The sequence below is a fragment of the Mustela nivalis genome (genome assembly GCF_964662115.1).
Source record: "Mustela nivalis genome assembly, chromosome: X".
Taxonomy (NCBI): Eukaryota; Metazoa; Chordata; class Mammalia; order Carnivora; family Mustelidae; genus Mustela; species Mustela nivalis.
Window position 1 is genome coordinate 68748506 of NC_139040.1, and position 286827 is coordinate 69035332.

Here is a 286827-nt window from a genome sequence, read left to right on the forward strand (position 1 = left end):
TCTCCCATATCAAAGCAGTTCCCAGGTTTTATGGATTCTTCCTCCAGAATGTTTCTTACATCCTTCCACTGCCGCCATGTTAGTTCCTGCCCTCACCACTTCATCCGTAACAATTCCATTTGAACAGGTCTCACTGTTTTCTCACACTTACGTCCATTCTAAACACCACTGGCCTTTCACTCTTACTTAGACTCTAATTTCATCATTATCCATTCCCTTCTCAGAAACTTTCAGTGTTATCTCATTACTGGCAGAATAAATTCCCAAATCTGTGGCTGCTGATGCAAAACGCTTTATGTTCCAGGCCAGTGTTTCATGTACTACATTCCACAAGATATCAGCAAATGGTCTCCGTGCCCTGTATTAAGCACAGTCACATGATGTCTTTTCTGTAAAACTTCCTAAAATGCATAATGAACTAATGTGATGGTTTTTATTGACCTTCTGTTTTTCATGACACTAATGTTCTGAGGAAAAGCTTTTAGGACATGCTTAGGTGGCCCTAGCCCACATTTCTCGTCCTGTTTCCCACTAATTTCCCTACATAAATTGTCCACTTAGGCCAAACAGGGGTTAGTCCCCCTGAGACGTGTACAGCCTCAAGCAAGTCCGGGTCTTTATTTGTTCTGTTCTGCCCACATGGAATCCTCTTTCTCTGTAGGTCTACATTATAATTTTAATTGAGACATAATTCATATATTATAAAACTCACGGTGTTCAAGCATCCAGTTCAGTGGGTTTGGGTATATATTGTGCAAGCACCATCAGTGTCTGATTCTGTAACATTTCCATCACTCAGAAGAGCCCCTGTAACCACCAGCCGCCCTTCCCCATTCTTCCCCACCCCTGCCCCTGACAGCCGCACATGTGCTTTCTGTGCATTTGCCTGTTGTGGAGCTTCAGATCATCTATTCTAGCTCCTTCTCCTCTGCCCTAAGGCCGGGTTTGTTTGTTCAGTCATTTGGTTGTTCAGTTACAGTCGCAGCTCTGTCAGACACCATGCCAGGCTGTGACTTTATGAAGGTAGATGCTGTGCTGCCTTCAAGGAAGTCCCGGCATCGTAGGGGAGACGGACAACATGGTGTCAGAAAGCGCTGCTGTAGTGCTGCGTGCAGAGGGCCATGGGGGCTCAGGCAGTGGCTCATGGAGGAGGGAGCCTTGGACTGGGTGTTGACTCATTCGCTCATGCATGCATCCGTCAAACATCTGTTGCACCCCTCTAATGTGCCAGGCGTGGTGTGCGACTCTGAGGACACCAAGGTGAGCAAGAAAACTGCCCTACACCTCCCAGAACTCAGCTGTCTAGCGGAGGAGATGAACACAGAAATGGTACCAAAGCAAGATGATAGAGGTATTAGAGGGGTGTAAAGCTTGCTATGGAAGCAGAGAGAAAGGAGCACCTGACTCGGCTTGTGAATTTGAAGAAAGAAGAGGCGTTTACTGAGTGGACAGGGACAGGGTGGCATTTGAGACCTTCTCTGACTGTGCCAGTCTAATGCTCCTTTGGTTTTTCTTTTTTTTAACTGAGTCAGAGCACCTAATGCCCGTGTCCCTCTGACTAGTCCTTACTCGCATACCTTGTGTAGTCCTCTCTGTACATGGATGCCTTGTCTCCCCAAAGGCACTATATGTCCTATAGGATAAGAGCTTTGTTTTATCCCTCTTAGCACCCTCATTCTCAGAGTGTTTTATGCTTGGTGATTTCTATAGACCCAAACGAGTGAAAGAATTTCAGTTGAGACATCACATACTCTCCCAAGAAACTGCAGCCCAAGTCTTCTGTCACATTTCCCCCTTCAGGGGCCTGTTGTGTAGACACAGGGCTTTAACCTGAATTGAGCATGTGAATGCTCCCTTTGGGGTCCATCTCTTATACAAGAACTTGGAAAGTAGCTCCTCAAACTAACCTTTTCATTATTGCAAAATCTCGCCACCAGCCGCATTAAAAACTACCCTTCAGTGAAGGGACCGTCTTAGAAATGGCCCCTTTTGTTCATAGCTAGCTACGTGTTATCAGCACAAAAGATTAGTATTTTTTTTATTACAGTTGGTTGACTTTAAATAAAACAGATTACCTTCCAAAATAAAGCAAAAACTGAGATTGTCCAAAGAAGGAATTTTGTCTCAAGATTGTAACAGTGAAATCCTGTCCAAGTCTCCAGCCCACTGGCTTGCCCTACAGATCTCAGACTCAAGATTGCAACATCATCTCTTACCTGAATATACACTGAATATACAGCCTGCTGGCCTACCCTACAGACTTCCAACTTGCCAGCCCCCACAATTGTGGGAGCCAGTTTCTTAAAATAAATCTCTCTATATATGCAAAACCTAAAGATGAATTTAATTTCTATTCTGAATACACACTGATGATTCAGGTCAAGGAAATGAATAGATTCAATAAAACTGCTTCTTGAGAAGCTTCTCTGAGAATTGGAGATAATAGACTGAGGACAGCACCAAGGGGTGTCCCCAACAAGATATAGGGTTTTTCTCCTGCATCAGGGAGACCAAGACTCAGTCCAAGTGGGCCTTGGTGCTTTTTCAGTTTACATATCACTTTATGAGACCTTGCTGTGGAGCATTTTAGAGCTGACAAACCTTCAAGATGCTCTCCTCCTACTCCCAAGGACCTTGGGATTGTTCATGGAGGCTGTGGCTCTTTCCTTGGTGTTAACAGCGCACCCACTGTTTGTTTAATAGTAATGGGACATGGTGCTGACACTGTTCTTGGATTTCAGGAAGGCTACCCAGAAGCAGAGATTCTCTGGCTGATGATCAAGTCCTGGAACACCGGCATATATATGTATGGCAGGAGAAAGTATGTATCTGCAGAAAAATGGTGTGGCCTAGCCTTGCGTTTTCTGGACCACCTTGGCTCCCTCAAGAGAAGCTACGAAACTCAGGTGAGGAGGGAGAGGGTAGGGGTCGATAGAATGACTTGGGGAGCAGAGAGGTTCTATCTGGGCACCTGGTAAAGACTCAGCCCTACTTTCCTTGGCTGGGAAAGGATTCTGATCATTGTTCCTCACAGTGGTTCCATAGAACTGCGAGAGGGGATTATAAACAGTAACGTGTTAGAGCGAAAACCAGGGAGGATGGTGAACTTGGTGTCAGTGGGAAGCCTGGGGAGAGCAAGTGGAATCTAAGAAGAATGCCAAGACAGAATTCCAGATTTCCAGAATTCTGGAAGGGTGCATCACTGTCCGTGCCAGTGTAAGTAGGGAAGGATGCCCATTGGGCCAACAGTGACGGTTTCTGGAGGTGTTTTCTCCAGGGGGTTGTCCGGGTTGCAGACATCTAGGCCACTAGCTAACCAGGAGAGGCTTGGTGGGGGAAAAATAGTCTTGCTACCAAATAAGAACAAAGGATATTTTATGTTTTAAGCACCTTCTCCCTTACAACAGCTGACTGTCCCAAGTGAACGGACCTCATGCAATGGGGTCCCGCTTCCCCTTAAGAATCGGGGAAGCTGTGCCACATCTCCCTGTGTCTCAGGAAATCTACCTGCTGTTCTCTTTCCTAGGTGAACATTCTGTATAGTGAGCTTGTGGAAGCACTGGATCGAAAAAAGGGCTCACTTTTTAATGAAGAGTGAGAAGTGCTGGGACAAGGAATATGAGCAGGCAGGCTGCCAGCAACCTGAAGATGTTTGGTCCTGAGATGTGGAGCATTTAAGTTCCTGCCAAACTTTCTGCTAAGTGTGTTTTTCTGTTTTCTCAGGTCCTATTTTCATGTTGTTAGAGGACATTTTTCTAAAATAAAAGCATTTTGACTTTTACTGCAGTGACCAGCTCATCTCTGGGGGACAAATAAATTTTCCAAGGTGCTAAGGATGTTATGTATTGAAATAGCCCCACATGAAAGCAGGATGAGTCATGCCCCATGTGAACAGAAGGAGATGTTCATCCGAGTCCGACACAGGGTGCGTCTCATTCCTGAAGGGCTCAAATTCTCACCACCTGAAGATAAACAGAGAACCATGGACTCTGCATCAGAAGGACCTTAGTTATTACTGGGCCCAGAATTGAGCAGACTCATAAATTTGCTTGATAAGAATGGGTAGTCCCGCCTCTATCAGAGCATCTCCATCCTATGACCCAGAGCTCCCAAAATAGCTCAATCCCCCTTTTTTGCTCTCTGATTGGTAAAAAGCTCTTCCTCATACTGAACAGAGATTTGTCTCCCTGTAGCAGTCTGCTTTCTCTGTCCCAGATGCCCTTTGGAGAACTGAAGACAGACGTCAAGCACCTCCCTATCCTCCTGGCTTTTTCTTCTGGTCGAACATTCCCAGACCCCCTCAGCGCGGTTCCTCATCTGATCCAGGCCCCTCACCTTCCAGGAACCAAATCCCACGTTCCAGTGAGGTCTGACCCACATAAGAGTTCAGCAGCCTCATTCTGGCTAGACTCGCATTAGTGCAAGTAAGTGCAGGGTCACATTGGCTTTTCCCCCCAGTTGATTTATATTAACAGTGCTTAACTTTTTTTTTTTAACAGTGTTTAACTTTTGATTTTGAAATCATTTTCATACTTACAGAAAAGATGAAGATAAGCACACCGAACTGCCATCCACCCTTCACCCAGCTTCCCTGTATGTCGACATTTTACCACATTGCTTTATCACTCTCTTTGTGTTTCTTTCTAAACCATTTGAGATTAATTGTAGACATCTTGCTCCATGATCCCTTCATACATCAGTGTGTATTTCCTTAAAAAAAAAAAGGATACTCTTCTACAGGACCCCAGCTGAAATCAACAGTGTTGTGATTCCACTATCTAACCCATAGGACCCCATTCAGATTTCCCCGATTGTCCTAATAAAGCCCTTCCTAAGTTCAGGAGCATAAGTTGCATTTAGTTGTCATGTCTCTCATCTCCTACAAATGGAAATAATTTCTCATCCTTTCTCTTGTGACCTTGACATTTTTGAAGAGTACAGGCTAATTACTTTGTAGCATGAACCTCTCAGCTCCAGTCTGTTTGATATTTCCTAATGATTAGATTCTGTGTAAGCATTTTTGGAAGGTCTGCAACAAAATTGATATGTTCTTCTTGGTACATTGTACCAACAGTCACACAATGTCAATTTGTCCCATTACTGGTTAAGGTTAAGATGGCATGTCCCAGATACCCAGTAATTAATAAGTAATTGCGAAGTACATTGTGGAAGATAATTGGATTTTCTGTTCCTCATTAAACTTCTACTTCCTAGTTTTAGCATCCATTGATGAGTCTTGCCTGAATCCATTTTTACCATAATGGTTGCTAAATGTTGATTTTTTACATTTGTTTTTTTTTTAAGATTTTATTTATTTGACAGAGAGAGACAGCGAGAGAGGGAACACAAGTGGGGGAATGGGAGAAGGAGAAGCAGGCTTCCTGCAGAGCAGGGAGCCCCATGTGGGGCTTGATCCCAGGACCCTGGGATCATGACCTGAGCTGAATGCAGATGTATAAGCGACTGAGCCACCCAGGCGTCCAATTTTTAAATTTCCATCATTCTCACTTCATTTATTAGTTGGTGTTTTTTTTTAAGATTTTATTTATGTATTTGACAGATAGAGATCACAAGCAGACAGAGAGGCAGAGAGGAGGAAGCAGGCTCCCTGCTGAGCAGAGAGCCCGATGTGGGGCTCGATCCCAGGACCCTGGGATCATGACCTGAGCCAAAGGCAGAGGTTTTAACCCAGTGAACCACCCAGGCGCCCTAGTTGGTGTTTTTTAGGTGGAACATTTTCTTCTCCTCCACTTACTCATATTTTTTAAATGTTTTGACACAGACTGATGGATTTCTATTTTATTCAGTGAGTTATAATCCACTATATATAGTGGATTATAACTATATAGGATTATATATATATATAGGATATATATAGGATTATAACATATATATATTAGAAACTACTTTCTGGGGGCACCTGGGTAGCTCAGTTAAGCGTCTGCCTTTGGCTCAGGTCATGATCCCAGGGCCCTGAGATTAAGCCCTGCATTGGTCTCCCTGCTTAGCAGGAGAGTCTGCTTCTCCCTTTCCCTCTGCCCTACTTGTGCTCTGTCTCTCAAATAAATAAATAAAATCTTAAAAAAAACTATTTTCTGTCAACTTTATTTCCATTTGATTTGCCTTTGTGTATGAGCAACTTAAGACCACTCAGTGGAATGGGTTCCTATCCAGTCAGTGGCCTGAGCAGTGGGAGTTGCGAACCAGTCCTCAGCAGGGAACTATTTTTTTTTTTTAAGATTTTATTTATTTATTTGACAGAGAGAGATTACAAGTAGACAGAGAGGCAGGCAGAGAGAGAGAGGAGGAAGCAGGCTCCCTGCTGAGCAGAGAGCCCGACGCGGGACTCGATCCCAAGACCCTGAGATCATAACCTGAGCCACCCAGGCGCCCAGCAGGGAACTATTGACTAGGCACAGAGAGGGCGTCTATGACTTCACGTTGAGTAGCAATGAACTCAGAAGCTGGACTCTTCCATTCACCCTGAAAGTCCTCCTGAGTCACAGCCTTTTCAGCGGTGGCCCACTCTTCCTTTTCAATCTCTCCAGGATCTCTGTAGAGGTAGAGATCAGGCATGACCTCCCGTGAGTGTCCACAGGAGATGGTGCCACGCATGTGCAGAACTTCTAGATCATCATTTTGCTGCTCAAAGGTGACTCCTCTGTCCTTGTGACACGTCCCTTCTTCTGAACACTTCCTTACTTTGTCACCCAGTCAGGTGTTCCTGCCTGGTTCATGCTCTATTTTCCCTTCCCCAGCACTGAAGTCAGTAATTTATCTAAGGATCCCTGGTTCCTTTTCATTGAGCATGGTAGCTAGTGCCCACATTCTGGGGCACTCATTACTGGGGCACCATGTTTCTAGGTCCTCTCAGTGGATAGAGCTAGGAAATAGTATCCAGAGATCTTTTTTCTTTTTTTAAAGTGATCTGTACACCCAGTGTGGGGCTGGAACTCATGACTTTGAGATCAAGAGTTGTATACTCTACCGACTGAGCCAGCCAGGCACCCCCCAGAGCTAGGAAATAAATGTGTGTCTGTGTGTATACATCTACACATACAGGTGCATATCTATAGATATACAGATATAGATACAGTTGACCCTGGACAGAGGGTGACAATCCCTACCCAGTCAAAGGCCCACATAAAATTCTCTGACTTCTCATCTTCACTACTAACAGCGTACTGTTGACTGGAAGGCTTACCAACAACAGTCGGTTGACACGTATCTTGTATGTCTATTATATACTCCATTCGTACAGTAAAATGAGCTAGAGAAAAGCAAAAGTTAAGGAAATCATTAAAAAAAATCATAAAAAGCCTATCTATGTACGTACATAAAACAGAGTTCGTACTGGGCGCGTGGGTAGCGTGTGCGGGTAAGCAGCCAACTCTTGGTTTTGGCTCAGGTCATGACCTCAGGGCCATGGGATTGAGCCCTGCTTCAGATTCTCTCTCCCTCTGCCCCTCCCGCTCGTGCTCTCTCTCTTTCTTTCTAAAATAAATCAATCTTTTTTTTTATTTTTTTTAAGATTTTTATTTATTTATTTGACATAGATCACAAGTAGGCAGAGAAGCAGGCAGAGAGAGAGGAAGGGAAGCAGGCACCCTGCTGAGCAGAGAACCCAATGCGGGGCTCAATCCCAGGACCGTGGGATCATGACCCGAGCCGAAGACAGAGGCCCCAACCCACTGAGCCACCCAGGTGCCCCTAAATAAATCAATCTTTTAAAAAAAGAGTCCATCTGATAAATCCATTGTCAATCCAACACCAGAGAATTTGTTCTAGCCTTCTTCCCCTTCCATATCTGCAACCCTTCCATATCTCCTCCAACCCTGAGAAACCTAGCTCCTGTGAGCCCCAAATATCCACTCATTTTTTCAAGCTCTCTGTTCGAGAATGCTCTCCCAGCTATGCGGCTGTCTCCTCAGTCCTAACCCCACCAGCCTGATAAGAGCTGCCCCTGTGGCCCTGGAAAACACACCAACTAAGCCATCGGCTGAGCCCACCCACCTGGCTAGCAAGCATGTTGAGTCCCCAGCTAAGTCCCTGCCAAGGGGAAGGGCAAGAGACCACAGCTGGCATGTAAGCAGGCATTTCATAGTGTTGACTTACTTGACTTACTGTTTACCCTCCCCAGCCTTAGCTTATTCGTCACGAGCTTTGAGAAGTCAGCCCAAGTGTCACTTCCTCTGAGAAACCTTCCCCTGACTGGGCTGAGTTCCTTTGTCATATGCTCTACTGGCACTCAATTTTATTCATCACAGTTTGTCAATATATATTTGCTCACGGACCAAAAATGATTATTAGCTGTCTCTTCCAATAGTCTTTAAGTTCCAGAAGGGCGGCCAGTGCCCTGGTTTTCCTCACCATTGTATGTCCCCAGTGTCTAGCACAGTACCTGGTACTTTCAGTAGATAGTTGTTGAAAGAATGAATGAAAACTCCTTTTGTCCTGTACCTTCCTGCCATTAGTTAGTGTTTCAGCTTGTACTTCCAAGTTTTCTCATCTGAGTGCTTTCGTCTCTATGAAATTGTTCTTGCCGGTTGTTCTTTTTGGGTGGAGTCTGTCTGTATTATGTTGTTACTCCCCTCAGACCTACTTTATGTGCATATTTGGTCAGCATGCCATCTAATATCTTTCTTTAAGAAGATTTTATTTTTTTTTGTCAGCACAGGCAGAGGGAGAAACGGGCCCCCCACTGAGCAGGGAGCCCAATACGGGGCTCGATCCCGGGAGCCTGAGATGGTGACCTGAGCCGAAGGCAGATGCTTAACCAACTGAGCCACCCAGGCATCCCCTGTCTTGAGCTATTCTTAAGGGCTTTCTAAAGCCATTGTGATCACTAGCTCCCTTCTAGGTGTTTTGCAAGCCATCCCTTCCCGTAATGTATTCTAGAAATTTGCCTGATTTGCGTGATTAAGATGAAACCTACCAGTCTAAAGTTTGTGCGTCCTCCCATCTTCTCTGTTTATTTTTTATTTTTATTTTTTCCCCATTTTCCCTTTAAATAGGAGCATGTGTCCTTCTCTAGACTTCCAGGTTTTTTTCTTATTCCCCAAAGATTACAAACACCAGTGCAGTGATCTCATTTACACGTTATCCCTCTCAACATCCTGAAACATAATTTGTCTGGGGCCAAGAGACTCAAAATCATTTAAAGCACCTTGCTGTTTTCTTAGAACTTCTGAAGTTACTCTGAGGGTTTCCTTTTAGCAATGTCTGCTTGACCCTTTCCAGGCTAATGGGCAGAGTTTGTGTGGCGGGCAGACCAAAGCGGAGTGGGAGTTCAAGAGGTCGTCTTTATCTTTGTTGTCTGTTGTCCAGTTCATGTTTAAGCTCAAACCCTGCGGCACTATTGGAATTCTATTTTGTAATTCTATGAAATTCTATTATGGAATTCTATGTGCTTATAATTTTAAAAACTAATTTTAGTTAAAACATACTATATGCCCCAACTTGCAGTCTTCAAGGCCTCCTTCCTTTGCTTCCTAATGCAAACAAAAGTGAAAACAGCCTCTTTTTCTTATTCCTAGAATTAGCTCATTTGGGGCCAGGCCTTCCTGAGAGGATTTTGGCAGTTCCGTGTTACTGTTTCATATTCAGCGTCGGTCAGATGCCCTGCTTTTCTGCCTTTGTCATGTCTCATCATCAAAGGATTCTCTGTGCATTTACATCAATTTCTTTAGATACCTTTTCTTTTATTTCTTCATTAAAATACCTCACCGTTACATGGTCAGAATTTAGTTTCTAAGGGCCTTTCACCCTTTTGGATGGATGGCCAAACAGAAAGTACCAGAAAACGAAGTTGTCATGCATACCTACTCAGTGCTTAGCCCTTCATGTATGCTATCTCATCTAATTGTCATAGCAAGCCCAGGAAGTCAGCAGGGGCTTTCTATCATGGTGCCTTCCTCCTGTCTTTTCTTCTCTCTTTCTACCTCCCTCCCTTGTCATCTCTGTAGAAAACTGAAGCCCAGAGAGTTTAAGTGACTTAAGCAAGGTCACACAGCTAGAAGAAGGCAGAAGTGTGATTTAAAGCTAGATCTATTGGACTCCTGCTTTTGCTTCACCCTCATGCTACCTTTCTTTTCTCTGAGCCTTCTGAAGTCTGCCTTCCTGAGTTCTAGGGCAAAATGCCTTACTGTGTCCAGCCTTACGCTCTCACAAATTTTCCACTTCGCCAATTGGCCCTTCCATTACTGGTTGGAATTAGGACCTGAAGAACAAACAATCCCTCTTGTTGGGTTCTTTACTTTCTGAGGGGCAATATTGTCAGCAAGACAAGCAAACAACTTCTAAATGTTCTGCCATGAGGCAAATGAAACTAAGGACAACTCTGGACAGAGTTGTCATTGCTGCTAGACCTTGCCCTGGGCCATTTTTTGTGATCTGCACCGAGAGTACGTCATCCACTTCCTTCATCCTGCAGGCGGACGTGGGATGTATTTACACTATAGTCCACCTGTTCTTTTCTCCTATTAACGTCACTGAAACCCGGTAGTGGGCTCTGTCCTCGTGCTTGTGGATTTCTCTACAGATAGGACTACATGACCTCCCATTCTCAAAGCCATCCTTTTTTTTTTTAAAGATTTATTTATTTGAGAGAGAGAGAGAGTAGGGGGAGAGGGAGGGAGAGAAAATCCCAAGCCAACTCCCTGCTGAACGTGGAGCCTGACATGGGGCTTGATCCCATGACCTGAGATCACGACTTGAGCCAAAACCAAGAGTCGGACACTCACCTGACTGAGCCACCCAGGCACCCCAAGGCCATCTTTCTTCCTAAGACCACATTTCCAGCTGTAAGTTTCATTCCTCCAAGTTAAAATTTCAGGTTTACTTCATAATATAAGGTTGAACCATATGAAGTTGCCATTTGTATAGGCCCACGGTGGTAGAATATGGGCAATTTCATATGGCTCAACCCAATGTATGTGCCGTGCATTGATGCAGAAACACCTTAAACCATAAGTTCAACTTGTGGTTCTTTTCGCAAATGCATTATTCTGTGACCAGATGGCCACCTCTTACAGTAGTCTTCTTGTCGTATCTGATAGCATCCATAGTAATTGATTTTATAATATTATCAGGGCATTTTTCTGCTTTCCCCTCCATTTTCAATTTCAAGTTCTCTTTATCAGATCAGCAAGGCCCTGGGTAAACAGATTTTTTTTGTTCAGTTATTGTAGAGAACTCCGTTTGTAGCCAAGAGCCCAGCACTCTAGTATTTTAAACAATGGTCTGGACAAGTCCTATTCTAAAATTCCATCTCAGGGCACCTGGGTGGCTCAGTGGGTTAAGCCTCTGCCTTTGGCTCAGGTCATGATCCCAGGGTACTGGGATCGAGCCCCACATCGGGCTCTCTGCTCAGCAGGGAGCCTGCTTCCTCCTCTCTCTCTGCCTGCCTCTCTGCCTACTTGAGATCTCTGTCAAATAAATCAATAAAATCTTGTAAAAAAATAAAATAAAATTCCATCTCTACAGGGAGCCATTTCATCTTCCACGTATTCTTTTCTTTCCCAAAGTACCAGTTTCCTTTTGTAAGAAGAAAAAACCACACATGGCCCCCCACATCCTTGAATTTTCTGCACACAACCTCATAGTCCTTGGATATGGTTTCCATGTCTCCTTTGGGAGAACTCCTCCTCACCTCTACACGGGGGACACCTGTTCGATTAAAAGATGGAGGAAGGTGAGGGATTCCTGGCTGGCTCAGTTGGTAGAAGATGCAACATTTGATGTAGGGGTTGTGAGTTCAAGCCTTGCATTGGGTGTAGAGATTACTTAAAAATAAAATATTTTTAAAACAAGAGACAGAGGCAGGTGGAAATCAGAAGCATTTGTTTGATGTGATTACTTTCCCACAGCTCTCTGTTACATTGCAATGAGAATACATGATCAAAGAAAGTATTCAGATATGTCTGCATTCTTCTGGCCCCTCCATAGTGTCAGTTGGGAAGTCACCAGCAATTCATTTGTCTGTTTGTTCATTCAGGTGGTCTTCCATTCATTCATCTGTCCACCCAACCAATGACTACTTGGGGTCTAGACCCAGATCTTGCCCTCGATGAGCTTATAGTCCAACAAAGGAAGAGGTTAGGATTGCATTTACTGAATTAGAGTGATTACAATGTTAAAGCTAGAAAGTGAAGGGAGAGCGCTGAGATTCCAAAGGAGGGAATGAGAAAGTGCTTAGTGGAGAAGGCTGAACTCGACTTTAAAGATATGTAAAATTTGGGGTGCCTGGGTGGCTCAGTGGGTTAAAGCCTCTGCCTTCAGCTCAGGTCATGGTCCCAGGGTCCTGGGATCAAGCCCCACATCGGGCTCTCTGCTCAGCAGGGAACCTGCTTCCTCCCCTCTCTCTCTCTCTCTGCCTACCTGTGATCTCTATCTGTCAAACAAATAAATAAATTTTTAAAAATATTTTAAAAAAATAAAAATAATAAAGATATGTAAAATTTGAACAAGGGGAAGGGTATTCCTGGCCAAATATATGTGTATATATGATGACGTGTGGCAAAATTTGCACGCAGCGTTTCCATCCAAGGAACAGTTGAATGGTTCTGTTTATTTGCAGCATAGAGTGCTTGAAGGGGAAACGTGGGGGAAAGCTTAACAAGCCAGGTGGGAGACAGATTAGGGAGGATCTCAAATGTCTGGGCAAGGGTTTGGGACTTTATTCTGTAAGCCACTGAAGGAATCTGAGCTGGGGAGTGGTAGGGTGAGACAGGCTCTAGTAATATTAATTTAGGCAACAGTCTGCACATTGGATTGGAGAGGGAAGAGTCTAGAGGAAGGAAGGCTGATGTGGAAGCCATTGTCATTTCCCTACTTCAGCATTTTGTAAAGCCCCATATTTTCATTAATGGCACTTATCTGTTTATAAGTATCTAGGTATTTGTGTGATTATTTGTTTAATGTCTGTCTCTTCGACAGGCAGCAGTATAAGGCCAGAGACTTGCCTGTTTTGGTCACTACTATAACCCCTGGTCCTGACACAGAGCATTGTTTGTTGAATGAATGAAAATAATGAAGAATTGGGGCACCTGGGTGGCTCAGTTGTTAAGCATCTGCCTTTGGCTCAGGTCATGATCCCAAGATCCTGGGATCAAACCCACAATGGCCCTGCTCGGGGCAGAGGGGGAGCCTGCTTCTCTCTCTGCCTGCTGCTCCCCTTGCTCGTGCTCTTGTTCTCTCTCTTTCAAATAAATAAAACATTTTAAAAAAAAAGAAAAAAAGAACGAATAATTGAAGTGGAACCATAGCTGTGCAAACAGTGATGGTGAATATGAGGACTACTAGAGACTCATAATCTGAGATGATGCCCAGGTTTCATTTCTGGGCAGGAGACTGTTTTAACAGGTGTCAAATAGGGCCGATGGGCTGATGAGTATGCGGCCCGTGAAGGTAGGAAATCTGGTTGCTTGGTGGCCGGACCAACCTTTGAGAACGCGGTTTCCATGGAGTGCTGAGGGCCAAAGCCAGACTGCGGAAACAAAGCAAGATGGGCGCTGGTACCTGTAGGCGAGGCAGTGTAGCTTGGCAGCACGCACCCTGGAACCAAATGGCCTGGGTTCAAACCCTTGCTCTTCCCCTTCCTAGCTCTGTACTGATGAGGGAGCAGGAGGCTGGCTGAGGACAGAGCAAAAGCTGGCGCCTTGCCCCCCACCCCCTCTCCACCCTCTCCCCTCCGTAATATGTGTAGCATTCCTCAGGCACCCCTGACTGCCATAGACAATAAACAGTGAACTTGCAGAGATCACAATCCTGCAAGACCGGAATCTCCCTTGCTCTACAAATGTCCTGGAGATCTACAAACAGGGAGTTTACTTTATCAATAGCGCAAATTTCCAGAGGCAAATAACTCTCAGTTCCTCAAGCCCTAATGTCTCCCTCCCCACCATAAACGAAACTGGAGGAGGCTGAGGTAGAAGGGAATGTAAATGATAGCAGGATCATAACACCCCACCGAGAATCTCCCAACTATCTTGATGTTAACGGCTGACCTAAAGAAGACATTGATCAAGCCACAAGGGCAAGGCCTCCTCCCGGCACCTTGTAGGCCCTCTTTAACATGAAAACTCTGCTGAAACCTCCCTTCCCCTCACCTTCCCCCAACCGCAAGGTACATAACCTGCCATCCTTCACAACCCGGAGCAGCAGCAGCTCTTCCTGCCCACGGGTCCTGTCCCTGTGCTTTAATAAACCACCATTTTGCACCAAAGATGTCTCAAGAATTCTTTCTTGGTCATCGGCTCCGGACCTCAGCCCATCAAACCTCACCTAGGTTCTAGAACTTCATCAGTACGACCTTGGCCCAGTCACTTACCCTCTCCATGTGCCAGTTTCTTCATCTGTAAAATGCCTTTAACAACAGTCATCGAGCTGTTGTAAAGAGTAGGTGAGCAAATAAACATGCAAAACTCCTAGAGGGATGCCTGGTGCGGAATCAGTCCTTTTGAATGTTTGCAATTATTCGACTCTTGCCCTCCAGTACGGTTCTTTGTTTCCCTGCACCTGCTAAATCTTGACTCCCTTTCGTCATCCTCTTCTGCTCTGGGAGAGCTGTGCTTACCACCTCCCGGAAGTGTTTCCTTCGTGGGCTCCAGGGGGGCTCAGTGGGTTAAGTCTCTGCCTTTGGCTCAAGTCATGATCCCAGGGTCCTGGGATCGAGCCCCGCATCCCTGAGCTCCCTGCTCAGCTCAGCCAGGAGTGTGCCTCAAAAGAAAGGTTTCCTGCCTCTTCTGGGGGCAGCTCCAGTGATGGTGGTTCTTGACTTCCTTTTTGTTTTCCATTCTTCGGCTCTTCCTAGTCTTGACTGTGGTTTTTATTCCCCTCTACCTTCCCTATTGTTTGTCATCTCTTCTCCAGAATCATCCAATTCACTTCCCATGAGGTGGACCATAGTAGTCCATTGTCTCCTTTGACATTCCTCTACTTCACAGCAGGGAGGTTTTCCCTGTTGTTGACCATTTTAGGACCTTTGAACTTTACCTCCTGATCTTTCTTTTCTTTCTTTATCTCTTTCTCTTTCTCTCTTCCTTTCTCCCTGCCTCCCATTCTCTTTCTTTCCTTCCTTCCATCCTTCTGTCTTTCTTTCTTTCAGTCTTTCCTCCCTTCCCTCCTTCCGGCTTGCTTGCTTGCTTTCTCTCTCTCCATTACTTTCTTTCTTTCTTTCTTTGTCTGTCTATCTGTCTTTCCCTTTCCCACCCTACCCCCAGCTGCCTAGTAATGTCTCAACCTCTCTGATAAGCCAAAAGAACAAGGTTGTTCACAAACCTTTTTACTTCCTCAAGAAAAGTTGAAAGCTGAAAAGCTTGCATTTAGTGAAACAAGCACAAAGCCCCTGAACTGCTCCAACTGCAAGACAGAGATGGTAGGTCCTGGCCGGCAGGTCACTGGGACAGTGTCCATACGTCTGGCATGTCCACACTCCTCTTTCCCTAGCACCATTTCTGTGTCCAGCTGTAAGTAATCAGAATCTGCACCCTGTTCTGTAACAGCATTCCCCATTTTTAAAAAAGCTGTCCTGGAATCCTACCCCTCTTCCCAGCTAAGAAAGGGACATTTCCCCTGTCCTAATCCATGCATCTCTTCTGGATCCTTTGCTGTCTCATGGTTGGCACCCAGCTCCTGTCTGTGTGTGATGTTCAGTTGTGCAAAACCTAATGTGCTCACGTGCTATGCTCTTTGGCATCTGTATTCAGACCTCCAGCCTTTGCATCACTGTCCTTTTGGACAGTGTCCCTTTCTTTTTGTGGATTCATGGTGCACATCCTTTAGAATTCTCTTTTATCATCACTGATAGGAGAGGCCCTAGAGCTCATCTGTGCAACTTCCTCGTGTTTTAGATTAAGATAGTGAGGTCCAGAAAGAGGAAGTCATGCCACAATCATCTATTGAGCATCTGGCGCATATTAGCTGCAGTGAAGAATATGAAGATACCAGATGCAACCCCAGCTTTCCAGAAGCTTTTTGTCTAGCTGGAGAAGACATAATGGGTGGCTAGCTACCACGAAAGGAAGAACAGGGCAAGTTCTGTAGAACCTGCTAGAGTGGCACAAAAGACAGCAAGGGGAAAGCCCTTCTGGAGTGACCAGTGACATCCTCATGGAAAATGGCATTTGAACTGCAGCCTGAAGGATTTCATAAATGTGGGGACTGGACACACTCCAGAGAAAAAAGCCCAACTCACTGGTAAAAAGGCTACTATTCTAGGCTGATTGGTAGAGAAACTTCGGGCTGAGCAGATTAGGGCCAGTGGAGGGTGGTAAATCCTTCCTTCTACCACATCCCACACCTGCTCCTCCACCACTCTGATCCTACTGATCTTATAAGTCTCAACCTGAACTTCACCTCCTCCAGGAAGCCTTCCCCAGGCACCTTCTCTTAAGCAGGTCCTCTCATTACATCATCATCTGTTGCTGCATCCCATGTATGTCCTTCGTGACATTTAGTGTAATGTGTAATTATATGCTTAAGTCATTGACTTGTTTGTCACCCTCCCCCAGCTATACTAAAAGGTCCTTGAGGGGCGCCTGGGTGGCTCAGTGGGTTAAGCCGCTGCCTTCGGCTCAGGTCATGATCTCGGAGTCCTGGGATCGAGTCCCACATCGGGCTCTCTGCTCAGCAGGGAGCCTGCTTCCTCCTCTCTGCCTGCCTCTCTGCCTGCTTGTGATCTCTCTCTGTCAAATAAATAAATAAAATCTTTAAAAAAAAAAAAGGTCCTTGAGAGCAGGGACTATCTTCTTTTTTTTTTTTTAATATTTTTTATTTATTTGACAGAGAGAGATCACAAGTAGATGGAGAGGCAGGTAGAGAGAGAGAGAGAGGGAAGAGTCTAGCCCGATGCTAGACTCGATCCCAGGACCCTGAGATCATGACCTGAGCCGAAGGCAGCGGCTTAACCCACTGAGCCACCCAGGTGCCCCAGGGACTATCTTCTTTGACTTGCCATTGTATTTTTAGCATCATGCAGGGCACCTGTCACTAGGTGCTCACCAAGCTGTGTCTCTGGCTATTGAGAGAGTAGGGGTAGTGATGAAAACACGAATACGGTAAAGAATGAGCGCATTTTGCTAAGAGGTTGGAGAAAGAAAATTCATACTCCCCACAGGTTTGGGCCTGGTCAAGTCTTCCCGCCGAGGCAGAGCCAAAGACCGGCGCATTCCTTGTGCCTTTCGCTGCGCACCTGCTACACGATGGATGTTGTGCTGTGAGCTGTGGGAATGCATGTGACTAAGTCACAGTTTGTGCCTTCACAGAGGAGTTAAGGGCAGGAAGACAAAAAGAGAGAAGTGCAGTAAAATGTTCCAAGTGCGGCAGAGTGCGAGGAGGCACAGCTGCTGTAGCTGGACAGCCCGTGCTTGACTCAGTCCTATGGGTTCCCAGCTGCGTGGCCTCCTTGGGCCTCTGTTTCCTCTTCTGGAAGAGGAGAGAACATGAGCATCATAGGGCAGTTTGGGGGGCACTAAGTGAAGGAAATACAAAATGAAGGTCAGCTGTTACGAAGATGAAAGTTCTGGTACAGGGTCTCCCAGCACCAAGGAAGGGACAATCAAGTTGACCTAAAGGGTGGGAGGGAAGAGGAGGTGTTTCCCGAAAGGCAGCCTAGGAGAGGAACTCCCTATCATCTATCTATTTCATCTATCTATCTGAGAGAGAAAGACGGAGAGAGAGGGAACACAAGCAGGGGGAGTGGAGGAGGGAGAAGCAGGCTTCCTGCCCAGCAGGGAGCAGAGGCGGGACTCGACCCCAGGACCCCGGGGATCAGGACCTGAGCCGAAGGCAGACGCTTCACTGACGGAGCCACCCAGATGCCCTAGGAGGGGAACTCTTGAACTGAGTCTTAAAAATATTAAGAGGAGTCTTCTGGGCAAGCAAGATAGGGAGGCAGCAATGGGCAGAAAAAGAAGTATGAGACTGTGGTGTTCGGGCCCGGAGCAGATGGATGTGGGGAACGGTGAGGCAGGGGAAAAGGGCCGGGGCCTGGTGGCAGAAGGGCCAGGCTAAGGGGCTTGGACTTTTCCCTGTGGGTAGCAGGGCCCTGCGGGAGGTGGAGAGCATCAGTGGCCGGTTCTGCGGGCTCTGTGGAGGACGACTGTGAGGACGCAAGGCCAGTCAGGACAACATCCTCTGGCACTTGCCCTTCACAGTAAGTAGGCGGGTCCGAATCCTTGTTCTCAGGCCACCCACTTCCTGGTCCTTCAAAGGACACCGGATGCTTCCAGTCAGCGTGCCCGTGGAGGGGCAGGGACAGGACCTGAGAGTTCATTTGTTCGCCCGTGGGTATCACACCGTGACCGTGGGCTCAGCTCCACAGGGTGGGTGTAGTCGGGACTTCGCTGGGGAGGAACCGAACGTGCAGGAGCCTCAGTGCTGCTCTTCCTTGTAAAGTGATGGGGGGAGAGGCTTTTCCACATGTGCAATTTGACCTTCAGGAAGTTACCTGTACGGCAACAGAATGTCCTAGAGGGGCCAGGGCACTGACCCGGTCAAAGGATTAATGGAACTGAGGCCATGAAATGCTGGGTGGGAATGGGCCAGAACAGCAGAGTTTGTGAATGCTGACACTGGATGGCTCCTGCCAGGGCCCAGAGAGCTTGGTGCGCTTCTCCCCAGCTTCGTCCCTCATGTTTTGGACTCACTCATCTCCTTTCTACAAGGGTTTCTCACACCTTGGGCTTTTAGGGGTTGGCACCGGGCAAGCGCCGTCCCGGTGGAAAGGGCATTTCTGCTTGAACCCGGTGTCCTTTCAGTCCCATCCTTTCTTGCTTGACCCTGATCCCTGGGCTCTCCCCAGTCCTGCTGTCCGGCTCCCCACTTCCCTCTGCATCCCTATCAGCTTCGTCCCAGAGCATGACTTCCCCACATGTTTTGAACAAAAGCTTTTGGCTTCATTTAGGTCATTTCTAGTGGCTCTTTTGCCTCAAGAGAAGGTTGGTCATTTGTATCTGGATGAATCTTTTATTTTTTTTTTAAGATTTTATTTATTTGACAGGGAGAGACACAGTGAGAGAGGGAACATAAGCAGGGGGAGCGGGAGAGGGAGAAGCAGGCTCCCCAGCAGGGAGCCCGATGCGGGGCTCGGTCCCAGGACCCCGGGACCATGTCCTGAGCCGAAGGCAGACGCTTAATGACTGAGCCACCCGGGCGCCCCTGGACGAATCCTTTTTGTCTTCGTGAGTATTGCCCAAGGAAGGGTTTCATGTAAGGCTTGTCAGAGATGGAGAAAGCCAGACAGGGTTGTCAGCAGCAGTAGAACCGGGGATAGATCCCGGCACTGACTCCCAGAGGGAGACGGGGCTCTAGCCATCTGGTCACAGCAGAGCTTGGCAGAGAGGGGGGCCCTGGCAGAGAGGGGGCGGCGTGTCTACCTTGGGTGTTTCTGAGCTGCTCAGTGTCTCCCCCCTGGGGCCGAATTTTCTTCAGCTGAGCCTCCCCTAGGAGGAAGAGCAGCTGTCGACAGACTGAGCCTCAACAGGGTGGGGTGACAGGCCTGGCTCTTTGTTTCCTCTGCACTTGGCAGCTGGAGTCCCTTAAGCCTTCAAGGAGCATTTTGGGGACTCCTTTTTGTCGGGCAGCCTTCTCACAAATGAGAGAACATGTCAAAGGAAGAGCCCTGCGAACTGTAAAGCACCACAAACTGGAGGAGTCTCCCTCCTGTGGCTTGGCCGCACACATCACGGCTTCTGATGAATGGTCGCTCTTGACTGCAGTCACAGAGGTGGCTCACCGGGCTGTTCTGCAGAAGTTTCGGTGCCGTCAGCCAGGTTGCGCGTGCCTGCTCTGGAGTGCCTCTCTTCAGAGGGCCTGCCACCCGCTCTACCAGCTGGGTCCTACCCTGGGCCCATCTCCACTCTCGTTTTCCCGAGCTCTCAAAGGTTTCTAGAAATGCTGGGAGCCAGTAGGCCAGCTTTTTCTTGCTGTTATTTGTCACTCAGGGCCCCGCTGCTAGCTTGGCCCCTGCTTTCTCCTCAACAAACATCTTTGCCGTGGCAGGTGTCTCCCATCTTGTGTACCTTTTGGGAAAATGTCAGCATTTTGCCACGGAGAATATGGACACGCCTCACACCCGGTTGGTGCTGTGAGGCAGTGTTCGTGGGCCGCAGTGGAAGCCCAAGCATATAGCTTTCACAAAGGACCCAGCACAACCACAGTGATCTGGAAGCATTCAAAACACCTGACTCAGTCTGTGGATGGTCACTAAGTAGTCTTGTGAAGATTTTACTTATTTTTGAGAAAGCGCGTGGGTGAGGGCAAGTGGAGGGGTGAGGAGAGGGGGAAGAAGCAGAGGGGCAAAGGGACAAGCAGACTGTGCTGAGCGTGGAGCCCAACGCAGGGCCCGACCTCGTGACCGTGAGATCACAACCTGAGCCGAAATCAACAGTTGGATACTTCACCGACTGAGCCACCCAGGCGACCCTGAGCAGAGTCTTTTGGATCTCCAAGGTTGGAGACCTTCCCACGGCTCTGTGCCTACCTCCCTTCTCGACCCCATGAAGAAAGTCTCTGAGCCACACACAGTTCATTGCAACTATCGTTTATTAAAAAATATATGTCTCCTTGGAAGGAACACTGGTAAACCAACTAGTGTCATGCTTACTTTGAATCTCAATCTCCTTCACTCGGAGGGGCAGAGGGTTGAGCATTACTCAGAGTACATCTGAGAAATGACACTCCCCACTCACCCCCTCCTCACCAGAGTCGCCATCAGCCATCACATCATCCCTCTTTGCCTTCAATCCAGTGTACTGCCCAGGTAAAGCTGCTGCCCTTTCTTTCCCCTCATTCTGGGCCCCACGCTGTATAGTTAGCCTCATTGTGCTAGTAGGAGAACTGTTAACAGATTTCCTAAGTTTGGCTGGTAGCACTCTGAGCGTCTTGGACATGGCATCGTTCACACCAGTCACAATGCCACAGGCTGGGAAACCGGCCAGGCAGATCCACGCTCTTCTCCCATGTTGTACCCACCATGGGGCAAGGGAGGCGCGGGGGTGGGGGGCGGCCACAAAAGAGCCTGGTGGGGGTGGGGCAGGGCCTGAGCCACACCTACCCCCCCCCCCCCCGCCATGCTCGTGGTCAGAGAAAAACCAACTGGTCTCACCAGAAAGGGACTCTTAGCTCTGCAGGTAACTTGGACGGCCCGAGTCTACTCCCTTCTCAAAGCCACAGTAAGCTACCAGCTGTTGGTGTGGGCGCTGGGGGAGGGCGTATGGAGCAGCTGCAGAAAAAAACCAAATCCAACTTCTCATCACATGGCTGGCTAGGCCCACGGCACTCCCACCGTTCCAGCGCCGAGCTGGCAAGGGACTCCCTGTCCCCGTTGGTGGGGACCCACAGAGGGGCCTCAGGGGAAGCGGGCACACCCCTGGCTGTGAGTGAGGGCCCCTGCCTCCCCTCCGCGGAAAGGCTGGCGGCTCCGGGCATACCCACGGTCACAAGGCCCGGCTCCTCCACAATGTCATGAGCCTTTCAAACCCTTGCCAAATTGGAGTCTACGCATTCACTTAAATAGTAAAAGTAAAATTTGGAATAATGAAAAGGCTGACACGGTAGCACAACATGGTTTTGGTTTAACAGCAGCTTAAAAATGAACAAAAAGGAAACCTCTCATGCAGACACATCAGGTGGCAGGAAACAATAGGCAATGTCATCGGGAGCACTGTTGGCCATTCTCTCCCTTTCCATCCCCCTGGACTAACTGTGCGGGCGGCAGGTGGCAGCTGCCTCAGGATCCCTTCTCCCAGCTTCTCACCCCCCAGAGCCGAGGCCCTCCCGCTGACCCCACCCTAGAGAAAACCTCAGCTTTCGAGAGAATGACCAGAAACAAGTGCCCTTGGTACAGTAATTACTACCACTTTCAATCCCTCCCCAACCAGTTGGGATAGAAGATGCCATCTGATTGGAATATGAAAATTAAAGCATTTCTCTAATAACACAGTACCATTGATGAAGTCTCCATAGATTTTCTAGTCCAAATGTGTGTGAATATATATATATTATATGAGAGTGTATAATATATATATATAATAATTTCTATATATTTTATATAAATTACATATATATATCTATATATAAATAAGATACTTTCTGTCGCCATACGTTGCACCGTTCAGCGCTGCGTGAAAGCAGCGGGAGAGGCAGAAATGCCTGGGAGCCTCTCGGCACACGGCACACGAAGCTTGCTTCACAAGCCGCGCAGCTGTCCGGAGCCTGGCTTTCCAGCAGTCCTCCTCTCGTCTCTTCGCTTCTGCTTGGTTTTTATGAAAACAATGACTCTGATGGATTTGCTCCTGTGCTAGCGCTTGGGAAAGGTCCATGCAGGAATGGGCACAGTCACATGATGAGTGAGATGGCATCATCCCAAAAAATAAACTAAAACCAAATGAAAATTTAAAAAAACAAAACAGGACTAGAAAACTCAATTTTGGGGACATATCTAAAAAAGGGGACAAGAACAGTAGTCATTTGTTCTCCTGGTGGGGACAGGAATGAAGAGGGAGGAGGGAAGAGGGACTTGATGTCTTCTGTTCACAAGAGAGTGCTTGGTGGGGATTCTTCAGAGTTTCTCAGGGGATGGGACCCAAATGTAGTGCCCAGACTGGTCCTCGATGATTTGTTTGATCTTGTTATAAATCTCTTCCAGTGAGTCACCCTGTACAATGGCTAAAGTAAAGAGGAAAAGAGAACTCTTACTGTGCTCCACAGCACCGTCAACCCTGCAGTCTAGCCTGCCCTGGCAGCCCCCAGCCCCAACTCCGCCTGGCAGAGACCCCGCACGGCCTAGGGCAACGACGGAAGACGGTAGGTGCTCTAAGCCCAGGGCTCAGTGTCATCTTGCCGAGACAGTAAGACTAAGTGGCAACGAACGAGAAAATGGATTGTTCAGAAAATGTTTACTGAGCACCCACTAGATTTCAGACCTCACAGCTCATGTTGCTCTTGGCAGCCGTGAGGCCAACAGCTGGTCATTGTAAACAGGCTCAGTAGAAGATTTGGAAAATCCCAGTTATCCAAAGAACCAAAAGAAACAGTTTCTAGTGAGAGGCAGTGCTCCTGGGGCCATTGCATCCACTCTATGTCAGAGGTTGGTCAGGAAAACTAGGACAGAGACTAACAGTAAAGGGAGCTCCAAAACCCAAGGTCTGAGAGTACAGCTATGCACCCTCTTCCTGCTTCACCTGGTGGTGCTGCCAGTTGGGGTTTCCTCAGCACCAACCTGCACAGAAATGTCACTGTGCTTTATCTTTTTTTTTTTTCAGTTTTTTTCTTTAAACTCTTAATTAGTTAACCTGTAAGGGGATATTGGTTTCAGGAGTAGAACTGAGTGATTCATCACTTACATACAACAACCAGTGCTCATCCCAACAAGTGCCCCCTCATGCCCTTCCCCCATCCAGCCCCACCCCCCATCTCTCTCCCTGTGATTGTAAAGGCAAGCAACATATTGCAGGGCGCCTGGGTGGCTCAGTCGGTTAAGCATCTGCCTTCAGCTCAGGTCATGATCCTGGTCCTCAGGTCCTGGGATCAAGTCCCATGTCGGATCCCTGCTCTGCAGGGAGTCTGCTTCTCCCTGTGCCCCTCCCCAACTCGCTCTTGCAATCTCTCTCTTTCTCACTCTCTCTCTCAAATAAATAAATAAAATCTTTTTTAAAAAAATAAGAGAAAAGAAAAGGTAACCAACATATTACAGAGAAACCTTAACAACCTTTTAGGAACTGACCTCAAACAGATGGCCATACGCACACACACACTGACAGATAACTTGAACACCCCCCTGAAAAATCATCATCATCAACCACCATAGATTTGGCACCTAAAACACCCAAAACCGAGGACTACACTGTGGGGAGGAGTTGGGAGGGAGAGAAGCAAAGTAACACAGGGAGCCTCTGATCTGGTAGGGACATGAAGACAAGATGAACAAAATGATCCATGGAAGCAGCTGGTGGTGTGGTCGAGACTACAGACTGGCTAAACTCCTCTAGCTGGATGGAAGGAACTTGAATATTTTGCAAAGGCCTGACCTGCAAAGCATCCAGACACTCTGGACGGTGCCAGGTACCTAAGTCTTTTGGAGACACTTACAGGTGTCAGGCTGGTCCTATGTTACCAGAGCCAGGCAGCAGGGCTTCTTACCTGTGAAGTATTCTCCAAACTCCTGCTCCAGTTTCATGGCTTTGTCAAAGATCTTATTTGCTTGTTCGTATGTCTGCCGTCGGTTCATCTCCCTGACGAAGACAGAGAAGAAAAATGGTATCAAATTGGATTCTATGTGTGCCTTTGTTTTGTTTTTGAGAGACAGTGCACAAACTGGGGGTGGGAGGGGCCAGGGGAAGAGGGAGAGAGAATCTTTTGTTCTAAAGATTTATTGATTTATTTTAGAGAGCACAAAGGCAGGGGGAAGGCCAGATGGAGAATCTCCAGCAGACTCCCCACTAAGCACGGAACCTGAAGTAGGGCTCAAAGTGGGGCTCAAAGTGGGGCTCGATCTCATGACCCTGGGACTGCAACCTGAGCTGAAACCAACAGTAGGATGCTCAACCGTTGGAGCCACCCAGGCAGCCTCTGGATGCTACGTTTTGATTACCATAAAGGATTGCTCCCAAGCTCCCTGAAAATCCACTCAGCTGCCCTCTGAAAGCAGCAGTGGCCCATGGCTCAACATCTTCCCCAAACCTGGCAGGTTTAAAAGCACGACCGGAATACAGGTTCGGGCACTCACATCAGAAGGAGCCCTCAGAGTGGATGCAGACCTGCCTTAGAGCTTCCATGGCATCTTACCCCTGCCCAACAACTCAGTTTATTTTCTTGTTCCTTTCCAGGGCCCTCTCCTAGCTGGGAGTGTCTGAGACTCGCAAATACTCACATAAGTGCTTCAATGGACTTGGGCTTGATGAAAATGGCAATAGGGTAAAGTTGTGCTTGCTGCAGCCTCTTGATAGCATTGCCGGAAACATCTAAGATGCAGTGCTTGCCCTGAAAAGGCAAAGACTTGTTATCAGCCCACCCGGTCCCTGTCTACCCAGCCCCAAGCACTTACCCAGTGGCAACACAAACATCTGCCTGGTCGGGGGCAGTGGTGGGCACCCAGGGCCACCCAGAGAGGCCTAGAAGATTCTACCACTGAGGCACCCAGGCCCCACATTTTGCTCCGCCTAGCCAGAAAAGGCCATATCTGCAGAGGGGTCACCAGTCCCATCGGTGACATGCTGGGGTGAGCTGCATGGAGGAGACACAGCTATCTCCATCCAGGGGGTGAGAACATGCAGAGCCAATGTGCTGTGTGGTTGTGGGCCCCGTGCCGGAAGGAGCCAAACCCTAACGGAATGTGAGCAGGAACATTTCAGTTTTTCCTTTGACAGTTATATTTAGCAAGGCCATCTCCTCTCTTCTTACCCTCTCTGCAACTGCCCGCACTGACTGGATGCTGGTCCCATAGAGATTATCGTTAAATTGGCCTGCTTCAATGAACTTGTTGTCCTGAATATCCTTCTCCATCTGTTCTCGGGAGACCACAAAGTGGTAGTCTTGTCCATCCACCTCATTATCACGCCGAGGCCGAGTGGTATCTGGAGGAAGAAAAGAAATGCTCTGTGACCCCAGGACAACGACCTGCCCCAGGCCAAAAGAGATGACCTGTTCCTCTCTCACCTGGGCCTCAGGGCCACTCCAATATTTTCCAAGTGAGTGGGCAGATGTCGGGGAGAGTAGCTGGAAAGAAGCGTGTCTTGCCTACTTCTCTTGTAACCACCAGGGCTCACACACGGAGCTATTTGCTTTAGTTTAAACTAAACCAGAGAGGTAGGGTTTCCTGGGCCAAAACCTGGCAGAAGATGCCAAATGAGGCACGGGAGCCAGTGAACAAGCTGTCCATGGGGCTGTGCCAACACCACTTGGGCCAGGCACCCCATTCGCCCAATCCTTCCTGACCATCACTACTCAAAACTTCTCTCCAAGAGAGGAAGCAGGCCAGCCTCATGGCTTAGGCCTCCCAGCCCCAACAGCCTTGTGGGAAAATCTTCCAGAGCAGCAGACCCTGTTCCCAGAGAACCCGAGCACCTGGCCCCAGAGCCTTTCCATGAAACATCTGAGTAATCATTCCCGGCACACTCACACCTCCCTTCCAAAACCCGGGCTCTTACGTGGTACACAGGAGCCAAATTTATGCGGGAACTCCGAGATCAGGTCATCGTTGACTCTGTCCTTCATCGGGCCCAGGATGATCACAGGCCTTGCATAGTGAACTGGAGAAAGAGAGCATGGAGGTCATGAGGGAGGCCTCCCACCTGACGGCCTCTTCCATCTCCACGCCTGCCTGGAACACTGAGGCTCTGCAGCCACCACTCAGACAGGGCAGAGTGTCCGTGGCTAGTCCCTGGCTTTTAACTACAAAGACACCAAAGAGCCTTTAATCTGAAAATACCTCAGTCCAAGGCAAGTCTGAAATCCGAAGCATCTCCCCTTCCAACAGATTCAGGAGCAATCTCTGTACGGGCACCAGCAGCTAAGCAAGGTTTTTTTTTTTTTTTCTCCCTGAGAACCCACTACAGGGAGGGACTGGGACCTTTCTTTTGGCAACAGTCACACCCACTGAGATGGACCCTTGCCCTCTTTGTCAACCCGTCCTCTGCTCTGGAAGGCACCGCAGCAGAAAAAAAGGTATGGTGAGGGGTGCACACTGGGTTTCCTTTCCCCTTTTCTATGACACAAGGAAGACACGGGCAAGAAGGAGCTGCCAGGGGTCCCCACATGAGGCAAGCCCCGCCCTCCTGCTCCCGAGTGCTCTTCCTTGTGCTGACACAGCCCACCACTATACTGGGCCCTGTGGTCATGAAACCAGCTCCAAGGCAAGACTCTCAGAAGGGGACTTACTTTCTTGCCGTGTCACTGGCTCATAGGACAAAATCGCATCCTCTTGTCCTTCTGCAACAAAAAAGGGAGACACGTTAGCACTTTGTAATTGGCTTCCCTGCATCCTGGACCCCCTACAGCATTCACCTCACCCCCACCTCTGTCAGAAAACAGCTTTGTCAGGTGGTACTTGCTACCACCTGCCTTGTGGGCCTGTCTGCTACCCATCAGCAAGAAAGCACGGGAAGCTGTTCACCACCCCTGGGATGGGAGTCAGGAGTCCTCTTGTTCAGCAAAACATAGCTGACCAAAGGGACATGACCCAGAAGCCATGAAGCCTCCACCAAAGACCACCCCCATTTCTTAGGAACTGTTCTTGTAGTCAGTAGTCAACTGTGCTCAATTACGCTCTTGCTCTGGTAAGAACCACAGGGATGCTTCAACTGGATGATAAATGCTGCCCATGTCCCCTAATCTGCAGGCAGGGGAGTCAGGGCACTAATGAATGCTAACTTGCTCTTTTAAGGGTCTGTCTATCCCCCCTGCACTGAGGAAATACCCAGATCAGTGGCTCAAGGCTGGGCTAAGGTCCCGAGGCCCCTCGAAGAGCAATGCCAAGCCCCGCTTTCTCATGGTAGACCTCCATACACCCTAGTGATGATAAACTTTTCCTAAAATAGTCACCAAGCCACTTGGTTCTGGGTGTCTGGGTGCCATGGGGCTGATGGCAGTGCCGGGGAAGGCAACAGTATTTGCATCAAGCCCCAGGATGCTCGTTCATAGGCTTCCTCTGAGCCTAAGACTCGTGGGCAGACTGTACAAAGACCTCTAGCCACAGCTCCTGAGAGGCCACGTGGGGTTCCACCTGTGGCTTCTCTGGCTTGGTCACGGGATCTCAGAAAGAAAACTGGGCAGTTACCAGGTTGCTTAACCCAGCAAAAGGACAAAGACACTGAGCCTTGACCCAGGAGGTCCTAGAGACCTGCAAAGGCAATTCAGGACAACATCCCACAGGAGCCACTTGTCTTTTGGTCTCTAAGCAAATCTGTAAAACTGGCAGCATTTATAACCCAGGAGGCCCCACGGCAGGGATTTCCTCAGTGGCACCTCACCCTTCCCAGGGCCCCTGGGACGGCATTAGGTCGGGTCCTGGCCAGAAGTGCAGGCCTTATACTCTCCTTTAATTCATGGCCTAAATCCCACCCCATCAGGACAGAATGGCCACAGCATTTCCAGGATCTCAAAGTGTACATTGCTAAACGAAGCACTAGCCTCTGAACAGAAATGGCAGCCATGCAACGCTGGAATGAGGATGGCTGGGACACATGGTAGAGCTACACAACATGGGGGAGAATGACACACACTTACTGGAACTGCTTTCGCTGTCACTGGTGTTGGATGTCACTCCCTCTGCAAGCCAACAAGAAAGAGACTCCAATTCAGAACACACCACTGAGAGGTCACACGCGGCACAAAACTCAAATCCTCCAGGAGGCAAGACCCTGAACTGCCAAGCAAACCAGGCCACAGGAGGCCTGCCACATCCGGGCTACCAACTGGGAGGCAGAGCGCCAGTCCTGAGCCCCTGGCCATATCATACTCGTCCCCAGAGCCCTCTTGGTCCGCCAAGTCCCTCCCGATACACTACAAGCCTTCCATTCTTCAGCAGCATCCTCTTCATCTGAATCAAAAGAACTGACCTGGAGTGTTTCCAAATCCTATCTCAAAATGCATCTCCCAAGGCTAATGACTGGAAAGGAAAGGCAGCAACAGCAGCAAAGAGAAGTCCCCTCCCCCAGACAGAGCCCCTGAAGGACAGAGTTATGTGGTGCTCCAGAACTAAGAGGCTAAACACAGGGAGGCTGAGCTGTCACCGGGGACTGAGGCTCTGACCGTTTGGTGGGACCAACAGCCCTCCTGCTACCACTATCATCTAGCCTCCTCCTCCTCCTTCCTAGCTTGGCCTCCGTGGTGAGAGAGGATGCACCTTCATCCACAATCAGAGAGACCACAGAGACCAGAAACACGGAATGCTGGGAGGCCAAGACAACCGTCCAGTCTCAGACCGCTGGGACACTCGGCATCTGAGTGTGGGCATGGCCACCATGCTCAAAGGAGACACAAGGTGCAATATGGCCCAAAAAAGGGCCACTGCTCCCAAGAGGACAGGCAAATGAAAATGAAACATGAACACAACAAACAATGGACAGAGACACTGCTTGTTTCAGCCAAGATGACACTGTTCCAGACTCTGATATGCTGTGGCCCCGTAGGAAGGACTGGATGAGTCGCCATCCCAGGCGAGTTCCTGAACAATCCCCTGAGGAAGCTCCTTTCCCTTCATGCCTTTATTATTTATTGAAGGAGAGTATATGCTCACAGAACCTGCCCGGCACAGCCACGTGTACATGCCCCTCCATGCACAGAGGGGCTGCTAAGGTGCCATCCTCTTGGTCCCTTCATTTTCCACTCTAGAATTATTTTCTAGAGAGGACAGGTCAGAGTTTGCCCGAGATAAGGCACTAGATATATATGTACATATATATGTCCATAGGTGCCGCTGAGACCCCCACCAGCTCGGCGCCTTAGAGATGCTCCATGGAAAGCCAGCCCATGGCTATTTCCTGAGGCCCATGGGCCTGCTGGGATGTCCCAGATGCATGATGGGTAAAGGGCTTCACAGTACTCTTGTCCCTAGTTAGAGAAACCAAAACAGCTCATTCTTAAGCCCAGTTCTTTAGTGCTGTGTCACTAGGAGAAGCAGCCAACCAGCCGGTACCCCTCACCTCAACAACAGGCTAGAGATGAGCTGAGTGGTCACCCCTGGAGAAGTACTTCTTTCCCACCTCATTTCTAAGGTGGGGGGCCAAGATGGATCCCCACCCCTTCAAGGTACAAAAGGAAAACACAGACGTGAATGATAGGCTTTTATTAAGGTACCAGGGATCCAGAGCAAAAGTGTGACATTCAGAGCCACTTGTTCCTTCTCCTGCTACGGTGTCAGAGTCCTGACAACATTGTCCTCCCCTCACCCTTTGCCCTCACCCACGTTCCCTACACCCCCAACCCCAGCATGTCCACTCATGCCAGAAATACAGTTAGTGGTGTGTAAGTTTGACTTACTCAGGTTCTTTGCTCCATAATAATCGTCACTTAACCCAGGGAAGTCCTGATTTCACAGACAGCAAGGACAAAGAGAGAGGGAAAGAGGGAGGGAGGGAGGGGAGGGAGGGAGGGAGGGAGGAAAAGAATTGGGACAAAAGAGGAAATAGAGAAAAAAGACATGGGGAAGGAAGAATACAGAGCCAGGTAAGCATTAGTGACAGAAGTATGAAATACTATGAAGACCTATAATTATAGTGAGGTTAAGATTTTTGCTATAGAAAGAACACCCCAGAACAGATAAGATACAGGTACTTCATACTGCCAAACTTGCTGCCATAGGGCCTTGGAGCAGACTACCTTTCTGAGGTAGTCTACAGTCTATAGCCCAACAGGACAGAACAGGTAGACTGTTCCATCTGTTCCAAGGCTCAGAGTACCTGCTTTGGCTGAATTTGTACTTACAGAGCCCAGGTCTCTGCTCTGTCCATGTAATCGCCATTTCCCTCTGAGGGTGCACCAAAGACCAGGCAGAATTATCATCATCCCAAGGAGCTTTTGCCTAATAGTGACTCACTCTGTCCAGAGCCTTCAGGGAAAGCTTCGTGCAGTGTCAGGTATGGCCTTCAAATCTGGCCTGAGTTGTGCAGACCACAGGGGATGAGCTCACCTTCTGAAGAATAAGCACTGGGTGGTTTTAACTCTCATCCAACAGGCATCCCCTGTCCCTCAGGCCACCCAACGGCAAACCCTCCCCAGGCTAGATAGAGCACAGAGGTTTGGAGGCTGACCCGGTGAACTGCGGTGACCTCCCTTCAGACCGTCTCCCACTGCACTGCTCACAAGCAGAACCCACGGCAGCTTGTGCTTCTTACTGGGCTACCCAGGATTATGGCCCATCACCCCCATCTGCATGAAGGCACCCTTGGATTGACTAGCTACCACTCTAGACAGTGATGACCTACGTAGACCATGACCATACATCAGGCTCGCCTAGACAAAGTCAGTCCCCCGCCAGTCCCAACAGCCCAAGACCCCACGGCCCCTCCTTACAAGGCGGCAGAGGAAAGGCTTACAATTCAGCAGGATGATTAATATATGAGAAGTGTCACACCAGCTTGACCTGGTGTTTAAGGTGAGGGCCAGAGCAGTTAATTTCTGAGGCATATGGTATAAAATATGAACATTTCTCAGGATTCACAACATTGGCTCTGAAAAGTCAGCTTATGGCCTTTCCTACCATTTGCTGTTTTTCAATAAATCTTTCTTTAGACAATGTTGAGTAATCCCCCTTCCACGTTAATTCCTTTAGGCAGAAAGGATTTTATTTTGAAGGCTGGCTCTGTATCTGGGATGACAGGGAGTCTGCTGGAGCCGGGAGGACATCCTGGGTGCCTACGCACGTGCATGTAATTCAGGAAGCAGGTCCGACTAGGTCTCCAGGGAAGAAAATGCTCTTCTCTTAACACAGATGAGTAAAGTTAAGGGAAAGAAAACACAGGAGGAAGAAGCCAGGAGAGCAACACTGAGTCCCTAGACCTGGTTCTCTTGAAAAACCATTCTTCTAAAACTGCTACTGGGGCTGAGAACTGATGATGACCCCAGCAGAGCTTTGTCTGGCACCCCCAACACCAGTGCCAGGGATGCCCTGGTAGCCAGCCTTGGAACTAGTTAGTCCTTAGAACCTCCAACATTCTTTCGGAGTGAGCAGCTGGATAAGAGAGACCCACTGTCTCCCTGTGCAGACCAATCTCTACACTGACTCTAAATAAACAAGGATGCACGTGCATACACACATGCACCCACGCACACATGGACAGACGGACACACACACACACACACACACACACTTTCCCCATCTTCTCAGAAAGGGAGGTGCAACTGAGGAAGAGAGGGCAGGGCTGTGGACAGTCTGCTCTCTGTACCCTGCTGCTACTTACGTTCCTGTATGCTGCTCTCCTGGGCCATGTTTTCTTTGCTCTTGTAAAATGGAAACTTTCGAGAGAGGCGGAAACTCTTTTTACGTTTCGTTTTGATCGACTGTGAAAGAACATGAAGATGGAGGGGAAGGACAGAAGAAAAAAAAACAGAACAATGGATTTTAAAGCATGCAAGAAAAACTAAAATGGAGACAATGGTGAGCTAAATAAAAGACCATCTCTCACAAATGGAATCTATGAGATTAAATGAAAGTTGATGTAAGAGGAAAATCATGTTTACAGAAAAATGTTGTAGGGATGTTAGAGGTTTCTACCTAATCCAGACTCACAGCATTCATTGGCACTTTCTAAAGGACAAAGGTCATTGGAGCCTCCTGGACACATGCCCTAAGGTGCCACTGATACACACAGAGTCATCTACTCCGTGTCTCTCTTCCCTCTAGCACTCCAGAAGTTCTTTGGCCTGCAAAGCTCATAGAAGAAAAGGGGTGAATGACTGAGCCCTCATGTCTCACTGGTCTGAAGGGAGGTGGTCAGAGCTCTGAGGCCAGCCTTCCTCGCTGGGTAACAAGGCCAGGTTCTGCTCAGAGTCTCCACAGCTCTGACAGGGTCTGCGGCCAGGGAGATAACCACAAATGGCTTCAGGTACCCGGAACAAGTCAGCCTTTCCAGACAGTCCAACTCCAACACATCTTCAAGAGCCAGTAACCCAGGGGGAAGGAGTACAGACTGGACACAGAGTTTCAGTGCCCTCTCTCTGCTTTCTGAAAAGCAGCCAGTGTTCTGATAGGACAGAGTCAGCCCTCTGAAAAAGAGATATTCTGTTGTGCTCCCCAGTTCTCTTAGCCAGCAGACAGACTCCAAGCTTCTTACTCCTCTTCACATATTGGCTGACTTCCTTGGGGATCCCCACTTACCCTGTTAGACTCAATCATCCCCGTCCTGGCATGGAACTTCACGGTTTTCAATCGAGCTCTTTCTTTCTTTTCCACCCTGTTTTGGAGTCAGAAAGGAGTCCTGTTACTCACCACCAGTGCATGGTCTCAGCAGCCCCCTTTTGGCTCCCTGAGTCATAACTATGTCTTCAGCACCAATTCCACTGAAAAGGAATTGCTCTCAAGCAACTTACAGTCTAATAGATACAGAAGAAAGCAATACCAGGAAGAGGGCAAGGAAGGCCTCAGGATCATGACCACTCACCTCTTCTTACTGGGGATCACACCGATTTGCTCGCTCTCTCCATGCGGTGTCACCAGTCTCGCCTGCCACCACTCATCATCAGAAGCATTAATGACGTGCAGAATGTCACCATAAGAGAAGCTGAGCCCCTGGCTTGGCAGGCAGCTGTCCCGAGTTCTATCATAATCAAACAGGGCCCTGAAACACACAGGGAAAGATGAAGTCATCATCCTAACCCTAAATGCCAGGAGCCTGGCACTCTGGAAAGGATGGCAGAGGAAGGCCAACCCAAAGAGTCAGCATGGACCCAGAAGCCTCAGAGCAGACCAGAGGGAATTCTCCAGGAGACTGTATCCTTCCTTCAGTCTAGATGTTACAGATATGTGCCTCTTCTCAAAGAAACATCCCACTTTCCCAAAAAGGGAAGTAAGAGAAAATCTTTCATGAGTCCCAATGCCTGTAAGCTTCTATCTAGGTACAAAGTAGAGATCCGAAGTAGAACACTCAACAGTCCTCCCCCACACCCACATCCCAGGGAAACAAGTTAGCTCTACCAAAGGGTTTCCTCAGTTTACAAACGTATCTTCAAAAAGTAGTTGAAGGCAGGGCATAAAAATATGAACTACAGTCTCAAACAATGAATGGTAAATGCTTGCAGAGACCCAAAAGAGAAAAGGACCCTGTGTGCTGGGACAACGAAAGAAAAAGCTAAGGCTGACATTCACCCACACAATAATAAAGTTGAAAGGATGCTTTAAAGAAGGCTCTGAGTTTAATCTCTCATCTTACATGGAGGGAGAGGGAGGTTCAGGGAGGAAGAGTAATGGGACCCAGATCACACACCTACCTAACCTAGGACAGTGGCCAGGTCCTCTGACCAGCCATGCAGAGTAGAGTAATAAAGAAGGTGGGAAAAGGCAGGAAGGGAACTATAACATACAGGCTTGAGAAAAAGGAGGGAGGGGCCCAGCTTGGCTGTAGCTGCGAGTCCTAGGATAGGAGGTTGGAAATAAAGGTCTGGGGCAAATTTTGGAAGGCCCTGAATATAGCAGTAGCCCCTGAAGATTTGAGAGTAGGGAAGCGACATATATACCCTCATATACAATGGGATGATCATGTGGAGTGGGATGGGGTGGATTTGAAGGCAAATTTAAAGCACAACTACAAGCTCAAATCCTGAAGGATCCATCGCTGACTCTGGCTCTGGTGAAGCTGGCACTTCGCACCAGAGCTCCATGCTTCAGGGAAGAAACTCACCTGCATAAAAGTGTCTACTGTCCTCATCCACCGGATCTCTGCTCAGAGTCACTGCGAATGGGTGATTTCAGCGAGAAGTTTGTGTTTTTCTACTCGCCATCGAGGCTCTCTTTTTTACATTCTCTGTTAACACCTTTGTACACACAGCTCAGTGCATTTCCCAGAACTAGTTCCAAGACTTAGGCTTCTACCTGCAGTTCAGTGGTCTGTGGCTGGGCTGGAAGCTGCAGAGTAAAACCCACTATTTCCCCACATGCAGGCCCAAATGAAATACAGAAGGCAGTAAAAGTGTGCAGAGTGAAATTTCCACCTACTTTCCAAATTTCTTAAAACAGGAGTCTTAAGAAATCACTATCAAATTATTTGAAAATCCAAATACCCAAACTCTGAATAAAGCCCTTTATCTCCCTCAATTTATACACTCGAAGCAGTAAGGAGGGAGGCCGGGCCAGCAGATCAAGGAGACACTCTGCCCAAGAGGTTTTTTCCTGGCTCCGCGTCACAGGATCACATCTGAATGCATTTGCCCGGCATTTGAAATGGAGTTTCCTAAAGCAAGGAAGGCATTCTGTAGAATGTTCCTACAAACACGGGCATGGTGAAGACCTTATTCAAAGTGACAATAAGAAACACTCAATGTCATTCTGGGCTTCAAAGATTAAAACAAATGTAGTAAGGAAAAGAACAGAACTTAGATTAAGCACAAATTAGTTTGGGGAGGGAAGATGGAAGATGTTAAAATGAATTAGGAGATTAGGATGAGGCTGTAAACACTGGAAGGGAGAGCTTACTGATGATAATCCAGGAACAGATTCTAGAACTTTGCAGAACCATGTCTGACCTTTGCCAACAGCAGTAAGAAGCTGCAGCACATATGATCAAGTTAATATAAACACGTCTTCTGGATGTCAGGAAGCCAATTATTGGTCATTTTTTAAACATCTGAGGTTGAAATGAAACTAACATGCTAGGTCACTTCCAAGAGGAATTTCATATCCCTTACTGTACTAAGACACATGTGCCATGAGCTAAGTAACGACGAGGTGAGCAGCGAACACCACACGCCGGCAGCGGGGCCGTCTGCCTTGCCTTTACCCACAGGCACAGGGACCTTTTATAACTTTTCTTTCAAAAATACAAGTCAACATAAAAACAAACTGCTTTCAAATTTTTGTGCTGTCTCTTTTCTTCTCTAACACATTTTGAAATCACTGCTTCTTCTTGCTATTTGTTGATTACTTTTTATTTTTACATTTTAGACATTAGATACTGGTTTTCTTTATTTCTTTTTCTTTTTTTTAATTTATTTGAGAGAGAGAGTGAGAAAGATCACAGAGGGAGAGGGGGAAACAGACTCCCCACAGAGCAGGGAGCCCAATGTGGAACTTGATCCCAGGACCTCGAGATCATGACCTGAGCCAAAGGCAGATGCTTAACTGACTGAGCCACCCAGGCGTCCCAGATTCACTGTTTCTTTCTGTTACAGCCAAAATATTTGAAAGCAGTTTCCTTTGTAGAGCCAGAAAAGAGGAGAATAGGAAAAGGACTAATTTTTTACTATGTTACTCTAGTATTTGAGATTTTATACTATTCCTATGCATTAAATTTCATTAAAAATTAAATTAATATAAGATCATTATGGATTCTTTGAAAAACGTGAAGTCTAAAACCAGAAAAATCACATTTACTATAACTCAGAACAGTTCTTCATATTGTTGGGATATTATATAACATTGTGTAATAAGTACACAGAAAACAGATTTCACTGAGATGAAGACATGGTGTATATGTACAATTTGGCAACCTTAGCTGTCATTGGAAATTATATCATTAATATTTCCCATATCATTGACTACTCATCAAAATTAATATTCTTAAAAGATGATACAATATCCTTAAGAATGCTTAAGGATATTCATTAATTAAACAAGTATTTTTGAGTATCTAATATGCTCAGGCACTCTTCTGGGTGTTTAAGGGGGACAAAAAAAGGAAAGCAGTACCTGGCTTGCGTCATTTACTTCTGGTAAGGAACATGTTTGGCTCTAAATTCCCCAGCAAACAAGGCCAAAAAAGGGCTGTTTCCCAATATAGAGTGGTCCCCAAGTTTATTTGGATTTTGTTTGATGGATTTGTGTGGATGAGGGACACTGAACAACCAAATAAAGCATGTTTTTAAACTATGATTTTGTTAAACACATAGCCACACATTTGAATTTGAAATGAAAGAAATGAATTTGAGATTCTGAACCATAACGTCGTTCTCAGTTGAGAATGTAAAATGAATGAACAAGAATTTCCTTTTCTATCAATCAGAACTACAAATGGAAAAAGAGCTTTGCAGGACATCAGAGCCTCAGAAGACTCTAAGTTTCCTTCCACCTCTGGCATTTCACGAGTTCAAGTCTTTCCTAGGTCTTCTCTGCCAGGTTAAACATACCCAATTCCCTCCTCAGTCCTGCCACTGTCATGATGGTGATTTCTTTTCCAAATCCACAATGTGGATTTTCTTTAAATCTATTTTCTTTCTTTGACTGCCAAAATTTTATTTGACTACAAGCTAGAAAACATCCTCAGAGATGACAGAGAGCAGGCCCAGAGGTGCACAGGGCCTCATCTAGAGTTGTGTGGTGGGTGACTCTCACACTGGGGCTCTTAAATCTCAAAAATTTCGTGAGGTCTAAGTCACAGTCACATTACAACCTCCCCCTAGAAAGCTAATTCCCACTTGGCTATGTCTTAAAAAATACCTTTCTCCCATTATTTAAACATTCACTTTGTCTACTTTGTGTGGGGCACTGTGTTCGATAGGTGGGAGACACAGAAGCAAGGTTAAATCTTGGCCTTGGAGTGTGCTGGCCAAGTATGTGGTATTGTAAGGCAGGAAGGCGAGATAAGCCAAGGCCTAAAGGCATTCAGAGAGAGCATAGGTCACACCTAACCCGGGGAAGCTATGAGGGAGGGGTTGACTTTTGAACTGGGCCTCAGCGAAGGTTCACGATTTCAAGAGAAACATGGGGAGATGCCCTTCTGGCTAGAAAGAACTGCGTAAGCAAAGGCTTGGACACAAGCAACCCAGGGTGTATAGTGGGGTCGGCAGCACCCATATTGGCTGTAGTGCGAGGGGCTTGGTCTGCAGTCCAGCTAAGGAGTTTGGCATTCGCTTGGTAGGCCTTGTGAGACCCGACTTCACAGCCTCGTCTTTTTTATCGTTACCAGCCTAAACTTTGATGTGGAAGGTACAATTAAAAGAGAACAAGGGGTGCCAGGCTGGCTCAAATGGTAGAGCACATGACTCTTCATCTCAGGGTTGTGAGTTCAAGCCCCACATTGGGCATAGGGTGAAAGAAAGGAAGAAAGGGAGGGAGGGAGAGAGAGTGAAAGAGAGGGAAGGGGGAAGAAGGAAGGAAGAAATTAAAAGAGAACAGGCTGAATAGTAAAACTGAAACCACCTTTCAAATGATGTATTTCATGTAATCAAAAAAAGTATGTAAATTAGACCTTAATGAATTTAAGGGGCACCTGGGTGGCACAGTTAGTTAAATGTCCAACTCTCGATTTCGGCTCAAGTCATGATCTCAGGGTCGTGAGATCAAGCCCCACTTGGGCTCCGTGCCCAGTGTGGAATCTGCTTCAGTTTCTCTCTCCCTCTGCCCCACACCACCCCGTCTCTCTCTCTCTCTCTCTCTCTCTCTCTCTCAAATAAATAAGTAAATGAGTCTTTAATATTTTTTTAAAAACTTTAACTTTGAAAAAGTATCGAAATCTTTAAGAAGCATGCTCAACTGTGGCCATCTAGCAGTGATGATCTCTCTTAGGAACAGCCTGACTGGCTCCTTGCTACAAATGCCTCAAGCTGGAACTGGTAAGAGGATGAAGGAGCACCTTTCTCCACAACATGGATATATCCTCCTATCCACCTTTTATCCTTAGGGCAAGCACTAGAGAAAATCAAGGCAGATACCATACCACACACACACCCCTTTTTTTTTTTCAGTGTTCCAAGATTCATTGTTTATGCACAACACCCAGTGCTCCATGCAATCCGTGCCCTCCTTAATACCCACCACCAGGCTCACCCATACCCCACGCCCTCCCCTCTAAAACCCTCAATTTGTTTCTCAGAGTCCACAGTGTCTCATGCTTCGTCTCCCCCTCCGATTTTCCCCAATTTACTTTTCCTTTCCTTCCCCTAATGTCCTCCATGTTATTCGTTATGCTCCACAAGTAAGTGAAACCATCTCTGTTTGACTTATTTCACTCAGCATAATCTCCTCCAGTCCAGTCCATGTTGATACAAAAGTTGGGTATTCATCCTTTCTGATGGAGGCATAATATTCCATTGTATACATGGTCCATTCATCTGTTGAAGGGCATCTTGGCTCTTTCCACAGTTTGGCTATTGTGGGCATACCATCCCTTTTAAATCCCTTTTAAATCAGACCAAACCACTGTCCTGAAATTGAAATCCTATACATGGAAGGCCCAGATGATACAGCAACAAAACTTTTCAACCTCTGACTTAAAAAAGTGAGCAGAAAAAAAGAAAGCCAATACCTGTCTCCAAACACCTGAAACCACATTGAACTTCTCTGGTACCTTGGTCCCACCCCATGTATGTGAGTTTATTGACAAGAAAGTGTGTTGGGAAACTAGAAGCCTCAGAAACCCCTTATTCTTTCTGCGTCTAGATAAAAAGAACTTCATGAAAGCCTCTGAGTTGACAACTGGTCAGTTCAGAGGGAAACACTATGTCAGGAGAGAACAAAGCTATGGAAATATTACCATCTACAGCCTAAGATCACAGTAAGTGGTCTACATAAAAGATTATTCTTCAACCCTGAATATGTTCCTCCTTGGTTATGGCCACGTGCCTCTGTGAAGCAAGGGAAAGCCAGATCTTGGGTTTTCCTGCAGATTCTTAATCATTATGGCCAGGCCAGAAAAACAACAACCTCTCTTGAAGCAGGACAAAGACTGGCCCAGAGGAAATGTGGCATGTAAAAACAAAGTGAAAGCGGGCAACGAAGCCGCCTTCTGGAGCCAAGTCACACCAGCAGGAAAAGCAGATGCTCACTTCCCAGGGTCTGCAGGTTGGGGTTCCTGAGCTAGGCTTCAGCATGGCAGCTTGAAATGCCACTGCCTATCTTCCTAAGGAAAAAGCACTGCCAAAGGTCTTGAAAGATATGTTGTGTAAGTGGTGACCTTTCAAACACAATCCCCTAAGAGCTGCATGCACCTGCCCACATAATACACGTGCCCTAGGGGACTTTGCCTAATCTTCCCTTCAGCTGGGACCTCATTGCCCCACCAGAATGCAGGAAGATAATCAGCTCCAAGTAAACAGATTACCAGGCCAAAGTCTCTGCAGTTCAGATCCTAAATTGTGCAGTTTGGGTCTAAAAGATCCAGAGAAATCAGAAGCACCTGGCACAGCCACCTCAGCGTCTTGGTGAACAGGAATGCAAAGAAAATGGCTACTACCAAGGAAACTGGTCAGGCAGGTTTCTCCAAGCAAAATAAACAAGAGTACTTCAGCCTCAAAGACCAGTGGCTGCTCCTGCTGTGCTCACCTAGTAGTTTGCCTACCCCTCTGCCCCCCTCTGCCCGTGGTGGCTCCGTATGGCCTGGGGAGGTGGGGGTGGGGGGGCTCTGTCCGTCCCCTCTCACCTGCATCAGCTCCCCTGAGTCCCACCCTTCTCTGTGACCCTGCTCACTCCAAATTTCTTTCTTCCAAATTCATACTATGTATACTAGTATACATACTAGTATGTATTCATACTAAAGCAATGGCCTTTCTTAATGTTTTCAATTTAAGGTTATTTAACTCTTGCAGTCTTAAAATCTTTTCGTAGTATATCATCAAAGGGAATCCCTTTGCAGACCAAGGCAGTGTCTAATGCTCATGAATGGTGGAGGAGATCAGGCTAGGAGAGTGGGGCACAAAACACCCTCCCAGATACTCTCCAGGTGCTGTGCCTTTCCCTCCCATGCCAGCTGGGATATAAGACACTGCTTTCTTCCTCTGGACAGTGCTATAGGCTGAATGGTTGTGTTCCACCAAAGCTCATACCTTGAGGCCCTAACCTTCCAGGTGATGGTATTTGGAGATGGACTGGGAGGTAATCAGGTTCACATAACATCTTGAGGGAGATAGTTCCCGTAAGAGAAGAGGCAGAAACAAGGAGAATCTCCCTCCCTCTCTCTCTCTCTCCTTGCATGTACCCAGGAAAGGTCAGGTGAGGACATAGCAAGAAGGTGGCCATCTACAGGCCAGGAAAGTTGCACGAGCAACACGCTCACCAGAACCTGAATCTACTGGACTTCCAAGTGTCCAAAACTGTGAGAAATAAACATCTGTTGTTTAAGCCACCCAGTCTATGGTACTTTGTTACAGCAGCCTGAGCTTCAGAATGTTCCAGATAAAAGGCACATATTATTTGAAAACTGAGCAGCCCCTCTCTTGGCTCGTCCATGTGAAGCATGCACTGAGAGTCATAAAGCAACAGTCACTCATCAGCTCTGGACCTTACTGAGAGAGCTAAAATTGCTAGCAGCTTCCGCAAAGCAACCTAAAAGCCCAAACTTGAGTACACAGGTTGATATAAGATGGGTCATCTCAAGAGGCACAAGTGCCCCTGATAGCAAGTCAGGTCTTTGTGGCTCTGTGCAGAAGGGAACATGGAGAACAAGGAAGGGCACTGTTGTCTTTAGTCTACTTCAAAGTCTCAGGCCTTTAAGGTCAGTTATGACATTAGACGGGCAGTCAAGGACCGACTGCCCCGCAGTGTATGAACACTTGGGGTCACAACACCTGTTGGGTCAGCTGAGGGGATTATAACCACGAGTCCAGGAATGCTCTTTGGAGAATGTGCTCTAGCAACAGGCAGTTCAAGAACCACTGATATAGAATAAATCTGCCCCACCCTCTGGTAGCCCGGAACACACAGAAATTGCTATTGCTTTTTAAGATGTATATTATTATCACCCCCAAATTCTGTCAGACAGTGAAGCCTGCCAGAATCACCTCACTGGCATTTTAATCCACTACTGAAACTCATTAATGAACAAGACAAAGTCAGGCTCTCCTAAGCACCATGCTGGGCTATAAGCACAGGACAGTTGCACAATTAATGTCTGCTTAATGATGAGACGGAGCCTTTTCTGGCCCTCTCTGATGATCAAGCCAATCTTTTTTTATTAAGATTTTATTTACTTTTTTGACAGAGAGAAACACAGTAAGAGAGGGACTACAAGGAGGGGGAGTGGCAGATGGAGAAGCAGGCTCCCTGCTGATCAGGGAGCCCCACGCGGGGCTTGATCCCAGGACTCTCAGATCCTGACCTGAGCTGAAGGCAGACCCTAACCAACTGAGTCACTTAGGTGCCCCCAAACCAATATTTCTGACACAGTTTCTGGAATGGAGACTACAGATGCCCCGACATGATTTCCTTCCTCAAGTGGGAAGCAGACCGGAATGGTAGATGGCCAGCTGGGAGGCCAGGACTCCCCAAAGGTCTGCCTGATGTTGTCCTGTGGCTGTAAAGAATGTACCCAGCGTGACCAGAAGAGACTTGTAAACGTTCATTCTACAAATATACTCTCAGGCCTCTTGGCAGCCTTTGGAGAACAAGGTCATTCGTTCATTCATTCAAGAAACAGACAAAATAAAAAGAACAAACAAGTTTAGAACTTGGAGGGTCCATGGAACTCTCACCTACCCTGTGTCTTTTCGTACTCCCTTCACATCAGAATGACCTGAATTAAACACCCCAACCACCCTGGTCCTGAGCAAGAGGCTCAAGAGAGGCCTACTTCTGTGAACTTTTCCAGTGTGGAGGGCAAATTCACTAGCAGAGCAAAAGCCGTAGTGTGGGCAGAAAGATGGGCTCCACTCATCCTACGTATTAAAGGATCTACACCATTGAAGAGATGAGGCTACTGTGGTGAAGGCTGGGGAAGGCCTTTCCATTAAGTCACTAGTGATCTTAAAACCAAATCACATTCTCCAAACACTGCAATCTTTCCTTCTTTCCCGTTCCTGGCTCCCCTGCTCTGCAAACCCCATCTCCTCTCTCCTGTTAGTACAGCTGCAGCTCCCTAGGGCTCCAACTGCTATAGGCTCCGTGACACTATCAGAGAGTGCTGCTTGCTTGGCAACCCATGCACACCAGAGAATAATAGACACTTGGGAGAAGGGAAGGGAGAAGAAACATATCAGAGGGGAAACAACAGCTAAAAGAATCAGAGGTAAAACCCCAACCGAAAAGGTCTCTTTTCATTCAAACCACCTGCTGCGCAGTGTCTTCTGTATAGCTGGCAAGCTGCAGAAGGGCAGGACCCACATCCGCTGCTTCCTTGAATCTACCTCCATCACCATGCCCTGAGTCTCCGCTCTGTGCTTTCCTGATTTCCACATAATCCGAGCTACCGTAAGTGTCATGTTATGTTGTTCAAGGGAAACAGAAATAAATAGCTACTGTGAATAACAACTGGTTATTCCCGAGTGTTCTGATTGCTTGTTAAAAAAAAAAAAAAAAAAAGAATACATTTCCCCAAACCCATTGACTCCAAAGCGATAAAAGAGGATCCTGGGGGGCGCCTGGGTGGCTCAGTAGGTTAAAGCCTCTGCCTTCGGCTCAGGCCATGATCCCAGAGTCCTGGGATTGAGCCCCTCATCGGGCTCTCTGCTCAGCAAGGAGCCCGCTTCCCCCTCTTTCTCTGCCTTCCTCTGCCTACTTGTGATCTCTGTCAAATAAATAAATAAAATCTTTAAAAAAGGCTATAAAGAAAATAAAGGACTTTAACCACAGTTTAAAGAGGGTCACAAAGCCCCTAATGCATAGATGTTCCCTGTTTGTTTCCCTTTATCCTGAAGACCTCAAAGAACTACTGAAAACTTCTGATTAGATTATGACCAGATTGTTGCTTTAGCTTCAAGCCCCTTTTAAAACATCGAGGCAAATAGCAAATGGGTGCCCGGCCTCTCCTGAAACACCTCCAGTAACAGAAGATCAAATTTACTACCTCCAGAAGCAGTCCATTCCATTTTCAGACAGTCTTAATCATCAGCTCTTTTCTTCCTTCTGTGGAGCTCAGATCTGCCTTGTGTGACAGAACAAATCTAATCCCTTTTCCACATGATAGGGTGATGCAATTAACTTCAATAAGGAAATTGAGGAGCAGCAGGTGTGGGGGGGTTCAATTTTGAACACACTGCTTGTTTGAGGCGCTGGGAGTGCAGCTTCATGCACATGTTCAGCAAGTAGTTGATATGCGGGTCTGGGGTTCACTAAAGAGATCAGGGATGTCATTTATACAACAGGATCGCCATCTGTGAAAATAAATGACACTGCTATTTTGGGGGGCAGAGCTAATGAAAGATATCGAGGAATAGTTAGCAAGGTAGGAAGAGAGCCTTTAAGGAAGCAAGCAGGGAATTCATGGGAACAAATGTGGTGAAGAGGTCAGACCAATGGCAGAGAACCAGTGAACCAGTCATTGAATTTGATGACTAAGAGGTCACTGTGGGTCCCTGACAGAGTTGGGCTTCTGGTCCTCCAGAGCCTTCCGGAGTTGCTTGAAAACATACCACCATGCTGAAAAGCAGACACATACTTCCTTTCCTACTGAAAGAGAGGTGATTTGAAGACATAGCAGGAGCAAGTACAGATGACTCTACATTTCCCAACCTGGATTTAAGACGGGCTTCTCCAAATAGGGCTCCCAGGTGAAATGCTGCCTAGTACAATCCGTCCTGGATATGAACCACAGTATAGAGCTTTATTCTCCTGTGTTTAATACTGCGTTTGCCCAACTTACTGACTGCTGATTTTGCGCACAATACATTAACATCTCAGGGAACTATGGTTTCCTGGCACATAATTTGGCACATGTGGTGAACAGAAGAGAGACAATAGTTTAAGGGACTGCTGGTATCAAGGGAAGTTTTTTCTCTCTTCTTTTAAGAAGGAAGAAACTTGAATATGTTTACATGCTAACGAAAAGGAACCAAGTGCAGAATGAAAGAACACCAAACAGGCACGAAAGGGAACAGAGCAAGCCAGGCTCTGGTAGGGGGGTTAGCTTAGCAAAAGACCTCAGCTCACTGCTTTAGCCCCATAAAACACTTCCCTTGACTAGTCTAGTGATCACAAATGTTTGTTATTTGAAAGCATACTTATTTTCCTCAGAGGACACCAAAGTTATCTAGATAAGGTTAAGAGCAGATTATATAAACCATATAAATGGATTTACTAGAAACAGAGCACAGTGTTCACCCTCCTCCCCAGAGTCAGACGCAATGTATCCCATTCCCCAGGGCCAAGGAAGAGGGTGTTCCAGGTCTTCTAGGTCTTCGAGGTCAGGAGCTAATGCCCCACTTCCCCTACCCAGGCAGGGAGAGCTCTAGCACAGGATAGGTGGAGAGAGGAAATCTAAAAATAAAGCTCTCCGAAGAAACTGTCTTGCCTAAAGAGCAGCTTCCCACGCACCCTGGAGTGCCACATCTGCGGGGGCTGGCAGCATGGGAACGGAACAATCCTGACCAAGTCACTTAAGTATTACTCTTTTGCTGGGGGCAATAGCACATTTCTGCTTCCCCCCATCAGTGGCCTGGTGTCTAGGCTACAGAGCCAGAGCAAGGCCATAGTGATGGAAAACAGGAAACTGAAAAGATCACCAGTTGACTAGTACAGCCTTCCTCTAGCTCTCCTCCCTTCATAGCAGTAGATGAGCAGGGCAGAAGTTAAGAAAGCTGCTATTAGGGGCGCCTGGGTGGCTCAGTGGCTTGAGCCTCTGCCTTTGGCTTGGGTCATGATCTCAAGGTCCTGGGATCGAGACCCACATCAGGCTTCCTGCTCAGTAGGGAGCCTTCTTGTCCCTCTCTCTCTGCTACTTGTGACCTGTCTGTCAAATAAATAAATAAAATCTTTAAAAAAAAAGAAAAGAAAAGAAAGACAGCTCTTTTGAACAAAGAGTCAAGCTGAGTGTTCACTTTTTAAAAAAAAAAAGAACCATGAAGGGTTCTAGTGGGCTTCCTGGGCTTCCTGGGCTCCCTGGGCTTGGCTCCCTGTAGTTGGGCCAGGAACTACCCACTGAGGGAAAAGAAAATCAAGCACTGGGAGCCCAGCTGCACTTAGCATGTATGCTCACTGGCTATCCTCAAGTCCTACCACCAAGACAGAGCAGCTGTCCCACTGCCAGGCAGTTAGCAAATGTAGCCTTCCCTCCTAACCCCCCAGCAGGTATCAGAGGCCACTAGAGAAAGTCCAACCCAAGAGTTTAACACCTCTGGCTCAGGGGAGTAATTCCAGCACCTCTTACTCTAAGAATTTTAACCTTGGAGAGATACAGTGTATGTGCACCACACTGGAGTTTCGCCAAGAAGCTAGGGCAGGAAGAAAACTACCCCTACTTCTACAAGGAAGCCAGAGTGTTCACTTAGCAGTCCAACTCCCCAAGAGGTTTGTACTTTAACCTGCCAAAGTATTAAAATGTGCTTCAGGGGTCAAAAGCTCAACCTTGCTCAGTATCTCAGAATAGCTTTCAACAGCAAGACAGTTAATGCTATATATCCATTCCCTCCACCCACCCTTCCTGGGGCCCATACACCATCCCATCCCAAGTTCCATGATTCAGATACAGCAGACCTGCACAGCAGGGAGGAAAAAAAACACCATTTTAAAAAAAATCCCAGAAACAGCAACCTGTCAGTTCTTTGGTCTCTTCCAAGAGACCCTGTACCAGAACGCAGTGATAGTTGATAAACTCGGATACAAATGCTGATGTCTACTATGCATATGTAGAGGGGGGGAATGCCAAGTTTTCTCCTCAAATCACAGATTGCCGGCAAAGTACTCTGAACATCTGAGTGCTGTTTGAATGCTGACTAGCAACAATCACCCAGCAGTCTTTTACAATTAGAGCAAACTGAAATTTTCTCGTACTGAGTCATTCATGAGCAAAGAGGAAGAAGCCAGCTCACTCACAGAAAGGAGAGCCACTGACCATAAAGTACCCAACCTGAGCATTCAGTACTGGGAGCGCACACTCCCTAGCCCTCTAGTTCAACAGGAAGAGCTGGGTCGGCATAGAGCTCTCCTCACACGGCCTAAGGCCTGCCGCTCAGAAGTGTGACTTACCTGACATATAAAGACCTCTTCTCACTTGTTCGGAGGGACCCAGACCCAGAGCTCATGCTGCTGTTCATCATTTGTTCTCGCAAGTCATGTATCTTCGATTCAAAGCGACTGTACTCTGTCAGGGAGACAAGGGAACAGACAGGAGAAGAATGAACCCAAGGAGCTGCACCAAGCCTGCGTGCCAGTGGCTGAAGAGCCAGAAGACAGAAGCAGCCAGAGGCTGCAGAGTCAATCTTTGCTTTGATAAGCAGAGTCCCTCCTCCAAGCAGAGACAGACAGACGTCTTTCCACTCACAGACCAAGAGAAGGAAGAAACACACCTGAAAAAGGAGTAACATTTGGACACAGCAAATAAAAAAAAGCTTTTTATCTGCCTTGAAATCTCACTGATCCTTAAAAGAAACAACTGGAAAGAGGTTCCAGCTCAGCCTTCATAAATCTTTAGAGCAGGCACTAAGGCCCAAGGAGAGCAGATGGGGAAGGAGACTTTCCCAAAAAAGTGGATTGCAGAGAACAGATGGCCCTGAGACACGGGGCGGAGGGGCTGGAAAGGACCTGAGGCCATTATATCATGGTTAGGCAAGGAAGACGATTTGTTTCTAGATGACTTTTTTTTTTTTTTGAGGGGGAGAATGGAACCCAGTACACAAAGGTAAAAACAAACAAACCTCAGAATCAGATGAGAAGATGACAAAGCTCTCTCGGGTTATTTCCCTTTTAATAAACAGAGCCTTTGGCTTCAGTAACAAACAGAAATTCTCCCAAACTGAGAACTCTGCTGTCACCTTTCTACTCCAAAATCATCTAGTCTGTGGGGTTGTAAGTCCATATGCCCAGCTTTATACCGCACTACCACCACCATCACAACAGCCCTGAAACAGCCTTATCACTCTGGAAAGGCAACTACACATTTACACCAAACTGAAAACCTGAGAGAGGAAAATTAATCCTAGCTGCACTATTATTATAAAAGGCTTTTTTTAAAAAATAAGAATGTTTTGCTGTGACATTCTCCTACCACATTTAAAAACTCACATTTATTCTCCTCACAACAATTCTTAAGGTCTGTAATTGCTGCATAAAATGTGATATATCTAAAGCAAAGGCTGTGGAAATGGGAGAAAACAGGCATACCTCATTATGACAAGATTTCAAAGGAAGACAAAACTTATAGTAGAGGTTTAAGGTTGTGGAACTGTTTTGAAAAAAAAAAAAAAACATTTCCAGTGAAAAAGAATTCCACAAAAGCATTTTCATGCACCACAGAGGGCTGGCAAGAAGCATTCCCATCTAGTCTGTATGACTCTACAGGCAGAAAACAAAACACCTGTTCCAACACCTGACACTCCCCTTCCCTCAGCAAAGCAACCTGACCTTCAGCTGGGTATAAAGGAAAATGTTAAAAAGCCTTAACGGGGGGATAGAGTTTTAACTCACAAAAATATCCTCAACAAAGTTTATTTTTTTTCACTCTGGTACCAATGAAGCCAACTGGTTAAATTCCTGTGTACTTTCATTCATCGCACACTGGTGTTGTGGTGATTTGTCCTCATTACCTACTCCCGGCCCTGAAATCCTGCAGGAAGCAGTTAAGTCACTGACTCACCCATTAAGTGTTGGGGAAAACGACAGCAGCTGGACAGAGTCCCCGTTCTGAGGGTTACAAGGCAACACATCAATATCAATGAGGCATCACATCTAAATGTAGAGGGTGGTGACCGGTCTGTCATAGAAGCCCTGGGCGGCCCAAGGGTGCACGGCTGTCTACCTCTCTGCCTGCCCAGGGAAATGACCCTACTCCAGGGCTCAGCCCTCCACCCCAGGCCTCTTGTTGGCTCCTTTCTGGTCTTCCTCCTCACTCACGTGCTAGGAGGAGAAGTCAGTGAAACAGAGATTTCTGACCAGGCAACCCTTTCTTCCTTCCTTTCTTCCTTCCTTCCTTCCTTCCTTCCTTCCTTCCTTACTTCCTTCCTTCCTTCCTTTCTTTCTTTCTTTCTTTTTTTTTCAAAGATTTTATTTATTTATTTGACACAGAGACATTACAAGTAGGCAGAGAAATAGGAGGAAGCAGACTCCCTGCCAAGCCCCATTTGGGGCTTGATCCCCTGGGATCATGACCTGAGCCGAAGGCAGAGGCTTTAACCCACTGAGCCACCCAGATGCCCCCAGGCAGCCCTTTCTTGGGGAAGATAAAGTAGAGGGCAGAAACATGCATTGAACCCAGAAAAAAATATATACCACATCTATCCCTAAGCCATTTCCCCCATCTTGCAATGTGTTTATGTATTCCCTTCTTTGGAATTGACTTGCCCGCTGAACTCCAACTTAGCAGCAGGTCATAGCAGTTGCTTAGTAACTAAGTTTCTTAAAAAATCCTTTAAAAAACAATGACCAAACCACTATTTCCTCAAAGCTCCTAATCCAAGGTTGATAATGCTGGGCCAGAGGGCCCACTTAAAATAGACTACAGAAAGAGAACAAGGCTGTTGCTTTAAGGAATCCACTTTCTGCTTTCTATATGCTGCTAAGCTTTCAGGTCTATTAAATTGTGTTTTATTCATTTTTTTCCCATTCAGATGATTCCCTTAGAGTGCCAGCTGCTGATCAGTCTCTGGCTTTTATTTGTAGAATCATCCAATGTCCACTAGGCACAGAGTAGCCTCTGAATAAATGACTGCTGGGTAAATGAGGAGGAAATTAGAAAACCGTGCCCAAGTTGATGGTTCTGTTCTCAAACCAATAAACCTAATGGTTTATTTAACTGATGGCTGCCAGCTTCACTGAGGGCATGGGAAGGTAGCTGAGAAGTATTACCATTTACTTTTATTCCCAAAGCTAACTGTTGGGAGTAATTGGGGTATACGATTTTTAAACACCCTTTTGTGATGTTAATAATCCACAGTGGGCATCTGGTTAACAGACTTTGTTTATAACAAAGAAAAATAATAAATCTAACAAAAAATACTTAGAATAGTCTCAAGATAGTACCTCATCTTAATACTAGAAGCATTATTTTCCAAGGACAGAAACTTCACTTTAAATGCATCTGAATTCTGGGGCGCCTGGGTGGCTCAGTGGATTAAAGCCTCTGCCTTCGGCTCAGGTCATGATCCCAAGGTCCTGGGATCGAGCCCCGCATCAGGCTCTCTGCTCGGCAGGGAGCCTGCTTCCTCCTCTCTCTGACTGCCTCTCTGCCTACTTGGGATCTCTGCCTGTCAAATAAATAAATAAAATTTTTAAAAAAAGCATCTTAATTCTAAGACCTCATGGTCCTCCTCCCCTTCCACTTATAACTAAGGAAGCCATCGCTGGAAGGTATCTCCAAGGCTGGTCACTGCCTAGTCACTGCCCACCAGACCAGCCTCTAACCCAAAGGGTGCGCTTCAAATAGGCTACTTTAAAGAAACAACACTTATTACCTAACTCTCAAGTCTACTAAACTATGTTTTATTCATTTTTTCCCATTCAGATGAACCCAACCATTTGTGACCCACAAAGATATCCACAGTGAGTCATTGCTCCCTGGTTCCCTTTGCTAATCATGGAGAGAGAAATTGGGGGGTGGGGGCGCAATCAGACGTCATTCCCTGAAACAGCGTTCCTCACTGACCACCTGGGGTACCTCTGAAAGAGCAGGATTTTGGATCCAACCCCAGACACACTGACTCAGAATCCATTGAGCAGGCCCAGGAATATGCATTTTTAATCAAGCATCAAAGTGATTCTCATGTCCAATAAGGTTTAGAAACTGCTGGTCTTGACTTACAAAATTGAGTTTTGTTTTATTAGCTCAGGGAAAAGGTAAGGAAAGTATCCTGCAGCGTGTATCAAAAGGAAGATAGGGCCAGAGGTCTGGAAAACTCTTGAAAAAAAAAATTGCTAATACAGTTACAAAGCCTGCAAGAAATGAAAGTGCTAGAGGCTTCTGTCCAACATGCCTGCAAAGAAAGCTGATGAATTCACATTTTTTAAAATGAAAGTAGCATATGATTTTTAAAAATCTTTAGCTTTTTCCTTTAGATATTCATGTATCACTTCCCCCACCCCATTACCCAAAGGTAACCAGTTAATATTTCTAGCATGTATCCTTCCAGACTTACTTCCATGTATATACTGTTTATATACATATACCCACGAGTCACACAGAGTCACATAAATCTACTTTTTTCATCCTCTGATAGGTCATGGAAATCCATGTCAGTACATAGAGATCCATCTCATTCTTTTTGATAGCTGCATAGTATTTCATACTATGGACAGACCATAATTTATTCAGCCATATCCCAACTGATGTACTTTTAAATTGTTTATAATTTTTAATATTACCACCAATGCTGCACTGCATATTTGTATGAACACTTCTATAGAATAGATTTCCCAAAGTAAAACTGCAAGGTCAAATTATATGCACACAAAAACATTTGATTGGCACTACCAAATTGAACCCCAACCTTCTGAAACCTTTATGACTGGAGGTTGAGGACAAATTGCTATTCTAAAGCTTCCAGCAGCTTTTCCACTTCTAAAGAAGTGGAGGCAGAATTTACCTTTGAGGACAGATTGATCTTTTGTTTGGGGAAAAAACACTTCAATGAACCTTTTGGTTTTGCAAAAGTAAGGCAAAACTATAATCTGGAATAGACAAAGACAAAGAGGAACCTCAAATATTCCCTCTGCATAATCTCAGAAAAGGCTGGCCTCCTGTGGGTGGAGTTGCTGGTTCAAAGGACTTGTCCTACCACCTATATGATGCTGTATAGACACTCTGGAAATATCTACCTCTAGACTTGACCACTCTGCCTCCCCCTACTTGATGACCTCCCTGTTACTATAAACAAAACCCCCTTTCCTCTGCACACAACTACAGTGTTTCCTCAAGTTTTGCTGATATTTGTTCCTAATTGCTTCCTCAATCCACCGCTTTCTTTCTAACTTCATTGTTGTTGCCTTAGTGATTTTTTGCCTCTTCACTTTCTCTTGACTATCCTGAGTGATGGAAAGAAGTTACTGAAAGATTTTAAGTAAAGGAATGACTTGATGTGTGTGTGTGTGTGTGTGTGTGTGTGTGTGTGTGTGATGTGGGCTTCTGAGGGGAGATAAAATGTGGTTGGTGCCTCACATGTAGTTTTTTTTTTTTTTTTAAAGATTTTATTTATTTATTTGACAGACAGAGATCACAAGCAGGCAGAGAGGCAGGCAGAGAGAGAGGAGGAAGCAGGCTCCCTGCTGAGCAGAGAGCCTGATGCGGGGCTTGATCCCAGGACCCTGGGACCATGACCTGAGCCGAAGGCAGACTCTTTAACCCACTGAGCCACCCAGGCGCCCTCACATGTAGTTTTAATTTTAGCAGCAGAGGACCATGCTTTCTCTTTTTGTCTAGCCCCTACAGCCCACAGTATAAGTAGCCCCCGCTTTTACATCAGTCAAACCAACCACCCCTCAGTCTCTGCTCAAATATGTCCAATGTTGGGAAACTCTCTATTTCTTCATTATTTAGTCAAATATAAATCTAATAAATAGACAACACTATTCAAGAGAAAATTCTTGGTTTAAGGGCCATCTCTTTTGCCAGCTGGTCCTAATTTTGGTGTTTAAAACAACATATAAAACATGATGGATCTCTTCTTCATAACAGTATGAAGGAACAGTTTAAAGAAGGTCAAAGAACTGGGAAAGTCTGGAGCAGGTTCCAAGAATACTGAATAAGTCTGAATAGAAGGTAGAGTGTGGACAGGGGAAGGCAGCAGTGATGGAAGGTTAGGGACCAGATTGTAAGAGTTTGAGATAAGCCTTTCTTGTCAGACTAGGGGAACCACTGTTAAATGTTTAAATAGGGACGTGATACAATCAGAACTAGGTTTGGGGGAAAAATTGTTCTGGGAATGTAATATAGAATGGAGGACAGAGAGAAAGATAACAGAGACCAAGAACCTCTTCTACTGGTAGAGAAAATGACTTGAAAGGCCTGACACAGCAGGGGGGCAACTGAGAATACAAAAAAAGGGACAAGAATCAAGAAATATGTTGGAACCAGAAGAGATAAAATTTGATATCTGAGTGGATAAAGGGATCAAAAGCAACTTATGAGTTTTTTCTGAGACCAGGAAAAAGTGGGATAATATCAGCCAAAATAGAGAATAGTCATCATGTCCTTAAAATAAGCTATCCCTTCTCCAGGCTAAATATTGTTACTTTCTTTCTTTTTTTTTTTTAAGATTATTTATTTATTTGAGAGAGAGAGTGAGAGAGAGCATGAGAGGGGAGAAGGTCAGAAGGAGAAGCAGACTCTCCATGGAGCTGGGAGCCCGATGTGGGACTCGATCCCGAGATTCCGGGATCATGACCTGAGCCGAAGGCAGTCGCTTAACCAACTGAGCCACCCAGGCGCCCCTAAATATTGTTACTTTCTTAAGTATTCTTCACCTGACATGGTTTCCAGACCCTGTACTTCTTCTCCCTTTTAAAATCTCGTGCCCAGAATTTGTGGTGATATCATTTCCTTTACAAAATTATAAGCTCCTTGATGTGGTTTTTTTTTTTTTTTTCCTTCCCGAAGTTTGGCAATCAGCACCTTGTTGAGTCAACAAACTTTTATTGAATGTGTTAATTCATGATAAAGATCTGACAGGACAAACCTGGACTCTAATTCTCAAGTTCTGGCTCCTCAGGAACTAATTAAGAAAAAATACAAAACTTTCCCTTTCCACCCACCCCAAAATACTAAAAACTGACCAACAAAACCACAAACCATTTATGCAAAACACTGACATGTCAGAGGTTTCATGATCTACTTAAAGAGCCTAATAAAGCATCAATGAGGACTGAAACTACTATGTTCACTAATATGAACTGGACACACATTCAAGCCTCCAAATCCATCTCCCCTCTAATAAGACTTTGCTCTCAAATCCCTCTCCCATTCCCCTTGCTTGTGTTCCCTCTCTCACTGTCTCTCTCTCTCTCTCTGTCAAATAAATAAATAAATAATCTTAAAAAAAAAAAATCTCTGTGGGTGTGGAGGTAAGTATATGAATAGCCAAACAGCATGTTTCTAGGAATCACAAACTGGTCTCTAGAAAAATAATATGAAGTTTATTACTTGCATTAGTTTTTAATTATGGGGCCTACTATTTAAAGAATCTAAGATCTCTAAAACTAGACAGTTCCTCAGGTCCCGTCTAATTTTGACATAATTATGATTTTATGACCAAATCAATGAGGCCCACAGGGAATCAAACCTAGGACTAGTCTAATTTTAATTTTTTTTTAAGATTTTTATTTATTTATTTGACAGACAGAGATCACAAGTAGGCAGAGAGGCAGGCAGAGAGAGAGGAGGAAGCAGGCTCCCTGCTGAGCAGAGAGCCTGATGCGGGGCTCGATCCCAGGATCCTGGGACCATGACCTGAGCCGAAGGCAGAGGCTTTAACCCACTGAGCCACCCAGGCGCCCCTAATTTTAATTTTTAAATATAAGCCAGAAGGGGGAAATCTTCACATCTGTAAATAATCCTAAATTCTCTGGGTCAAAAAATAATATTAAATCAATGGGTAGAAATTGCAAAAAAAAAAAAAAATTCTTAAGGCTATGTGAGAGGGCAGAAAAGTGGCAAACAGGCCTCAATATGAGCAACTATTGCTTGAAGAAAAGTAATTTCAGCTCTACTTTTAGAACAATGGGCCCAGAACTATGACTAACCCAGAACAGAAACCTCAGTGTCATTGTTCTGGTCCCTGCATTGTCACAATGTGCTTCCTCAGCCACACACACACACACACACACACACACACACACAGCCAGGACAGCATCCTGACACTGGAAATAAAACAGAAAACAAGACATGCCACATCAGCATGCCATAAAAGATTCCAGTTTATCCCTATTGACTGGATGTTTCTGTCCCCCAAAGGGCTTACCGAGGTTACAAGAAGAGCTACTGAGCAAAAGTGCTATAGTATATAAAGGTTTCATGACGTTCAGCTGCCTGGTCTGAAATGCGTAGAGTGATAAACGCTTTATTTCACATCAGGCAAAGAAAAAGTTATTCACAGGACCTTGCCATTGGTCCTTCTCACCTATCTCCTGATCCAGGAGATCAGGGTAAAAGCCTCAACTAGGACCTTTTCTCTGTTTCAAAGGAACTTCATGTAGCACATTCAAATGACGGATTAGGGGCGCCTGGGTGGCTCAGTGGGTTAGAGCCTCTGCCTTCAGCTCAGGTTGAGATCTCAGGGTCCTAAGATTGAGCCCCACATCGGGCTCTCCGCTTGGCGGGGAGCCTGCTTCCTCCTCTCTCTATCTGCCTGCCTCTCTGCCTGCTTGTGATCTGTAATAGATAAAATCTTAAAAAACAACAACAAACAAACAAAAAAACAAATGCCGGATTAACAAAACCTTTAGCTCCTTCAACCCATAAGCCAAACTGTATACAAGAAGCACCCTAAGACAAAACAGCTCATCCAGAAAACATGAGAATGAAGACAAAATATACCTTTCCCTACTCTCAAGGCAGCGGGCAATCTTGTTCCTAACAATCTCTTCCACTTAACAGAGATGCTGCAACACAGTGATTGAAATACAACATTTTACAACTAAGCTTTCTAACTTGAGTTAATGTAACTGATTTGTACTTTTTACCAGGTCGATTGAGAGTCTAGAGCAAAATGTTCTTCACAGTAGTCCCTCTGACTGGATCACAAATCCACTGACAATCTTTACTGGGGTTTCAACTGAATCTTTTGAGTCAAGTTTCTGTGGGAAGAACCCAGAAAATGAGACCTAGAGAAAGATTCTTCCTGTTACTATGGTCAACTATGGTCATTTTTAAGTAATGGATAATCTCAGAGTAAAATATCATAGAACATAATAAGATACCAAAATCCAAATTGTGTGTCTGTGTGTGTAATAAAGGTGGCACTTCAAAACAGTAGAGAAAGGGCACCTAGGTGGCTCAGTGGGTTAAAGCCTCTGCCTTGATCCCAGGGTCCTGGGATCAAGCCCCACATCGGGCTCTCTGCTCAGCAGGGAGCCTGATTCCCTCTCTCTCTCTGTCTGCCTCCCTGCCTACTTGTGATCTGTCAAATAAGTAAATAAATTCTTTAAAAAAATTAAAAAAGTGAATTCCAGGCAGGTTAAAGTTTCAAGTGTGAAAACAAAAATATTAAATAACTAGGGGTGCCTGGGTGGCTCAGTGGATTAAGCCTCTGCCTTTGGCTTGGGTCATGATCTCAAGGTCCTGGGATCGAACCCCCACATCAGGCTCAATGCTCAGCAGGGAGCCTGCTTCCCCTCTCTTCTCTCTGCCTGCCTCTCTGCCTACTTGTGATCTCTGCCTGTCAAATAAATGAATAAAATCTTTTAAAAAATATTAAAAAACTAGAATAAAACAAAAGTGAACATTTACTTGTTAAAGGCACAAAAGAGAACACTGATAGACTTGACTACATAAAAACATAAAATATCTGTATGTCAAAATAAAGTTAAAAAGCAAACTACAAACTGGGAAAAATCTTTATAATATACATGACAAAGAATTAATATTTTAACTACCTTTAAGCTTTTACACATCAATAAGAACTTATGAACATACCTCAATAGGGAAATGGAGAAAAGGTATGAACAGGTAATTCACACACACACAAAATGACAGTGAAGATATACATGCACAAACACACGCATGTTCAACTGTTATTTAAAAAAGAAATAAAAATTAAAATATGAGTCAAATAATACTTTTTACCTGTCAAATTTATAGAGATTTAAAAAAATAATGCTCCATGTTACCAAGATCTCAAACTACACACCCTCTATACTGTGGAGGTGGAGACCAATTTGGCAAAATACATCAAGTCTTAAACTTGTTCATACCCTTTGGGCCAATAATTCCATACCAAGGAATTCATTCTGAAGAAGCAACATCAGATTCATAAAAAAAAGCCTCATACAAGGATATCCATCAGTATTATTTATAAGACAAAAAACTGGAAACAACCTAACATCCACCAAAAAAGGGAACAGTCACATGACTTATAGCATACACATGATAAAATATTATTTAACTACTAGAAACCATTTTAGTTTGATATTCATGATATACAGCCAGTTAAAAGAAAGGATACAAAACTCTTTAAATCAATGATTCTAGTCTTGAAAGAGATATATACATATAATATGATATATAAAAGTTTGGAGGGAAATAACACCCAACACATACATATACATACAGACAGACACAAACTGGTTATTTCTGGAGGTAGTTTTACAGATCTGATTTTTTTTTTACTTTGTGTTTCTCTGTATTTTCCAATTTGTTATAAATCTAAATGTAATACAAAAATAAATATAATTTGAAGAGGGGGAGACAGACTGAATAGGACAGGCCCTAGAACAAAGCCAGGACAAACACATCCACTACAAACTCCCCTCCACACTGCTCCTGGCTCATTCATCGTTTTCCTTTGGGATTGATCAATCAGTTGCAGACAAATACCCTTAGACATATTATTACTATTATCACCTCACCATTTTATCCAAGAGTGGACCAAAGGCAGAGGGAGAAGCAGGCTTCCCCGTGGAGCAGGGAGCCCAATGGAGGGCTCGATCCGGATTCCAGGACACAGGGATCACACCTGAGCCTAAGGCAGTTGCTTAACCAACTGAGCCACCCAGGTGCCCCTAAATAAATCTTTAAAAAAATCAATCTAGTCTGGAATTTAAGCCAAGGTTTGCAAAATTCTTCCTCCTTTATGAAAATCGAAAGAGCATGTATGTAAACCAGATCCTTAATGTATACATTTACACAAAATATATTATATTAGTTTTCTTCTTTGGGTCTATTCAAATTTTTATCACTTAACTTCATCAAGTGGAAAAATCCCCAAATCCCTAGGGCCTTTGTTTTTTTTTTTTTTTTAAAGATAGCCAATGATATCTTGATTCAGTGAAAAGTAAACAAAGGTCCATTTCAAGAGAATGAAAGCCTTATCACAGGAAAGAAGAGGGGAACACAAGACCCTTATTAAAGCAAGACAGTTATTAGCTCAAGACTTTGTGATTCAATAATAGTCTAGGTACAAATAGAACTGTAAATTGAATTTTCAACTCAATTCCATTTATCTGACACAAAATTTGAGGTAGAAGAAACATTAGAGATCATTTTGCACACTCTCCTCATTTTACAGATCAGAAACTGAGGCCCAAAGAGATTGATTAGCATAAGATCATTTAGCTAACTTAAAGATAAAGTGGGGAATTAGGACACCCGGGTGGGCTCAGGTGGTTAAGCACCCAGTCTTGATTTCAGCTCAGGTCATTATCTCAGGGTTGTGAGATCGAGCCCCACGTCAGGCTCCATGCTTAGGGAAGATCCCCCCTTCTGCACCCCCCCAAAAGATAAAGAACTAGAATCCAGGGCCTTGGCTCCTCGTCCAAGATGATTCCCATAGGATTAATGACTTAACATTTATACACATACACACACACACACACATACACACACACACACATTATTTATATATATATTCCTAATGTAGGTAAGCAAAAATGGTACTTGTTCAGTGACGATGACAGGCCCAATTATTGAACTTCTCCTATTTCTCTTTAAAAGAATAAAACAATTTCCCTATTATAGAATATAAGGCTAAAACTTCAAACAAATCAACTGTAAATAACAGGGTCAAGATTTCAACAAGCAATACACTGAATTAAAAGGAAATCTCAAAGAACTGTAACTAAGTAAGTAAGTAATTCATTCTCATTCCTATATATTATTATAGTCATTCTATCCTATCAGGAAAACTGATGTTTTATAAGATTTTGTCTCAAACCGTCTAACAAGGAAAAAAAGGACCTGCCTGGCTAGGTGCAAAATGCTTTGCCAACTGTAGCTACCATGTCCCTGGGCTACATGGAAGACAGAAAACCCCAGCATAAACCATCTGTATATAGAGTTCAGCCCAGTAGGCAAAACTGGAAATAAAGCTAATATTTTTTTTCCTCTTCTAAGTTTCTCTCCTAAGTTTATAAACTTTAGGGCTGGCCTAAAAGGGTCACTTTAGGAAAAAGTTTGGCAGTTCCTCCAAAATGTTAAATGTTAAGTTACCTATGACCCAGCAATTCCATTTCTAGGGATGTGTGTGTATGTATGTATCTCCAAGAAAGTTGAAAACAGGACCACACAAAAACTCGTCTATGAATGTTCACAGGAGTATTTGTAATAGTCAAAAGGCAGAAACTCAAATGTTCATAAGGTGATTAGTACATAAACAAAATGTAATAAAGCCATAGGGTGGAATATTATTCACCCATAAAAAAGGAATGAAGTACTGATACATGCTACAACATGGATGAACTTAGAGAGCATTATGCTAAATGAAAGGCAGAAGACACAAAAGACTACAATATGGTATGATTCCATTTATATTAACCGGCCAAAAATGTAACTTTATAGAAACAGAAAGTAGATCAGTGGTTGCCTAGGACTAGGGGAGGGGAGAAGTTGGAGGAAATGGGGAGTGACTGCTAATGAGACAGGCTCCTTTCAGGGCTGAGGAAAATGTTCTAAACTTAATTGTGGTGTCAGTTGTACCACTCTGAACATTCTAAAACACACTGAACTATATGCTTTAAATGAATAAACTGTTGGGTATGTGAATAAGCTGTGTTTTTTTTTCCCCGTTTTTTTTTGGGGGGGGGTGGGCCCTATCACTTTTATCAGGTCAGCATTCCTAACTAAAATTATCTACAACGAAGCATTCAGCCCCTCCAGCACTCAGCAATAAGAGTGAAAGGTAGTCCCTTATCCTCTGGTTCCCTTCTATCACCTGATTAATAACATAGTTGGCCTGCTCTGGTCTCCAGTCAATTTAGAAAAGAAATAGGGTGAGAATCAAATCAGGGGCTGGAGCAAAACAAAAATGAATGGTAAACAATAAGCACATGAAAAGATGCTTAATGTCACTAGCTGCTGGGGGAATGCAAATGAAAACCCCCAAATACTTCAGACTCACCAGGATGGCTAGAATCAAAAAGACTGACACTAATAAGGGTTGGTGAGGATGTAGAGAAAGTGGAACCCTCACTGCTGGTGAGAATGTGAGGTTGGTGTAGCTGCGACTGAAAACAGCCTAGCCATTCCTCCAAAGGTTAAACACAGAGTTGCCATATGATCCAGTAAGTATATATACCCAGAAAAAATGTAAACACATGTCCATGCAAAAATTTGCATACGGATGCTCACAGAGCATTATTCACAATTGACTCAAAGTGGAAACAACCCAATATCCGTCAACTGTTGAATGGATAAACAAAATATGTTGTATGTATATAACAGAATATTATTCAGTCAGAAAAATAAATGAAGGCCTGGTACATGCTACAACACGCAGGAACCTTGAAAACACTATGTTAAGTTAAAGTAGCCAATCTCAGAAGACCATACAGTATATGAATCCAGTTATATGAAATGTCCAGAATAGGCAAATTCATAAGAGACAGGAAGTAGATTAGTGGTTGCCTAGTATTCAGGGGGATGGGAAGTTTGGGCAGGGGGGTGATTATACCTAAAGGGTACAGGTTTCTTTCTGGGTTGGTGAAAATGTTCTAAAATTGATTGTGGTGACGGCTGCACAACTCTGTGAACATTCTAAGCATTGCTGAATTGTACCCTTAAGTGAGCAAACTATAAGGTCATTAAAAAATGAATGATAAATACTCCATTTCACTTGAAGAAATGAGAAATGCCTACTTACTGAATTAATATTCTTTTTTAAAAAATATTTTATTTATTTATTTATTTGACAGAGGTCATAAGTAGGCAGAGAGGCGGGCAGAGATGGGGGGGGAAGCAGGTTCCCTGCTGAGCAGACAGCCCGATGTGGGGCTTGATCCCAGGACCCTGAGATCATGACCTGAGCCAAAGGCAGAGGCTTAACCCACTGAGCCACCCAGGCACTCCTGAATAAATATTCTTAAGCCTGCACACATTTGCTATTACAGCCAAAGCAAAGCAGCTCCCATCTTTTCCTTCTCCCTGAGTTCCCCCACAATATCATTCTATAGTAGTCCTCCAAAGCCAACTTTCTTTTTGTAGGAATCTGTAGGTCTCCCTCAGGCTTCCAGCAGCCCCTCTACTCCCTGGCTACTTCCTCCTTTGGTACAGCAGTTTGGGGCCATCAAGACTAAAAAAACTGACATTTGGCAGTTGGTTTTACCCCACTTGTTCACAGCTTCTGGCTCTCAGAGTCTAGATGTATCTGCATTGGAAAAGGGGCCTCACAGCTTCTCTGCTGTGATGGGAGGTAGTTGTGTCCTAGATGCAAAAGCCCTGGACCTGAAGTTCTCAGGAAATCTGACTTTGAACTTTGACTTTGCTCTTTACTGGCTGTGGGGCCTTGAACAAGTCACTTACCCTCTCTGCCCCTCACCTTCCTCATCTGTAAAATGGGCATGGTATCACCTATCCTACAGGGATATTCTGAAGATTGATGCTCACAAAACCATCTGGAACATAGAGATAATAATTTAGCAGAACAAACCATGGGACAGGCTCTAGTCTACGTGGTGGAGACAGGAGCATGAATACAAAACGAGCTGCCTTTAAACTGTTCAGTGCAGAAATGCTGTTAACAGCACTTCATTTTCTGCCTTCCCTGTATCAGTCTTCTTTTAGGATAGCAAAAGGAATTTCAGGAGTTAAATTCTTTGCCTTGATTAACCTTCACCTCTTTGCTCTCAAGAGAGATCATGCTGATATGGTAACAGCTATGGTTACATCTTCAATTCTCCAACAGGGGAGATGGGATGGTTAATAAATGTTATGGGAACAATGTTACTTTTATGCTTTCCAGTTATTATCATCACTGATCCTTAATTCTTTCAGGTCTTAGCCAAAGGCATTTCTATGGGGAAAGTATGCTTATTCAGCACTTTAAAATAAGTATGGAAAATAGATTCTCTCTCATTCCCTTCCCCCCAGCCTGTCTAGATTTACATGCCAGGTGAAAATTTCTGGTCATAAATGAGCAATTCCCAGTTTAGCTACCTTAGTGACCAATTTCTGGCTTACCTCCTGATTTGGGGCTCAGGTTTTACTCTAAAAACAAAAGGGCTTTCCAGAAAAATACTAGCTCAGCTTAAAACAGAGGCTGAAACAAAGTAACTAGGGGGGAAAATGTAGGAGATACTTTCTAAATTAAAATGTTATAACATGATGCCCATACTTCCCTTGGTGGAGCAATTTCACAAATCAAAGAAAAATATTTTTCATTTTAGAATAGACTGGGAGAGAGCCTTTGCCAAGAGCCAGTTGTTTAAATTTTCAATTTGAATTTTAAGCAGGATTATACATGCCCAAGAACATCATGCTATTTTTAGCTAATAGGTAGGATTGCTGTGTCCACAATAGTTTGGAGCAATCAAGAGTGAAACTATTACATAGCATCTCACACTGTGGTACCTTACCATTTAGCACTTTTATTTCTATTTTAATATTTTCCAAAGCTTCATTGTAAAAATACTTCTGCTAGGCACAATACAAAGTTCAAATAGACAGACATGGTTTTTAATCTTCATTATGTGTTTAACCCACACTGAATAAACCAGATATATGAAAGAATCCCAAGGTTAAAGTATTCCCATCAAGCTGCCATCCAGCCCCTAAGTGCTCAGGGGAGATACACTAGGAAGCAACTGTCCTACACTTATCACACTTCCAATGCTTAAACCCTCTCTATGTATTAAAAGGGTGTCAAATCAATAAATAAAATCTTTAAAAGGGGAGGGGTAATGAAATTATTCTAAAATTGACTGTGACCCTGGATATACAACTTTGTGGATACATTAAAAATCAATGAATTGTACACCTAAACGGGCGCATTGTATGGTAAATGAATTATATCTCAATTAAGCCATTAAAAAAAGAAAAAATTATTCTTACTCTGATCGTTCTAATTAGTCAGAGCTATTTTTTAAGCTCTCATGCTAAATGGTTCCTAGCCAAAGACTGCACTGGCTTGGCAATGGAGTTCAGTGGCCACCATGGCCACTAATCTACCCCTGCCCATACATCTTTCTTTCCCTAGTCTCTCTTATTTCCCCAGTTCCTTTCCTGTTGTTGTTCTTCCACTCCAAGTACGTCTTGGGTCTCTCAGGTATTCCCAAGTACGGTTTTTCCCAATTGGTGGACCTCAGACCTAAACCAATTGCTGACACCCCCCTCCCCGCCCCTACAGAGCAACTTTCCCTTCATGGCCTTAGGCAAGTCACGTCCTTGCTCTCCTGTGGCTGTTCCGGTTTGCACAAAGACCGGTTGGAGTACAAAAACCTTTCCAGATCCCACATTCCATGTGAAAATAACACAAATAATGAACACTTAATTTGGTCCATAACATGCAAAGTCTTTGCCATTGTGGCCAGCAGACATATATTTGGATTATTCATTTTGTAAATGGCCATGTAATACAATTTTCCTAAGAACAGCATTTAATATATTCATAAAATGATCAACATGGGGTCCTTATTTTTAAAAGCTATCATCACTTTATCAAAGAAAATTCAGAGCTCAACACCGAATGCTTGGTAGCCCCTCTAAACCTGTCTCTGAGGGGCCATTTTTGAAAGGAACAACAACAAAAAAAGCTTTTTGCATGTTGGGGTCCTGCTGGATTTACCAAAGCAAAGAAAGAAGAAAGACTGGAGTGGCAGAGCCTTATCAACAGTGGTTCAACTAAATCCTAAGAGAGGCTTTTGTTCAGCCAGTGGTAGAGAGACCTGACATAGGACAGCACCTCAACATACATTATAAACTCTCAGAAATATGCTCAGAGAGCAATACATGTTGGCAGCAATGAATCCCTTTATCCTGGACAACTTGTAGCCTTTTAGGTGAACCAGTTACATTCTCCCAATAAAACTCACAGAAATATGTAGTCACCAGTTTCCAACATCCTACCACCAAATAAATTCACAGTATTGTTTCCACGTGCCCAACATCACAGAGCAAAACCGAAAGAAACACATCAATTTCTCCGACACACACACACACACACACCCAAATATGAGAAATCATTTTCTTTGCAGAACCTACCGTTGTCTAAGTTGTGGGCATGACATGATAAATACTGGTTGCTAATAAAAATCAGATGGATAGCTCTCCACTGAGAAGCAAAAAGCACGCGCAGAAATTTAAAAAAAAAAAAAAAAAAAAACCACAACCAGCCAATAACCCTAAGGTGTCTTTCTTGTCCTTAACTGAACACCAAAACATGGAGAGAAAATGGACTGAAAGTCTCCATTTGCATCCCTCTTTCCCCTGACCTGGGACCAACAAGTCCTCCTGTTAGTTACCTTCCCACACTTCTGCCCCCATCACAGAAGCCTAGAGAAGAAGGTGGCAGGCCCCCTCTCTTCTTCCCCTTCAGGCCCTCCCTTACTAAAGGCACTGAACAAGTGGAGGGGGGGTGGAAAGGACAAAGGTAGGCGCTTTAGATCCCTCACAGCTCGGCGAAGGGGCTCCCGGCCTCTCCTCATCACGGAACCAGAGCACCTGCCGGGTACAGGTCCCTTCCTCCACCTTAGTAACTGGCCCCCGGGGCCTAGGTGTCCAAGGAGTCCAGGCACTGCGGCCCCAAGGGACAAAGGCCGGGCTTACAAAGAGGAGGGGGAGGCCACACGAGTCGGGAGCGGTCTGAAACCCCTCACAAACAAAAGCGGGGATGGGAGTAGGGTCCCGAGATTACCAAACCAGCCTCGGGGTTCCCCGAGGTAGCCAGGTTTGGCGGACCAATGCGTGTGGGGGAGGGGGACGGTTAGAAAATTCCTCTGAGGACAGGGATTAGGAAGCTGCGGGGACAGAGCAGCCGGCGGGCAGGAGGCCGAGGGGAGGGCAGAGGTCCTGGGGCGAAAAGGGGCCCGGTTCGTGAGTGGGAAGAGGTGATGGCAAAGAGGGGGAGACCACCCAGGGCCCCGTGGCGGGAGAGCCGGCGCTCAGCCCCGGGCGGCGCTCTCCTGGGGCTGAGAGGGGCTCTCAGGAGGGGCTCCCAACCAGCGCAGCGCACCGGGCTGGGGCGTGAGCTGAAGGGATTCCGGGGAGAGCGCAGAGGAGTGGGGGGCACAGTGTTGGAAAAGAGAGAGTTTGAGAACAGAACCGTAGAGAGGCCGGGGGGACTGCGAGGGGGCCTGACCCTCGTCCGCCCCACCTCACCTGGCGCCGGGTTGGAGTCCAGGTCTAGTGCCGAGAAAGCGCCAGCTCCAGCCAGCCCCTCCGTCCCGCGCGGGAGACCACGGACACAAAGCGGGGCGCGCGGGAGGAGGGGAGGAGGGAGGGGGAGGGGAGGAGAGAGGAGGAGACGCCTGAGGCGCGCGACAGGGGGGGAAGGAGGGGCGCTCGCCGCCCTCCGCCTGGGTCACGGGGCGGGGCGTGCGGCTGGAGGCCGCGCTCGGCCCGCCAATGGCCACCCCGCCGGCCGGCTGACTGGGGCGCGCAACCAGCAGCACACCTCGGCACCTGGGCCTTGGCCAGCCCCAGCCAATCAAACGCCTTCATTTGCATACCCAGCCCCGCCCTTTCGCCCCAGCCTGGGGCCCGCTCCCAGAGAACACAAAGAAGGCCCCCCGTAGGGGGGGGTCCATTCCCTGCTGCCCGTCCCGACAGCCTAGCATCACCTTTTCAGTGCGTTTATGGATCTTTCAGTCACCCTGATGAAAGGAAGGAAGTGGGAGTCATAGGGGTTTGGATCCAGAAAAGAGATCCTATTTTTCCTCCCTGTGGTCCTTCTACCCGGGAGTTACTCTCCTCCCGTTCCACCGCATACATTTGCGTCTTTTCGCCTCGGAGTCCTGTGTCTCCCCTCTCTTCCCTCTCCCCTTTTTCCAGTCGCCCCTCTCTGTGCTTCCTTCCCCAGGCTGCTGCCCACTACTGGCCTTCTGCTGCGTTGCAGCCTTGATAGGCAGGCTTTGAGCACCGCCTCAGATAGATGATGCTCCAAAGCTCCCCAAACCTACCCCAGTCCAGAAGGAAAACAAGACAGGAAGAGGTTACTGCGCTAGGGTGAAAGAGACCTGATCAAGTAGCTTTGGTACCTATGATGGCAAAAAGCCGCCCCTTTGGACTCAATTCCCCAAATCCTTGTCCAACCTTCCATCTCCTACCTTCAGGTCTGTACTGGGCCACAATGGTGACGGACTGGCCAGCCCGTTTCAGAGCAGCCGCAGCCTGCTCGTGAGTTGCATTCCTCAGGTTCACACCATTCACCTGTCCAAAGAGAGGAGCTATGAGCCATTCCCACAACAAGAAAGGCAGTCCTCTGTCATAGCAGTTAGGAGAAGGAGATGGATAGCCCAGCCATAAGCCTACTCAGATGCGTTTCTCAATATCCTATCCTTGCCCGTAAAGAATATGCCATCTTTAGTGTAATAGTTATCTTTGTGGGGCTCAAATGCCAACCAGGGTTGAGATCCAACACACATTCATTTCCTCCTCAAGGATAAGTCTGGGCTCAGTCCTAAGGTCTGAAGTCATCTATAAAGAGAATATCAGTTTTCTCCAGCTCAGCCTTCTCCCATCTCAAGAAGCATTTCTTGGAGAAAGCAAGATGTCCCCTCCTCCCTTTTAGATTGGCATGGATCCCATCCTCCCACCTCTCCTTTTTCTCCTCACCGATAAGATCCGGTCTCCCCTGCGCAGCTCCCCACTCAGGTCAGCTGGGCCTCCTGCCAGGATGAAGGAGACAAAAATGCCTTCTCCATCTTCTCCTCCTACGATGTTGAAGCCCAGGCCTGTGGAGCCCTTGTGCAGGATGATCTTGCGGGGCTCTCTGGTAGGAAAGAAGCAAAAGGATAAGGACAAGGTGGATGTAAACTGTTGTCCCCGTGAGGGCCAGCCTAGAACAAGGCCCATACTGCCGTAGAATGATGTAGGTTCCTTTACATATGATACTCTGTTGCTTCCTTTCTCTCCCGAAACCTGCTTGGCTGCTATTTTCTGCCAGGTGCCAAGTTTCAGTTCCTCTTCCCTCCCTTCTTCCTGAGGGCTTGGAGTTGGCTTCCCAGTGGACAGTCCTCTACTCTCTCGGTTCAACACAACCCTACCCTGTCTGGAGAACATTACCTCAGAGCCCATTCCCTCATCCTCTTTCTTCCCAGATTCTCCTATCCTACCACCAGCGTGATGGACCTGGGCCACAACAAGGGGAACCAGTTAGGGGCGCTGGAAACCAGCCTGGGGTTGATCGCACTCATCCGCAAAATGCTCCTCCACGGTCTCGAAATTCCACCCAACTGTTAGTCCTCCTACCTTCCCCAAGGACAGATTTGGTCACCCACTACTACTATGTGCCCTTGCCAGGTGATGTGGGAGACAGGTATAGAAACCCCAGGTCCCCAGAAGAAGCCGAGGAGCCCGACAGAAGAGAGTTAATACATGAAAACTCCCAATTGTCACTAACCATGTTATGTCTAAGGCATCCCCCTGGAAATGGTCAGTGTCATCAAGCGAGAGCTACAGCCGCTCGTGCCTGCGTAGCCTTAAAACCCGACCCTCAGCACACATTTCCCGGCCCACTGCCTTCACTTGAAAGCATCTTTCATCAGAAGAGCCCCAAGTCCAAGACTCCTCCTTTGTTGCTCCCAGTATTGGGTGCAAGGCTCCCTCCCTGAGCCTCGGATGCTCTCGCTCAAATCCCTGCTCTCCTCCTACCTGGCATCCCCTCCAGGCCGCAGGGAGCGGAGCGGCCAGGCCCACCTCTGCGAAGCCCTCCTCCAGGCCGAGGCCGAGGCCGTGCCCAAGCCCAGGGCCAAGCCGGAGCCTGAGAGCTTGCGTGCCCTCTCCATGGTTCCTCCAGCTCTCCCTGCCCGTCCCCCACCCCGTCCGCCTACCCTTCCGGCTCCACTGCAGCCTCCCAGGCCCCACCCCGCAGCAAACCTGTCCCCCGGAACCCCGGCCGGCCCGACCAGTTCCACCGCCCGCCACCGCCGCCGCCGCCGCCGCCAGAGTGGGGCGGGGCCGTCCCCGGGGAGGCCACGGGGCCCGCCAGCCTCCCAGCGTCCTGCCAACCCCACCGTCTCAACGGTTCTTTTCTCTAGAACGACTGCCGCAGAGGGGGCAGCGACTGGCTCGGGGAAGGAAACCCCCACAGCTTCCACCTCCTCAGCCCCCTACGCGCTCCACCCCTCTCCCCCTTAACTCGGTACTTTGGGATCGGGGCCACACGCTTGGCACGCCCCCTGATGGTGGAACTTGTCCCTGCAGCTCCTTCTGTCCTCTCGGGCCCAAAGAGGGCCGACCCCAAAGAGAAGGGCTTTCTCCTCTTCTGGGCCATACTACAAGGAGACCCGTGGCTAGCCAGAAACGGATTCCTATCCTCTTCATCCCTAAGTAGGCTAAAGGGGTGGCGGCGGGGAGGGGGTTACCTGGTGAAGTCCTCCTCAGCTAGCATGTGCCTAGGGATTGGAGAGTAACGGGCCGGGGGAACCTGAGGAGGAGCAGGGTAGCTGACCTTACTCTCCACAGCCCCAAGGTAACCCAGGCTGGAATTATGGCTTATGTGGTTGTCAGCCAAGGCAGTAAAAGCTGGAATCAAGAAAAGGAGAGAGACAAGTTCAGAGACCACTCTATGTAGGTCCCTACCTCACCCCCATCAAGGACTGTGCCCCACACCCCACCAGAGATGCAAAAGCCATCGAGGGATGCTGATTCCTCAGGCCTCTCCTCCCCTCTCCCCACCCCCTCACTCCCACCCCTGGGTTCCTCCTCCACAGTCCCTTTCTGAATCCTGGGCTCACTCCTGTGAGTCTTAGAAAGAGCTAAAGTCAAGCAGTCTACAAAGAAAGGCATGACTAGAGGTGTGACTAATAATAATCCCTCACATCTCTATAGCCTAATACGGTTTTCCAAGGGCTTTCTTGTCCATGATCTCATTTGATCCTTGCAGCAGTTCTATGAGGAAGGCAGCCCATATATCATTAGCTCCTTTTTGCCGAAGAGAAAACTGAAGACAGGGGAAAGGGACTCATCCAAGGGCACCCAGCTACAAGGGACAGAGCGAGGATCTGGACTCAGTTCTCCTGAGCACTATTGCTCTCTGTCTCTCTCCCTCCCTCTCTGAACAGGGAGTTTGAATTCCTTCCCCTCCAGTAACCAGGGGGCTGGGCTTCAGGCTGGGGACAAGGGGGATGGGTACGTACTGCTGGCGTAGTCAGGGGGTGCATACATGTCGTTGAGGTGGAGGCTGCCCGGCTTGGCCACCTTTAGGTAGACCATATCAGACGTGTTCTTCAGTGAAGCCACGGCTTCCTCGTGCCTCACATCCTGCAGATTGGTGTTGTTCACCTAGAAGATGAAAGGCCTTAAGGCTGGCACTTGGGAGAAGGGAGGGCCTCTCCGGGGAGCTTCCAGGAAATTCAACGGTGCTCTAACGGAGGCCCCATACAGTGCTGTGAGAAGCTGACAAGCACTAAGAGTGCAATAGAGCTGGTATGGGAGCTGCGTCCATGAAAAGAACTAGGGCCTTGGTATCTGAGCGTGTGCAACTCAGACGATGATGCTCTTTTTTATCTATCTATTTATTCTTAAAGATTTTATTTATTTATTTGACAGAGAGAGACACAGCAAGAGGGAACAAAAGCAGGGGGAGGGGCAGAGGCAGAGGGAGAAGCAGGCTTCCCACTGGAGCAGAGAGCTTGAAGTGGGCCTCAATCCCAAGACCCCAGGACATGATCTGAATCAAAGACAGAAGCTAACCAACTGAGCCACCCACGCATCCCTCCAATGATGATGCTCTTGAAACCTCCCCCACAATGCTGGCCCCTGAATGAGGTTCAGGTGGAGTGAGAGGCTACTAGAACCCCACCTCCACACCCCACCCTACATGTGGGCCTCCCCAAAAGCTGTCTCACCGCCAGCAGCCGGTCCCCAATCTGTAGGCGTCCGTCCTTCTGAGCAGCACCCCCCTCAATGATCTTGGTGATATAGATGCTGTTGTCACCTGGGATGTGCTGGTTGCCAATCCCCCCAGCAATGCTGAAACCCAGGCCTGGGGAGGGGCAGTGAAGGGAGTGGGAGAGGACCACAAGGAGACATTAGAGTGCTCAGTCAATGCCAGACCCCACTCCCCACCCGAGCCAACCCACTGGTTCAGGGGGAGCTCCCCTCCCTGTACTTTCCTCCCCTGCCCTGGGGGAACCCAGACACTAGGCTGCTATCCCGAGGTCAGTAAGGGAAAGTGAGATGGGAGGTCAAGCAAGGAGTAAGGCTGTCCCCTTCTGTGTCCTACAGAGCCACCCAGAGTCTCTGGCCAGAGCACAGGTATGTAGAGGGATGCACCTTTGGGCCCTTTGAGCAGGTTGACCTCCATGATGGTCTCAGGTGGGGGCTGTCTCCTCCGCACCACCAAGCGCACCACGGGGCCGGCCTCCTTCAGTGCCTCCACGGCCCGGCTGTGCACCACCTCCGACACGTCCACCTCATTCACCCTCAGCACACAGTCATTCACCCTGAGGAGGAAGCCCGAGAAGCATGACACCCCACCACTGCCTCCCCACCCCCTCTCCCACCTCTCCTTCCTTCCCTCCCTGCCACCCCTTCCCTGCCCCCTCTGAGAGCTAACCAAAGGGTCATCACATGCCAGGCAGCCCTCTTCCCCTCATGTTCATCCTGCCCCTGCCAGCCCCAGCCCTGCTTTCGAGCCACCTCACCCCAGCCTTCCGTCCATGGCGGCAGCTCCTCCAGGAATGATCTTGGTGATAAAGATGCCGGGGTCATCGGGGACATGCGGGTTGTCAATGCCCCCTGCAATGCTGAAGCCCAGGCCCGAATTGCCCTGCAGAAGGGGACAGAGGGGCATGGTCTGCTCACTCAGAGGGCAAGAGGGATGGTTCTGGATCTCCCCCGCTTCCCCTCACCCCCCAGAAGCAGGTTCTTCAGTCCTCAGAAGGCGCCCCCAACCCCCGGCAGGCCAACATACAGATTCCCAGCCTGTGGCAACCGTTCTGGCCCAGAGGCCCCAGCCAAGCGCCCCCCATCCCCAGCTCCCCAGGCCTCAGTGAGCAAGGTCAATTAATATTTGTGAGCTGGTTGATTGATTGATGCAGTACGTGGCCTTCCAGGGCCACTGTTTCCTCCCTCCCCCCACCTCCTGTCCTCTCAAAGTAGGTGCCTCCCTCCAACAAGTCTTGAGACTGAGGTACACACAGGGCGCTTCCCGTTCCTGGTCTGAACCCTCCCCTCCCCTTTCATCCTGGCCTGCTGGCAGACTTACCCGCTCAAGTACTATTTCCTCATACTTGAACATGCCATCGCTGCCGTTCACCTAGGGGGAAACACGGGCAGTTCCCTGAGCACTTCCCAACCCCCCCACCCCACACACACCCATCTGCCTTCCTGGTCAATCTGCCCTTCCCCCACCACCCAAAGAGTAGGAGCCCGAATTGACCCCAGGATGCCTCTTGGCCACAGATGGGGACAGGCTGACCCTGAGGAGGCCACACCCCTCCCTTGCTTCCAGCCATATCTGCCCTGAACCCATTTAGCCCAGATTAATTATCCGGGACCAGCCAGCTAGTGTTGCACTCACTGAGAGGCTGGGCCCCAGGGCCTTGGAGTTCACTTAGGAGGGGTGCACCGTAGGCCTAAGGGGGTTAGTGGAAATGGAACACAGTGGGCAAACCATGCCACACCTAGCATCCATGGGGGCACACCCAGTGGCCTCGATGGGGACCTCTTCCCCTTCTGATCCATAGCTCTTCCTGACTCAGGGATCACAGACTCCCACCATGTCAGGACCGGTAGGACAGCAGATACCATCTTGTCCAACCTTTCTCATGTGACAGATGGTGTGACACCGGGACCCAGAGAGGACACAGGTTGTACCTCAGAGCACACTGGCATTTAGTGGCAGAGCCAGGGTCAGAACCTGGATCTCCAGCTGCTCTTTTGATTAAATAAAGCTGCCAAAGCCACTGATGTTTTGGCCATTCACGCCCTTCCCCAGCAGAACTCATGAGAAAAGGAAAGGAGCACCCTTCTGAATACCCCCAGGAACCCTCATTCTATATCTCCTCTGTGTCCCCAGGAACCTGATTCTTCGAATGGGTGGAAGGAGTCAAAGACCGAATCCATTTTCTGCCAAGGGCCTTTGATACCTAACCCTTTGTGTTTCCCCACAGAAAAAGCCAGGGTAGGAGCTGGGTGGGAGTCAGAGGCAAAGCCGGGGGTGCGATGGGAGCAGGGTGGACAAGGTTCCCCAGAGGAGGGAGAAGCTGATAACCCACAGAGGGACCAGCAGTGGAGCCCCTGGCCTTCAGTATACAGCAGCCATGGGAGGGGAGGCAAGGGAAGGGGATAGAAGTAAGCTTTGTTCTGACCAACCCCCAGAACTGGCCCACCAGACAAGACATACTTGTGGCTATTGTCAAATGAAAATGTGACTGTGGCAGACGAGTAGTACCTGCTCCCCGGCTCCCACTCTCATCCCCGAGAATGGAGGGACTCCCTTGCCTCTCTCCCCAGGTATCCCAGTACCTCCTCCTCCATCTGTCTCTGGCTGCATTGCCCCTTTCCCGAACCCTGGTGTTCTCCTCTGAAGGGAGCTGCAAACCTCTGATGGGGGCTCCTTCGCATGCTTCCCCTTCCACTGTAGCTTTGGCTTGGAGGGGAGGTGGGGGGGGCATAGGTGGGCAGTGGGCATGCTGGTGAGTCATGCCTCCACCTTTTCAAGGCCTGACCACAGGGCTTTGTGCCCTGAAGTTCTGGGAGTTGGGAGGAGGACCCCAGCTGCAGCCCCACTCTGGTCCCTGATCCCACGGGGGAAGAACCGATAGCTTTTCAGAGCCCCGAAACTAAAACAGCTGCCTGAAGTAACATGCAACAGACATGCAGGCAAAAGGACACCCATGCAGCGCTCATATGCCTCTGGTGTACCATGTGTGCCCACATGTGATAAGCCATGCTTCAAGGCCAGCTCCAGCTTTGGCGAGCATCAGAGGCTCCAGCCTCCCACTGCCCTGCTTGGTGACCCCGCTCCCAGGGCCGGGGGCCATCTGGGGCTCAGCCCTGGCAAAGAAACCTTGGCCAACTGGCCCAGTCTTGGGACTGGCACCTGTCTGCCAGTTGAGCAGGAAAAGCATGAGTGAGTGTTTGCAAGGGTAGGGCCCCAGGATATAGGGGAAAAGGAAAGAGGGGGACTCACTGGAGAGGGCAAGGAGCCAAGGAAAGGGCCACAGGAAGCAGTGAGCGCGGACAGACAGGAGGCTAGAACTGAGGACTCCTCTCCCTTAGGAGGTCCCCACCTTTGCTTCTGAGTGAGAGCACATTCTATCCCCAGAGGAGGACAGAGGCGGCCAGAACGGTCACCAGCTTGGGGCAGGCAGCACCTGCCCTCAACAGCAAAACCTCCTTCTCCTCTCTCCCTAACCTGGGGGCTGCAGAGCCAAATAAGCAGACAGGCCCTCCGCTGTGCATGCCAAGGATCTGGCTCTGCCGGCCCAGCCTCCATTTTGCTGCTTCTCCCACAGATGCTCCTTCCATTTTCTAAGCTGGCAGCTTTGACTGGGAGTGGAAGCCGGAGTTGTGCCCAGCACCCAGGGGTTCCTGAGCTGTGCCAAGTCAGGGCTCGGGGGCCAAGTTCTTTCACATCTGGAGGTACTCAAGGGGGCCATGCCCCGCTGGGGCCAGTCCTGCACCAGGGCACCTGCCCCTTCCTTGCTTGCCTCCAGGCACCATGCCTGCTCTAGAGCGAAGAGGCTTGCTTCAGTCCCCCCACCCTTTACATTTGCTCCCCCCCACCCCAGTACACACACACTTCAGAGCTGCTGGGACAAAAGAGTCCGTCCTTCTCAGCAGCCTCTCAGCCTTGCTTGGGACGTGTCTCTTGCCTCCTCCCCCTCCCCTCCCTTGCCTGTCAAGCGCCTCTCACCAGGGACACCACACACACACACACACACACACACACAACACACACACACACACACACACACACATGCATGCACGCACAGGCACACACATGCACACACTTGAGCCACACGCTCTCACACAGATACACGCAGCCCCACACACAGGCAAACACAGCTATCCCTGCAGCCTCGCCTACAGAGACACCTCCACGTTCAGAGAGACATCCCCACATGTCCATGTGCACACAAAGGGCCTGGGACGGAAAGGGACTCATGGCATGGAGGGATGAAGCTCAGGCAGCTGGGCACATGGGCCCCCTCGACATAGATTCACAGGAGCTCCAGTGCCTCCCTCCACACACCTTAACATACATACACACATACACACATATGTCCCCCCTACGCAGAGCACCGTGCCCCCTCCTCCCCTCCTGTGGAGACATACACCATACACAGCCCCCGCAGAACCTCCCGCCCCCTGCCAGACACAGAGACGCTGCTAAACCCCCACACGGAGACAAACCCACAGGAAAATGTGCCCCTCCGCCATACCTTCACCTCCTGACACACACAGCTCCTCCCAATCCCCCCCAAATGGAGACCCCCCAAACAGACACACACAGAGAAGCATACATTTCCAACCGTCTCTCCTGGTCCAGGTGAAACCCTGGGGCTCAGTTTCCCCCAGCTCGAAGCCTCCAGGAACCCCTGCTGCACCCCCCAGGCCTCTAGGCCCCACTCTTCAGCCCCCCTCGGTTGCCCCACCATCTCTCCACCACCCACCACCCCCCACCACCCCCCGCCACTGCTGGTCCATACCTGCTCATACCAGTCCCGGTTGGTACAGGTGCACTCGGGCCACCAGCTGGGGCCACTGCCGTTGAGTTTGGGGGTGCTCTTGCCCGGGACTGGCTTAGGGGGCACTGGCCCCACATCGCGGCCGGTGGGGATGAGCTTGGCCTTAGTGCGGGGGGTGGGGGTAGCCCCAGCCTGGGAGGGCAGGGTCTGAGAGCTGTAGCCCCCATAGCCTCCGCTGGCTCCGTTGCCCCCACCTGGCCCATAGGGGTCGGGCACTTGCCAGTCCCCATAGCCAGGAGGCTCCAGGCGCCGCAGGGCAGCCAGGCGGGTCACCTCATAGCACTCGGGGCACTTACAGCAGTGCTGGTGCTTGTGCATGGCACTGCCCCCCGCCGCCCGGACCCCCCAGCCCACGCCGGTTTCCACACCGCCGCCGCCGCTGGGCTCCCGGGCACACTCACACTGCTCGGACCAGGAAGGAGGGGGCACCCGTGGGGGTGCTCGGGCGGAACGGGGCCTGGGGCCGGGCGGGCGTCCCGGGGCTTCTGCCCCCACGCTGCCCCGCACCCACGGCTCCCCCTCCAGCACTGGCGGCTCCGTGTCGCCCGTCGTGGCTCCTGGGCCAAGGCCCAGCGGCAAAGAAGAAGCGGGAGCCTGGGCAGAGGCTGGGAGCTGAGAGGACCGCTCCTGCACTGGTCCCCAGGATGGATCTGAGTGGAGTCAAGAGCATCTCTCCCTGGCTCCCTTCTCAGTTGATTCCAGCCAATCAGCGTGGAGAGTCAGGCAGCGGCAGCGGCAGCGGCAGGAATGCTAAACAGCGGCTCCTTAAAGGAACAGAACCAGTGGCGCCCCCAGGCTCAGCCCCAGCTCCCCAGATATCTGGGATATCGCCGACCCTAAAGCGGGGATGGAGGATTTGGGCCGCGGGTGAGCTCAGCCCCCGATTTAGTGCCCTCCACATCTCCGATTTCAGCCTGTCCTCTGCCCACTCCACCCCACCCCACTTCCAAGAGGGAGTTGCATGGAGATGCTCAATGGGTCCCTGGGCTTGCTCTGAGCTGGGGCTAGCAGAAGTAAAGACTTGAAACAGCAGAACGGACCGAAGGGACGTTGGAGCAGGGTGGGGAAGGTGATCTTTCTTAACTGGGGACCGAGGAAGAGGGCGGCATATGTGGCTACTCTCCTGTCAGTGCCTCCTCCTCGGGACTATTGTTCTCTCAACCTCTAGGCCTGAAATGACCGCAATCTCACACTTGACCTGCTTCCATCACTAGTGAGGAACCTCAACCCTAGAACAGGAGGAAAGGAGAGCTCTAAGCTCTCGTCCCTGGCCCACAGGCTCCTGTGTCCTTCGCCCTACTCCTACGGTTATGATGGGAGAAAGAGCTTCAGGGTGCCAAGAGGAAAGAGAGTCCAGGATGGAAGGAAAGGTAAGAAGAGATCTGAAGTGACAGAAACCATTCCAGGGGACCTGGAGAAGAACTTGGGAATACTTGTCCAAGGACATCTCCTTAACCTCCCCCGCTCAGCTTGTTGGGGGCCGGAGGCAGGATGACATGCAGGGAAGACTGTCTTTTTTGCTGTACTTGTTTTGTCCTTAGCTACCAATTATCGAGCCTTTACAAAGTCCTAAGTGCTTTACTTGCCAACAAACTCCCTACCAAGGTGCTACTATGCTTATCTTAATTTTACCAATCAGGAAATTGAGACTCAGAGATATTAATATAGCGGGAAGTGACCAAATTGGGACGCAGACTCTGGCTATTTGATTCAAACATCCATGCTCTAAACCATCCTGGTACAACAGGTCTATTCCAAGTTCTCCTGTAGAATGTAGATCTCAGTTCAATTCAACAAATACTCGTTGCACACTTACTCTAGGCGAGACCTTGACCTAGGTCCTGGGGATACAGAAATTCATTCCTAATTCAACAAACATTGATGTAGCACTTGCTCTGTGCAGACACTGTTCTAGGATTTGGGGATCTAGCAACACACAGAGCAACATTATATCAGGTTGAGGGAAGTATAGAAACCTCACCTCCCTTTAAATATCTGCACAGGTTTCCATTTGTAGTATAGTATTGCATGGCATTGTAGGGAAAGAAAGAAAAGTCAATCAGAGAAGAGGGTGTTGGGAACGCCGGGGGAGGACACCGCACTGCGACCATCTTTCTTCAAGTTTTTTACCTCTACATTTTAATACGAAAATTTTCAAGTGTACAGATAATTGAAAAAAAGTTACAGGGAACAAATGCCACCTGGATGGTCATTAGCATTTTGCTACACTTGCTTTTATCCTGTGTCTCTCCTCCACATGTTCTCTCCAGCTTTTCTTAAAAATGAAAATTCACAAACATACAGAAATGTTGACAGGCTAGTACAATAAGCATTTATATATCTTTCTCATAGACTCAGCAACTGGTATTGTCTTGTTATATTTGCTCTATTGATCTATTATGGAGCTGCATTGTTTTCTGAACCATTCAAGTGTAAGTGACAGATTTCATCACACTTCTCCCCTAATACTTCAGCATACATCTTGTATTCTTCTACACGACCACGATATTATTTTGACATCTAAGAAAATTAACAATAATTTCATATCATCCAAGAGCATCAAATGTCTCATCCATATTCAAATTTCTCCAAATTTGCCTTTTATGGTTTTATTTTTTTTTATTTTTTTAAAGATTTCATTTATTTATTTGACAGAGAGAAATTACAAGTACACTGAGAGGCAGGCAGAGAGAGAGAGAAGGAAGCAGGCTCCCTGCTGAGCAGAGAGCCATCATGACCTGAGCCGAAGGCAGCGGCTTAACCCACTGAGCCACCCAGGCACCCGCCTTTTATGGTTTTAACATCAGAATCTAATCAAGCCTTCCCCATCACCTTTGTGTCTTTAAACACTTTTAATCTAGAATAGCCCCGATCTTAAAAAATAAAACAAAACAACTTTTCATCTTGAAATAAGTACAGATTTACAAGGAAGTTGCACAGTACAGAGAGAGCCCATGCACTGCTCACAAAGTTTCCCTCAATGATTACATCTTACATAATTATAGTACAATATAAAAACTGGGAAATTGACATCGGTACAATGTGGGTATAATTCATTTTTAAAAAATAATTTTTTAAAAGATTTATTTATTTATTTATTTATTTATTTATTTATTTGACAGAGATCACAAGTAAGCAGAGAGGCAGGCAGAGAGGGGGAGGAATCAGGCTCCCTGCTGAGCAGAAAGCCCAATGTGGGGCTTGATCCCAGTACCCTGAGATCAGGACCCAAGCAGAAGGCAGAGGCTTAACCCACTGAGCCACCCAGGCACCCCATGATGTGGCTATAATTCTGTGCCATTTTACCATAAGTGGAGATTCCTGTAACAACTGCTGCAACAAAGATACAGAATTATTTGGTCACCACAGAGATCTACCTGTCAACATTTTATCAGGTTGAGGGAAGTATAGAAGGCTCACCTCCCTTTAAATACCTTTACCGTGTCCCATTTACAGTATAGTATTGCATGGTTGTCTTAAATATTTCCTCCACATATATTGAGCTCCACATCAGACAATGTTATATTTATTGCTTCAAGTATCAAACATAATTCAGACACCTTAAGAGAAGAAAAGTCTATTATATGTACTTCCATTTTTACTCATTCAATTCTTTCTTCTTTTCTGATGTTCCAAGATTTCTTCTTTTATCATTTTCATTCTGTTTTTGGGAACTGCCTTTAACCATACTTCTAGGGTGGGTCTGCTGGTGATGTAGTCTCTTAGCTTCCCTTTTTCTGAGGGTGTCTTGACTTCCCCCTCATTTCCAATTAAATGGAATAGATACTTACTAGATAGAGCATTTGGGGTTGGCAGTTCTTTTCTTTCAACACTTGAAATGTGTCATACCACTTTCTTCTGGCCCATAGTTTCTGATGAGAAATCTACCCACATTTGAATTGTTTTTCCTCTGTAAGTAAGTTGTTGTTTCTTTCTTGCTTTTTTCAAGATTTTCTTTGCCTTTGCCTTGCAAAGAAAGAGTTCGATTATGATGTATCTTGGCATGGGTTTCTTTGAGTTTATCCCATTTGGGTTTTGTTCATCTTCTTGAATTAGTAGGTTTTATCTTTTGCCAAATTTGGGATATTTTCAGCCATTATTTCTTGAGGGCTTTTTCAGCCTCACCTTTCTTTTCTCATTCTGGGACTCTGATGATGCAAATGTTAAGTCTTAGGGGATAGTCACCACATGTCTCTGAGGCACTGTACTTTTTTTTTTTTTAAATTCTGTTCTCCTCTTGTTGTTCACATTGGGTAATTTTTAAGATTTTGCTTATTTATTTGACACAGAGAGAGAGATCACAAATAGGCAGAGAGAGAGAGAGAGAGAGAAGCAGGCTCCCTGCCTAGCAGAGAGACTGATGCGGGGCTTAATCCCAGGACCCTGGGATCATGACCTGAGCCGAAGGTAGAGGCCTTAACCCACTGAGCCACCCAGGTGCCCCCAGATTGGGTAATTTTTTAAAAAAAGTTTTATTTATTTATCTGAGAGAGAGAGAGAGAGAAAGAAAATGAGAGCTTGGGGGGAGGGTCAGAAGAAGAGAGAGAGAATCTCAAGCAGACTCCCCACTGAGCACAGAGCCCACCGTGGGTCATGATCTCTTGACCTCAAGATTATGACTTGAGTTGAAATCAAGAATCAGACTCTTAACTGACTGAGCCACCCAGACACCCCCAGACTGGGTAATTTTTAAGGTTCTATTTTCAAGTTCACTGGTTCTTTCCTCTGTCCTCTCCATCCTATTGATAAGCCCATCCACTGATTTTTTTTAGTTTGGTTATTATATTCTTTGATTCTAAAATTTCTTTAGATACTTGATTGTCTCTCCTACTTCTTTGCTAAGATTTTTTTTAAAGATTTTATTTATTTATTTGATAGAGATCACAAGTAGGCAGAGTGGCAGGCAGGGGAGGGCGGAATCGGGCTCCCTGCTGAGCAGAGAGCCTGATGCGGGGCTCGATCCCAGGACCCTGGGATCATGACCTGAGCCGAAGGCAGAGGCTTTAACCCATGGAACCACCCAGGGGCCCCATCTTTGCCAAGACTTTTAAAAAAAAATTTGTGTCAACCTTGTTTGTAATTGCTCACTGAAGCATTTTTTAAAAGAGATTTTATTTATTTATTTGACAGAGATACACCAAGAGAGGGAACACAAGCAGGGGGAGTGGGAGAGGGAGAAGCAGGCTTCCTTCTGAGCAGGGAGCCCAATTCGGGGCTTGATCCCAGGACTCTGGAATCATGACCTGAGCTTAAGGCAGAAGCTTAACAACTGAGCCACCCAGGCACCCTGAATCATTTTTTATGTTGGCCGCTTTAGAATCCTTGTCAGATCGTTGAAAGCTCTCTGTCATGTTGGTGTTGGCACCTGTAGATTATTTCTCATTCAAGTTGAGGGTGTCCTGGTTCCTGGTATGATGAGTGTTTTTTTTTTTTTTTTTTTTAGTACATCCTACACATTTTTGAATATTATGTTATGAGACTCTGGATCTTATTTAAATCTTATCTCTGGTAGGCTTCTTCTGACACTGTTGCCATCAGTGGAAGGGGCCACTGCCTGGTTACTGTCGGGTAGGGACAGAAGTTCATCTTCCCCCAGTGGTGTCAGCCGATACCTGAGGCAGAGGCTCCTCCCTGCTGCTGGGCAGGGGTGGGAGTTCCAGCTCCCCACTAGACCTCCACTGACACCTCTCTGGCTGGGAGGGGTTGAAGTGTCTCTTTCCTGGTCCCCAGGGGGCCTCCATTGACTATGGGTGGGTGGTACAGATAGGGGCAAAGATGGTAGAACAGTAGACTGGGAGGGGAAGAGAGGGAGAGCAGCAGCAGAAGTCCTGAGTCTCTACTAGGTCTCCTCTGACATTCTGATATCATTCGGCAGGGAGAGGAAGCCATGTTATTCTGTGGGGATGGAAGTCCAGGCTCCCTATTCAGCCTTTTCTGACACCACCCCAGAGAGTGTTGGGGTAGTCCAGTAAGAGTAGAGGTCTGGGTTTCTACTTGGCCTTTACTGGCATGGGCGGGGCTATGGTTCTTTTCTGTGATGTTTGGTTACAGTAGAGTGGTTCTTGTTTAAGAGTTTTCTGCCTGGGGGCACCTGGGTGACTCAGTGGGTTAAGCCTCTGTCTTCAGCTCAGGTCCTGATCTCAGGGTCCTGGGATCAAGCCCTGTGTCAGGCTCTCTGCTCGGCGGGAAGCCTGCTTCCCCCTCTCTCTTCGTCTGGTCTTCTGGCTAGAGAAGGCAGGGATTTATTGAGGCTTTCTTTGGTCTGTGCCCATTGGCAGGTCCAGGCTGCTGGCTTCTCCAGCACCAGCCTGGGATATATGAAGCAATGAGAAAACCTAGGGAACTCAATACTTTGAGGTCAGGTCACTGGGTACCTAATAAGTCAGCTCTTTCCTCCTTCTTTCAGTCTTCTTACATTTGTTTTATATTTAATGTCCAGGATTTTAGCTGTAGTTAACAGGAGGAATAGGTAGAAGTTTATCTACTCATACTGGGTCCAGAACTAGAAGTCTGTTACTTTTTTTTTTTTTTAATTAGTGACATTGATGTTCTGAGGCATACAAGTCAGTTGTTTTGCAGACTCTCCTAACTTCTGGATTTGTCTTTTTTTTCCCTCATGGTGTAATTTATTTCATTCCTTTATACGCTATTTTTACTGGAAATTGGAAATTGGGATAGAGGCCATCTTAAATAGTTGGTCAGGGTAGACCTCAGTGAGAAGGTGACATTTGAGCAAAGATTTGAGGGAGGTGAGGAGATGAGCCATACAGAAGGGTATACCTAGTTAGGGAACAGCCAGTGCAAAGGTCCTGGGGAAGGAGTACCCCTGGCTTGTTCAAGGAACAGCAGGAAGGACCAAGTGGCCAGAGCAGAATGAGGGAGGGGAAGAATAACAGGAGATGAGATCAGAGATTTAGTAGGGAATGAGACTGTATAGGGCCTGTAGGCCATTATAAGAATTTGTGCTTTACCCTGAGAGACATGGGGAGCCATTGGAGGGTTTTGTGCAGAGAACTAACACGATCTGACTTGGGTTCAGCAAAATTCTGTGTGGAGAAGAGGCCACAGATGACAAGGACGGAAGCAGTGAGACTGGTTGGGATGCTTCTGCAGGGATTCAGGTGAAAGATGATGGTGGTTTGGACTACAGTGTTTGTGCTGGAAGAGAGAGAAGTGGCTGGATTCTGGATGTGCAGTATCCCCCGTGTTTCAAAAGTTTGCCTTACACCACTTTGCTCCAAAGAAAGACCCGCATCACTAGCTGTTTTCACCAACTGAAAGAAACCCAAAGAGGATTTTTGCTTTTATTTTTTAAAAAGGAGTAAAAAAGTGAAAATAGCATTCAGCATTTGCTTTGCAGTGAGCAGTGATAGAGGCAGCAAATACCAAGAGCGAGCAGCTAGAGCAGCCTGGCCAAGCTCTTTCCTGGGGAACTGCGCCCAGCAGCTCAGCATCTAGTCACCACGGCTTTGAACTGTATCTGTGAGCATCTGTGCTTTATCTCCATTTATTTTGTGCATTCGTTAGCAAGATGTGCCCTGAGGTATCAGAAAAGCCTAAAAGAGGTTATTTTTGGGGTCTGGGAATGCTCAAAATTTTTTCCATGCACATTAATGGTAATTGCTTTTTTGCCATTTCAGCTTATGAAAGGTTTCAGAGGAACCCACATTTTGAAGAGAAAGTCACTAGGATTTGCTGACAGAATGGATATGAGGTGTGGTTCCAAGGCTTTTTGGCCAGCCATGGGAAAGGTGAAACTGCCATTGACTGAGATGAGGACAGCCTTAGGAGTGGCCATTCTGGGGTTGGGGGGGGGTGTGAGGGGAGAGATCAGATGTGTAAATTGGGACATGTTGAGTTTGAGGTATCTATCAGACACCCAGATGGTGAGATGAACAGTAAATACTGTAAACAGCCCTGTCACTGAGGTGCTCCAAGTTAGAGAAATGGAAATGTAGATGCAGATCATTATAGTCCCCATGAGAAGTGCTGTTTCAGAGGGTTGTACAGAAAAGCAGTTACCAACTCTTCTTGTGGGGGGAGGACTTCAGAATTGTTTCACCAAGGAGATCACATTTTTAGTTTGGTCCTGAAGGGTGATTAGGTGTTCATTAGGTAGTGAAAAGAGAGTGGTGTCTTATTTTCTATATTTTAGACCCTGGCACACAACGGTTGCTCACAGACCCAACACAGTCACTAGTCGTGTGACCTTGAAAATGCTCTGAGCTTTAGTCTCTTTGCTTGTGAAATGGAAATAATCACAAGGTTTTTGTGAAGATTAAATGTAAAACACTTCACACATTCCCTGGTACACAACACGTTAAGGTTAGTTATTATTGTTGACTGAACAAATGAATTAATATCTTTTTTTTTTTTTTTTTTTTTTTTACCAAGTCTAGGCTGCGCTGATAACCCAGGAGCTTCAAGTCTTTTATGTGCTCAGCGGTTTGACAATATTGACAAAAAGAGGGCTAGACTCATTTTTCCACATCCAAAAAGTGGCTCGGGAAGAAAGCCCGCTGTAGCCTGGACCCTCTGAACGGCTCCGATTGAGGAATAAGCATTGGTAGGCCTGGAGAGAATGGAGACAGTCAAACACGCCTTCCGCACGGTCCCATCCCTACTGAGTGGTTCCCGCCCGCCCGCTCGCGCGCTCTCTTCCTCTCGCTCGCTCCCTCCCTCCCTCCCTCTCTCTTTCATCTTTTCATTTTTAATGAATATGAGTAAAATCCCTCTAGAACCATAGTGTACTTCTCCCCACTTACTCCGGAGAGACTCAGACTGTACTGGGTTGGCTAGGCTGGGAGCAAGCGGTTAACCCTGAGACGCTTTGACACTTGGCACACACTCTCAACAGCTAGAGCTCCAGCCTGAGGCCCCAGGGAGGCAGGCGCCCCCTACAGGTCCAAAGCGGCCCCGCGCCCCTGCAGGCGGCTGCGGTTGCTAGGCAACCGAGAGACTGCGCAGAGACTGATGCCACCAAAGAGTAGTAGCCGAGGGGGTCCTGGAGAAGGAGAGAGACCAATTCTCATCCCATCCACCGTCTCTGGAGCCCTCAGCAAAATGACCCGGACAGGGCAGCCTGCTGCTGTATGATAATCTGGGCTCATTCTTGAAGGTGGACCTGTATACAAAGAAGACAGATTTTGTATGTGGAGAAACAAGCAGCCTTGTCCCAGAGCCCTCTGGTTTCCCCTGGGAGCTGGAGATTTGGGTCGCTTGAAGGCAGAAGTTTCTGGTTAACAAGGAAGGGGCCATTGCTGTGGGTGTGCATCCTTGATGAATGGAAATTCTAGAAAATTGGGTGTGGGTGGGAATAATCTTGGTGAGTAGTCCAGTAAAGTATCAAGATTTCCCCACCATTCCCAATGTACGGATCAGGGAATTCCTAATTTTTTTTAAAGAAGATTTTATTTATTTATTTGAGAGACAGCGAGCATGAGAGGGGCAGGAGGGACGTGCAGAGGGAGTGGGAGAAGCAGACTCCCTGCTGAGCAGAGAGCCAGACAGGAGTTGGACCCTGAGATCAGGACCTGAGCCAAAGGCAGACGCTTAATGGACTGAGCCACCCAGGCACCCCAGGAATTCCTACGTTAGCCCATTGAAATAAAAAAAAGTCTCCATAGAAACGACAATACATAAAGGATCATTTATATCTTTGCGGAACCAAGTTTCTCAGTGGCTTTCCTGAATTAGATTTCCCTATGGAGTTGGGAGACATCCTGAGGTCTGTTGACCCCTGTGAGTAGGGAACCCAACAAGAGGGAAAGCAAAAGACTAGGCAGGTGGTAAATACAGAATTCAGCAGTTTCCTAGTGTTGTTTCTAGTATGGGGCTAGCAAATTCTCGGCTCTGTTGCCCCCTCTTTTAGGACCATGCTGAAGTACCCCATCCTTATGAGGGCTTTTGGAAACCAGAAAGACACAGCTTTTCTTCCTGGTAACCCAGTATTCTAGCCCAAGAGTAGGTCCAGGCAAGCCAAATCTGTAGCAACAATAACTGTTCTACTTGGAGCTTGTGTCTTCACTCTCAGCTAGTACAAAAGGAGGTTCATTGTGGCAGAACCCCAAGCCATGGCAAACTGAGGGGAGAGCTGTGCCCAGGAGTCCTGTGTGCCTTCTCTTGGGAGTTTCAAGGTAGAGATATTAGGCTTGAGGTATTGGTAGCTAGAGAGGTACTGGTTCAGCCACTGCCTCAGTCCACAATGTCTCCAACAGGGCATGGTGACAGAGGGAGGCTCCTTTCCTCCCTGTGCTTCCAAACTGAACTGGGTCGGGGCTGTGCCTCGGCTCTATTAATAGCCCCCTAGCCCAGCCTGCTAGCCCCAAACCCGGATGCCAGGAGCTGTGAGTCAGCAGCTAAAAATAACGGAGAGCAACGGCACCCCAACCCCAACCAGCAGCTCCCTGAGGCCCTCCACCCTTAAGTTTTTGTCAGTTCCAGTCTCCAGCCGAAGGCCTCATAGAAGTTAAGTGAACCATAGCCGCCCAGTCCTCCCGGGAAGACGGTAAGGATAGGCAGTGGCAGGCTCAGGGCCCACGACTCAGGGGATAGGGGCTTTAGGGTCTGGGATTAGGTCCTGGCATTCCGGCGGTTACACGACTGCTGCGGAAAGCCTGGGAGCTGAGAAGATGATGCCCCGGGGGCTGGACAGCCTGGAGATTGTCAGGATTGGGTCGGAAGGCGAGGGGAGTTAGAGGCTGCTGGGCTGCGAGGCTGGACGCCTGGGAAGGGGCAGAAAAGTAGGGCTGCGGGGCGGAGGTGCGCGCTGAGAGGTGAGAGCCTGGCAGTACCTGACAGGCTGCGCGCCCCGGAGGTGAGGCCGGCGGTCGGTCAGATAGAGGGACGGATCGGGAACAGGGAAAAACTAAGGAAATGCAGCTTGAAAAGGTAGTGTGTGAGGGAGACCTGGCCGTTGCAAGGCGGCGTGGACACCCGAGGAGACTGGGACCAGACAGCAGCCGTGGCGTTGGCTCCCGGTCCCTTGAGCGCCGCCGCCCCGCAGGCCAGGTATGTTGGCTTGGACAGCCGCCTGTGTACGTGTGTGCATGTGTATCCATGGCGGGGGCGGGGCGGTGAGAAGGGAAGGGGCGGGACCCGGACGGAGGGGGCGGGAATACAAATTCAAACACGCTTCCCTCCATCCCGAGACCGGAAGCGGTCAGGGGTATCTTGGGAATCGTAGTTCCCCGGGCTGGGGTGAGAGGGGGCTGCCTTGGAATCGAGTAGGGTCTTGTCCGGAGGGGCTAGTGCCGCCCCCAGGTCCCAGTCTGGCGAGAGGAGAGAACTGAGAACCGAAACTCCTGACCTCGCCAGCGTCTTAATTCAATTTCCTTTCGTGTGGAGACGCGAACGGGGTTGAATGTTGGTGCGGTGGGGGACTGAAGCGTCGGCCACAGAGCCTGCTCCGGTCCTCGGTTTTGCCTTGGCCCCCTCCCTCTCTCTTCTACCGGACTCCTCATCCTAGGTCAGCGCCTCACTGGTTTTAGCCCAGGACCTCACGAACAGCAAACACACTGGGGAACTTGTTCTCGAGGGGAAGGAGAGCCTGGGAACCAGACCCTGCGCGCAGGAGCTCAGAGAGGCGAAAATTTGTGGAAATCGGTTTATACCCTTAGGGTCTAGAGTCAAGGACACAGGTCCCCAACCCGCACGGAAAGCAGGTGGCATTCATACGTCACAGTGACGGCTGACGCGGCCTTCTTCTGGCGGCAGGTGACCACAAGGTGGAGCTACAACGCAACTCTGCAGAGCGTGCCTGGGGGGGGGGGGGGCTCTCCAGAGTGTCCCCCGCGGGGGTTGCTCTACTGCTTCCTCTCTTGCAGCCCTTCGTTGTGGGAGGTGGTCCTCCCGCCTCCAGCCCAAGAACCTCCCCGTAATGACCCCTCAGTGTCATGTCACATGAGGCCGGGATGGAAGGTGCACCCCCCAATCCAAGCTCCCGCGCTGAAAAGATCAGACCGCGACCAAACAGGAGTTACATTCATTTAGTATTAGCTTAACAACGTAGGAGGAGCCAACCAGTCTTGAAGAAAAGTCTGTGAACAGCAAAAAGCCACCTATAGGTGCAGAATTAAACAGCTACATGGGCTCTTAAGTCCCCAGCATCTACGCAAGAAAGCAGTTAAATTGCGGGGGTCAGGAGGGACAGTGAATGGAGTGGGTTTAGTGTTTCCATCATCTTAGTTCTCAGGAAAGGCGGTTCTGTCATCTCCAGTCACTGGTCCAAGCTGGTCTGTCCCTGACACACCCTGTCCCTTCTACACAAGAATAGGTACAGGCAGATCTGAAACATTATCGTGGCAACCTCCTTCCCACTTCCTCTGTTCTAGTTTCATTTGGGGAGAAACCTCCCATGACTGTCTTCCCAGCGACCTCAGGTCAAAACCCTGAGGGGAGTCAGACTCCGTGGAAGCTTGCTGCATGCTCACCATCTGTGCAGAGAGCCCTCACAGTTCAAAACCTTCTGTTGGCCAAGTTTACCCCACCCCATCCCCATTCAGCCACTCTCCCTTCCTTGTTGTTAGTCAGTCCAGACAGGCCTCAGGCTCTGGTTGGTGGGGGTCCAGGGTTGGGCATTCACTCCATTATGAAATTGTTGATCCTGGTCAGCAGCACTGCTGTTTCTAAGCCTAGAGCAAGGGGTGGGGAGAGGGGAGGACATATAGGGAGTGACCAAAAGGCAGGCTAGAGGAGAAGGAAAATGAGGTGAGGGGAGAACGTCCTTACCAGTTTTCTCTCTCTCCTTCTTACATCTCCTAAAGGGAGAAAAGCTTCCCATTACGAGTTCAGCCAGCTTCATGCATGACCTTTGGATCCTAGGTTCCCCCAAACTGCCTTTCCTGGGTTCCAGCCAATTTGGCATAGAAGGAAGGGTCTCAGAACCTCAAAGGAACCACATAGCCCCAACCCTGTGCTCCCAGCAGCATATGTGGGTCTGAATCACCCCCATCCCCGGGACCCTGTGGGGAGAGTGAAGACCCAGGAAACTGAGGCGTGAAGCACTCACCCTTGGAGGAGGAAGGTCCACAGAAGCAACAGGGTGGACACACAGTTGGTGATGACCCACATCATTAGGTAGGTTTGAGGGGGCTACGGGAAGAGGAAGAGGCACCTGTTGGTGGCTGGAGTGCCAAAGGTATTATATGGGGAAGGGCATGGACTACGTAAGGAATAGAAGGCCTGGGTTAAGGAGAAGCGGGGACAGGGGAGGAAGGAGTGGGGGGACAGTCCCAGAGCCCTTACGATGATCCAGACAGGATAACGCATTTGCTGGAGCAGCTGGCAGTCGTTGGTGGTGACTGAATCCACCCCTGCGCACCAGAGCAGGGAAAAGAGCCAGGGCTTGTTCACCACAAACAGGTTCACCGAGACGTTATCCTGGTGTAGTGCCCTGTGGAGGTGGGAAACGGGAACATCAAGGGTCATGGGGCACGAGGCACAGAAGGCAGCCCCTGTCCACGGTTGAGTCTACAGCCTTGCTGCCAAGGAACTATCAGTTTGATCTTTACACAGCAGCCCCTGACCAACGGTGATTTTTTTGCATGACTGCACTTTGCCTCCTGGTGGGGCCCACCTCCAGATCCTAGCTTTTCCATTTGGGGCCCCCAAATGTGTGTCTCCTCTTTGTCCCACGACAGTCCTTGGGAGGTCTGAGGAACAGGTGACCATGTCCCCAGGCCCAGCAGCTCTAGTTCCTTTAACCCGAGGGCTGGGGGACCTGCCTGCTCCTTCCCTTGGCCATCCAAACCTTGCCTAAGCTGTCCTTGCTTCAGTTTCTCAGTGTTCTTTTCCAAGTGTGGGGGCTTGCCTCTGAACGTGATATCCCAGGTGGGCCTGGCCTAGCTTTGAGTACAGCAAAACCCCTCCTGGCTTCTGGGCACGATGCCTGCGCTCAGGCAGCCCAGGGTCGGGTTGGTTTTGGCAATGTCACATGCCACCGATGACTCAATATGCACACTATTCAATCAAAGCCCCGGTCTCTCTCACACATGTTCCTGCTGAATGCCAGGATTTTTCTTGTCTTTGTTGCAACCGAACTTCTGTTGGACCGCAGATTGGGGTCTCTGCATCTATCCCTGTTGTGTTTTCCTCTCGGTACATTTGGTCTACGGTCTTGGAGCGTGTGGGCCTTTTGGGGCCCCGATTTCATCACCAGTGTATACATTACTGATTCATGTCTTTTGGAAACATGATCCATAGTTGAGGTTGGCTAGCGCAAGACCAAGGGAGGGCCAAAGCCAATGTCGTGTCTCCCTCCACAGTGACAGCTCTGGGAGAGGTCCTTGAAATACTTGGATTACTGGGCTATCATTCAGGCCATGGGTTTTTTTTCCCCCTCCGCGACCGCAGGGACCTTATAAGAGACCTTGGCAACTGCATGATTTGCAGTCTATCCTGTTTACTGGCTCGGTCTGCTTCTGGGGCCCAGCTCACATCTGGCACTTTCTCGTCTCTTGCCTGGACCTATTCTCTCTTGCACTTATCTCTTTGGTGAAGAAGGAAAGCTAAAACCATTCTTGTGGCCTCCAAGGGCCTACCCAGTTTGACTCCTGCCTACCTCCCCAGCCTCAGCTTCCCCTTCCTTCGGCTGCTGTCCTTGCTCTTGCAGCTCTTGTCATCATTCAGGATCTCCATGTGACTGGTCAGGTCTCAGCCCAGACAGCACGTCTTTAACGACTTTTCACAATGTGGCCCCTCTTGAGCCCTCACTCCCAAACCTGAGGGCTCTCCTTCATCTCCCCATCTCACTATCTCCATATCACCCATCACTATCTACTCTGTGTGTACTTTGTTTGGTTTATGATCTGTCTCTTTCGCTGGTATGTATGCCCAAAACCTGCACAGGGAGTGCCTGACACAGAGTGAGTGTTAGATATATTGATAAATATTTGTTGTATGCGTGAATAAATGAACAGCTTCTGTCCTCCCTGAGTCGTCTCACCCTGCCATGGAGCTTCCTGGGGTCCCCTTGGCTCCTTTCCCCTGGCACTCACTTGATATCCAACAGTGGCAGGTCTTGGTAGGGGAGGTTGAGAAACTGGGGCCTCTCAGTTCTGTTGCTTCCCTGCTGTCCATATATCTGGCGCATTCTGGGGGCCCGCTGTTGGACGTTGGCCCGATCTTCATCCGGTAGCCAAAGGACCTGTGGTTCAGGGAAGATGGGCGTGAAGCTGGGGAGAGTTTGGGGGTTCCAGAACCAGGGGGCGGGGGAAGAGAGGTCTGACCACAGAAGGGAGTATATGAGTTGGGGTGGGCCTCAGGAAGGCAGTGGCTGGGGAGAGGGGCAAGAGGGAGCACTTGGGTCCTGGCAATATCACCATGGCTTGGGGCACCCTTGCACTCAGCACGGTCTCCAAGGTCTGGTTCACAAATGTGTCATGGTATGTGTGATTTCGTGGGGGGCGACGCAAGTCAAACATGATGGAAAGGTTAAGGACTGCGGCTTCCTTCAGCAGCTCTTCCAGCGTTGGTACTGTCTGGTTCTCAGCCTCCTTCCGATCAGGGCCTGAAAGCCGCTTGGCCCCCCAGAAGGGTTGCCTCTGTAAGAACAGGAAAATTATTTTAAGACCAGAAGGAACCTTTAGGCCATTTCCATTTTCACTCATTTTTCCCACTTGGCACCCAGCTTCTGTGCACCTCTGAGCTACAGTCTTTCTTTCTCTCAACTTGTGGCCCTTTCCAGACCATCTAACACCTTACTCTGTGACACCCACCTCCCAACCTTCCACCCTCCCAGTTTCCTTACTTCCTCTTTCCTGCTACATTTTCTCTTTGGTCTCATATAGACCTCTGGGGTTTTGACCCTTTGGTTTCCTCCCAGTCCATCAACCCTTTTCTGCCACACCTACATCCTCTCCTACCCTTGTTTCATCCACAGCTTGAGTGACTTTTCCACAGCACCCTCCACTCTGTTCCTGCCCTGCCTGCCCCCCCCCCCACCAAAATCCCAAACTCTGATTCAACTCTCTAATTGTCTGCCTCCTCCAGACCTAGAATTGGGGGGCAGAGCACATCGTGTGGACTGTCACTTTAGTCCTTTTTCACCTTTAGCGCCACTTCATCACCATTTTTTTTAAAATCTCTATGCCCAATGCAGGACTCAAATTCATGATCTTGAAAGTCGAATGTTCTGATGACGGAGGCAGCCAGGTGCCCCACTTAACCATCCTTTCACTTGTTCTTGTTTTGCTCCTTCTTCCATCACTAGTGGCTGTTCCAAACCTCTGCCACTCTCCTCTCATCCCCTTGTGATCAACAAATGACTTACCTCCTAATCACCGACATGGACAAAGCAAAGCTATCTAATACCTATTAAGCATTGACTATGTGCCAGGCAGTGTACTTTATGTACTTTATGTATATTAATTTCTTTGATCGTCCCAAGGTACTGTTATTTTTTTTTTAAGATTTTGTTTATTTATTTGACAGAGAGAGATCACAGTAGTCAGAGAGGCAGGCAGAGAGAGGGAGAGAGGGAAGCAGGCTCCCTGCTGAGCAGAGAGCCCGACATGGGACTCGATCCCAGGACCCTGAGATCATGACCTGAGCCGAAGGCAGCGGCTTAACCCATTGAGCCACCCAGGTGCCCCCCAAGGTACTGTTATGATGCCTGTGTTACAGATGAGGAAAATGAAGCCCAGAGAGACTAAGGAATGGAGCCCAGGCTCACACTAGCTAGCAGGTGGTGAAGCCAGGAGTCAAACCCAGACAGCCCCGATCTTGATCCCTCTGACATGTCATCTTACATAAAGTTCAAATGAAAAACCAGTCAAGTTGCAAAGGAATATATGAAGTGATCCTATTCATGCAAAATGAAAAGTACATGTGTGTACATACATGTATATGGACACATGGAATTATGTGTCCAACTGTTAGTGATGAGTATCTCAGAAGTTGGATTATGGGAGGTTTTTCATCATTTAGGTTATTTTTCTGATGCTTAATTTTTTATGAGGAATTACTTTGATAATCAGGAAAAGAGAAACTGAAGAAATAAAGTACCCTTAATGAATATTTTCTGTTACCTACAGGACCGAGCCTGAACTGGGTCTGGCATTCAGAGGCCTCTGAGACCAAACCCTTGCTCCCCTTGCCAGTCCCACCTCCTACTGCTCCCATGAATTTTATCTCTCCGTTGCACTGAGCCAGTTGTGTCTGCTGGAAACACTTCTTCATGTCTCTGTGCTTTGCATATGCTCTTCATTCTGACTAGAGTTGTAGTCCCTGCTTTCCCCACCTTAAAAACTATTGTCACTTCATGTGCCATGCAGGACTTCCCTCTTGGGAAACCACTCCTGATCCTCTCCCATGCCTACTGAGCCAAACAGCAGCTTTGCTCTCTCTTCTATTTACTTACCTACTTATTTATTTATTTTCACCTTTTATTTATTCATTTGAGAGAGAGAGAGAGCACGAGCAGAGGGTGGGCCAGGGGGAGGAGGGGGGGCGCGGGGGGAGTAGCAGGCTCCCTGCTGAGCAGGAAGTCTGATGTGGGGCTGGATCCCAGGACTCTGGGATCATGACCTGAGCCCAAGGCAGACACTTAACCGTCAGAGCCACCCAGGTGGCCCTCTCTCCTCCCTATTTTGTAAAGGTCTTGTGATCACTCTAGCTTTCCTATTCTGATAGCCTGTTGGCTCAGCAGTGTCCTGTCTTTGGAGGGAGTGACTTGCAGGCAGAGACTGGATACCTGTAGCTCAGCACAGGGCTCAGAAAATACTTATTGATGAATGAACTTTCCCCCAAGTGGCCCTACAGGTGGTTGCCTCTTCTGTGAGGCTGTCTTTACCTCTAGGAACCAGGTCCCGGCATTGAGCTTCTTCAGTTCGGCGCAGGAGAAGTCGCTGCTGTGGGAGGAGGTTCGGGCTGGGAACACAGAGGCCACATCTGTGGTCCGGCTCAGGTGCTCATCATGCATGAGGAAGGGGATCCCATCAGAGCTGAGGGCACAAAGGGGGTGGTCAGAGGGCTGAGCTCTGGGACGGCTCATCACTTCCCAAGCTCCCATCCTGCATCTCTCTGCCCCCCAGCTTTTCTCACCTGACCATCACATCGGTCTCAAACACAGCGGCTCCACATTCAGCAGTCTTCCGCAGGGACATCAGGGTGTTCTCGGGGGCCAGCTGGGCAAGGGAATTGACAGGGAGGTAGCAGAGAGGGGTGGGAGCCTGGGAGCTCACAGGCCTGATGCTGCAGCCTGGAGGAGCAGACCCTCCCCACCCTGCCAGCATCCCCCTCAGCGCTCACCATGGGGGCGCCTCGGTGTCCCACCAGACCAGGCTTGGGGGGTAAGTCTCTGGGCTCCATGATACAGGGTGAGGAGATGCATAGTGGGGCCAGGTAGACGGCCAGGGAAACTCCAAAAAATAGGAACAGCAGCAGAGTCTTGGGACCTGTGGGGAGTGGGGGATAGGCTATGGAGAGAGGGTGGTGGGTGAGCTAAGGCAGGATGGGGGGTGGGCAGAGAGCAGAGGGCAGGTGCAGTAAAACAGGCAGCAGGAGGCAGAAGCATCAATAGCCAGTGGGGGTATGTCAGGGAGTGGAGTTGGCACCTCTTCGATGGATACGGTAAAAGGTGTCAGCCACGGGCCAGGCCAGGAGGGTGATGCCAGCAACTGCTCCGATATGAAGGAATGGGGCTGTGGCCTGTGGAGAAGAGTTCTTCTCTCTAGTGCCCCTCCTAGGTCCTGAGTCTAGAGCTACTCGCAGCCCTGGGGATCAGGGGGTTGGACGCAGGCCAAGGCTCCCACCTAGGCAATGGGGATCAGTCACTCACCTGCAGTGACAGACGTAAGCTACGCCATTCCTGCTGCCATTGGACATCCAGTCCCACAAGGCCAGCGGCCACAAGAAGCATAATGAGCAGCAGCAACATCTGGGGGACCGGGGGTAAATGGGTCCTTCTTTGTCAACCAGGGCTCATGGCTCCCCAGGTTGCGCCCCTCCCTCTGCCCCCCACCCACACTCTGTGACAACAGGACCATTTCTTTCCCATTGACTAATCCACATTCCTTCTTTCACTCAACACATATTTACTGGGGTTCAGGTCCTAAGCTTGAGTCCATAGGTAGAATACACGTGTAGAACTGGCCAAGTGCCGGGCCCAGGGCCCCCCTTTTCCCACTCACTCCCATCCCCAACTCTACCTTGTGGACACTGTGCAGATGCAGAGGCTGGCCACAGAGCCGCAGGAGCAGGGCCAGGAGCTGGAGGCAGAGGGTGGTGGGAGTAATGAGGCACCCAGAGGGGTCCCTGAGATGGGCTTCCCAGGCTGATGCCTCCCCACTGCCCTCCCCTGGGTGGCTAGGGAGAGAAGCTGAGCAGGAAGGGAGGACTGAGTTGGGGGGTGGTTAGATGGGCCGCTCCCTGACCCACCAATAGCAGGGATGCATATGTGACAAGTAGAGAGATGACCAGCAGAAATGCCAGGGACCAGTCCATCCAATGTCCCCAGTGGTGGAACAGGAATCTGTGGGAAGGGAGAGGAAAGTGCCTGAGTGGGGGTGTGTGTGTTAATAGTGGCCTAAGGGGAGTTGAGGTGGATGGGCCCAGAATGATGACCAGAAGGGAGTGAGGGGAAGCCCTTCATGGGGCCAGGGGCCCAAGGATTTGATGGGGGTGGCGGGTGTGGGACGTGGACTCTGTGGAGGAATTTTCTAAGGAGGTTGGGCAGCAGGGAAGCTGGGCAGGGCTGGGGACGACTGAGCACCCAGGGATCCCAAGGTGGGGCAGAGATTAACGTAGAGGCTGAGGAAGGAAGGGGTCCATGACACACTCATTGAAGTTGTGCAGGTCATTGAGAAGGATGAGCCCGATGTACAGCCAGCCCAGGGAGAGGAGAAAGGTGAGGAAGAGCAGGCCAAACCAGATACAGTCGCACTGCAAAGGGGCAGGAGAGAAGCTCACAGCCGATCCTCACTTCTAGCTCAGAGTCCCCAACGGATGGCAGCTCAAGGGGGCTTCCTGCCAGGCGTTGGGCTGCTCTGCTCTGCGGGCAGAGAGAGGTTTTCTTCCTGGGGAGAGAAAGCCCCTTCCCCCCAGCTGCCTCTGAGCACACTGGGCCTCCTTATCCCCTCCAGGCGGCCTCTGCCTTGGACTTCCGGTCCCCCCCCATCCCTACTCCACCTTGCTGGTTTGCATCCTCTCTTTGGGGCATTTCCTCCAGTGGCAGCTATACAGGCAGTGGAGGCAGCGGGCCCAGACGGAGCAGCAGCCGGGGGACTCGGCCATGGTGAGGGCCTGGGAGAAGGGACACTCAGCCATCAGGGACCCTGGCAGAAGGCGGAGCCCAGCCTCCCTCCCAGCATATCTGAGGAGCTGGGGGTGGGGAGGAGCAGAGGCCTGGGCCGCTGCTCAGCAACGGGAGGTCATGGGGCTAATGACCTAAATGCCAGATTGGACAAGGACCTGAGCCAAGGGAGGGGGATAATCTTTGGGTTCATTCTTTCCCTTGAATCTGGAGACCTGAAAAGTCAGTGGGAGACCCAGGAGGTCCAGCCTCTTTGCAGGAGGGATGCGTACCCACCCTCCCCAACTCCTCCCTGGTTAACAGCATCCATCTAGCTCTGGGGATTGCATGCTTGCCCAAGGGTAGGGGCTTGGGAGAAACTGCCTTGGGTGGGGCAAATTCATTTCGGGCAAGTTGAGGCTGATCTGGCCAAGCTTCAGGCAGCCCCAGGGTGGGGAGCCTTCCACCCCAGGAACCCAGAGTAACCTGAAGCGGAGATTCTAGTTCTGACCTGGGGCTAAGGAAGGCCCCGCAAGTGGGTCAGTTGCTATGGATACAGAGATTGCATACACCACAAAGCCCTGTCTGAAAAGATCCTCAATCTCCAACTCCCAGGGGGCAAGGGGCACTGTCAGTGAGAGGAAGATTGGAGGGCCACAGGTTGCCTGGGTCTCCTCCCAGCCTTCCAAAGGAAACATTTTCCTGTCCGCACACACCTGGAAAATCCAAGCTCTTTCACCCCAATCGTGTCCCTTCCTGCCCAGTCATTCTGCCCAGTCACCCCCCACAACCCCAGCCAGGAACCCAGTCTCCACCTTTTCCCTTTTCGGGGCCCCACCCTCTGAGCTCACTTGGGTGAAAGTACAACAAATACTGGTCAAAGGTGTGTGTGTGTGTGTGTGTGTTTGCGCGGGTGCACCCTTGAGCGTGGTGGGGGGCGTGGTGGTGTTGGGGCCCCAGGATTGTTAGACCTTGTGCTTTCGGGTCACACTGAGACCTAGCTGGCTTACTGATCCCCGAACTAGGCTGGGTGTGTATCCTTCTACCTAAGAGGTTGTGCGATTTGTGTCAGCCTTGGTATGTGTGAACGCACTAGTGGCTGTCAGTACTAATGGGTTTCTAGACGGCTTCGAGTGTGTAGAGGAACCCCTGAATATACCCAGTGTGTGTGATCTGAGGGACACAAGCCCTTGTCATCTTGTCCCCCGAAAGCTGTAGAGTCTTAGAGGGGGACATAGTGGCTGGTCCCCGAAAGGAGGAGGGTGTGGCTGCTCTTGAAACTGCCCTCCTTACCCCTCCGGGGCCTTGGGAAAGGAGGATTAGGGTGCGGAGTGGAGGGGTAAGGGGGCTGTAGCTAGGGAAAGGAAAGCTCTCCCCTCTCTGAGACCCTTCCCAGGGGGAAAAAAAAAACCCTAAAGAGAGTCCCCTGCTTCTTTCCATCCTGGGACTGGCTTCCAGTAGCCTGCCTGGGGCTCCATCTACACTTCTGCCTCCCTTCAGGTCCTGCCCTTGTACCCCAGACAAGGTCTTCCAGAGTCCCACCTCCCTCCAGGAGCTGTCTGTAGGCTGGGGTCAGGATCTGAGTAGCCTTAAAACCCCAATCAGGGAAGTTGAGCAGGGGTGCTGCTCCATCCCTGGACCCCAGCCCTACAACCGGCTGGTGGGAACCGGTCTCCACCCCACCATTCCCGCCTGTCACCCCCAGCCTTCCCCAGCCCTCACACCTTGTCTCAGCGGCAGCTCTGCTCAGCTCTGTGCTCTGCTCTGCTCTGCACTGCTTCCCAGCTCCTCTCCGAGTTTGTCTGTCTCCTCCCTCTTCTAGTCCTTGGCTCAGCCCCACCGGTCAAACAGGTGGCACTGTTGCCACCTACAGGAGGCTGCGTGGCTTATGTCCGAAAGAGCTTGAGAGCCGCTCTATGGCCAGTGTTAGGGGGGTGCGAGGGGGGGGGGAGGGAGAGCAGATCTGCTTCTTTACTCGCTGCCTGCCGGTCGAGGGGTTTGGCGTGAGGAATTCCTTTTCCTTTGTGCGGCCCTCCCCATCCCTCTTGTCCCTCCTCCTGTTCCCCTCTCAGTCACTGCCGGGGCTTTGTCCCAGGGCTCAGGGAGGCGAGGGCTGAGGGCACTGGCAGGCGGGAAGCTGGGGGGAGGTGACCACACAACTCTGCGACTTGGCAGTGAGGAGAAGGGGCCCAGCCAACCCCCTGGGAAGAAGGGGTGTGTGTGAGAGAGAGAGAAAGGGAGAGAGGGAGTCTAGCATTTCCCTCAAGCTCCCTGGGAGGATGGCCTGGATTCATTAGCCTCTTTTCCCTCCTGGGATCCTACTTCCACTTCTATAAGGTGCATGGAAAACCCTATACTGGGTTGCAAGCTACTTCCTGAACTCTGGGTAACAAGTTACCCTGTTTCTGGACCTGGGGTCCCCATGGGCCTTGTGAATCCTAGGTGACAGTAGTAGCCCTCCCCTTCCCATCACCCCAGACAGGATATGCTCATCCAGGATGTAGGGAGCCTTGTGTCATTCTTGCTGTCTTGTCCCCAGGGTATTTAGAGTCTCTTTCTAGGAATCATCTGAAGAGTGTAGTGTTAGGGTCACAAGCTTTTTGGAAGATGAACACATGCAAAAGATGCTGTTACTATACATACCATTGGCAGGAGAAGGCTGGCTAGTATGCTACATTCAGTTCACTGCTAAAGCACAGGGCTCTCTCTGGGTGGGATGAGGGCTGGGGGATGGTTGCTGGCTTGACTGACCTTCCCTCTCTACTCTTTGGCTGATGCAGTGGCTCAAAGCCTGGGAGGCTTGCACAGCGTTGGTGGGAAAAAACATCTTCTTTGGGAAAAAACTCGCTTTCCCCTCCCCCGACATGTACTGAATTTGGAACAGTGAGAAGGAAGACTGGCTCTCTTCTGCCAAGAGCAGGGGGGGGGGGCGGCGGGCCCTCCCTCTGCCTTCCCATTGTATCCGGGGGCTCTAGTTGGCAATGGCAAGAGGCTCCCTTGCTCCCTTGTCATTAAAATGCAAAGAGAAGCAGGGCAGCTTGCTGGCCGGAGGCCAGAGAGGGCGGCCTGGCCACCTAGGCCCCCTGCGAGCTCCATTTTAGATAGGTTGTCCTTCAGTTTCCTTCTTTTGGGGTTTGGTGGATTCTAGAGGAGTCCTGGATTCCGTGGGCCCAGTGCTGGGCTGGGGGGGGGGTGTGCTCTGGGAGCCTTCGTTTGGGTGGGGGGACTGGGATCAGAACGCAGGGATAGTTAACTTAGGGCTCATGAACTCCTCCGAAGGCTTCGAGGCCAGTCAGTAGTCGGCCAGGGCTGGCCTCATTTTAGCTTTAAGCAGAGCTGGGGGACCCTGATGCATAGTAAGGAGTAAACAACATCCCCCTCCCCTTTCAAGGAGACAGCAGGCAGCCAGGACTGTGCTGTCCTGGGACTGGGCAACAGTGTGGTCCCACGGCCAGGCTGTGCCAAGAAACCGGGATGCAGTACATTCAGAACAGCTCCCAATACCACCCTGGAGTCACACAAGAAGCTTCACTGTGAGCGAGACCTGGGTTGGGTGCTTGCCCTCATTCTCCTCGAGGGCCTTCCCAGAGGCCGAGGAACACAGGCGATTCTTTCTGCGTCTGGCACAGAGGGTCTTTCCAAACAGTAGCTAGACTAAGATTTATTTATTTACTTAATATTAACACTTTAAAAGATTTCATTGACCTCAGCAGTATGGAAGACAACTGAGGGCACTGTTTAAAACCCAATCCAGAGACGGTCAGGGCAGGAAATATCCCACAATCACCCCCATTCCTGATGGGAGATGGATTGGGGCCAGGCCTCCAACCTTGGCCAGGCTTTGCCATGAAGCTGAGACAACCTAGAGGTAAGACAGTTTCGGCCTTGTCCCCATCGGGGAGGTGGGGGCATAGCCTTACCTGCTCACAACAAAGAAAGAGCTAGATTGTACTGAGGATTGGCTCCTGATGAGTCATCAAGAAGGTCAGTTGGTTCTTTCTTCAGCAGGTGGCTCGGCACCTTTCTGGAGAAGACAGAGTAGTAGTCTGGGGCTAGGGGGCTGGAGAATAAGGGCCAGAAACCAACAAAGATTTCCTCCCATGTGGTAAAATGCTGTCCCCCCACCTTATTTTTTTTTATTATTATTTTTTTTGCAACAGCAAGAACCCTGAAATCCAGAGGAGTCATTAAAGAAACTCCTTCTGGCTGCAACCTGAAAGCATCTCCCAAGACAGATAGGGGCCGCGAGAGGACAAGTCCGACTTCAGTGGGCTTCTTCTTCGATAGGGGAGCAGCCAGAGAAGAAGCTGGTATTGCTGGCCAGAGCTCGCTTCTTTTTCTTCCCTGGAGCTTTATTTTCTTGGAATTCTGTTGCTACGTGTTTCAGTTCTGGGAGGCCAGAGTTGGAGGCAGCTGGGGCTGTCCTCTTCAACAGCACCTGCTCCACGTCACACATCTCTTTCAGGATCTAGGAAGGGCAGAGACAGGTCTGAAGAGATCTTGGGTCGGGGCAGAAGCTCTGCCCAGCCGCACTGCTATAAATGCTCAGCACACTGTAGTAGGCAGTGTCCCCCAAGATTGGTCTCTTGAAAAAAAAAAAAAAAAAAAAGACTCTGGCCTATGCCCGTTTCCCACCTCCCAGCAAGCTGATTATACCTCTTCCCCTTTTCCTCCCACTGCACTGTCACAGCCAATGCAGAGATGACCTAAGACAGCTGGAAATGCCGGCCTTTGGCCTACCTACCTTGCTGTTGGGAGTGGCACAGACAGGGTTAAAGAAGCTCAATCCTGGGGTAACCTCTGTGGGATCCTCCAATTTGAAAGAGCCTTCGGAATCCTGGGTCCGCTCAACAGTGCCCAGGCCATCCTGAGAACCAGACAGGCATATTAGAAGTTTGGCTACCAGAGTTCCAAAATCAGTCTGCTCTCCTCTAACCAGTGAGGTACCAGCTCTGAGGGCCTCATCGGTCAGTCGAAGCAAGTCTTTTTTTTTTTTTTAAAGTGGGTTTATTTTTTTTAAAGATTATTTATTTATTTATTTGACAGAGAGAGAGAGATCACAAGTAGGCATAGAGGCAGGCAGAGAGAGAGAGAGGAGGAAGCAGGCTCCCTGCTAAGCAGAGAGCCCAATGCAGGACTCGATCCCAGGACCCTGAGATCATGACCTGAGCGGAAGGCAGCGGCTTAACCCACTGAGCCACCCAGGTGCCCAAGTCTTTTTTTTTTTTTTTAAGATTTTATTTATTTATTTGACAGAGAGAGACACATCGAGAGAGGGAATACAAGCAGGGGGAGTGGGAGAGGGAGAAGCAGGCTTCCCGCTGAGCAGGGAGCCCCACTGGGGCTCAAACCTAGGCCCCTGGGATCATGACCCGAGGTGAGGGCAGCTTTTTAACGACTGAGCCACTCAGGCATCCCAGTTGAAGCAGCTCTTAGGGAGACCCTGCCTGTGGTTTCTCACCATTGTAAAGCTTAAAGGCAGCTTCTGAAAGCAAAGGACAAGGTAGGGGAGTAGGAGAGTGGACATCATGAGCAGTGTTTAAAACAAAGCCAAGCTTTGGTCATTTTTTGATTCATCTTCTATCCTCTGTAATCTGCACTACCCTTTTTAGCATGTCCACAGGGTGTTTTCTGTATTAGTCTTCCTTTCAGAGGAGGGAACAAACGCCATGAGCGAAAAGTTACTTGGGTAACAGGGCGACTCTTAGGTAGAGCTTGGATTAGAATTATAGCCTGTTGTCATGGCAACAGAACAGGCTTGAGAGTCAGGAAGCCCGAGGTCTAATCTTAGCTGTCAAGACCAGCTGGGTAATATTAGGTGAGTCACTTAAGCTTATCTCTGGGTCTCACTTTCCTTCCCCATATAATGGGAGCGTGGGACTAGATCAGTGCTTTGACAACTGACATCCTCAGAGGAAGCCCAGTATAGAAAAAACAATTAAAGAGTTGTTCTGATCGGGGGCGCCTGGGTGGCTCAGTGGGTTAAGCCGCTGCCTTCAGCTCAGGCCCTGATCTCAGGGTCCTCGGATCGGATCGAGTCCCGGGTCGGGCTCTCTGCTCAGCAGGGAGCCTGGTTACTTCTCTCTCTCTCTCTCTGCCTGCCTCTCAGTGTACTTGTGATTTCTCTCTGTCAAATAAATAAATAAAATCTTAAAAAAAAAAAAAAAGAGTTGTTCTGATCGACATGGGGTCGAACTGAGACAGGCCACGGTCCTCTGTTCAGGAAGCAAGTCCATGGGGCCACCATAGGACTCCAGACCCCAAACTGGAAGAACCACGGGGACAGAGAAACTTTACAGCTCCTACTACTTCTACGATTCTCAGCCTGACCCCCAACTTGTCACATTAGTCGTCTAATGACTGTCTGCTGCGGAAGTCATTTTAATAGAAGCCCCAGGGCAGAACTGTTCACATGCAGATGTTCAAGAAATGCATGATGAAGTATCATTATACTAAGCTTGTTGGAGTTATTGTAGATCACCTAGAGAGCTGAGGGAACAAGCTTCTGCCATGGGCACAGGTAGGTGTAAGGTCATCTTTATTTCCCCGAGTTTGCTCTTTCTGGGAGCAATGTAAGGAGGACAGCTACAATTAACTTGGGCCACAACAGTGACTATTTGAAAGACCAAGCTACTGTGGGTCTTTTCCTAGAGGCATGGAGTAGTTGGTTCCCATGGACAAGGTCTAAACAACTAATGTCTCAAGATGTCAGAGGGGGGGTGCCTGGGTGGCTCAGTGGGTTAAGCCACTGCCTTCGGCTCAGGTCATGATCTCAGGGTCCTGGGATCGAGTCCCGCATCAGGCTCTCTGCTCCACAGGGAGCCTGCTTCCTCCTCTCTCTCTCTGCCTGCCTCTCTGCCTACTTGTAATCTCTCTCTGTCAAATAAAAAAAATAAAATCTTAAAAAAAAAAAAAAGATGTCAGAGGGATTAAGTTCCTCCCTGGAAGCTGCCACGTGGCCCTTAGAGTTCCAGCTAAGCCTCTGGACTAGTTTGGTCCTGCGTGTCTATGTGCCTGTAGTTGCCTGCTTTCCTGTTCTTTGTTCCCACCTCAGAAATTGTACCCAAACTTCACAGCCAGGTTGGGCATGGGGAGCTGCATATCTGGCAGTCTCCTGCGAAGGGCTGTGGTTTCTGAAGGGGCTATGTTGACAATGCTAGCAGAGAGGAAGAAGGACTGAGAAGGGAAATGTCTCCGATCACAGAAGGCATAAGAATGGTAGGGAGAGCTGTGGCTTCAGGGTGGTGGGAACTGGTGGGAGGCCCAAAGGGATGGTGAGGGCCAACAGAGCTGGTCCTACCTTGTCTTGCTGGCGGTTCCTACACTTTGTGGGGTCACAGCTGCAGTCCACGCCACAGTCTGACTTCTGCCTCCTGCACCCACACTGCTTATTCCCACACCAGCCCTTGCAGGAACACTGCAAAACCAGGTTTGGAGAAACATATGTCACTGCAAGGCCTAGAAGACCAATGTAACGTGCTTCCCCTTCATTTGCAAGCCTCTTTAGAAGATATGGAAAGTGGAAAATGGAAACGGAAACTTGACCAAACTTCTTTCTCCTCTGTCCCTCTTCTTTAGGGAAATAGTGATTCCCCAGAATAATAAGAGGTTGCCTAACCACATATCATGCTAGACAAATCCGTTTTCTGGTTTGGATTATATACTTGAAAGACTGATTGGAGGGATGCCAGAATAATGCAGGGTAATTGGCAAAGTCTCTCATGATGATCTTGCAGTCAAAGCGATGAATTGCAAGTTGGAGGGTGGTAGGGATATGTGTGTTTAAGGGCTGAGTATACTGGCTCGTTATCTTCAGCTCTACCCAGTGGTAACTTCACCCAACTTTCATTTCTGCATTTTGTTCAGCGTCAGCTGGGGCTATGTCCTCAGCAGTTTAGTTTAATTATTCAACATTTTAATCACGGAGGATATGAAATAAAATCATTTATATTTGTATAGCACTTTACAGTTTTCAGAGTTCTTTCATATATATAAATGCCAAATCTCATTTGATTCTCATGGTCCATAAGGTAGTTCTGTTTATCGACTGTAACAACGGCACAAAACGGGAAAGATGATTCATAAGTAAGATAACAGAATCACAATTCAAAAATATTTTGACAGGCTGAAATTCTGGGCTGCCTGTTGAAGGAGAAGTTATAACGAGGATAAACAGAAGTCTGGCATCTGGGTTCTCCCCGCATCAGCCGTATAAATATAATACGGGGGGTGAGCTGGCATAAAAGTAGTTGGTGCAAAAAGGGCCTAAGGATATGAGGTGTTAGCAAGTTCCATGAGTCAGCAGTGTGAAATGGCTGTCAACAAGCAAATCAGTCAGGCAGAAATTGTCCAAGTTCATCCATAATTGTGACATCCAGAAATGAGCATTGCTTTCTAATGCTGGTGTGGCCACTGTGAGGTATACTGACATAATGCAATTCCCTTGTTTGGAAATCATGGGGAGCAACTGCTTGACTAGACTCTGGGTCAGTCTGACCGCACTAGATAGAACATACCGTATTTTAGAGTATCATACTTTTGTTCGGGTATATAAAAGCACAGACCACAAGCAACAAAACCCACTCATGTTCTCACTCTTCCCTTAATAACTAAAATACAGATATAACCGAAGCCTCCTACCTACCTTTTCCCGATCTCATTCACCTCCCTCTCTCCCAGGGGCAAAGTCTCTTGAATTAGGTGTTTATTATTCCCATGCAAGTCTCTTAAAAATTTATATTCATTCATTCATTAATTCACTACATATGAGTTTGTTTAAAAATAGAAGGAATGATCTTACATGTTCTGAAACTTTATATAAGTGGTATCTTACTATGGCACTGTTATAAGTGCTTTCCATGTATTAAACCCACTTAATCTGTAAATATGTTTCCTGGTGCACACATTTGGGAGTTTAAGGTGTGTAGGTGTTTAATAAAGAGGCCATTAAACAAAAAAAGAGGCAGGTGACCAGCGTTAAAGGAAGTGATATTACATGAGAAATGGTGGAAGAAGCGGGGGTTAGTTTGGCTTGGAACAAACACAAGTGGCAGAGTTCACAGAATGATGGATTAGAGTCAGAAGAGACCTCAGTGACTATCTGGAGCCTGATTTGATGTATGAAGCCCCTCTCTAATGTCCCCGGCCTAATTATCTGAGGCTCTATTTATCCTGAGATGAGGATAGTTTCTATAAAACTTCTGACCACAGGACCCCGTTCTGCTGTCTGGAATGGTAAGGAATTAGTTTAACCACACTTACACAGCATTCTTGTTCAAACCCGGAGCGCAATTTCCACTACCCAGTCCCCCTCTGTCCAGAACCTCTCAAAGCTAAATATACCTACCTTCCTCAACGATCTACCACATGACATGGTTTCTTAGAATCCTCACCACCTTGGCCATAAACCAATTTGTCAAAGTTTATCCTTGATTGTGACATCCAGAAATGAGCTCCACTTTCTAATGTTGGTGTGGCTGGCCATTGTGAGGTAGGCTGACACAACACAATGCCCCTATTAGGGTGTTCGCGAAGCCTAAAAATCACAGTAGCTTTTTATCCTTTGTCATATCTTTGTGAATCCATACTGAGTTTACAGTTAAATACAAACCCTTATGTCTCTCTCATAGAACAACTGTCATTGTTCTGTTAGTTGTGAAGGTGAAAGAAACCATTATAGTATTTTTTTCCTGATTTTGAGATTAATACATATCACTTTTAAAATCTGAAAATCAAAATCATGATTTTAAATGTTTAATAGCTGTATATAGTGTTTCATCATGTAGAAATGGTAATTTATTTAACCAGGCCCCTAATGTTAGATATTACGAATGTTTTCAAAGAAACTGCTTCCTATTATCAATCATATTACCATAGATTCTTGCTACGTAAACAGAATCTAAATGTTCCCGCCATCAACAAGGCTCTCCAAGATCTGGCCATTAACTATCCCTCTGGCTTGACCTTGGCTACTCTCTTCCATTTTTCAATACTCTCCAGCTACCTTGGCCTTTTCAGCTGTTCCTTGATAAACCAAACCCACTCTTGCCTCAGGTCTTTGCATTTGCTGTTTCCTTTTCCTGAAATGTTTTCCCTCTAGTTCTTTCCCTGACTTGCTCCTTTACTTTGCTGAGATCTCTGCCTAAGTATCTCATTGTCGGAGAGGCCTCATCCCAAGGACTCTTTTTTTTTTGACAGAGATCACAAGTAGGCAGAGAGGCAGGCAGAGAGAGAGAGGAGGAAGCAGGCTCCCTGATAAGCAGAGAGCCTGATGCGGGCTTGATCCCAGAACCCTGGGATCACGACCTGAGCAGAAGGCAGAGGTTTTAACCCACTGAGCCCCCCAGGCGCCCCCTAAGCACTCTTTTAAAGAACTCTTTTCCTACCCCAGAATTCTCTATGAAGTCACTATCTTTTCTGTTTATCTCTTACCATCATCTAAAAATTATTTTAATTTGGGGGCACCTGGGTGGCTCAGTCGGTTAGGCGTCTGCTTTCAGCTCAGGTTATGTATGATCCCAGTGTCCTGGAATTGAGCCCAGCATTGGGTTCCCTGTCCAGCTAGAAGAGTGGTTCTCCCTCTCTCTCTGCTGCTCCCCCTGCTTGTGCTTTCTTGCTCTTTTTGTCAATTAAATAAATAAAACCTTAAAAAACAAAGTTATTTAATTTGTTTTTCTGGTCATTGTGTTCTATCTCTCCACAAGAATGTGTTTGGTTTCATAAGGCCAAGGATCTTACCTGTCATGTTTGTTATATCCTCAGCAACCAGAAATAGTGCTTGGTATATAGCTTGGTGCTCACAAAAGATCTGTTGAATGAGTACATCTTTTTATGCATGACTGACTATCTCCTTAGTATAAACTCCTATGCTTATCCTTATTGAGCCAAAGGACAGGAACATTTTTAAGACATTTGATACATTCTTTTTAAAAAAAAAAAGATTTTTATTTTTAAGTAATCTCTATACTCAACGTGGGGCTTGAACTTACAACCATGAGATCAAGAGTCACACGATCTACTGAATGAGCTAGACAGGCACCCCAAATTTTTGATACATATTTTCAAGTTGCCTTCTAGAAGTACACCAATTCACATACCTAATAGTAATAGACAGGAATGTCCACATTAGTCACCCTTGTCAATACTGGGCATTATAATAAAGAAATCTTGCTTCTTTGAGTAATACAGGACAAAAGACAGAGTTCTATGACATGTCCTAGGACACCTTACCAAGATGACCTTATCCATTGACTGCTATAGCCTGGGTATGGTCCTCTGACATTCACAGATTCATCTAGATGCCTCCACAACATTCTATCCTGTCAATGTGTCTCTATTTTATCTAAAGGGGTAATAGAATGAGAGTGGTATCCGAAGGGCTGTCATAAGGAAGAACAATTCGACTTCTCCATAGTCATCCTCCATTGGGATGATTTTAGCTCAACAAGGGACAACCTCCTAACAGTTAGTGGACTACAATGGACTGCCTTATGAGACTGTGAACTTACCAGTACTAGAAGTTTTCAAGCAGGAAGAGGCGAGATAAACACATGGTAGTGGTATTATGGAACAGTCATGACACACATGACAGATGTATTCATCACATGAATGCCATTTCACTAGCTATAACTTCATCTTGTTCTCTTTCACACCCCCAGGACCCAGATCAGAAGACCCCAGACCCATGACCTTGCCACAGGCACGACCTCAAATATATATTTATGTGGTACATGGTGTGTGTGTGTGTATGTGTGTACATGTACGTGTGTCACAACAGCTGGCAACCCACCAGCATGGCCCAACACCACAGCTGAGAACCACTATAATAGAGGGACTCTTTATATAGAGTGGGAAGTAGAGCTGAAAGATCTCTGGGGTTCCTTTAAGCCAGTGGTTTTCAACCCTGGCTACACATAAGAAATCTCTGGGGAGTTTTTCGAAAAGGCCAGATCCCACCTCAGACCAATTAAATCAGAACATCTGGGGGTGGGGTCCCAGGCTCCCTATGTTGAAAAGCTCCCTTGGAGGTTCTAATATGCAGTCGGGGTTGAGAACTATTGCTTTTGAGTCTATCATTTTTTTAGCACTGATTTCAGAATTACACTGTGTCCAGAATAAGATCTGGTAAAAACTTAAACATAAAGAATATTAGACTAAGGGGTGCCTGGGTGGCTCAGTGGGTTAAGCCTCTGCCTTCGGCTTGGGTCATGATCTCGGGGTCCTGGGATCGAGCCCTGCATTGGGCTCTCTGCTCCGCGGGGAGCCTGCTTCCCCCGCCCTCTCTGCCTGTCTCTCTGCCTACTTGTGATCTCTGTCTGTCAAATAAATAAATTTAAAAAAAAATCTTAAAAAAAAAACTAGACTAAGACTTCAGAAGATCCACACATGCAGCCTCCCTTGGATTCAGCTGCCTCTACCTTTCATAACTCCTAGATCCATATAAGCTCCAACTGACCCATGTTGACCCATAGGTAGGGGCATCTCTACACCCCTATTCAGCAGGAAGAAGTTACAGAAGATGAGACCTTCCACCCTCAACAACCTTAAGATTTAAGGGTCAAAACTCTTTGGGGGGGGAATAATGTGGGAAACAAAGGCAGAAGAAAAATTATTAAATTTCCTTACCACCTACAGCTCACTGACAAGTACTCAAAACAGGAAGAGTGACATTCCTCTAGGGACTAAACTGCCTTGATGTTGACACTTTGCTAAGGGCAAAAGGCAATCCTAGCCTGACCCCCACCCTCTGATCCTGTAAGTCTACTTTAATATATAAAAATTCCTTTAGAAATTTCCTTTATCTTTAAACCCCCCCAAGATACATATTGGCAATCATCCCCCAAGCCCATGGTCCACCCATATACATCTGAAGGGTCTCATGACTGTGGTTTTATTAGACAGTAATAAATGACCTTTTCCCCACAGTAGCTAGACCCCTCAAAATCCTGGAAACCTTAATTCCAAAATTCCTTAGAGACTTACGCCATCCCTAACCCCCTCCTAACTTGAAAGTATATAATGCACCACTCCTCATGACCCTAGTGTAGCTCTTTCTACCCACAGGTCCTGTCCCCATGCTTTAATAAAATCACCTTTTTGCACCAATAAAAGAAAAAAAAAAACAACAAAAAAACCAGGCTATGACAGGAGACTCAGGCTCTGGTCCTATATTTAATACTTGGTATGACCTTGGACAAGTCACTTCATTCAAGTTCATCTCCTCTCTTTCATCACTAAGGAAGAGAGAAGAATTCCTGCTCCCTCTTTTCTGCCAAAGGGGACAAATGAGAATATTTGTAAAATACAGCGTTTTAGTGACAATCCCTGCATATCTTACTCTTCACAAAGTGCTTTTGCATATATTCCTTCTTTTAACTATTCAGACACCATAAAATACCATATAAAAATAGTATTATTAAAACTCCTTAGTTAAAAAACACATATTTATACAACTTTGACTGTTACTTTGACTCAGGATATTAGTGCTAGAAGAGACCTTACACATCATTGATTCTAATCTAATCCCTTCATCACACAGATAAGGAATTAGGAGCCTAGGGAGATTAAGTGACCTGTATCAGGTCATCTGACTAGTCAGTGGCAAATCAAGACTAGAACCCATGCCCACCTGGCATCGAAGCTATTACTTTTACTACAGCACATGGCTTGTCTCTCAGCATCTCCTTAGTACATAGAGGAAACATGGTTGAGTGAGGAAGTCCACTTTTTCAGCATTAGCTCTAGCCGAGTCATTAGTCTGGTGACTACCGCGGCCTCCTTTAAAGTCATCTAGTGATAACGCCCCGCCATTTCAGCTGGGTTGGAACAACAGATAGGATGGCCTTCTTGCAAAGCATTAATGTCTACAGCTAATGTGTCTAGGAACAGTCTGATCAGACAGCAGATAGCTCTCTGCTCTACATAATACGTAGCATCCATATACTTCAAGTTTGCTAAAAGGGAGAAACTTAGATGATTTGCCACTTTTGTTCCCCTTAATGCCCAGTTATAGTCTCTTCTCAAGTTATTAAGTCAGGGGAAAAGCCTAGAAAAGAATAACCTCTCAGGGTTTTAGACAAGAGATTTTATCATTGATGCAAATACTTGCTTGCAATTTTTACTAGAGTTCTCTATTTCCCTTTTACACGTGGGACAACTTTGCCATGATACATACAGTAAGCTTATTTCGAGCACAAGTCAACACATATTTGCTTCACATTTGGACACATCTTCCCAGTGGTTTTAGGTCTTCTACCGTTTGTTTCTGTGTGTACTTCTCAACTCTTGCTTTCTATTACTTAGCTGACCCTTGTATCTACATTCAGCTCCTGCTCTCCACTTGGGTCAGAGTAGAGTCTGTAAACATTTGTTGAATAAGTGAATGAACATCAGACATGTTCTGCCCCATTTTCTTTAAGTGTCCCAGCCCCCTGTCCCTCTACAACTAAGTCTTTGCAGTATGTCATTCATTGTGCCAACAATGGTCTCCCACTTGCTTCCGAGACTGAATTTCCCCTTCTGTCTTAGGATGCAGTAATAGTCATCTCTTTTATGGTATCTTCCTAAACAGTATTTATTTGGTTTGGCTTTACAGTCACTCTTAAAAATCCCTTAGTCCATCTCCCTGAGATGAATATGCTGAGGTTCTTTGGTATGCTTCTATTTCTTTGCCTTATTTTCCCACTAGATTATAAGCTCTCTGCAGCTGAGGATGAGCTCTTAGTCCCACTAAGAGCATGGGATATGTGCATTCCCGATGACTTTCCAAATAACTTAATGCCACCACTACTAGCTATTCCTCATGGCTTGCTTCACTTGGGTGTTGTGGCCTTCTCAGTCCCTGATGTGGTGCTCAAGCAGCTAATGAAAGCAAGTTAACCTTTCAGGAAGCTGGCTAGGGTCCTTTGTGAACTGTCCTCCTTCAGTGGAATGTGGCCACAGGGCATGGTTGGGATAGTAGTGAACTATAGTGCCTGGGAAGTTAATGTTTCACCAGAAAACATCTAGGTTTGATAATTATGTAGGACTATCATTGTGGAAGTAAAGAAAGCATGCCTCAAAGTCAAATTGTTCCTAACTAACCTTAATGTGTTGTGTTTGATCTTATTATTAGCCCTTTCTGTAATTCTTATTGCCCCTTAGGCTAAGGAGCAAAATTACTCTATGAGGCAAGGAAGATAAAGTTCCCACTTAGCTTCTGGTTCACAATTTTTAACTGATATGACCATGACATGGTAGAAACAAACCGGACTTAGAGTCAGAATATTTGGTTTCGAGTCCTGAGTGTCCTTGGTTTTATGACCTTGAGTGAGGTCATTCCCCCCTTCCTCCATTTGCGTCTCAAATCCTTCTGTAAAATGCAAACAATACCTCGCTGGATTTTTTTTGTGATAAAAAAAGGAGATAACCTATACAAGAATGGTTGATAAACTGTAAAGTGCTATAAAAACATGAAGGATTATTACCAACACTTTGGAACCAGCCTCAATGAATTGGTACAGAATACTACCACCCGTTTGGACCTAGTAAGAACCTAAAAACATGAAGAGAGCCATCTTGTGTACTTGAGCAGGCTTTTCCACTAACTCCAGGTTCTATATAGAGCTGGCCCAACAAGGACTCCTCAGTGGAGCCAATGCCTTTGAACAGGACCCAAGGGCTCAGGTGCAGGGCACGGGGCTGGCAAATTTCCCACTAGCAATGAAGACCAAGGACTAGAACCCCTGACAGAGATGACAGCTGCCTCCTACCCCTTGGATGTTCTTCTTGGACACCTTAACCAATTTTGTTGGCTTCCATTCCTCATCATCCCCATCATCATCATCATCACCAGCACTGTCCTCAGGCTCATTCACAGAATGCTCTGAATAATATTTTAGATCCTCGATGTCCATGCTGTGCTCCAGGAACTTCTCTTTAAAACGGGAAGGTTTCGGCTAAGAAGAAAGGTTTGGAATAATTAATAAAATTGTAAAAACACACATAGATCAAATCTTCCCAATAGCTGTTGCCAGCTATATTCTCAGAGCTGAGTTTAGAGATTCCCTCAAATATAGCCTCTTGGCTTTCCAAGCCAGAATTAATTCGGCTGTAACCTCTGGCCTTGTAGAGTCTTTGAAGGGATGGCAACTGAAGGAGTAGAGGCTGAGCAATCTGAGGGAGGAAAGGGACTAATGATCTGATAAGTATCTTTGGATGGACAGCTGAACACTGCTCTTTTCTCCTGCTCCTCCTCAGTTGTTACATAATGCCTCTATATGGCCAAAAGTCAGCCTTCTGGGGAGGGAGAATGCCTATTTTACTCAAATTGGCACTGCAGTCTTATTTAGGACTCTAAGGCAAATGGAGATGCTGGAATTAGGGGATTTTTTTTTAAAGATTTTATTTATTTATCAGAGAGAGAGAGGGAGAGAGAGCGAGCACAGGCAGACAGAATGGCAGGCAGAGGCAGAGGGAGAAGCAGGCTCCCTGCTGAGCAAGGAGCCCAATGTGGGACTCGATCCCAGGACCCCGAGATCATGATCCGAGCCGAAGGCAGCAGCTTAACCCACTGAGCCACCCAGGCGCCCCAGGAATTAGGGGATTTTTAAAAAAAATTTATTTTTAAGCAAGCTCTACACTCAATGTGGGGCTCGAACTTACAACCCTGACTGAGATCAAGAGTTGCATGCTCTATCGACTGAGCCAGCCAGGTGCCCTGGGATTTGGGATTTTTATCCCTCAACCTCTTCTAAAAGAAGCATTTAGCACACTCACCCCCAATCATGGCCACATAAAGGTATTAGCAGCACCGAGCAGTTTACCTTAGGTGGGATATATTCAAAAGAAGAGTCTGGAGATAGAAGGGGATCCTTAGGAAGATGAGGTTTCTGTCTGCTGGCTACTTGGAGGAGGGTCAGTTTCTGTTTGGAAAGAAAATACAGAGTGTATAGCACACAGTGGCTTCTGGGAGTGTTAATGGCTGAAACATAAAGATTCCTAAGCTAGCCAAATTGAAACTATAGTAAAGTAAGGCAGGTTGAAGGACTCTCACTTTAGGAGATCAGGATTAGATTCTGAGAAGAGCAGATTAAAAAACGTGTGTTTCTACCGTTTTGAAACGCACGTGACCCTATCATCTGGAAAGCCGATAGGGACCTCCAAAATGGAGCCAGCTCATCACACTCGGGGCTGTTCCCAAGAGCTGACCTCAATTACAACAGGGGCTCCCAGGGCTTATTAAAAGTGGGTGGGAGGCAGTATTACCTGCTTGATGATTTCATTCTCTCGGAGAAGCTGCTGATTTTGCTCGCATACTTCTCGCATCTTCTCAAGCTCTTCATCCTATTTCCAGATAGTGCAGTGATAGGTGGGGTTATTTTCGGCACTACATGTGGGTTACCAAACAACTCACATCTATGAAAACACACTGCTGCCAAGTTGCTGGCAGCAGATGGTTTTTGCACAGCAGCAGGACTGGGCACCCAGAAAAATGCCTTATTCCCACCAGTGCCTCAGTGTCCTGAATGCCACTTCTATTCCAATGCTCCCAGGCAGTCCTGACCGTGCTCCCAGGAACCATGTGCTCTGCCCTAAATGCTCCCCTTATTCTCTTCTATTCTTGAGACTTACGTCTCTTATTCATTCACATCAGGATGCTGATTAAGAGACCCACATGGACAGTAAGCTTTGTTTCTTTCGTGTCCACAGATGCTTTTGTTTACTCTTCTAAACATAGACTAGGCAGTTTATTTGCTACTATAATAACCCAGATCAAACTTCCTGGCACTTAAGACAACCAGATTCACAATTTGTGCATACAACTTTAACTAGTTTGGTTAGGTCTTTGATGGGAGGTGCCAAGGAAACCCTAGAGACTGGTGCTTCAGAAAAAAAGGATTTTAAGTTGGACAAAATAGTGTTCCAACACGCTGCTAAGGGGTGTGGTGTTCCCAGGCTCTGGGAGATATTCAGACCCCAGGCACTTTACAAACATGTCAGGTCTCAGCTCAGAACAGGCCCAGAAAGAGAAAGCTGAATGCCCCTTGGATTCTATGGGATGACTGAACTTTCTCAACCTTTTGGAGCTCAGGGCTGAGGCAAGGAACCAAGAGGCCTCAAAGTCTGGTGTGGAGTACATAATGACATTTCCATCCCAAAAAGGAGGTTATTCTATGTATGGTACATTCTAAATACCTCTAAATTGATCAGATAGGGCCCAAAGGTCACAGCAGTTACTATTATAAATGTGTTTTTCAGTATATTGTATTATCCACTGTAAGTACAATGGTGTAAACTAGATGTGCTTTGCAGTTAGGCCTGTGGATCCCACCTCTGGAGACCCTCACCCCATTACTATACCTGACACTTCAGTGTGCTCAGCAGCTGTTGCTCCTTCTCACTCACTGACTCCTCCAGCTGCTTCTCGGCCATTTGGCTTTGCTGCAGCTGACTGAGAAGGTACAGCACCTAGAGAAAGAAAGACACTGCCCAATGGGACCAAAGGAATGAGAGGAAAAAGGAATTTTGGCTTAGTCCAAGCATTGACCCAGATGAATCCTCTGGTTTAGAGGTACCTATCGTTGTTCCTTCTCATGGCTTGAAGTCGTAAGCACAGCCACAAGGTTCCTCTTGATTTCAAAGTTGGAGGCTAAGAGTCACCATGTATGTCAATTTCATTAAGTCATTTCTCTCTTTCGGGTTCCTCGCTTGCAAAATTTGAAGACGACACATGGGCTTCTGAAGGAAACTTAATATCCACCCCCCTGCTTTTCAAAACTAACAACAAAAAGCCATGACCCTCTGTTTCTCAGTATGGCTTCTGGGCTTGCCAGAGCTTACCTTCTCTTGGTGTTGCTGTTCTACCTTGACCAGCTCTGCCTGTAACTCTGTCTCAATTTCAGCAAAATGATTTCTTTCCTCAAACAGCATCTTCTGCATGTCAGCACAGCTGGCCTTGTTCTGTTTCAGGCTGCTTTCAAGCTTGCTGACCTGTATTTTGGAGGACACCAGCTGGAAGGGATAAAAGATCAGTTTAGGGGTGCCTGGGTGGCTCAGTGGGTTAAAGCCTCTGCCTTCGGCTCAGGTCATGATCCCAGGGTCCTGGGATCAAGCCCTGCATCGGGCTCTCTGCTCAGTGGGGAGCCTGCTTCCCGCCCCCCCTTCCTGCCTGTCTGCCTACTTGTGATCTCTGTCTGTCAAATAAATAAAATCTTAAAAAAAATAATGTTTAAAAGAAGATCAGTTTAGTTGGAGAATGGCCACCTTTCGCCATTCATTAGGCAGGAAAATGTCAGCTTTCCTGAAATGGACTGAGAAAAGTTCTTCCAGGTCCAGAGTCCATTCTTCTTTTTCTGTGTCACATGGATTCTACCAGTGAATAGGAGCAACGCCACCCAGGCCAAGAAGAGTCCATATTTCTGTTGAGATCGATCTCTGCGAGCTAGGAGCCACAACTGAGGCCATTTGATCTCTTGCTCTGTCTCCAGGCAAGACTAAACCGGACACAAATAGTAGCTGACAAGTCCAAATTCTGGTATTTTAAGACTTTCTTCCTTCCTTCTGTAGAGGAATCGATAGGACACACCCTTATGACCAATTATGCCCCATGTCAGAACATCTGTGTTTGCCTGTTGGAACTAGCAGACACATTAGCTGGGGCTGTAGATCTGGCTCTTCAGGCTAGATTTGATATCCTCTGCTGGCCTGGTTTTATAGTCCCTACTAGCCTGTATGGGGAACATGAATACCAGTGTTCACCAGACTAATCAGGATTTCCTATTCGGTAGGACGAATCTGCTAACCCGATCCAAAAATGTATAAAGGATAACATCGCTCAAAACTTCCAGAGTTGAGAGTTTGTATGCTTGTCTCGAAGGTATGATGCCTCAGTCACCAGAGGCCATCGACTTCAGTTCCGCTTGTGACCATGTAAGATGAAGTATTATTTTAAACTCAGTGAGGATGCACTTTCCTTAAGATGAGTGTAGGTCAAGAGACGATTAGGTTTCCTTTCTTCTAGATTGTGCCTTAAAATTTCAAATACATGTTTCATAGGTGTTTTAAAAGTAGTGTAGTATAATAGTTTATGTTTAACCAGTGGCCTACTCTGGCATCCTGATTATTTTCCCAGTACTAATAGCAGACATTTAGCAAGTACTTGCTGTATGTCAGGCATGACAGGTATCAACTTGCAAGTCATATATTTTTCTACGTGACTGGCCTGTACTTGCTCACACCAGCCTTTACCCATAAGACTATTTCTCTAATACTAATGTCACTGCAGCTTCTACCATGAAAAGTGGCAATGACATTACAACAATATTCCTGGCTAACATTGCAACCTACCCAGCCAGACCCCTAATTGCTGGTAGGAAGAGTGATGCTTACCTCTCCAATTAAATACTTCAGGGCACACTTGGCTTCCAGGATGGTAGCAATATTCTCCCAGCGGTGTTTTGGCCTGTCTTCACTTTCTGCATCCAGCAGCTTCTGCTGTAGGTCAGCAATCTGAGCACTCCTTCAAGGAAAGACAGTGAGACTTGTTGCTAGCATACTCAGCACCAAGGAGGAGAGCTCTGTGGGGCTCTTCCAATAGGTTTATGGATGGAGGTATCAGTGAAACAGCATTTAAATAACGACTGAGTCATCTGGTTAGGATTTTATACAGTATCTCAAATCCTGATGCAAAAGGAATCTGAGAGACTATCCAAGTGGTTTTATTTTATTAAACACTGGTTGAAATAAATGGGTCATATAGTGGGACTTGGAAAGATTTGTTTTAGTAGGGTTTCTGTTGCAGTGTGCTGACTGCAATGTGACTTTGTCTTGAGGCCATTTAAGTTCAGAGTATGATATAGTGGTTCAATTGTGCAAGGAGAAGAGTCAGGTTGGAGACCTGAAGGAAAAAAACTTCTCAAATGTACAAGCAGTAGGGTGCCTGGGTGGCTCAGTCAGTTAAGCGGCTGCCTTCAGCTCAGGTCATGATCTCGGGGTCTTGGGATTGAGCCCTGTGTTGGGCTCCCTGCTCTGTGGGGAGTCTGCCTCTCCCTCTGTCCCTCCCCGCTGCTTGTGCTTTCTCTCTCTCTCTCTCTCAAATGAATAAACTGAAATCTTAAAAAAAATTAAGAAAGGACAAACAGGTAGATGTTCTTTGCTGGAACCAAAGAACCAACCAAATTGGGACCTATGGCTCGGACTGTGAGAGGTTATCTTGAATTGCCTGCCACAGGACAGAGAGATTTCTAAGAAGATGAGATACCCTGACCCTGCTTATAGCTTACACATGCTTTCTGATCAAGTCTGTCCTGAGACCAGGGTTTACACAGTATTTCAGTTTCATTAACAGCTTCCTTCACAAATTTGCAATGTGTGCAGTGAGAGGTAGTATAGCAGCACATGAGAAATGGACTGCTACATAAAGTACTATAAAAGAAGATGGGGGCGCCCAGGTGGCTCGGTGGGTTAAAGCTTCTGCCTTTAGCCCAGGTCATGGTCTCAGGGTTCTGGGATCGAGCCCCACACAGGGCTCTCTGCTCAGCAAGGAGCCTGCTTCCGCTCCTCCCTCTCTGCCCACTTGTGATCTCTGTCTCTCAAATAAATAAATAAAATCTTTAAAAAAAAGAAGAAGAAGGGGACCAAAATAATCTAAGACAGCAGTTCTCAAATCTTAGAGTCTCAGGACCCCTCTACACTCTTAAAAATTATTGAGGACCTCTGAGAAACTGTGTTCATATACATTGTACCTAAAGATATTTACAATACTGAAAGTAAAATTGAGAAAAAATGAAACATTCATTAATTCCCTTAAAATAATAATCCATTACAATGTAGTTTATGAAAAATACATTTTTTAAAGATTTTATTTATTTATTTGACAGACAGAGATCACAAGTAGGCAGAGAGGCAGGCAGAGAGAGAGAGAGAGAGAGAGAGAGAGAGAGAGAAGCAGGCTCCCTGCTGAGCAGAGAGCCCGACGTGGGGCTCGATCCCAGGACTCTGGGATCATGACCTGAGCCGAAGGCAGAGGCTTTAACCCACTGAGCCACCCAGGCGCCCCTGAAAAATACATTTTTTAAAACAACAAAATCATTTAGCAAGAAGAGTGGGACTCTTACATTTTTACAAATCTCTGTAGTATCTGTAGAAGACAACTGGATTCTCACATCTCCCTCTGCAATCAGTCTTTTGTGATATGGATATGTACTTGCAGCAAGGAGGAGCATTTTATTTTAATTTTATTTTATTTTTGAAGGAGGGGCATTTTAATAGCCTATTTAGATAACTGGATATTCTTGAGACCACACTAAAAACCAAGTGGTAGTTCCTTAAAAATTAGCTGAAATGTGGGGTACCTGGGTGGCTCAGTGGGTTGAAGCCTCTGCATTCAGCTCAGGTCATGATCCTAGGGTCCTGGGATTGAGCCCCGAGTCAGGCTCTCTGCTCTGCAGGGAGCCTGCTTCCCCTCCTCTCTCTCTGCCTACTTGTGATCTCTGTCTGTCAAGTAAATAAGTAAAATCTTTAAAAAACTTAGCTGAAACGTGGACTCTGAAACCATTGCTAAGTAAACTTTTCTTGCTTTCTTATATTAAAATCCATTGGTCTATCTTGCAATCTGAATGGATTTACCCACACATATCATCTGGACAATGCTGAATGTTGTAAAGTGTCCAGATGTTAACACGTTTCATTATATAATGTAAAAAATAAATAAATAAACTACTCTTAGTAATCACCACTGGTCTCCTCAGAAAAGTTAAGAAAAACTGTCAAGCTCTTGGGGGCAAATAAAAGTTTTCCAGAATTCTAAGTTTTGCTTGAAAACTCAATTCTATCTTTGGTAACAAACACTGCCAGTAGTTTTTCTTGAAGTGACAAGCTCACTCTGTTCACTTTTGAGAAAATGCCTGCCAAGTACTCAAGCCTGAATACCCATAGTTCATCAGTGCTTCTTTTGAATACAACGGATGTTCCATGGGGAAAAGAGGCCTATTGAGCTCACACCTCCAACAACTGCACAAGTGCTTTTCCTCTACACAAGTCTGAGACTTCAGCAAAACAGCACAAGTGGTCTGCGTGTTCTTCCTTTTCCATCACACAGAATACTAAATAAATTTGAACTCAAGGGTTGAAATTTTTAAATAAAATTAATAATTTGTACTGCTTTATCAAAGCTATTCTTTTTTTTTTTTTAAAGTAGGTGCTATGCCCAGCGTGGGGCTTGAATTCAAGACCCTGAAATCAAGAGTTGCATGTTCTACCAACTGAGCCAGCCAAGCACCCCATCAAAGCCATTCTTAAGTAAAACTGATTTTATTTTTTAAATTTTTTTTTAAAGATTTTATTTATTTATTTGACAGAGATCACAAGTAGGCAGAGAGGCAGACAGAGAGAGTGAGAGGGAAGCAGGCTCACTGCTGAGCAGAGAGCCCGATGCGGGACTTGATCCCAAGACCCTGAGATCATGACCTGAGCTGAAGGCAGTGGCTTAACCCACTGAGCCACCCAGGCGCCCCATAAAACTGATTTTAAAAAACAACTCAGAGCATGTGGTGGTGAAGTATACAGTGACCCCTAGTTCAGACTAATGTCCACTGCCTTCATTCAAGCTATGGTATGAGCACTGTTGCTTTGCACCATCGTGGTGTCAATGGAGTAAAAATGGCAAATGACATCTTAATATTATTATGAAAATTGTTTTGATTGCTCAGAGATCCCTAGGGATTGCAAACTATGCCTCAAGAACTCTGGTCTAATATATAGTCCTTTCCTTCAATAAGACTAATAAATGTAAAAAATTAATAAATACAAAGAGAACATACACCCACTGTACCACATATATGATTGGCTACTGTAAGTTCTGAAGTGGTTTAGAGAGGAGGATTAGTGGGGGATGAAGTGTTAGGGAAGGCGTCTTGAAAGAGGTGGGCTAGCACACTTCAGGACTGTCATGGCCCTTCCTATCTCCTCTGATAATTAATGTTCCTTAGATATATATTTTTTTAATTTAGTTTATGTCTCATCAGCTTTAGGGAAATTGCCATGACTAAACTCACCTCTGTTTAATTGCTCTCTGGTTGGCACCTGCCTAACAGGTGAATTAATTAATCATTTAATTACGCCCAGTGGTGTGCAGGTGAAAGTTTCATAACCAGCACTTAAAAAAAACCAGACCCAATTTTTAGCCTTTGCTAGTTTCTCTGGTATCAATGTGCTAAGCTCTCAAGGGTTTACAACATTCCTGCAATTTTAACAAATGATTCCAACATGCCACTGTGTCATTATATTATTTCCACTTCAAAGCCGGGGTGATGCCATCTACTTTCTCTGTAATCCAACTGGGCGCATCCAGTGCGGCACAAAGCAGAAACTCAGATGTTGGGTGATTTATAGACATAGCCAAAGATAAACAGCTAGTACATGTTGCTAGAAATGAATTGAAATGATCTTTAAGGTCTCCTGGGCGATATAATTCTATTATCCTTAAACACTAGAAAACCTCTGTGAAAGTTCGATTCCTTCTAGATGTCCTTGATACTTAAAAGACAGTAATAGTGATGAGAGCACCATAATTTCTGGTCTTAGAGCCAGAAAAGGAGAAAGAGAGAATGTTCACTGAGCACTTTTGATATGTCAAGTACTGGGTTATGTGCTTTCCTTACTTATCTAATGCTCATGGACACTGTTACTTCCAATTATATCTGCTTTGCTGATGAGCCCTAAAGTTCACTTCCTTCTGTACTGGTGCTCTTCTGGCATCGTTTCTTGATTTTCTCTAAAGTTTTGTTTTTAGCCAGTTCTACATTTCAGAGATACTAACATGTGGTGCAACACAAAGAGCATGGGTTTTGGAATTAGACAGACCAGGCTTTGAATCCCAGCTCTGTATAACCTTGAGCACGTTTCTTAAGATTTCTGAACTTCTGGAGTGCCTGGGTGGCTCAGTCAGTTGGGCGTCCTTGATTTTGGCTCAGGTCATGATCTCGGGGTCGTGGGATTGAGCCCTGCATTGAGCTATGCTCAGCAGGGAGTCTGCTTGGGATTCTCTCTCTCCATCTCCTACTGCCCCAGTCCCCTGCATGCTCTCTCAAAAAATAAAAATTAAGAAAAATTTAGAAAAAAAAAAGATTTCTGAACTTCTGTTTAGAACTTTCAAGTCAGAAGAATGATACTTAGGGGATGCCTGGGTGGCTCAGTCAGTTGAGCAGCTGCCTTTGGCTCAGGTCATGATCTCTGGGTCCTGGGATCGAGTCCCGCACCAGTCTCTGCTAAGCGGAGAGCCTGCTTCTCCCTCTCCCTTCCAAGCCCCACTCACGTGCTCTCTCTCTCTCAAATAAAGCAAGAAAATCTTAAAAAAAAGAATGATACTTACATCATAAGGTATAATACTACTTCACAGGGAGGGGTTGAATTAGAAAATGTATCTAACGTGTCTAGTGAACTGTATGGTTCAAAAAAAATTGCTACGTTTTCTCACTTCCCTATCATCACAAAGCCTTTGAAAAACAAGCATTTGAATCACCGGATTGATAGGTTCTATTTTGATTCCAGGCCTAAATTTTTATAAATTACAATGCTTTAGAGACAGTCACATTACCTGAGCTCCATTTCAGTTTCCAGGCTTTCTATCTGCTTTGTAATGGAATCCTCTGACTCAGAAACTTGACCACGTAGTTCAGCAAGTGAGAATGTGCGCCTCTGTAAAGAACAGTGGGAATGAGGGTGAGGTGCTCAAAGGAAAGTAATCTTCCAAAGTTGCGAGGGTTCCTGGGGAGGGCCGAGTCTGGTTATTGGTAATGTATCTCCTTCCAAAAGGGCACTCACCCGGAGTTTAGGAGGTGGATTCTCCCCAGATTCCTTTTTTTCTTTGAGTTGAGCCACATCCTGAGCCAGGATCTTCCTATCTTCAAGAAGGTCATTCAGATGGCGTTTGGCTTCCTCAGTACTGACCATAACCTCAATTTCATTTGCAAGCCAATTCTAGAAGAGAGATTGGTGATGTTGGGTTAGGGATAAGGGATCTCTGGCCCATGGGCTAGATTCAGCTCCAGGCTTAATTTCATTCAGAACAGAGCCCACATAAGTAGAAGTGAGATTTCCATTCATGCCTACACTCACCCAAAATTGTAATAGCTCTCCAAGAGCTTTTAACAGCAATATCCCAAAAGGTCATAAGAAAGAGACTTTCTGCAGAAAATCTTTCTCTACATATCCTAGCATTTCTAAAGACTATCTTTGCCTTCTCCATTTTCTCCTTAACTTGTCCTTAACTAGTCATGATAAGGAATTGAAATACATTTTTAAATTTTTTTAAAGATTTTATTTATTTATTTGACAGAGAGATCACAAGTAGGCAGAGAGACAGGCAGAGAGAGAGGGGAAGCAGGCTCCCTGCTGAGCAGAGAGCCGGATGCAGGGCTCAATCCCAGGACCCTGAGATCACAACCCGAGCCAAAGGCGGAGGCTCAACTCACTGAGCCACCTAGGTGCCCCTGAAATACATTTTGATTATCTGTTCTATTTACTACACAGATACCCATTCTTTTTAAACTTTTTTTACTTGAGTATAGTTGACACATAATGTTACACAAGTGTTCTGGGTACAACATAGTGATTCAACATCTCTGTATGTTATGCTTTGTTCACCACAAGTGTAGCTACCATCTGTCAACATACAACACTATTACAATATCATTGACTATATTGATGCTATTCTTTTTATTTCTCTGACTTCATTCCATAACTAGAAGCCTGTACCTCCCACTCCCCTCCACCCATTTTTCTATGCCTCTACTCCTCCTTTCCCCCTGGCAACCATTAGTTTGTTCTCTGTATTTATAGGTCTGACTGCTTTTTGTTTGTTCATTCGTTTTTTAGATTCCACATATGAGTGAAATCATGCTATTTGGCATTCTCAGTCTGATTTATTTCACTTAGCATAATACCCTAGAGGTATTAAGTCCATCCATGTTGTCACAAATGGCAAGATCTCATCCTTTTTTTATGGCTGTGTAACATTCCACTGTGGGGTGTATGTGTGTGTGTGTGTGTGTGTGTGTATATCACATCTTCTTTACCCATTCATCTACCCATGGACACTTAGGTTGCTTCCTTATCTTGGCTACTGTAAATAATGCTGTAATACACATGGGGTGCAAATATCTTCAAATTAGTGTTTTTGTTTTCTTTGGATAAATACCCAGTAGCAGAATTACTGGATATATGGTATTTATAGTTTTATTTTTTTGAGGAGCCCCCATACTGTTTTCCACAGTGGATATACCAATTTACATTCCTACCAACAAGACATGAGGGTTTCTTTTTCTTCACATCCTTGCCCACACTTGTTATTTTTCTCTTTCTGTTTTTAGCCATTTTGACAGGTATAAGGTGATATCTCATTGTGGTTTGATCTGCATTTCCCTGGTGAGTAGTGATGTTAAGCAATTTTTCATGTGTCTGTTGGCCATTTGTATGTCTTCTTTGGTAAGATGTCTGTTTAGGTCCTCTGACCATTTTTAAATTTGATTGCTTTTCTGTTGTTGAGCTGTACAAGTTCTTTATATATCTTGGATAATAACCCTTCATTGGATATATCATTTGCAAATATCTTCTCCCATTCAGTAGGTTGCCTTCTTGCTTTGTTGATGGTTTCCTTCACTGTGCTAAAGCTTTTTATTTTGATGTACTACCTACCTACCAATTTATGCTTTTGTTTCTCTTGCCTTAGGAGACATAATTAGATATGCATTCTTAATCTTTAAAGTCGATGAATGAAATTTTTTAAGCAAACAAAACTACATTTAGTTTAGAAAAGTAACCATCTCTGAGAACATTTTCACTTTTGATGGAGGCATACCATGCTTAAAAGTAATTAAAAGAAGAGTGGATGATATCTAAGAGATTACTGCCTATGTTCTCCTCTAGGAGTCTGATGGATTCCTGTCTTACGTTGAGGTCTTTTATCCATTTTGAGTTGATCTTTGTGTACGGTGTAAGAGAATGGTCGAGTTTCATTCTTCTACATATAGCTGTCCAGTTTTCCCAGCACTATTTATTGAAGAGACTGACTTTTTTCCACTGTATATTTTTTCCTGTTGTGTCGAAGATTATTTGCCCATAGAGTTGAGGGTCCATTTCTGGGCTCTCTACTTTGTGCCACTGGTCTATGTGTCTGTTTTTATGCCAGTACCATGCTGTCTTGGTGATCACAGCTTTGTAGTAAAGCTTGAAATCAGGTAACGTGATGCTCCCAGCTTTATTTTTGTTTTTCAACATTTCCTTAGCGATTCGGAGTCTCTTCTGATTCCATACAAATTTTTAGGTTATTTGCTCCAGCTCTTTGAAGAATACCGGTGGAATTTTGATCGGAATGGCATTAAAAGTATAGATTGTTCTAGGCAGTATAGACATTTTAACAATGTTTATTCTTCCGATCCAAGAGCATGGAATGGTTTTCCATCTTTTTTTTTTTAAAAAAGATTATTTATTTATTTATTTGACAGAGAGAGAGATCACAAGTAGGCAGAGAGGCAGGCAGAGAGAGAGAGAGGGAAGCAGGCTCCCTGCTGAGCAGAGAGCCCGATGCAGGACTCGATCCCAGGACTCTGAGATCATGACCTGAGCCGAAGGCAGCGGCTTAACCCACTGAGCCACCCAGGCGCCCCAGTTTTCCATCTTTTTGTGTCTTCTTCAACTTCTTTCATGAGTGTTCTGTAATTCCTCGAGTACAGATCCTTTACCTCTTTGGTTAGGTTTATTCCCAGGTATCTTATGGTTCTTGGTGCTATAGTAAATGGAATCAATTCTCTAATTTCCCTTTCTGTATTTTCATTGTTAGTGTATAAGAAAGCCACTGATTTCTGCACATTGACTTTGTATCCTGCCACGTTGCTGAATTGCTGTATGAGTTCTAGTAGTTTGGGGGTGGAGTCTTTTGGGTTTTCCATATAAAGAATCATGTCATCTGCGAAGAGAGAGAGTTTGACTTTGATATCAGCCACAACAACTTCTTTCAAGATATGTCTCCAAAGGCAAAGGAAACAAAAGCGAAAATAAACTTTTGGGACTTCATCAAAATCAAAAGCTTCTGCACAGCAAAGGAAACAGTCAAAAAAACAAAGAGGCAACCCACGGAATGGGAGAAGATATTTGCAAATGACAGTACAGACAAAAGGTTGATATCCAGGATCTGTAATGAACTCCTCAAACTCAACACACACGAAACAGGCAAACATATCAAAAAATGGGAAGAAGATATGAACAGACACTTCTCCAATCAAGACATACAAATGGCTATCAGACACATGAAAAAATGTTCATCATCGCTAGCCCTCAGGGAGATTCAAATTAAAACCCCATTGAGATATCACCTTACACCAGTTAGAATGGCCAAAATTAACAAAACAGTAAACAACATGTGCTGGAGAGGATGTGGAGAAAGGGGAACCCTCTTACACTGTTGGTGGGAATGCAAGTTGGTGCAGCCTCTTTGGAGAACAGTGTGGAGATTCCTCAAGAAATTAAAAATAGAACTTCCCTATGACCCTGCCATTGCACTCCTGGGTATTTACCCCAAAGATACAGATGTAGTGAAAAGAAGGGCCATCCGTACCCCAATGTTTATAGCAGCAATGGCCACGGTCGCCAAACTATGGAAAGAACCAAGATGCCCTTCAACAGACGAATGGATAAGGAAGATGTGGTCCATATACACTATGGAGTATTATGCCTCCATCAGAAAGGACGAATACCCAGCTTTTGTACCAACATGGACGGGACTGGAAGAGATTATGCTGAGTGAAATAAGTCAAGCAGAGAGAGTCAATTATCATGGTTTCACTTATTTGTGGAACATAACAAATAGCATGGAGGACATGGGGAGTTAGAGAGGAGAAGGGAGTTGGGGTAAATTGGAAAAGGAGGTGAATCATGAGAGACTATGGTCTCTGAAAAACAATCTGAGGTGTTTGAAGTGGCGAGGGGGTGGGAGGTTGGGGTACCTGGTGGTGGGTATTATAGAGTGCACGTATTGCATGGAGCACTGGGTGTGGTGAAAAAATAATGAATACTGTTTTTCTGAAAATAAATAAATTAATTAAAAAACAAAAACAAACAAACAAAAAGAAGGGTGGAGTGAGTGGATATATTAATGTCAGATAATGTAAAATTCAAATCAAAGAATATTACTGAGGATAAAAAAGATTATTTCATAATGGTAAAGGAGTCAAGTATTCAAAGGAACTTAATCCTTAATGTTTATATTTCTAATTTAAGCATCAAAACCATACATGAGCCAACCAAAGAGATAATATGAAATAATAAAAATACTCAGTTGATCCAAAAGAAGCCAGAAAAAAACAAACAAAATAAAGGGAATGATGAAGAGATGGGACAAATAGAAAATAGCAAGATAATAGAGACAAGCCTACCCATATCAATAATTATATTAAAAGCAAATGATCTAAACACCCCAATTAAAATGCAGATTGTCAGATTAGATTATAAAATCTAGACCCAACTATATACTGCCTACAAGAAACAAACTTTATTTTTTTTAAAGTTAATTTATGTAAGTTAAATAATCTCTACACTCAATATGGGGCTCAAACTCATGACCCTGAAATTAAGAGTTGCATGCTCTTCAGGACACCTGGGTGGCTCAGTCGGCTGAGCATCTCCCTTTGGCTCAGGAGTCATGATCTCGGGGTCCTGAAACTGAGCCCTGGATAGGGCTCCCTGCTCAGTGGGGAATCCCTTTCTCCCTCTGCCCCTCCTTCTCACTTGTGCTCTCTCTCAAATAAATAGATAAACGAGAATCTTTAAAAAGAAAAAAAAAAAAAGAGTTGCATGCTCTGTTGACTGAGCCAGCAAATACCCTGGAAATACACTTTAAAAATAAAGGCACAAATAGCTTAAAACCAAAGGGATTAAGAAATACATACCATTCTAGGGGATCCTGGGTGGCTCAGTTGGTTAAGTGTCTGCCTTCAGCTCAGGTCATGATCCCAGGGTACTGGGATGAAGCCCAAGATTGGACACCCTGCTCAGTGGGGAGTCTGCTTCTCCCTCTCCTCTGCCCCTCCCCTCATGAGCACGCATGCACTCTCCCTCTCTTTCATGTGCAGACTCCCTATCTCTCAAATAAATAAATAATCTTTTTGGGCACCTGGGTGGGTCAGTGGGTTGTGTCTGCCTTCGGCTCAGGTCATGAACTCAGGGTCCTGGGATTGATCCACGCACTGGGCTCTCTGCTCAGTGGGGATTCTGCTTCTCCCTCTCTCTCACGCAGGGGGATCAGGAGAGGTATGTATGTATATGTGTGTGTGTGTGTGTGTGTGTGTGTATTATACATATATATATACACACACATTTCTAGCATTAGTTTAAAAAAAAAGCTGGAGGGACTATATTATTAGCAGAAAAAGTAGATTTCAGGACAAAGAATTTTACCAGGAATAAAAAAGGTCATTTCGTGATAATGAAAAGCTCAATTAATCCCAATTATTTACATCACTAATAACAAAGCTTCAAAATACATGAAGCAAAAATAGAACTACAAGGAGAAAAAGACAAATCCATAATTTCAGTTGGAGATTTGAATACCCATATCTCAATAAATGATAGAATAAGTAGGCAGAGAATCAGCAAGGATACAGTAGAAATGAACAGCACAATCAAATAGAAAAGACCGACATTTATAGAACACTTTCTCTAACAAGAGCAGAATACATATTCTTCTCAAGTACATATAGAATATTTGCCAAGACTGACCATATTCTAAGCCTCATTAAATTTGAAAGGATTCAAGTCATACAATGTTCTCTAACCACAATAAAATTAAATTAGAAATCAACTAGGTTTTTTTTTTTTTAAAGATTTTATTTATTTGACAGAGAGAGAGATCATAAGTAGGCAGAGAGAGAGAGAAAAAGAGAGAGGAGGAAGCAGGCTCCCTGCTGAGCAGAGAGCCCAATGCGGGACTCAATCCCAGGACCCTGAGATCATGACCTGAGCCAAAGGCAGCGGCTTAACCCACTGAGCCACCCAGGCGCCCTAGAAATCATAACACAAAGATATCTATAAAAATACTCCAATATTTGAAAACTAAATAACCCACTTGTAAATAACCCATGGGTCAAAGAAGAAATCAATAGGGAAATTAGAATATATTTTGAATTGAATGAAAATGAAAACATAAGTATCAAAATTTGTGGGATGTCATTAAAGGATTACTTAAGAGGAAATTTATGGCACTGAATTCCTATATTAGAAAAGAAGAAGGGGCACCTGAGTGGCTCAGTTGGTTAAGTGTCCAACTCTTGATTTCAGCTCAGGTCATGATTTCAGGGTTGTGAGATTGAGTCCCTTGTCAGGCTCTGTGCTGGGCATGGAGCCTGCTTGGGATTCTCTTCCTCCTACTCCCTCTGCCCCTCGCCCCCCCAAAAACCCATTGAAATCAATGACCTCAGATTCTATTTTAAGAAACTAAAAAATATAAGCCAATTAAATCCAAACCAGAAGTAAGGAAATAATAAAGATTATATTAGAAACTAATGAGTTGGGGTTTTGGGAACATTTTAAGGGAATAGTATGAATAACTTTATTTGACAACTTAGATGAAGCAGACAAGTTCACTGAAACACACAAATTACCAAAGCTTACTTAAGAAGAAGTACATAATCTGAGCAATCCTACAGTTATTAAAAAAAAAAAAAACCCTGAATTTTAGTTAATTTCCACCTACTCCCCAAAGAAAATCTAACAAAAAACCCCCCTTCAGGCCCAGATGATTTAACTTGGAAAATTTTACCCAACTTTTTTTTTAAAGATTTTATTTATTTATTTGACAGAGAGAGATCACAAGTAAGTAGAGAGGCAGGCAGAGAGAGAGAGGAGGAAGCAGGCTCTCCACCAAGGAGAGAGCCCGATGCAGGGCTCGATCCCAGAACCCTGGGATCATGACCTGAGCCGAAGGCAGAGGCTTTAACACTCTGAGCCACCCAGGCGCCCCAATTTTACCCAATTTTAAAGAAGAAACAATATTAATTCTATACAAACTCTTCCAGACAATTGAAAAAGAAGGAGTATTTCCCAACTCATTCAAAGAGGCCAACATTACTTAGATACCTAAAACAGATGAAGACATTATAAGAAAACAACAGAAATGAACAGAGATGCAAAAATTTTACATACAATTTTTATTTTAGAAAAATTTTAGTTTTTTTTTTTAAAGTTTTTTTTTTTTAAATATTTATTTATTTATTTGACAGAGAGAGATTACAAGTAGGCAGAGAGGCAGGCAGAGAGAGAGAGAGGAGGAAGCAGGCTCCCTGCTGAGCAGAGACCCCGATGCGGGACTCGATCCCAGGACCCTGAGATCATGACCTGAGCCGAAGGCAGCGGCTTAATCCACTGAGCCACCCAGGTGCCCCAAAATTTTAGTTTTTATATCCTGCTGTGTTTGATAATACATAAAAGGATGATGTATTACAACCAAGTGGAGTTTATCCAAGGAACGTAAGGCTGGTTTCATAATTGAATATCACAACATTCAGAATAAAACCTTACAACAAACTAAGAATACATAAGAACTTCTTCAGTCTGTGGGGCACCTGGGTGGCTCAGATAGTTAAGTATCTGACTTTCAGCTTGGGTCTTGGGGTCCTGGGATCAAGCCCTGCAATGGGTCTGTGTTGCTCAGCAACTCTGCTCCTCCCCCATCCCCTGACTTGTGTTCTCTCAAGTAAAATAAGATCTTAAAAAAAGGACTTCCTCAATCTGATAATGGATATCTATGAAAACCCTACAGCTAATATCATACTTCATGGTGAAAGACTAAATCCTTTGCCCAAGATCACGAAAAACAGAATGGTGTCTACTGTCACCACTCCTATTCAACATTATCTTGATGGTCCAAGCTGATGTAATAGACAAGTAAGAGAAATAAAAGACATACAGATTAGAAAGGAAGAAATATATTTGTATTTACAGATGGCATGACTGCAGAAAATCCCAAAGAACCTACAAAACAGTTGCTAGACTAATAAAGCCAAAAGATGGAAATTAATATACAAAAACCAATTGTATTTCTATAAACCAGCAATGAACAACTGGATAAACAATTTGGCAGTTTTTTTTTTTAAAGATTTTATTTATTTATTTATTTGACAGAGAGAAATCACAAGTAGATGGAGAGGCAGGCAGAGAGAGAGAGAGGCGGGGGGGGGGGAGCAGGCTCCCTGCTGAGCAGAGAGCCCGATGCGGGACTCCATCCCAGGACCCTGAGATCATGACCTGAGCCGAAGGCAGCGGCTTAACCCACTGAGCCACCCAGGCGCCCGAATTTGGCAGTTTTTTTTATAAAGTTAAACATAAACTTACCATATGACCTAGCAATTCTACTCCTAGGCATTTACCCAAGTGAAATGTCTACCTATGTTTACACAGAAATGTTTTATAGCAGCTTTATTCACAATCACCAAAAACTGGGAAAAAACTTCCAAGATATCCTTTAATCGGTGAATAGATAAACTTTGGGACATCCATACAATGGAATACAACTCAGGAAAAAAAAAGGCAAAAACTACTGATCCATGCAACAACATAAACGAGTCTCTGAAGCATTATGCTAAGTGAAATAAGTCATGCTGTATTTTTTTAAATATGTTTCTATTTATATGACACTGATGCAAAGGGAAAACAATCATGACAGAATACAAATGAGTGTTTGCTAATGGCTAGGGTTGTGGGAGGAGTTAACCATAGGTATAGAGGAATTAGCGAGGACAATAAAACTATCCCACACCTTGCTTGTGATGCTGGTTATACAACTGTATGTGTTGTCAAAACTCTCAAAATTGTACACTACAAAAGGTAAATCTTATAGTATGTCAGATATGCCTTAATAAAGTTGAAAAAAATCAATGTCATTTGCCATACTAACAGAGTAAAAACAAACCATAAGATCATCTCAATAGGATTCAGAAAAAACTTTGGAAAAAACCCCAGCATCCGTTCATAATAAAAACTTACAGCAAACTAGGGAGAGACAGGAACTTCTTCAAACTGATAAAAGACATACACTAAAACCTATATCAAGTATCATACTTAATGGTGAAGGATTGAAATGTTTTCTTTCTAAGATTGGAAACAAAGCAAGGATGTCTCTTCACCTACTCAATTAAATATTTTACTGGTGGTTCTAGCAAGTGCAATAAGACAAGATCATATTAAAAAAAGAGGCATACAAAGCTGATAAGTAAATAAAATGGTCTCTATTTGCAGATGATATGATTGTCTATGTAGCCTCTATAAAAGAGCTATTAAACATGGTACCTGGGTGGCTCAGTTGGTTAAGTGACTGCCTTCAGCTCAGGTAACGATCCTGGAGTCCCAGAATCGAGTCCCACATCAGGCTCCCTGCTCAATGGGGAGTCTACTTCTCCCTCTGACCCTCCCCCTCACATCCTCTTTCAAATAAATAAATAATATCTTTTTTTTTTTTTTTTAAAGCTATAAAGACTGGGTGGTTCAGTTGGTTAAGTATCTGCCTTCAGCTCAGGTCATGATCCCAGGGTCATGGTACTGGGCCCCCTCTCGGGTTCCTTGCTCAGTGAGGAGCTTGTTTTTCCCACTCCCTCTCCCTCTGTCTGCCGTGCCCCTTCCTTGTGCGTGCTCTCTCTCTCTCTGTGTGTCAAATAAATAAATAAAATCTTTAAAAAAATAAAAAGAAGGGGTGCCTGGCTGACTCAGCTGTTGGGCATCTGCTTTCGGCTCAGGTCATGATCCCAGGGTCCTAGTTCAAGCCCCACATCAGGCTCCCTGCTTGGTGGGAAGGCTGCTTCTCCCACTCCCCTCTCTTGCTGTATCTATCTCTGTCAAATAAATAAAATTTTTATAAAAAAATAAAAGAGCTATAAGAACCAATGAATACGTCCAGACAATTGGAAATTGAAATAAAAAAAATTTCTGCTATCAGGGCGCCTGGGTGGCTCAGTGGGTTAAAACCTCTGCCTTCGGCTCAGGTCATTATCCCAGGTCCTGGGATTGAGCCCCGCATCAGGCTCTCTGCTCAGCAAGGTGCCTGCTTCCTTCTCTCTCTCTTCTCTGCCTGCCTCTCTGCCTACTTGTGATCTCTGTCTGTCAAATAATAAAAAAAAAACTTAAAAAAAATTTCTGCCATCATAAAAATATGAAATATTTAAGAATATATTTGACAAAATATGTGTAACACCGGTTTACTGAAAACTAAGACACTACTGAGAGAAATTAAAGATTTAAAAAAATGGAGAGGTGCATGTGTTCATGAATCAAAAGACTCAATATTGTTAAGATATAAATTCTCCTACAGATTCTATGTAATCCTAATCAAACTCCCAGTAGAGTTTTTATGGAAATCAACAAGCTGATTCTAAAATTTATATGAAAAAACACAGCACCTAGTTTTCCCAAGATAACTTTGAAAGAGTATAACAACTTTGGGGGCTTATACTACCTGATTTCAGAACTTATTATAAAGCTAGTGTGATTAAACATGTTGGTATTAGCATAAAGATAGACACATAGATCAATGGGATAGAATCTAGAAATTGACTTATGGACAATTGATTTTGACAAAGGTGTCAAGTCAAAATGAATCATAAACTTAAATGTAAAGCTTAAAACTGTATAAGATAAAAAGCTTTTGCACCACAAAGGAAACAGTCAACAAAACTAAGAGGCAACTCACGGAATGGGAGAAGATATATGCAAATGATGTTATAGATAAAGGACTGGTATCCAAGATCTATAAAGAATGTCTCAAGCTCAACACCCAAAAAACAAATAATCCAGTCAATAAATGGGCAGAAGATATGAACAGACACTTCTCCAAAGAAGATATACAAATGGCTAATAGACACATGAAAAAATATTCAACATCACTAGCCATCAGGGAAATACAAATCAAAAGCACAATGAGATACCATCTTACACCAGTTAGAATTGCCAAAATTAATAATACAGGAAACAACAAGTGTTGGTGGGGATGTGGAGAAAGGGGAACCGTCTTATGCTGTTGGTGGGAATTCAAGCTGGTTATAGCCACTCTGGAAAACAGTATGGACATTCCTCAAGACGTTAAAAATAGAGCTACCTTATGACCCAGCAATTACACTTACAGGTATTTACTCCAAAGATACAGACATAGTGAAAAGAAGGGGCACATGCACCCCAATGTTCATAGCAGCAATGTCCACAATAGCCAAATTGTGGAAGGAGCCAAGATGCCCTTCAACAGATGAATGGGGTAAGGAAGATGTGATTCTTATATACAATGGAATATTACTCAGCCATCAGAAAGGATGAATACCCACCATTTGCATCGACATGGATGGAACTAGAGGGGATTATGCTAAGTGAAGTAAGTCAAGCAGAGAAAGACAATTATATGGTTTCACTCATATGTGGAACACAAGGAATAGCACAGAGGACCACAGAGGGGAAGGGAAGGAAAACTGAATGGGAAGAAATCACAGAGAGAGGCAAACCATGATAGACTCTGGACATCAGGAACCAAACTGAGGGTTATAAAAGAGAGATGGGTTGGGGGATGGGGTAACTGGGTGATGGGAATTAAGGAGGGTATGCGTGGTGATGAGCACTGGGTATTACGCAAAACTAATGAATTGTTGAACACTAAATCAAAAACGAATGATGTACTATATGCTGGCTAATTGAACATAATAAAAAATAAAAATAAAATAAATTGAATTAAATTCAAACTTAAAAAAATTCTAGAAGAAAATTTAGGGGGAAACCTTAGTGATCTTGGGTTTGGCAATAATTTTTTAAACAGGTCATAAAACCCATTAAGCATAAAAGAAAAAAAATGTCAATGAAAAGGATGGCATCAAAATTAAAAAGGCTTGCCCTTCAAAAGACACTGTTAAAAAGGGGAAAGGCAAGCTATATAGCCCAGGAGAAATTTACAAAACATAAAAGTCCTTTGTTAGATATATCTAGAATATATAAAGAATTCTAACTGAATGTAATAACAAAAAAAAGACAACCCAATTAAAAAATGGGGAAGATGGGGTACCTGGGAGGCTCAATCAGTTAAGCATCTGTCTTTGGCTCAGGTGGTGATTTTGGGGTGCCACATGTTGGGCTCCCTACTCAGCAGGGAGCCTGCTTCCCCCTCCTGCCTGCCTCTCTGCCTGCTTGTGATCTCTGTCAAATGAATAAATAAAATCCTTTTTTTATCAGCATTTTCTAATTTTATTATTTAAAGCTTTTATTGCATTTCCAGATTATTTTGCACTGAGTATACATTTATTTAGAAAACATTAATAAAGCTATTTCCAAGCAGAGTAATACAGCCATTAAATTAACATATTCCCAGGTGTCCCTTCAAGTTCTGACCTCCTTTTTTAAAATTTTTGAATAAATAAAATCTTAAAAAAAAATGGAAACACCACAAAATATCCATCAGCAGGTGAATAGATAGATAAATTGTGGGACAGCCATCAGCAGGCTGCCATTTAGCAACAAAAAGGAAAGAAGTATTGAGACACACAACCACAGTGATAAATCTTGATATAATAATGTTGAATGAAAGTCAGAAAAAGAAAATATGTATGATTCAATTTTTATACAATTCTAGAAAATAAAAACTAATTTACAGTGACAGAAAGATTAATTGTTGCCTAGAGATGGGGAAGGAGAGGGATGGACTGGGGAGGGGAGAAGGGATTACAAAGTGGTAACTAGTAAGTTTTGGTCATGACAGACATAGACATTGTCTTGAATGTGGTGTTGATTTCATGGGTGCATGTGTCAAAGCCTATTAAATTGTACACTTTAAATATGTACAGTTTATTGTAGGTCAATTGTACCTCAGTAAAACTGTTAAAAAATTAACTGAACCTCAGTAGAAGCAGGGATGAAAAGGGTTCTCTACTCTTGGTCTTTAACATCTGTTCAAAGATATTCAAAGGTATCATTAGGAAATCAGGCTTTTGGGTATGACTTCAGATTTTGAAGTGTTTTATTCTAAACCAAAATAAAGCGATTTTCCTTGTTTTCCCTATCCCTGATGTAGGTAAGAAAAGTGGCAGCATAAGCTGCCCATACCTTCACTCGAGCTGCAGTGCCTTCCATTCCACGGCTCTGAGTCTCCTTCCGCTTATCTGCAACCTCCTGCTGTTTTTGGAGAGCATCCTTGAGACGCTTGTTGGCAGCTGCTGCCTAAATAAAAATGGCTCATGGTAATGTCGAATTGAAGAGTGAAAAAAAATTTAATTTCCATTTTTCTTTCTTAGTAAAGAAAAACGAAAAAATTCTATGGGTCTGAATTCCTATAGGAATCAACTTTTAAGTCTCCGTGTACATAATACTGGTGAACAGTTACTGCTTGAGAGCCTAGGAGAGGTACATATTTCAAAGAAGTACTGTGGACTGAAAGTGTCTGGCAATGTCACTTCTCAGTATTACTCTGCATTTTTTTTTTTTTTTTGGAAAGAAGCAAGCCCAATTGGAAAAAAAAAAATCCTTATTTGAATAGTACCATTTTCTTCAGATTTTTTCTGCTCACAGTTCATGACATACACACAGGGATTAAGACTAAGGAATTGCTGGCCAAGATTGGTATCACTGGTTTCTCAGGACACTGGCTCAATTAAGGGATATTACTTTATCAGCACCTAAGCCTGAAGGTGACCTAGTAGATTGGATTTTCTTACCTCCTTGGTTTTATGTCTGAGTAAATTAGATTTTTCTGGAAGTTTCTTGACTTAGTAGATTGGATTTTCTTACCTCCTCAGTTTTACGTCTGAGCACATTAGACTGTTTCTGGAAGTTTCTTTCAAGTTTGAGCAGTTCATATTGCCTCTTACGGTCCTGACAAGAAAAAAGTCAGGCTGTTAATTGCAATTAAGCTAGCTAACATAAAACCTTATAATATAACTAAAGAGCCTTTCAATGTAATAGTCATTATGAAAAACATTATTGAGGTCCCTCAAAAAATAAAAATAGAACTACCATATAATCTAGCAATCCAACTACTAGGTATATATTCAAAGGAAATGAAATATGAAATCAGTATCTTGAAGAGGTATCTGCATTCTCATATTCATTGCAGCATTATTCATAGTAACCAAGATACGGAAACAACATAAGTGTTGACAGATGAATGGATAAAGAAAATGAGGTATATGTACATGACGGAATATTATTCAGCCACCAACAAAAAGGAAATTCTGGGGCGCCTGGGTGGCTCAGTTGGTTGAGCAACTGCCTTCGGCTCAGGTCATGGTCCTAGAGTCCCGGGATCGAGTCCTGCATCGGGCTCCCAGCTCCATGGGGAGTCTGCTTCTCCCTCTGACCTTCTCGCCTCTCATGTTCTCTCTCACTGTCTCTCTCTCAAATAAATAAATAAAATCTTAAAAAAAAAAAAGGAAATTCTGCCATTTGCAACAACATGGATGAACCCAAAGGTCATAATGGTTAACTGACATAAACCAAACTATGAAAGACAAATACTGTATGATCTCACTTATATGTGTAATCTAAAAAAGTCAAACTCATAGAACCAGAGTATTAGTGGTTACCAGGAACTGGGGGTGGGGAAAGCAGGGAAAAGTTGGTCAGAGGGTGCAAACTTTCAGTGATAAAATGAGTAAGTTCTGGGGATCTATATATAATAGTGACTATAGTTAGTAATACTGGATTGTATGCTTGAAATCTGCTAAGGAGTATATCTTAAGTGCTCTCTTCACACTGAAAAAAAATAGGTAACTATGTGAGGTGATGGATGTATTACCAACAGGAAATGTGACATCTCCAAACTTACTCTTCTCTTTCAGGATTGTTATGACTATTCTGGATCACTTTCCTTTCCATATGAATTTTAGGACCAGCATGTGAATTTCTGCAAATAAGCCAGTAGGAATTTTGACTGAGATTGTACTAAATCTGTAGCTCAATCTGGAGAGTATTCCATGTTTTCTCTTAGGAGGGGGAGATATTCCATCTTAAGATTATTAAGTCTTCCAGCCATGAACATGGGCCATCCTTCTATTTACTTATTTAATTCAATGATGTTTTATAGAATTTAGTGTATAAGTTTTACCTTTGTAAGTTTATTCCTAACCATTTTATTCTTACTGATGCTATTGTAAATGGAATTGTTTTCATTTTCAAATTCATTTCTAGTGTATAGAAATACAACTGAATTTTGTACATTGAGCTTATATCCTCCAACCTTGCCGAATTCATATATTAGTTTTCCTAGTTTTTTAGTAGATTCTCTAGTATTTTATACATACACAATCATGTTACCTGCTAACAGAGAGTTTTGCTTCTTCCTTTACAATCTGGATGTCTTTTATATATTTTTCTTGCCTAAGTGTCCTGGCTAGAACCTTCAGGACAATGTGGAATAAAAGTGACAAGAAGGGATATTCTTCTCTTGTTCCTGATCTTAGGGGGAAAGTATTCTTTTTTTTTTTTTCCCTATTATGATGTCACCTGAAGGTTTTTCATAAATGCCCTTTAACAGGTTAAGGAAGTTCCCTAGTTTCCTGAGTGTTTTTATTATGAAAGGGTGATGGATTTTGTCAAATGTGTTTTTTGTCTGCTGAGATAATCATGTGGTTCTTGTCCTTTATTCTACTGATATGGTGTAATATACCAACTGATTTTCAGATGTTAAGGAAGGCTTACATCTTTTTTTTTCCCCATATGAACCCTACTTGGTCACGGTATATCATTCTTTTTGTATGTTGCTAGATTCAATTTATTAGTATTATGTTGAAGACTTTCTCATCTATATATTTTTTTATAGATTTTTAAAAAAGATTTTATTTGTCAGAGAGAGAGGGAGCGAGAACGAGAACAGGCAGACAGAATGGCAGGCAGAGACAGATGGAGAAGCAGGCTCCCTGCCGAGCAAGGAGCCTGATGTGGGACTCGATCCCAGGACGCTGGGATCATGACCTGAGCCAAAGGCAGCTGCTTAATCAACTGAGCCACCCAGGCGTCCCTCATATCTATATTTATAGGAGATATTTGTCTATAGTTTTCTTGTGATATCTTTGGTTTTGGTTTCAAGAAGTATTGGCCTCATAGAATGAGCTGGGAAATGTTTCCCTGCTTCTGTTTTTTTGGAATAGTTTCTGAAAATTTGTTATCATTTCTTCTTTAAATGTCTGATAGAACTCACCAGTGAAGCCATCCAGGCCAGGGCTTTTCTTTCTGGTAAGTCATTCATTCATTCATTCATTCATTCATTCATTCATTCAAGAGAGTGAATGCACACATGAGTGCAGGGAGAGGGGTAGAAGGAGGAGCAGACGAAGAGAGAATCCTCATATAGATTGTCTGCTGAGCACAGAATCCAAATCGGGGCTTGATCCCAGGACCCTGAAATCACGACCTGAGCCAAAATCAGGAATCAGAAGCCTAACCGACTAAGCCACCCAGGCGCCCCCTTTCTGGGAAGTTTTTTTTTTTTTTTAAGATTTTATTTATTTATTTGACAGAGAGCAAGAGATCACAAGTAGGCGGAGACGCAGGCAGAGAGATAGGAGGAAGCAGGCTCTCTGCTGAGCAGAGAGCCCGATGTGGGCCTCAATCCCAGGACCCTGAGACCATGACCTGAGCTGAAGGCAGAGGCTTAATCCACTGAGCCACCCAGGTGCCCTCTGGGAAGTTTTAAATTAGTAAATTAATCTCTTGTTATGGGCCTGTAAAGATTTTCTATTTCTTCTTGAGTCAGTTTTAGTAATTGGTATCTTTCAAAATTTTTCCCATTTCATTTAGGCTATTTAATTTGTTGGCATAGAGTTGTTCATAGTATTCCCTTAAGATCCTTTCATTCTGAAAACTAGTAGTGATGTCCTCTCTTTTTTTTTTTTCTTAAAGATTTTATTTATTTATTTGACAGAGAGAGATCACAAGCAGGCAGAGAGGCAGGCAGAGAGAGAGGAGGAAGCAGGCTCCCTGCTGAGCAGAGAGCCCGATGCGGGGCTCGATCCCAGGACTCTGGGATCATGACCTGAGCCGAAGGCAGCGGCTTAACCCACTGACCCACCCAGGCGCCCCTGATGTCCTCTCTTTATTCCTAATTTTAGTAATAAATCTTCTCTCTCTTTTTCTTAAGGCTACCTAAAGATTTGTCCTTATTTGTCAATCATTTCCAAGGTCCAATTTTTGGTTTTACGGATTTTCTCTATTATTTTTTTTCCATTCTCTATTGTATTAATTTCCACTCTAACCTTTAACATTTCTGTCCATCTGCTAGCTTTGGGTTAAGTTTGCTCATTTTTCTTTTTTCAATGTCTTAAAGTGGAAGTCTAGGTTACTAATTTGGGATGTTTATTCATTTTTAATATAGGCATTAACAGCTACAGATTTCTCTCTAAATACTGGTCTAACTGCGACCCATAAATTTTGGTATATTATGTCTTTGCTTTTATTCATCAAAAAATTTTCATGTGGGGCACCTGGGTGGCTCAGTGGTTTGGGCTGCTGCCTTCGGCTCGGGTCATGATCTCAGGGTCCTGGGATCGAGCCCCGCATCGGGCTCTCTGCTCCGCAGGAAGCCTGCTTCCCTCTCTCTCTCTCTCTGCCTGCCTCTCTGCCTACTTGTGATCTCTGTCTGTCAAATAAATAAATAAAATCTTTAAAAAAATTTTTTTTCATGTGACTTCCTTTTTGAGCTTTTATTTAATTAGGACTATGTTGTTTAATTTCCTCATATTGGTGAATTTCCCAAATTCCCTTCTGTTATTTATTTCATCCCACTGTGGTTGGAAAGTATACTTTATATTATTTTATTCCTTTTAAGCTTATTTTTTTTTCCTTTTAAACTTAGCAAGGCATGTTTTATGGCCTAACATACAGACTATCCTGGAGAAATGTCCTATGTGTTCTTGAGAAGACTGTATACCCTGCTATTGTTGGAGTAGTCTATAGATGTCTATTAGGTCTAGTTAGTTTATTGTATTGTTAAGTCTTTGATATCCTTGCTGTTCTTGTGCCTAGTTGTTCTATCCATTTTTGAAAGTGAGGTACTGAAATATCCAAATATTATTATTGATTTATCTATTTCTCCCTTCATTTCTGTTGGTGTTTGCTTCACATATTTTGAGGCTTTGTTGTTAGGTGCATATTTTTTAAAATAATTGTTATATCTTCCTGATGGATTGACTCTTGTATCATTATAACATGTTCCTTTCTATTTCTAGTAATATTTTGGGTTTTAAAGTGTATTTTGACTGTATAGCCACATCAGCTTTTTTATAGTTGGTGTTTCAATGGTAGATCTTTTTCCAATGTTTACTTTCAGCTTCTTTGTATCTTTGAATCCATTATGTGTCTTCTGTAGACAGCATATCTTGTTATAAATCTTGGATTTTTTATTTTATTAAAAAAAATATTTTATTTATTTATTTGACAGACAGATAACAAGTAGGTAGAGAGGCAGGCAGAGAGAGAGAGGGAAGCAGGCTCCCTGCTAAGCAGAGAGGAGCCCAACGCAGGGTTTGATCCCAGGACCCTGAGATCACCACCCGAGCTGAAGGCAGAGGCTTTAACCCACTGAGCCACCCAGGCGCCCCAAATCTTGGATTTTTTAAATCCAGACTGACAATTTCTACCTTTTTTTTAAAAATATTTTATTTATTTATTTATTTGACAGAGAGAAATCACAAGTAGATGGAGAGGCAGGCAGAGAGAGAGAGAGAGAGAGAGAAGCAGGCTCCCTGCTGAGCAGAGAGCCCGATGCGGGACTCGATCTCAGGACCCCGAGATCATGACCCGAGCCGAAGGCAGCGGCTTAACCCACTGAGCCACCCAGGCGCCCCCAATTTCTACCTTTTGAGTAGACGGTTTAATCTATTCACTTTATGTTATTATTGATATGTTTGGAATAATCTTTTCAAGTTTACTTTTTAAAAAATGTATTTTTTTTGTTCTTCCATTCTTCCTTTACTATTTTCTTTTACATTAAGTGAATATTTTTTAGGGTAGTGTATTGATTCCCTCAATGATTATTTCACTCTATTTTTGAGTTATTTTCTTTTTAAAAAGATTTTATTTATTTATTTGACAAAGAGAGTACACACAAGCAGGGGGAGCAGCAGGCAGAGGGAGAGGGAAAAGCAGGCCTCCCACTGAGTAGGAAGCCCATTGCAGGGCTCAATCCCAGGACCCTGGGATCATGACCTAAGCTGAAGGCAGATGCTTAACTGAGCCACCCAGGTGATCCTTGAGTTATGATCTTAATGATTGCCTTAGTATTTATAATATACATCTTATCAGAATATACTTCAGATTTATATTAACTTAATTTCAGTGATATATAGAAACATAATTCCTATATAGCTCTGTTCTCTTCCCTTTTATGCTGATTGTTATGTAAATTATAACTCTATATAACCACATAATTCATTATTATTGTTACTTTATATAATTTATGCTTTGAATAAGCTGAGATAAAAGAAGAACAAATATATATTTATAGAATTTGTTCTTATTTACCATTTCTGGCTCTCCTCGTTTCTTCCAATAGATTCATGTTACCACCTAATGCCATTTCTTTACTCAAATACAACTTTGCTCCCAGTCACCTACTTTGTCAAATATACTATATTTCTATATGTTATAGGCCCAACAATACAATTACATAAACACTATTTTATATAATTGCTTTTTAAATCAGTTAAAAGAAGGGAGAAGAAATACACAACTATACTTTTAGAATTACCCACAATAATAATACCTTTACTGGTACTCTTTGTGTTTTCTGTGTGTGTGTGTGTGTGTGTTGATTCTAATTACTGTCTAGTATCACTGGCTTTCAGTCTAAAGTTCTTTTAGTATTTCTTGTAAGGTAGGTCTGCCAAAATAAGATCACTTAGCATTTGTTTATCTGGAAATGTCTTTATTTCTTTTTTTTAAATTTAATTTTATTTTTTCAGTGTTCTAAGATTCATTGGTTATGCATCACACCCAGTGCTCCATGCAATACGTGCCCTCCTTAATACCCACCACCAGGCTCACCTAATGCCTATCCCCCTCCCTTCCAAAACCCTCAGTTTGTTTCTCAGAGTCCACAGTCTCTCATGGTTCATCTTCCTCTCTGATTTCCCCCAATTCACTTTTTCTCTCCTTCTCCTAATGTCCTTCATGTTATTCCTTATGCTCCACAAGTAAGTGAAACTATATGATAATTGACTTTCTCTGCTTGACTTAGCATAATCTCCTCCAGTCCCATCCATGTTGATACAAAAGTTGGGTATATCATTTCTGATGGAGGCATAATATTTCATTGTATATATGGACCATCTCTTTTTTATCCATTTGTCTGTTGGGGTTTATTCATTTGAGAGCAAGAGAGAGCATAAGCAGGCAGAGGGATAGAGGGAGAGGGAGAAGCAGGCTCCCCGCCAAGCAGGGAGCCTGATGCTGGGCTTGATCCCAGAACCCTGGGATCACGACCTGAGTTGAAGGCAAACACTTAACTGAATGAGCCACCCAGGTGCCCCTTCTCTTCATTTTTAAAAGAAAACTTCATGGTCTATAAAATCCTTGGTTGGTAGTATTTGACTTCAGCACTTTGAATACGTTGCCTCCGTCTTCTGGCCTCCACTGTTTTTAATGAGAATTTGGCTGTCAATTTTATTGGGGTTTGTTTGTATGTGCTAAGTCATTCTATCTTGGGCTGTCAAATTTTTTTTTGTCTTTGCCTTTTGACATTTTGACATAATGTGCCTTCGTGTGGATACCTTTGCATTTATTTTGGACTTCATTGAGCTTCCTAGATGTGTAGATTTTTTTTTTTTTGCAGCAAATTTAGAAAAATTTTAGCCATTATATCTTTGAATATTTTTACTGTTGTTTCACTTATTGTTCTTGCAGAGCTACCACTCTTAATTGGTCACCACCAACGTTTCCATGATTTTTGACAGCTCCTTTAGGTCTTAACTTCCCCAAACTCTGTCCCCAAATAAAGAGAGCCCCTCAGGGAGGGCTGCATTCCTATGGCTAGTCCAGTGGCCTGCCCTCCTGCTTGGCAGAACCTCTGTACCACTGCTCAGGCCTGGGGAGTGGGGGATAGTAGCCCACTTCCCTGAGTGATTTCTCTCTTCTATGAGGGGGTGCTGGGCAGGGGCCATACACTGTTTTTCTTGGCTTGCCTCTCCTGACATGGAACCTACCATCCTATGATTAGATGGGTTGGGGTAATCAGGCCCTAGTACTCCTGGCCTTCTGTAGCAGGAGTAGAGCTTCTGTCCTACACACATGGGCTGGGTATGAGAAAGGATCCCTAGACCATCTTGGTTGCTCTTGCCTGAAATAGAACCTCAGCAACATGAAGCTGAGGGTGGGGGGGATGAAACAGAGGAAACCATAGTCATAGACTAGAAGTTGAGGAGTGAGGGGAGTGAGCTGATTGTGGTTCAAGGGCCATAGACCCTTGCTTCTTACTGAGGGTTACTAGATTTCCTTGAAGACATTTTCTTTGCTATATGCCCTTCAGGACATATAGAGACTTCTAATGGCTTTTTTAAAAATACATTTCACTAGTTATGCTTCTTTTGCCGAGAAGAGTGTTCACAAAGCTACTCTTGCCACCATTCAAAAAGAACTTTTCCTTATTTCTTGACCCAATGTATCACATTCTGGCCAGTTCTAAAAATGTGCTCATATCAATGTCCTTTCCAAGAATACTGTTACTACTCTAATTCAGGCCCTTACTATCTTTCTGGATGACGTGATATGTTCTTAACTTGTGTTCTGGCCTTCAGTTTCTCAATACTTCAGTTTGTTAAACATGTTACTCTCAGATGTATCTTTCTAAAGCCGTACTTGGCTGATAATCACTTTGTTTCTCAAAAACCTTAAAAATCTTTACGCTGCTAACAATATAAAGTTCAAACTTCTTAGATCTTTAACAATCCAGCTTCATTTTGTCTTTCTGATGGAATCTTCTACTATCCTTCATCCCACCAGGACCATTCATCATTCCTTGAATATGCTTACAAAGCTGTCATCTCTGTCTTTGCTCCTGCTGTTCCATCTATCTGGAATGCCTGTACCTGTCTCTATCAAAATCCTCCCTATTATTCAAGGCCTGTTCAGCTGTCATGTTTTCACTCTAACTGGAAATATGCTTTCATTTCCTAATTGCCTTGGTGTTTTAGGCCTTTCGTAAAGCACAGATCTCTTTATTCCTTCAGTGAGAGAAAACCATGCTATGTCTCACCTTCCCATTTAGATTAAGACATTCTTCAAGTGAAGAGTTCATATACTACTCATTTTTCTATTTTCCATGGTATCTAGTGGGTAGTACCTTGCACGTGGTAGATGTTTAAGAAATACCTGTTAACTTTATGAATGTGTCACATTTTTTTGGAGATAACCAGTTGTTTGAAGAAAAGCTTTAATGTTAATCAGCCCAGAGAAGGGTTTATGAGGTGGGCCTTTGAAAAGTTGTAGTTACTTACTCGTTCTTTTAACTGGATTACTTCTTTGTCTTTTTGTTGTTTCCACTGTCTAAACTTCTCAGCATCCTCTTTCATCTGACGCATTAACTGTACCCGCTGGCTTTTCATCAACTGTAAAAACAAAACCCAGTACAAGTACTAGTCATCTGCACTTATTCTAGGCTGATGTGCAGATGGATAGACTAACTATTAAGAAGAGAGAAAACCCAGAGCTAAGCTGAGAAAGCTGCCAACAGATTTTCTGATTAGGCTTGCAGTAGCCCTGCTATGCTTGCAAGGGGTTTCCAAGTATAGACTACACAAAGGAACACGCTGAAGAAATTAAAAAAAAAAGTACCAACAGCTAAATTCAGTCTGAAATTCTTTGTATATAAATGAAATTTCAAGGAAATATCTCCTAAGCCTCAAGGACAAATCCACCTAGCAACCAGTGGATTCTAAAGGTTTCAGCATAAGCAGCCAGTGACTCCAACTCGCAGATGTCAGAAGTCCGATATTCAATGGCTGAAAATATTTTCCAGGTGTCCTCAATTTGCAACTACTTTACAAAATAATTGTACATAATCATAGAAGGTGGTTAGTATATCACCACAAAATATCAAGATATCTTTCTCCTTTGGTTTCCCAGATGCTCACATTAAGCACCTGAATGCTCAAGCAGGGTTTTGTCATTCAGATTCTCGGTGACTACCAGGACAATGTCCTGTAAAAAAGACATTTGTGGAGGGTCACACATTTGAAATGATGGCCCTGCCTGCTACTTTCTCACCTGACAACACCTCTGTAGTATAATTCTAAATGGAACACCTATGTTTGTAAGTTTTAATGAAATAAACCCAAGGATGAGAGTTTGTTACCCGTATCTCCTGGTTCAGTTTGGAAACGGTATGCTCTGTGGATTCTTTCAGCTTCAGGAGTTTGGACTGTTCATTCAGTTTCTTCTTCAGATCAGCCATTTGACCCTCTAGCTCCTGGAGACGTTTACGGCGGCGCTCACTCAACCTAAAAACAGATGCCATGGGAATGAAGACTAGGAGCAGCAAAGCCTGACTTCAAAAGACATAGTATTTGACTCCCAGGTTCACAATCCTGATATATATATATATATATATATATATGAGATGACTGGTCACATAGTCATCTTTAAATAAAGAATAACCACCCAAATGGTCTCAATAATGGAAGCTCAATACAAAGAATAAAACAACAGATTTTTTGAGTGTATAGCAATGCAATTGACTCAATATATCACTCCCCCCACTATGCTAAAAGGATGGTTCTTTGAGGATATTTCACTTTAGTTTAGCTGTAAAGGAATAATTCTAATGATTATTATACTAGTCTGAGATAGAAAGCAAACATTCAGCATAACATTTAAGAACATGATCTTTAGACTTAACAGAGATATAATTGAGTCACTGAGTAAAAAGAAGGTAGAATAGTCAATGAGGAAGAGGTCTGAGGAAGAGGAGGATATTCTGGTTATCTGTCCTGGTTTTATTCTTTATTATTATCTTTTTAAGTAGGTTTCATGCCCAGCGTGGGGCCCAAAGTAGGGCTTGAACTCATGACCTTGAGATTTAGACCTAAGCTGAGATCAAGAGTCTGACATTTAACTGACTGAGCCACCCTGGGCACCTCTGTCTTGATTTTATCCCCCCCCTTTTAAAGAATTTTTATTTATTTATTTGATACAGAGAAAGAGAGAGAGCACGAGCAGGCTCCCCGCTGAACAAGGAGCCAGATGTGGGGCTCAATCCCAGGACCCTGGGATCATGACCTGAGTTGAAGGCAGTCACTTAACCAACTGAGCCACCCAGGTGCCCCTTGATTTCATTCCTAACTGACTAAAGGATGGCTAGATTGTTCTTTGATTTACTAGCCTGGACATTAATTCTATTGACAAGCTAATTTGGCCATCAGTGCAGGGACAAAGAAACTGTAGCTGTCAGGTAGGTCTAATAATCTTTCAGAATCCAGCTCAAATGCTAACTTCTCATAAAGCCTTTCTTGATTATGCTGAGCTAAACTGGTATCTCCTGACTCTAAACTCTTGAAGCAATTACTGCCTAGGAAATTTATCTAGCTACTAAGCACATGCTGCTATGGCATTCTTTTACTGACATCATGAGGTACTGTTATAAATCTCAATTAACTTTTCTTCTGTTGAGATCTCCTCTCCACAACTAGGTGTAAACCCTGTGGGGGCAGAAAATGGCTCCTTTCTTCTCTATTTCCTTTATAACTCCTTATACATAGTAAGGACTTGACATAATACTTATTGGATATATTCTTACTTGGCTTGGTTGACATCCTTCTTTGTTGTCTGAAGTTCAAGAACCAATTCTTCTTTTTCCTTTTGCAGATTGATGACTTCTACTTCTAGATTTTTTATGTTATCCTAGAAACATAGAGAGAAAGCATTAGAAAGCACGGGAAGAGACTCACTTAAAATAAAGAAAATCACTTCAACATTCCATCTCTTGAGGAATTATGTATTCAATTTTACCACTTCAATCGCACACTAAAAACATCTGTACTAGATTTAAGGAAATTAAAGTTACATCGTGGGAAAAGTATAAACTTGGAATCCAAAAGCCTGGGTTTGAACCATGAGTCTAGCATTTAATATCTAAATATCTTAAGGGAAGTCATTTCATCTCCTTTTAGCCTTAGTTTCTATGCAGAAAAGAGTTAATATAGCAGGCCTGATATTGCTGTTCTTAAAAAAGCTTTGCTTGCAAGACTGGTCTTTGGCTCAGGTGTGCAAACTTGGGTTTTGATAGGGTTTCCATCCTTTTGATAAGAGTGACTCATTATGCCAAGCAAGAGACCATTAACCATACAGAACAAACTGATGGCTACCAGAGGGGGGGTGGGTGAAGGGATGGGTGAAATGGGTGATGGGGATTAAGGAGGGCACTTGTGATGAGCACAGGGTGTTGTATGGAATTTTTGAATCACCATATTATATACCTGAAACTAATATTACACTGTATGTTAACTCACTGGAATGAAAACAAAACCTTAAAAAAAATCCCTGGACTCCTAGACTCCAGGGAGCTTTCCTGATAGACAACATTTCACACATGTTGTCACAACCCATTGCTAGAGGAATTAAATAATACATATTGTGTTACTCCACTGGGAGAAGACTCTTAGAAGTTTGCATCTGGTTTCCTTCAGACTTTGCCCCAAGTGCCGATTCCCTTTGCTGATTCTGTTTTTTATCTTCTACTGTAATAACTCATAGCTGTATGACTATATGCCGAGTCCTTTGAGTCATCCTGGCAAATCGTCAAACCTGGGGGTGGTCTTGGGGACCTGCGAGAGTCTCCCTATCTATGTAAAAAATTAACAACACTACTTACCTCCAGGGTTGTTGGGGAGATAAAGTAAGATAAAAAGTTATGACATTTTGTAAATAGAAAAGGGCTGCATAAACATCCTTATATTCAGAACCTTTAAACATATATATTTAATACCAACTGCAGTTCTGCATGCATTTAGGAAATGAATTTCAGAAACTGAATTTTAGTCATTTCCAAGATTAGGAAAATCCAATAGATCCCTTCCTGTTCTCATAACCAAAAACTTTTAGGAGGCTGGCTGAATGAGTGGTTGTTAGCCAAGAAGATTATGTGCAGGTCTTAGACCAGTTTTGAAATGACACGAAGAGGCAGGTTGGGTGAGGCTGTATCAGAGAAGTTTTCTAAATAGGCAAGAGCTGTTTTCCACAAAATCTCCTGAGCCACACTAGTACCCAGTGAAAATCAATCTCATTTCTTTATAGTTACCTTGCATATGTCAACTGGCAATAATGTGTGTGTGTATACTTAGGGAAGTAACACATGAAAACACTGTGGTAAAAAATAATCCAGATAATACATATAAAGGGCATGTTCCCTCTACTGCCCTACTCTTCCAAAATTCCAGTCCCCTATCCAGAACTAACTATGGTTATCAGCCTAGTTCAGATCTTTTAGACATTTTTTCTAGATATTCACACATATACATAAAGACCTTTATGTGTGTGTGTGTGTGTGTGTATACAGCTAATAAATACATAAGTACATTGTAGCAAATGTCTAGAGTATTTATGTAGATAGAAAAATAATATATACACACACACATATACATGTGCATATTTGTGAGTATGTACCTATTGAAATGTGCAAAGATAAGTAGAATTACACTGTATGTATATATTATTCTGTAACTTGCTTTTTCCCAGTCTTAGAGATTTATTTTTATCATTGCATATAGATCTAACTCATGTTTTTGCCATAATGAAATATTCTTGTGCATGCCTTCTGTGCACATGTGCAAGGTTTTTCTAGGGTAAGAACAAGTGGAATTACAGAGTCACAGGAGTATACACTTTTAATTTTCATAGATACTGCTGCTAAATTTTCCTCTAAAGTGGCTATTCCAATTTATACTCTTGCTAGCTAAGTAGGAGAGTACTCTTGTCCCTACACCCTTACCAACATTTCATATTATAAGACTTCAAAATTTTTACCAATTGGATGGGTGAGGAATAGTATCTTTTCATTAAATATATGCCACATTTAGTCAAAACTGTCTGACTCCACAAAGGGAGTTGAGTCCTGGGTTACTAGAACTCATGACAATCTTCATTAATCAGAACCTATACCTCCTCAAGTTTTTATACAGCAATTCTTCAATGATAAAAAGAAAAATACTTAGGGGGCACCTGGATGGCTTAGTCATTGTCTGCCTTCAGCTCAGGTAATGATCCCAGGGTTCTGGGATCGGGCCCCGCATCGGGCTCTCTGTTCAGTGGGGAGGCTGCTTCTCCCTCTCTCTCTCTTTGCCTGCCTCTCTGCCTACTTGTGATCTCTGTCTGTCAAATAAATAAAATCTTTAAAAAAATACTTAGAACAAGAAACTACATTTATTTCTCAGAGTGATTTACATGTGATGAAAAGGTACTGTTTACAATAAGAATTTATTTCCTCTTTTTTATTTTATTTTATTATTTTTTTAAAGATTTTATTTATTTATTTGACAGAAAGAGATCACAAGTAGGCAGAGAGGCAGGCAGAGAGAAAGGGGGAAGCAGGCTCCCTGCTGAGCAGAGAGCCCAATGTGGGACTTGATCCCAGGACCCTGGGACCATGAGCTGGGCCGAAGGCAGAGGCTTTAACCCACTGAGCCATCCAAGCGCTCCTGTTCCCCCCCACTTTTTAAAAAGATTTAAATTTATTTACTTTACAGAGAAAGAGAGAGAGACACTACAAGCAGGGGGAATGGTGGGCAAAGGGAGAGGGAGAAGGAGGCTCCCCTCTGAGCAGGGAGCCCAATGTGGGGCTCCATCCTAGGACCCTGGGATCACAACCTGAGCCAAAACCAAGAGTCAGTGCTTAACTGACTATGCCACAAAGGTGGTCCTAAAGTAATTCTATTTTTAATCTTTTGAGAAATTTTATACGTTTTTGCCCAGTGGCTGTACCAGTTTGCATTCTAATCAACAGTGCATGAAGTTTCCTTTTTCTCCACATCCTCGCCAATACTTGTTGTTTCTTGTGTTTTTGACTTTAGTCATTCTGACAGGTATGAGGTGATACCTCATTGTGGTTTTGATTTGCAATAACGTCTAAAATTTTCAAATTAATGTATTATACTACTAACTCTTATCTACAAAAATAAGGTAAGTGTCAGAAGGAACAACTTAAAGAATTTAAAGTATTAAGCCTAGGGAATAGGGGAGAAAGTAGTAGGGCACGGATTGGTTTTATTTTTCTGATTATTGTACTGTTTGGCTTTTTTTTTTTTTAAAGATTTTATTTATTTGACACAGAGAGATCACAAGTAGGCAGAGAGGCACACACATACAGAGAGAGAGCGAGAAAGGAGGAAGCAGGCTCCCTGCAGAGCAAAGAGCCCGATGCGGGACTCGATCCCAGGACCCTGGGATCATGACCTGAGCCGAAGGCAGCGGCTTAACTAACTGAGCCACCCAGGCACCCTGTTTGGTTTTTACAAAATGATATATATACATCTGACATTAACAAAAACTTAAGTTTAAAAAAATGTTAGGGGAGCCTGGGTGGCTCAGTGGGTTAAAGCCTTTGCCTTCGGCTCAGATCATGATCCCAGGGTCCTGGGATCCAGCCCCGCATCAGGCTCTCTGTTCAGCAGGGAGCCTGCTTCCCCCTCTCTCTCTGCCTGCCTCTCTGCCTACTTGTGATCTCTCTCTGTCAAATAAATAAATAAAAATCTTTAAAAAAAATGTTAAACGGGACGCCTGGGTGGCTCAGTTGGTTAAGCAGCTGCCTTCGGCTCAGGTCATGATCCCAGCGTCCTGGGATCGAGTCCCACGTCGGGCTCCTTGCTCGGCAGGGAGCCTGCTTCTCCCTCTGCCTCTGCCTGCCATTCTGTCTGCCTGTGCTCGCTCTCTCCCTCTCTCTCTCTGATAAATAAATAAAATCTTAAAAAAAAATGTTAAACAAGACTGTAATAACAAGAAGGAAATAAAACCTCTAATGGCAACTCAGTTACTATTTTGGAATACCCAAAGGGAATTCTCTACCCCAAAGGGAAAAAAGCATTAAAAATTATTTAGGAGAAACACTTTTCTTGTTTTTACTCTGGAAATTTAGGGGAGCTGGTGGTAGAAACACATGAACACGATCATGATTTCTTGATACCAGCATACAGGACCTGAGGGGGGTAGGATATAACTAGATAGGGAAACAATCCACCCTTTCCTCTACCAGCACTGGTAACATCACTTGGCGGATAGGAAACACTGAGCTACAGTGGAAAATAAGGTCTGGAGCAAGGGTAACTCTGTAGAATAACCTGAAAGCCAAAGACAGACGTCTTTCAGTAAAGACCTGATTATTAATAAGCAGGGGCCAGTTAGAACTACCACTAGGAAAAACAGTCTATTCATTTGCCCAGTCAAATGATACGCATTATAAGTCTCTTCCTAATTCACATTATAACCAAGGCCATCTACTAAGAGATCTATCTTTCTTAGACTCTCAGTATAGTTATTAGAACAAAATTTCTCCACAAGTAGGGACTACATTTATTATTATGTTATCAAACTATTTATTAAATACCCATTGCATAAGGCAAGGTATTAGATTAAATGAAACAAAATGGCAGGTTTCCTATCCTGAATGTATCATTTTTGGAAAAAAAAAAACAACGCTCATTATATTGTCTCATCATCATCACAAATAGCACCAACAGTGTGCCTGTTCTCTTCCCAAACAATTAAAGGGAGATGGTAGACATGAACAAATGCTGCTCTAGTAAATATCTTACCTGGTACTGGAAATGAATGGGCTGTAGTTGGCTGTCATTCTGAGTCATCTTTCTGGCGAGGGCCTCTTTCAGTACTAGGGCTTTATTCAACTCAACAAGCTCCTTAGACATTTGAGCTTGACGTAGAGCATGCTGGGTAGTGAAAGCATCAGAAGACCTACTAGTCTCTGGACTGGTTTCCACTTGCTAGAAAAGATCAGGATAACAATTTGTAAGAGAAAGAAGCCATTGGAGTTCCTTAGGTCCACAGCCACCTCTCCATTACTAGTACCACCGTTCTTTTAAAAATATGGCTTCTTGTAGATTTTCATTAAGCATATAAGATGAATTGAGCCTAGGCTATTTCCCTGTGCTCACGGCACCTTATTTCTTATATCCTTTAACTGACCCTTCTAGAGCACACTAAGTTTCTTGCTCTTTCCTTTATTGATTAAGCTAACATTTCTTAGCTTTTATCTCATTCTAAGGGGTCTTTACGGAGAAAGAGTTCTGGAAATGGCACTTTAGGAATGGTGGCAATGGAGAAGAGGCTTCATTTATTCTCACAGAGCTCACCTCTGGCACCTGATTTATCCATCTTTCTTCTTTCAGAATATGAAAAATACCGATACATGTTTATTTTAGGGGGGGAAAGATGTCTCAAGCAAACCATTGTCTGGCCTTCCATTCTGACTTTACTCTATAACCTTTAGCCAACATCTAGTACATTTTATCTATTCTTGCAACTCAAACACTCCAGATATTCTCCTTGGTTCTTTTAGCTCCTAACCATCCATCCCATCCACAGAAAAAGTATGATGAGAAAAAAAATCTCTTCCACGTCTTCTCTGATGCATTTTCGACTCTGCCAAAATTTCCTGATTTGTTCCTTTCCTCATTCTAACTTGCTAGACAGCAGATGCAGGATACTAGCATCTAACAAGGAATCTGTAAGCCAGATTGCAAATAAGGAAAATGACATCCTTGAGATGCCCTGCCATCCATCACCGGTTACACTAATTTATACTATTAGAGATGGAGCCTATTAGGGGTTTTCCAAAGCTGACATTTACACTCAAGATTTCTGGATTTCCAAGGTATTCCATGGACAATGATAGCAATCGGGGATGCTCTTCCTCAGCTGAGGAAATGGCACAGTTAAATCTCCTAGATCTACACAAAGCCGATTACTTACAGCTTCTGGTTCCACTGTAGTATCAATGGCTGCAGCCATGCAAGCAACAGTTTCATCCTGCAATGACAAATGATGTTTCAGTTTAGGAAGAGACTCTGAGGTGAAGCTTACTAGTGGATTTTATATTGCTTATTCAGTTTTTTTTTCAAGTGTATGTAGAGACTGTTTAAGGCGCTGGACCCATTTTGTGGTATATATACACCCAAACCACAGATTGCCAGTTCTCACCTCTTAAGTCTATCCTTGTTATAAGGTCAATTGTGTACTTGTTGTTAAAAAAAGGGGGGGGAGGTCATGTGGCAATTGACATATTTATTGCACCTTTCCCGCTCTGTCAGAGATCAATCGTCTGGAGTGAAACATTAGCTGTTCTCACAGGCCAAAGTTTAACCCATTTTATAGACTCTACTCTTTCTTTATGTTTTTACCACCAAGTTTACCTCTATGATATATGGGTCTAGCCAGTTCTCATGGACATACCACCCTAAAAACAGACATATGAAATAAACATAATGCAGTAGAAAGTGAATAGAATGAAAGGGCCTACACTAGGAGATACATTTCACAGGTAGACACCCCAGAAAGATGTGCTCATGAAGTCAGACAAAGATCCTGCAGCTTTTCTCCCTCATATACATAAGAACCAATCAATCATACAACCGCTATTCCAGGTAGTGGTTACTTGAAGGGAAAGAGTAAGCACTGATTCCCTTCCAGAGAAGGGCTATTCCTCTTTTGGGCATTGGAACAACCACCTTCTAAAAGGGGAACCTAAAACCATGTATTAGGACCAATTTGTTCATAGACTGTCATACGAGTGAGCTCTGTTCTCCCCCACTGAAATTTAGTTAGGCTTTATTTGGCACTGGGCCATATGGATGACCACTTCTGTTTAAGTGATTCTGCAAGCCCTGGGAAGAAAGGATTCTTTCCAGGAAGTCACATGATTAAAGAGGTCACAGGTGAAGAAGCTATTGGCTCAACAGCGAAGAAAGAATTCAGGGTTAAGCGCACAGAGTGTCTGGATCAGTCCAGTGAAACATTACATAGTTTTTGAAACTTGAATCTCAGTACCTTTAAGGCGAGGAGCAAAGAAGCACTTAGTTAAGTGCTATTTGTAAAGCACTTCCCTGCCCAGAAATTCCCAATCAGTGAGACTCAAAGAAAATTCAGAGAAATCTCCAGTGTTCCCACATCCCTTCTCATCATCACAATACTCATGATCTTCAAAGGGCCAGACATGAGACCCTTCTGGAACAACAGCACTTCAATATACTATAGGTTAACAGTTACCCCTTCTTTCCTCCCCTATTTTCAGTTTCAGTAAATGGCCTACTTATAGACCTATCCTAGATTAGTAAAGCCTGTAACACTGGCTTTTGGAGACTTTTTTCTAGTACCTTCCAGAGGGTTATGATCAAAGTAGATAGGTTAATCTTTGAAGAAGACATGTTACTGTGGGTTTATCTTTTGGTCTGTGGCCCAATAAAATTTTGTAATGTGAAAGTTTAAGCTTTGGTGACATGTTCTACATGAACATGGAAGGATTCTGCCTTCATAATCCTAAATACAAATACATGACAATAGGATTTATTTCAATCTAACCGCCTTTCTTTCATTCTAAGGCCACAGTGGAGAACCTCTTGTAAGGTAAAAATACATGATTTGCTGAAGGTGATGGTCAGGGAAACAAGCTAGGGTACACTGAGCTATATTATATTAACCAGCAATACCCTCCCATATGAAGTTCGTACTGGGAGGCAGTAGGCCATACCATTTCTGGGCATGCAAGATGCTTTTTATGGAAATGGTCTTAGAGGAGGGGGTAAAAACAGCGACAATAAAATTCAATTTTGTGGGAAGTGAAAGGACTGCATGAATTTCCTCACAGGTGACTATAGCAAGGAGGTTTGTTTGAATTGTGTTTTAAAGGAAGAAATGGTACAGTTTAGTGCTTAAAGCCCCAGGGGAAAGATTTGGGAACAATGGTTGCCTTCATCACTAAAAGGGGGGTGTTCACCCGTCACTTAAAATAAAAATAGTTTTAATCCAGAACGAAGGGCACAAGCACTTACATTTGAAACATTTTGCTTTCACTGTAGTGAGTCTTAATAAAAGCCACAGGATACGTTGTTGTGTATTTCCAAAAAATATGTAGCTGGGAGGGTCCCCAAACAATAGACATGGAGAACTCTGATTCAAGAGTCCAGCAGGAGCCCTGGGCAAAGGGGTTTACTCTGCCTAACTGTGCTAGTGGAGGGAAGCCAGGGAAGGGCTTTATCAGCTTGTGGCAATCTTTAGTACCTTCTTGTTTCAGGCACCAAGTGAATTTTCGTGGCAGATTCAGCAATTCTACAGAGTCCCTGTGAGTCAGCCACCACTAGTGACTTCTCTCTAGAGGCACGCCAGGCACCAGTCATATCACCAGATCCTCACTGCAGATATGCCTTCTCTTCTGTTAACGACTGGTTTCCATGGATTTCCTTTATCCTCCCCATGTGACTCGAAGCCCCAGAAATGAGGTGGTGGGAAATCCTCTAAGATCAGTGGGTGGCCATGAATGATAGTATCCTGGGTCACTCTTTTGTGATCATTTAAGCTTCAGCTCCAGTATGGTCCCACAACCTAGATTATCTTAATTTTGAGGCAGCTCGCACAAGGTATTCAGCCATCAGATGTTTCAGCTATATTTAAGTGGAATTATTGATGGTGAAATTTCACCTTGTGATAGCCATTCTCTGGCATACACTCTATAATTTAGCCACAAATAAATAATAAGTCCTTATTATGTTCTAAACTTTCATCCCTTTTTGCATTGGCATATACCTTTTTATATAGGCTGTCTTTTCCTCTTTGTGTGACAAACTTCTATTCATTTTTTAGAGCCCAGTTTCTCCTGTACTGACTTCCTGAATTTTCCAGGCAGTTAATCACCCTTTGCTCACATTGCTGATGTAAGAGGATTAAAACAGAAAGAGAGGGTTCTTAAGTTTTCCTTGCCTCCTTTCCCCCTTCTTTGCCACCTCTCCCACCTGTGAACCTTAACCAAAGAACAAACTATAAGGGTTGCAAGAATGACCCTGAAAATAATTGGACAGTTAGCAGGATGGGGTTGCACCATTGTTCTTAATTAAAGCAAGAGGCACAAAAACTGGAAGAGGCTCTAACCAGAAGTTTTGCGGCAATTAACCACAGAACTGCTACCTGAGCCAAACCACAAGGACACCCCACCCCCTCGCTTCTCACCTTACAAAACTCTAACCCTGCTTTGACTCAGGGAGTTACCTGGAGTTCAGGAGCTCCCTGAGTACTTCAGCTGAATGATGCCTTTAGCCTCTTTTGGAGTTACTTAAGCTATTTTCTCTTGATATTAATACAGTAGTTAGCAAGGTCACACAGCTAATGAGTGGCAGAATTTGGTTCTAACCGGGGTCTGTGTGGCTCTGGAGCCCAGGTTCTCAACTGCTGTGGTCTGTGTGTTGGACAAATGAGCTGTAATCTCAGACTGCTTGGGACAGCTCTGTACAGTACTACTTGTTCTAAAACACTGCTTTCTAGTCTTTTGGGGACTTAACTCATTTAGTTTATTAGAACTCATCCTAAGCCTTCCTTCAACAAGAATGTATGATATTTTTAAAATGGACTCTTTCAGAGTAAAATACAGGTGTAGCTGATTCTGTGGTACCGTTCTGACAAGTCTAGAAAACACTGGGCAAGAGCTGAAATGGAGAAATCACTGTTCTGGTAGAGTTAAAGCCTCTGCCCAAGAGCTAGAAATTACCACCAGTCATTTATGAACTTGTCAGGGGTTCAGAATGATAAACAAGAGGGTATAGATGGAACAAAACCAACAATAACCCCTTAACCAACCATGGTCCCTTAACATAATATGATTTCACCTTAAAAAAAAAAAGTATATATGCCTAAGGGCTAAGCTAGAGAAGGTACCCAAAGATAAAAGGTCTTTAGGGTGGTTGGATTGTAAGAATTTTTCTTCTGGGAAAAAAAGAAATACCTGCTGCCTACCCCCTCCCCCACTACCATTGTAGTTCTAAAAATAAATAAAAATTGGAATTTACAGAACGATCATTTAAACTAATTTATTACTGGTTAGAAAGGAGAGCTAGGGTATTCTCTGGTTGCTCTAAGTTATCTGTCAGAACCCAGTGTGTTTAGAATTGAGGAGTGGCACAAGCCCTCTTGTTAGGTTAGCTTACACTATACAAGTCGATGACTACCGCCTTGCTACAGGGCAATTTTGCAACTGCTCCTTTGCTGTGTCCAGCATTCAAGTAGAGTACTGAAATCTGAATGTGCCATTGCATATGTAAGCTATGAGTGTTTTGATTGAATGAATTTAATATTCTGATCGTATCCAATGATCCGTGATCTCTGTCCTCAAACAGCTTACAATCTAGTTGTTTTCGGGAAAAGCCAAAGGCACAGAGTTGGACACGTGTATAGGCAACAAGTGAAACAAATGAAAGCAATATGTCTATTTACACTGCCCCGCCTTGGCTTACCGATAGCTGGGTAATCACGTGCTGTAGGTTACGAATTATCTCTACATTTTCTTTTAATTCCTGGTCTTCCAAAGTTTCCACTAACTTCTGAAGATCCACTTTGAGGCTGACAATTCAAACAGAGGAACCCAAAGGTTAATCATACTACAAAGACCAGAGGATTGATGATTATACACAAAGGTTATAGGTCATTCACAGACATTTGGTATGAAACTTACGCTGCATGCTGCCTGAGTTCCTCCAGCTTGGCGTTCATCTTTTCATTTGCTTGTTCTGTCTGCAACAGAGACCCAGGAGATCATCAGTGGTGATGCCGGACAGCCTCACCTAATTGTGCCCTCTTTCCTATTTCTATGCATTAAAACCTGGGTAGAGAAGTTGCCTCCTTTGCTGTAATCGAGGATTCAGTGGGCTTTGGTGATTTAGTGAGAAATTACATTTTTTTTTAACAGTCATGGAAATTAGCCCTTCAGTCAACATGAGCTACTGAAAATAGCATCCAAGCAGCTGGGTCTTAGGCTTGCCATGAAGCTCAGACTATGGTGTAGAGTGTGAAGTCTTAATTCCATATAGAACTTTGCAACTGGGGGAAAAGCAATACTTCCTGGCACGCTACTCCCTGCTGTTTGCAAAAAAACCCACTTACTTTAAACTGCCTCCTACGCTCTACTGTTCCCTAGCCCTAGCATAAGGGCACTGAAAACATAAAAGGGCCTCATATGAGTTGAGCTTTTTTTTTTTTTCAAGTTACACTATCTGATATGGTAGGCTGGTTTTAGTAAGAAAAAAAAAAAGAAAAAGGGTGAGGCATAAGAATATGGCAGAGGGAGATACATTTTGGGAAGGGTGATTGATATTTTCCATTTTATCTCAATCACAGTATCTGTAACATGCGAGATGCTGCAACAGATTAGGGAAAGACAGAGGACAACAGTGTTGTGGTTGTTGACATTCTAACAGTTGTTGACATTCTAACAGGACATCAAGCAATAAGCCTTCCCGTAGCCAAGTTCAGAGGGGCATATGGCTAGAGTAACAGGTACTGTTAACACTGGCCATAAGCACACATGTGTGAGATGCAGCTTCTGGAGTTACTTCAAAGGCATAGAACGCAGCACTGGAGACAGAAAACTGTATATAAAAATCCTCTAGTTCTGGGACGCCTGGGTGGCTAAGTTGGTTGGACGACTGTCTTAGGCTCAGGTCATGATCCCAGAGTCCCGGGATCGAGTCCTGCATCGGGCTCCCAGCTCCATGGGGAGTCTGCTTCTCCCTCTGACCTTCTCCTCGCTCATGCTCTCTCTCACTGTCTCTCTCTCAAATAAATAAATAAAATCTTTAAAAAAAAAATCCTCTAGTTCTCATTTTCACCGTTCCAGGAGCAATGGACAATGGATATGGGATTTGGCCCTCTTTCAAGAATCTTTAAGCAGCTTAGGCCTCTCTGACTAGAGAGCACACAGATGCATGAAGGTGTATAAATTACAGATGTTCAATCACATTTTGGTGGAAACTCTTTTTTGCTTTTGGCAACAGTTGTGCTTGTATTCAGGCTAGTAGAAAAATGTTAGTGGTAGAGCCAGCATGCACCGATTTAGGTTACTATCAGAGAGGTAGTAGGATATGGAACTGGAGTAATCAGTTGTGTAGGGATCCACTCTTTGGAAATTAACCGTATGTGAAAGGAATTAACATTAATTTCCCAGCTGTTCTAGCTCACCATGGCAGCTGTTAGGACAGAGTATGAAATGTGATATTAGGGGAAGGGAAGTAGAGAAGACCTAAAATCTTACGAAGGGGACAGATACTTGCTATTACAGATAATGATTAGGCGGGACTTTAGGTGACAGAAGGATCTGGTTCTTTTCTCTCTGGTTGGTATTTTAGAACAAATATACTTTAAAATCAGATTCATGTGGATTCTCTGTGGTGGATATATAGGATATATATGATTCTTTCAGCTTTTCTGTATGTTTGATTATAAGCCCATGTGTCTACCCTAGAGGGGCTCCATGGAGGATACGGTAATATGAATCCATTTCTTTCCGCATAACTCGTCTCTCATAATGAGAAGCTTGTTAAATATTTCCAAAACCAAAGCTAGTAAACGTCCAGATTGCTAATGGCTTAGTTGTGGGGCCTCACCAAAATGATCCTCTCCAACATCTGGGCTGTCTGACCAGCTGCTTCGCTCAGACCACGACTTAATTTTTCATTCTCCTCTATGAGGGACTGATTCTTCTCCATCAGGGACTGTAGACTTTCTGATGGCTCCACACTAAAACAAAGAAAGAAAGGTATTAGAAACAGATCTGTTGGGGCACCTGGGTGGCTCAGTGGGTTAAAGCCTCTGCCTTCGGCTCAGGTCATGATCCCAGGGTCCTGGGATCGAGCCCCGCATCGGGCTCTCTGCTCAGCGGGAGCCTGCTTCCCCCTCTCTCTCTGCCTGCCTCTCTGCCTACTTGTGATTTCTGTCTGTCAAGAAAAATAAATAAAATCTTTAAAAAAAAAAAGAAACAGATCTGTTAATAACACCTATATCAAAGGTAGATAAAAATATATCCCACAGACCTTTTAGGTGTGGGGAGTTGGTTTAAAATTAACCCCCAACAGCCACTTTGGAGAACAGTGTGGAGAGTCCTCAAGAAATTAAAAACAGAGCTTCCCTATGACCCTGCCATTGCACTACTGGGTATTTACCCCAAAGATACAGATGTAGTGAAAAGAAGGGCCGTCTGTACCCCAATGTTTATAGCAGCAATGGCCACGGTTGCCAAACTGTGAAAGGAACCATGATGCTCTTCAACGGACGAATGGATAAGGAAGATGCGGTCCATATACACTATGGAGTATTATGCCTCCATCAGAAAGGATGAATACCCAACTTTTGTAGCAACATGGACGGGACTAGAAGAGATTATGCTCAGTGAAATAAGTCAAGCAGAGAGAGTCAATTATCATATGGTTTCACTTATTTGTGGAGCATAACAAATAGCATGGAGGACAAGGGGAGTTAGAGAGGAGAAGGGAGTTGAGGGAAATTGGAAGGGGAGGTGAATCATGAGAGACTATGGACTCTGAAAAACAATCCAAGGGGTCTGAAGGAGCGGGGGGTAGGAGGTTGGGGGAACCAGGTGGTGGGTATTGGAGAGGGCACGTATTGCATGAAGCACTGGGTGTGGTGCAAAAACAATGAATACTGTTACGCTGAAAATAAATTTAAAAAATTTAAAAAAAATTAACCCCCCAAAGTCTGGGAAAAAGTGGGTCCATTCCAATCTATCCTTCAAGTCAGGTCATTTATTGAATGAATAAGAAATATATGCCTGAAATACTTTGAATTAATGCTTTGCGGGAAGGTAATAATTCAGAGCCAGCCATGGTTGCAACAGAAATGACTAACCTCTACCCTTGGCTCTTGGCTTAAGATCTTTCTATTTGTGCCATGTAGTTAAGAAGTGAAGGCTAAGCAAAATAAGTCAATCAGAGAAAGATAATTATCATATGATCTCATTCATATGTGGAATTTAAGAAACAGAACAGATGAACATAGAGGAAGGCAGGGAAAAAATAAAACAAGACAAAATCGAGAGGGAGACAAACTGTAAGAGACTCTTAATCATAGGTAACAAACTGAGGGTTGCTGGGGGGGAGGGGGGTCACTGGATGATACACTATATGTTAATTGAATTTAAATAAAAAGAAACAAAAGAAGTGAAGACTAACTGTAGCTAAGATGCATGTTGTCTCCCTCCTCTTCCCACTCCTTCTGTAGCTGAAACTCCCTCTCAATCTCTCATTGGGAGGTTAGGGAAGCAAGGAAGGAAGAGCTAAGGAGGAGGTAGAAGTGATACTGCTCGGGGCTGAAATTTAACCTTATCAATATAAGGCAGCTACCTATTTACTGAAGTTTAGGGAAATAGCATTTAAGAAGTCAGAAAGTTGATGTAATGACCAGTGGCCACCGAGAGCACATTTCACAACTCTCCATAAATGTTCCCTTCTAAATGTCTGCCTTGCTTGAAACCTCTTGTTCATTTGTCTATCCATTTTGAATTGCTTAGTGTGGGTGGTGGCAAGAATGGTGTCCGTATCAAGTAGGAGTGGAAGGGAGGGACAGAATTAGCTTGAAGGAATACATATAGATAAGAACCTTTGGAACTTATGCAGATTACTTGGTATCATTTCTAGACTAATGGAAAAGACCAACAAGATAGCCTTGTAAAAGACCATCAAGTTTGTTGTTTGTTTGTTTTTTGCAATCCACTGGGATTCGTTGTCAAAAGACTGGAAAATTAGGACTGGTGAAAAAAGATCAGAAGAAATATGAAAATTTGGATCTGAAGGAGACTGAAGGAAAAAATGAATAGTTGCCAAGGCTATAATAAAAAGGAAGAAAGGACAGGGAACAGTTGTTCCCAATCTCAGTAAAGGCTGGAGATGCCCTCCCATCCAGCTTAAGACCTCCAGGAATTTTTAACAGAAAATCTTAACATGCTCTTTATCACAAAGTTAATAGCAAGGCCACACCATAAGGTCTAATGTTCTACTACTGAGAATTTACTAAGACTTTTTAAAAAGTATTTTTAATTTAAAAAATATTTTAAAGATTTTTGTTTATGTTAGAGAGAGAGAGAGGGAGTGTGTACATGAGTGTACAAGCAGGGGCTAAGTGCGGAGCATACACGCAGCTGGTCTCACTGCCCCAAGATCATGACCCGAGCCGAAATCAAGAGTTGATACTCAACTGACTGAGCCACCCAGGCGCCCTGAGAATTTAAGACTCTTATGAAAGAATGTTCAGCTAAAATGTGGATTATAAAGATAAACTATTGGCAAATTCAGTGTTATTTTAGATTGCTTTGATATTTTCTTATTGTTATTAAGCTGAAAACTTCCATGCATCATTTATGAAAGTTGACAAGCTCCAAAGTAATGATACTTTAAACTCAATAGTTCTTTCCTTCTAAAAATTTCCAAGGTTTCTCTAAATGGGGGGAAATACAATGGAAAGCCAGTGTTTCCTCTTTTGCAGGCTATTTAATGGTCAATGCTTGGAATTCAAGTTAGCCGAGCATGTGCAAATTGATAAATGTTCACAGAAAATCAATGCAAAAGCTTCCATGACTCATATTCAAAAAGAAAAGAATATAATCCTAGCACAAAAAGTGAAAAAAATCCATTTATATGAACTGTACATTTTGTAAAAGGCCTTTATGAGAGGTTTCTTTTTTTTTATTTGGGAGAGAGAAAGAACACAAGCAGTGGGGAGGGGCAGAGGGAGAGGGAGAAGCAGACTCCCCCTGAGCAGGGAGCCCAATGTGGGACTTGATCTCAGGACCCTGGGATCATGACCTGAGACAAAGGCAGACGCTTAACCGACTGAGCCACCCAGTCGCCCTGAAATGTCTCTTAAAATATACATTTTTGAGAAAAGAAGTAGCATCTTTATTTCTCTATAAAATGCTAAACAGCTGAATTCACTGTTTGATTCATCAACTGTTTCTTAGTATTTATTCCTTCTGTAGCTGAAAACTATATCCTGTAGTACATTCTTGGTGGTTGGAAGTCTGGAATAGTTTTCATTTGTCTTGTGTTCATTCATCTTGTCTTACATAAAACAGGTCTGTACTAAACTGAAAGGAAAGGAAGATGGGTCAATTGCTTTTAAACTGTTTAAACTAGGGGCACCTGGGTGGCTCAGTCATTTAAATGTCCGACTCTTGATTTCTGCTCAGGTCATGATCTCAGGGTTGTGAAATTGAGCCCTGCGTTGGGCTCTGTGAGCAGCGGGGTGTTGGCTGGAGATTCTTCTTTCTCTCTCCCTTTTCCCTGCCCTCCGCTTGTGTGTGTGTGCGTGCGTGTGTTCTCTCTCTCTCTCTCTCTCAATATATAAATAAAATCTTAAAAAGATAAACTGGTTAAACTAGAGTAGGTATTTAAGAGACCCCAGCTTTCCTCAATTTCTTTACCCAACATTCTTAAAATATTACCAGGAAACCAAGAATAAATTACCCAAAGAGGGAAAATTACAAAGAGAAGAGTGGTCATGTCTGGGTGATAAAATTATGGCAATTTTAAGATTTATTCTTTATACTTTTCTAAATGTTCTATAAGAGGCAATGGACCCCTTTAAAATGAGAAAAATGATTAAGTTATTGAAAATGAGTATATTGAAATAAAATAGGCTCACACATACTTAAGAATAAACTCCAAATGAAAACATGAAAGGTAAAAAATAAAACCAACATAAGTTCTAGAAAGAAACAAAGGCAAATCCCTCTTTAGTCTTGGTGTAGGGAAAAATAGTCTAATTAGGATTCAAAATCCAGAAGCATGAGGAGGATGTAAACACCAGAGCCACTTTGGAAAACAGTTTGGCAAGTTCTTGAAAAATTTAAGATGCAACCCAAGAATTCTATTTCTAGATATCTGCCCAATAAGAAAGATATGACCATATAAAAACTTGCAAATAAATGTTCATAACAGCAAAATTCACAATAGCCAAAAAGCCGAAACAACTCAGAAGTCCACCAGCCAGTCAACAGATAGACAAAACATGGGTAATCCAGACATTGGAATACTACTCAGCAATAAAAATGATATGAAGTTAATTTTACGTGCTAAAACATAGATGAATCTCAAAAATGGTATAGGTGAGAGAGGAGTGTATCATATTATTAGAGAAGTTAAATCACTATGTTGTGTACCTGAAAGTAATATAATATTGTGTGTCAGCTATCCTCAAAAAAATAAGAGATGTAGTCTATATATACAATGGAATTACTACTCAGCCATAAAAAAGAATGAAATCTTGCCATTTGCAATGATGTGGATGAAGCTAGAGGGCATAATGGTAAGTAAAATAAGTCAGACAAAGACAAATACCATTGCTTCCACTTATATGTGGAATCTAAAAAACAAAACAAAACAAACAGAAAGCAAAAACAGAGCCAGAAATACATAGAACAAACTGGTAGTTGCCAGAGTGGAGGGGGGTGAGAGGATGAGTGAAATAGATGAAGGAAATTAAGAGGCACAAATTTCCAGTTACAAAATAAATGTCATGGGGATGAAATAGGGTATATAGTCAATAATATTGTAATAACTTTGTATGGTGGCAGATGGTGACTACATTTATGCTGGTGAGCACCGTGTAATCTATAGAATTGTTGAGTCACTATGTTGTAAACTTGAAACAATATAACATTGTATATCAACTATACTTCAGTTAGGAAAATAAAACAGGTAGATTACAGGTAGAAGAAGCCGACAAAGTCCACATACTGCATGACTCCATGTGTATAAAATGTCCATAATGGGCAAATCCACGGAAATAGAAAGCAGATTATTGGTTGCCTGGGGCTGGGAGTGGGAATATAAGTAAGCAAATGGGCATGAAGGATCTTTTCTGGGTAATAGAAATATTCTAAAATTGGTAACTGAATATAATAAAAAGAGAAAAAAGAAAAAAAAGGGAAAAAATTGGATTTTGTGGTGATAATTGTACCACTCTGTAAATTTACTGAAAACCACTGAATTATACACTTATAGTAAGTGACTCTTATGGTATGTAAAATACATGATTAATAAAGAGGCTAAAAAAACAGAAAGCAATAAAAAAATTGACTAACTTTACTACATAAAAATTTAAAATTTTTGTGTAACAAAAGCCCCATAAACAAAGAAAAAGGGAACAAATTAGGAGAAAATATTTGCAGCACACACTATAGCCAAAGCACTAACATCACGAATATATAAAGAACTGTTAAAAATAAGGGCCAGAATTAGGGTGGCTATTATTATTTTTTTTTTAAAAAAGCAGAGGGGCACCTGGGTTGCTCAGTCAGTTAAGCTGCTGCCTTCAGCCCAGGTCATGATCCCAGGGTCCTGGGATTGAGCCCTGCATCAGGCTCCTTGCTCAGCAGGGAGCCTGCTTCACGCTCTCTCCTCCCCACTTGTGCTCTCTCTCTCGCTATCTTTGTCTTTCTTTCTCTCAAATGATAAATAAATAAAATCTTTAAAAAAATAATAGTAAAAACAGAAAATAGCAAGTGTTTGGTAAGGATCTGAAGAGACTGTCACTCTTGGGCACTGCTGGTAGGAATGCAAAATGGGGTAGCCACTATGTAAAATAGTATGGCAATCTTATTAAAAAATTAAAAATAGAATTACTATATGATCCAGCTATTCCACCTTTGGGTCTATACCCAAAGAATTGAAAGCAGGGTCTTAAATCATTCGTGGCAGCATTATTCACTGTAGCCAAAAGGTGGAAGTAATTTGTGTCCCCTGACAGATGAATGGATACAAAACATGTGGTATATATGTACAATGGGATAGTATCCAGCCTTTAAAAGAAAGGGCATTCTGACATATGCTACGACATGGATCAAACTTGAGGATATTATGCTAAGTGAAACACGACAGTCACGAAAGGACAAATATTACATGATTTTATTCATATGAAGTGCTTAAAATAATTAAATGAAAGTAGTATGGTGATGGCCAGGACTGAAGGGAGAAGGGGAAGTGGGGTGTTATTGTTTAACAGGTATAGACTTCCAATTTTTCAGGATGAAAAAAGTTTTAGATGATAGATAGATGGTGGTGATGGCTGTACAACAGTGTGAATATACTTAGTGCCACTGAAATGTATACTATACTTGAAAATGGTTAAAATGGTGAATTTAATTTTATGTATATTTCATCACAATTTTTTCAATAAGGTCCAAAGGATCAAAAACCCTGATAGAAAAAATGGGACATGTGAACAGATAGTTCATCGGAAAGAGATAAAAATGGCCCTGAAAAATATGAAAAAAAAAAAAAAAAAAAAAAAAAAAAAAGCTCAAATCCACTCATAATTAAAGAAATGAAAATTAAAACAAGATACCGAGATAGTACGCCTCACCTATGAGATTGGCAGAGAAAAAGCACGACAACACAATCCTCTGGTGAGGCCTTGGGGAAACAAGTGCTCTCATATGCTGTTGTTGGGAATGCAAACTGGTGCACCCCTTCTGGAAGGGAATATGGCAATAAGGCAATATTTAACAAAATCACACAAGCCTCAGCAATCCCATTTCTAGAAATCTACCCTGAAGATAAACCACTAATAACATGAAAACTGAATAACACAAGGTTTTTCACTGCAGAATATTTGTAATTACAAAGTACTGGAAACAACCTAAATATCCATACATAGGAAAGTCATTGAATTAATATGTTTGGCATGTGTACACTAAGAAGAATACCATGCAGCTGTGAAAAAGTGAGGAAGATGTCTATGAACTGGTAAAAGTGATTTCCAGGAAATGCTGAGAAGAGGAAAGCCACAAAGACTATCTGTGGTATACTACCATTCATATAAGGAGAGAATATGAAAAAATATATATAAGTATATGCTCATTTGTACAGAAGAAATATAGGAAGGTTAAGCCAGAAACTAAAGAGATTGGTTAAGTACAAAGGAAGGAGAAAAGTGGTAGAAATAGGGTGCAATGGGAATAGGATAGCAGGGATGAAGAGGAAATGACATTTCCCTGAGTATTTAAAAAAAATTGGGGTAAATAAAAAACATGTAACAAAATTTACCATCTTCACTGTTTTTTAAGTGTACATACAGTTCAGTAGTCTTAAGTATATTCACATTATTGTACACTGGATCTCTAGAAATTTTTTCATCTTGCAAAACTGAAACTTACACCCATTCCACAACTCCCTGTTCCCAGTGTCCCCCAAGTCTATTCTTTCAGTCTTCTGACATTGCTTTTATGTATTTTCTTAAAATATTTTATTATTTTTTTATTTGATAGACCCAGAGAACACAAGCGGGGAATGGCAGAGGGAGAAGGAGAAGCAGGCTTCCTCCCCACTGAGTAGAGAGCCTGACATGGGGCTTGGTCCCAGGGCCCTGGGGTCACAACCCTAGCCGAAGGCAGACACTTAATTGACTAAGCTACCCAGGTGCCCCCTGCCATTGCTTTTATTTCTACACTGTTCTTTATGTGTTCATCTATATGGACATAGGCCTTTGCCCTATGTTTTCCTCTAGTTCTTTTGTGGGTTCTTCTTTTTTTAAAGATTTTATTTATTTATTTGACAGACAGAGATCACAAGTAGGCAGAGAAGCAGGCAGAGAGAGAGAGGAAGAAGCAAGCTCATGCTGAGCAGAGAGCCCGATGCGGCGCTCTATCCCAGGACCCTGAGATCATGACCTGAGCCGAAGGCAGAGGCTTTAGCCCACTGAGCCACCCAGGCGCCTCTGTTGGTTCTTCCTTTTTAAAATTGTGTGAAAGCATATAAAACTGGGGTGCCTGGGTGGCTCAAATGGTTAAGAGTCTGACTCTTGGTTTCAGCTCTGGTCATGATCCTAGGGTCGTGAGATCGAGCTCTGCCTCAGGCTCCATGCTCAGTGGGGAGTCTGCTTAAGATTCCTTCCTTCTCCCTCTGTCCCTTCCCCAAACTGGTGGATGCTCTCTGTCTCTCTCTAAAATAAATAAATGAATCTTTAAAAACAACATATAAAACTTACTGTCTTATCCATTGTTAAGTAAACAGTTCAGTAAAGTACATTTACATTGTCGTAAAACAGACTTTTAACTTTTATCTTGTGAAACTGAAACCCTATACCCATTAAACAACTCCCTTTTTGCCCCTCTCCCCCAGCCCTGGATCATCACCAGTCTACTTTCTGTTTCTATGAATTTGATTTCTCTAAGTATCTCATATGAATGGAAACAGACAGTATTTTTTTGTGACTGATTTATTTCACTTAGCATAATGTCCTCAAGTTTCACTCATGCTATAACATGTACCAGGATTTCCTTCTTTTAAGGTTGAATAATATTCCACTACACACACACACACACACACACACACACACACATTTGCATATTTGCTTTATCTATTCATCCACTGGTAGACATTGTGTTGCTTCCACTTCCTGCCTATTGAGAATAGTGCGAATATTGCTGCTATGAACATGGGTGTACAGATATTTCTTTAAAACCCTGCTTTCAATTATTTTGGATATATAACCAGAAGTGGGATTGATGGATCATGTGGTAGTTCTATTTTTAACTTTCTGAGGAACCTCCATACTGTTTTCCAGAGCAGTTATATCATTTTACAATCCTTCCAGCAGTGTAAAAAGCTTCTTATTTTTCCACATCTTTGCCAATATTTGTTATTCAGTTTTTAAAAAAGATTTTATTTTATTCGAGAGAGAGAGAGAGCGCATGAGCAGGGAGAGGGGCAGAAGGAAAAGCAGACTCGCCACTTAGCAGGGAACCAGACATGGGGTTCAATCCCAGGACCCTGATCTGAAGTCAGACATTTTAGCAACTCAGCCACCCAGGTGCCCCTCAGTTTTTTTAATATTAGTGATCCTCATGGGTATATGGTGATATTTCACTGTGGTTTTGATTCACATTTCACTGTTGAGTATTTCTTGTTGTATAACTCTGACTCTTAAGAGCATCATAAAATTTCATATATCCTTCACATACTCAGAATATAAACAAACAGTTAAAACCAACAAAGATGTAGGGGGAACCCTAAAATGGAATATAAACAGTAACTGTGGGACCCAGTATCTTGCCTGGATACATTAAGCCTAAAGACAAAAGAACTGTACATAAATGTAATCTAGTTCATAAAAGTGTTTCTCACAGGGGTATGGGCTAGCAATTCTGAAACTACTTTATGCGTATACTAGAACTGAACAAGTAAGTAAAGAGAATGCAGCTGGTTTCTCACTGTTGGAAAAAGGAGTTATAAATAAGGGGAGGAGGAAGGCTAAAGTGAACTCTGTAGTGTTGGACAGGTATCACAGGTATTGGTATAAAATCATGGCTTTTAATGTACATACAGATGGATATAAAAATATACACGTGAGCGTATGTGTGCATTACTAGGCATACAGATATTTCCTAGTTCTACCCGCTGAGAGGGACCCAGTGACATCCCAGTAACAATGAGCATACCTAGCACCGAGAGTGGGTTTCTAAGCAATATTTTCCAATAAAAAAATCAGGGCTCTCTTGAGATATGGTTGATTCTAGTACTGGGGCAAGGAAAATACAAGATGGGTGTGGACATCTCCTGGAAATGCTTAAAAACTAGAGGGTTGGGGAGCCCAGGTGGCTCAGTTGGTTGAGTTGCAGACTCTGGATTTCGGTTTGGGTTTGTTCTCAGGGTCCTGGAATAGAGCTCCACATGGGCCTCCGTGTTTGGCAGGGAGTCTGAGGATTCTCTCTCCCTCTTCACCTGCCCCTGTCCCCCACCATGCACACACTCACTCTCTCTGTCTCTCTAGAAAGGATGAACAAATCTTAAAAAAAAAAAAACACACCAAAAAACTACTAGAGGGTATATTAAAGAAATACAAACCACCCTGAAGGAGCTCCTACTGGACAAAGCACGAACAATTTGAGCAATAAGACAAATAATGGGTGTTAACCCATAGAATAAAGTGTGTCACATGTGTCTATATGGAAATAAATACATAGATAAATAAGAAGAAATAGCTCTTCTTCACAGTAGAATTCCAATTAATAAATTTTTGAGGCCAGAACCCATGTTCTTTCTATCACATCAGGCGGCCTCAAAGCTAACTAGCAAGTTTGACAAGATCCCTACCTTGATACTAAGTGCTGCCAGAAACTTGAGTATATCAGGGGAAAACAACCATCAGGGGAAATGGCCTCTGCTAAAATGTACATTTAAAATTAATCTATGACTCTTACTTTATGGATCCAGGCAGTGTGCCTCCATGGGCTTGTAGCAATAAAACCTGTAGCTGTTGTACCTGGGAAAAGCAAAGAAAAATAATCAGCTAATCACCGATCAAAAGCTACTTATCCCTTATCTGCTAAATTACTACAATTAGCCGTAGTGTAATTTTACTTGATACCTATGAAATCTAAGGCATACTTTAGGCATCATGGAAAGCATCAGAGTTGATGATTCAGTGACAAAAGTCCAAACAGCATTATATGAATGACTAGTACTTACAAGATGAGCCGTCCCTTTTATCCGAGCATCTTATGACTTTTTATTGAGCAAACTCAGCACTGGGCTAGGTAACATGAGGGGGATGTGAGAATAAACTCTTGTGTTTTATTCTCAAGTTTACAATGATAAGCCTATGGCTTGAAATGGTAAGAAACAATACAGGAGAGAGGATGCCAGTTCATGAGGTACAGTTAAGTACTTTAGGGTTCTGAGAAGAAGCAAGATAATGAAATTCCACAAGTGTCAAAAAGAAGCTTCCTGGGGTTGAATGTTAAACCAGAGCGTGCGAACAACGAACCTCTCCCATTCCCTGTTCTGCCTCCTGTGACCAATCTCATTGCTTATGCTTTGGATCCCAACTTTTCTTGTCTCCTGACCAATCATACTTTGTTATCCCTTCTCTCTTCTATATCTTTGACTTCTCCATTTCTACAGGATCATTTCTATTAAGATTAAAACATGTTTGGGGTGCCTGGGTGGCTCAGCTGGTTAAGCGTCTGCCTTCGGCTCAGGTCATGATCTCGGGGTCCTGGGATCAAGCCCCATATTGGGTTCTTTACCCAGTGGGGGGAGTCTGCTTCTCCCTCTCCCTCCGTCCTTCCCCCCTGCTCATGCATGCGCATATGCTCTCTCTCTAATAAATAAATAAAATCTAAACAAAAGAGATTAAAACTTGTTCAAGTCTCTCCCATCTTAAAACAAAGCAAAAGCACCCTTCTCAATCCCACTTCCTCTTTTGCCCTACATTTCCCCTTCACAAAGTTTGAGAGAACAGTCTAAACTCATTGCTGCCATTTCCTTTTGTTCGCCCCTTGCACTTGCTCCTCAGAATCCTCTAATCTGATTTCTGCCCATAGCATTCCACTGAAACAACTCTTGCTAAGGTCACCAATGATCTGCATGTCACTAGAACTTATGGGCATTTTTCGGTCTTCATTTTACCTCACTGTTAGCTAGCATGTGGCTTACCGGACACCATACTTTCCTGCCTTTCCTTCTACTCTTCCAGCTGATCTTCTAAGGCTCTCCTGGTTAATCTTTGTGCCAATTGTCCTTTAGATGATAAATCCTCAAAGTTCAATATCAGTGTCTTCTTGCTTTATATTATACTCTCTCCTTGAAGTCTGTCTAATGGTTTCAGTTACCATCTGAAAGTGGTGACTCCCAAATTTATCTCAAACACAAATCTTTCTGAATTTGTAGCTTTATGTTCATCTACTTCATATTCCTACTTAGCAGTCTGCTATCCCGAAACCTGGTCCTTTTCTAGTGCGCTCTGGGTCGGAAAACGTGCAGTTTCGCATGCAGAAATCTGGGTGCCAAACCCTCATCCTCTTATCTAAGCCACTGGTCAATTCTTTCCATTACCACCACCACCACCCCAAGTCCAAGCCATCATTTATCTCTCATGTGGACCACTGAGTAACTTCTTAACGTCTTCTCGATGAATCTACTCTTGCTCCACTATAATTCATTTCTACACAGTAGCCAGACCATCATTTCAAAATGGAAATTGTCACTGTTACCACCCGGCTTAACATCATTTTTAACATCATCCAGGCCTCTATCAGGTCTCTGCTTCTTCTCCAGTCTTTGTACTGGAATACACTTTCCTGGACCCCTCTGCTCTAGCCACACCGGCATTCCTTCAGTTCTTCAAATGCACTATATGCCTTTCTAAATCAGGACCTTTTCAGACTTGGTATATGCCTGGCACTGCTCTAAGTGTTTTCTGTGTATTAATTCATCTAACCCTCACAAAAACTGTACGAGGCAGGTACAATTATTTCTATTCTTTTTTCAAAGATTTTATTTATTGATTTGACAGAGAGACAGACAGAGAGAGAAAAAGACAGAGAGCACAAGCAGGGGGAAATGGCAGAGGGAGAAGGAAAAGCAGGGAGCCTGATGTGGAGCTGGATCCCAGGACCCTGGGGTCTGACCTGAGCCGAAGGCAGACGCTTAACAAACTAAGCCACCCAGGTGCCACAAATATTTCCATTTTATAGTTAGGGTAACTGAGGCACAGAGAACTTGGCCAGGGTACATAGCTAGTGAGTTATAAAGCCAGCATCCGCATGTGGGCAGTCTGACTGCCGTGCAATGCTCTTAACCACTACACTTAGCCACAAATGCTTTTTCTTTTCTCTGGAAGCCTCTTCCTTCTTTTCTGCATAGATAAGTCCTAGTCAGTCCCTCAGATCTTAACTCCAACATTGCTACCTCAGGGAAGACTTCTCAGCTTCAATACATAACAGAAGACCCTGTTCTATAATGTCACACTACCCTAATAATAGCACACAATCTCATTTTAGAAAATGATATGTTGGTATGCTTATGTGTTTGGCATTTGCTTCTCCCACTTAAGCCTTAAGTTCCACAAAGGCAGAAACCACGTTTGCTTTGTTCAGCCACATGTCCCAGCACAGTACCTGGCACATAGTAGCATTCAATATAGATTTATTGTTGGAACGAATGAACAAATAAATGACTAGGAAGAAGAGTGTTCTTGGCAATAATAATACACATGAAAGAAAATGGAGGGACAGAACTGAGTATGGTATTTCATAATTGAGATGATACTGTTAACAGGTAAATTACTTGTATTTTCTACAGTGACCCCCAGGAGGGAGGGAGTTAGAGGAAGAGAAGGGAAGGGGAAGCTTTAGACTAACTAAATAGTAGCTCTTATCACCAAGGAGGAAGGCCAGAGATGGAGTAAGCACTACACAGTTGGGAAGCAGTGCACAGTGTGGGAAGAGTACTATACCCTGGAAGGCAAGAAAACTTGACCCCTCTCCCAAGCCTGGATCAGTCCAACTAACTACCTCCCTTTTCATCTCCTCTACCAGAGTCACTGAGCTGTTACACAACCATTTGTATACCACCACAGATGCATATGCCTTGCCTGTTACCTCTTCCATTTCCATGATTTCAAGCCTCTGTGGCCTCTTCAATCCCTCTACCCTATTATCTGGTTGCTTGCTCTTAAAAGATGACCTTGCCTCCTATACTGAGAAGGTAAATGTTGTCAGGCTGAAAAATCCCTCAATTCTCCCTTTTCTCTCTCTAAATTACCATCACTGTATTCTTCCTATCCTAACCTCTTTCCTTCCAGTCTTGGTGGCAGGTATCCTGTTGCTGGTCTAAAGCCAATCCCTCTTCATTTGTGCTCAGGATCTCAACTACTTAGAGATGATCCCTTAGCAACTAGTGCCTGTTCTCAGTTTCACTCTCTTCCAGCTGCTTCTTTCATTTGTTCAAGTCTCTTGCCTATTTTTAAAAACAAACAGACCTATAACCTTTGGCCCTTGACTACCTACCTACTGTCTTCTTTCATCTTGCCTTCTCAAAAGAAGAGCCTACCAGCTTCTTCCACTTTCCTACCCAGCATTCACTGACTAGCCCACAACAATCTCCTCCTATCATACCCCTGACCCTCTTCTCATTGAGGTCACCTTGTTGCTTAAACAACCAACCAACCAACCAACCAACCAACCAAACACTTTCCAGTCCTTATCTTTACATTTTATAAATTTGTACTTTTGATGGTCCTCAAAACTTTCTTTCTTTGTCTCCCATGATATCACTGCTTTTCTTCCTACCTGTTGGCTCCTTCTCACTCTCTTTGTGTTTTCCCTCTTTTCCCCATTCCTTAAATACTGCTGTTTCCCCAGAGTTTTGTCTTTGGCCTTCTTTGGCCTCTTCTTGGCCATTCACCCATTCAGCAAATATTACTGAGTACCCTGAATGCACCATGTACTCTTTGATCTTGTCCACTCTATAATTTCAGATTCCATCTAAATGCTAATGACTCTCAAATCTGTTCAGACCTCTCTACGTTAAACCCCAATGGCCAGCTATGTTTGAACAACTGTACTCAGATGTCCCTCAAGCTCTTCAAATTCAAAATGCCCCAAACTGAATCTCATTGTTTCCATTTTCCCACCTCACTTTGTTTTTCCTCCTGTATGCCCTGACTCAGTGATTGGTACTACCGTTTAAACAGCTGTCCAAGCAAGAAACCCAAGAAAAGCCTTGATTCTCCCTTCCATATCAAATGTTACTAAGCAAGCTCTAATAATTTTTCTTTCTAATTTGCACACTTCTCTCTATTTCTATGGCTACTGTCTTTAGTTCAGGCCATAGTTCTCACCTGGGTTATTATAATAGCCTACAGCAGATCTGTGGGGCATATGTTCCCAGACCCCAAGTGGATGCCTGAAATGGTGGCTAATACCAAACTCTATATGTACAGTGCCTTTTCCTATACTTATATACCTATGATAAAGTTTAATTTCAAAATGAGGCAAGTAAGAGATTAACAATAATAACTAACAATAAAATAGGCCAATTATAATGATATACTATAATAACAGTTATGTGACTGTGGTCCCCCACAAATGTCTTTTTTTTTTTAATTTTTTTTAAAGATTTTTTATTTATTTATTTGACAGACAGAGATCACAAGTAGGCAGAGAGGCGGGCAGAGAGAGAGAGGAGGAAGCAGGCTCCCTGCTGAGCAGAGAGCCCGATGCGGGACTCGATCCCAGGACCCTGAGATCATGACCTGAGCCGAAGGCAGCAGCTTAACCCACTGAGCCACCCAGGCACCCCCCCAACAAATGTCTTATCGAGATACTGTCCTTACCCTTTTTGTGATATAAGATGATAAAATATCTATGTGTTGAGTGTCTAAGTGGGGTGAATGACACAGGCATTGTGATGTAGCATTAGGCTACTATTAACTTTCTGACAATCTATGAGAAGGGAGAACCATCTGCATCCAGACCATGGTTAACCCACAGGTAACTGGAACTGTGGAAAGTGAAACCATGGATAAGGGGGTGGGTACTGGTATAATTTATTTTCTTACTTCTAGTCATACCCACTTCTAATCCACTTTTTTTGTGCTTGCTAGAGTGATCTCCCTAAAACACACATTTCACCAGGTCACCCACTTACTTAAAATCTTTCAGTGGCTCCCTACAGCTTTCGGGTTAAATTCCAAATCCTCTATGAGGTCATATAAGGACTTTCATGATCTGATTCTTGCCCACCTCTCTTGCCTCATCTCTCACTGCTCACTTCTTTGTCAGCGAAATCTCTAACGCTACCCTCAAACCTTACATATGACAATAAACATGTCAATAGGAATTACTTTAAGATTTTCCCAAACTAACAGAATGCTTAGCTATCATCTCTAAACCTCTGGTAGAGAAGCTGAGAAACAAAAGATCCATCATTCCACTCACATACTTATAATTTTTTCCCAACAAATTTTAAGGCTCTTGTACCTGTTGCTTCAGATGATTAAGTTCAGCTGTTTGGGGATCAATATTAACAACAGGCTTATTCTTTATTTTTCTTGCTCTGTCAGCATAGCGAAGGGTATTTAATGTTTCTTCTAGATTGGAGTCAGCAGGACTCACACAGGCGATCATAAGAGTATGGCTATTACCTCCCAGAGAATCTGAAAAAGAACAACAGGAGGAAATAAAATCAAACAAGTAGGATGTAAGCAAAGCTGACCATCTGGGTTGGTGGCTTCAAACTCAGAGCTCTTAAATCCCAAGGGAAAAATACTTAAGAATCTGCAAATTTCCTATTTGTGTTGATAGAAAAATACTAAAATTTTTGATGTGTAAATGATTAGTTTAGAATCCTATTCCATGTGTTCCTCTTGGTAAGATTGTGATTTCAGCACTTAATCAATTTAAAATAACTGGGACCTGACCAGAGTAAGTTAGGAGCCACTATTAGAATTAAACATTCTTAGGATGCCCCCTCTAGGTAGGTTTTAATTCTGCTTAACAAGCACTAATAAACAGTAATCAGATTCATTTTCAGGGAGAGAGGACTAAGCACAGTGGTCATTCTATAGATTTCTTGGCTCTATAGACACCTGCTTGCCAACAGGTCTATTTCAAAGCTCGTCATCAGTTAGACAGCTCTGTATGTGATAGTCCAAAAATCTGTTTACCTGTCCTGTCTTCACCTTCTCAGCACTATTATTCTGTCACTCTCTTATTTTGAGAAACTTTGGGCTTACCTTGAAGCAGTCGAGTCAACTTGGAATCTCTGTAGGGCACAAAGCCACCCTTTTTGTCATCTCCAAGAGCACTGATTACATTTCCCAAGCACAGGAGGCCTCGGTTAATATTAATACCTAATAGCAGGAAAGGAAATTTGCATTGCTTGGTAAAGTATCAAACATATACTTGCATAAAATATATACCTGCTTAAAATGAAAACCCTACAGAAATCTTACATCATGAATCTTAAGGAAACTTCTTGATCCTATTCACTTTTCTGAGGACAAAGGTCTAACTGTTGGATATGCACACTGAATTTGCTGGCACTTCTTGCCCTTTCCCATGGAAACAAAGTAGACACCCAGATAACTATCACCATGACAACAGCATTTGTATATTTACTTTTTACATCCATTATCACATTTAATCCTTAAATTAACATGGAGAAATTAGATGAACAGCTATTTTTTATTGTCATCTTGCTAAACTATTTTTACTATCATTCTCACCTTAGAGATAAAGAAACCAGCACAGAAGTTCACTGACTTGTCTAAGGTCAAACAGCTGGTGAGTTGTAGGCCTGACATTCCATTTCAGGATCTCACTTAAGTCCTATGCTCTTTCTATGACACCACACAGGAATACAGTTCTCTTGTTGCTTTTAAAAAGGGCAAAGATTCTTTTCCATTTCTTTAATTTCAAGGTTTGCTTTTAAAAATCCTGTAATAATCTCTGAGGTCCTTCTAAAGCCCCTGATTTTCTCATGATTACATTTGTTGTGTAAAGGCTACATAGTATAGCGGTTAAGTGCATGGGCTTTTGACATCACATAGAGCTAGGTTCTAATCCTGGCTCTACCACTGACTACCTATATGATTTGGGTGAAGTTCTGCTCTAAAATGAGGCAAATCTATCTACCTCATTGGGTTGTAGTGGGGAATGAAATAAGATACTTGTACAGAGTTAAATGCTAAAGAAATGGGATCATTTTTGTTAAGGCTACTATTTACTTGGTCATACTTTAGACTCCCCTATAACCAGAAACAATCAGATCTACAAGATCCTGAGCTCCAGAATTCCTGACTGCATCCTACAATCCTTTCATTTCTTTCATGAATCCTGTTCTTCACCCTTATTGAGAGCACCAATTTAATGACACCTTTTTTTAACAAAAAGATTTTATTTGACAGAGAGAGAGTGAGCACACAGGCACAAGCAAGGGGAAAGGTAGGCAGAGGGACAGGGATAAGCAGGTCCCCCCACTGAGCAGGGAGCCTGATGCAGGGCTCAATCCCAGGACCTTGGGATCGTGACCTGAGTTGAAGGCAGATACCCAATGGGCTGAGTCACCCAGGCATCCCTGACATTTTTTTTGGACACTTTTAAAAAAAGATTTTATTTGAGAGAGAGAGAGAGAGCATGTGTGCACGCATGCAAGTGCCAGTTGGGGGAGGGGTAAAAGGAGAGGGAGAAGGAGAGAAATCTCAAGCACACTGCCCTCTGAGTGCAGAGCCTAATGTACGGCTTGATCTCATGACCCTGAGATCATGACCTGAGCTGAAATGAAGAGTTGGACACTTAACTGACTTAGCCACCCAGGAGCCCCTATTGACACTTTATTTTTTTTTTTTAAGATTTATTTATTTGAGAGAGAGAGAGAGTACATGAGAGAGAGCACAAGTGGGGGGAGAAGCAAAGGGAGAGGGAGAAGCAGACCCCTCACTGAGCAGGGAGCCTGAGGTGGGACTTGATCCCAGGACCCGAGGATCACGACCTGAGTCGAAGGTAGATGCTTAACCAACTGAGCTACCCAGGTGCACCCTGCCTCTTCTTTTCTCTTTCTTTCTTTCTAGATTTTATTTATTTATTTGACAGAGAGAGAGACCACAAGTAGGCAGAGAAGCAGGCAGAGAGACAGGGGGAACTAGGCTCCCTGCTGAGCAGACAGACAATTTGGGGCTCGATCCCAGGACCCTGAGATCATGACCTGAGCCAAAGGCAGAGGCTTAACCCACTGAGACACCCAGGTGCCCCACCCTGCCACTTTATAATACTCCCAGTAGATCATTCTCTCCTGGGCCTTAAACTGGACCCTGTGATTGATCATTTCAGTCAGGCTTTCCCAAATACTCACTAGACCATGCCTTCTGCCTTCCCATCATGTTAATTCCCAGTCACAAGTTAAACTGACTGTGTGTGTCTGTGTATACGTACAAGCTTCTGTAGGCGGCAATGCTGTAGAAAATCACATAACCAAATGGACTCGATCCACTCATTATAAAACACTGCTATCTGACTTTAGCTGAACCTTTGGTCAATTGACAATCTTTTCTTCCTCATCCCTACTTTACCATGGCAGCTATTCTAACGATTCATCATTTTCAAAACTGTAAATCTCCCTTCACTCTTAGTGGATGACTTCAACAAATACACTGTGGAGATCAAAGTTATCTACAAGGGAAGGTTTTCCCTCTCCTCATCTCATAGTCTTTTCTTTGCTGTTACTGATTCCTTCATCCCTCTCCTTGTTTCAGAGGAATAAATAACTGCCTTGATTTCCCCTTCAGCTCTGCTGGTTTGTCTCTGTTCCCTCCATTTTCTCTGGAACCCTGGACCCTTAGATCTTCTCCCTCTCTCTCAGACCTTCAACTTTTTTCCCTTCACGAATTCCTTCTTTTCAGTCTATATACGTGCTTAAATCACTCCAATCTCAAACAAAAACAGTCCCCTCAAGCAACCTTTCCTTTCTTTTCCCTTAATTGCTAACTGCAAGGGATACCATTTTTTCAGGGCCATTTAGCCTATCCAGGATGTAAAGGAAAGTCTAGCAAGATTTACCAAAGCTGCTTGCCAAAACCTGTACTAATTCTTGTATTAGTTCACTCCTTTCTTTTCTATCCCCGTTGAGGCAAACAGAACACTGTGCCATCTTATTGGCTTATATCCCATCTGGGATGTAAAGGAGAGATGGGGAGGTTTTTCAAACCTGCTGAGCAAAACTTCCATCAATAGTTTCCTCCAAGAACAACAATAAAAAAAAAAAATCTAGGGGCGCCTGGGTGGCTCAGTGGGTTAAGCCGCTGCCTTCGGCTCAGGTCATGATCTCAGGGTCCTGGGATCGAGTCCCGCATCGGGCTCTCTGCTAGGCAGGGAGCCTGCTTCCTCCTCTCTCTCTGCCTGCCTCTCTGCTTACTTGTGATCTCTCTCTGTCAAATAAATAAATAAAATCTTAAAAAAAAATCTAGATGAACCCTGAGGAGACTCTATGGCAACTAGGATCTAACCAAGAATCATATGCTTTGGCATAAAGAGGCTTGTTGTTTTCTTCTTCAAATGAGAATTGGGGTTTTGGAGTAGAAAGGAGCAAGGGAAATGAATCTCTAGAAAGAAACCATCACAAAACAGGATTTGATTTCCTGTTGTTAAGAGATTTTAAAATGACAAATACTTGACATGGATGGAGTATACTTCATAAAGACTGGGAAGCACACATTTGCAGAGATTTAAATTTCTGATTGAGGATGGTTATGGAGAAAAACGGCCAGATAGCATTATAAAATCAGAAGTTTTTCTCTCTGAGACTGAGAACAGATCAAACAAGGAGAGGATCAAGAACACTACTCAACATTTTTTGGTATTTATTTACTATGGCAACAAATCAGGAAAAGAGATTTTAACTTAAAAGGGAACTATGACTTGTATCGTGGAGGCATGTTACAACAGGTTTCAGTGCTAGAATAGAAGTAACAAGAGAGGAAAACCAGGTAGGAGAGAAATGAAGTAGCTCCATATGAAGCAGCTCTCGAATGGGGATTAATTTTGCTTTTGAAGGAACATTTGGCAATATCTAGAGACATTTCGGTTGTCACAATTTGTGGGTGGCAGTGAGTGCTACTGGCATCTAGTGGGTAGAGGACACGGATGGCACTAAACATCCTCCAAGGCACTGGACAGCCTCTCAAATGATCTGATCTAAAATCTTGCCACAGCTGAGAAACTCTGCTCTATAGGTGAGGAAAGTATTTGCGAGCTTAAGGCAGGTAGCTGAGTAAGACAGGGTGGAAAACAGAAAGAGTATTATAGTATTGATACAGTCCACCTAGTTAGAAAGGGAAAGATTTGTTATTGCAATGGCTCACAAAACTCAGGAGTAAATCCTGAGAAAGGAGTGAGTTACAGGGAATCTGATTAGGAGACAGAACCTTAGTTCAAACTCTGCCTCTGCCACCTACCAATATGTGTGATCTTGGACAAGCCACTGAAACTTTCCTTTATTCGTGTAATAGGTGTACATCATACCTTACCTCATAGGACTATGATAAAAAATTAAATGTGATCTACAAAGTCCTACCTACACATAAGTTTTTATGAATAGGGTAGACAAACTTGGATGATTTGGATATCTACTCAGCTATGTGAGGCTGAAAGCAGAGCATCTGATCAATTCCTAATCTACTCTGATGACAATTTCCTCACTCAGAAGATACTGTGAGTGAATAAGGAAATGGCTGTTTTGGGCTTCAAGCTGACACACATGGAAGAACTGATTATGTAAGTAAAATGATGGGAATCTGTTGGTTGGGGACCAAGGGGTATGGTTATACATCAGTATGCTAGCTGTTAAGAAAACAGATCTCCAAAATTCAGGAAAAAAGAGAGCTAACTTTCTGGGAACAGGACGTCTAAAAGGGAAAAAAGGACAGAAGGCTTTCCAAACACAAAACTGTAATTATCTAGTCACAAATTAAATTCCAATAAAAAAATCAACATAGCTTCATAGAAATCAACATGGCAAAGAAAGTCATATACAAAAAGAACACAGAATATTATAGGAAGTTCTTTTCAGACACAGGAAAACTGACCACCAGCACTTCTCTCTTCTCCCTCTCCTAAAACACCAGTAAACGGAATTTTAAAAGTACTCACCCACCAGATCACAGAACATAGGAGAGAAATATCAGTACACAGGAGGTTTCAACATATTTTTAGAGTATAGGTAGAGAAGTAGTAACGAACTTAGCAAGATAGAAGAAGCCTCAACCTAAAGAGTCTGCAGGGGGACGATAATGGTGACAGTGATAATAACAGCTAAGTTTATATAGTGTTGACATAAGCCAGACACTATTCTAGGTACTTTATACATACGAACTCATCCTCACAATAGTCCTATAAAGTATGATTGTCACTATATTGACATATATGAGAGTCGAGGCACAAAGAAGTTAGGGAAGTTGCCCAAGGTCACACAGCTAATAAGCGGCAGGGTCAGGATTCAAATACACAGTCTGGCTCCAAAGCCCATGGTCCTAATCTCTATGGAAATAAGCTGATTTGGTCACTTAGCGGCAGCACCAGGTACATCAGAAAGAGGACAGACCTGAGGCTGAAAAGAGGGGATGGGTAGAAAATGTGTATAAGGAACTCTGGAACTTTCTCCAGTCTCTGCCCCAGAGCCATGCAACTACTGTGCTTTGCATTCTCAATCATTTCCAGTCTACTTAATGGGACTATTTTTCTAATACCCAGCCATTAAATGTAGATCTTCTCTTGAAACTGTCTTGAGGTCTTTTCTCCCTATACAAACTCTCTTTAGGTTAATTTATATAGCCTAGAGTTCCAATAAAAACTATAACGAATGAGTTGCAAATCTGCATCTCCAAACAAGACCTCTCTCCTGTGGCCCAAAGCTATATTTTGGCCGGGTACCAAATAACGTTCAAGAAATACAAAACAAAACAGAATTCATCTTTCAGCGCCAAAACTTTTCACTTCCAGCACTGTCCTTTTTCATTTTTCTCACCGTCTAACCAGTCATGCAACAAATGGCAAACCTGGGACTCTTCCTCATCTCACCCCACACACCTGAGTCCTTTTCATCAAATGCTTAGTGAATAGGTACAATGTTCTAGGCACTGTGCTAGTTATTAGAGATACAAAGATGACTAAGTCACAATCCCCGCTCTCAAGAAGTTCATAATCTAAAGGGGGAGATGGACACAAACAAAAACAACTGCAAACAGGTAGTATTAAAGGAAGAGACATGTATAGTGAAAATGGGTTCTCCTAAGAGGGAGCGGTAAACGTTACCCAGGAAGGTGAACGAAGGCTTTGGAAAAGATTTAAAAATTTGAGCTGAAATGTGAAGGATGACTAGAACAGTGCCAGTGGAAGAGAGTAGGATAGGAAAGAAGAACGTGAGGGCATTCCAGCAGAGGTAGTAGCCTATGTCAAAGCACATATTTGTGAGGAACTACCGGTGGTTCATTACCAATACAATGCACGGTAATGAGATGGAGAGTGACAAAAAAGGTCAGAGGACAGCTAGGGAGAGATCACAAGTGCACGACAGATAAGTCAGTCTCAGGTATTTATCCCGTAGGTCAGTGGTTTTCAAATGGTGTTCCTTAGAACCTTAGGGATTCTGTAGGGAACCGCAGAGATGCTTCCGAGTTTCAACAACTGTAATTTGGGTTTTGTTTTTTAAGCTTTTTAATTGAGGTAAAATATGCATAATATGAAAGTTAACCATTTTAACCATTTTTAAGTGTACATACGGTTTGGTGGCACTCAGTACATTCACACCGTTGTGTAACCATTACCACTATTTACAAATATTTTAACTATTTTAAAAACTGTCCTAATAGCTCACTCCAATGTGCTATATTTTAAATCTCAAGATACTGGAGTCTACCGATGTATCATCTTGTATGGTGAGGTTAGTGAAGTTTTCTGCAGTCTGTGAAAGCACCTGTATCATTTGTGCATACATTTGACTTTTTTTGCAAATGTGTATTTTCAGGTTGTGGCTTTGCACAGACTCTTTTCCTGGCCACATGCTTGCACATGGAAAATTGTGCAAGTTATAATACCACTGTACACGAGTTTGTCCTGAGACACCAGACAGAGGCAATTCCTCCATTCACACACTCCTCACTGCATCATAGTCAGTTACGTGGTACCAAATGGCTGTTTGCAATCTACACGTCCACTGGTGGATGAATGAGTGCACAGAATTTGTTGTACACATACACACACAATGGAATATTATCGAGCCACGAAAAAGAAGGAAATCCTGCCTTTTGCGACATGGATGAACTTTGAGAACATTATGCTAAGTGAAATAAGTCAGATGGAGAAAGACAAATGCTGTAGGTCCTCACTTATAAATAGAATCTTAAAAAGCTGAACACGTAGAAAGAGAGTAGAATGGTGGCTGCCAGCAACTGAGCGGTGGGAGAAATGCAGAGATGTTGGTTAAAGACTATAAACTTCCAGCTATTAGAGGAATCAGTTCTGGGGCTCTCATGTAAAGCATGATGACTGTAATTAACAGTACTATATTCTATACTTGATAGTTGTTAAGAGAGTAAATCTTTTTTTAAAAATATTTTATTTAATTATTTGACAGAGATCACAAGTAGGCAGAGACACAGGCAGAGAGAGAGAGAGGAGGAAGCAGGCTCCCCACTGAGCAGAGAGCCCGATGTGGGTCTCAATCCCAGGACCCCGGGATCATGACCTGAGCCGAAGGCAGAGGCTTTAACCCACTGAGCCATCCAGGTGCTCCAAGAGAGTATATCTTAATTGTTGTCAACACACACACACACACACACACACACGGTAATTACATGAAAGAATAGAGGTATTAACTAAACTTATTGTGGTAATTATTTCACAATATATACATGTATCAAATCATCACATTGTATACTTTAAACTTACATATGTTATAGGTCAATAATACCTTAATAAAGCTGGAAGAAAAGATTAAATGAGATAATCTTATGAGATTATCTCATTTAATTTTATTATTATTTATATTATAATATTAGCAATATAATATTATATATTATATTATATTACATTATATTATATAATAACATATATTATATTATAATTATAAATAAATAATATAAATATAATATAATAATATATTGTATAACAATGTATAATAATATTATTATTATTTTATAATTTTATTTATTAATTATTATCTCATTTATTATTATTAAATGAGAACTTAGTCAATGGCACTCAAAAAAAAGTTTCAGTGCTTCTTGTAAACTTTGCAAGTATCCTGTTAGGCATTTATAGTTATTACATAACATAAACTAGGAAAGATATTGCTAGTGACACAACTTTGGACTTAAATGTCTTATCATTTGAAACTCCTGGATCAGTTTAATAATTGAAGATAATCCTGAGGTTGTAAAATGGGTTGTTAAAAGTGTTTCTAATTCACAACTATGTATCAATACGAATCAGGATGTTCTTGATAATGTGTCACCAAAACAAGCTATAGGAAAAATTAGAGCAAAACCTTAATTAAGATTCTGTCATCCAGAATCCCCATCATGTCATACACTAAGAATTAAGAATGTTCACTAGAGCTTAGTCTGTAATAGCAAAAGTCTGGAGCCAAGCTAAATGTTCATCAGTAGGGGAATGGTATAATAAATACAATGGTATATCTATACAATATATAGACATGAAAAAGAATGTGGTAGAGATGTATAAGTTAACATGGAACAAACTCCAACATATATCATTCAGTGAAAAAAATAAAGGGTAGACTAGAATAGACAACCTTGTATGCCTCCATCTGTACAGAAAGAGAAAATATCTAGAAATGTGGATTGGGGGTGCCTGGGTAGCTCAGTCAGTTAAGTGTTTGCCTGTGGCTCAGGTCATGATTTTGGGATCCTGGGATTGAGTCCCCCACATCCAGCTCCCTGCTCAGCAGAGAGGCTGCTTCTCCCTCTCCTTCAGCCTGCCTCTCTGCCTACTTGTGCTCTTTCCCAATCTCTCTGTCAAATAAATAAATAAATAAAATCTTAAAAAAAAAAAGAAATGTGGATTAGGGATTTGGGATGAGAGAAAAAATTACTTTTCATTATACTGCATTTATAAAAAGCTTTTATTTCAAAATAATTATTCAGATTCACAGGAAGTTGCAAAGAAATGTATAGGAAGGTCTTGTGTCCCATTAATCCAGCCTCTCCAATGGTAACGTACTGCATAGCTATAGTTAACATTGGAAAGTTAGTGGCACAATCCCGAGCTTATTCAGATTTCAGCAGTTTTTGCGTGTACTCTACGTGTGTACATGTGTGGTTCTGTGCAATTTTATCACACGTGTAACTTCATATAGCCATCACCAAAAATCAAGATACAGAATAGTCCTATCACCACATGGCTCTCTTATGCTACCCTCCATAGGCACACCTCCTCTTTTACCCCCCAATTCCCAATCCCTACCAACCATTAATCTGTTCTCCCCTATAATTTGGCTATTTCAAGAATTTTTTTTTAAAGATTTTATTTATTTGAGATAGAGAGAGCAAGAGTGAGTGAGCGAGAGAGAGCACGAGTTGGGGGGAGCAGCAGAGGGACAGGCAGAAGCAGGCTCCCTGCTCACAGGGAGCCAACGCAGGGCTTGGTCCCAGAAACCTTGGGATCGCAACCTGAGCCAAAGGCAGATGCCTAACTGACGAGCCACCCAGGTGTTGCCGTTTCAAGAATGTTTAAATGGCATACATACGTTTGAGACTGGCCCCCTTTTCTTTCTGACTCAGCCTAATAATAATCCATCCAAGTTGTCTGCATCAATTTCTTTCTACTGCTGAGGAGAATTACATAGCATGGATGCACTGTATTTTCTTTAACCATTTGCCTGGTAATGGACATTTTGATCATTTCATTTTTGGTCATTACAAATAGAGCAGCTATGAACATTCATGTACAGATTTTTGTGTGAATTATATACTTCCTCCGGGATAAATGTCCAATAGTGCAATTGCTATATTGTTTGATAAGAACATATTTAGTTTTAGAAGAAACTGTTTTCTAGAGTGACTGTACCTTTCTTACATTCCCGCCAGCAATTTTGAGAGATCTAATTTCTCCACATTCTTTTGGTATTGTCACAATATCAGCATTTGGTATTGTTACTATTTTTTCTTTTAGCTATTAGGAGAGGTATGCAGCGATATCTCATTGTGGATTTCATTTGTATTACTTAATGACTAAGGATACCAAACATCTTTTCATGTGGTTATTTGCCATCTGTATGTCCTCTCTGATGAAATATCTGTTTGTGCCTTTTGCCCACTTTGTAGTTGGACTGTTTTTTACTATTGATTTCTCAGAGTTCTTCATATATTCTAGATACAAGTCCTTTGTTATACTGCATTTTTTAACATGGAAAATTTTATGATATACAAGCTATTGTAAAGAAAGAAATTGTGATCACAAACTAGCTATAATATTCTTATTGTTTGAAGATGGACTTATACAAAGTTATAAATCTGAACTTACAAAATAAATTTACGTGAATATAAAACCTGTTCTCTGATTTATTTCAACCGTTAGAATTTGTTGTAACATTTCATTTAAAAAAGAGGTCTTTTGCTTTAAAGGGAAAGCAGACAAAAACATCTGCTGTAAATGGTGGAAACAAATGAAAGTGTTTTTTGGGGGGAGGGAGAAGAGGGGAAGAGGAAGAGAGAAAATGTTAAGCAGGGTCCATGCCCAGGGTGGAGCCCAACCTAGGGCTCCATCTCATAACCCCAAGATCATGGCCTGAGCTGAAATCAAGAGCTGGATGCTTAACCAACTGAGCCATCCAGGCCACCCCACAATTGAAAGGTTTTAAAGAGAGGGTATACATGATGGAATTTGGATTTTATAAATACCACTTTGGTCGTCAGTTGGAAGGTAGATTTGGGAGTCACAAACTGGTGTTTAAGAAACCATTTAGCAGGTTATTTTAATAGTTGAAGTGAGAGATCTCTAAGGATTGGAACAAGGGAAAAGAAATAAGGGGGAAAGGAGTCAAAGGTATTTAATACCTAAAAATGACACGACCAAGCAATCTTTCCAAAGTGGGAGATGAGAAAGAATGAATATAAGATGTGCTCACATTCTGGGAATAAGGCAGATACACATTCATCTGGCCAGCCAGCAGTTACTGAGCACCAACTGTGTGCCAGGCACAGTGCTTGGCACAGGCGGCAGGAAAATAAGAACTGGTCTTTGTGTTCAAGGAACTCAAAGTCTATTAGGAATAAAAAAACAAGTAATTACAAGGAAAAGGGAGGATGCAGTGAGACTTGGCAGGGTGGCAAGTAACTGGAAAGGGAAATAACCTTCTGTATCGTGATAAGGTTTTAGTTTGTAGGCTTTTGGGTAAACACCTTTGTCAAAATCCAGCTAACATATGCTTAAAATGTGTGCTTTTCATTACAAATTCCACATTAAAAAATATAAACAAATATTAAACCCCAGTTAATAAAATGTAAGCTTGAGTATTTAGGAGAAAGTGTACTAATGCGTGCAATTTGCTTTAAAATGCATCTAAAAAAGGATATGGTTTAATGAGTGGCTAGATAGATAGGTAACAAAGAAAATATAGTAAATGTTAATGGTGGAATCCAGATGCTAAGTATAGGGCTGTTCCTGTAAAATCTTTTCACTTTGCTGTATCTTTGAAAAATTTCCTAATAAAATGTTAGGAAAAAACACTATGGAACACCAGCTGATGGACTGACCCACATTAGAAGTTTCATTATTGGACAACATCTGAATTATGAATTGAAATATTAGTAAGAATTGTCAGACTAAAAGGGAGCAAGAATTCAGGTATTCAGTCAGGACCAACTACGAGTCAGGCACTGTGCCGGGACCTAAGGATTTGAAGATGAATAAAACATCTTTTTGCCTGGCTTGCTGTCAAGTCAGCCATTTTAAGAGATGATGGTATTTCAGAGTTGGATTAGTGTTAGCGCAGGAAAGAGGTAAGCACTGGATGGGGCTGGGGGATTGAAGGTGGTCAAAGAGAGTTTCAAGGAGATGAAACTGGAGCTGAGTACTGAAGGGCAAAACAAAATTAGCCACGTAAAAGCAGAAGGAAGGCATTTCCAGCAGAGGGAGCAGAATGTACAAAGAGGCATAGAGGAGAGACAACTTGGCACACTTCTAACGGCTAAGCAGATTGCATGGAAGGGGTGGGGAGAGGGGAAGCTAGTCAGGTAGGGAGGGCTAAAGCACAAGTGTAATACAAAGTGAGGAGCTGTGAGAAGAGCTTTAAGCAGGGATATCCAGTTTAGGAAAACATCTTGGCTGCTGATCCGTAGATGGCGTGGAAGGGTGCCTGACTGAAAAAGATAGGGAGACCAGTTTGCTCTAAGCTAAGAAATGCTGAAGGCCTGAGCTAAGGTAGTGGTAGCAGGGTCAGAGAAAAGAAAGTGATTTGAAAGATGAGAAAGTTAAGACTGAAAGAGCTTGGTGACTGATGGGATTGGGAGAAGGAGCCAGAGTGAAGGAGGAGCACGGCTTGATGCTCCAGTTTCTGACACGGGTGATTGAGGGGATGCTGGTGTTATATACTGAAGGGAATGGAAGGGCAAGTTTAACAGAGGCAGGGAGAGATGAGTTTAGTTTTAGGTATATAGAATGGGAGTTGTCTGTGGGACATCCATGCAATGTCCCACAGGCAACTACATTTATAGGCTGAAAGGGAGATGTGAGATGTGGGATGGAGATAAGAGGTTAGGGCTGGGCAGCATGTAGGCAGGAGTTATAAGCATCTAAGTGGGTGAGACCACCTTAGGTGGTGCAAAGGTGGCAAGTGATAGGCTTGAACAGTGGGAAGAGAAAGAAAAAAATCACAGGACCTGAGCTGTCGCAGGTATAGCTGGATGGAAGAAGAGGAGAGTCCTCAGAAAAGAACATACCCGGCAGACAGCAGTGTCACATATCCGAGGGAGGAAGGAGACTGTCCAGATGAGAGGGCAGGGTGTTGGACACTGTGGGGACACTTACTTAGAAAGACCACGTAAGGAGAAGGACTAAAAAGAGCCTAATTGAGCTAGTTTTCCAGGTCACTATGTGACCTCAGCAGGGACAGTTTCAATGGGGTGAGGATGGAAGGCTGGCAAAAAGGCAGGGTGAAAGGTAAAAGGCAAAGAACAGTAGTATGAGGAGGATGAGGGATTTTGTTCTGTTTTAAAATGGGAAAAACACATTAGAAAACTTCTATGCTTGGGTGCGAGGGAAAGCCAGTAGACAGGGAGAGGTTTAAAAGCACAGGAGGAATGGGGCGCTTGATGGAACCACATTTGCAAGGCAGTGAGTGGAAAGGGGGAAAACCCAGCAGAGAACATACAAGTACAACGGCACAGAGATCTGAAATAAGAGTGCTATTTGGAAATGAGTAGACTACTGTCGTTGGGTCCTTGTAGTCTGTAGGCAAGTGTTGGGAGATCAAGCTGGAAATCTAGAGGGGCCAGAAACTGACAACGAAATCCCCTGATACCATATAATCTCAAGGAGAAAAAAATACATTAGAAGACAAAATGGTTACCAGGGCCACATCAAAAATCTAAGACTTCTGGTTGGACCTGGGAAGATGGGTCTACTGCAGATAGTTTGATGGGGAAGGAGAGGACGACTGCATTCCGGGAGAGAAGAGATGGCTGTGCTGGAAGTGCATGGAAGCCAGAATTAGCAGGGCATGCTGCGAAGGCTGCATGGCTGGGGTGGAGAGTGGGCGGAGGGAGCTGTGAAAGACAGCTGAGGAAGTAGGCTGGGACTGGGGTACAAAGGGTCTGGAAGGCCTGGTGATAGATTTCAGATTTCATCCTGTAAGCGGTGATGTGCCACTTTGTTTCTTATCAGGGAAAGCACCATGTACAGAGTAGGATTTAAAGGAGGCTAGTGTAGGTATGGTATTTAGAATGGAAGACCTCCTAGGAGCCGAAGTATGAGGAGCTCTTCACCAGGTATGGGGGGCAAAGGCGGGGACGTTGCAGAGGGAGCAGGAACAGACTGGAAGTGGGCGCATCTCTCTAATATTGCTAAGGAAGAATGAACAGCAGGTAGTGGGTACTCATTCCTAATCGAGGAGATCATGCTGGGTGCAATAACTGGCATAAGGGATTAGGAAGAAGAAAAATCCAAAGAGAAGGAAAAGGAATACTTTGAGTTAGAGAGAGAACTGAGAGAATAATAATTTATGAACCAGAAAGTTTAAGAAGGGTATGTTCGAATGTCAATGCCACCAAGAGGTAAGGTAAGATGGGCACTGGAAAGAACCAGTTCGTTTTGGTAATTAAGATATCACTGATAGGGCGCCTGGGTGGCTCAGTGGGTTAAGCCGCTGCCTTCGGCTCAGGTCATGATCTCGGGATCCTGGGATCGAGTCCCGAGTCGGGCTCTCTGCTCAGCAGGGAGCCTGCTTCCCTTCCTCTCTCTCTCTGCCTGCCTCTCCGTCTACTTGTGATTTCTCTCTGTCAAATAAATAAATAAAATCTTAAAAAAAAAAAAAAGATATCACTGATAATCTTTTATATAGTGGTTTTAGCAAGGTGGATAAAGATAGACTACCAAGAGAGTCAATCAGGTTCCTAGGTAGACAAAACTCATTATCAAAAAATAAATTTTATTTCCATACACCAAAAATAAAGAACATAAAATTTTTAAATATTCTTCTTAGGTTAGTTACATGGGTTTGTTCAATTTGTGAAAACTCAGCAAGCTACTTGCTTATATGTAATTTCCTGGTTTTAAAGATTGATTTTATTTATTTATCTATCTATTTATTTATTTATTTACTGGGGGGCAAGCAGTGGGAGGAGCAGAGGGAGAGGGACAAACAGACTCCATGCTGAGTGTGGAGCCCAACACAGGCCGCAATCTACGACCCTGAGATCATGATCTGAGCTGAAATCAAGAGTTGGACACTTAACCAACTGAGCTACCCACATGCCCCAGTTTCCTGGTTTTAATTACACTTCAGTAAAAAAGTTTTAAAAACATCACTTCTAAACCCATTAACTATACGGTCAATTAATCTTCAAGTAGCAGGAAAGAATGTCCAATGGGAAAAGGACAGTCTCTTCAAAAAGTGGTGTTGGGACGACTGGCCAGCAAAATGCAGATAATGAAACTGGACAACTTTTTTAATACCATACTCAAAAATAAATTCAAAATGGATTAAAAACCTAAATGTGAGACCTGAAACCATCAAATAAATTCAAATGGATTAAAATCCTAAATGTGAAATCTGAAACTTAAAATGTAAGAGAACACAGGCAGGAATCTCTTTGACATTGGCCAAAGTAACTTCTTTCTAGATATGTCTCCAGAGGCAAGGGAAACAAAAGCAAAAGTAAACTATTGGGACTTCATCAAAATAAAAAGCTTCTGAACAGCCATAGAAACAATCAACAAAACTAAAAGGAAAAGATATTTGCGAATGACATATCCAATAAAGTTAGTATCCAAAATATAAAAAGAATTTATAAAACTCAATACCCCTGAAACAAATAATCCAATTAAAAATGGGCAGAAGACATGAATAGACAATTCTCCAAAGAGGACATCCAGATGGCTAACAGACACGTGAAAAGATGCTCAACATTATTCATCATCAGGGGAATGCAAACCAAAACTACAATGAGATACCACCTCACACATGCCAAAATGGCTAAAATCAACAGTGTAAGAAACAACAGGTGCTGGCGAGGATGTGGAGAAAGGGAACCCTCCTACATTGCTGGTGGGAATGCGAACTGGTGCAGCCACTCTGGAAAACAGTATAGAGGTTTCTCGAGAAGTTAGAAATAGAAAGACCCAATGATCCAGCAGTTATAGTACTGGGGATTTACCCAAAGAATACAAAAACGCTAATTCAAATGGATACATGCACCCCTAAGTTTATAGCAGCATTATCTATACTAGCCAAATTATGGAAGCAGCCTAAGGGTCCGTTAATTGAAGAATGGATAAAGAAGATGTGGGGGATATATATATATATATATATATATATATATATATATATATATATATAAATGGAATTTTTATTCAGCCATAAAAAATGAAATCTTGCCATTTGCAAGGATGTGGACAGAGCTAGCGAGTATAATGCTAAGCAAAATAAGTCAGTCAGAGAAAGACAAATACCATATGATTTCACTCATAGGAGGAATTTAAGAAACAAAACAAGTAAGCCAAAGGGGGGAAAAAAACAGAGTGAGAGACAAACCAAGAAACACACTCTTAATCATAGAGAACACACAGACGGTTACCAGGGGTGGGTGGGAGGATGGGTTAAATAGGTGATGGGAATTAAGGAGTGTACTTGTCTTGATAAGTAGCAGGTGATGTAAGGAATTGTTGAATCACTATATTGTACACCTGAAAGTATTAATATATCACTGTATGTTAACTGAAATTAAAATAGAAATTTAAAAATATATCACTTCTAATACTGTCAAAATACAAATTACCTATGAATAGAACAAAAGATGTATAAGACTTCTACAGGGGAAATTACTGAGAATTATTAAAGAAGTCCTAAATAAATGGGGAGATATATTATGGACATAGGTTTGGAAGACTTAATTTGATTTAATGAAATAGAGTGCCCAGAAACAGACAAAGGCAAATTTGGGCCTTAATATATGATAGAAGTGGCACCACTCAGTGGTGGGGGAAGGACAGACTTTTTATTAAATAGGGCTACGACAAATGGGTATTTATGTGGAAAAGTGAAATTGGACCCCTACTTCATACAATGTACAGAAAACAGTTCCAGGTGAATTAAAGAGTTAAATGTGTAAGGCAAAACTGTGAAGCTTCTATTAGATAATCTAGAAGAATATCTTCAAGACCTTGCAGTATTGAAATTTCTTAAACAGGACACAAAATAAAGGAATCATGAATGAGAAAAGAGTGAAAGACAAGCCAGAGATGAGGGAGGAGATATTTGCAAAACGTGTGGGAATGGGGAAGTTTGCAATAAATATGACGGAACAGTGACTAGAATCTATAGTATGTGAAAAACTACTTTTTAAAATCAGTAACAAAAAGACACAATAGAAAAATGGGCAAAACTAGGACAGGTATTTTACAGAAAAGAAAATGTATGTGGCCAGGGTGCCTGGATGGCTTCGTTGGTTAACTGTCTGCCTTTGGGTCAGGTTATGATCCCAGGGTCTTGGGATCAAGCCCTGCATTGGGCTCCCTGCCCTTCAACGAGTCTGTTCCTCCATCTCCTTCTGCTCCTCTCCTACTCATGATCGATCTCTTTCTTTCTCTCTCTCTCCTCTCTCTCAAAGAAATAAAATCTCTTAAAAAAAAAAAAAAGGAAGGAAGAAAATGTATGTGGCCGAAAAAGCACAGAAAAAGGTGATCAACCCTTTTAGTCATGGAAGTAATGAAAATTAAAACCACCGTGAGGTTTATCACTCCATACTCACTAGATTGGCAAAAATTTTAAATTCTGACCAGTGTTGGGAAATGTGGAGCTACAAGGACTTTCATACCTTGGAGCACTTCGTAAGCCAGCTGGGTATGTACTCTATGACACAGCAGTTTTATTACTCAGTATATACCCCAGAAAATCCTTTTTTAAAAGATTCTATTTAAATTCAAGTTAGTTAATATATAGTGGATTACTAGTTTCAGGGGTAGAATTTAGTGATTCTTCAGTTGCTTTTAACACCCAGTGCCCTCCTTAATGTCCATCACCCAGTTATCCCATCCCCCCATCCCTCGACCTTCCCTCCAGCAACACTCAGTCTATTCCCTGTCTTTAAGAATCTCTCATGATTTGCCTCTCTCTTTATTTATTTTACTTTTTAAAAAGATTTAATTTATTTATTTGGCAGACATCACAAGTAGGCAGAGCAGCAGGCAGAGAGAGAGGGGGAAGCAGGTTCCCTGCTGAGCAGAGAGCCCCTCATGAAAGTTGGAGTGGTTTCCTCTAGAGGGAAGGGAGGAGGTCATGACCTGAGAGGGGTATACAGAGGTGCTAGAAACCTTTTGTTTTTCAACTTACGTGGTACTTACATGACTGTGCACTTTATCATTATTCATTAAACTGTATGCGTGATCTATGCAATTTTCTGTATGTATGCTCTATCTCATCAAAAAATGTAACTAAGAGTGGATCACATGTGTTGCTAAGCCGTGTTAACTTTTCTGAGGACTTGGCTCTAAAGGGAGGGAGACAGGGTAGCAGTTACAGGAGGATTCAGGAATGAAGGAATTTGGGTACATATGTTCACCAAAATACATATACAAGAATATTCATAGCAGCACTATTCATAACAGTCCCAAACTGGAAAATACCCAAATGCTCATCCAACAGTAGGAAGGATAAATAAATTGTGATATAGTCACCAATAGAATATGCATAGTGATGAAAATGAAGGAACTACAACTACATGCAATAATATGGATTAATCTCAAAAGCATAATGTTGAGTCAGGGTTACAAGATTTAACAAAAGAAAAAAAAAACACAGGACATCCAGTTAAATTTGAATTTTAGATAAATGATGAATCATTTTGCATGGAACATACTTATATTAAAAAATGATTCATCATTTAGCTGAAATTCAAATTTAACTGGCCATCTTATATTTTCTCTGGTGACCTTACATAGAATGAAAGAAGTCAGACACAAAGGTTACCCTTTGGGGAAGCTAGAGAGTGGAAGCATACATAAGTGGTACTTCTGGGATGCTTGTAATATTGTTTCTTGATCACCACTTATCCATCAAACTGTATAATTATGATTTGGGCATTTTCCTGCATGTATATTATACTTCAATTGAATAATCTATGTCATCCATCTGTAACTTATTTATAATCTATCTGGCAACGATCTGAATATGTTTTATATTCAAAGTCACAACAAAAAATAAATATAATCTTAAGAAATGTTCAGCACCCACACTGACTAAAGGAAGAGAAATACTTTGAATGGGTGATTTAATTCAGAATATAAATGGTCTATAAATATACAAGTATGTTCAACTTCACTAATAACTATAGAAAGGAAAATGAGATGCCATTTTTCACTTATCAAATTGATAAGAATACTTAGAGAAGTTAGAAAACTTGAGAAAAATGAATAATCTCATGGCTTCAAGGGAATTTGGTAGTATATTTTAAAAATTCAGAAGGAGTTTGGAAAGATGGTAGGTTAAAGATATCCCAGAATCCCTTCTAGTCCCAAATCTGAGCCGTCCACTCTGTTCTTGAGCCAAGCAGGTGTGCTATAATCAGCCAAGAGAATGAAGTCACAGGATGGATCTGGGACCAGATAGTAAGGGGTGGTGCAGAGTTTTTCACCTCTGGAAGAAACCAGAACTCTGAGGCAAGGGCTTTGGGTCTGAAGTACTAGAGCTAAGGTACAAAGATGGGAACAGGCTTCTGGTGAAGGCTTGGCCTGCAGAACTCTATGCATTCCTAGGGGACAGTTGATATTGCCTGTGTGAGTATGCCAGGTTTCTCTGGATCTGAAAATGCTGAGAAGAGACTGAAGAGCTGGGTTGGGTCCTCTTCATCTTGAGATGAGGACAGCACCAAGGAACAAGATACAGAGAGGCTTTCTCTTGACACCTCCCAAGGGTGTGAACAGCTTGCTGACAACACAACTGCGACAGCAGTGCTAGCTCATGGGCAAAAACCACTGGGCCTTTTCCAGTCACACAGCTGCTAGGACTAAAGGTACCTGAGCCCCAGTGAACACACAAAGGAAAATACAATCCACAAAAGGGGACCCCGAAGCCAAAGAGAAGCCAAGTGGAACACTTAGAATAGGACTTAAATGAAACAGAGTTGCTGAAAGAAACAGACAATTCAAATTTAAAAAAGATCTCCTCCTGGGGCGCCTGGATGGTTCAGTGGGTTAAACCTCTCTCTTCAGCTCAGGTCATGAGCCCAGGGTCCTTGGATCGGGCCCACATAGGGCTCTCTGCTCAGCTGGGAACCTGCTTCCCTCTCTCTCTCTGCCTGCCTCTCTGACTACTTGTGACCCCCCCCCCATTTTCTCTGTCAAATAAATAAATAAAATCTTTTAAAAAAATCTCCTTCAGAGATTAAAGGAGAGCATCAAAAAGACTTTTTGGAACTAAAAGAATGAAATACTATTTATCCAAACCAGTAGCAATTATCATTCCAAATATTAAAACACTAAAACCATTCCAATGAAAATCAGAAACTAGATCCTCCTAAAGGAAGCAACTTTACAAGCCCAGAGCATATCCTTCAACATCCTTCTCCTTGCTAATGAACAAAAACTAAGAGAATTGATAACAGGAATAAATACTGGCAAAGAGATAATTTTCTTCTTACTAGTATGATTTTACACTAAGAAAACACAGCACTCGAGTTAAAAAAAAAAAACTTAGAACAGAGCTATATGTATCAGGATGAATGAACCCCACAAATGAAAAACAAATAAAACATCAGTGACAAAAGAACACATACATTATGAAACAACTTATGAAAAGTTTAGAAATAAGTAAAAAGCTACTGCATATTGCTAAGGGATACAAGAATAAGGAAATGAATGGATAAGATAAACACCACATTCAGAATGGTAGTTAATGTCACTCCCCCACCTGTCTGATGCAACCTTACCACTTGACTGACATGGCTCTGGCAAAGATTACCGAAAACACCAATGGCCAAATCCATCTGTCTCTTCTCAGTCCTCATCTTATGTAACCACTCCGAGGCATCTGACATGGTGACAGTCCCTCTTTTCTAGAAACTCTTACCTTGGTTTTTAAACTACTACTATTCTCCTGTGCTTCTTCAACCTCTTTAATTGGCTCATTTACTCCTGACAAATATTTAGCGTTGGCGGTTTTCTTATCTAGTCTTTCTCTACACAACACTCCCTGGGCAACCTCACCCATACATTCTAAACATTTATCTCCAGACCAGATGCTGCTCATTTAAAAAAAAAAGAAAAAAAAAAGGTTTATTTATTGGGGGACCTGGATGGCTCAGTGGGTTAAGCGTCTGCCTTCAGCTCAGGTTATGATCTCAGCGTCCTAGAACCGAGCCTCAATCGGGCTCTCTGCTCAGCATGGAGTCTGCATCCCCCACTCCCTCTGTGCTCTCCCTTTCTCTCTCTCTTAAATAAATATTAAAATCTTTTTTTAAGGGTGCCTGGGTGGCTCAGTGGGTTAAGCCTCTGCCTTCAGCTCAGGTCATGATCTCAGGGTCCTGGGATCGAGTCCCGCATCGGGCTCTCTGCTCAGCAGGGAGCCTGCTTCCCTTCCTCTCTCTCTGCCTACTTGTGATCTCTCTCTGTCAAATAAATAAATAAATATCTTTAAAAAAAATCTTTTTTTAAAAAGTTTTATTTCTTCATGTAATCTCTATGCCCAATGTGGGGCTTGAACTCATGACCTCAAGGTCAAGAGTCAGATGTTCTTCTGACTGAGCCAGCCAGGCTCCCCCCAGATGTTGCTTCTAAGCTCTAGTTTTGAATTTCCCATTTCCTCTCGGACTTTTCCAATATGCATTTCAGATCTGACATGTCCAAAATCAAACTTACTTTCTGCAGTCCGCTCCCTATATATTGATGTCTTGCTTTCTTGCTAATTTCCTTCAGCCAATGGTATCTCCCACTTGATCGAAGGCCAAGATTTTGTCATAAAGTTTTCTGCCTCACAAATCAAATCTACCTGAGTACACCAACTTCCTCCACCCCCAATAAGGCAACAAGCAACAAAATTCTGATGGGCCATATCTATCCTCTGAAAATATCCAAAAGGGGCTAGCAAATTTCTTAGCCCTCAGTAGTTAGGAAATGATTTCCTCTAACAGTGGGGAGCTTGGCTTTGGGAACAGTATTTTGTTGACTAAAGAAAACTTAATCCTGCTGGGACAAGTCATACCCATATGCCCCTTTCACTCTCAAAATCTACCTCAGATGTTGACAAGTACCCTGGCCAGCTCCCAGGGGTCTTAGTTCAGTTGGGCTTGTCTGTAAATATCAGTAGGGCCCCTATCCTCCTTATTAACCACCATCTAGAGCAAGTAAAACACAGAAGATGGAATTGATACTTACTAAAAGGCAGGAATTACAATGCTTATTTTACATATATGAGTTCACCTAATCCTCACATTTCTATGGGGGTATATATTCAAGTCCTATTTTACAAATGAAGAAATTGAAGTTTTAAAGCTGAAGTGGGCAACTCAGAATGTGGATACAAAACTCTTAATGCAAATGAGTGAAAAATCCTTTAAGAGTCCCTGAAAGTCTTTGAAGATGGTGCCAAGTGACAAGCCACCAACCACCTGTGAATCCATCACTGATGGACTGGAAACTGCAAAATTCTTGAGACATTGAAAGCAGATGTATAAGACTGACAGAAGGAAAAAACATACAGGAGAGAAATTCTGTGAAAGGTGGTACCAACCCTAGGGGTAGTGCAGACTTAAAGGTAGTGAATTCAGATTCAGCAAACAGGAGGGAGCATTGGGATAGGAATCCATGGTAATTGGTTGTGGTACCACAATAGGAGTGGGCCACTGGCTTGGTAGCCAATGACATGGCAGGAATAAGTCCAAACACAAACATGAAAATATGCAGAAGAAAACCCTTTGTTAAAAGAGAACTTTGGATTGGGTACGAATGAATGAATGAATGAAATAAAGCTGTATAAATTTGATAAGGGATGTAAAAAGACATACCAGGCAGTGGCTAACAAAGATAAAGTAAGTAAAAAAATATTAATCATATAAAATAGATATAATCCTCTGAGAAGATATATGCCATGATACTTCATGCAGCTAGCAACATAGCTTCAAGACATATAACTGTAATGACATTGTGTAGTGACAGATGGTGACTACACTCATCATGGTGAGCACTGAGGAATGTGCAGGAGTGCTGAATCACTGTGTGATTCACTGAACCTAACATTATATGCCAACTATTCTTCAATAATAAAAACATAATAGCTGCAAAAAAATGTGTGTGTATAATACATAAATATGCATATATAATATATATAATATAATATATAATATAATATGCATTATATATATGCATAAATGAAGAAATGTAAGGAGAAATTGACAAATCCTTGGTCATATTGTCACAAAAGAACATACTAAGTAAATAACAAGAAAGAACATGAAAGAGCCAAATAATATAAATAAAGAGATTATCTAATAGGCAGATATAGAACTACATACCCAACAGAAAATACACTTTTTTCAAATATACATGGAATATTAACAAAGACCAAACAAGAATCAGGACAAATTTCAAAAAGAAGAAATCACACATTCATCTATCATAAAACAATAAATCAGAAATAAGCAACAATGGGATACATAAAAACATCTTCTACATAACTCAGGTTAAAGAAAAATGAAAAAGGAATTATCTAATTCAGAAATTAATAGAGGATTCAAAATTCTCAAATTTATAAGATTATAAAATTATATCAAAATTATAAGATTATATCCAGTGGTACTTAGAGGAAAATGAATAGTTTTAAATGTATCTTTTTAGAGAAGAACAATTGAAAACAAATGAGCTATGCTATAAAAAGAAAAATAATCAAATGCCATACTCAAATAAAAGCAAAAATCAATCCTGAATATAACTTAGCCTCTAGATCCAGTTACCAATTTGTAGGAAATACAGAGGAACAAGAAACATGTTAAAACTATATGGGGATGGGCGCCTGGGTTGTTCAGTGGGTTAAGCTTCTGCCTTCAGCTCAGGTCATGATCCCAGGGTCCTGGTATATGTGCTGCTGAAGGGAGCACAATCTCAGGGTTTTAGGATCGAAGCCCACATCAGGCTCTCTGCTCAGCAGGGAGTTTGCTTTCCCCTCTCTCTCTGCCTGTCTCTCTGCTTACTTACAATCTCTCTCTCTCTGTCAAATAAATAAATAAAATCCTTAAAAAAAATACATGGGGATATGCAATTAACAAAATTCAGACTATGAGAAATTCCCTAAGACAACCGGTTTTTTCAATAAATAAATTAAGAAGGTTGAGGGGTAAGGAGAGATGGAGGAGTTATCTATAGATTAAACAAAACTTAAAAGAACCTATCAAGTAATAGCAATGTGTGGACTTTGTTTACATCCTGATCCAAATAAGTAAAATCAATGAGACTATTGGAAAGGTGAACAGTGACTAGATATTTTATGGTGCTAAGAATTATTAATAATTTTTAGGTGATAATATTCTTCCAAGAGTTCTTATTTTTTTTCAAATACAAACTGAAATATATAAAATATATCTGGGATTTGCTTCAAAATAATATCAGAGGGAGAAAGTGGTTAGCATACAGATGAAACAGGACTGCTCATAAATTTGTCATTGTTGAAACTATACGACAGGTATATGGGGGGTTCATTATACCATCCTGACTTCTTGAAAGCTTTAAAAAAAAGAACTAAGCTATCAACTCAGGAAGCAATACAATGAATATAACAAAACAACTTAGGAGAAAGTCATTAATAGAGAGTAAAAAAAATATAGAAAAAGGAGATTTAATCAATAAATCTGTCAAATGTGGTAGAAAAAATAGAGCAGATATATAATAATCAATGAACTAAAAGTAGAGACATAATTACAGACATGGGGATTAAAGATATAGTATAAATCTATATGCAAAATTTTGCCAATAAATTTGGAAATCCAGACAAAGTGGATAATTCTTTAAGAAAATATAAATTATCAAAATTGTTTCCAGATATAGAAAATCTAATATCCAAGAAAACTTCAAAGATAATTCCCATGTTATATAAACTGTATTAGGGCATAGAAAAAAAAATCAAAAGCTTCCTAACTCATTTCATACCATTGGCAAAACCTTCAAACCAAAATTGGACAAGGGGAGCACACACAGAAAAAAAGTTATTGGCCACTCTCTCATAGAAACATATATGTACATGTCCTAAATTGTAAACTAATACATGAAGCTCAGCAATATACAGAAAGAATAATTGATCATGGCCAATAGGGGATGATTCAGTGATAGAAAAGTTATTTTTATAATTCACTTTAATAATAGGTTAAAAGAAGAAAAACTACATGATCATTAATTCCCAATAAATGATAAAATGCAACACTCATTTCTTATTTTAAAAATATGTACTTCTGGAGCGCCTGGGTGGCTCCATTGGTTAAGTGTCTGCCTTCGGCTCAAGTCATGATCCCAGGGTCCTTGGACTGAGCCCTGCATCAGACTCCCTGCTCAGTGGAGAGTCTGCCTCTCCCCCTGCCTCTGCCCCTGCTTGTGCTCAAGCGCGTTCATGAGTGCGCTCTCTCTCTCAAGTAAATAAATAAAATCTTTTTTTTAAAAAAATATTTATTTATTTATCTGACAGACAGAGATCACAGCAGGCTGAGAGAGGGAGAGGGGAGGAAGCAGGCTCCCCGCAGAGCAGAGAGCCTGATGTGGGGCTCGATCCCAGGATCCTGGGATCATGACCTGAGCCAAAGGCAGAGGCTTAACCCACTGAGCCACCCAGGTGCCCCAAAATCTTTTTAAAAATAAAAAAAACTAAAAATATGTACTTCTTAGCAAACTAGGAATAAAAGGTCACTTCCTTAACTTGATAAAAGATATCTGCCAGAACTGTAGTGATAATTAAAGGTGAAACACTAGCAACATTCTGGCTAGAGTGAAAACAGAAAAAAGTGAGAATGGCTACTCTCACTGCTACTATTCAATCTTATACTGAAAAAAGAAATGAGGTATAATAAATGTTTAGAGGAGGCCAAAGTGTCTACTTGAAAATAATATGATTATCCACCTAGAAAATCTAAGAAACACAGCTGAGAAATGATGAGAAACTAAGAAAGCACAGTGCCTGGATGGCTCAGTCTGTTGAGTGTCTGACTCTTGGTTTTGGCTCAGGTCATGATATTGAGCCCTGCATCAGGCTCTGTGCTGGGCATGGAGCCTGCCTGAGATTCTCTCTCTCCCTCTCCTTCTTCTCCTCCCACCCTTACTCACACTCAAGCTCAATCTCTCTTAAAAAAATGAAAATAAATAAAAAGAAAATAAAATAGAAAAAGATATTCAAAATAGCAACAACAACTATAATATTCTAGAATATGCCTACCAAGACAAGTGGTGTAAGAATTATACCAAGAAATCTGCAAAAGCTTACTGAAAGACATAAAAGCCTTGAGTAAATGTGGAGAGATCATGCTCCTGGATGGGTAGGCACAATTCTCTAGTTAATCTATACATTGAATTAAGGATTTATGCAATTTGTGAATTTTTCATCGAACTCAACAACCTGATTCTAAAACTCATCTGAAAGAGAAAATAATCTAAATGGTTCCAATAAAACAAAAGTGAGGAGAAACGTGTTCTTCCAGAGATGAAAATATACGATAAACTACACTATTAAAGGGTTTAAGAATAAACAGATACTAATAGGGCAGACTAGAGTCTAGAAACAGATCCACACATATCATCAACTCAAAACACCACAATACTAATTCAAGTCAGTGGTAAAGGGACTTCTTTTTAGCAAATGTTGCTAGAACAACTGCATATCCATGTGAAGTCGGGGAAATGATCTTAAACCCCTATCTCACTTTATAGCCAAAAACTAATTCAAGATAGATTACAGAACTATGTAAAAGCTAAAGGTATAAAGCTTCAAGCAGAAAACACAAGAGATTATCTTTATGACTTTGGGTAAGCAAAGACTTCATAAACAAGACTCCAAGTGCTCCAAGCATTAATGAAAAGAAATGGTAAACTGGATTTCATAAAAATTAAAATTTCTGCTCATCAAAAGACGTCATTAAAAAGACAGACAAGCCACAGGCTGTAAAAAAAATATTTATAACATACATTCTCTGACACTTGAATCCAGAATATATAAAGAACTCCCACAAATCATCAATAAAAAGACAAATACTTCAATTTGTTAAAAGGGGCAAAGGACTTGAATGGACACTTCAAAAAAGAAGATACAGGAATAGGGAGGCCTGGGTGGCTCAGTCAGTTAAGCTCGGCCTTTGGCTCAGGTCATGATCCCAGAGTCCTGGGATCAAGTCCCACATTGGGCTCCTTGCTCAGCAGGGGGCCTGCTTCTCTCTCCCCGCTGCCTGCTGGTGTGCGTGTTCTCTCTCTGACAAATAAATAAATCAATCAAATCTTTAAAAAAAAAGATGCATGAATAGATAGTAAGTACATGAAAAGAGGCTCAACACTGTCATCTTTGAAATACAAATTAAAACCATGATGAGATGCCATTTGACACCCACTTTCATGTTTCTAAGACATCGTTTTTTTAATGTTTTTAAATTTTTAAAAAAGATTTTATTTATTTATTTGACAGAAAGAGAGAGAGAGAAAGAGAGCAAGAGAGGGAACCCAAGCAGGTGGAGTGGGAGAGAGAGAAACAGGCTTCCCGCTGAGCAGGGAGCCCAATGCAGAGCTCGATCCCAGGACCCTGGGATCATAACCTGAGACAAAGGCAGACGGTTAACAACTGAGCCATCCAGGTGCCCCATAAGACAACTTTCCTTTTTAAAGATTTTATTTATTCATTTGAGAGAGAGAGAGAGGGAGAACAAATGGAGGGGTTGAAGGAGAGGGAGAAGCAGACTCTCCCCTTAGCAGGAAGCCCAGCATGGGACTCGATCCTGGGACTCAGAGATCATGACCCGAGCCGAAGGCAGATGCTTAACTTACTGAAACACCCAGGTATCCCGACAACATCTTCGAAGATATGATAAACCAGAACTCCTCCCATACATTGCTGGGATATTAAATGGTATAAACTACATTAGAGAACAACTAGGCTCTTTCTTAAAAAGTTAAAAATACGTATCTACCTCCTCCACTCTGACGTATTTACCCAAGAGAAATGAAAACATATTAACAAAAAGATCTGTATGTGAATGTTCAAGGCAGCCTTATTCCTAATAGCCAAAACTCTGGAAATAACCCAAACTTCCATCTACTGGAGAATGGAAAAACAAGCAGTGGTATAATCAGATAATGGAATACTACTCAGCAACACAGAGGAACACATTATTAATCAAAGCAAGAACATGGACACATCTAAAAAAAAAAAAAACCCTAACTACATTATGCTAAACAAAAGAAGCTAGGAACATAAAAATTATATGATTCCATTAATAGAAGACTAAGAACATGCAAAATTAATCTATGGTAACAGAAGTCAGAAAGAAAGTGGTTGCTTAAGGTGGAATATGGTTAGGGTGGATTGACTGGAAAGAGGTACAAGGGAACTTTGTGGAGTAGATGGAAATGTTTCTTTCATATCATGTTTTAGGTGATAGTTACACCCAAACTGGATGATAAGTACATATACAACTATCAAAACTCAACAAATTGAACATTTAAAATACGTGAGTTTTATTGCATATATAATTTACCTCAAGAAAAAAAAGGGAAAACACACCCATAAATATAAATGAAAAGATTACAAAGTTAAAAAACGAGACTGAGAAAAATATATATAACATACATAGCAAGGTATTAATATTCAAAATATATAGACAACCTCTAAAGTCAACCAAAAATACAACCTGAAAGAAAAAAATAAGCAAAGGGTATGAACAGACAGTTCACAGAAACAGAAAAAGAAATGACCAATAACACGAAAAAATGCTGTTTCACAAGTAATTGGGGGAAATACAAATTTTTAAAAATAACATGCTATGCTCAAGATAGAAATAAGAAAGGTCAATAATATCTAATATTTATCTAATATTGTCAACAGTACACGAAAATATTCTCACATAGTGTAGGTGGCATGCATACTGGGACAGACATTTTAGAGAACAATATTTAGCAGTATTTAAAATCTCAAATGTGTATGCCCTTCACCCTAACAATTCCTCTTCCCAGTATATAATCTAGAGAATACTTTCAAGTATATATCACATACAAGGCTATTGACTGAGGCATCATTTTGCAATAGGTAGAAACTTGATAATCTAAATGTCTTTCAAAACAGGAATAAATAAACAAAGTACACTTGTACACTGTGGAATCCTATATAGCAATCATAAAAATGACGCAGATTTTTATAGAGGTACAAAAAAAATTTGAAGATATTATTTTTAAAACATTTTATTAAAGATTTTATTTATTTGACAGAGAGAAAGTACAAGTAGGCAGAGTGGCAGGCAGAGGGAGAGGGAGAAGCAGGCTCCCCACTGAGCAGAGAGCCTGATGCAGGGCTCAAACCCAGGACCCTGGCATCATGACCTGAGCCAAAGGCAGATGCTTTAACCAAATGAGCCACCCAGGTATCCCTCAAAGATACATTATTAAGAGACAAAAGGAGTTTAAAAAATAGTATGCAGATGATAGCATTTGTCTTTAAAAACAATAGGGAAACACCAGGTTAAAAAAAAACAGGCAGGTGAAAGTGGTTACCCCTAGATTAGGATTGGGAGGAAAATCAAGGCACGGGTAGGGAGTGGGGGTGGGAGGCATGGTTTATCTTCATCTGCATTGCTTGTGTTTTATATTAGCAATTTATTCATGTATTGTGTTATTCAAAGGGAGTAAATTAATTTAATAATACCAAAATTTTAAAGGCAATAACAAATATATTACTACATGTACACACACATTTATGTATAGAAAAATATCTGGTAATGATGCACACCATACTTAATAGGCACAGTTAAACAAGAGCCTGCTTGGAAACTCAAAAGGAAGATGTGGGAATGAAGAGTCCACAGGAGGCTTTAAAAATCTCTGATATATTTCTGGAGATCTAGAAAGCCATGTGCGTGCTCAGGAAAAAAGGCCTAAAAAGCACTTATCTTGCACCCCTGGCTGATGCTGAGGCCCTGTTGAAGAAGTGAAGACTAGGATAGAGTTGTAGAGAGCCTGAGTATTAGAGACAAGCCCCCACACATAACACAGAGCCCTAGGCAAATGCAGAAGAGTTACAGTTCAAGACATTTAAAGAAGTCTGAGACAAATCAGTAGTTAACCAAGTAACTAAGTAACTAAGTAACTAAGCATACACTTCTGAGACTGCACACTACAGGAAATTATAGAATTAGTTCGAGAAAGTCACTAAGCATACAAAAACAAGTTAGGTTTAATTCTAGGAATATGAGGTTGGCTTAACATCGAAAAATCAATTAATGCAATAAACCATACCAACAGAATAATGAACAAAAATATGTGATCATGTCAATAGATTGTGAAAAATCATTTGAAAAACTCATGATAAACACACTCAACAAACTAGGTATAGACAGAAATTCCTCATCCTGGTAGGGGCATCTATGAAAACTCCACAGCTAACCTCATACTTAATAGTAAAAGACTGAATGCTTTTCCCCTAAACTCAGGAATAAGACAACAATATCCATTCTCACCATTTCTATTCAACATTGTCATGGAGGTTCTAGCCAGGACAATTTGGCAAGAAAAGGAAATAAGGGCAGCCAGACCAGCAAGGAAGAAGGAAAAATATCTGTTACAGATGACATCCATTAAAAAACCCATTAGAACTGGGCGCCTGGGTGGCTCAGTGGGTTAAGCCGCTGCCTTCGGCTCAGGTCATGATCTCAGGGTCCTGGGATCGAGTCCCGCATCGGGCTCTCTGCTCAGCAGGGAGCCTGCTTCCCTCTCTCTCTGCCTGCCTCTCCGACTACTTGTGATTTCTCTCTGTCGAATAAATAAATAAAAATCTTAAAAAAAAAAAAAAAAAACCATTAGAACTGACAAACAGGTTCAGCAAGGTCGCAGACACAAGATCACTATACAAAGCTCAATAAACGGGGCGCCTGGGTGGCTCAGTGGGTTAAGCCTCTGCCTTCAGCTCAGGTCATGATCCCAGGGTCCTGGGATCATGCCCCACATCGGGCTCTCTGCTCAGCAGTGAGCCTGCTTCCCCCTCTCTCTGCCTGCCTCTCTGCCTACTTGTGATCTCTCTGTGTCAAATAAATAAATAAAATCTTAAAAAAACAAAACAAACAAACAAACAAAAAACAAAGCTCAATAAACAATTTGAAAATGAAATTAAGAAAACAATTCCATTTACAACAGCATTGAGAAGAATAAAATATTTAGGAATAAATCTAACAAAAGAACTGTAAAACTTAGACACTGAAAATTTTAAAAATTATTCAAATATATTCAAGAGGATCTAAATAAATGGAAAGACATTTGATTTTTGTGAATTGAAAGACTTAATATCAAGATGACAATATTCCTAAATGAATCTACAGATTCAACACAACCCCTATGAAAATCCCAGCTGGCTTCTTTGCAGAAAATGACAAGCTGATCCTAACATTCATATGGAAATGCAAGGGACCCAGAATAGCCAAAACAATCTTGAAAAAGAACAAAGTCAGAGCACTCACACTTCCTGATTTCACAACTTACTACAAAGCTACAGTAATCAAGACAGTGTAGTAGTGGTATAAGGATAGAGACATACAGATCAATGGAGTAGGACTGAGAATTCAACTACTTCTTGACAAAGATGCCAAAACAATTCAGCAGGGGGGAAAATAGTTTTTTCAACAAATAATGTGGGGATAACTAATTATCTACATGTGAAAGACTGAACTTTGGACAGCCAGTTCACACCATATACAAAAATTAACTCAAAATGGAGCAAAGACTTAAATACAGCATCTAAAACCATAAAGCTCTTAGAAGAAAACAGAAGCATAAATCTTTCTGACCTTGGACTGGGCATTTTCCATAGATATGACACCAAACCCATAAGCAACAAGAGAAAAAAATGGATGAATGGACTTCATCCAAATTTTTTCAATTGTGTGCTTCAAAGGATACCATCACTAAGTGAAAACACAGACCAAAGAATGGGAGAAAACATTTGCAAAGCATATACCTGATAAGGGGTTAGTATCCAGTATGTATGAAGAACATACATAACTCAACCATAAAACGATAAATAACTCAATTAAAAAACGGGCAAAGAATCTGAATGACCATTTTTCTAAAAAGATATAAATATTGCTGATAAGCACATAAAACAATGCTCAACATCATTAGCCACTGGGGAAATGCAAACCAAAACCACAATGGGGTATCACTTTACACCCCCTAGGATGGCTCCAAATAAAGACATAATAAAAGTAAGAATATGGAAAAATTAGAAAGCTAATTTTAGAATTAGAATTCTAAGAAAGCAATTCTGAGAATGTTCAAGTGGTGTAGTTGCTGTGAAAAACAATCTGGTAGTTCCTCACAAAGTAAAACACAGAGTTACCATATGATCCAGCAATTCCACTCCTCAGTATGTACCTGAGAGAAATGAAAACTGACATCTACCAGAAAACTTGTATGTCAAAACTCATGGCAGCAGTAGTCCTAATAACCCAAAGTGGAAACAGCCCAAATGTCCATCAGTGGATAAATAAATATACACTAGTAAATATTGATGATGAATGTGTAATAATAGTATATTAATATTTTCATGTAGTAGTATATTGTTTGGCGATAAAAAGGCATGAACGCTGACACATGCTATACAACATGGCCGAGCCTTGAAAACACTGTCAGAGTGAAAGAAGCCAGTCACAAAGGACCATATATTGTGTGACCAGATGTGTTATGAAGTGTCTAGAAGAGGCAAATCTGTAGAGACAGAAAGAGCATTAGTCATAGATAGGTGGGGCTGGGGGTGCGGCAGGGAGGAGGTTGGGCAAAAATAGGGAATGACTGCTAATGTGTGTGGGTTTTCTTTTTGGGTGACGAATATGTTCTAAAATTTACCATGGTGATGGTTACACAACTTTGTGGATATACTAAAAATTACCGAATTACACAGTTTTTTTTAAAAGGGTGAATTTTATGGTATATTAGTTATATTTTAATTTAAAAAAAGGCACTTAAAAGTTAGCATATGACCCAGCCAGTGATTATACAGTTAGGTGTATACCTAAAGGGAAATTAGAACATTTGTCTACACAAAAACTTATACACAGATGCTCACAGAGCAATATTCAAAAGAGCCAAATACAACTGATGAATGGACAAAGAAAACATATGTCCACACAATGGAATATGATTCAGCAGTCAAAGGGAACGAAGTGTTGCAACACACTACAACATGGATGATCCCTGAAAACCTTGCACTAAGTGAAACAAACCAGTCACAAAAGACTGCATATTGTATGATCATACTTACATGAAATACAGGTCACGGTTGCCTAGAGGCTGGCAATGTGGAGTGATTGCTAAATGGCATGGGGGGTGAGTTTCTCTTTGAGGGTAATAAACATGTTCAAAAGTTAGGTTGTGGTGCCAGTTGCACAACTCTGAATATATCCATGGAAGTGTACAGTTTAAATGGGTGAATTTTATGGTATGTGAATTATATCTCAATAAAGATGTTAAAAAAAACTCAGAACTGTAAACCTAAAAAAAGACAGAGGCACAAGAACCTTTAAAAATAGTATTAAGAAAGCTAAATCTCACCGTGCAAACATAGAACAAAAAGGGCACTTTCAAATACATTCAGAACAAAAAGCTGAATGAGCAATAAATAGGTCTCTGCCCTGTGCCAACAGTATAATAATGATATGTGACAGAGGTAAAATTCTTCAATTACTATTTTTGCTCCTGCATTCTCAGTTCCCCAGAGGGAACTGCAGCCCAATATGAGTAAAAAGGTAGTAACTGAGAACTTGACTCCTTTAACAGGAGTTCAAATATCTTGAAGCAGAGAAATTATAGCCAAGGAAGTGGAGTGTACTTTCAAATGAGAATGCTGAAGCGCTGTCAATGATCTTTGAGGAATCACAGAGAAAGATGTTCCAGAAGACTAGGCAGATATAATTTCAATTTTCAAAAAAAAGAAAGAAGAAGGAGTAGTAGAAGTTAATTCTATAAATTAAAGACTGGTAAGTTTGCTGTAAGTCTTCTAGACTATTAGGGGATGGATGATTATGGGATGGCTTTCAAGAACCTAGAAATGGAAGAATAAGCACTAGAAGCCAGCTTGAAGTCACTAAGAAGAAGTCAATTTAGTCTAATCCTTATTTCTTTTTTGTCATGTCTCTAAACTGGTAGCTAAGAGAAATATGGCAGACTTTGTATATCTGAACTTTAGCAAGGCATTTGGCAAAATCTCTGACAAGGTCCTTAAGCACAAAATAGAGAAATAGGGGCTGGTTGTTAATTTTTGTTAGATAGATTAATAATCACTTGAAAGATCATTCCCAAAGCATACAAATCACCAGGCCCCAACATGCTAGACTAAGTTCTCTAACAGCATACACTGTGGGGTTCTTCTAGCCTTAGGTCCTTCATCATGTATATCCAACAGCTTAAATGAAGATATGGAGACCATGCTGATGAGGTTTATAAGTGACAATATCTAAAAAGGACAGTGAATACTTGGGATGACAGAATCAGGAGACCAATTTTAACCATAAGCAGTTGGGGATAAAATCAAACCAAACCAAACCAAACAAAAACTAAAACTTGCCTGGACCAGATGAAATCAAACCAAGGGCCAGATCCAAATCTCAGACCTAAATTAGAAAATGAGTGCAAGGGAAAGAAAGAGGTTTTCACTATTTCTGGTATTAGCCTTGAACTTGAATTGTAGCTACTGTTAGAAAATAACCCGAAATATTTCAGTCAAGATACCAACAACACAGTAAGAGTACTGGAAGTTTCCATCTACACTTGTGGTCTTAATTTTTCTCACCCTCTTTCAGACGGTCCCCTTCAGCCTTGGTTTTCTTCTGTCTTTCTGATCCAGCAAGGTCTACGAGATGCAGCTTGGAGCGAAAGCTGCTACTCCTGTGATGACAAGAAGACACCAATGAGAATGGTTAGGTCAATGAGAATGACCTGCTGGCTCTTGTTTTCTTTCAAACCAGTCAAAATGGCTCCACTGGCTACCAGTGCTCAGGGTACTGATGTCTGATGATTCATCAAATGCACTTAAGAAGCAACTTACTATTCAACCTTGGTAGAACTACCGTTAACAATCTTGACTCTTTAAACTGCGAACAGCAACTTACTTGTCACTCTTCTTTCTTTGCTCTATGGAGATGGTAAAGATGGCATGAGATCGGGATGACTGGGAGTTCATCGCTGTGGAGGCCACGGTCCTACAGTTGTTGCCCTGTTCTAAACAGGAAACAGTATCCAGAGCGACTACAACAGTCTTTTCAGTGAGTCCCACAATCTAATTCAAAGAAAGAAAAAAATGCCCTTATGATTCTGTTTTACATACTTCACCAGAGATAGAAGGACCAGTAGGTTAAAAAATAATGCTTTGATGTTCCAACAGAACCTCAGCAAACAGAACAGGTGTGGTGATGGGGAATGTTTTAACCAGCAGCTCTGGGGTGACTGTAAACCATGGTCTCTCATCTCCCTTGGGATTTCCAAAACAAGGGTACCAGACAACACTGGAGCTAGAAGAGATCTCTACATTTTAGGATAGAGCAACGGATAGGTGCCTTCTGGTGAGCCCCCATGTGAAGGTCAGCTTTGGCCTCAAGAACAGCAAAGGCAATGCAAATATAGTATTTCTCTTTGCTACTTTCTCCACGTGACCCTATGCCCCTCCCTATACCTCTGACTGGTTTTAGACATTTTCACTAGGGGAAAGAGTGGGAAAACAGGGTCCTAGGCTTGGTACTGTATCTACCTAAGAGAATTTGTACATGTTAAAATCTCTTGGAGCATCTGGAGATTGAACTAGATGATTATGAAGCCCCTGCTAGCCCAAATATGCTATTGTTTTATTACTCCCTAGCTCCCAGATCTACATCTGTGGCCCTGATTTCTGGTCCTTTATTTCTTTTCTTTTCTTTTTTTTTAAAGATTTTATTTATTTATTTGTCAGAGAGAGAGCGAGCGCGAGCGAGCACAGGCAGACAGAGTGGAAGGCAGAGTCAGCGGGAGGAGCAGGCTCCCTGCGGAGCAAGGATCCCGATGTGGGACTCGATCCCAGGACGCTGGGATCATGACCTGAGCTGAAGGCAGCTGCTTAACCAACTGAGCCACCCAGGCGTCCCTGGTCCTTTATTTCTAATTGCCTGCCACTCACACTTGGAAAATAGTGAATTATGAACCAAACTCATCTTCCTTCCACCAGCACCAACTCTCTCCACTTCTATTACTCTATGCTCAAAACCTCAGATTCACCCTCCTTTCCTCCCATTTCTCCAGACCTCATCTATCTCCCACTCCTAGCCATTTTTCTTTTGAATCCATTGCTTCCTTTTATTTCCACATCTACCTGCCTCGTCCTTCAAGCCTTACTTATTTCATGCCTGAAGAATAAGACAAAGTTTCTCCAACATTCCTCACCCTAGTCTGTCTTCTTTTCAAGCCACTTCTGTTTAATCTCCCTAAAATCCTGCCACTGAAAATGTCACCAAATAACCACTAGTTCTGTGCTAGATAATAAAGACCCGATGAGATTTTAAGACATCCTCCTAACCTCCAGGAGCTAACACAGTTGGAGAGATATACACATAAGGTAAAAACTTGTAAAAGTAGCCAGAGCTGTCTCACTTATATACTGTCTACAGGGATGGAACGAATGAAGCTTTAGCCTGGCTTCATAATCTGGTCCTAACACACCTGTTACTTCTCAACCCAGGGCCTCGAATCCAGATAGATTGGGCTAGTCTTACCACCCTAAGGAGTGTATTTTCTGCTTAAGCTACTCCTTGCTACAAGATTACACTTACTTCTTTTCTCTCTACTTATATACCATCTATCACACCTGAAGAGTGGTTGACAAACTTGTCCTTACCCATCCCAATTTAAATAAAAAGTGCACACTTTGTATTGAAAATTGTACCTCAAAGAATGCTTGGGATTTAATTCCTGCTTTGGCATGGGACATATAATAAAAGATCTTGGAACTGGGTCAAGACCTGGCTCAGTACCAATATTCTTTCTGGTGATAGTATGCACTTTGTCCACTTTGATAAGGTTTCTTATCCCCACTATCCAAATCATCTTCCTGTATTCCAAGTGTATCAGGCTTTAAAAAAAAAAAAAGATTTTATTTATACTTGAGAGAGAGGGAGGGAGAAGCAGACTCACCACTGAGCAAAGAGCCCAACATGGGGCTCGAATCCAGGTCCCTGGGATCATGACCTGAGCTGAAGGCAGATACTTAACCAACTGAGCCGCCCAGGTGCCCCTATCAGGCTTTCAAAATAGGTCTGATCTTTCAAGTCTTGCTTTTAATACCTGGCTAATGTCTTAATAACCCAGAAGAAAAAAAAAACAATCAGAAGCACATCTGCTCCTCATGCACCTGTACCCTAAACCTTCATCTTCCTGTGCAGTGAAGGGTGGAAGAGGAATAAGATAAGACACTATTTGACCAAGTTTTCCCAACTATATAAACTACTCCCATCCACTTCCAGCCTTGGATTCTCTTCCTGAATACTCGAGCTGAAGCTAGACCCAAACTCTGTCTGTTTTCAATACTGGCTTCTGGATTTGGTCCACTCCCATATACAAAACTCCCAAATTTCCCTCAAATTTTCTGTTCAGCTATAGCTCCTCATCCTGCATCTAAACCATATGACAGAAACTTCTCATGTAAGTGATCTCTTCTTCCTGTGGTACTTATGGATTTAAAATGTTTTATATTATTTAATTTCTTCCTTTTAAATATTATCCCAAAGCCTACCATAATGTCTGTTATAGTGCTGGCCCAACAGAATTTTCTGTGACCATGGAGATGGTCCGTATCTGTGCTGTCCTATAGTAGCCATGTGTAGCTATTGGGTACTTGACACTATTGGGTTGGTGTGAAAAAGGGACTGAATTTTAAATTTCATCTTATCTTAGTTCACTTAAGTTTAAATAACCATTTGTGGCTAAAAGCTATTATAATGAATAGCCCAGGCTTGGAACTGTGTAAATAATTAATTAATATTTAGTTGGGGGCGCCTGGGTGGCTCAGTGGGTTGAGCCGCTGCCTTTGGCTCAGGTCATGATCTCAGGGTCCTGGGATCGAGTCCCGCATCGGGCTCTCTGCTCAGCAGGGAGTCTGCTTCCTCCTCTCTCTCTCTCTGCCTGCCTCTCTGCCTACCTATGATCTTTCTCTGTCAAATAAATAAATAAAATCTTTAAAAAAAAATATTTAGTTGGTAAAAGGTAACAGGAAGATGACAAAACTTCCTTCCCCACAAAAGCTCCCATTTAGGAATTCTAGACTAACAAAGGAAATCAGGATCACACAAAATCTTACAGACTGAGATGTCAGCAGCCATTTAAAACTACAGTGGCAAATAAAAGCAATGTGAACTTCAGCAGTAGCCAACATTTTTCAGTAACAACAAATGAGAGACAAACACACCTTTATGCCTTCTTTGGGATCCTCTCGTATATTTATTTGAGAGGCTTTCTCACGAGACGGGCATAGAAGATCCAAGATTTCTTCATTGTAAATCTGGTTGTTAAAAATAAAGTGGTAAAAACAAGATGTTAACAGTGGTAATTTGAGGGTGGTGGGATTATAGGTGATTTTTTAAATTCTTTGTGACTTTCTGTATTAAAAAATTTTTACAACATATTATTTTCATAGTTAAGAAAAGGCCTTTAATCTCACATGTAAGAATTTGATACTTATAAGAATGAATACACATAGTCACTGTAACAAAATTGAGACTGCTCTCTCAAGACAGTTTCTTGGGAATAGCAGACACAGTGAAAAGTTATACAAATGCCCAAATTCAGTTCTTTGACAATACCATAACATCATCACCTTCCCTGATTTGGCTACAATGTTTAAGTAATGGGTCTTTAGGGGACAATGGAAATGGGAAGCACTGGAGAAATGGCAACCAATATTTCAACAACCAGAACTTTCAGCATTTACAACAGTGTGTAGTACATAGTAAGCACCACATTTGTTTGCTATTATTGTTGTTGCTGCAATTTAACATAGCAGGTTCTTCAGTAATTTTTACATTTGATTACCTGACCATAACTGGGTTAATCAAGAGATTCAAGAAGGCTAAATCTGAATGATGTTTAACTCCCAGTCTTCCAACTCTACACCTCCAATACCCATTAACGTATTAAGATTCAACTCCAGGATGAAGTATTCACATACAATATATAACTTCATGCTTATATTATGTAAGCTTAATCAATGCTTGTCAAAGATATCACTGCTATGGAACCAACTAGCTAGTTTCCCCAAAACCATAAATTTCCTGAACACGTGTTCGAGGTCATGAAGTTAGATATAACTGGCCAATCCAGTTGTATAGTGATATTCACTAGAATGAAAACCCCACAAGGGTAGGGATTTTTATGTTTTGTTCACGGATAGATCCCAAGTACCTAGAACAGGCCCTGTAACAACAGTAGGTATTCAGTAACATCTGTTGAACAAACACATTCTATCACACAGCTCAACACTTCACCCATTTTCTCTAACATTCTTCCTGAAGTAGAAGCATTATCACTTAGGCCTCAAAAGAGCTAAGGGAAATAAAATATTTTTCTGCAGACTCTACAGGGAATCAGCAGCAGAGGCCAAATTGGAATTAAAAACCTCCTATCATCTTTTTATGCGGCAATGCCAACTCCTCTAACAATCAGATTAAACAGACTATTCTGACAAAAAAAGAACTGGGCGGGAGCCAGCTCCAACTGAGCCAGTAAATTTTCTCTATCAATTTATTAAAATGTACTTTACTAAAAATGCAATTTACTAATTTGAGTCTGCCAGGAAAAAACTTGATTTGGATTTATTTTTTTCTACCCGAAGAAACATTTGAATTCAGTATAATTAAAGATAAATCATTTACCTCCAAGTACGACACTTTCAGAGTAAATTCGATGTCACTCTTTTTATCAATTTCTTTGAAGAGCAACTGTATTACCCTTGGGATGACCCCAACTGTTGGTTCATTCTCTTGCTCTGCAGTATATGCACCTCCCATTGAATAGGTTTTTCCAGAGCCAGTCTGCCCGTAGGCCAGGACGGTTGCATTGTATCCTGGCAAAATAGAAGTCACAAGCATAGTAGTGCTCATATTTTCATCCAATCAACAAAATACCCTTTCCTTCAGCAATTACTTGCAATAAAATTGAGACTGCTCCCTTGAGACAGGGGTCTCTTCGGAATAGCAGACACAGAGAAAACTTACACGAGTGCCAGGATTTTGCATTACTCCAAACCAGCAAAGGAGAAAAATACCAGCCCCAGAATGTGTGCCCCTCTTCATTGCCCTTAAAAGCTAAGAAGTCAAAAGGTATGACTGAAATAATGAAAGTGGCCGACTCACTGCCAAGAAGCCATTCAGAGCTTTCCAATTCTACTTTTAGCCATGTTAAATTATGGGAACTAAATGCAAGTCTTAGAAGGTTCATAAATATAGGGAATTCCAATGTATGTGTTTTTGATGACCAGTCTTCATCTGAAAAGTCACCAAAGTTGATTTTTATAATCAATGAAAGCATCCACTCCTTATCTAAACTCTCAGACTGCACCTGGACCATATATATCAGCCTCCTTGGCCTTTTTCACCCTTTTTAAAAGAACTCGTTTGTCTAAATGAAGACCTTCCTTGATATTCTGAAAGATCATAAGATGTTCCATTAAGATTTTCACTGTAATAAATAGATAGTATTACCTGGCATGACTATGGGACAAACGAATAACATTCTACAATGTTCTACAATACTACAGATATGTATATATAGTAATAACTGGGGAAACCAAGTTGCAGTACTTTTCCCAAAATATTCAGGGCTCTCTGGTATTGGGAATTCAGAGCACAGGAGGATGATGTTGAGCTGACTGAAAAATATTGGCTTCGTATTTGCAACTGAGAGCAATGTTAACCAAACATATATATTGGCATCACTATCTACTTTATATTGCCTCTAAAGACTATAATTTAATTCTCATAGATTCCCAAGTTAAGATAAAAGTATAGAACTATAGTGCTCTTACTGAGCTGTGAAGCAAGATTCTGAGGAAGCTGACCAGATAATGAAGGGTCTGGAAACCATACTGTTTCCAGAACAGCTAAAGGAAAGAGGAGTGGTTTATTGGAAGAAATGGGCAGAATCACATAATTGTCTTCTTTTTTAAAATTTTTTTAATTTTTAATTTTTTTTAAAGATTTTATTTATTTATTTGATAGACAGGGATCACAAGTAGGCAGAGAGGCAGGCAGAGAGAAGAGAGAGGAGGAAGCAGGCTCCCAGCTGAGCAGAGAGTCCGACGTGGGGCTCGATCCCAGCACCCTGGGATCATGTCCTGAGCTGAAGAAGGCAGAGGATTAACCCACTGAGCCACCCAGGCGCCCCTAATTTTTAATTTTTTAATAAACATATAATGTATTATTAGCCCCAGAGGTACAGGTCTGTGAATCTTCAGGTTTATACACTTCACAGCACTCACCATAGCACATACCCTCCCCAATGTCCATAACCCCACCACCCTCTCCCTACCTCCCTGCAACCCTCAGTTTGTTTGTGCGATTAAGAGTCTCTTATGGTTTGTCTCCCTCCCAATCACATCTTGTTTCATTTATTCTTTTCCTACCCCCCAAACCCCCCAAGTTGCATCTCCACTTCCTCATATCAGGGAGATCATATGATAGCTGTCTTTCTCTGATTGACTTATTTCACATAATTGTCTTCTAAATGCGTAAATAGGAAAAAGATGAACTTTATGGTGGAGAAGCCTGGCAGATAACACCATAATCGAACAATCAAAATGAACATCAGCAGTAATGAAACGAATCAAGTGCTACCCATCAGGATTCAATGGGAAGAACACAGCACCACTTCTGTGATATTCCTGCTACAGATATACAACCTGAATTCAGTCATAAATAAACAGCAAACAGACCAAAAATGGTAAACAGCTTACAAAACAACTGGTGATCTTCAAGAATCAGGATCACAAAATTAGAAAAAAAAAAAAGAGAGAGACTGAAAAAACTTTAGAATGAAAGAGACTAGATAGAGACAATACAACTAAATACAAGTGCTTTTGAACGAGATCCTTTTACTCTAAAGGACATTATTGGGACAACTGGTGAAACCTGAATCCTGAATGAAGTCTGAGGACTAGATGGTAGTAATGCAGCAATGCTAATTTCATCATTTTGATGCTTACATTGTAGTTATGTAGGAGGAAGCCCTTGATTGTAGCAAATATACACTGAGGTATTTAGGGGGCATCATGTCAACACTTCATCTCAAGTGATTCAGGAAAAAAAGTTCTTTATGCTGTTCTTGCAACATTTCTCTAAGTTTGACTTTATTGCTTTAATATTTTAAAAATGTGAAGCGAAGTGTTCAGTGTCCTCTGAGCCACAACATCATTTTAAAAAGTGGAAAAAATATGTGAATTTGCCTAGAGGGATGAACTAATATCATGGGCCGAAATTATAGGGAAGCAAATTTCATCTCAATATAATCTAGTGCAATTGGAGTTGTCCAAAATCCAAACAACGGGACCACCTTGTGAGTCAGTGAGTTCTGTATCAGAAATAAAATTTAAATGGACACTGGAAGTTCACTTAGAGAAATTTCTGGAAAGCATTTTTCTTTGGATACAAAGTAAGACTACATGATGTACAAATGTGCCTTTCATCTTTAAGGGACTGGTGTGAAGTGGCTTAACTTCTTTTACATAGACCTCTGCTTTGAATCCTGAATAGCCTCTGTACTGAAATAATAGTAATTAAACACCCCTCAGGCACTGCTCCCTTCTTTAGAACCCTGCTTTCATGCTGTGGTCTTCAACAACACTAAAGTCTTAGCTTATTCAATAAAGATAATTAACTGGTCAGAGGACTCAGACACTTTAGGAAATAGCCTTCTTCACCTAAAAGAATTCCATTCATCATGCAAGATCTCTCTCAAAGATTGCCTGTGCTGTTACATTCACCCCTAATCTCCCACACAGAGTTAGTGCCATCCTTTTGGTTTTCATAACACTTTGAAAGCAGTGCTACTTCTACTGCAGCACTGATTCTATTGTGTATTTTTAACTCTTAAAATATTTTTTCTTAAAGGTAAGTGCAAAAAGGTTAAAATGTTTTATGTATTTAAAATTACGTATGTAGTCATCTACTTCCACTCCTACTCTTCCAGGGCCTGAAAGCTATATAATTTTTCTCTGAATCCTCAACAGGCTTCAGAGTACCTGGGCCTTAAGTAGGTTGGCAAATGATCATCTTCAGCACCCATGAAAGAGCTTAGAATCTAATGAAGTTCCAGGACAAACAAAAATATATATACAAGTCAAAGAGGGGCAGAAACACAGAAAGCAAATACAGTAGAAAACTAGCACCAAGGCTACAGACATTCACAAATGATACTGAGTTGGTTCCTAGGCTGTGGGCTTTTTGAAGGCAGGACTCACGCTTCATCCATTCCTCTATTTGCAGCACCCATGTACCACGGCTGACACCAAACATACGCTCGAGAACCGGTGGAAGAATCAAATAGCCTCACCTTTAAATATGCCTTTTATGAGTGGAGCTACTGCTGTATTGAAGACTTCTTCCTGTTCCGTAGACGGGTCAAACACAAAATCGTAGGTAAAGGATTTGTCAGTACCAACCACCACCTAGAGAAGGCAAGGGACAAGGAGTAAGAAAAATGCAAGGCGAGACCACGCCCCTACTGCCATTTGACCCCAGCTGTTCAGAGGCAGGCCCAGGACTCTTCCTACGCACCTGAGGTTCCCCGGGTACGAAAGAAAGGCACATCTGGCAGCCCTCACTAATCTCTTTGGGGACCAGAGGGCGACATCGCAGTGCCACTCTTACAGGAATTCCCTTCACCTCTTCCTTCATGATCCTACCGCAGCACCGTCTCTGCGCAGAGGGGAAAAGAAAAGATACTTGCTGATGAATCTTTGGTAGGTCGGGAGGGGTGGGAGTTCCCGCCCGCCTTGAAGGGTGGGATGCGTTACGGAACTCGGCAGTATAGGTGGCAGCCTCCCCGTCCCCAGCGGGATCGCTGCCTGCGGAGAGTCACTGACCCTCAGACTTGGCCACGACCGGACAGCCCGTCAGCCCCACGCTCTGAAGAGAGAGAAATGAAGTCTGAAATGAAAAGGAAAGCCCCCAGCGGAGATGTCGACAAAGAACCTAAGCCCCAGCGTAACAGGAAAGGCAGATCCTGAGCGAAGGTGTGCCCCCTTAACTCACCAAACTAAAACGTCCCTTTCCCGGTCTCCCGCCGCCCTGTCCCGACCCGAGCTTTAACCGCCAAGTTTCAAATCAGTCCCTGAGGCGCCAGCCAATCGGAGCGCAGACAGATTGCGGGACAAGCACGCACGTCGGCGCGCGCAGGAAGACGCGTTGGGAAGGGGAGGACCTGCGCGCCGCACCCTGAACCCGCCCCTTCCGACCCACCGGAGCATCCGCTTCCGGTTTCTACACTGGATCTGCGGTGAGTGGCTTTTGAGGTTCCTGAGGCCTGCGGGTAGGTGAGGTGGTCTGGCGTGTACTGCGGCTTATGCGCGGGACTCCAGCGGAATGCGGGGCGGGGACCTGGAGGATGGCTGGCGGTGGAGGAGGGGTCGTTTTTGGTGATCCCCACCATTACTGATCACGACTACGGGATGTGGGGCGGTGCCGAGTCCCTATGGATATTGGAGGCAGCCCTCCTTTGGACTTCGAAATTAGACGTTCCTGATTTCCCCTTCTCTGGAATGAATACGGTAACATCTTTTTTTCAGGACTGTTGTGAGAAAGGAGACCATCTCTATGGAGTAACTAACAAGTTGTTTGGCATCCAGATGTTCAGCAAAGTTAATTGTTTTCTTCCGTCTTTTTTCTTCTTTCTCTCTCTCAGTCTCTGTCACCAGGAAGTGGGCTGAGCCCATAGTCTGACACCCTTGGGGTGGAGTGGAGTTGTTTTTTGAAACTTGCTGGACTGCTGACCCTAGTGAACTGTTTTTTTTTTTGTTTTTTTTTTGTCAGCTTTGATTCACCCTTCCTTCCATTCCAGGGCCTTGCTGGAGATGGACAGCCGAATTCCTTACGATGACTACCCCGTGGTTTTCCTGCCTGCCTATGAGAATCCCCCAGCATGGATTCCGCCTCATGAGGTGGGAATGGTTGAGGAGGGAATTCATCCCTGTGGGCATGAGATGGTTTATGAAAGGTAGAATGGCAGGGTTAGAAATCTCAGTAGACGGTGAATTCTAGCCTTTGTTATAGCCAGGGGACCCAGAAGTTGGATTCTGAACAACTGAGCCCATTGGGAGCTTCTAATGGTATCCTCCTGCCAGAGTACATTCACACCAGAGAATTCTGGAATTTCAGAGCCCTAGTTTCTATTCTCTCAAGACACAGAGGTGGGGGAGCTCCTGGGCTGCTAACATTTCCCCCTGCCATCCACCTCCCCATTTGGGCAGTGTTAGCTGTTCTGCTTACAACTAAGTTAATGGCCGCACCTTTTCCTGACTTCAAGGTGATACATTTTTAGTCCAGGTGAAGATGTGTATAAAATCTAAGGCTGATTTCTGGGGTTGCTGTGTCTTGCAGAGGGTGTATCACCCAGACTACAACAATGAGTTGACCCAGTTTCTGCCCCGAATTGTCACACTGAAGAAGCCCCCTGGAGCTCAGGTGAGCCTATGGAACAATTGTGTTTTTTTTTTTTTTAGATTTTATTTATTTATTTGAGAGAGAGAGAGAGCGCATGTGTGCACGCACAGGTTGGGGGAGTGCAGAGGGAGAGGGAGAAACAGACTCCTTGCTGAGGACCCTGAGATCATGACCTGAGCCAAAGGCAAGATGCTTAACCGACTGAGTCACCCAGGTGCTCTGAAACAATTGTGTCTTAATCCAGGCTAGCTTTGTCTGTACCAGGCCCAGAAGTTGACAGTGGTTGAGGGAATTGATGGGAAAGCAGGTAGGAAGGTAAGGAAACTTTAATGGGCAGAAAATCTGAGATACCACTTCCATAATTTCTGACTCCTCTCTGAGGAACATGTAAGCCAGGCTGGCATACAGTGATGCTATTAGATGTTCTTGTGTGCATGACCTATATTGATCTGTGCTCTTTTCTTACAGTTGGGATTTAATATCCGAGGAGGAAAGGCCTCCCAGCTAGGAATCTTTATCTCCAAGGTATGTGCGCCTGGTAGGCAATATGGATTGCTCATTCCCTTTGTTAAATTACCAGATTGCAGAACCCTAGTGTCCAAAGGCCTGGGAGGAGAATGATAGAGTAGACCTACAGAAGGGGCATCATGGGGACACCCTTTCTCATGTAAAACTTCTCCCCTCGCAAACCATCTGTTTCCTTACATTTCTCACACACATGCATGCTAGCACCTTACATTTGAATAGCACTTAATTTCACTTACAGCCTTTGAAATTCTCTCAACCTCAATCTCATGTATTCTCTCCTTGCCAACAGGTTATTCCCGACTCAGATGCACATCGGGCAGGACTTCAGGAAGGGGACCAAGTCCTAGCTGTGAATGATGTGGATTTCCAAGACATTGAACACAGCAAGGTGAGCACAGCATCTGGGCTTTGGTGAAGTGAGAAGTCATCCCTGGTGTAGGAAAGGTTGGACAGGATTAGCCTAGTCTCTAACTTGATAAGAAGGAGTCTCCAGTAAGGAAGTCCATTAGGAAGAGCAGCCAGTAGTGACCTGGAAGGTTGGAGTAGCAAATGATTTTTCTCTTGTTATGATACTGTTCTGGATCGTATCTTCATTTGTACAAGCTGCTGTGTTCCTTCCAGGCCGTTGAGATCCTAAAGACAGCCCGTGAGATCAGCATGCGTGTCCGCTTCTTTCCCTACAGTAAGTGCCACTCACTTTTTTGTTTACCTGGGAGGGCCCTGGGTAGGAACTCTTTAAATATGGATTACTAAAGCCCCCGCTGCCACGAAGCTGGGGATAGGGAACTGGGAATGCAGGCCTGAAAGTAACCCGTTCTTGTCTTCCTTTTCTTTTCTCCTTTTCCCCAGATTATCATCGTCAGAAAGAGAGGACTGTACACTAGAGAGTTGCAGCCCATAGTGCTCCACATGGAATGTTCTAGGACAAGCTGGTTAGGACTCAGGGAAGCCTCTTCGGAAACTCTACTCTCAGCCCCACCCTGGCAGAGTGGAGTGGGGAGGCTGGGGACACAGTGAGGCCCCACCACCAAGCCATCTAGCCAACTGCATTACCCAGACTCTTCTGTACTTCTTGTTCCCTCATTCTGTAGGTGGGCTTCATTCCCTGAAATGGGAAGAATGGAGATCTCTAGATATAGCCTGTGGAGAGCCCAGCTAGAAAAGGCAACTGACATTTATTGGGGACCACGTGCTAGACAACTGCACATGTCACACCGTGTTCACTAGAGACTAGAAATCAATAGAAGAAAGAATCTTGAGGCAACTGATGTTTATTGACTACCGTGTGCTAACCAACTACACATTTGCCCTCTCATTTTCATCAGAGTCTAGAAATCAGTAGCAAAAAGAATCCTGGGGGCCTTCCATCTCATCCCATTGTTGTACTACCTGTCTCAGACCCTCCAGAGACTTCCTGGGATTGTTTATCCCATCTCTGTTCTCCTATCCTCTTGTCTCCCCTGCCCTCCTGCCCTCCAAAATAAAAGGCAATGCTGAGGAAATGTCGGTGTGACTTTTGGATGATACTGACTGGGTTTTAAAGGCTGTTGAGGCAAAAATAAAAGCTCTTCCAAGGAGAGAAGCCAGTGGGAAGTATGAGCACAACTGTATCTGGCCAGTCCATCAGGAATGTGCAGGAACCTTCCCTTCAGTGTAACTGAGGAATGGTATAGGGTGAGGTGAGTACTGGAAGAAACAGTGCCCCTTCCCTCATGAACTTTGGGCTTTTCTTTGCAGGGATGTGATATTAAGGTAGTTGTCGTCTTCCCCAGGATCTTTGATCTGGGACACAAATGAAGGGAGAGGCTTAGAGGCATTCCTTTCAGGGACAGCAGTAGGAACTAATTTCCAACTTGTAGGCTGAGTGATACTATTGACTTCCCTCCTTTTCTCCACTCCAACACCATCTTCATTACCAGTTCATTGTTAGCGATTCCAGACCACACTTTATGCCATTTCCATTGGCATCTTTAAAATACCCATTCAGAACAGAAAGGTTTCTAATGAGGTATGGGGTGAAGTCCCCCCCCATGATGAAAGTCCCCAGTTTGCCGTGAAAGAATCCTAGGAAGCTTAAATGTGTATTTCCACGCCCTGGCCCCGGAGAGTGATTCTGTTGTTCTGGGGTGGAACCTGGGAATCTGAATTTTTAAAAAAAGTCTTCAAATGTGGGAAACCGTTCTAAACAGTATATGGCTATGAGTAGGTTCTGGCTGTCTCTATACATCCCATCTCAGCTTTACTACGTGCTACTGGCAGGTAGCAATGCCCTTGGGAGTGGAGTTGGAGGCAGTCTCACATTCCTTGGGAAATTAGGCTCCTGCTCCTGCTTGCTGTGCTGCCCCCCAGTAGCCATCTGAAAAACTGGAGGCTGAGACTTGCCCAAAGGCCTGTTGGCTGAGTGGGCTGAATGTCGAGGTCACGTACTCTGCCTGCAGTTTACAGGTTTAAAAACAACTCCTCTAAGAACTGTGGTAGACATGGTAAAAAGTCCCAGCTAGGTGCCATGGGCCTGAGAGGCAAAAAGCCTGCGCTAAATTTGTTCTCCCTTGGAGATACCTGGAATGGGCAGGATGCTAATGCATTGTAACGGTACAGGCATAGCATGGAGAAGACGAACAATAACAGGCTGAGGCCCAGGGACCAGTGGTTTATCAGGTGTAGATAAGAAACCACAGGGAATGAACTCTAACTGTCTTTGAGGTATCCCAGCTGCCGTAGGCTGGCATCCCCTAGAGATGACTTTTAGCAGTCAAGAGAAGGTAAGGTGGGTTGCCTGGGCCCTGCAAGAACATTCCACCCCCCATAGCTGCGAGATGAAGTTGAGAAAAAACAATAGCATTTTCGGGAGTTATGTTTTTAAAAAATTTTAAGTTTTCATTCATTTGACAGACGCAGTGAGAGAGGGAACACAAGCAGGGGGAGTGGGAGAGGAAGAAGGCTTCCTGCTGAGCAGGGAACCCAATGTAGGGCTTGATCCCAGGACCCTGGAATCATGACCTGAACTGAAGGCAGACACTTAACAACCCAGGTGCCCCTAAAAATGTTTAAGTACGCTCCACACCCATCGTGGGGCTGGAACTCAGTGACCCTGATGTTAAGAGCCACATGGTCCACTGACTGAGCCAGCCAGGTGCCCCTTGGGGGTTCTATCTTAACTCCTAAGCTCAGGAATTGTATGAAAGCTTGGTAAGTACCCAAATATGTATGTATATATTTTTAAATATTTATTTATTTGAAAGTGAGAGAACACAGGGAGGAGGAGTAGAGGCCAAGGGAAAGGCAGGAACGCCACCGCCCACACATGCACACACTGAGCAGAGACCCTGATGTGGGGCTCGATCCCAGGACCCCAGGACCATGACCCAAGTGGAAGGCTGTGACACTTCACCGACTAAGCCGCCCAGGCGCCCCCAGTAGCCAAGAATTTAAATCTTAAATCTGAGGGTGGGGGAGATGGATTATTGGGAAGCCCAAATGCAACAAAGTCATCAGATTAGACAGAGTCAATGTCTTTTGATGCCTGGCTCTATGAAAGACTCCAGTTGAATTTACACCACTGTAGTGTGTATTAAGGTAAGAGGGATGTAGCTGGGGTTAAATCTCAGCTACCAGGGGGGCAGCTTCTAGGAAACCGAAGAATTCTGATCTTATCTCTTGCCCAAAGGAAGATCAGGGAGCTGTTGTTGGCTGAGGTTAGTCCCATTTTACCAAATATAGCAGTCAGCCCTGGCCATCAAATCAGCAAAGGAAGTCTGCCTTCTCTACATTACACTCCCTAGCCCAGCAAAGCTGGGAGAAAAGAGAACTCTTCAGTGGAAATGAATTCTGGATGGCAGAGTGGAAGCCATGTGCTGGAATAACTCTATGTGTGTGTATATGTGTGTGTGTGTGCGCGCACACACGCGTGCGCTTGTGTGCGCATGTGTGCACTTGTGCAAAAGGCCAGGTTCAGAGATTCTGGGCCTTTGTGCTGCATGATGGGGAAATGAACCTTGTACCCACACTAAGATAGGACAAGCCAAGGTTATCCAAAAGAATAAGCAGTGAGAAGTAGTTAGAGACAAGAGTACAACAAGTACAAAGAGAAATGGGCATTACATATTTCACATTCTAACCCATTTGGGCACTGGTTTCAAACATCACACTGAGGTCTCTGGGTATTTCTTCCCTGTCATCTGCAGAGACCTGTTTGGACAAATGAGAAATGATACAAGGCACCAGATAGTGGTAAATGGTAACTCAAAGTGAATTAGGGACGGATCCTTCTGAAGTCTAATGATGCCTCCCCAGGATATGAACCATAGAAGCCTTGAACCCATCACCTTTCTGTTCCCTGAAACTGGTAAACTTCTCCCATGTAAACACAGCACAGTAGATCCTCGCCATTGCAATTGAACTCTAGGTGTGCCAGAAGTCGTAGTTCTTCCTTACCTATTGTTCAGATCAGTGTTGTTATCCACTTACGCGATGATGATATCATCACCTCTTTCTGCTCCTACATCTATCCACTTAACGTGTCTCCTTGAAAACGATGTCTGTGAGAGAATGTGTTGCAGAGAGTTGAAACACTTAGTAGAGGTTTAGAGAGAATAATGTACCTGTCCTTCCTCTCTGCTAGTCTTACCAACTTCCCTATTGTTTCCCTCAATCCCCTTTTCAAATAAAACATGGCTTAACACACACTTGTGGTGTCGTAGACCAGCCACTATAGTAGTTGAATCATGTATACCTAGAAATTTAGGCTGCAAAAGCACTCCCGGCTAGCTGTGTCCCATAGCTGCAGCTGAACCTGCATAAGCAAATGTTGAGAGGGATGCATAGGTGGCTTGGTCGGTTAAGTGGCTGCCTTCGACTCAGGTCATGATCCCTGGGTCATGGAATCGAGACCCGCATTGGGCTCCTTGCTCGTCCGGGAGCCTGCTTCTCCCAATGTCTACTGCTCCCCCTACTTGTGCTCTCTCTGACAAGTAAATAAAAACTTTTAAAAAAATGCTCAGAAGGGAAAGAAACGTACCTTTTAAAGGTTACAACTTAAAAGGCAAACCAAAAAGAATCAAGGAAACCGTGTCCTTGAAAAGTGGCTGCTACGGCCACAAACCAAGTGGCCTACCATCCTAGGACAGATCCAATCACAATATACTGTCTTGATTAAAGAAGACTCCATGGAGCAGCCGACTTAAGGATTCAAAGCCTCTTGGACTCTGTGTTACAGGGGGAGACTAGACGGAGGCAGAGAAAACGAGAAGCAAAGCAGGGTTTGGTCATTTGGGGAGGTTCTATATTTTTTCCCCCTGATTTATCCACAGATAATCCAAGAGAGAGCTGCCCAACCATTAATGAATAGGCCTAAGGGGCCAAGGTATAGAGTTAGTGATACGAGAGTGAACACTCAGTATCTGGTCCTCCCAAGCACATGATCTTAGGAAGTCCAGTCCAATGACTGCCTGCAACCCAGGGTTGGGTACTCTGCACCCCTCCTCTCCTTCCAATACCAGGCAGTCTTAGAACCAGAAGTGGGGAATGGCCCTTGAGAAGGCTGTCCTGGTTCAACTTCTCAATGCTTACAATAGATAACTTTGAGACGAATCCCTAGGGGGGTTGGCTGAGGAGGGGACAAAATGTTCTGTGTGATGTCTTGCTGGTGGGCTCACCGGGCAGGCACAGTTGAAGGTGTAGTACAGGAAGCCGGTGAGGAGTGGTATCTTCCCCACTGTGAGGTGGCTAAGTGGGCCAACCATCACCCCCAGTGAGGAGGAGGAAATTGATCCCGCCCCTGACACTCTTCCATCCCAGTCACACCTCCCGTTCTTCAAAGCCCCACCCAGATACCCCCCTTCTCCTTGCTCTGCTCCCCCAGGCACATGAGTTTGGGCTTGTGCAGGGGGCGGCTCAGTGGTTTCCAGAAGCCTCTGGTTTGTCGTGGGCCCTGCGTGCGAGGCTGTACATGGCGGCAGATGGATGGTGTGCTCTCTGTCCTTCTGCTCATCACCTTGCACATGGACTCGGGGGTTGGGGGCACGGCCACGCCCCCTCAGGCCCTGCCTGGAACTGTGGATGATCCGGGAGAGATCGCTGCAGTGACGTTAAGGGGAAAGGGGGGGCTGCGGAGGTAGGGTGGGGGGGGGGATAGCCAGGGTCCAGAGGGCAAGTTGAAGGATCCACAGAGGGCAGGTGGCTTAGCCAGAGGGAAGTCGGGGCTTGCTTGGGGGAAAAGCACATGCTTCGGAGTCATCACTGCCAGGGGTAGAGGGTGCTGTTATCTGTAATGCCATCACCCTCCCGGAGAAGGAAATACCAAAGAGATTGCCAGGCGCGTCTTGGACAAGTTGATTTATTAGAGCTTTACAGTGGTGCTCCTGCCCAGATGCACCAGAGCGAGGTGTTCAGCTTCCCTCATCCCCCTCCACCACCACAGCCTCCTGGCTCTCCTCCCTGCGGTTCTCCTGCCCAGTGAACTCCTCGATGACTATGTCCTCAGAGCTTGCAAAGCAGCAGAGGGGAACGCAGGGTTAGGAACAACTCTCTGGGCATCATCCACGTTCCCTCCCTTCCTGTGATTCCAGAACAGTGATCTCTTCTCCGCTTCCAACTCAGATCTGAAGCCCTCTCTGGGTAGCGACCCCCACCCCCCCAACCCATGGATCGACCACTCAAGCTTGTCTCCCTTCGCTCCCTCCCCCATCTCCCAAAACAAAAGCCCCCCCCCCCAACCCCGCCACCACCCACCCATTGTGCTGGAGGGGAAACAAGAATGGAGGGTGGGGGAGGGAGGGAAGTGATCGGTAGAATGAAAGACCGAAGGCGAAGGCGGGGGGAGGGGGGCGGGAGGGTGTAAGGAAGGGAAGAGGGGAAAGGAGGATTCTGAGAAGACCAGGGGGTGGAGGGCGTATGAAAAGCACTGAACTATGACACGCGGCTAAACCATAGGTTTCCACCGCACAGTATTGAAAGCAACACTCCAGGGAAGCTTTTTAACATTGCCATCGTCATAAAATGGAGGGTGGCAATGGGGAAAGGGGGATGGGGTTTCCGGGCTTCACAGTTTCTTACCTAGCAGCCTCTGTAGCAAAGCATGGAGAGGGAGGGACACACGGAGAAGCTGACACTGGGCTCTTCAGTTCCACTGAGAAATGTCTTGTTTCGCTCCCCCCTCCCTTTTTAACCCTCTCCTCCCTTCCCTTCCCCAAGGTGCGTACGTGTGCGCACCCACGCACCCACTCACCCCCTGAAAACCTAGGAACCCGATCTGCCCTACATTCTCTACCCACACAGCCAGTCCGGGATTCCGGAGATTAGAACGGCTTGGTCGCCGCAATCAGGCCCACCGTTCCTGTCAGTCCCGCCTGGTCCCTCACCATGTGATGGCTTTGGATGCATCAAGATCAAGGGCAGCTCCACACCGACGTCGCTGCGAGGATTCCAAAGAAGAGTCACAGATCTCCCTCTGAGGCCACTCCTGAAACCTCTCCCCCTCGGTTTTCTGGTCCTGGGATGTCCTCGGGCTCTCCTTTGGCCCACTTTTGATCTCCTTATGTCCTCACCTTCCCCTTCTTGCTCCATCCCCTCCCCCCACAGCTTCCTCATGGAGTCTCTTACCTGGCTATCAGGTCACCGAGGATGCTGAGGGTAGAATGACATGGTAAAATTAGCAGCTGGAAATGGAAAGTGGCAACCTAGTTTTCCTGGGGGATAAGGGATCATAAGGCCAACTCAGCCACAGGAGAGGTTTCTGGAAGGGAAGGTAGCTTGCTCACTGAGCACACAGGTTTTGGGAAACTGGTCTGGGAGAAGGGATGGGAAACAGCTTGACTGGGTCAGTCCAACGGGAGGGAAAACAAGTGTGGCTCCCTGGCCCCTGCCCAGACAGACCCTGAACTATCACTCACCCTCCACCGGACACCATCAGGTTGACTCTCACTTTGTAGGACACCAGGATCCCCAGGAGCTCCTTGTCCATTCCAGGTTGAAGACTGGAGGTGGTAGTATTAATTGTTGTGTGTTTGTTGTGGGGAGGGGAGTAAAGCATTCTTTCCCTCAGTCCCTTCCTGTGCAGCCTTCTCACAGACCTTCCAAGCTCTCATCTCTCCTACTCTCTGAAATTCCATTTCTATTCCTAAAGTCCAGTTTTACCATGTCACCCTCTGCTGAAGAGCCACTTGGTGTGGCTTTCATGACCCTTAGCAAACTGGCTTCACCCAGCCTCTCTAATTTCTTCTGCCCTGATTCCCTAATACCAGGGATACAACCTAAGCGGACCCTCTCTCCATGCTCAGAACATGCCATGCAGTTTCCCACCTTCTGGCCTTTGCCTATACTGTGCTCCCAATCTAGAATGTCCTTTCCTTCCTCTGTTTCTGTTGCTATCCAGATCCTACATGTGCCTCAAGATCTAGCTCATTCAGGGGCGCCTGTGTGGCTCAGTTGGTTGAGTGACTGCCTATGGCTCAGGTCATGGTCCTGGAGTCCCAGGATTGAGTCCCATCATGGAGTCCTGCAGCAGACTCCCAGCTCAGCAGGGAGTCCGCTTCTCCCTCTGACCCTCTCCCCTCTCATGCACTCTCTCACTCTCTGTAAAATAAATAAAATCTTTTAAAAAAAAAAAGGTGTAAGTCATTCAGTCTCCTCCAGGAAGCTCTCTCCAGCTCTGCCGGCTTCTTTTAACTTCTATTGAATTTCTAATCTGAACCACGTGTACAAACATTTAACCTTTAGATTGCATTGGCGTTCCTCTTTGTTCCCTGCCTAGGCCATAAATTGACTGAAGGCAGAGGCTGTCTAAAATGTCTTTGTATCCTCCCACATTGCTTAGCATAGGAATGAGCATGTAACAGGTGCTCCCTGAAAAACTCACTGATTGGAAAATAAGACACAGAAAACTGTAGGATATTGGGAAAGTCTCTTCATGACTCTGGAATACTGATCCTTTATAAAATCATACTGTATGGATGATTTCTGAGGGTCTTTATAGCAGTAACAATCTATAGCCTCAAGATTGATAAGGTATGGATAAATGTAGGGGACACAAATAACATTCATCAGATGGTGGCAGATGGCTTTTGGTAGAAGACATACCTAGCACTAGGGCCTTCAAAGACATAGGACCAAAATGAATGATTGGGCAGAATTCTACCAATTCCTATTATGTCATTCTCCTTCTTTTGGTCGTCCTCCTCCTCCATTTCTCATCTCCTAGTCTTTCACTTCTAGACATGCATGAGCTTTGTGAGCTACAGAGTATTATACAACACAGGGAATTATCCTCACTGCTTCTTCTTTTGCTCCCTGTGACCTAAGCCTGGGCATTGGTCCCATGGGCATTATTTAGCTTCCTGATGGCTTTCAGGCCTGCAGTGGTCTCTGAACACTGGCCTAGGGACATTTAAAAAAAAATGGGTAGGCTTCCTTAACAGGTAACAGCTAAGAACTGTATGCACAGCATGAAGAATGGGTAAGGGGATGGGACATGGAGGTTGGGCTTCACGTGTGAGCTTACATTGTGCTGGAGGCTAGATTGGTATCGCCGTGCTTGAGTTTGCCATCCAGCGCCAGGCCTTGTTTCTGGCAGTTGGGAGCCAGGAGCGGAGTTACTTCAAAGCTCTTAGAAAAACTGGAGTTAGCACCTATAGTCTCCCTTTAAAAGAAGAGAAGAACTTAGGCTAGGCTTTGCCAGTTATGCGTACTTTAATTCCCAAGGCCATATTGCACAATTCCATAAACCTAGTGGAGTAGTCAAGAGAGTGGGCATGTCCAACTGCGGAGAGTGGGAACACTTTTCTCTGGTGGGAAATCCTTATGCCCCTGACCTCCCCGAGTTTTGATGGTCCTCTTGTGGGTATCCACCCTCTAGTTCTCCTGGGAATCCCTCTTATTCTCTCCAGCACTCATCTTGACTTTCCTCAGTCATGGGTTCTTACCCTCTTCCTTCTTTCCCCAACCCCCTCCTTTGCCTCTAGTCCCTGACACTTTTCCCACCAACCCACCCCTTGGCTCTCTTGCCCCCAGCCCCGGTGCCAGCTCACGTGAACTCCTGGATGAACACGGTCTTGGTGTACTTGTCTAAGGAATACAGGACAACGTCTGTGATCTGGTCAACTGAACAGCCGGGGAAAAGCACGTGACTATAATCATTCAGTCTTCCTCAAAACCCCAACTCACTGCCCTTAGATGTGACCCAACATATGGGTACACTATGCATGTTGTACTGAGATGCGCTTGTGGGCAAAGAAAGGCATTTTGGTAAGCTTGCATTAGAGAGAAAGTCTAGATGAATGCAGACTGCGTAAGTGAGGCAGCATTTTGGAAAAAGACCCGTGGATTAGGAACCAGGTGCAGGGGGAATAGGAAAAGAAGCTCACCTGAAATCTTGATTTTTTTGATGACCTTGTTGGTGCAGTTGTTGATAGAAATGTTGACAGAGATGGGTTTGCCGTGGTAGTGAACCTGAAGCAGAGGGAGAGGCTTATCATGAGGCTGGAGGGAGAACCCTTAGATTGAGACCCAGAATTCCTGCTTCCTTAACAGTGTTGCTGCCCTGGCTTCCGTCTCTGGCTACCCAAGAAGGAAATCAGTGAAGGATCAGGGTTTTGGAGGGGTTTCAGGGTAAGAGGTCAGGAAGTGGGGTTCACAAACCTCCCTGTCCATCGAGGCCTGCAGCTGTAGGGGCTGAGCTGACAGAAGGAAGCGGCGAGTCGTCTGGGCACAGGGGCCAGGGCCTGGTTCTGGGGGTGCAAACTGTATTTTCCGAACCACCAGCCGCACGGAGTCTCTGAGTAGAGGCCAAGAGGTTAGCCAACACATCTCCCTGGGGACTCACAGACTTTTTTCCATGCCAACGGCATGGCCTGGTCCTTGCTTGGGGTGGGGTGGGGGTGGAGGTGGCGTAGAGCTTCCCCCAGAAAATTCCTCTAGACCCTCAGTGGAGGCATCCATACCATGAGTCGGTGAACAATGGCTCACTGGCCAAATGTGGCCTGCTGCCTGTTTTTGGATGGCCCACAAGCTGAGAACGGTTGTTGCATTTTTAAATGGTTGAAAAAATTCAAAAAACGATAATATTTCATGACATGTGGAAATTATATAAAATTCTAATTTTAGTGTCTATAAATAAAGTCGTATTGGAAGACAGCCCGGCTCATTCATTTACATACTGTCTCTGCCTGCTTTCACACTACAATGGCAGAGTTGAGTAGCTGCAACTGAAACTATAGGGCTGGCAAAGCCAAATTATTTAATTTTTGGCCCTTTCAGGGGAAGCTGGCCGACTGCCCTGGAGCAAGGAAGAGAAGCCAGAGGGGAAATCAGAGCTGGACCTCTGAGTCGGCTGTGATGCTACTATGGTGGTTACAAGTAGGGCTCTTTCAGTCCTGGTATCAGGATCTGTTTCTTAGCCCAGTCTGGAGGCAGGGGTTTTGAAGAAGACTAAAGACTACCTCTTGGAGATTTTCTCCTCCAGGTTTTCAGCACAGAAACTCTTCACTTCAAAGTCAATCCCACAGGCCTGCAAGGGGGCAGGGGCAAAGAGAACTCATTTCTGACTATCCTTTCCTCTTGGGTCTCTAATGAAATGCCTGACCCCATCTCTTAGGGGTCTGTTTCAGCAGTCTTGTCCCCCTGTCCACCTGTCCCTCTTCCTGGTATTGACTATCTCTCTCCCTTTCTCAGAACCCAGACCTTACCTTTCCAGCATCTTCAGGCCCTGGCTGCAGCGTCACTGAACAGGGAAGGTTAACAGCCATCTGGGGAATCAGGAAGAGGTCAGCAAACAGGAGAAATAGGGAACCCCTTCCTCTGTTTTCCCTCTTTAGCTTCCCCTCTTAATCTCCCCCTGGAAACCTTGCCCAGGACTGGGGGGGTGGTTAGTACCTGCAGGGTAAAGGGGTAGGCATTGTTCCCCAGCTTTTGCAGGAGTCGCTCCTGTAGGACTGTGAGGGGCCCTTGGGGGCTGGTGGGCTCAGGTGGGAACACCTGCTGCACCTGCACATACAAATCTTTGCGGAACATCAGACCAATCACATCCAAGTCATCGTGGCCATAGCGGAAGGCACATGTCAACGTGACAAACACTGCAGGCAAAGGAGGAAGAGAGTGACTTGTCATGCCTGAGGGAGATAGGAAGTTCTTAAATGGCCCATGGGAAGACATGGAGAGACAAGGGAATATGACTGAAACCATGTGGCCATGAAGAAAAGGATTAATACATTAGACTACAGTAAAATTTAAATCCTCTTTACATTAGGAGTCTTTATGAACAACAAAACAAGCAAAAGCCCAGGAGAAAACATTTGTACCATGCATAGCAAACCAAAGTTTAGCGGTCCTAACCTGAAACTAATGAATGTTGTGTGTCAACTCTACTTCAATAAAAAATCTTCGCATTTGTGAGATATAAAGAACTCCTGAAAATCAATCATTTAAAGATCCCAATATAAAAGTGTGCAAAGAGTATGGAGAGGCATGATATAGAAAGGCCAGTGAGATGTGAGAACATGTCAGGGTGCCTGGGTGGCACAGTCGGTTAAGCATCCGACTCTGGGTTTTGGCTCAGGTCTAGAAGTTCCTTCGTGAAGGAGTGGAACGATAGAAGTTCATTGCACACTGCTGGTGGGAGGGTAAATTAGGACAAACACTCTGAAGAAACTCCAAAGTGAGTAAAACGGAATCTGCTTATATATTATGAGTAAGAAGAATTTAGAGGAACTCTTGCTCATGTTTATGTGGAGATACATATGAGAATGTCCATTGCATCAATATTATATTTGCTGTAGCATAAAATTAGAAATAATTTTAATATCAGAGAAAGAATGGGTAATACAGCTATGGTATATTCATATAATAGAATGCTAAACTGAGTTTAAATGAACTAGAGCTCCATGTATCAGCATGGTTAAAACTCAAAAAAAACTACTGAGTCAAAAGAAAGCTAGCTTCATAATGATACCCATGATCCAATACCGTGTATATGAAATTTAAGAGCATGTAGAACGATACCAGAGTTGCTCGCAGATATATAACTATGGGTAGAAGTATAGTAACATCATAGGAATAATAAACACCAAATGCGGGATAGTTGTTTCCCGGGGAGGAGGCCGGGAGGGAAGGAGGGAAAAAGGAGGGGAAATGGGATTAGGGAAGGACACATGGGAGACAAGTTTGTTTCTGTAGTTCTTTTGGAAGCCAGGCGGTGGGTACAAGGTATTTATTACGGAATTCTCTAGGGTCCGACTACCTCGGCTTGAGTATGACTTGTACGAATCCCTCAAGTTCTGTGAGTCTCAGTTAATTCACCTGTCAATAACAGGAGCTCTGCATATGTTATTTAGACTTCACAACAATCCTCTGAAGTATCATTACTGTTTTTTAAATATTCATTTTCTTTTTTTTTTTTTAAGATTTTATTTATTTATCAGAGGGGGGGGGAGCGAGCACAGGCAGACAGAATGGCAGGCAGAGGCAGAGGGAGAAGCAGGCTCCCTGCTGAGCAAGGAACCCGACGTGGGACTCGATCCCAGGACGCTGGGACCATGACCTGAGCCAAAGGCAGCTGCCCAACCAACTGAGCCACCCAGGCATCCCTAAATATTCATTTTCTTAAGTAACTTTTACATCCAGTGTGGGGCTTGAAATCATGACCCCGAGGTCAAGAGTCACATGCTCTATAGACTGAGTCAGCTAGGCGCGACTCTTCTGAAGTATTATCTCCATTTCACAGGTAGAGAAAATGAGTTCAGAGCTGCCCTGGTCACTTAACTGTGTGACTCCAAAAGCCAGACTTCCGTATGCCCAACCCAGGTCATAGGAGTTCCTGTGAGGAGTTGATGTATAAGAAATCCTTTTGGAAACTGTAATTATAGATGTGAATGATGACGACAGTTATAGGAATACTGGCAGAAATCGGATAGTTATAATTGAATTCATACTTATGCTGCTGGTACCTAAGATGAGGGGCAAATAGCAAGCTGCGTCAGTGAACTAGCGGAATATGGGATGGGGTGCAAAAGCCCTGACCCACAAGAAAAGAAAAGTACCAACAGCCACACACTAGGAGAAAGCAACTTATTTCGTATTTTTATGAGATCAAAATATCGAACAGCCAGGATATCTGCTTTTCAAATTAAGAACAAGGAAAGTAAATCTATATTGAAAAGATACAATGAAGACTGAAAGTAATAATAATGGTAGTATTTATAAGGACTAGGGCAATGGGTGGCCTTATATACTGCAGGAGGGAGAGTCAATTGGTACAATCATTTTGGAGGGCAGTCTGGCAATAGAAACTTTTAAAAATGTGTGAATTCGGGATGCCTGGGTGGCTCAGTCAGTTAAGCTGCTGCCTTCAGCTGCGGGTCATGATCCCGGGGTCCTGGGATTGAGTCCTGCATTAGGCTCCCTGCTCAGCAGGGAGCCTGCTTCTCCCTCTGCCTCTGACTCTCATGAATAAATAAATAAATAATTTTTAAAAAGGTTTTCTTTATTTGACAGAAAGCAAGACAGCGAGAGAGGGAACACAAGCAAGAGGAGTGGGAGAGGGAGAAGCGGACCCTCCACTGAGCAGGGAGCCCGATGTGGGACTTGATCCCAGGACCCTGAGATCATGACCTGAGCCGAAGGCAGATGCCTAACGACTGAGCTACCCAGGTGCCCCATAAATAAAAATCTTAAAAAAAAAAAAAAAAAGAAAATCGATCATTTTCATTTTTAAAAATTCAACATCTGCTCTAAAGTTATCAACTTATGGTTGTGGTTGTGTCTGTTAGACAAACAGTACCTCTTAATCATGTGAAAACCAGAAAATACAAACAAAAAGAATAAACCCAAGCTCTGCTGTCATACAACGTACTGCAGAGATAACTGCTGTTAATATCTCTTGCACCTGCATCGCCACTTCATGTCTCTAATTAAACACAAGACTACCATAGGCCTTTGTGCCATTGCCTTTTGAAAGCGAATTGTTTATTTTGAGAGCACTGTAGACTCACATGCAGTTGTAAGAAATAATACAGAGAGATCCCAGATAGATTTTTGTTAAACAATACATCTATACTGCCTTACAACTGGCCTTTATCACTCAGTAATATAACATAAGCCTGTTATACATCAACAAATGAAACTTGAGAGAAAAAAATATCAGAACATTCACGAATAAAAACATCTTCATAAAAGGAACAAGACATATAGAAGAGCCAAGGAACAAACTGAAGAAACATACCCAACTTAAATGAAATGAATAGTCATAAAAAATTCTACCAAGGGACATAAAGAAAGACTCAAAATGGAAAAGACATCCTCCTTCTGGATCAACATGCGTTTTCTAAACTAAGTATTTCTTTCTATAGGTTATTCTGAAGGTTATTCTAAAGATTTTGTAGGAACTTGGAAAAATGATTTAGGGTGTTTTTTATTTTTTATTCTATTCTATTTATTTATTTATGTTTAGAATACAGAGTAATTGAGAGTCTTAAGCTGGTTAATTTACCAGCTATTCCCTAGAATTCTTCTGATATTTAGAACTGGCTGGACTGCTCATCCACACTGTTTAATCAGAAAGACTAAGGTTATTTTATCTCACAGGATCTAAAGGTTATGTTTGAACTAATATTCATCAATTTGTTCTCAACCTTTTTCAAGCCAAACCCAATTTTCAGGCTTACTGAATCACAGAATAAAAAAAAAATTTTTTTAAAAAGCAGTGCAAAAATATTTCAGTGTAATGTTGATCTATGGTACTGTGACCAGAGTAATGTCTCTTGTTACTTGCTGGAGCTATTGTTTTCTTTGTTTCTTTACTTTGGCTCCCCTCCCCCCTAAAAAAGATAGGGGGTTTTCCCTATGTAGGAGAGGTGGAAAGATATATCCCAGAGGTCCCAAAATGGCAGTTTGAAGGTCACATCCAGCCTAAGTAAAAATAAAAATTTTTTGACCTATCCAGGCCTTAAAAAGTCGTTTAGTTAGCTGCCAACATTTGAAGATCAGGAAATTTGCATGAAAATATGGATTTCTGGAATACTGGATCTTTCTATAGCCAGTCTAATAAGCCCATGTTCAGTTTAGCAACAAAGCAAGGGGACCACCAAAAATAATAAGGAAACCTAGAAATTTTAGAAAGAAACTATTTTTAATTCTTGTACACATGGAAATGTTGTGTACTTTTGAAAAATAAAATTTCGTTTATGTTTTAGAAATATACCTATGTTGAATATTATTTGGGAAAGAGGTACCATAATCATTTTAGAATTTGGGCCTCTGACGGTCTTATTCTGTGCTTCATTTCCGGTTCCTTTCCAACAATCGGAAAATTTGGCCTCACTGGGCTAAAATTCCCAGTTGCTTGCCCCCACCAGACAAGGCATTCACAGTTCCCACTGATTTTTGTTTTTTTTTATACCTCTCAGGTACACTCATCCACTCTACTCATTCAGGTTACTTGCGGCATAGGTGACATTTCAGTTTGGGGTCCCTGGCACATACAAAGTCCAAGAGAATTTTTACTTACTCTTTCTATCTTTTAAGTAATCAGGGTCAACCAGGACCACACCATCTGTGTAGAGAGAGAGAGAGGGCACCGCAGTCAGGAAAAAGCCTTAGACTATGAAACAGAATTGGATCCCTGAAATAGTTCCTCCCATTTTCCTCTTTAATTAGCCTCCTCTTCTGCATTTTCCTTTCTTGGTTTTCTCTTAGTTCCGGGCTCCCATTCCCTTCTCCCCAGGCTCTTTCCCTTTTTGAACTCACTGACCAATGGGATCCACCATGTCCACATGGTCCACGAAGTCCCGTTTCCCCAGGTAGAGAGTAAGCTGTTGTGGAAGAACCTGGCATGTTACTCTCATAATCATCTTTGAACGGATTCCCCTGAAACCCCCAGCAAAAACCCTTTGAGACCTTTAAGGTGGTACCCACCTGCCCCTTTTGCCCTCTAATTTGCCCAGCTAGGCCAGGTTCTCTCACCTTCCCATTGGAGCAGGTCTTCTTATATACCCTATAAAGAGAAAATCGGAAAGTAAATAGGGAGGGTCATTGGGAGAGAAGTAAAGAGGAAAATAAGGGAGGGGAAAGGAAGGGAAGTGGGGGAGAAAAGGAAATATTCCTAGGATTAGGAGAAGAGGCCCAAGAAGCATGAAAGGGAGTAGAGTTCAAATTGTAAGTAGAAGAGAGGTTAGAAACTCTTCTACCCCAAAGGCAAGTACTTGGGTTCAGGTAAGGGACAGATCACAGATTCAGAGAATTAGGAGTTCTTACTTACCTTGAGATGTTGGCCATGGAGTTGACGTTGTGCCTTTTCTGAGAAGACGGAAAGAAGGAGGAACGTTCAGTCATTTGGTTCCTATTCTCTTTGCCCCATTCTGGGATACCATCCAGACACACCCAATGTGGTGTAATCTTTCCTCCTTAAATAGACACCTCGCCACCATCAAGCACTTTATATTATCCCTCTTGCCAAGATTTCTTATTCAGTCATACTATCACCCATCCCAGACATGGGGGGAAAAACTATTTTTACAAATTGTCAAGTAACCATACTGTCTGTTCTCCAGGAAGGGCATGGTTTCCTGGAGTAGCTGGGGCATTCTTGAGCACCTTTATGGAGCAGGAACTGGTCTGGAACAGGGCTGGAGGGATGCCTCCATCCAGACAATTGGAGGAAAATTGGACTGGATGAGGCTGGACGTCACCTGGCACACAGTAGTACGTGTCAAGATGTGTTTGTTAGATACACAAATAAATGAATGAAGAAAAAATGGATTCTGCCTGCTTTTGCTCCTACTTTGGATTCTGAGCCCAAGTTCACCTCACAGTGGCTTTAACTCTCAGCTAAGAGGGAAAAAAAGCATGGGAGAGAAGGGTTTTGTGCCCTCACTCTCTTGGTTGTTGGTGGCAAAAATCTCTATTGAGGTCGAAAGACTTCCTTGCATCTGTTCATCACTCTCTTCACCTTCCCCCAATTTTCCCATACTTAACCCCATCCACGTCCCCAGGTACTAGGCCTCGGAGTGGGGACCCTTAGAAAGAAAGAGGGGGATGTCTGTCTAGTGTTTCTCTTTGTTGCATATCAGGTCTGGACTGAAGGGTGAGATTTGGGGAATTTCCAGAGGTCTCTCATAGGGTGTCTTGACCCAAGTGCCTGCTGATTGTGTCAAGAAAGGTGCCCTCAAGTGCTCCTTGATATATTCCTGGGGTTGCTAAAGGTAAAGGATATGGGACCTAGTATGGGCTAGAAATAGAGGAATTTGGACTATTACCTGGGGAGAGAGATGAGGCTCACATCCGTCTCCAGGTCTGTTTGCTATGCTCGCTTCCCCAGCCTCTTATAGTTAAGGTCCTTTGAATGTTTAGACTGGTGGGGGTCAGGGAAGGAGAATGGAGTTGGGGGGGCATAAAACACTGCTTTATAAATAGCTCAGGTGCCAAGAGTTTGGAAAGCAGATTAAAGGCTAAAAGATTAGTGGCTAAGGATTAGCAGGTTCTTGCTGTTGGGACAGGGTGGGGGTAGAGGGTTGAATCTGATGGTGTTAAAGTCTGGGAAGCTTGCGAAAGGGAACTACAGGGTTTTGGCCTCATGAGGCCTTGAATCTGAGGACTAGGATCAAAGGGGAATCAGGGATATTAAAGGAAAAGCGTGGTGAGGGATAGAAATAGGAGGGCTCAAAGTATGGGTCTTTGTGATTCTGAAAGGAGAGCCTTGTGTCACCCTCTAGTGTTTCTATGTCTCTTGATCAGCTATTACAGGCCACACAAAGGCTAAGAGTATGGGAAAGAGTACCCCTTCCTCAGTCCCCCACCACGTGGGACTTGGGACTCTTGAAGCCTACTGTTTAGAAACCCTGATTATCCCAGCTTATGTGCACAGCAGGAGTCAATCTCCTGTAAGTGGGAGTGGTGACTGGGGAGGGGAGGCTGATTGTGTTGTGCTGTGTGTGCACATGTCTGTGAGCTCCGAATGTTTCTTGATGGAGAGGAAGGTAACAAAGGATTCTTGGCCCAGGGACAGGTTCTCCTGGAAGGACGTTGCATGTGGAGGGAATAGGTAATTGACATCTGTATCACTCCCACCTAGAGCAAACCTTCCCACCCAGTTTTTGACTCTCCCCAATCCCTGAAACTAAGTCCATGCTAGAGGCTCTAAGCAGCTTCCCTTGCCTCATATGACCACTCATGGAATTAGAGATATTTCTGTCCTACAGCTGCCAGGACCCCCACAATGGCAGCAACAAAAATAATCTTCCTTTCTTGGCTGTCCTCACAGGGTGCAGGTCCAGGCTTTGTGGACATAGAGACCGTAGAGAGAGAACCTCCAATCTCTGGGACTACAGGACCCTACCCTGCCTTCAACCCCTCATAGAGCTGGCTGGTCTTTAGTATCTATACATAGATGCCCACCACCTTCCACAACAGGAAGTATGTTCTTCAGAGCATGGCCATGACTATGGCTCAGAGGGCTGGGCGTTCCCTACCTCCTGCTCTCTACTGTGGCTGCTGGGCAGCTGTCCTGTATTCTTTTTGTACAGCAAACTGTGTTAACCTTTGCCATTCCTTGCCAATACACACCCCAGGAGCTTGTCTTTTAGTTGCTATTACTCTGCCCTTCTCAGGGATTTTCAGATAGAGCTGGAAGCCCAGATTCTGCAGGGACCATTGTGGGACTAAAACTAATGCTGGACATACACTTGCCAAGATTGGTGCCTGTGGGGAAGGTGAGGCTTCAGAATCAATGTACTTTTGGACTAGGCTTCAGCCCATTTCTGTCTTCAGACCCACACTTAAAGCATATCCCCTCTTTTAGCTGAGATCTGTGATCCTCTTGGCAGGAAGAAAATAGATCTGGTAGGTCTTTAATTCATTACTATGACTGAACTTAAATCATTATCTCTCTTCCAGGAGTATGTGCCTTTCTTGGCTGAGGTATAATTTACCAACAACAAAAATGCACAAACCTTTAATTGTACAGCTTGATGAATTTTTATCTAATGTAGTAGGCTGAATAATGGACCCCAAACATATAGGGTCCTAATCTCTAGAACCTATGAATTTTACTTTATATGGCAAAAGGAACTTTGCAGAAATGGTTAAATTAAGGATCTTGAGATGGAGAGATTATTCTGAATCATCTGGGTGGGCCCTAAATAACCACTAGTCTCTTTATAAATAAGAGGAAAAAGAGGGGGATAGAAGGAGATTTGACTACAGAAGCAAAGCAATTTGAGAACTAAAGCAAGATGCTATGTCACTGGCATTGAAGATGAAGGAAGGGGCCACAGTCAAGGAATGCTGCTCTGGATGCTGTAAAGGACAAGTGCATGGATCCCACCCGCCCCCTCCCCCCCATAGTCTCTTATGGTCACAAGGTAGCTGTTGCAGTTCAGGTGCAGCCTGGCAGACACGTTAATTTTAGTGAAACTGATTTTGGACTTCTGACCTCCAGAACTGAAAGAGAATAAGTCCGCTGTTTTAAGTCACCAAGTCTGTGGTAACTGTTTTACAGCAGGAAGAGGAAACTAATACCCCTGTGTGTACACATACGTAACCACTACCTAGATCAAGATATAAAACATTTCCATCTTTCCCCCCAATTCCCTCATATCCCTTTCCAGTTTGTAGTTCCTAAAGGGAATTATCACCATAGTTTAATTTTGAGCAAGAGTATTTGCATTTTCTAGTGATTTATTCCTGGACTGCAAAAGTGGTTCAATATTTGCAAATGAATCAATGTGATACACCACACTGATAAAAGAAAGGGTAAGAACCATATGATTCTTTCAATAGATGCAGAAAAAGCATTTGACAAAGCACAACATCCATTCATGATAAAAACCCTCAATACAGTAGGGTTAGAAGGAACATGTCTCAACATAATAAAGGCCAAATATGAAAAATCCCCTGATAATGATCATCCTCAATGGGGGAAAAACAGAGCTTTCCTTCTATGGTCAGGAACAAGACAGATATTCATTCTCACCACTGTTATTTAATATAGTACCGGAAGTCATAGCCACAGCAAAAAAAAAAAAAAAAAAAAAAGGCATCGAAATTGGTAAGGAAGACATCAAGCTTTCACTATTTGCGGATGACGTGATACTCTATATAGAAAACCCAAGACACTCTACCAAAAAAATTGCTAGAACTGATACATACATTCAATAAAGTTGTAGGATATAAAATCAATATACAGAAATCTGTTGTATTTCTATATACCAATGATGAAGCAACAGAAAGAGAAGGGAAGGAAGCAATCTCATATATACAGTTGCAACCAAAACAATGGGGTATTTAGGAATAAACCTAACTAAAGAAGTAAAAGACCTGTACTCTGAAAACTATAAAACCCTGATAAAAGAAGTTGAAGATGACACAAAGAAGTGGCAAAACATTCCATGCTCATGGATCGGAAGAACAAATATTGTGAAAAATCTATATTGCTCAAGGCAATCTACACATATAAAGTAATCCTTATCAAAATACCACCAACACTTTTCATAGAACTAGAACAATCCTGAAATTTGTATGGAACCACAAAAGACCCCAAGGAGCCAAAGCAATCTCGAAAAAGAAAAGCAAAGCTGGAGGCATCACAGTTCTGGACTTCAAGATATATTACAAAGCTGCAGTGATCAAGACAGTATGATACTGGCATGAAAATGGACACATAGATCAATGCAGCAGAATAGAAAACCCAGAAATGAACCCACAATTAAATGGTCAGCTAATCTTCGACAAAGCAGGAAAGAATGTCCAATGGACAAAAGACAGTCTCTTCAACAAATAGTGTTGGGGAAACCGGACAGCAACACGTAAAATAATGTAACTGGATCATTTTCTTATACCATACAAAAAAATAAGCTCAAAATAGATGAATGACCTAAATGTGAGACCTGAAACCATGAAAATCCTAGAGCAGCAACCTCTTTGACACCGGTCATAGCAACATCTTACTAGATATGTCTCCTGAGGCAAGGGAAACAAAAGGAAAAATAAACTATGAGGACTTCATCAAAATAAAAAAACTTCTGCATAGCAAAGGAAACAATAGACAATAAAAGGTAACCTAAGGAATGGGAGAAGATATTTGTAAATGACATATCTAATAAGGGGTAGTATCCAAAATCTATGAGGAACTTATCAAACTCAATACCTCAAAACCAAAAAAGCCTGATTTTTAAAATGGGCAGAAGACATGAATAGATGTTTTTCCAAAGAAGACATCCACATGGCCAACAGACATGAAAAGATGTTCAACTTCACTCATCATCAGGGAAATCAAAACTACCATGAGCTATCACCTCACACCAGTCAGAATGGCTAAAATTATACTGTTGGTGGGAATGCAAACTGGTACAGCCACTCTGGATAACAGTATGGAAGTTCCTGAGAAAGTGAAAATAGAACTACCCTATGATCCAGCAATTGAACTGCTAGGTATTTACCCAAAGGATACAAAAATACTGATTTGAAGAGATACATGCACCCCCATATTTATAAGCAGCATTATCAATAATAGCCAAATTATGGAAAGAACCCAAATGTCCACCAATTGATAAATGGATAAAGAAGTGGTGATATATATATATATATATATATATATATATTTATATATATATATGAATGAATATTTCTCAGCCATAGAAAAGAATGAAATTCTGCTATTTGCAACAATGTGGATAGAGCTAGAGAGTATTACACTAAGTGGAATACGTCAGCCAGAGAAAGACAAATACCATATGATTTCATTCATATGTGGAATTTAAGAAACAAAACAAACAAATATAGGAAGGAAAAAAAGGAAAAAGAGAGGCATGCCAAGAAACAGACTCTTAACTGTAGAGAACAAACTGATGGTTACCTGAGGGGAGGTGGGTGGGGGGTTGGGTTAAATAGATGATGGGGATTAAGGAGGGCACTTAGAGTGATGAGTGCCCTGTGTTATATGGAAATGTTGAATCACTAAATTGTATACCTGAAACTAATATTATACTATATGTTAACTAACAGGAATTTAAATAGAAACTGGAAAAAAAAGGTGTTTGCATTTTCTGAGAGAGCAAGGGTAAGGAGGCAAAAGAATGCAACTCTAATTATGGAGCTTCTGGCCTCTGTGATATATTGAAGAGAGATGTATTTTTAGGTCTTTACCCACCTCACTTGCACATCACAGTGATTTTTCCCACCTGGGCCTTCCAGTTGGGAAGTGATGATCAGATCTCAAAGTGAGGAAAGAATGGGTTATTCAATAAAGGGTTGTAGCAGACAGAATTGTTTGTCAACTCACCAGCCACCTCCCCTTTCATTCTTATGGGCAGAATCTCCATTTCCTAAGCCGGTCATGGCCATTTCATCCCTCTTGCCAGTGACTGGTTCAGTTACAGAAGCATGATGAAATTCCAGCCACTGAGATGTGAAAGGAAGTGTGCTAGGGAGATTCTGGGAAAGGTTTCTGGAGTAATAATAGTAAACCTACAGCAGGAGAGGCCTTTCTCTCCTACCATTGAATGTTGTCATGTTTGGAAGCAATGCTGGAAGATGGCTGAGGGGCATCAGCCATCTTGTGACCATGAGAGTTGCTAAACTAACATATCGAGGGCTGCAGATCAGAACGATGGAGTCAGGATTTTTTGTGACATTGCTGAGTTGTTGAATTAGCCAACTCCAAAGCAGCCCACTCCTGGGCTTAGATGCAAGGCAATAGATTTCCCCATTTTAAAATCATCCGACTTGGAATTTTCCATTATTGCCATTGAAAGCATACCAGCGGATTTACGTGGGAGCTGGACAATGGCATTGGCTCAGTGGGGAAGGATAGAAAGGAGACGAAGGAATCAAATGGCAGAAAAAGAGACTTCCTGTGCTGTCCTAGGTGCTGGACACAGTGGTACTAGTCTCTACTCTAAAGCTTTTAACAGCCTTGCTGGAGATAAGGAACAGACTTGTAAGGACACCTGGGTGGGTCGGTGGGTTAAATGGCTGCCTTGGGCTCAGGTCATGATCCCAGGGTCCTGGGATCGAGTCCAGCATTGGGCTCCCTGCTCAGTGTGGAGCCTGCTTCTCCTTCTCCCACTCCCCCTGTTTGTGTTCCTTGTCTTGCTATATTCCTCTCTGTCAAATAAATGAAATCTTTTTTTTTTTTTAAGCATGAGAGAGAGAAAGAGAGAGATCAGGAAAGAGAAATGATAGAGTGAGGAAGAGGTTGGGGAGGAGGTAGTGGGGAAGAGAGGACAGAAGAGAAAAAGCTCTAGGGATAAGCCTTGGGGAAAGGTCACCTTCGGAGGAAGGAGGACAAAAAGGAGCCAGGTGAAGAGGTCAGAAGGGGCATCCAGAGGAGTAGGAGAACCAGAGTAATGCAAAATCACAGAAACAAAAGTGAGGAAGAGTGTTACAGAAGCCAGCAGGTCTGGCCTGCAGCATTTCCTAAGGCACAAATCCTTTTGGCCCAGGCGGTGCTGGGCGAGGTCCTTTCCTGAAGTAGCCACTGGGCGGCGGTGGCAGCAGTGACAGCTGGAGCTTTGTCCAGGGACTAGCAGAAACCTAGTAGCAGGAGCTTCTCTAGTGTGGAGGATGCTGGCGTGAACTCTTGGGTTTATGCCAAACCTCGAATCACATGTGTTCTCCTCCAAAGAGATTAGCTTCATCCCTAAGTGCAAAGGAATAATACAAAATACCTTGTGATTTACGATGTGTGTTCACACCTATTGACCAATTCAATATTCAGGAAACCCTGAAGGACTGGTGTTATTATGTCCATTTCACCAGGGAGAAAACATAGTTACAAAGAGGTGTCCAGCATCACACAACTAATGCCTGGGAAAACAAGGATTTGAATTCGTGTCTGTCTGGCTTCAACATCTGGGCCTCTTACCCAATATCCCAGCAGCCTGCTGTTCAGGGCTCAGGCTCAGACCGCTTCCTCCATGCCTCCCTTTTAGCTACCCCCACCCTGCCATGCGGCAAGTATCTCCAAGTTTCCCCTATCCAGGTTTCTGGGCCTCCAGGAGCTCTAGATCCCAGATTCTAGAGCCTCCCTCGCAGACCTACCGCCTCCTCTCACTCCCGGAATCCAGCTGGGTAACCTGAAGATCAGGTTCAGAGTCCCCATTGCTTCCAGTTCCCTGAAGCGTGGATTCTGCCCAGACTGCCCTTCCCTCCCCAAGAGCACTAGTTGCCTCACCCCCAGAGTCCTCCGGGCCCAAAGTTTGCCCCCTTTGCCGAAGATTCCCACAATCCTGGCACCTTAGTTAGCCCCAGGAGCCCCAGATCCAGAGCTCCCAGCAAGTTGGCATTGTCTGGCACTTAGCTCTCAAACATCTAGGTTTGGTTTCTGTACTTTCTCTGCTATATTCAGACTGGAGTCTTCTGGAGTGGTAGAGAGAGATGAGAGGTGGTGTGTAGGATGGGGTGGGCCTTTCAGGAAGGTTTGTCGGCTAGCAATCTTGGGGAGGAGGGAACTGTCTCCTCTCCTCCTCTTCCCACAAGTGCAATAGACCTCTTGAAATTGACAGGCTGAAAAACAAACCCCCAGTTTTCCCTCAAACCTGCTTCTCTCACAGCTTTTCCCATCTCTGTGAACAGTTCCTCCAGTTGCTCAGGCTACAAATCTTGGAGTCGTTCCGGACTTCTCTCTTTCTTGCACCGCCCACGTCAGTAAATTGTGTTGCCTTTACTTTCAAAATCTAGCCAGAATCGGACCACTTCCCATCACCTTTGCCACTCTGGTCCAAGTCACCATCATTCATTGGCAATAGCTCCTGAGTTTATCTTCCTCTTGTTCCTCCAGTCTTGCAGTCTATTCTCAACATAGAGCTCTCACTCTCTCTCTCCATCTCTCTCTCAAATAAATAAATAAATAAAATCTTTTAAAAATATATAAATTAGACCCTGACACTTGTCCCTTCTAAACCCTCAATGGCTTCCCATGCTTTAAAAGTAAAAGCTAAGCAATCTTCACAATGGTTTCCAAGGACCTTCGTGATCTGGTCCCTGCCAAACTGTCTGACACCCTCTCTACATTTCCCCTTCCTCCCAACCACCTGCTCTTTACCCAAAGCCACCCTAATATTTAAAGAAGCAACCTTCTCTATTCCCATGTCTCTTCTTCTCTATTCCCCTTTCCACCTTTTTCTCCATAGCAGTGATTATAATCTATATATTTTACTTGTTAATTTTCTTTTCTTTTCCCTCCCACTAGTATGTGAGCTCCATTAGAATGAGAGTTTTTCTCTTTTCTTCATTCCTAGTGAACTACCAGTACCTAGAACAGGACAAAGTACACAGTGGGCTCTCAGTAAACATTTGCTTCAGTGGCTTCAGAGGGGCAACTACACATAGCAATTACACAGATGAGAGACGCCGGGTGGGTCAGTGGTTAAGCATCTGCCTTTGGCTTGGGTTGTGATCCCGAGGTCCTGAGATGGAGCCACGTGTTGGGCTCCCTGCTCAGTGGAAGTGGGGGAGCCTGCTTCTCCTCTGCCTCTCCCCCTGCTTGTGTTCCCTCTCTTGCTGTCTCTCTCTTTGTCAAATAAGTAAATAAAATCTTAAAAAAAAAAAAAGAGGGGCGCCTGGGTGGCTCAGTGGGTTAAAGCCTCTGCTTTCGGCTCAGGTCATGATCCCAGGGTCCTGGGATCGAGCCCCGCATCGGGCTGTCTGCTCTGCGGAGAGCCTGCTTCCTCCTCCTCTCTCTCTCTGCCTGCCTCTCTGCCTACTTGTGATCTCTGTCTGTCAAATAAATAAATTAAAAAATCTTTAAAAAAAAAAAAAAAAAAGAACATGGATGTTAGAACCTGGATCAAAGGAAAGCCTGCCTTGATTCAAATATTGACTCTACCACTAAATAGCAGAATAAATTCTCTGTGCCTTAGTTTTCTCATCGGCAAAGTAGGGAGATTAATTGTGCTTCTAAAGAAACTGTCGGGCCATCAAGGAGTGTAAAGCACTTAGAATAGTGCCTTGCACATAGTACGTGATACATAAGCATTTTTATAATTATATGCACACAGACTGAAGATTTATATCAGTACTATGGCTTTCCTAAAATCTTTCTGTGTGTTATCTGGTATTTCTGCTCATGTTAGCATTCATTCACTTCCCATGTTTCTGCTCGCTTACACAGATTTGTATGATCTCCCTGTAGCTTTAGTCTCCTGCGGCCTGGCTCTTCATCTGTAAACTTGGATGTTTCCTTGTGTACTCCATCCTACAGTCATTTAGAAATTGTTAAATAGTAATCTCACCGGGCCCCAGTTTCTCAATCTATAGAGTGAGTGGGTTGGACTAGATAATCTCGATGGACCTTTCTAGCTCTGATGATTTCCCAGGCCAGGAGGAGAATAGGCCCCACCCCCAAACCCGCCCTCTTGGATATGCCCTCTGGCTGCCAAAGGGAAAGGTGACAGAGTCAGCTGGGCTCAGCTTCAAGGGGACCAGGTAGGAGACATGCCAAGTTTCTTTGGTGAGGGTGATGATGGGGCTCCTGGGCTGGACCAGGCTGGGGGAAGGCATCAAAAAAGGAACTGTAGTGTGGAGACACTGGGTCTCCTGGGTGGGACCTGGGTGAGGGGATAGGTGAAGTCACCATGTGGAGAAATGTCATGGGCTAGGAGACAATTTGGGTCCGGCCATCTTTGCCTGTTGGATGGTCCTGCCCTTTCGGCTAGCCAAGATCTGAAGGACAGAGTCAGTGGCAGGATAAGAACAGCCCAAACTCCCAGCCTGCCCTGCTGGGTCCCAGCACTGCCACAGGCTGGACCAAGGGGGTTCTAGCAGGGGCCAGCCTGGCCCGGGTTGCTCCTGGACATACTCCTGTCAGCTACTCCTCGTGCTTCAGTCACGGCCCTCCCCATTCTCGGCTGTTTGGCTTCAGGTCAGGGATGGGAGGCCAGGAAAACCCAGCTGTCCTCACTTCTCCCCTTTCCACCTCTAGGGGGACCATGGCCAGTGCAGAGTCCTCTCTGCTTACAACCCTAGGTCCCAGCCCAGATCCTGGCGACAGCCAGGGAGAGCTGGACTGCAGTTTCAATGAAGAGTTCAAGTTCATCCTGCTGCCTGTGAGTTACACAGTCGTTTTCCTGTTGGGCCTGGGCCTCAACACCCTAACCCTCTGGCTCTTCCTCTTTCGCCTCCGACCCTGGGATGCCACGGCCACCTACATGTTCCACTTGGCCTTGTCAGACACTTTGTATGTGCTGTCACTGCCCACCCTCATCTACTATTATGCGGCCCGAAACCACTGGCCCTTTGGCACAGGACTCTGCAAGTTCATCCGCTTCCTCTTCTACTGGAACCTCTACTGCAGCGTCCTCTTCCTTACCTGCATCAGCGTGCACCGCTACCTGGGGATCTGCCACCCGCTTCGGGCCCTGCGCTGGGGCCGCCCACGCTTTGCGGGCCTTCTCTGCCTGGCCATTTGGTTGGTCGTGGCTGGCTGCCTTGTGCCCAACCTGTTCTTCGTCACCACCAGCCCCAAGAAGGACACCATCCTGTGCCATGACACCACTCGGCCCGAGGAGTTTGACCACTACGTGCACTTCAGCTCAGCTGTCATGGGGCTGCTGTTTGGCGTGCCCTGCCTGGTCACTCTCATTTGCTATGGGCTCATGGCCCGGCGCCTGTATCGGCCCTTGCCAGGGGCCGCCCAGTCATCCTCGCGTCTGCGTTCTCTCCGCACCATCGCTGTGGTGCTGACTGTCTTCGCTGTCTGCTTCGTGCCCTTCCACGTCACCCGCACCATTTATTACATGTCAAGGCTGCTGGAAGTCGACTGCCAGGTGCTGAACGTTGTCAATGTGGTCTACAAAGTGACTCGGCCTCTGGCCAGTGCCAACAGCTGCCTGGATCCCGTGCTCTACCTGCTCACAGGGGACAAGTATCGCCGTCAGCTCTGGCAGCTGTGCAGGTGTGGGGAGCCTCAGCCCCCCACCACGGCCTCCACCCTGGCGCTGGTCTCCCTGGCTGAGGAAAGCAGCTGCAGGTGGACATCCGCCCGGAGGGACCGTGGCTTCCCTGCCCCTGGGGCAGATAGATTGTAGCCCTAGGAGCCAGGAAGTGAGAGGAAAAAGGGTATGTGTAGGGCAGAGGTGAGGGAATTTGATATTTACATCCAGTATGGCTGATCCTTCCTCTTTCCCAGACTCCAGAGAGAGGCCCACACCCTGAGGATTAAGAGGAACCAGGGAAATCATGTGTGACCCCATCTCTCATAACCCTTTCAGCTGCCCTCTCTTTTTTGGCCAAAGGGAGTAACAGCCACTCTTCTTTCTCTTTGCCTCTGTCTCCTTCCTGGGGCCATCAGTCCTGTCTCTGTCTCTCTTGAGCTTACAAGGTTTCTTAAAATCCTCATGCAGTCCTTTTTCCCCCATGCACCTTTGTATAGCCTGTGTTCCTTCAGCCAGACCCGCGCAATAGACTGAAGAGGTGGAGAAGCTGGAGGGGGATCTCGGGATTGGTCTGATTTATCTGACGGCGATAGCCAGCATCAGGAAGTGGGAGCACCGGCATAGCACAGATGCCAAGGTTGGGACATATGTAGTGCCCACACCCCCTTCCTGGGTTCCTCTCAGACAGGATGGTCTCGCACACTGAAGTGTTGAAATACGGCTCAATCCCAGACAGCCTGCAGGCCAGGGTGCCTGCGAGCAGCCAGACGTATGGCACTGTTGAACTGGTGTACAGCCCTGCATCTTACCATGGGGCGGATAACCTGCCTCAAGGGGCGGGGTCCAAGCTGATGTTGGCCTTTGAAACAGGACCTCCTTTATGATGTTTGCGGGGAACATAGTTGACAGTTCTCCTGTACTAAGTGCAAAGACCAGCCGATGGCTTGGAAAGAAAGAGAGAGGGGAGCTCTCACCTTTGTGGCCATAAGTTCCAGCACTGAGGTGGGGGTAGAGCAGGTTTGTACAGAGTTTGGGGCGGTGACAGGGACTGACACCCAGAGCTGGTTCTTCCCTGGTCTCTCCCCTTTCTCTGGCTCCTGACCTAGGTGAATAATAAATCTGTCACCAACTCTTTCAGATTATGCTTTAGGGCTTCAACGCCAGGGCAGACAGAGCATGGGGACGAAGACAGATCCCCTGACATTCTTGCATCCAATCACTCCTCCCCAGCACTGTCCTACTACTTCTGGGCTTACAGGAGTCAGGAATAGGTATGGAACTTGGGCAGCTAACTTCCAAGCCTAGGAAGTAAGAGTGTCTAGGCAGGTGCTCATCAGAAGGGTGCGCTTACCCTTTCAGGCACCCCCCTCCCAAAATTGCCTTCTAGCCACTGGTCTCCTGAGTCTCCAGCCTTCCTTTTCTTCTGTCCCACTCTTGCTGACCTGTCTCTGATCTCTTTCTTGTCTACTGTCATCTAGGGGTCTCTCTGGAGAGTAAGGCTGAGGTTAGTCTTCAGGAAACAATGACTCTGATGCTCGCATGTCCCCCTTTGCATCCTCCCATGTGCTCCCTCTCCCTGCTGGCTACCTAGGCCTCCTTCCATTAACAGTAAATGTACAGGCCTTTTATTTACGAGTTTCCCAGTGCCATAGCCACTTCTTAGACTGTTACATAACCCATTTTTCATCTGTACTCTCTCCCTTTAATTTCTATGACCACAGCCTCCTTGCCCATCACCTACCTCTCCTATCCACCGGCCCCACCAGGTAAAGCTGCTTTCTCCATCACAACTGACCCAGCCTCTTCTATTTTACAAGTCCATTTAACCCATATCAAGACTCATTTCACTCATTATCAAGACTCAACTGCCCAGATTTTGCGGTCTTCTACTTTAAGGCTGTCTTCCCTCACACTCTAAATTTGGCTAAACACCTTGAGTCTCACCTTTAGCCAATTTTTCCCTTTCTCTTAGACTGAAGGGGATTGCAGATGAAACCAGAGCACAAGGCTGTTTTGACCCACTGAAACTTCCTGTCTTGTAACTTCATCTAAGCCTCAATTTTTATTAGCTTGCTCAGCTCCTAGTGGACATTCCAGAACAAGTGTTTTCTGTCTTTTCCACCTTATCAAGACTCCAACTCCAAGCTACCCTATGACCTTCTAAGAGTTACCTTGCCTCCTGTAAAACTGAGATCTAATACCTCAACCTCTTTCTGCTTCATTCATAATCACTCAACTGTTATACCCATCTTGTCTTTCTTGCCTGTAGACCCAAAATAAGAGGTGGCCTTTTTACTTGTTCATTTGTTTATCCCCTTTCATTATTTTCAGTCTTTCCATAACTGATTTCACACCATCTTTTAAAAAACACACACAACAAAACCCAACCAAACAAAAATAAAACAGTATCACCAATACCATGGCCCTGCTGTCTCTTGTAGCTAACATTCTAGTCAACTTATTCATTTCACTGTCAAACTTCCAGAAAAAGTACCATAACCCCATAACCCCATTTCATCACTATAAAGTCACCTCTTAACTCTCTGAACCTGGTTTCCTTCTGTACCTGGAAGAACACAAATTACTTCAAAAGCAAGATCTTTAATGATATTTTCTCTATATTCATCCTCTTTGACTATCTCTAGATCATGTTATCCTGTTGCATACCTTGTTTAAATTTTTTTAATGAAAACAACATTTAAAAATTCCACTATGACAACATTAAAGGAGATTTTGAAAGAATATGTTCACCTGTACTTCCAAACCCCAGAAAATTGTTTTCATTTATCTATGTTCCATGATTTTTCATATTGCATAATACTTATATTTTATGGAAGTGCAATCACAGTGTACATATATTTTAGAATTTTGCTTTAAGAAACTTTTATTATAAATACTGTCCTTGTGCTACAGTCTTTCATATTTATCATTTCAATAGTCACATAAAATTATATCCATTAGTAGATTATATTTTATTTGACCATTCCTCTATTATTGGACATTTAGTCAACTCCCAGTTTTTCTGGGCTTTGAACATATTATTGCATATGACTTTTTTCTTCTTTACAATTCTGTTCCTAGGACAAGTTCCCAGGAGTGGGATTACCAGGTCAAAGTATATAAACATTTTTTTATGGATCTTGATTTCCAAAAAGACTGTACAAATTTTCAAGGCCACAATGGCATGCAAGTGTTCCATCTTCTTTGCAGCTCTAGTATTGGACTTCATAAGGAATCTGTTTAGATGGCTTAAAACATTAATTTGTGGGGACACCTGGGTGGCTCAGTTGGTCAAGCATCTGCCTTCAGCTCAGGTCATGATCCCAGGGTCCTGGGATGGAGCCTTACATCGGGCTCCTTGCTCATTGGAAAGCCTGCTTCTCCCTCTCCTGTCTGGTTCTCCCTCTGCCTGCTACTCCCCCTGCCTGTTCTCATGCTCTCTATCTGTCAAATAAACAAAAATCTTAAAAAACCCAAAACAAAACAAAACAAAAACCCACATTAATTTGTTAACTTCACTTTCTTTTTTTTTTTAAAGATTTTATTTATTTGACATACAGAGATTGCAAGGAGGCAGAGAAGCAGGCGGAGAGACAGAGGAGGAAGCAGGTTCCCTGCTGAGCAGAGAGCCTGATGCAGGGCTCGATCCCAGGACCTTGTTATTATGACCTGAGCCAAAGGCAGAGGCTTTAACCCACTGAGCCACCCAGGCGCCCCTTATCTTCACTTCTTTGATTATTCATGTGATAGGAGACTTTTCCATATGTTTACTGTTTGTATTTCCTCTTGTGTGAATTGGTTATATTCTTTACCAGATGGCATGAGTAGTTTTATATATATTGGTGATCTTATTTATCTAAATGTATTCTTCGTTTAACATACATGTTAACCCTTTGTTGTATTTGATATACATATTTCTTCCACTTATTATAAATTTTGCTTTTAATTTTCATTCCTTTTGGGTCCTTTAATTTTATCCTCCGGCTTTAAATTTCTCTCCTCCTTTCTCTCCTCCTGCTTTTACTTATCTTATTATTTCCTTTCTCTCTGCTGGCTTCTCCTTTTTTACTACCTAAGAAAACAGAGATCCAAGACCTGTCATAGTCATAGCATTTGGGGATTATTTAGTCCACTCCCCAACTCCCCCACATCTGACCCCTGATTTTCTCCTGGAGAGAACATATGTGCACATGAATACAATTCAGTTGACTTAGAGTCCTTGAGAGTACCTCAGAAATCTCCCAGGGCCTAGATACCCACTCACTTTACAGAGCAGTAAAATGGCCAAGAGATAGGACTTGCCCATTACTTAGTAAGTTTGCAGGAAAGGAAGAACTAGGCTTAGACCCCAGATCCCCTGACTCCAAGACCTCCTTCCATTATGCCACGCCCACTCAGTTCTAGCCTGTCCTTTCTTCCAAGTTCCACCTCCCCGCTGGACAGTTTCACTTGGATCTTTCATTGTTACTTCCAACCCAAGATGTTAAAACTTACTAAACCAGTTTCCCTACCTGTTTCGATCATTTTTTTCCCATGCCATCTTCTTTCCCCAAAATACTCAGGTAACTTCAATTCTTCTATTTCAGGAGATTCTGGCCTTTCTTTAGTTAGCATGTCGATTATAATCATCTTTCTTTCATGATCCCAATGGTATCATTCTAATACTGACTATTGTTACGGTATCCCTGACTGACTGTTACAGCCTTCTAATGGGTCTTTCTTGCATCTAGTCTCTCCTCACACAAATGCATGCTATATAATGCATACTGCCAGGTTAGTCAGCCCTAACACTGCTCTTACAGTTTCACTCTCTTACTTAAAACTCTCTCATGGCTCCCCACTGTCTACAAGACAAGTTGAAATCCTTAAGTCAGAACTAAAAGAGAGAATTTTCAGCCTTATTTTCCATTCCTCCCCAGTACAAGCCTTTCTTCTCCAGCTAATTTGAGCTTCTCATTCTCTCTTCAAATAAGACTTGCACGTTCTCAGCTCTGTACCCTTATTCTTCCTTCTCCCCACACTAGAATGCCTTCCTTTTCTTCTCCCACTGTCTTTTTCCTATCTAGTTTCCAAGGGCAGGCTTAAACCTCACTTCCTTGTTGAGGCCTTGTATGGTGACTCTTACCCACAGTGACCTTCCTGGTCACTCCTACAGTAATTATTGTCTATATCAGTCACCCGGCATTTATTGTCTTTTGAAATTATATTATTATTGCTATTTAACTCTTTATGTATGTTTGCTTTGAGTTCCCTACTGTAAACTCCTTGAGCTACTGTGATAGGAGAAAAGAGGATAGGATTAAAATCAGAAGAGCCAAGTTGGAGTCCTGATTATGAAAGAGGGGCTTAGGTGTGTTACTTGGGTGAGTCTTTGTGTTATAATTTCATCACCCATAAAATGAGGATCATAATCCCAGCTTTAAGTATTTCAGATTGTGGTAAGGCTCTGCAAATCTAGAGAGCTAGCCAAATATAAACAGTTGTTATTCTACCACCCCATTTGCTTAATAAATGATGCTTAATAAACATTTGCTGAATGATTACATGTCAATAATTCAACTTAGTGTTTCTGTTCCTGGGCATAGTTCCATGTTAAGAGGCCACAGGAACCCCAAGAAACCTAAAGATCTAAGGGCACTTTAGGAACAGTGGAGATAGGGAGGGCATTGAAAAGACATTGTGAAGGAAAGTGGGCCTGTTCAGCATCTCTCATATCCCCCTACATTGGTTACTCACTAGTTGGCCTGCCCTAAAGCCAATGTGGATGTGGAGAGGAGAAGATGATACATTTGAGATTTCACTTTCCTCACGTATTCTACTACTTCATCTCATAATCCCCATTTAGGCCAAATGCTTCACCTGGGGTGCATCTAGGACTTTACTCTCCTTCACTGATGTGATGAAAGCCAGCATTTTGGTGAAAAAGGTGATGAGAAGTAGTAGAGAGAACAAGCAGCTTGAGTCAGATAACCAGACTTGGCTTCTTCAATCTGCTGCTCGTTAGCTGCATGATCTCAGACAAGTTACTTAATCTCTTTGAGATTCGGTTTCCTCGTTGGCAAACTTGGGATAGGGATACTCATTTAGCAGGGCTGTTGTGAAGTGTCAATGGAGTAAAAGATGAAGAAACATCATTTAGAATTCCTGTGAGTGGGAACCCCTTTTCAATAGTTCTCAACTTTAGTGTAGTTGGATGAGGAACCAGAATTCTAGATTTGGTTTTGGTGCTGCTTGGAAGTGATAGTTAAGATCACAACAAACCCTGAAACCTTGAGTGTGAGAAGCAGAAGGCTAAAAGCTGATTACTGAGAAATGGCCACAGTGATGAACTGGGAGGAAAGATATTGAAAATTTGGCATAGCCTCAAGGGAGAAGAGAGTTTCAAAGACAGGGCCTTATAAAAGTTATTTTTAAAAAATCTTTGAATGAAAGGAAAGCAAAGAAAAATCAAGGAAGTAAGCAACAGTGAATGTGTAAGAGAATTCATGAAAGATAATCTCTCAGAAAGATAATTAAAAAAATGCTTGATTCCTTGCCAGCTTGCATACAAAAGCTATTAGCCAATGACATTAACTAAAGAGGCCAATCTCAAATAGTTTTTGTAATCAAGATCTGTTTACCTGTATTTACACCCCTCCTTCCCTTTTAGTTCCTACATGACTTTGCCTCTTTCCAAAGATTTCAGAATCAGCCACTGAATGAGCTACTTGCCATAACCTACAGACATTATATTTCTTGTATGAGCTGAGCTGTGGTTTGTCACCAAAAGGGAGTATGAAAATACTCGAGTACAACCAAAGAGTGAGTCTGTCTATTAGGGCACCTTGGTGTATGTTTGATTGCCAGAGTTTATGTATTTTGGTCCCAAAGTGGGAAGGAGACAAATTATTTTTCCTTAAGTCAAAGGGTAAATTATTAAAATGGGAGAACTCTTTGAGACAAATAAGAAGGTAAAATCCTTTTGGGGGATGGCTGGCTATTACTGTACATTTTGTACCACAGTTCAAGGCTCTAGTCATGCTTTTGGAACTACTGATGGGAAGAAGCAAGCAGATGTAGTTGGAAAAACCAAAGAGATAAATCAACTAATGCCATCTCAGAGCATTATAATTCTGGCACCTGTTCAATTTATTTACTTCTTACTGATATTTAACTTACTGCTCATTGTAAGCCTCATCCCCTTTACTACACCAATAACTATCTCCAATGTGAATAAAATGTTTCTTTTTACACACTCTGATCTTGCTGGATTTCTTTCAGAAGGTAGCCATTGCTCTGGTTCTTTGAAAATGTAAGCTAGTTTGATTTTTATGAGTTTCTGTCTTTATTCATTTCTCCCCTGCAGTTTCCCAAAGCACATATTCTGGGACAGTAATACATATTACTAAGTTTTTAAAGAGTTGGTTTAGAAGGGAGGGTCCAACCTAGTGACATAGGCAGACCCTGAACTCACTTCCTCCCATGGAAATCTACACTTACATATAGAGCATTTCCTCCTGAAGAAGAACTGGGAGCTGGCTGAACAACTTCAGCACAGAAAAGGATAGAGGGACCACACAGAAAATGGCAGGAGAGACTGGGATACAGCAATGCTGTAAACTGCAGTGGAGAAGGATAGCACTGAGGAAACTGTGCATAGATTTGCCTGCCCTCAGGCACAGAAAAAAAGCCTCGGTTTAAAGGGTAGCTAGACTATAAGTGAACTAATGCTAGAACATCCCCTAAACAGTAGGAGAACTACTGGAACTCTCTCCAGGTTGGAGATGCTGGTGAGCACCATTGTTTATTTCCCCCCTCCACCTTGATACTGCAGAGTAGAATAGTGTCTGGGCATTTTAATCAGACTGCTGCCTTGATGAGACCAGGGACCCTAGCCCACAACAGCTCCAGTCATTTCCCCAAGGTGGCCTCCCCTACTCTTGACTGCCTGAGCTCCAGTTTTCTCACTAAGGTTGCCTCAGTGTGGTGTATACCAGGACACCCCTGGAATGTGTCCACTACAACACCAGCCATCTCACCTAGGTGGCATGGGTACAAAACTCTCTAGGACATTCCAGCTTTTTGCCCACTTTAGCCCTACGTGGAGCTCCTGGAAACCCCCTCCCACCTGTGTCCACATCATCTCCAGCTGTTCTACAAGGACAGTACCAGTGAAGAGTGCCAGTGAAGTGAAGTGAAGTACCAGTGAAGTACTTCACTGTACTTCAGTGTACAGACAGTACCAGTGAAGGACTCCCAGCTTGTGCCTGCTAACCTGGGGAAAGAAACATCCATGTCCAGGAAACAAAGAGAATCCCAAACAAGATGAACCCAATCAGGTACACACTAAGATGTATAATAATTAAAATATCAAAGATTAAAAATAAGGAGAAATAGGGATGCCCAGTTGGCTCAGTCAGTTAAGTGTCTGCCCTCAGCTCAGATTATGATCCCAGGGTCCTGGGATTGAGTTCTGCGTTGGGCTCCTCAGTCAGTGGGGAACCTGCTTCTCCCTCTCCCTCTGCCTGCTGCTCCCCCTGCTTCTGCTCTCTCTCTTTCTCTGACAAAAAAATCTTTAAAAAATTTGAGAGAATCTTAAAACAGTAAAATAAAAGCAGCTAGTTGCATATAAGGGAACTTGCACAAGGCTATCAGATTATTTTCCATCAGAAACCTTGAAGGTCAGAAAGAAGTGGCATGATACATTCAAAGTGCTGAAAGAAAAAAACCCTACAACCAAGAATACTTTACCTGGCAAGGTTATCATTCAGAATTAGAAGAGAGATAAAGAGTTTCCCAGACAAAAAAAAAAAAAATTAAAGGAGTTCATCACCACTAAACCAGCCTTAAAAGAAGTATTAAAGGGGGATGCCTGGGTGGCTCAGTGGGTTAAAGCTTCTGCCTTCGGCTCAGGTCATGATTCCAGGGTCCTGGGATCGAGTCCCACATCAGGCTCTCTGCTCGGCAGGGAGCCTGCTTCCTCCTCCTCTCTCTCTCTCTCTCTGCCTGCCTCTCTGCCTACTTGGGATCTCTGTCAAATAAATAAATAAAATCTTAAAAAAAGAAGTGTTAAAGGGACCTCTTTAAGCAGAAAGAAAGGTAATAACTAGAAATAAGAAATTTATAAAAGGAAAACTTATCATAAGTAAAAGCAATCTTATAATAAAGGTAGTAAACTAATCACTTATGAAGCTAGTATGAAGGTTAAAAGATAAGAGTATTAAAATCAGTTATATAAAAAATTAGTCAAGGGACTCACAAAATAAAAAGATGGGAATTATGATAACATATACATAAAACATGGAAGAGGAGAGTACAAACATAGTGCTTTGAGACTGTGTTCAAACCTAAGTGACCATCAACTTAACATAAAAAGTTATATACGTAAGATGATATATATGAACCTCATGGTAATCACAAACTAAAATTAAAATAGATACACACAAAAAAGGGAAAGGAATTCAAGCGTAATAGTAAAGAAAGACATTAATCACAAGGTAAGAGAGCAAGAGAAGAAAGGAACAGAGAACTACAAAACAATCAGAAACCTATGAACAAAATGGCAAAAAATGCATACCTATCAATAATTACTAGATGTAAATGGTCTAAATGCTTCAATCAATAGACATAGGGAGACTGAATGGATGAAAAAAAGACTCAACTATATGTTGCCTACAAGAGAATCACTTCAGACCTAAATACTATAAACTGAAAGTGAAAGAATAGAAAAAAAATACCATGCAAATGGAAATGAAAAAACAAATGAACAAACAAACTCGGATAGCAATACTTTAATCAGACAAAATAGACTTTAAAACAAAGATTGTAATGAGAGACAAAGAGGGACATTACACAAAGATAAAAGGATAAGTCCAACAAGAGGATATAATAATTGTAAATATCTATGCATCCAACATAGGAGTACCTAAATATATAAAGTAAATATTAACAGACATAAAGGGAGAGATTAACAATAATATAATAATAGGGGACTATAACACTTTACTTACATCAATGGATAGATCATTCAGAAAGAAAACCAATAAGGAAACAGTGGCTCTGAATGACACAGTAAACTATATGGACTTAACAGATATATGCAGAACATTACATTAAAAAAAAGCAGAATATACATTCTCTTTTCTTTCTTAATTTTTAAAATTTATTTTAATTTAATTTAATTTTTAAAAATTTTTATTTAAATTCTAGTTAGTTAAATACATTCTTTTCAAGCTCATGTGGAACATTATCCAGGATAGATCACATATTAGGCCACAAAACAATATTTAAAAATTTAAGAGATTGAAATCATATCAGACATCTTTCCAAACACAATGGTATGAAATTAGAAATCAACCACAAGAAAAAAACTTGAGAAAACACAAACATATGGAGGCTAAACAACATGCAATCACACAACCGATGGGTCAATGAAAAAATCAGAGGAAATTTAAAACTTCCTGGAGATAAATGAGAATGGAAACAAAATGGTATAAAATTTGGGGGATGCAGCAAAAGTAATTCCTTTTTGAAAAAAAAGTTAAAGAAAGAGAGAGAGCACAAGTTGAAGCTTGGAGAGGGGCAGAGAGAGAGAGAAAGAATCTTAAGCAGGCATGGAATATCACTGATGAACAGATATGGAGCTTGACACAGGGCTTGGTCCCAAGACACTGAGATCATGACCTGAGCTGAAATCAAGAGTCAGATGCTTAACCAACTGAGCCACAAGGTGCCTCACAAAAGCAGTTCTAAGACAAGTTTATAATGCTATAGGCCTACCTCAAGAAACAAGAAAGATCTCAAATAAACATTGTAACCTGTATGTAATTGATGAATTGTATGTAAGTGATGAATCCCTAAATTCTACCCTTGAAACAATTATTACACCATATGTTAAGTAACTGGAATTTAAACAAAAACTTAAAACTAAAAACAGAAAAAATTAGTTTTTAAAACTTTAATGATAAAAGTAATTCAGAATTTTTCAGATATGGAGTTTTTCCTCCTACCTTTTTGAGTTTTATTTCTAATTCACTTTTAGACAGTTATGCCAGCTCTGCTGGTTTGACACTATCTTCACAAATTAAAAATGAAAAAAAAAAACCCAAAGTTTGAAAACAAAAATGTTTAAAGATTCATAGAAGGTTGTAAAAACCATCTCTGGTTTACCAAAATTGCCAATATGTGAAGGATCAGTAACAAACAGCTTTTGTTTTTTTAAAAGATTTAATTTATTTATTTGAGAGAGAGAGAGAGTGAGCAAGCAGGGGAGAGGGGCAGAGGGAGAGGGAGAAATAGACTTCAAGCTGAGGAAGAGTCAAGCCTGATCAGGCTTGGCTCAAGCTTACGACCCCCATATCATAACTCCAACATCAGGACACAAGCCTAAATCAAGAATCAGATGGCCAACTGATTGAGACACCCAGGCGTCCTACTAACAAAATTGCTTTTGAATCAGTTGTTGACTCTTTCTGTTTTTCTGCTATCTTCTCTGCAAAGCTAATCCCTGCCTACTCTGGGGCTGGATCTTCTTGGATAAATTAGAGCCCTGATAGGTTTTCTTGGACACCTCAGGTATTTACTAACTTATACACTTCATTCAACAATATTTATTGATCACCCATTATGTGCTAGGCACAGGGGGAACATAAGTCAGACACCTACCCTGTCCTCAAGAAGTCTATTGGATGTGTATTCAAACACAGTCGACAGTTACTAATGTCGATTTACTATGTAGCAAGCATTGTCAAATGCAGACATTATAAAGCTTTCCATGTGAAGGAGAAGTGATGATGTTAGGCTACAAGAGACTCTCCATAATGAGTACAAGGCAGTTGAAAGATTTAAATTATATATATAAGACACATCTTCTTTACCCATTCATCTGTTGAAGAGCATCTTGGCTCTTTCCACAGTTTGGCTATTGTGGACATTGCTGCTATGAACATTGGGGTTCATATGGCCTTTCTTTTCACTACATCTGTATCTTTGGGATAAATACCCAGTAGTGTAATTGCTGGATCATAGGGTAGTTCTATTTTTAACTTTTTGAGGAACTTCCACATTGTTTTCCAAAGTGGCTGGACCAGCTTGCATTCCCACCAACAGTGTAAGAGGGTTCCCCTTTCTCCACATCCTCTCCAACATTTGTTGTTTCTTGTCTTGTCAATTTTTGCCATTCTAACTGGTGTAAGGAGGTATCTCACTGTGGTTTTGATTTGAATTTCCCTGATGACTAATGATGATGAACATTTTTTCGTGTGTCCATGTACAGAATGGAATATTATTCAGCCATCAGAAAGGATGAATACCCAACATTTTCATCAACATGGATGGAATGGGAGGAGATTATGCGAGTGAAATAAGTCAAACAGAAAAAGACAATTATCATATGGTTTCACATATTTGTGGAACCTAAGGAATAGCATGGAGGACATTAGGAGAAGGAAGGGAAAAATAAAGGTGAGGGGTAATTGGAAGGGGAGATGAACCATGAGAGACTGTGGATTCCAGGAATCAAACTGAGGGTTTTAGAGGGGAGAAGGTGAGGGGATGGGTGAGCCTGGTGATGGGTATTAAGGAGGGCATGTATTGCATGGGGCACTGGGTGTTATATGCAAACACTGAATCATGGAACACTACATCAAAAACTAATCATGTACTGTATAGTGACATAATATAATCAAAAAATTATTTTAAAAAGAAATATTTAAATTGTTTAAGATAAATTAGGTCCTTGGTTTTGAAAAGTTGCTTAAGTCCATAATAAATATGAAAAAAATCATATACTGTTAATCCTGTTTTTGTACTTGAGTTCTTTCAGAAAGTACTTTAATGTGTTACAAAAACTTACTATGGGAAAACCAGTTTTTAAATCAGAAGTAAGCCAAGCAATATGTAATGGACTCTGACAGTATCTTACCCAATACCTATTATCCCAATCTTCCTTACTCAGAGAACCCCAATTTTGTTTGGGGCAGCAGTAAATCCAACCTCCCAAATGTATACCTCAGGACAGCTACATGACCTAGCTCTAGCCAATGAGATTAAGAGAAATCTACTGGGTGGGGTTTCTAGAAGTGCTATTGTTTTCCTAATAAAGGAAAACAATTCAGTTTACTAGATCCTTTTTACCCCTTTATTCCTGTGTAGAACACAGACAAGATGCTTAGAAATTGAGCAGCCATTTTACAACCATAAAGACATAAAATACGCACTAAAAAATTTGTGAAGCAGAAAGCTGTAAGGATTATCTTGTGCAACTGAACCCATCCTTGGGCTGGCTACATTGAGTTTTGTTTTGTTTAAAAAAAAAAAAAAACCCAAAACAGAAACACCCGGAGGTCCCTGGGTGGCTCAGTGGGTTAAGCGTCTGCCCTCTGCTCAGGTCATGATCCCAGAATCCTGGGATCGAATCCTGCATTGCACTCCCTGCTCAGCCAGGAGTCCACTTCTCCCTTTGCCCCTCCCCCACCACTTGTGCTCACAATACACTCTCTCTCTTTCTCCCTTTCTCTCTCAAACAAATAAATAAAATCTTTAAAACAAAACAAAATAAAAGATACCTCTTTTGTTGAGCCACCACAAAAGGGTTTCTGTCACATAGTGTGGTCCTAACTGATACACTCTACCTCAAAAGGGAAAGGTTTGCATGGAAAATATTTTCATTTTTATTAGGAGACTAAGAAAAAGTCTTTCTTTTGATTTGAAAAGAAATGAAATTTCCTGCAAAATAAAAGTTCTTTTCTTTTCTTGATCCATATCTCTCTGTGGTGGAGAGTATTTAGAGGAGCAGGAAATACAAGCTAACTCCTGCCCTTTGATCAAATGAGATTCAAGATACTAGATTTTGTTTTCTAGAGCAGTGCCTCCTAAAATGTGTCATAGCACAATAGGTTTTTGAGATGTACCTCAGGAAAAAAGAAAAGAAAAAAACTTTTTTTGGTCAACAAATTTGATAGATATTGAATATAGAACCCTTTCCTCTTAGAAACTTTCCTCTTAGAAACTCTTAGGCATTATGATGTTACAAGCTCTGGATAAATCCTGTAGTACAAAAAATTGGCTTAGAATTGTTTGACCCAACCCCTTAATAAGGTATTTTTTAATTGAAGTATAGTTGACATATGTTGTTAAATTAGTTTCAGGTGTACAACATAGTGATTCAATAATTCTCTACATTATGCAATGCTCACCACAATAGATGTAGCTACCATCTCTCACTATACAAAATTATTGACTATATTCCCTATGCTATATTTTCATCCATGTAACTTATTTATTTTATAACTGGAAATTTGTACCTCTTAATTCCCTTCATCTGTTTCACTGATTCCTCATTCCTCCTGGTAACTGCAAGTTTGTTCTCTGTATTTGTTTGTTCATTTCTTCTGTTTGTGTGTGTGTGTGTGTGTGTGTGTGTGTGTGTGTGTTTTAGAATCCACAGATAAGTGAAATGATATGGCATTTGTCTTACTCTGTCTGACTCATTTTATTTAGCATAATATACTATAGACCCATCCATGTTGTCACAAATGGCAAGATTTCACTCTTGTTTATGGTTGAGTAATGTTCCATTCTATATATGCCACCTTTTTATCCTCTCATCTATCAATCGACACTTAGGTTGCTTACATATCTTGGCTATTCTAAATAATGCTGCAATAAACATAGGGGGTAGTGTATCTTTTCTAATTAGAGTTTTTGTTTTCTTTGGGTGAATACCCAGTAGTGGAATTACTGGGTCATGTAATATTTCTGTTTTCCGTAGTGACTGCACCAATTGACATTCCCACAAACTGTGCACAAGGGCTCCCCTTTTCGCACATCCTTGCCAACACTTTTTTTTCCCTTTGAGTATAGTTGACACACAATGTTGCATTATATAATGAATTCAAATACTGAATTGTAGTTGTGAATGATTCATGTGCACTTGAAAAGAAAGTGTAATTCCTAATCATTAAGTTCTTATCACTTGACAGTCTAGCCCACATTGTTTACTGTATTATTCAGCTCCATACTTTTTAAAGGTTAGTTTTTTTGTTTACTTGATTTGTCATATTCTAACAGCTGAATGTTGAAGTCTCCAATCACACTATATGGTAGACCTTTGATATATGAGAAATTCCAAAGCACATACTGAAAGACCATATGATTTTCATCCATAAATGCAGAGAAAGTATAACTGAAAATGTCCTCCTTTACACCCTTGATGGGGTTAATCATAAGTGAAGACTGACAAAATTGAGTTTTCATTAGTAGAGTCAATAAAAGCCTTTGGAAGAATGCAGCAAGGGGTTATTAATTCTGCCTGGTGAAGGCTTCACGAAGAAGGTGGTATTTGATGTGGGCTTAAAAGATGAATATGCTTTACTATGTAGAGAGGACATGTGCAAAGGCAAAGAAATGTTAAATTATCCAGAAAACATGAAGTAGTCCAGTTTACTACTTTAGACCATGATAGGGAGTGACTGGAAATTCAGAGGGGTCAGAGTATGAGGGGTCTTTGTTGTACTTCATGATGGACCTATTTTGTAAGGGGAAGCATTGAACTCTCAGACTGTAAATACGGATCTTCTCTCTTTGGGGCAGTGCTCTGGCTATCACTCCAGTACCCTGCTCACTTTCTGCCTCCAGAATTTCCTCTGAAGGTCCCTGTACATTTGGCCCACTAGGATCACCAGCCTGGCCACTCTTTGTAAATGTCTCTTGCTACCCTCACAATCCATGATTAAGTCTTACTGATTAGTTCCTTTGATGATCACTTCATACAAAGTTAATGTGACATCCAGAGTGAGGAGCAAAACTTTAGAGTATCAGAGTATCAAAAAAGTATTCAGGGAGGGAGGAAGAGAGATAGGGAGAGCAAGAGATTGCATTGTGGCATAGAGGCTGAGGGTGAAGAGAAAAGATATGGGGGGAATGAATTTTCAAGAAAGAGCATGTAGTTGATGCTAATAAGAAAGCAAAGGATTACACTGGAATACTTTGTTTTTGTTTTTGTTTTACTCTTTTAGGTATAGCCTCATTCCCATGTGTGCCCTTGAGATTCTTTCGCTCTTCCTGGACAACCCAAAGAGGTGAGGAAAATTCAAATCCAATTTCCTCTTTTATTCAGTTACCTTTTGCTTACCTCTTATGAGGTTTTGACCCATTCAATTAGACCTGTGACTCCTACCATGGCTTCTCCCAATCTGATAGGGTCCCAAATCAGATCAGCCACTTTCTCTGTATTACCATATCAAGGGGTTTTTGAGCCCTTATCTTGTAGACCAGCATTTGCAAGATTGTATTTAGAGAAACACTAAATGTTCCATGGAATGGTAATAGGTGTTATTTGAAACAAGGGTTCCACTGTCAGGTAAGTTTGGGAAATACTAAATACTCCCTCTTGGATAGTCACAATGCCCATTAGTGTAGTGAAGATTCTGAAAATATTTCAGTAAATACATCTATTTAGCTTTGCTTAATCCAGCATCTCCTACAGTTATTTAACCACATAATCATTTTTTCTATGCAATATTTATTAACATCCATGGAACATTAATGGTACCCAGAACATAATTCAGGATATGCTGGTAGAAGCACTGTAGGAGAAAAAAAAAAGGATTTCAAAGCAGAGGACTAACAAGTCAGGTTTAAGCATTAGTAAGAGCACTCTGGCACCAGTGTGATGAATGGATGATTAGAAAGGACTCTAGTAGAAGAAGCGGCAATTGTCTAGAAATTTTGGTGAGGGCTTTGACTAGGTTGTGACAGTGTAGAAGGGAAGAAGACACAATGGATTAATATTAAGGTGGTAAAATTAACAGGATTTGGTGATAAGATGCGAGATTGGGAGGGGGAAGATGTTTCATCTGCTCTTGGTTATGTTGATGTTAAAGTGTTTGTTAGAGATTGATAAATTGGATATATTGGTTTTGAGGGTAATTACTTATAAGAGAAATATGGGTTAGAAATGAGTATTTCAGACTGAAACAGTATAAAGTGAGAATAGGTGGGACCCCAACAAAACTGAATATTTAAGAAGTATGAAATAAGAAAAGTAAAAAAAGCTAATCTAAACCCAAGGCACCTGGGTGGTTCAGTCGTTAAGCGTCTGCCTTCAGTTCAGGTCATGATCCTGGGGTCCTGCTCAGCGGGAGGCCTGCTTCTCTTTCTCCCTCTCCCTCTCCCCCTGCTTGTTTTCCCTCTCTCACTGTGTCTCTCTCTGTCAAATAAATAAATAAAGTCTTTTAAAAAATAAAATAAAATAAAATTTCCCCCCTTTTCACTTTATTGAGATAGAACTGATGTTTAACATTGTGTGAGTTCAAGGTATGTGATTTGATATACATATATATTGCAAAATGACTACAATACAAGGTTAGTTAAAATATCCATCACTTCACATAATTACAATTTTTTGTGGTGAGAACACCTAAGATCTACTTTCTTAGCGATTTTCAAGTATATAATACATCATTGTTAATTGTAGTCATCATATGGTACATTAGATCCACAGAAGTTATTCATATTATAACTAGAAATTTGTACCCATTGGCATTGGCCAACATTGCCCCATTTCCCCTATCCCCTAGGCCCTGGCAATCACCATTCTATACACTGTTTTTATAAATTTGACTTTTTTTTTTCTTTTAGATTTCACATGTAAGTGAGATCATACAGTTCCTGTCTTTCTTTGTCCAACTTATTTCACTTAGCATAATGCTCTCAAGGTCCATCCGTGTTGTTGCAGATGGTAAGATTTCCTTCTTTTTAATAGGATGAATATTATTCCATTATATTCCGCATCTTATTTATTCATTCATCTTCAGTGGACACTTGGGCTGTTTCAATGTCTTTGCTATTGTGAATGATGCTGCAAAGAATATGGAGGTGCAGATATCTCTTTGAAATAATGATTTCATTTCCTACAGATACCCACATATGGGATTGCTGGATCACATGATAGTTCTATTTTCAATTTTTTGAGGAACTTCCATCTGTTTTCCATAGTGGCTGTACCAATTTACATTACCACCAGTAGCGCATGAGGATTTGTTTTACTCCATGTAAATGTTTGCCAACATTTATCTTTTGTCTTTTTGATAGTAGTAATTCTAACAGTTATGAGGTTATATCTCATTGTGGTTTTAAGTTTCATTTCCTTCATGATTAGTGATGTTGAGCATCTTTTTTATGTATATATTGGCCATTTGGATGTCTTCTTTGGAAAAATGTCTATTTAAGTCCTCTGCCCACTTTAAAATCGGATTATTTGGTTTTTGGCTATTGAGTTGAATGATTTTTTAAATGGCCTATTAACTCTTGTTCCCTTGCTACATTTTTTTTTTTACTATAGTTGACACATAATATTATGTTAGTTTCAGGTGTACTACCTTTGTTGTGTTATTAAATGTGACTTTTGTTGGTTGCCTTGTGAAGGAAGAGACAGCTGTGTTTTTATTTATTCTTTTAAAATTCTCGGAATACAGCTTTAAGAAAATCTTTTAAGCAGGACTTAGTAAGACTTTAAAATATAGATATAAAGTGGATTTCCCATCATAGACTTGGGATGGTAGCAAAAACCTTGGGGTTGTGGTGCAGAGCATCCTGAGGACAAAGTGACTTAAGTGAAATGCCTCTGCCAACTGAAAAGTAATCCTGAGTAAGTTGCCCATGATTTATCTGAAAGGTATGGTTGTAGGCTTGCAACACTTGTTAGTGTTGTGGAGAGGAGGGAAGCCTTTATATTTGGAGACTCCAGATTACCACACAAAAATCTGTACATGAATGCTTGTAGCAGTGTTATCCATGCAGTCCAAAAGTGGAAACAACCCGAAAGTCCTTCAACTGGTTGACTGGATGACAACTGTTGTGTATATGTGCAATGGGATATTTTTCAGCCATAAAAAGAATGAAGTAGGGATACACGCCACAACATGGATGAGCCTTGAAAACATGAAGCTAAGAGAAATAAGCCAGTCCTAAAAAACCCATGTAGTCTCTGATTCCATTTATATGAAATGTCCAAAAATGGCAAATCCACAGAAATGGAAAGTTGATTAGTGTTTGCTAGTGGCTGGGAGAGATGAAGGAATGGGGAGTGACCGCTAATGTGTATTGGCTTTCTTATTTGGGGTGCTGAACAATGTTCTAAAACTAGTGGTAGTGGTTGCACAACTCTGTGAATATACTAAGTACTATTGAATTTTACACTTTAAACAGGTTAAACTTACGGAATGCAAAAAAATCCCAATTAAAATATGCATTATGACTGACTAGCAACAACAACCACCAGAGTGGGGGCTACTTGGGCTGTTTGGCTGTCATTTGAGTCCTTCGAGACCTGGGGGTTAGGCTTAGGAAGGAAGCATGTGCGTGCTTAGCATGCCCATGGCTGGACCTGAGGGGCCTCAGGATGCTCCCTTTCGTGGAATGACTGAGTGAAGCTTCCTGGGACAGCAACTATGAGGGCTTTGGACAAGGAAAGAATTCTTAATGTCCTCCCCTACTACACATAGCCTTCCCTTATCTCCTTTTCTCCTCCTCTTGGTTAGCAGTAAATGAGTTTCCTCTCCAAGGCACAGTTTTTTGGGCATGCAAGCTCATTCAGTCACAGGAAAAGCAGCTTTTGGGTCTCTGAGCAGCCATACTGGGTCTTGTGCCGGTCAAAGAGTTTGCACAGGGCATCCATATAGAGTGCATGGTATTTGTCCACCACTTCCTGGCTTGGTTTTTCAATTTTGGGCACCAGCAAAGGCTCCCCAACTGGAGATGGGAAGAGAGAAGGAGCAAGTTTTAGATCTTCTCTTCCTTTAACCTCCTTCTTCCCTGGGCCGGATCCACTCACTTGCCAAGTCCACTCCCAGATTCTCCCTCTCTGCTTCCCTTTTCTTTGGTGGGGGTGGGATGGGGAGGGTTGAGGTTGAGGTCAGGAAAGAGCTGAGGTGGTCTTGGGGCTGAAAGCAGCACTTACCTACAGTGACAATAGGCAGCGAGTAAGGCAGAAGCCCACTGGTGCCTGGGCAGAAGCCTCTTCCATAAAAGACGCAGAAATAGAAACCAAAGATTCTGCGGAAGCAGCTCTGGAACTTGTACATCCAGCTGTCCTTATGGAATTGCACCTGGTCATATACCTCAGTTTCTCCAAATGTGAAGGTCGGGACCAGATGAGCCCTGAAGGAAAACCCCGATTTATTTTTCAAACATGGGCTAGACTGAGAACCACTCAGGAAGAACATTTGCTCCTGGCCAGGGTCCCAGCTACATAAAATCCCTGAAACATAAAGGATTTCTTCTTGCACCAAACAGGGCTCCCATATTGACTCTCTCTCATCTTGAAATGTTCAAGTCCGGTGAGAATGCTGTCTCTGGTCCAGGATCACAAGGGTGAGATATGGGGGTGGAGGGAAGGAAGAGGGTTTTGGGCAGAGATCCCCAGAGACCTGTATCATGTTAAGAAAAGTTTCCAGAAAGTGTCATGCAGGGAAATATCTGACTCTGTTTCTACTAGTAGGAAGCATAGAGATGACGATAATATCACACAGACACATATGTGGGGGATGATATGCCCATCCCCCACAGGAAATATGAATAAAGTATTCTGTCCTTTGAGAGTACAGAAGAGAAAATTTGTGTTCCTCTCGGGCCATAGGTAGAGAATCAGGCTCCTGAAGTCCTCTTGTGAGAGGAGAGTACAGAGAGCATGGCCTCTCTTATACAAATCTTTATGAGTTACTAGGCATCTCTCTGCATTCTGATATATGTTGCCTTCTTGGATCCTTACAGCAGAGACAGTACAGGGCACAGTAGTGGGTGGTGGTATTTTCTTTATCTTACAGATCCACAAGCCCAGGTTCTGAGAGGGAAAGTTCACTGGGCAGTCGGTGATTGGCACGACCTGGGCTAGAACACAGGATTCCTTCCTCCCTGCTCAGAACTCTCTCCCCTACATTAGGTTCCAAACTGACGAACCGGCCACTCAGGCAAGGTCCTTGGATTAACTACTTTTCTCTGAGTTTGTAATAAGACAATTACCTCTGTGCTCAGTGGCCCGGCCTCCTGACATCATGGCGCACTCCACAGCTCCCATCTTGGCACCTGCTCTTTACCTCCTACCTTTACCCCTCAGTTAGAGTGGGTAATGATTATCTACCACTTATTGTGTGCCAGACATATTTGTTGTTTTATTTAAACCCCACAATGACCCTATGGAGGAGGTACAATTATTAGAGCCGCATTATGAAAAGGAAAACCCCAAGACTCAGAATGGTTAAGTAATCTGTCTCAGAACGCACAGTAAGTTATGGAACCAGGGTTTCAAATCAGGGTCCCTGACTTCAGATTCTGTGCACATACTCACCATACTGTACAACCTGACCCCTTGAATTTACATTAACAAACAGATACAGATATTGATATTGCTAGAGATGATGAGGGCATCATCTGTATATATTTGGGAGCCCTAGCCAAGCCCCATGATAATGAATCTGGGCTTCTGGTTTGGCTTTCCAAGAACTGGTCTGGCTAGTTTAGAAGGAGTGGATGATAGTAAACCTTTTAAAAACGCTATGGTCATCTCCCTTGTGCGCTAGTAAGTTCCAAGAGGGCAAGACTCATGTCTGAGTCATTTTGATGTCATGTAACAGGTGATGCTGCTCAGAGAAGGCCATGCCCCCTGCCCTGGGAGGAACACTCACCCATGCTGGAGGGCTGTGCGCACAAACCCCTTGCGCTTCTGGAGGATGAGGGTGGTAGTGTTGGGCACACTTTGAAGGGCCTCTCCCACCCCTCCTACCACGATGCCCACAAGGTTGCCAGTGCCGTGGCTTAGCAGGTAGTCAATTGCTGGCTGACTCACGGAGCATACACCTAAGAGATCAAGGAGCAGAAAGAGGAGCAATATAAGGAGGGGTGTAAATGGCTGAGAGAGAACACCCTCTGCTCTACTCCCCATTGGCCTGTCTATACACCCTGTGTTCCTGTAAGTCTCGGAAGGAAAATCAATGAGATGGGGACAAGGATGGGGAGAAAAGGGCAAACCCAACATGTTTCACTTGGAGGCAATATCTCCACTTCATAGGAAGCACTAGGTTGAAACTATAGTGGGAAGATTTCCAGTGGAATAACCAGAAGGACTTTCTGAATCTCAACTATAATCTTACTCTTTTCTTTTCCTCTGTTGCCCCTAAATAGCAAAAGTTATTCTTTACTGAGCATATACTCTGTGGCAGACACTATAGCGAATGCTTTCCTTGCATGCTCTCCTTTAACTCTCACACCAAATTTGAGGTTGGTCTGTTATCATCAGCCTCACCTTACAGATGAGGAAAGTGAGATGGGTAGCTTGCTCAAGACCACACAGTAGGTGGCAGAGCTGGGACTCAAACCCAAACAGCTTAGCTCCAGAACATAGGCTTTTAACTACTATGCTCTGATGGGAATGGGTGAGAGGTGGTTGAGAGGTGGGGATGAGCCTTAAAAAGGTGTGTCTCCCAGCAGAAAAAAATGGGTCAGAAGCTCCAGTAAGTATGCTCCGAAGTACCTTTGGCCATGAGGTACTCCCTGACAAAGGGGATCTTGAAGAACCAGGACAGTGTGGCCAGGTGGGGAGTGATGCCTGGAAAGATCTTTGAGAAGCCTGTGGCTTCAGTGCAGAAGTTGCAGAAGGCTCCAAAGGTCAAGAGACCATGAGGGTGAACCCCCATGAGGTAGTTGTGCTCCGGCGACAAGTCTTTAGTCTTCTGGATCTGCAGTCATGGAGAGAAGTGCCAGATGTGGTGGAATGAGATCACATGAAGAAACAAGGCTGAAGATGTTTCAGGGATCAGGGTGTTCTCTAAAGCAGAGCTGACCTTCCTTTCTTCCTTCCTTCCTTCCTTCCTTCCTTCCTTCCTTCCTTCCTTCCTTCCTTCTTTCCAAGATTTTATGTATTTATTGGACAGAGAGAGACAATGCAAGCAGGCGGAGTGGGAGAGGAAGAAACAGACTTACCATGGAGCAGGGAGCCAACACAGGTCTCAATCCCAGGACCCTAGGGTCATGACCAGACTGAGCCACCTAGGTGCCCCTAAAGCAGAGCTTTCAACTGCTAGGCCATGAGGGCGTTTCAGGGGGCCAAGATATGGGTCTCCTCAGCCCCTGGAAAACTGGGGAGGATCCGGGCCAGCTAGAACTGCTGGACCTCTTCCTCATGGCTGGCTGCAAGTAGTTTTGGCCATTTGGCTCAGTGCGCCTTACGCATGGTATCGGCAAGCTCTGGTCTAAAAATTGGGGCAGTGTTAGTTGTCTACTCCAGAGAATGCTCTGAGGATCAGCATAGCAGTACAATTCTACATTGTCTTCCTGTTATTTTCTCCTCCCAAACCCCTTCCAGTTTCTGCCCGAGTGTCTGCCATTGGACTTGAAAACCCTGCCAAAATATCACCACATCTGTGAAGCTTTTCCTTACCCCTCCTCTGAACTACTTGTGTACTCATACCAAACTATAAATACATACTTGTCTGTCCTTCTCATTAGATGGGAGCACCTTGCTGACAGATAACATCCTACCCACTTCTCTGTACCTCTAACATGTGGTAGAGTAGGCTTTCAATCAATGTCTGTTAAACTGAAATGTATTTGCGTTTCTGTCTGTGTCATCTGGTAGGTCATGCTAAAGGCGTCCAAAGTATGCTGGCAGAGCAGCGAGTCCCCAGCTGCAATGTCAGGTTTTGCAGTATGTCAAGGCTGCACTGAGACTTCTCTGGTAGTCTTGTTTTCCTTATGGACAACCCTAGTTATTTGGCATAAATGCCTAATATCTTGGGAACTGTGGGGGATGCTGGGAAAGAGACACTTACCGTAATGGGGAAATAGTCCCTGATGTGGGTCCAGGCACACCAGTTCCTTACCCAGGCTGAACGCCTGCCTCCTGAGACAGAAATATCAGTGGGGGATGGTGTCTGTGTGTGGCAGCCCCATCCCTCCCACTCTCTCGGGGCTTTCTTAACAGCATGGAGAGACCATGGCTCTGCTAGAGAGGTAGAAAAGGAAGAGATCCCAAGACAGTCCTGGCTGGCCCAGGTCCTGTGACTCTGAGAACTTGGATGAGAGGCCTGTGGCATGGTGAGTGGGATTCCCTGGTCATAGGTTAAGCTGGAACATTCTTAGGCCATGTTCTCTCTAGGTCTGTGGGTCTTACCTTGCTCTGGAGTCTTCCAATCCAGGAAAAGCCAGGTAAAGTAAAGCACTGGCAGTGGCCACAAGGATGTAAACAGCAAGGAAATGAATAATGGCTGCAAGATCCAAACTGATGAGGGAGCAGATCAGGTCAGAATTGTGCTGCCAACAGAACTTGCCCAGGTACACCCCCCTTAAGAGCCCTCCAAACTACTCAAGGCTCTGGTCATGGCCTTCTGTACAGTCCAGCTCCTGCCCGTCCAGCATCCATGTCTGCTTGTCCTTCAAATATTTCCTTTATCATCTGCCATACACCAGCCCTATTTCTAATTCCCCATCATCGCTGTCCACTCACCATCCCTCTACTCCTGCTCCCTGCCTGCCACCAGCACAAGCAGGCAGGCGAGTGGCAGGTAGAGGGAGAAGCAGGCTCCCCGCTGAGCAGAGAGCCTGGGTTAGGGCTCCATCCCAGGACCTTGGGATCTTGACCTGAGCCGAAGACAGACACTTACAGACTGATCCACCCAGGTACCCCCCGCCCCATTTACCATTCTTATCCTCTTGCTCATTCACCATTCCTTTCATGATCACTATCTCCCTACATGGTACCACCCCACCCCCTCCCAGAACGGAAAACTCTATGGTTTAAACACAGGCTGTACTTCTCCAAGTCCGTAATTCTAATGCTTCTTCTGCCCCACTCCCGATGCTTCCTTATGCTTATGGGTGCATCATGCCTATTCCTTGGGCCTCATTTCCCCTTTCCAGATTGTGAGGGTTAAGAAATGGCTGAAATTAGCCAGATCTATTCATATCCATCATGACCCCGTTCTACTCCTCTTTCTGTTCTCACCACCACTTGTGGCTCTATCTCTTCCTTCTCCAGGACACTGGTAAGACTCAAGACTCCTTGACTTTACTCTGTAATACCATCTGAGATGATCAAAAGTTAGACATGAGACTTCCCATGAGCATGAAATTCACCCCAGATCTGGCCCTGGCCTCTGACTTTGGCTTCTTGCCGTGCACTGTAGGATCGGTACTCACATATGGCAAGGTAGCTCAAGGGCCATTGCAGAAGTATCAGACTCTGGAAGTGCGTAGGCTGCTTGAAACAAGGCATGTTGCTCAGGAGCCCGGGGAAGACAAAGATCCCAGAACACTCTTCCAAACAATGGTGCCACCAGCCTCTTGAAGCTTGCTGGATAGTGAGTGTATATGTCAGGAGGATTTTCACGTGCCCTTTTCCTTCTTTGTCCTGCCCCACACCTACAACCCACTGCAAGAGGCAGGCTTTGGAGTACCAAGGACTGCCCTATCAGGTGTGAGCCCTGGGCCCTGGCCATTTGCCATTTGACTCTTTCCTGAGATTATTAAGACATCAGGATGAAGAAAGGTAAGAAGGACTGCCATCTAGTCCTAGGAACTCAAAGAGCGAAAGAAGGGAAATACCTTTCACAGGCCACTCTCTGAGACTACAGGGGTTGTAATCTCAAGGAGGTGGCTAGTGGGGAGGAAGCTCTGGGGGGTTTGTGGGGTGGGGGAGGACCTAAGATTAGATTTTGTTGAGACTATTGCCCTCAGACAGTCTGGCTTGGGATGTCCCCCTCTTTTAACGAGCTACTACAAAAATTTCCAAATACACACAAAACTAGGCAATGCAACAAATTTTTATCTTTCTGTTTATCTTTTTTGTTCGTCTTCAATAATTACTAATATTTTGCTATACTTGTTCCATATATTGCCCCGATTTTTTTTCTTGGAGTATCTTAGAGCAATTCTAAGATACATGTCATTTCACCCCTAAATACTTCACTGTACATACAAAAATAGGAATGTTTTCTTCCAAAGTGATGCCACTATTACCCTTAACAAATTTTGTAATTCTTGAATAATACCTCATATCTAGTCCCCATTCAAATGTCTTTTTACAGTTGGTTGATTTGAATCAGGATCCAAAGTAGGATTACTGATTGTATTTGAAAGTTATGTCCCTTAATTCTCTCTTTCTTTAATTTTGTTTGGACTTTTTTTTTTAAATTTTTTATTTTTTATAAACATATATTTTTATCCCCAGGGGTACTGGTCTGTGAATCACCAGGTTTACACACTTCACAGCACTCACCAAAGCACATACACTCCCCAATGTCCATAATCCCACCCCCTTCTCCCAAACCCCCTCCCCCCAGCATCCCTCAGTTTGTTTTGTGAGATTAAGAGTCACTTATGGGGGCGCCTGGGTGGCTCAGTGGGTTAAAGCCTCTGCCTTCAGCTCAGGTCATGATCCCAGGGTCCTGGGATCGAGCCCTGCATCGGGCTGTCTGCTCCGCGGAGAGCCTGCTTCCTCCTCTCTCTCTCTCTGCGTACTTCTGATCTCTGTCTGTCAAATAAATAAATAAAATCTTAAAAAAAAAAAAAGAGTCACTTATGGTTTGTCTCCCTCCCATTCCCATCTTGTTTCATTTATTCTTCTCCTACCCACTTAAGCCCCCATGTTGCATCACCACTTCCTCATATCAGGGAGATCATATGATAGTTGTCTTTCTCTGCTTGACTTATTTCGCTAAGCATGATATGCTCTAGTTCCATCCATGTTGTCGCAAATGGCAAGATTTCATTTCTTTTGATGGCTGCATAGTATTCCATTGTATATATATACCACATCTTCTTGATCCATTCATCTGTTGATGGACATCTAGGTTCTTGGACTTTTTAAAATTTGATAGACAGAGACACAGTGAGAGAGGGAACAGAAGCAGGAAGAGTACCTCCAGTATTCCAGGAGGAGTGGGCAAGGGAGAAGCAGGCTCCCCGCTATCACAGGCAGGACTCCATCCCAGGACCCCAGTATCATGACCTGAGCTGAAGGCAACTGCCTAACGACTGAGCCACCCAGGCACTCCTCTCTCTTTTTAATTTTTCATTACAAAATAAAACAGAGATACAGAAAACCAGCTAAAATAAATGTATGGCTTAATAAATTATTAGAAGACTAATACCTTGCAGCCACCCCTACATCAAGAAATAAAACCCCAGGGGCGCCTGGGTGGCTCAGTGGGGTAAGCCGCTGCCTTCGGCTCAGGTCATGATCTCAGGGTCCTGGGATCGAGTCCCACATCAGGCTCTCTGCTCAGCAGGGAGCCTGCTTCCTCCTCTCTCTCTGCCTGCCTCTCTGCCTACTTGTGATCTCTCTCTGTCAAATAAATAAATAAATAAAATCTTAAAAAAAAAAAAAGAAATAAAACCCCAGAAGACTCTCATGTGCCCCATTTCAGTCATAGCCTCTTCTTCCTCCACAAATAACCATTATCCTAACTTTTTTTTTTTCTTTTTCAAAATTGCTTTGGCTAGCTGGGTTCTTTGTGGTTCCATATAAGTTTTAAGGTTGTTTATTCCAGTTCTGTGAAAAATGCTGTTGGTATTTTGATAGGAATTGAATTAAATCTATAGATAGCTTTGGATAGTTTAGACATTTTTAAAAAGATTTTATTTATTTGAGAGAGAGCGAGAAAAAGTGAGAGAGAGCATGAAATCGGGGTGAGGGGCAGAGGGAGAAGCAGACTCCCCACTGAGCAGGGAGTCTGATGAGGGGCCTGATCCCGGGACTCCAGGATCTTGACCTGAGCCAGAGGCAGATGCCTAACCAACCGAGCCACCCTATCCTAACATTTAAGGTAATCTTTTCTATGCATTTTTATGACTTTATTACCATAGTCTTACCCATTAAAAGAATTGATAGGTTTCTAGGGACGGCTGGGTAGTTCAGTCGGTTAAGTGTCTGCCTTTGACTCAGGTCATGATCCCAGTGTCCTGGGATTGAGTTCCACCCTGGGTTCCTTGCTCGGCAGGTGCCGAGCCTGCGTCTCCCTCTGCCTGCCACTCTGCCTGCTTGTGCTCTCTCTTTCTCTCTGACAAATTAATACGTAAAATCTTAAAAAAAAAAAAAAGAATTGATATGTTCGTTAAATTTTCCTTTAAAAACTCTTTATTTTGGAAAGTTTTAGACTTATGGGAGAGTTGCCAAGAGAGTGTGGAGTCCCTGTACCCTTCGCCCAGCTTACACTTATGTTAACATCTTATGTAACCAAGGTAAAGATATCACAGGTAAGAAACCAATACTGGTACATTGCTGTTAACATCAGAGTTCATTTGAATTGCACTAAATTTTTCTCCTAATGTCCACTTTCTGTTCCAGGATTCTACCAGTCTCACATTGCATGGAATAATCATGTCTCCTTAGTCTCCTCCAAGCTGTGATACTTTCTTGATCTTTCCTTTTATGACCTTGGCATTTTTTTAAACTTTATTTTTTCACTGTTCCAAGATTCATTGTTTATGCACCATACCCAGTGCTCCATGCAATACGTGCCCTCCATAATACCCACCACCAGGCTCACCCAACCCCCCACCTCTCTCTCCTCCAAAACCCTCAGTTTGTTTCTCAGAGTCCACAGTCTCTAGTTGTTTGTCTTCCCCTCTGATTTTCCCCAATAACCTTGGCATTTTTGAAGAGGTTAAGTCTGTTTTCATTTACAGGTTCTTCCTCCATCACTTTCTTTTCCTGACATTATTTATACCTTAAAGAGTCCACATTTGACCTGTAGAATTTTCCACAGCCTGGACTTTGTTTACAGCATGCCCATGGTGCACTTCAGTAGGTTCCTCTGTATTTCCTGAAGATTGGCATCTGGATTCAAGGACTGGATCAGACTCAGCTTTGAGTCCTTTGGCAAAACCTAAATTTGCTTTTAATAGAGAACAATCCTCCTTCCCACCCTCTTTTTCTTCCCACGTCTTTGGTCTGTTGAAGACTGTTCTCCCTTAGAGTAAGCCAGTGTACCAGGCCTCAGTGCCTGCTCTACTAAGCAAGGGTGATGGTGTGGAGCCTTGTCCCTAAGTGAATCCCAAATGCAGGCTAAAATGAGAAGGGGAAAACGAAGCTCTCAATCCTCTCGCTGACTCCTGTCTCTTACTGTCTCTTAACTTCATGCCCAATGAAGCAAATGGAATTGCAAGTTTGTTTCTATTTTCGTTGGTTTTTTGCTTTTCACACCTGAAGACTGTATGCTTCTAAAAGGGTAGGGACTATACCTAATTTGTCAGGACCTCTGCCCCTAAAGCCCTTATTATTGAATGAATGATCAGTGAGTGAGTATCTTAATTTGAGATCTTGTGATCAGGATGGTTTCTTATGGGTAATGAAATCACTGGAGTCCTAGGGAGTAGTGTAACCTGGAGACCTGAGAGGAGGCCAAGAAGCTGTGCAGAAATCGAAGATAAGGGACACATTACAAAAGGGAAAGGAAGAATGAGAGAAAGGAAAGGCAGCTGCTGACCTTTGAGTTGGTTTGGCAGAAGATGGGGAGGGCCCTCGCCACTCCATGTTTTCCTGCTGATTGGATACCAGCCTGGCCCTTGAGCAAAGGCTAGCACTCAGGTATTGCAGCATCACAGCCTACATAGGTGTTGACATCCTTGTGGTTGAGTGTGGGGACTAGCCTCTGGTAATATAGGGGAGATTTAGCCTTCTGTCTTTCCACAATAGAATTTTCTGAGCCAATATCAACTCCCTCTCCATGTTCTCTCATCCTTCTAACTTATCTTTTCCTGGGACTTCTACTGGATTAACTTTTTTTAAAAAGGATTTTTTGTAATTTATTTATTTTTTTCATTTAAATTTAATTAGCCAACATATACTACATCATTAGTTTTGATGTAGTGTTCATTGATTCATGAGTTGCATATAATACCCAGTGCTCATCACATCATGTGCCCTCCATAATTCCCATTACCCAGTTATCCCATCCACCCACCCACTTCCCCTTCCACAACCCTGGATTAACTTTTAATAATCTGTGCCTCTGCAGTTTTCCCCCTCTATTTCCTCCCATTGTTTCCGAGAAAAAGGTGGTAAGTTGGCGAGAAGACACTCAGGCTACAGTGCTGACCCATACATATATTTCCTTGTAGCAGCAGATCTCATTATTTTAGTGTTTAAAATGTATGGACTTCCATATGATAGTAGTAGTATTTTTAATATTTATTGATTGAGAAATATGGAATAAACTCAAGCACAAAGAGTATATACCATGACAGTATATACAACATGTCGTTTGGAAAAAATATGTGCAAACATATTCATTTTAGACAATGCTTGGGTCATGTGGGAATTTACAGAACTTTTATAATAATTAAGTTACTCCTCCCCTCCACTCCCTAGTAGTTTGCCACCTACAGTCTGGAAACAGTGGCTGTTCACTTTTTTCAAAATGGAAATTAATTTATTGTTTTTCCTGATTATATAAATAATCCATGTAAATCACAAAGAGTTCAGACTACTCAGGAAAGCATAAAGGGAACAAAAGTCACTCATAATCTTATCACCCAGAAATAACCAGTTAATGTTAACATCCTGGTGTTTCTCTCTCTTGACTTTTTTTCTGTACAAACATAGACATAGATATGGTGTTACTGAAGAGTTTGGGCTCCTGAGTCCAGCATATCTAGGTCTGTTTCCCAGCTCTGCCACTCCAATGAACTATGGCAAATTACTTACCCTCTTCCTGCCCAGTTTCTTTATCTGTAAGAAGACAAGTATAATACTACCTACACCATAGGGTTGTCATGAGGATAAAATAATTAATGCAAATCACTTTGTTCAGTGCCTTGTTCATATATATACTTATATTTAAAGCTCAGTGTTATTATGTATAATTTATTAACCGAAAATGGAATCATAGTCTGTGTACTGTCTTGTAACCTACTTCTTCACCTAGCAGTATATTATGGGCATTTTTCATGTCAATTTCCTTCTCTGACAACATATATCACATTTCATTATATGAATATGCCATGATTTATTCAACTAATCTCCTGTTAGAGAGGAAGTACAAGTTTTTAGACATGCTTTATCCATTATCTGGTCAGACTTCTAGGTCTTCTACTGGTAGGTGAACAGAAACCGTCATGTACCTGCAGATTCTTCAGTGACACTTCTCAGTTTCCTGCCTTCCAATACCTTTTAGGATTTACTGACAGATAAGCGGGATGCTTTGTTAACCTGGGAGGTAGTCAGGGACCAGGAAACCTGGTCAACAGAATCAGCCTCTCTTTCCAAGGAGATGATTGTGTCTGAAGAGAGGATTTGACCTTTTTCTCCGAACAACTCAGAAAACACAGTTTCATGAAGGTCCTCCCAAATCCTACTAGACCCAGTGGGGTTGCTTCTTAACTTCAGCTCAACTCCCATTCAGGGAATGTTTAAATGTAAGCCAAGTCCAGGGCTGTGAGGACATGTCGAAAAATGGGGCTCGTAAGCTGTGGATTACTGATCAGCCTGTATCCAGGAAAAACTGGGGTAAGATATCTGTTTTATCAATATGTTGGTTTCTATGATTTTGTAGTATTTTCTTTTATTTTTGAGAAAAAAATATTAATCTAATCCCACCTGAACTAAGGGTGAGAGTGATTGCAATTTTTTAGGCCAGAGACTTTCTTGGTATGTGGGTAGTCCTGGTCACCCTGAATTATGTCAAAGAAAATGGAATGGTGGCCAAAAGAAATTAGGAAACCTGGGAATGTGAGAACTTGTTGTTAGTAAGCATACTGATCCTTTCTTCTCTCTCTCTCTCTCTGTCTCTCAAACGTGACCTTACAGAATTAATCATAAACCCTTGGCTAATGATACACTCATTGTTTCATGATGTCCCTCTTCTTGATCTTATCTGCCTATATTTATTGATTTTTATTTTTCCAGTAGGAATTTCCCTCTTGAGCACTGCACATGAGAAGTAAGGTCTTGTCCCTGGGTCACAACTCAGCAGCTAATTGTCTGGTCTTGGCCTTCACTTTCTTTTCAGAGGCCTGAAGATACCTTCTTGATGCCAGAGCTCTGGTAATAGAGTTCTTCTTTCCCTTATCTTCTGGCCTGGTAAGGACTTATCAGAACAGTGTCAAATCCTTAAGTGAGTTCTGTCACCATAGGATATTGACAGAAAGTAGCCAAAGCAAGTCATGGAGAATGATGAACAGGCATCAATAATCCCCCAAACAAATGGCGGTCATATGGAGATCTAGATATCAGAAACAAGTTGAAGTTCTAAGACCTGGGAGGTCAACAAGATGTGGAGGCCAAGGCAAGAATAAACCAAAAAGCAAAGCCATTTCAAAAAGTGACAGGGCCAGTGGAAACCATTCAGTTCTGGTCCTAGGTCAAAGGTGAGTGGGGATTGGAAGAACAAGTGATCTTGAGCTTCCTGTCCAGGAGATTAGAACAATCAGACAGGGGTCTTGCCATTTCCCCACAGGCTTTGGCAAGCCAGTCCAGTTTGTCACGCAGTGTCACTGGCCAACCTCAGCTAATCCACCAAGTGACACTGCCTACCTCTGGCTATCTGCTTATTCCTTCTAATCTTGTTTTGTGTTCTAAACAATTGGGTGCCTTCATTCTGTATGGTGTGGGCAGATATAAGCCTGGTGTAGCAGGGATCAAGGATTTGTTTAGTGCAGTGTGATAGCTGCGGGAGTGAAAACCAGAGTTTGCAGAGGAAGAAACTGTCATATCCCAGTATATGACAAGACAAATGCTAACTGGGAAGCTGCTTCAGCTTCTCTAATGTCATTGGACTCTGAGCAACTCAATCGGTCAGTCTGAAGAGGAACAGTTTATGGACTAGAAACTTTCTGGTGTCTATGCACCCACACTTGAGGGATTTTTTCTAACTCACAAGTCCAAGCACCAGGTAACAGAACAGCTATTTATCTCAGAGGTTATTCACCCGATACAGTAGTTTGCCCCCACTGACCCCTTGATGTTGCTGAAAGATCATACTTTCTCACCCTTTCCACCCTTGGTGCCAGAGAGACTACAGGAGTCATAAAGAGTCATAAAATTCTTCATCTTATCTTCTGGGAGAAACTAGCTGGTGTGGCTTGACTTTTTCAAGGCCCCGTTTATATCTTACAAGGTACAGTACAACTGCTAAAGTTACTGTAACTGCAGGAGGGTTCCCTCTCCACTGCAGGGTAGTGGTAAATTACATCAACTGGCATTGTCCTTAATCTGTTACAAAAATACAAAACTTCATGTGTGCTTTATTAAGTTTTTGGGAATGAGAGAAATGCCTGTCATGTTCCAACACCACTACCTGTTTACATTCAGGCAACAGAGAGATCTAGGAGGAGCCAAGAGCTACAAACTGAGCCACATGTTTCAAACTCAAATGTCTCTAGGGAATGGAGATATTGGAAACTAGGGGACTGGCTGAAAGTTACAATAGGGAATGGTGGGGATTGTGGTGAACTGGAAAGGGCACGCTCCTTCAAAAGCACTTCAAAGTTGGTTTTTCCAAATTTTTGGGTGAAAATTTCAAACATACAAGAAAGTTAAAAGAATAGAATAACACATACTTGCATATCATCTATCCACCTCTTTGACTCAACAATTGCCAGTACTTTGTATGTGTATTTTATCTCTCTGTATTTGAATGTATGTACATATATATGTGTATGTGTGTGTGTTTTCATTTTCTGAACCATTTCAAATTTTAAAAAACAATAACTGTACTGTCTAAACAAAACTCAACTGCAAACTGATTTGGCCCCAAAGCTGGTAATTTGTGACCCCTGAGGAGTAACTGGTATGAAGGGCACATACCCAGTGTGGAGTGCCTAGCAGTGTGGTCAACATCAAGAGATTGAACATGAAACAAGGGGTGGGCCAGCAGAAATAGGCCTGGGATGCCAGCTCTTCCCCAGCCTTCTTGTCCTAAAAAGAGCATATAATGTTTTTCAGATCCAATGGGGTTTTTTCTTTGTATTATTGTGAAATAGATCATATGCATAAAAGAGATGAAAGAATAATCATGAGAATACATATTTATTAACCAGATGAAGAAATAGAATGCAATCTGCAGCTTCAAAGGCCCTTACATGCCTCTCCCTAATATTCCCCTCATCTCCTCCACCATGAAACACCACTGTACTGATGAGTTTGTCTATTATTCCCTTGCTTTTATCAGTGGTTTTATCATATATGTATATATGTGTCCTTAACAATAAAACATTGTTTAGTTTTGCCAATTTTTATATATATGCACATGCATGTATACATATATAAGATAATATTTTTTTAAGATTTCATTTATTTATCTGTCAGAGAGAGAGAGAGAGAGAGAGAGAGCGAGCACAAGCAGGGGGAGCGGCAGACAGAAGGAGAAGCAGACTCCCTGCTGAATAAGGAGCCCAATGTGGGGGTTTGATCCCAGGACCCGGGGATCATGACCTGATCCAAAGGCAGATGCTGAAAGGACTGAGTCACCCAGGTGCCCCATAAGAAGGTATTCTGCTGTGGCTTGATTGTTTTCATTCAACACTAAGATTTTGAGGTTCATCTTTATTGACATATGTAGCTCTGTTTTCTGTATTCCAGTGTATGAATATGGATGGATGTATCATGATTTATTCATCTGTGCTTTTATTGATGGATATTTGGGTTGTTTTCAGCTTGCTTTTGTTACTACAAACCATGCTTCCAGAACATTCTTATATATGTCTTCCAATGCTTATTTGTAAAAATTTCTCTAAGACACATGCCTGGGAGTAGAACTGCTGAGTCATAGGTTCCATGCATATTCAATTTTCCTTTAACTGACTTTTTAATTTTTACTGGCATCCCAGGCCTATTTCTGCTGGCCCACCCCTTGTTTCATGTTCAATCTCTTGATGTTGACCACACTGCTAGGCACTCCACACTGGGTATGTGCCCTTCATACCAGTTATTCCTCAGGGGTCACAAATTACCAGCTTTGGGGCCAAATCAGTTTGCAGTTGAGTTTTGTTTAGACAGTACAGTTATTGTTTTTTTAAATTTGAAATGGTTCAGAAAATGAAAACACACACACATACACATATATATGTACATACATACAGTTTCTGAAACCTCGTGCATACTGTTCCCTCTACTTGGAACATCTTCCTACCTCTTTTTGTTCAAGGTCACATGGCCAATACAGTTAAGACAGGAAGCCAGTTGTCTTGTCTCCCAGTGGTAACAATCAGAGCTTGTTAGAACTGGAATGATTTGTATTGGTTAGGATGTAGGTTCAGTGCATGTGAAGGAGATCCAAAGTAAAATGTAGCCTAAATAAGGTAAAGATGTATTTCTCTCTCTTTTGGACACTATGAGGTGTCTGAGCTGTTTTGCAGGTCTACTCAGTGAAGCTGTCAGGGGCCCAGGCCCCTGCAGCCTTCATCTGAGTAGCCTACATTGGCATTGTCAAAAATGGCTTATCTCCTAAACTATTGTAGCAGCCTTTTAATGATCCCCTTGCTTTGGTATTTGCCCTTTTAATTAGATTAATTAATTGACTATTTAATTAATTTTGAGAGACAGAGAGTGCATGGTCGGTGTTGTGGGTGGGAAAGGTAGAGAGAATTTCTTTTGAAATTAGTTTAAATTCATTTCAATATATTTTTTAAGATTTTATTTATTTATTTGAGAGAGAGAGAGAGAGAATGAGGTAGAGAAAGAGAGAGAGAGAGAGAGAGAGAGCATGAGAAGGGGGAAGGTCAGAGGGAGAAGCAGATTCCCTGCTGAGCAGGGAGCCTGCTGTGGGACTAGATCCCTAGACTCCAGGATCGTGACCTGAGCCGAAGGCAGTCGTTTAACCAACTGAGCCACGCAGGCACCCAGGTAGAGAAAATCTTAAGCAAGTTCTCCACCCAGAGCAGAGCCTAACATGGGGCTCAATGTGGGGCTCCATGCAAGGGTTCAATGTCACGACCTCAAGATCATGACCTGAGCTGAAATCAAGAGTTGGAGGCTCAACTGACTGAGCCATCTAGGTGTTCCTGGTATTTGCCCTTTTAAATTCTACTTCTCACAAGGCAATTAGAGGAAGCCTTCTAAACTTCAAGGCAGATTTTTCCATTTCCTTGTTCAAAACTAGTGTTGATGTGGAATGTTACAACGAAAAGATAGGTTATCAGCACACATATTTTGGATCAATCTTAAAAGCACTATAAGGAAGATATCCCCAATGTGCAGTACCTATCTGTACTACCTTTAAAATATTCTCCACTCCAAAGGTGAACCTGAATCTATAAAAGCCTTTGGCCAGCTTCCAGTTTAGACAAAATAGGAGAACTAAAGCACCAAGTTAAAAGACACCATGAGGAGTCTAACAGACAAATCCTGAATTTGGGATCTTATATAGGACAGTGATCTAGTTTCTTCAAGAAGTCAGTGGTATAAAAAAATGGGGGAGGAGAGAGGGAGTGCTGCTCTAGGTTAAAAGAATTTATTTAAAATGGTTTAAAATATATTTATATCATAAACCAACTATAAAAAACATTCTGAAGGCAATGAGGGAAATTTGACTATGGACTAAGTATTAGATGGTACTAAGGAATTACAGTTAATTTTTTATATGTGATAATTTTATTGTTATGTAAGAAAAGAGTAATTTCTCTAGATGTGACATATGTAAAGGCAAAATTTACCTGAAAACACTTCAGCTAAATCAAAAAGGAAAAGTTGGAATAGAGGAAGCAAACAGCAGTATCTTTTTAAAAATTATTTTAAGTAATCTCTCCATCCATCGTGGGGCTCAGACTCATGACCCCAAGATCAAGAGTTGCATTTGCTCCACCAGCTGAGCCAGCCAGGAAGCAGTAGTATCTTGGTAACTGTTGAATCCCAGTGATAGCTTGTAAAGGTTCATTGTAGTATTATCTCTTGATTTATACATGTTTAAAACTTTTCATAGCAAAGATAATTGTAACCCTTCCAGCAGCATCTCATGTTAGTAGAATATCCCAAACCACCATACTGGTCTGTGGGGTCCTACTTGGTCTAGTTTTTGTCCATTTCTCTCATGTTATCTTCCATTCTCTCCCTGTTCATTCCACTCCATCCAGTGACCAGGAAATCTTGCTGTTTCCTGAACATGCCAAGTAGATTTCCTCTCAGG

The 286827-nt window shown here is 43.5% G+C and overlaps 9 protein-coding genes and 1 long non-coding RNA gene across 27 annotated transcripts in view; 5 read left to right on the forward strand and 5 right to left on the reverse strand.

Annotated features, from left to right (window-relative positions):
• TEX11 (testis expressed 11) overlaps window positions 1–3781 on the forward strand; it is a 312028-nt gene extending 308247 nt beyond the window's left edge. For all 3 annotated transcript variants that reach the window (XM_082716160.1, XM_082716159.1, XM_082716161.1), the window contains 2 exons: window positions 2742–2906; window positions 3527–3781. In XM_082716160.1, coding sequence (XP_082572286.1) covers window positions 2742–2906; window positions 3527–3598 — 237 coding nt within the window. In that variant the 3' untranslated portion in view covers window positions 3599–3781. The remainder of the gene's footprint in view (window positions 1–2741; window positions 2907–3526) is intronic.
• A 17769-nt stretch (window positions 3782–21550) lies between these two features.
• On the reverse strand, window positions 21551–74846 carry DLG3 (discs large MAGUK scaffold protein 3). 7 transcript variants are annotated; one of them, XM_082716169.1, is made up of 20 exons: window positions 74180–74846; window positions 70729–70779; window positions 70166–70290; window positions 69795–69964; window positions 69368–69504; window positions 68657–68801; window positions 67883–68042; window positions 66132–66288; window positions 65624–65726; window positions 46478–46592; window positions 33099–33275; window positions 32816–32891; window positions 31899–31998; window positions 28225–28266; window positions 26878–26928; window positions 26148–26249; window positions 25402–25574; window positions 24872–24981; window positions 24142–24233; window positions 21551–22668 (listed from the first exon to the last, which is right to left on the reverse strand). In XM_082716169.1, the coding sequence occupies exons 1-20, from the start codon at window positions 74534–74536 to the stop codon at window positions 22562–22564; spliced, it is 2550 nt and encodes an 849-aa protein (XP_082572295.1). In that variant the 5' UTR covers window positions 74537–74846; the 3' UTR covers window positions 21551–22561. The 7 variants fall into 7 exon arrangements, with proteins under 7 accessions (XP_082572295.1, XP_082572293.1, XP_082572294.1 ...); XM_082716167.1 differs by lacking the exon at window positions 31899–31998 and adding an exon at window positions 29980–30025 and having other exon boundaries at window positions 74180–74638; XM_082716168.1 differs by lacking the exons at window positions 28225–28266; window positions 31899–31998 and adding an exon at window positions 29980–30025 and having other exon boundaries at window positions 74180–74638.
• LOC309855659 (uncharacterized protein) lies at window positions 74541–82958 on the forward strand. The gene is made up of 4 exons (XM_082716238.1): window positions 74541–75085; window positions 75497–75588; window positions 81859–81932; window positions 82618–82958. The coding sequence occupies exons 1-4, from the start codon at window positions 74863–74865 to the stop codon at window positions 82625–82627; spliced, it is 399 nt and encodes a 132-aa protein (XP_082572364.1). The 5' UTR covers window positions 74541–74862; the 3' UTR covers window positions 82628–82958.
• Window positions 82959–85149: 2191 nt separating this feature from the next.
• On the forward strand, window positions 85150–123292 carry LOC309855662. The gene is made up of 3 exons (XR_014306929.1): window positions 85150–85228; window positions 121796–121850; window positions 123265–123292. It is a non-coding gene; the product is annotated as an uncharacterized lncRNA (long non-coding RNA).
• On the reverse strand, window positions 86190–96297 carry GDPD2 (glycerophosphodiester phosphodiesterase domain containing 2). Of its 3 annotated transcripts, none has more exons than XM_082716174.1 (16): window positions 96173–96297; window positions 94346–94459; window positions 93996–94099; window positions 93596–93689; window positions 93367–93426; window positions 92997–93095; window positions 92773–92866; window positions 92468–92613; window positions 92261–92343; window positions 92010–92160; window positions 89539–89760; window positions 89215–89363; window positions 87464–87611; window positions 87228–87310; window positions 86948–86976; window positions 86190–86850 (listed from the first exon to the last, which is right to left on the reverse strand). In XM_082716174.1, the coding sequence occupies exons 2-16, from the start codon at window positions 94448–94450 to the stop codon at window positions 86798–86800; spliced, it is 1620 nt and encodes a 539-aa protein (XP_082572300.1). In that variant the 5' UTR covers window positions 94451–94459; window positions 96173–96297; the 3' UTR covers window positions 86190–86797. The 3 variants fall into 3 exon arrangements, with proteins under 3 accessions (XP_082572300.1, XP_082572299.1, XP_082572301.1); XM_082716173.1 differs by having other exon boundaries at window positions 86948–87060; XM_082716175.1 differs by lacking the exon at window positions 86948–86976 and having other exon boundaries at window positions 86190–86905.
• KIF4A (kinesin family member 4A) lies at window positions 98099–219095 on the reverse strand. 3 transcript variants are annotated; one of them, XM_082716138.1, is made up of 31 exons: window positions 218946–219095; window positions 218469–218609; window positions 218245–218359; window positions 214572–214762; window positions 213110–213202; window positions 209793–209959; window positions 209474–209568; window positions 174987–175103; window positions 174232–174407; window positions 168667–168728; window positions 158060–158192; window positions 156133–156191; window positions 155915–156020; window positions 151392–151448; window positions 150218–150403; window positions 145213–145316; window positions 143773–143917; window positions 142916–143026; window positions 134220–134303; window positions 133539–133652; window positions 120249–120404; window positions 120022–120122; window positions 114816–114945; window positions 113268–113438; window positions 112788–112895; window positions 111693–111770; window positions 111251–111349; window positions 110198–110383; window positions 101749–101865; window positions 99193–99315; window positions 98099–98916 (listed from the first exon to the last, which is right to left on the reverse strand). In XM_082716138.1, the coding sequence occupies exons 2-31, from the start codon at window positions 218586–218588 to the stop codon at window positions 98713–98715; spliced, it is 3708 nt and encodes a 1235-aa protein (XP_082572264.1). In that variant the 5' UTR covers window positions 218589–218609; window positions 218946–219095; the 3' UTR covers window positions 98099–98712. The 3 variants fall into 3 exon arrangements, with proteins under 3 accessions (XP_082572264.1, XP_082572266.1, XP_082572265.1); XM_082716140.1 differs by lacking the exon at window positions 218469–218609; XM_082716139.1 differs by lacking the exon at window positions 101749–101865 and having other exon boundaries at window positions 218946–218977.
• On the forward strand, window positions 218542–222382 carry PDZD11 (PDZ domain containing 11). 4 transcript variants are annotated; one of them, XM_082716236.1, is made up of 9 exons: window positions 218542–218653; window positions 218803–218926; window positions 219022–219189; window positions 219751–219850; window positions 220290–220373; window positions 220821–220877; window positions 221170–221268; window positions 221502–221562; window positions 221730–222382. In XM_082716236.1, exons 4-9 carry the CDS (start codon window positions 219764–219766, stop codon window positions 221762–221764), a joined length of 423 nt encoding a protein of 140 aa, XP_082572362.1. In that variant the 5' UTR covers window positions 218542–218653; window positions 218803–218926; window positions 219022–219189; window positions 219751–219763; the 3' UTR covers window positions 221765–222382. The 4 variants fall into 4 exon arrangements, with proteins under 4 accessions (XP_082572362.1, XP_082572360.1, XP_082572363.1 ...); XM_082716234.1 differs by lacking the exons at window positions 218542–218653; window positions 218803–218926 and having other exon boundaries at window positions 219137–219222; XM_082716237.1 differs by lacking the exons at window positions 218542–218653; window positions 218803–218926 and having other exon boundaries at window positions 219144–219226.
• A 4818-nt stretch (window positions 222383–227200) lies between these two features.
• On the reverse strand, window positions 227201–239172 carry ARR3 (arrestin 3). Of its 3 annotated transcripts, XM_082716201.1 has the most exons (17): window positions 239120–239172; window positions 238123–238160; window positions 237828–237858; window positions 237616–237676; window positions 237373–237417; window positions 232746–232945; window positions 232559–232618; window positions 232313–232380; window positions 231513–231648; window positions 231239–231323; window positions 230903–230975; window positions 230377–230514; window positions 228770–228853; window positions 228480–228503; window positions 228239–228291; window positions 227934–228006; window positions 227201–227363 (listed from the first exon to the last, which is right to left on the reverse strand). In XM_082716201.1, exons 2-17 carry the CDS (start codon window positions 238137–238139, stop codon window positions 227267–227269), a joined length of 1245 nt encoding a protein of 414 aa, XP_082572327.1. In that variant the 5' UTR covers window positions 238140–238160; window positions 239120–239172; the 3' UTR covers window positions 227201–227266. The 3 variants fall into 3 exon arrangements, 2 of the variants coding, with proteins under 2 accessions (XP_082572327.1, XP_082572328.1); XR_014306924.1 differs by lacking the exons at window positions 228480–228503; window positions 239120–239172 and having other exon boundaries at window positions 228753–228853; window positions 237780–237858; window positions 238123–238177; XM_082716202.1 differs by lacking the exons at window positions 227934–228006; window positions 239120–239172 and having other exon boundaries at window positions 237780–237858; window positions 238123–238177.
• A 9093-nt stretch (window positions 239173–248265) lies between these two features.
• Window positions 248266–256898, forward strand: P2RY4 (pyrimidinergic receptor P2Y4). The gene is made up of 2 exons (XM_082716487.1): window positions 248266–248285; window positions 248782–256898. The coding sequence occupies exon 2, from the start codon at window positions 248789–248791 to the stop codon at window positions 249884–249886; it is 1098 nt and encodes a 365-aa protein (XP_082572613.1). The 5' UTR covers window positions 248266–248285; window positions 248782–248788; the 3' UTR covers window positions 249887–256898.
• A 12411-nt stretch (window positions 256899–269309) lies between these two features.
• On the reverse strand, window positions 269310–274979 carry AWAT1 (acyl-CoA wax alcohol acyltransferase 1; the record flags this gene model as incomplete). The annotated part of the gene is made up of 7 exons (XM_082716239.1): window positions 269310–269464; window positions 269673–269872; window positions 271396–271567; window positions 272241–272445; window positions 273538–273608; window positions 273879–273986; window positions 274904–274979. 7 exons carry the CDS (start codon window positions 274977–274979, stop codon window positions 269310–269312), a joined length of 987 nt encoding a protein of 328 aa, XP_082572365.1.
• Between the last annotated feature and the right edge of the window lie 11848 nt (window positions 274980–286827).

Coding starts and splice junctions, on each gene's coding strand:
- GDPD2 (XM_082716173.1), bottom strand. CDS start 94,450: ATGGCCGAGTCCCCCGGCTGCTGCTCCGTCTGGGCCCGCTGCCTCCAC. Junction 92,161..92,260: donor GAGACCGATGTGATGGTCAG/GTGAGAAAAGCT, acceptor TTGTGCCCTCAG/CTCTGATGGGATCCCCTTCC. Junction 89,364..89,538: donor CAAGGGTGCCCCAAGCCATG/GTGATATTGCCA, acceptor CCTGAACCACAG/GTCCTTTGGCTACCGGATGA.
- P2RY4 (XM_082716487.1), top strand. CDS start 248,789: ATGGCCAGTGCAGAGTCCTCTCTGCTTACAACCCTAGGTCCCAGCCCA.
- LOC309855659 (XM_082716238.1), top strand. CDS start 74,863: ATGGATCTGAGTGGAGTCAAGAGCATCTCTCCCTGGCTCCCTTCTCAG. Junction 75,086..75,496: donor ATGGAGGATTTGGGCCGCGG/GTGAGCTCAGCC, acceptor CCTGGCCCACAG/GCTCCTGTGTCCTTCGCCCT. Junction 75,589..81,858: donor AGTCCAGGATGGAAGGAAAG/GTAAGAAGAGAT, acceptor TTGCCATTTCAG/CTTATGAAAGGTTTCAGAGG.
- KIF4A (XM_082716138.1), bottom strand. CDS start 218,588: ATGAAGGAAGAGGTGAAGGGAATTCCTGTAAGAGTGGCACTGCGATGT. Junction 150,404..151,391: donor CTACAGTGGAACCAGAAGCT/GTAAGTAATCGG, acceptor GATCTTTTCTAG/CAAGTGGAAACCAGTCCAGA. Junction 143,918..145,212: donor AAGGATGTCAACCAAGCCAA/GTAAGAATATAT, acceptor ATCTGTTTTTAG/GTTGAGTGAGCGCCGCCGTA.
- DLG3 (XM_082716169.1), bottom strand. CDS start 74,536: ATGCACAAGCACCAGCACTGCTGTAAGTGCCCCGAGTGCTATGAGGTG. Junction 26,929..28,224: donor TGACAGCGAAAGCAGTTCCA/GTAAGTGTGTGT, acceptor TTTTTGTTGCAG/AAGGACAAGAGGATGCGATT. Junction 25,575..26,147: donor ATTTGGCTCCTGTGTACCAC/GTAAGAGCCCGG, acceptor TTCTTCCTCCAG/ATACCACTCGGCCTCGGCGT.
- ARR3 (XM_082716201.1), bottom strand. Junction 228,854..230,376: donor AATCTAGCCTCCAGCACAAT/GTAAGCTCACAC, acceptor TACCACCTCCAG/TCTTCAACCTGGAATGGACA. Junction 228,007..228,238: donor GCATCCAAAGCCATCACATG/GTGAGGGACCAG, acceptor GACATTTCTCAG/TGGAACTGAAGAGCCCAGTG.
- PDZD11 (XM_082716236.1), top strand. CDS start 219,764: ATGGACAGCCGAATTCCTTACGATGACTACCCCGTGGTTTTCCTGCCT. Junction 221,269..221,501: donor AAGACATTGAACACAGCAAG/GTGAGCACAGCA, acceptor TGTTCCTTCCAG/GCCGTTGAGATCCTAAAGAC. Junction 221,563..221,729: donor TGTCCGCTTCTTTCCCTACA/GTAAGTGCCACT, acceptor CCTTTTCCCCAG/ATTATCATCGTCAGAAAGAG.